This window comes from Cygnus olor, chromosome 15 (assembly GCF_009769625.2).
Source record: "Cygnus olor isolate bCygOlo1 chromosome 15, bCygOlo1.pri.v2, whole genome shotgun sequence".
Classification (NCBI taxonomy): Eukaryota; Metazoa; Chordata; class Aves; order Anseriformes; family Anatidae; genus Cygnus; species Cygnus olor.
Window position 1 is genome coordinate 17,620,228 of NC_049183.1, and position 230,857 is coordinate 17,851,084.

General features: G+C 45.0%; 5 protein-coding genes and 5 long non-coding RNA genes across 26 annotated transcripts; 5 read left to right on the forward strand and 5 right to left on the reverse strand.

Annotated features, from left to right (window-relative positions):
* Positions 1 to 1,710: 1,710 nt before the first annotated feature.
* Positions 1,711 to 16,419, reverse strand: LOC121078732. The gene is made up of 3 exons (XR_005824711.1): positions 16,178 to 16,419; positions 8,639 to 9,272; positions 1,711 to 4,713 (listed from the first exon to the last, which is right to left on the reverse strand). It is a non-coding gene; the product is annotated as an uncharacterized LOC121078732 (long non-coding RNA).
* A 533-nt stretch (positions 16,420 to 16,952) lies between these two features.
* On the reverse strand, positions 16,953 to 50,741 carry LOC121078730. Its single transcript, XR_005824709.1, has 3 exons — positions 50,678 to 50,741; positions 17,907 to 18,104; positions 16,953 to 17,743 (listed from the first exon to the last, which is right to left on the reverse strand). It is a non-coding gene; the product is annotated as an uncharacterized LOC121078730 (long non-coding RNA).
* A 251-nt stretch (positions 50,742 to 50,992) lies between these two features.
* Positions 50,993 to 52,334, forward strand: LOC121078734. The gene is made up of 3 exons (XR_005824713.1): positions 50,993 to 51,146; positions 51,299 to 51,526; positions 51,620 to 52,334. It is a non-coding gene; the product is annotated as an uncharacterized LOC121078734 (long non-coding RNA).
* Positions 52,335 to 58,930: 6,596 nt separating this feature from the next.
* LOC121078729 lies at positions 58,931 to 150,967 on the reverse strand. Of its 2 annotated transcripts, XR_005824708.1 has the most exons (7): positions 150,817 to 150,967; positions 130,603 to 130,808; positions 129,683 to 129,783; positions 110,908 to 111,016; positions 108,934 to 109,051; positions 73,281 to 73,453; positions 59,421 to 60,253 (listed from the first exon to the last, which is right to left on the reverse strand). It is a non-coding gene; the product is annotated as an uncharacterized LOC121078729 (long non-coding RNA). The 2 variants fall into 2 exon arrangements; XR_005824707.1 differs by lacking the exon at positions 73,281 to 73,453 and having other exon boundaries at positions 58,931 to 60,253.
* LOC121078731 lies at positions 77,256 to 102,609 on the reverse strand. Its single transcript, XR_005824710.1, has 3 exons — positions 102,487 to 102,609; positions 80,669 to 81,260; positions 77,256 to 80,387 (listed from the first exon to the last, which is right to left on the reverse strand). It is a non-coding gene; the product is annotated as an uncharacterized LOC121078731 (long non-coding RNA).
* Positions 150,968 to 151,002: 35 nt separating the features above from the next.
* KDM8 (lysine demethylase 8) lies at positions 151,003 to 157,239 on the forward strand. 2 transcript variants are annotated; one of them, XM_040575204.1, is made up of 7 exons: positions 151,004 to 151,504; positions 151,653 to 151,819; positions 153,287 to 153,419; positions 153,851 to 153,892; positions 154,691 to 154,840; positions 156,449 to 156,541; positions 156,633 to 157,239. In XM_040575204.1, the coding sequence occupies exons 1-7, from the start codon at positions 151,040 to 151,042 to the stop codon at positions 156,795 to 156,797; spliced, it is 1,215 nt and encodes a 404-aa protein (XP_040431138.1). In that variant the 5' UTR covers positions 151,004 to 151,039; the 3' UTR covers positions 156,798 to 157,239. The 2 variants fall into 2 exon arrangements, with proteins under 2 accessions (XP_040431140.1, XP_040431138.1); XM_040575206.1 differs by lacking the exon at positions 153,851 to 153,892 and having other exon boundaries at positions 151,003 to 151,504.
* A 730-nt stretch (positions 157,240 to 157,969) lies between these two features.
* On the reverse strand, positions 157,970 to 167,540 carry NSMCE1 (NSE1 homolog, SMC5-SMC6 complex component). Of its 4 annotated transcripts, none has more exons than XM_040575207.1 (8): positions 167,322 to 167,536; positions 166,699 to 166,842; positions 163,743 to 163,864; positions 162,372 to 162,449; positions 160,864 to 161,010; positions 159,794 to 159,910; positions 158,844 to 158,964; positions 157,970 to 158,381 (listed from the first exon to the last, which is right to left on the reverse strand). In XM_040575207.1, the coding sequence occupies exons 2-8, from the start codon at positions 166,814 to 166,816 to the stop codon at positions 158,317 to 158,319; spliced, it is 768 nt and encodes a 255-aa protein (XP_040431141.1). In that variant the 5' UTR covers positions 166,817 to 166,842; positions 167,322 to 167,536; the 3' UTR covers positions 157,970 to 158,316. The 4 variants fall into 4 exon arrangements, with proteins under 4 accessions (XP_040431141.1, XP_040431142.1, XP_040431143.1 ...); XM_040575208.1 differs by lacking the exon at positions 167,322 to 167,536 and adding an exon at positions 167,191 to 167,214; XM_040575209.1 differs by lacking the exon at positions 167,322 to 167,536 and adding an exon at positions 165,536 to 165,612 and having other exon boundaries at positions 166,699 to 166,837.
* Positions 167,541 to 167,753: 213 nt separating this feature from the next.
* On the forward strand, positions 167,754 to 182,544 carry IL4R (interleukin 4 receptor). Of its 4 annotated transcripts, none has more exons than XM_040575191.1 (10): positions 167,754 to 168,016; positions 171,690 to 171,803; positions 174,933 to 175,074; positions 175,982 to 176,133; positions 177,153 to 177,307; positions 177,703 to 177,859; positions 178,651 to 178,750; positions 179,353 to 179,422; positions 179,560 to 179,636; positions 179,747 to 182,544. In XM_040575191.1, the coding sequence occupies exons 2-10, from the start codon at positions 171,731 to 171,733 to the stop codon at positions 181,965 to 181,967; spliced, it is 3,147 nt and encodes a 1,048-aa protein (XP_040431125.1). In that variant the 5' UTR covers positions 167,754 to 168,016; positions 171,690 to 171,730; the 3' UTR covers positions 181,968 to 182,544. The 4 variants fall into 4 exon arrangements, with proteins under 4 accessions (XP_040431125.1, XP_040431124.1, XP_040431126.1 ...); XM_040575190.1 differs by lacking the exon at positions 167,754 to 168,016 and adding an exon at positions 168,192 to 168,555; XM_040575192.1 differs by lacking the exon at positions 167,754 to 168,016 and adding an exon at positions 168,266 to 168,381.
* A 6,853-nt stretch (positions 182,545 to 189,397) lies between these two features.
* Positions 189,398 to 210,614, forward strand: IL21R (interleukin 21 receptor). Of its 7 annotated transcripts, XM_040575196.1 has the most exons (11): positions 189,398 to 189,562; positions 190,021 to 190,111; positions 191,215 to 191,346; positions 196,722 to 196,796; positions 199,922 to 200,027; positions 200,680 to 200,876; positions 201,434 to 201,582; positions 202,003 to 202,180; positions 203,780 to 203,876; positions 204,696 to 204,777; positions 207,752 to 209,774. In XM_040575196.1, exons 4-11 carry the CDS (start codon positions 196,742 to 196,744, stop codon positions 208,658 to 208,660), a joined length of 1,773 nt encoding a protein of 590 aa, XP_040431130.1. In that variant the 5' UTR covers positions 189,398 to 189,562; positions 190,021 to 190,111; positions 191,215 to 191,346; positions 196,722 to 196,741; the 3' UTR covers positions 208,661 to 209,774. The 7 variants fall into 7 exon arrangements, with proteins under 7 accessions (XP_040431130.1, XP_040431131.1, XP_040431133.1 ...); XM_040575197.1 differs by lacking the exon at positions 191,215 to 191,346; XM_040575194.1 differs by lacking the exon at positions 189,398 to 189,562 and having other exon boundaries at positions 189,681 to 190,111; positions 191,274 to 191,346.
* Positions 210,615 to 211,251: 637 nt separating this feature from the next.
* LOC121078726 (interleukin-9 receptor-like) lies at positions 211,252 to 229,579 on the forward strand. Of its 3 annotated transcripts, none has more exons than XM_040575202.1 (9): positions 211,252 to 211,361; positions 222,063 to 222,153; positions 222,525 to 222,633; positions 223,820 to 224,013; positions 224,711 to 224,847; positions 225,186 to 225,360; positions 225,645 to 225,759; positions 227,432 to 227,516; positions 228,478 to 229,565. In XM_040575202.1, the coding sequence occupies exons 2-9, from the start codon at positions 222,075 to 222,077 to the stop codon at positions 229,021 to 229,023; spliced, it is 1,440 nt and encodes a 479-aa protein (XP_040431136.1). In that variant the 5' UTR covers positions 211,252 to 211,361; positions 222,063 to 222,074; the 3' UTR covers positions 229,024 to 229,565. The 3 variants fall into 3 exon arrangements, with proteins under 3 accessions (XP_040431136.1, XP_040431135.1, XP_040431137.1); XM_040575201.1 differs by lacking the exon at positions 211,252 to 211,361 and adding an exon at positions 213,569 to 214,174 and having other exon boundaries at positions 228,478 to 229,579; XM_040575203.1 differs by lacking the exons at positions 211,252 to 211,361; positions 222,525 to 222,633; positions 223,820 to 224,013 and adding an exon at positions 213,569 to 214,174.
* Positions 229,580 to 230,857: the final 1,278 nt, after the last annotated feature.

Here is a 230,857-nt window from a genome sequence, read left to right on the forward strand (position 1 = left end):
CTTCTGCCCATGGGAGCTGTTTGCGTGGAAGTGAATGTGCTCTTCTGGGGGCAAGGAGGTTTCTCGCACCCCGCCCAGGTGAGCGCACACCTCTGCCTCAGCCACCCCTTCGTGCCATGGCACGCCTGCCTAACACAAGAACTGCTCTCTTGGCACGGGCTGGTCTGGGACAGGCACCACTGAAACACTGCCCATCGCATCCAGGAGCACCCAAGCATCTCACCTGCCACTCTGCTCTGTGCAGTGCCTCTGGTTTTGCTTAAGAGACTCATTGCCACAAAGGTACCCAGAGACAATGAGGACTGCTCCATCCTTCCCATGTAGTGTTGCACACCTCTTACAAACTGGAAACAGCCACGTGTTGCACCTCATATTTTATTTACCCATCACTCTACTTCTCCTTTCTTCCCCTTACTTACACTTACCCATCCTCACCGCCCAGCAGCAGTGGGGTGTTTCAGCAATAGGCACCAATGCCCGGGCAGAGCACACCCCACATGCAGCCTGCTCGGCCGCTGCTCTCCCACCCTTTGGAGCACCTGCCTGCTGCACTGTTGAGATTACAGACTAAATATCAGAGAAAAGAATTGTATTTACACCAACTGTGATAATTATTGCAACAATAGCAATAAAAATACATTTCCAGAGTGCCACGAGCTGCGTGTTCACACTCATTTGGGATGGGACTAACCGCTGTTGGTGGCCTCCGCAAAGGGACTGCTGTGATTCAGGCTGCAAACTTAGGGAGGGGAAGACCAGGGGTGGAGAGGAGAGGAGAGCATCAGGGAAGAGAAGGGGTGAGAGGCTTATTCCAGCCCTGTCCAAGAAAATCAGGGCCCATTCCCTGACCAGTGCAGATACTCAAGCAGCTATGGGTGACTCTTGCCATCAAGCAGGAGCTAGAGTGGTGTTTTTCTCATAGTGCTCTGTGCTGTGTTCCTGTTTTCCAAGAGCCTCACTCTACTCTGCCCTTGTTTTCACTGGTGCTCTCGCAGGGCTGCAGCCACCCCAGCACCCCAACCAGGCTGGGGGCTCCCAGCTCTGCTCTGGGCTGCCAGGCTGGGGTGTGCAGTCCCCCAGGATCCAGCCCCCCGCTCCCGGGACAGCCCAACCATCCAGCCCATCAAGCCCCTGGAGAGCGCATCCTCCCCAGGAAAACAGCCTCCTGTTTCCAGGGGCCTCGGCGTGGGGGCACTTCTGGAATGAGCTGCTCCAGAGCTGCAAGGCGCTGTAAACAGCCAAGAGCCCGAGCCAGAGCCTGCCCGCCTGCCGCCGCCCCCGGCAGTGTTTACGGTGGCACATATGTTGTGCAGTGGGTTTGTAGTGCCTGCGGCGTGTCTCACTGTTGTCAGGCTCAATGCCCGTTCTTGGTGCCAAAGTCTGGCACAATTCCTTGCAAGTGGGCACAAATTCATCCTAAAACACAAACAAAGGAGGAGGTAGCGCAGTCATCGCTTGTGTGGGCACCGAGAGATTCCTGCATAGGGAGGGACTTCACCAGGGCCAGGAAAATTTCTGTTTAAAATTAAAATGGTCTTTTTAAAGCAGATTAAAACTCATTATGAAAGCAACCATGAACAGCTGTGATCTCACAGCAAAGACTTTCCTGGCTCTTATAGAAATTGCCCTGTTCCTTTTATAATACCAGAATAATTCTACCTCTTTATTTCAAGCTTGCAAGATATTTATATTTTATATAATTTTGACAGATCTCAACTGCGAATTGCAAGTTGTTTTTTTTTTTTCTGCATATGTATTAATTGTGTGTGTCCAGTGCTAACCCTTATTGCCATGTAATTTGTACAACGTAATTAACCATATACAAACCATAATACGTTGCATTTGGAAGAGTTACATCTAGTTAATTTAATTGACTAATAACATGTTTTCATTTAGCAGCACGTACTGTATTTCCAGTGATTGAATTAATGTCATGTTAACGGCTGCCTTTTGCAACAACATTTGGCATAAATTGCATTAAAAATTGATGTTCGTACAAATGTATTTTGAATACAGCTCAGCATGTGGTCTGGGAAAACACTCCTGTTGTTTATTAAATCAGCTCAGTTCACAAGTGTACTCAGAGGAGCATCACTGCTGCCCTGCACCCTTTGCTGGCAGGTCTGGAGGAGCCACAGCTGTGTTTCTCCTGCCCCAGCCCCAGCCAGCCTCGTGATGCCTCCCCCAGCTGCAGGACCAGAGATTTTTCACGCTTGCTGGCTTGCACTGCCTGAGGTTACAGCTTCCCTGCATGGGCTCCTGAAACAGGTTTTAAAAGGATTTTGTGTTGAGAGGGAGTGCAGTAGGAAAGCTCCAGGCGCCCACTGGGAAAGAGGCAGACCTGGAGACACAATTAGCTGTGTCCCTCCGTAAACCCCACACCACTGTGACTGTCTAGCCTGCCCGCCTTCCTCCCTCAGCATCCACGAGAGCAGAATGAAAACATGCTCTGCAGCTGCCTCCTTCCCCTCTGTCTTTATTTGCACGTGGTCCCAAGGGCGGCGATCGATGCTGTCACTGCAGCGAGGAGCCTGGCACTCACTCTCGCCTAATGCTGGAAACAAATCGGGCTGCACAGAACGGGCCTCCTGCTGCCCAGCCTGTGATTTTGAGAGGCAAGAGGAAACCAAGCATCTGCAAGCCTCAGCCTGCAGCCACAGCCATGGACCAGCTGCATTTGAGTCTCCTGTCACCAGCAAGATGAAAGAGCCCAAAGCTTTCTCTTATGCTGAGGGTGGCTTCAGAAGTTGTTCCACCATGGACAGCAGGTGGAGAGCGCAATTAGAGGAAAGGCTTGGAAGATCAGATCTGTTGCACTGAAGTTAAACCTCCAGCAGGGGCTGCAGTGTCTTTGCAGGCTGGCTTGCTTAGTTTTCACATCTGTCATCAGTTCCTAGCTTCAATTTAAGCCAAAAGCAAAAATATGGAAATACAAGGACAGAGGAGGTGTTTGTGGCATCACAGAGCAGCCCAGACCACAGCTTTCTGGAGCCCGCTGGGAGGGAGCCCTGCCCAGCAGGGAGCCCACCACATCGCCCAGGCACCGAGCAGGAGCAGGGCAGGGCAGTGCCCTGCTGGGGGGGCACAGCCACCCCCAACACCCTCATGTGTCCTGTCCTGGACGAGCAGCCCTAGAGCCTCAGCCCCAGCACGTCATGGAGGGGCAGAGCCTGCACCGTGCTCGGCTGTCCCCTAACAGGCACCGCCTGGCAGGGTGCCTGGGCTCTGAGCAGACAACTTCTGTGCACATTTCAAATGAACTTAAATTAATAACCAGCTCCTCGGGCTGGAGCCGGGGCTGCACAGAGGAGAGTAAGCCACAGCTCCCGGAGCTGCCTGGGCTCCCCGTCAGTGCTGGGGGCTCCACACGTTTGGAGGTGTACACGAGGGCTCTGCTGGGCAGCACAGGGACTACGGCTGCAGGTGGCTCCCAGCTCTTGTGCACGCACAGTTGGTTGCATGCAGTCATGCACGTACAGGCACGAACACGCAGGCACGCACATGCTTTTTTCCTCACAGTGGTTCAGAAGTCTTTTTTCTTTGTGGTGAATAAATAACAAGAGCTGGGTTTTGATTATGCATGGCAAAGATGCTGCTTTGAGAGCTGTCTGTGATCCCAAGGAGCCTGCTCATTCTGCCTCTGTTGTACATCAGTACTAGTGAGGAAAAAAATGGCCTATGAAATTCAAGGTGCAGAACAGAGACTGTCAAGGCAAGTGGTGAGCCCACACTGACTTTTTCCATTTTGTGCTTAAATCCATGCAGGACACCCTGGGCTTTGTTATTTATGGGCTGTGTCTTCCATAATTCCTTTGCACAGGTCCTTTCTCAGAGAACATGCCAGACTGGGAGTGGCAGGAGAGGGGGCACGAATACAAAGCCAGGGACCATTTCAGATACACCATCGCTGGGCACCTCTCTGTCCTTCCCTCTCCCCTCTGTACTGAATCATTCGCAATGCACAAATCTGAAATGTAAGAGCAGAAGTACCCTGCTGGTGCAACCTTCTCCTTAGGTCGTTACCTGTTACTTATTACTCCTGCCTTGTGTGGGCAGAGCCTGTTTGCAAGTGGCAGCATTAGTGCTGGAGCACACGTGCCACTGTGACATATGGACAAGGGGAGCCCTTCCTCTTCTTTCCCAGGAGCAGCAGCCTCCTTCTCCTTCTGCCTGATCCTGCCCCCCCGTGCTGGGTGATAATGGGTGTTCATGCATCTCAGCATGTTCTTTCTTCACTGATCATCACTGTGCGTTCATCAACAGATGTGGGCATAATTACATCAACCCAGCAAAGAGGATAATGTCAACAGCTGGGAGGCTGGCCGAGGGAAAGGGCTGCCCCGAGCATCCTAAGAGTCACAGAGGGGACCCTGAATCAGAGCTGATAAGTTTCTTGCCTCTACTGTGCTGCCAAAGGACAAGAAACAAGCCCTTGGGATGATGATCAGGAGATTCCAGAGGTACCCAGCAAGCTCATGGGGTGAGCATCCTGGAGCAGGATTCTGAAGTGCCCTGGCCTTGAGGTCTGCAACTGTCTCGAGCTGGAGCCTCTCCACCTTCTGCTTAGACAAATCCCATGTTTCTGATTTGATTTCAGCTGTGGCAGGTTCCTCTCCCGAGTACCTTTCCAAGTTCAGTCCTTTTGACCAAGTCTTTTGAAAGCACTGGCTCTACATATGTCATGTTTGTCTCTTCAGCAATATACAACTCCATCTTTAAGAAACAATATAGAAGAAACAATTAAGAAACAGTTCTTGCAAAGCCTTGATGTTTCTGGATTCAGTAGCAAAAGCACTACCTGCTTGCCTAGATCATGTTTATAAGGACCACAGCTCCACTATCGATTATGATTTTTTAACAATTTGAAATCAATTAAAGTGATTAAAGTGAAATCAATTAAAGCTCTGTGGGAAGATCTGTATGTAGTTAGGAGATAATGCAAAACGCTTCTCACATGGCCAAAGCAAATCACCTTCCCATGGAAGATGGATCTGAGTTTGAATAACAAAGCAAACACACCAGGATGTCAGGGTTCATCTCACAGCTCAGCTCAGAGCTGGTGGCTGAAATTCACAGATCAGCACATCACACTTCCACTGAACAACTCAGGAATCTCTGCAAGATGTGGCCACTGGTTTGCAGCCCTGAAGGTGTAAAATTTTCTTAATTTAAAGCAACAGCTAAAATGAGATTTATTTGAGAGAACTTTATCTAACTTCAGAGTGAGTGAACTAAATGCTTAAAGGCCACTTTTTAAAATGAGTTCAAATAGAGTAAGTAGTGTAGAACCTGTGAATGGCATTTTTATTTTAAAGGAGCACCTATTGTTTCCTTTCAGATCTGTGAACAAATGTAGTGCTCCTAAACAGAGCCTAAAAGCACGAGATATAAGCACACCAGGCAACATGCAAGATTCCCAGCAGCTCTGCTGATGCACCTGCGTCCCAGGGGGCAGCTGCATCAGCCTGGTCACCTGTATGCTCTCCTGCTGCCTCCTACCTCTGCCTGCCCCGATGCAGAAAAAATGAATTTCTCTTCTCTCTCTAAAATGGGTGTTTTACTCTAGTGAATAAAACAATTCTATAGAAAATTATATAACTTTCCTACAGGGAAAACCTGCAATGGCATGTTCTTAGCCCCCTTTGGAACAGAGCAGACCCCAGCATACAGCAGGGCAAGGCAAGCTGCTGCCTCCTGTGCCGCCTGAGCCGGCCGGTGGGAGTACCTGCAAGAGCACTACTCTGCCCAGGGAGCCGGGAGGATTTTGATCAGGCACATGGCTCGGTGATGTGCAGGAGCTTCCCCGCGCTCTCTGGCGTGCTGGGGACCCCAACTCTGGCACTGGCTACGCAGGGCAGGCAGGTGCAAGGACACAGGTGATCCCTCACGGCTGGGACAGTGAGGGGAGGCTGCTGCTGGCACGGGCCTGGCCCAGCTCTGCTCCCTGCTCCCAGGGTTCAAGCAGCCCATACACTGACCAGCTAGGTTTCCTGTCCTGGATTTTGTCTTTGTTTCCTGAGCTTCTTTGTCCCATCAACCTGCAGGCAGTGCTGGTTTCCCATTCCAAGAGAGAAATTGTCTCCAACAGGAATTTGAGCTGTTTTGCCTTCTCTGGAGACACCCTGCAGAGCCAGTGGGATGATGACAGCTGCATCTCGCAGGGCAGCACTGCAGGACCTGCTCTGCAGAAAGGAAAAGGCGCCTCTGTGGGAACATCCTGCAAACCTGGGGAGGCACCAGAGAGGTTGACCTGGAGCAGAAATGCTGAGAAATACCCCTGGTGCTGCCCAGCCAAGGCACCCAGCTGCTCCGCAGGCAGGCAGGCACAAGGCCCCTGCACCCTCCCCAGCACCCACCTTCCCAGCACACGTTCCCCACCCATTGCTCTCCAAACCCTGGGAACTATCTACTTCTACCCCATCAGCTTTCCCATTCCTTCAGTCTGCTCGCTGCCTCTGCTTTACAGCAGCCTGGGATGCCCGCTTGTGCCTCCTCACCGCTTGCTCTGCCTCCCTGTCCCAAACTTCCCTGTCCCCTGTGTCGAACACTAACCATGTTTTATAGACACACCTCTCATACTCATTTACTGTCTGGGGCTTTCCGTTTCACAGTCTACCTCCTTGGTCTACATTTCTACATTGCTTCGGATAAATATCTGGCCCATACAAAAATTTCCTCGAGTTCTTTGTTCAGGGATATTTGCTTATCACAGCACTGCTGACACAGAGACATTTCTGAATATGTTTTGTTCCAAATAAATGGGCCAGCCAGACAACCAGGTAAAGCCTATCACACTGCTATCATTGCTAGACAAACCCACCCCGCACACTCAGCCCCAGAGACAGGCGGTCCAGTCTCACTTCTATGGCTCCAGCAAATACATTTACCTCTTCTTTGCTCCACGTGGGAGGACAAAATGGAAAGACAAAGCCATTGGACAGCGGTTCCCCGTACTGGCTGCCTGCTCCTACTATGACCCAGGCTCAGCCTGCAGCAGTTGGTGCTAGTTTTAATCCCTGTATGGGACTCCATCCCAGGCAGCAGAGAAAGGAAAGTGAGGGCTGTCCCACACACGCATTGCTTTCCCCACCTTTGCCCAGGACTTGACGCAGTGGAGCTGGGGAGCAGGTGGCTGTGCAGGGCGCACAGCGCCTTAACTCCTCGTGCTGCTGAGCTCCTCCCCAGCCCCTGGGCACAGGGAAGGGGGAATGCAGAGAGCTCAGTGGGCATTCGCTAAATCCAACATAAAATATTCCCCTGACTCTCCTCAATAAATCCAAAATCACAATTTTATTAGTTCTATACCCAGTGGTGCATTCTGTTCCTGCTGGAAAAGAGGGGCAAGGAAAAAAAGACAGGAAAATTGTTGGTTGTAGTGGCATTTGTCTGGGTGCCTGGAAAAACAGGAAGACAATGCACAGTACGTTTGTGCTGATGACAGCCTGATATCTTGTCTACACATAGACATTTTCTATGCCTTCACAAAAACATATCGTCACCATCTGTGTAAGCACCATTCATGTGCTGCAGCAAAATCTGAGGGGCTGTAAAAGACACCACAAGGGACTTGTGAACTGGGAGCATTTCACAGTTTGTGGGGAAGAAAGTTCCTCTTCTTTGGCTTGGTATGTTCTTTGCAGGTTAGACAGGCTTGATTTTCCACCTCTCATCCAGTTGTTGCTTACTAGCTCCATGGGTGAACATTCCTGCACACAATTTGTACTATGGTAAGGGGATGTACAGGAGTTTGGCTATTACTACCAATGTCATCAGCTTTAATCTCATGGCAACCACAACCTATGGGAGAGTAACAGACAACTGCCTCTAGTGCATGTTCAACTCAGCACAGCCTAACTGCTTGTGTTGCTATAACACAGTTTGCACACAGTGAGGGAAGGAGCACTGTCCTACAGATTACGTTTGAATCATCAGAGACGTGGTGTGAAAGGCAATGCCAACCTGCAAGGCAAACAGCACAGCAGAGAACAGCTTTTGCCCCAGTGGGCATAACTGCTGGAAAGCACACCTCAGTCAAAGGGGGAATCAGGGAATCAGCAGTCAGCAAGGAGGCAGGGTGTGGGCTCATGCCACCAGCCAAGAACGCTGCTTCTGAGGAGTTCTTGGCACAGTGCAGAGCCAACCTCTGCAGATTTCAAAGGCAAATCAGCAATTCTAGTTCCATCCGAGAATCAGCACAAACAGGATTGACAGCCCCAACTCGCTGGAATGTGCCTTGCTCGTCCCCAGCGTCATTGCAATCAGCATCCCAACAGAAATCTCTGGGAAACAAAAGCGCATCCAGAGAAAGACTTAAATCACAGAACCATACAGCAATTAAAAGTCGTGTTCATAACAGAGTCATTTGTGCTGGTTCTCATATTCTTTACATTGGAGCAGCACGTAATAACCATTTCAATTAAATTACGCTTCTCCAAGGTGCATTAACCACTTTTATCCATCCGATTAATTGGACCCATCTCTACTGCATTGAGCAGAATTACATCACTCCAGAGGGAAAGCAGACAGTTAATAAAAAGTGTTGTTGTGGTACTAATGCAGGAACGCTTTGCTATCAAGCACATACGCTCACACACGTTTATTACAAATTGTCTACTCAAGCACAGATGCATGGTTTTACCTGCACGCATGTAGTTAAGCACACCTAGCAGGCAAACACACATCTGCTCTTGGAAAGGATGAATTGCTGTAGGCTTGCATGTTTTGCAGCATCAACATCTCCAGAAGATGTCCTTCGAGTCCAGTGTTATCATCCAATTTTCTTTGCTTCCTGGGACTTCAGTACCTTGCCCCGTAACTCCCAGGCAGCTCTGCACGGGGTAACAAAGCCCTTGCGCCGCCTGGAGCCAACAAACGGGCATCCCATCACACACTCCAAGCACTGCTGCCTTTGTGTGGCTGGATGTGCTTGGTCCTGTGCTCCGCTAATTACCACTGTGTGACAGGGCAACTTGCCGGTTGCCTGGACGTCACACCAGTGGGCTCTGATCCTGCTGCTTCCCTTCCTCCTAGGGTACAGAGCATGGCAGTTCTGCTGAAGGCAAAGGCTTCGGTGAAGGAAATTGCACAGGGCCCAATTTGTGCAGAAAGAGCTGACCTGCTGCCATGACCTTGGGGTGAGATTTTATTTACTTGAGAGGGATGAATGTTTCCATGCAAATTCTTCAGGCACTCAGTTCTTCAGATTCTTCTGGACAAGAAATGAAGAGTGATGCTTCCTATGCAGCAAAGGAAACATTGGTGATGAGCAGCAGCTGTAGAAGGGCAGTGTATACGTAAAATATGGTGAATGGGACATCTTGATGTGTGCATGGTGGTCACAGTGCATTTGCAGTCAGCGCACAGACACCACGGCAGCTGTGCATGGGCTGGAGCCCCAAGGTGTGTTCCCAACAACAGCTAAGAAAAGATCTTAAAAAAATTTGCTTGCTGGCTCTGGGGCTTTGAGAATATGGTCTTTATGGTTCAATGAGCCCTGCCGCTTTGTCTGGATTCCAGTTTCTCTATGGGAGCAGCTACCTTGACACCTCTTGGGAATTAAATTATCTTTTGATGTGAGACAGTGCATCCAGGAGAGCTGCCAAATGCACCTAGATGAGTATAGCCCACATGAACTCTGGGGAGTTGCGCTAGAATATGGTAAGACTAGGTAGGCACTGGAACCTTACCCTTTTCCCCAAACCAGACATATACTGAAAGGAGCAGGAATGGAAGAGAGACAGCTCTGCCAAAGAGGGAAAGGTCTTTTGCAGGATCCTGCCTGATCAACCTCTGATCTGTGCTGGAGGGAAGGTGCTGGGATGGCAGAGAGGCACGCACGTTTGTATTTCTACGTGCAAGCATCCATGTTGTAGGAAGGGCAGCTATCTCATTCATTCTCTCCACAGGCACAGATAATATAGCCTCAGGAGCATGCAGTTATCAAAATGTTATAAATTGTTACCTTTTAAATAGTGTGGTAATTTGCTAGTCCATTACAGGAGGAGTTCTAGGATACAAGGAGCACGCTATGAAAAATTATGCCTTCTGAGTCACTGCTGACCTCTGCAGCTGAGGTGCTCTCGGAACTGCTCCATTATGTCAGACTACCCTGAGCAATTAGCCATCCGTCAGAGCTCATCAATGTGTCATGGTGCTACAGAAGACACCACACATTCCTGACAGTTCCCTTACTGGAAACGTTTGCTGCATAGGTGCCATTCGCAATCATGCTGGTGTAACCTGCTGCCACCAGCAGAATGCTCCCAGCAGGGAAAACCTCAGTTGCTCTCTGTAGCCACCTCTCCTTCTGTAATTAAGGTATTTTCATAGACCTCACAAGTGAAATAAGCCAGTTAATTTTAGTCCAGTGGTTCCAACTTAAGAATTCTGCAAAACTGGAAATAAATAAAATCCTTTTTTACAATCACTGCCTTTTTTTTTTTTTTTTTTTTCTGACAGTGCTGCTGCTGAGCACTGTCCGTGCATAAGCCAGCAGAAGAGCTGCTTGCTCTGGCATGGCAGCACTGATGCTTCCCAATAGGACCCGCTCCATTGTGGACACAGTGGAGAGAGCCATGCTGCCTGTCTGGCACCTTCCTGACAGATGTTCAGGTCTCTTCTTTTCATGGCAGTCCTCCAGCTCTATTACAAAGAGTCTCATTATTTCTGAGATTCCCAAATCCTACTTTCTCTGTGTCAAGTCTTTCTGTATGGCCTGAACGGTCATAAAAAGCCTCCACACGTTTCACAGACCACCCTGTTTTGTGCCACCAAAGGCTGTTTCTTGCAACTAAGCCTCCAGGCAAGATCCTCGTAACAGTGAGATATGGCCAGCAAGGCTGCTTATCAGCCCACTGTTTTCTTGCAGTTTGGGGAAGGAGGTAGCTCCAGGTCTATTCAGCTCACAACAGGAGAATTACATCTGTTACATTGTTTTTGTGCAAAGCAAAGGGATATTTCTCCTAACCTATGTTTTAATTTCTGCACATAAATCCCTCCAAACTTAAACCTCCCATTTATTTTACGTGCTTAGATATTTCCTCGTGAGTTGCAGGTGAAATCCATGTCCTGGCATCCACATAAAAGCAAATGCAGAAGGAATGTGTCCCGGCTATAAAAGGTATCATCCCTGGAGACAAATCTTTCCTTTCTGGGGAGGAAATCCTCAAGGCTCATGAATTTCCCTATGAATTTCTCTCAAAATACATACGTTTCAGGACACGAATAAACATGTAAATACATGACGTGCTATTCCTAGGCTTTCTGGTCAGGAAGCAACAGGCAAATTGCAGTTCCTAAAAAACTTGCACCCAGCTTCCTTACAAGCCACTTACTAAATACACATAAAACATCCAGCACCTGGGGAAGAGTTACCACCCTAGAAACATGCACAGTGCACTATGATAACATCACACACAAAACACACGTGCTGGTACCACTCTGATCTAGCAAACCACTGCAGAATGACAACACTTGGGAAGCTGCCACTGTAATTCAGGAGCTGCTGGGCCAGGAAGGTGAACAGAGGAGCGCTGGCGTGGCTGGCAGAGCTTCGCCACAGGGCCCACGACTACTCCCTGTCCTCTGGGAGTACCCAGAGCTGCCTGCTGTCCGTCCAGGAAAAGTATCCAAAGGTTTCAGCCACAGGGTGGCTGGTGCAGTGCTTGTTGGCATAGGACAGCGTGAAGCAGAGGGCAGGTCTTCCCTAGTTTGTTTCCTCCGCATACATATTTCTCAGAGGAAACACTATCAGAGAGCTCTGTGGAATCGTGAATACGAATTGCTTTGACCTCACTTAGTCTGATATGGTGGAGTATTAAATCTCTATTTTTCAAGCATTAAGCCTGTGTAATAGAAGGATGCTGCGAGCAATTTGCAATAAGATGAAGGGATATTACTGTCCTGGGAGACAGACAATCCAACCACATCCACAAATTGATAACAGAGATAGTGGCTTAGGTTCATCCTAGCTATTAATTAAGGGCATGTTTTATGTGGAGGACAACACCAGTTTACACAGGCAGGTACTACTGGTCTTCCCTTCCCTGTTGTGAGCAGCATTCCTGGACCTGGACCGCAGCCAGGTGGGTCAGCTTACCTTGCTGAACCTCAGTTCACGCACTTACACCTGAATCTCTGACAGGCAAAATTAATTTCTCAAGCCTTTAGCACAGCAGCATCAGAGCTGCTGTTCTGCCTGCTCGTGAGCAGCCGGCGCTGCTGGAAGCAGCTGCAGCAGGGCACAGTGTGCAAGCCCTCCTTCCAGGGACATTCAAACACTTGGCCAGACCAAAGAGTTACCAACTGTGTTGAGAGCTAACATGTCTCTAGCTGCTAATGAGCGGCTAACCATGTCCTGAGCTCTTCCTTTGCCCTCAGAACTTGCTGCCTCATTATCTGGCTGATCCCCATCTCTCAGGAAAGAAACCCAAAACCAGATTTCATTCTTTTTTACCTCTGTATTTCTCATCTTTGCTGCTCACATCATCCTGCTCAGTCGAGACAGGATCCGTCTCCCACCCAATGCCCTCAGCAGGCTTTCACTTTCCTTCCCCCGCACTGAGTGCAGTGGGACTCTCACATCCATTACTCGGGCTGATTACAGGGCCACTAACTTGTGTCTTAATTACCAGCAGGATATTATCCTCTTATAGCCTTTTGCTCTTCTCCCTAGAATTTATCAGCAAGCCCGCAACAAGCCCTGAAAGCTGATCCCCGCACTGGCTTGCAAGACCCACTGCTGCTCCTGCCTGACTTGAGAGAATGCCCCACAGGTTGCACTCTGGTCCTCTGGGCAAAGCCAGGCCAGCGTAAAGGGGCACCCGCGGCCACTGGCAGCATGCTGCAAGGTGAAGCACAGCAGAGGGCAAGAACCGAGTCAGGTGTGAGGCAGCTCCCCGGAGTAAGGACAGCGACCCACACCCTCTGGAGTCAGCCAGATGGATGGAGCTGTAGCACGCTAAAAACCCCACCGAGCTCCAGCAGTAACATCGTGTCGGACTGCTCTGCTGGAGAGTGCCTGCCATGCTGGTGGCTGCCCAAGATGTTGTATAGAGCTAAATAATGCAGGTCAGCAGTGGAAGTACGTATATAATACTGGAGGAAATAGTGCAAAAGTCCTGTGTAATGAATCAGTTAAAGCATCTCTTCTCACAGGCAGACACCCCTTGGGAAGAACTGAGTCAGAGATACAGCGGTGGGATAGGTCAGGAAGGCAGAAGAGCTATATGGAGAAGATGCAATTAAAAAATGGAGAATTGATGTGGTAGCGAGGACAGGAAGACTGCTCCAAACCACAGACTACTGCTGACTGCTGCCCATCCCTAATGCTCTGTGTTAGGGCCCACATGAAGGTCATGCACACGCATTTCTGGAAAATCACATTCAAAGACATGCTGAGCTTCCAGATGGAAAGTGTGAGCCCTTACAAACATAAAGCAAAAAATTTACAAAACAAAGGGAGGGAAACAAAAAGTTGGAAGTCAGGCCGTCAAGAGTGAAAGGAGCATCCTTTGGTGTCAGTGAGCATGTGTCCACAGCCTGCAGACCACGTCTGGCTGCAGCCTCACCCTCCATCTGCCCGCCTATGAAGCCAAAACTCATCCTGGGATGGCAGCGGTCATCAGCCCAGCAAGCAGGGAAACCTCTGTGCTTTTGCATGCCGTTCAATTGTGCCACATCCTAGCCTGCTCTTTGAAGTCAAGATCTCTACTGTATCCTGGCATATTGTGGATTACAAGATTTCAGTCTGCCTGCTGCAGCTCAGCTGTATGTCTGATCTTGGGTGAGGAATTTCTCTTTATACCAAACTGTCTATTCAAGTCATAAAAATAGGCTTTTTTTCCTTCTGTAAGTGCAACACTTTTCATATTTTTACTTCCAGCTGCCTAGATAGTATTTCACTTTTTTCATTTCTAGTGCTCGCTCTCAGTTATTTAATGTGAATTTCTAGGGCATGGTGCCCTTAGCAGACATCAGAGCAATATAACACAAGAAATCAGATATATGCTGTTCCAGGAGAAAGCAGGAACAAAAAGACAAACTAGGCTCTTAATACATATGGTGCTTTTGATTCATGGAATATAGAAAATTGTATTTGATTATATCTGTAATGGATCCTCGTAACTTTAGATTAGGGTTATGCTGATGGCCCAACTAATGGACAGTTTATTGCAGGAATAGATTTCATCCCATCATATTTTTTTCCTGATATCAATTACTTTGAATGTTTAAATGTCTCATTTCTCTGGATGTTTATTGCTCAATTTTCTTTTCTAAAAAAAAAACCCTACACACACAATGCCCCTGGTGTTCCTCTGCTAAGTTGCAAGGAACTGGTTTGCCTGCTCCTGGAATCCAGAAGCATACTGTCACCTACCAGGTGCATAGGTTGGAATAAGATCCATATTTGTGGCTTACAGCTATTGAAGTCATCCCAGCGTGATGCCATGAGGTAATAGAGTCAAAGTTCTCTTAGCAGACAAGTGGATGCTATTGAAAAAGAAAAAAGAAAAAAGGAAAAAAAAAAAAACAATAATAAAAAGCTCATTAAATTAATCTGTCTAAGAAGGAAAAAGAACTTGCAGGATTGCTGCCTGTGAGATTAACAGCAAATCTGATGATAAAAAAGGTTGGAAGCAAAGATGGTTTGGTGGAAAGCATTTCGTTTTCAGTCAACTTATATTAGTAAAGCCCTGAAGAATAGAATCATTAAATTATTACTCTCTGAAGTAGTGCAGAAGGGCCTTGAAGGAAATGCTGTCATGTCAGTAAAGAGTTTAGACGTCTGTGGAGGTACCAGAGATGTTCCTTATTGATTTGAGGGCTAGGGGCAGAGGGCAGCAAGGTTGGTGGATTTTTCACTTTGACTGGCTCTAACCATGTCTGAAACTATCTAGGAAAAAAAAAAAAAAACTTGCAGAGAAAAATGCCACCTTTGTCCTACTTTAAATACCAGCCAAACTGCTTGACACCAGTGATTTGAGAATGATCTCTGCTATGTACTTTGCAGAAGTATGTTCTGCCTCACTCCAGAACTGATCACCGTCAGTCAAAGGGTGGCATGATGTCGATTTCCCTGAGGAGCAATGGTCCCAAATCAAGAAAAGACACAGAGCTGTTTGAGGGCATTCGTCAGGGCCATGGGCTGATACATGTCAGTGAGGAACAGTGGGTGCACATTTCAAGGAGAATCTTTTTTTTTTTTTTTTTTAACCTTCAGCTAAATTCTTCAATTTGGCCAATGTGCCCAGAGGAGAAAACCCAGGGGCTCCTCAGCCCGGAGGCATTTTACTGTCACAGCCCTGATTTCTTGGAGAAGAGAAAAACCTGATGACAGAGTTGTATGAGAGCTCTATCAAAGAGGGCAAGGCTGCTGTGCCCAGAGGAACAGATTTTCCCGAGCAGCCCAAATCCCCAGGTGCCTGGTGCTTTGCAGGCACATCCCTGGCCATTTCATCCCATCTCCATTAGCTGCAGAGCCCAGTGCCAGATGCTCAAGGCCACTGTGGTGCCCGGCTCCCTGCTCGCACGGCCCACCACCAGGAAGGCAGGCTGTGGCTCCTCAGAGAAGCCCAGGAGTCTCCCATGGTCTGAGATCATTGCTGCAAGCCTGGGGTCCATGCCAAGCACCCCTCTCCTGAAGACCTCTGACTGCCTGTGGATGAGACTAAAAGACTCTACCAAGGATTGGGGATGCCCTTGGGTCAGCGTGAGCATCAAGATAAAGCCCACATGCCCATAAGGCTGCCAGGCTGGTAGAAGATCAGGAGTCAGTGCTGTGCAGAGACGAAAGGGCATGCAAGGTCCCCTCGTGATGAAGGTGACACACCGAAGCAAGACACACTTCTGCATTACAGTCCCTGAATGGGGCCCCACACCAACCGCAGAGGCTTCAGCAAGGGCAGAGGAGAGGGGACGTGCCTGGGGCAGTGCCTCGCACTGCCAGGAAGAGCAGCAGGCCCCTTGCACGGGCAGAAATTCCTGCACCCTGGAATGCAGAGCTGCCTCACCCTCTGCAAAAGCACACTCATTCACATACAGGCCACATGTTATTGCTGCTCCAAGAAGAGAGATCCACTTATTTTTTTCATTAAAATGCAAATTAATTTAATAAAAAGTAGAATTGTAAATTAATGAAGCACTTAAAAATTCTACATAATACAAGGCTAATACTTACTCTGTAGAATTTCCTCCAGTTAATATCACCACTAACTCTCCCGAGTGGGACCAGCCTGGCAGCTCCACCGATCTAAATCAGTCTCTTTGATTGGTGATGGGATCAGAGCTCGCCGAATGGGCACGTTGCCTTTTTACTGCTTTCCAATTACTGGGGGCAGTTGAGAAGTCTGCCTCCTCTGCAGGAAGCTCATCCTGCAAGGATGTGCCTGCCCCCTCACGGCCGACGCGCTCTGGAGCAGGGACATTTTCTCTCCTCTTAAAAGAGGAATGATGGATCCCTGGAGGTGGCTGCAACCCCAGCTCGCCCGGGAGCACGGGGGCTGCTGCCCTGCACCGAGCTCCGGGGGAGGGCTGCCCTCCCACGACCTCAGGCTGTAACAACTTTTTTTTTTTTTCTTTCCCCTAATACAAAGCGCTGGATTCAGGCATTGGCTCCCACGACAGAATGTGCAGCATGCGAGCTGCGGGGCTGTCTCTAATGAAGGGCTGATGGCCAGTCCCATCTCACTGCTGTGAGGCTCACAGACACACCAGCTACCATAGATCTTACCCAGGGAGCGACTGGATTCATGGCAGCCCCTCAGCATCACTGTCCCTTTTCTGCAGGGTGGGAGCAGGGTGACAGGAGAAAGTGCCTTGGTAAGGTCTGATATTGTCCCAGGCTGCCTTCGAGACAAATCTGACTCAAGGAAACAAACCATTCCCCTGAAGGGACAGGTGCAAGGCTTGTTTTCTGCACTTTCCCTTTTTAATACTTCTACGGAAACGCCAGGTAAACCACGCCACAAAATCACCCTTCCCTCTCTGCTAGCTATAAAGAGAGCCCAGGCAGACAGCTTCATGGGGACGTTGCACTGGTATGTGCCCAGAGTTAGAGGACACGAATCGTGCCCCTGACCTGTCTGGATGGGACCCCGTGCACCCCATGTGCACCCACCACAACTCACTCAGCACAGAGCCCCAGGTGGCATGTGCCACACTGCAGGCTGTCACAGGCCAGCCCTGGTGGCCCCAACAGGACCTCCCTGCCATGCCAGGACCTGCCAGGCTCCTCTGCTTCTGGCCAGCCAGCAGGGACCGCGAAGGCTTCGCGATGGTGTTAATCACCCGCCACACTCATTTACTGCCATGTGTACACCACTGCCAGGAATGTTATCCCTTAAATAAAACTCACCCACCCTATTATTGTAATGTCAACTCTGAACCTCTCAGATAAGCCCTGCAGACAATTTATAATTACACAGAAGTAGCTCTTGTACATTGCACCAAGGGGCCATCAGGAGAGGATTTAGGTCTTTCACAGAGCCAGCGTTTGACAGGTCTTTTTGCTGTTATTTCATCTTGACAGCTCCTTGCCACCCAGCTCCTCCTGTGGCTCCACACTCATGCTTTGTTGTGTGATCTCAGGTGAAAAGAGCACGTAATGGGCAATAATTGTGGGTGATTACTGTTTACTTGTTAACTTTGCTTGGCAGAGCAGCTGTGATGGATGCAGGGACTAGAATATTCTCTTTATCCCCCGTAGCACTTAGAGTGAACTGGTGCTTAATTCAAAGGCTGAAATCTATAAAAAAGAAGACGAAACCCATCATTAAATTTCTCTTAGTGGCTATGTGCATAATTCATCCAAACACCATCAAATATAAATGGCCTTGTGTCAGGATGAGCAGTACAGGCACAGCAAATCCAACCTGCTCTAGGAGACAAACTGTGAAGATGCCTCTTACCACATTAATGAGATCAGGCACCAAAGCACGTCCAAGGAGCATCCTAAGCAGGACATGACGATTGGACTGAGCCACCTGTGAGCAGCCCCTGCTCCCCAGGCATACCTGGCCCTGTCCTTGCCGATCAGCCCCCAGGCCCCTCGCTACTGCTGGGCATAACTGTCTGGGGAAGTCTGGAGATTTATTGGTCCGGGTCTTCTGTCCAAAAAAAAAAAAAAACACACATTACTTTTAAAGCCTGATCAATATTTACAAACAGCAGGCAAAATGAGTCATACAGATTGCATGTTAGCAGTCATGGTGCTAATGGGAAGCTGGGCAATGCCTTCCCCACGCCACAGCAGGGACCAGAGCAGTGGTCACCCCCCACAGCCAGCTGCCCTGCCGGTACGCCAGGCTGGGCCACAGTCTCCCTGCCAGTGGCCAGCACAGAGCTCGGGCAGTGCAGAGCTGCCTCCAGCACTGTGAGGGACACAAGCAGCCCGAGTGAGCTCTGCAGTCCCTCATTCTCTTATGGCCTCGACTTGTTCGGCAAAGCTGTTTGCTTGCAGTGGTACACCACTTTATTTTTTTTCCCACAATTTAAAAACATTTGTATAGATTATGATATCTAAATTGTTTATTGTTCCATGCTAGTGTCTGAACTTTGACTGGGAGCTGAATGACCCCAATTTCACAAGCAGCAGTCATATACTGGTAAACAATCCTTGTTTCACACAAGCAGATGTTAATCTACAGTGGTTTAGCAAAGGTTTGTAACAAGTTTTCTAGAAAGTTGAGGTTTTTTTCAATTATTTGAAAAACACCAAGTTATTTAATAAATCACAGCAAGTTGTTTTGCGAAAGTATCCTTTGAACCATTAGATATTATTGTGAATGCCAATTTTTCTTCCCACCTTATGGCAGGATAAAGATACCCCACTCAATTTTCATCAAAAGCACATGAAAGCAATCAAAGCTCCTGTAGTTTCTATGGAAATAAGGGATGCAAATTGGGATTGCGTGGTGCCTTTTTTCTTGAATTTATCCATAAAAATGCAAATACTGTTCAACAGATACTGAAATATTTGCCTTGTTCTAAGGGAAGCAAAATATACAGATGAGACTTTTGTCCACTGGCTCTCCTGGCAAAGAGATTTGACAGCTCTTGGAGCATGAGCTGAACAAGCCCTGTCAGAGCATGAAAACAGTGGCAGAACTGGCTCTGCCATGTGTGTACCTGGCCCCAAAGGGCTGCAGCTTGCTCCTCACAGGTCCCTCAGCCACCAGTATTAGCAAACAGGTTCTCCCGCCCTTTCCCACAATGCAGACTCCTCCATCCACAGGTATCTTGAGGCTCCCTGCCCAAAATACAAGGTCATCCCAGCCCCTCTGCTGCTGAGCTAGAAGAGCAACATTATCTCTTTGGTGTGGAAAACAGACAAGCCAGAGGAACAGCACAAACAAATCACATTTGTGATGCATCTGCTTTACTTTCTTGCCAGACATTTCAGAGAAGAGAACACAATGGAGGATATCCTGCTCCTGTGCACAGCCACATCCTATCCAGCAGCAGGGACTGATCAAGACTGTACAATGGGGGGGGTTGATTAATTCCCTTCTAAACTGAAGGATACAGAATAGTTAATGCTAGCAAAGGCCTTTGGGTTATTCCCCTAAGTGCTCTCCTGCTCTCTTCTCTTATTCTGTAAGCTGTATTGTGTGCTTCGTACAGCACTTACTGATAAATAATCAAACAGTTCTGGGAAATGCTGATCCATAGTTGGGTCTCTTGCTCTGCAGTGAGGTCCAGGTGCCCAAGAGCAGCAGTACCACTGCCACGTGGAGACCTCACAGAAAGATGGGGCTTGTCCCTGGTGCATACCCTCTGCTTGAGGGCTTAGGGAAATTTAAAAGGTCTAGGAATGGTATTTTGTATCACTGTCACTGTGCCAAAATTAATGACAAACCCTGGAACTTCAACTACTAAAACTGCAAGAGTGAACTAGAGAATGCTTCATCTTCATGATTGTAAACTTGCAATTAATTAATTGTGCTGCCACTATATGCACAATAGCTAGATCAAAGAACTGAACAGAGATCAAAACAATTAGTAGATCACTTTACTTACAGTTGAAAGAACCAATTAGATATAGCAAAGACATAGCCTGGCTTAGCTGCTTCTCTTAACACCTCTGGAAGAGAAAAGCCATTCAATAAACTGTGGAAAAAATAAAGATTGTTTACAGTACAGACAGAAGTCATGATGGTCTGTCTGCTGACTTTTCCTTTCCGAGGGTGCAAAACATCTAAATGAGATTGCCTGTGTAGTTCTGCAGACCTAACAGCCTCCTAAAACAGGTCCCGAGAGCTACCTGGTCTGGCATTTCCTAAGGTAGGAGATAGTTCTGGGTTTTTTTGAAACATAATAGCTTTCACACCTGCTAGTACATTACTAAGCACCTGTACCAGCTGCTCAGTTCAGATTTAGCCACTCCCCACAATTTTTCCTAAAATTCTTGTGAAGATACATTCCAGCTACACCTAACATTGATTCCCAAATATCTCCAGCAGGACCGTGTCGTGCTGTCTGGGGACACTCTCCCTTCCCTGAGCAGGTGGAAGAGATCAGTAAGGGACACTGTGGATTTTTATTTTTAAGTTTTTAGCCTTGGAGTGCTATCTTTGAGAAAGATGCTGTAGTGTAACCAGACATACAAGCTCACAAGAAGAATTGCTAAGTGATTCTTGACATACATTAAGCTGGATGCCACATTCATGACCACAAACAGTCGCTCTGGACTGCAGTGCCGGTCTGTATCATCGCAGGGTTACAGATGTGGGCTCCAAGCTGGGACTGCTCACTACCACAAGCCTGGAGGGTGCCCACCTTGCCAAAGTCTTCTCCAGGAGCCCCTTACAAGCCCCACACACAGATCAAGCACAGAAGACAGCTGTTGACATGCATTAGAAAGAAGGGGCTTTGCTGGACTTCACTGCCAGCAGGAGAGAAGGGACCAGGAACAGAGAGGCAAGACCTAGGAGGCAATGCCTCCTGAACAGTGAGCATGGAGCAGTTACTGCTGTCAGCCCACCACCAGGTGATTCCCACTGTCGTGTGAGACAATTAGTAAAGATCTGCACTAGGCACAGCAGTGCTGTGGCTAGGCACTGACTGCTGTACGCATACTTGGTGTCCTTGCTGAAGATACACTTCAGCACTGAGCTTTGTCTCCATTGTCGTGTTTGTCACATTGTTTATTTTCTCTTTTTAATTGACTCAGACATTGTTTAATTTCTCTGATTAATTGGCTCAGACAGAGAGGCTGTAGGCAATGTCATTCTCAAATCATCTCTGAGAACCATCGCAGGCATGAGGGTGACATTACTGGTCATAGACAGCAAAGTGCTACACAGCACCCCTAAAGGTCCACCCCCAGCTGGTAACAAGGAGGCAGTAACAGAGAGCAGGTATAAGTCATAGATGTTTGCAGGACAAAGGCTATTAGCAAGGTGCCATCCTAGCTTGTATAGGAGTTGCTTTCATTTAACATACATGCCAACAAGTGAGACAGCAGGTAGGATGAAAATTCAGCAAAACACAGCTGACAACAGTATTTGCATCATTCAAATGAGATGTGCCTGAAGGGAGCTTCCAAGGCATCTCACCACATGAGCTGGAGGCAGGTAAAGATGGTGAGAAACAAAATCATGCCACATACATGCAGTCTTAAGAGTAGTCAATGCAGGGTATATTAAGGCACAATTTTAACAATTTATTGAGACAGATTCAATACATACCTGAAAAAAATATTCAACAAATGTTCTTTTGCATTTTCAAACGTCTTGCATCTGGCATGACCCATACTTTCCCAGTCACATGTATTACACAAACAGATGTTTATCTCTCTAGGTTCAACAGGTACAGTACAATGGCTATTTCAATGGATCAGTTTTGACAGACTGAGGTGCTTCAGAAAGTTATTTTCCACGCTCATTTCTTTTGGTGGGTGCCAGTCTGGACTGGAACAAATAGAGGTGAAAAATTGTAAGCTTAAACTTTCCCTGGAGAGCTACAAGTGTTTGGAGATCTGCAGCACTGCTCATTGAAAAGATTTTTAATAGCTTTGACCTTTGTGTGTTCTGTACAGTCTCCTTTTGTCAAAAAGCATACATGGAAGAATCCTGGAAAAGAGCTCAAGATAATACCAATGTTCTGCAGATTTTGTAGAGAATAACAGAATGTTTCTTCATGTTTCTGCGATATTGTTCCAAAATTTAGACTACCAGCATCAGCTACCACAAGCATATAGCAGTTTATAGACAGGAAGGGCAAGTAATTGCTGGTCAGGAGGCAATATAAATATTTGTTATTGCAGATGAGTTATAAATAAGTTATTTGAAATGATGAAATAAATCAGACAATTCATTTGACAAATAAGTATTTGATCAGCTCTGTCTGAATCACTGTGGCCAGTCAGGCACCCTGTAAAGAGAGTTCCTTGAATACATGGAATTTATGGGAAGAAATATCACTTCACCTCAGGACACGGAAGCAGATAGCGAAGTCAGATAGCGAAGTGGCCAGATCATCAATTAGCAGGCTTCTGAACTCTAGAAGAAGGCTCCTAGTGCAAAGGCAGCCCCAGCCCGGGACGCAGGAGGACGAGCAGAAGCAGCCCTGCACAAGCAGAGGTCTCCTGCCTGCAGGGGACGCATGAGGCCGGGGGACACAGCCGCCTGCTGCAGCACCCGTAGATCTGGCAGAGATGCTGCACCCCCTGCACTGGTATTTCCGTGGAAGGGGCACCCATGAGCAGACCAGCGATTTCAGCAAGTTCAGGGACTATTGCTACTCAGGTGTTCAGGTGTCATGGTTTTCAAAGTATGCCAGGCAAACCTGATCCGTTTTTTCCCCCCACATAGATACACAAAAATGAGTGTGTCAGTCTAATAGCTCTGTGTACATTGTGTCTCATCTGCATTCAGCACATCACTAAAACATGAAGAAAATAGCCCCTGAAAAATAAAAGTATGAGAGAGAGGAAACGAGAACTGTGAAAAAAGCAAACAGCTCCCTGCCCGTATTTGACTTCCCAGTCTCTGTCACTCCCACACCCTCTGAGCTGCTGTGTACAGCTCTTAGCTGTTTTGGACTCATGAATGTTCAGAAACATTAGTGTAATCTGCTCTGAGATGTGCACATATTATCCATACTGAAATGTAAAATAGGCAAGAAACAGCATATTTTTGGTGATTTTTTTCCTTTGTGCATTTTAGCTCAGAACAATCTAATATCTATCTATATAGTGCTTGCCTCCAATAGCTTAAATGCCAGTTTTCTACTGTTTTTACAATCTGGTCTCAAGGGATATAAAGGGCACAATACCCCCTTAACAAGGAAGAATCACAGAGCTTTGGCTTTATGTGATGAAGGAATGAGAAACATCATCCAAGACAGCTGGAAGTAAAGCCATACCTACTCTTCCCCCACAACAGCAGGTTAGAGCAAGAACATGACAGTAAGGATGGGATGCTACCAAGCAACTCATGAAGTTTTGATCTGCCAGCGCACAAGCTGGAAGTTTCTCCATCAAAAAGCCCGTCTGCTTAACCAGAGTGGCTGGAAAATTTGCAAGTGTCCAGGAGAAAGAAAATTTTAGTCACAGCAAAAGAGGGGCAACCTGTTGTCAGAGTATTAGATCTTGGCAGCAAGATGGATAGATAGATAGTTGGATGGCAAGACCCTACACGTGACAGTAGTGGGTAGGTTAGGCACCACCACTGTAAAACTGCAGTGCTGTTAGCTTCTGGGATTATTAGAACAAAATAAGCGTTCTCCACAGGCTCCTGCACTGGGGTGAAGCGCAGCCCCACAGGGCCACGGCCCCCTGGCACTGGGCTCTCTGCACAGGCAGGGACCAGCCCACAGCAGCCACACCAAAGCAGCAGGAACATGTGCAGGCAGGGTGCTGGGAACAGGGCCACAGCGTCTCCACCAGCACTGGGCCCTGCTTGTTAATGCTTCACATCTCTGGCATCATCATCAGAAACATTAGCTCCATGAGCATTTCTTGGGGAGGGAGGCTTGTGAGGAAGTGAGGATCCCTTGATAAGAAAAGATGTTAGCGCCTCAAGTGTAAGTTTTAGGAAGAAGCTCCCACAGAAATCTCATAAATGTGATTTTCCTACAGTCTCTAAATCCCCAGCCTCTTCCAGCTGGGGCCAATAAAACCTGGGTATTCAGTTTGCACCAGGAGGCTCTGGCACCTGCCCCCAGGACAGGAGGATCACCCAAAGCCAGGAGGAGGAATTGGCAGGTTAAACTTCTCATAGCCAACAATTTCATGGTCTGATTTTTAATCAAGGAGTTTTAATGTCACAAAGCAGCAACAGTCCTGCCAGTAGGAGTGATGCTGTGGTCCCCCCGTGGTTCATTTGACAGGGATGTGGGGGGTGGGTGTGCTGACAAGTGACAGGTAATCCTTGTGCTGGTGAGGAGCAGCAATGGACCTGTCCATCAGAGGGACCCTCCAAGGCCAGTGCCACCCTCGCTACAGGGGGTGCACCAGCAAAGGCCATGCTTAGCACTGCTGTGAGGACGCAGGCTGTGCTCCTCTCTCTGGCTGCAGGAACATCGGGCACCCTGCAGGACAGGTCCAGGCTGGTGCGTAGCAGAATTTTTCGCTCTGTTGTGAATGTTTTCTACTCTGTCAACCCTGTATTTAAATGACATTTGGCTGCAGTGCTAAAAGTACAGTATTGAAAATCAATATGTGGAAAGTGTTTGAAAGCCAATCTAAATCAAATATTACAATATGGTGAAGTTAATCATCTGAAATTAACCTTATAACTGCTCGAATCACTCTAATCTATAAAGAAAATCAATATATGCATATCAAATCCTACTCCAAACTGATGTCTGTTCCAGCTGACCATGCAAATGGAAAATAATAGCCAGCAGATGCTTATTGTTCCTTATCATACGTTAACATTCAGCATGGGGCTGAGATACTCTGACAAGGATTCCCCAGGGAGATTTTACCATGAGATGCAGGCAAGGGATCCCACTCCGCAAAATCCAGAGCAGCACTGCAGCAACAAACCCCCTCCAAGTCACTCTCACAGCAGTTAATTTCATAGAGCCAGACAGAGCTGTGAGTGACTAACAGGCTGTTTCATGAGGAGAATTGATTGTCTCAGGATGAAAAACAGCTGCTGAAGCACCAGCACCCTCCCAGGACCCAGCTCAGCCCCCAGGCTGCACCCTGGGCTCCACAGCCCAGCAGTGAACAGAGCCAGCTCTGGGCACCAAGCATGGACACAGGCACATAGGTCCCCCCGAGTACTTCCAGCACGGCATGTGCAGTGCCCGTGACCGCCCACCCAGCAGCACCCAGGGGAGCCATCACAGCCACCTGCACCAGACCAGTGTCCTGGGCCAAGTCACAACACCAGTCCCAAATGTCACCACAGCTGATGCAGCAATCACTGCCTTGTGAGGAATTCACCCAAGGCTGACCAAACCACCCGCCGGCTGTATTCTGTTCTCACAGAAAGCCACTCTAAAATCAAAGTGCGCTGATGACGCACCCTCACAGTGGCAGCCGCCTGGCAGCGAGAGGCGCAGAGCGATTACCCTCCCTGTCTAGCCATATTTCCAAAGTGGCCATCAACACAGCATTTGCTAGGAGGCTCCGCGATATGACAGTGATAAGTGCTTTGATAGCAGATAGAAATCTATAAATAACAACAGCTTCTCTTAAAAATCTGATTTTAAAATAATGAAGACATTTCTTAAAGTGACACATCTCAACTGTTGATAGTAAAAGCTGGGGGAGGGTCTTTTTGACATCTCAGGAACAGACACAAGGAGTGAGATCTCAGCAGCAACCTGCACAGCCTCAGGAAGGAGCCTGGCATTAGTCAGAGCAAAGCAGAGCAACCATAGGTTTTCCAGATGCTCCTTATTGGCTCCAGAGACAAAGATGAATGAAGGTTCATGAACAGATGCTGTCATCCAGGGAGCATGGCCACTGCAAAGGGGGCCTGCCTGTATCCAGAATGACAAGAAGCACTTGCCTCCACATTCCCCTCGTTGGCGGACCTCCCAGTGTGTGCCAGATACCAAGGTCAAAATATTTTCTGTATTAAACCAAATGAAGAAAACAGTAGCAGTTTTCTATCCACCAACCTAACACATATCAGCTCCCTGTCTCTTATCCCAATTCTTCTCCTGCGACAGTCTGTGAGGGTACAACACCCCCAACAATCCCAGCAAGACCAGAAGAATTCCAGCGACAACCTGCAAGCCCAGAGTTTCTCTTCATGGGGTGCCTGGCAAGACAACCACAAGGCAGTGGATAATACAGGGTGAAGGGAAACCACCAGTAGCTGCTGCTGACTGAACCAAACACTTCTGGATCATTTCCTTTCATCTGAGATAGGATGAAATTGAATTAAAAAATCCTGTTTCCTTCTATCATCTGAGTGAAGGACTTAAGTCTGGGCTCCAGGTACCTAAGCCCCAAACATTCATTTCAATCTTCTAAAGCTCATGAGAGCACTGCCATAAACTTGTCTCTACTGGATGGGAGGGATCCTGCACGCCACCTGATGCCATTGTTCCCTCCGGGCAAGGAGCCACACACAGTGTAGCCACACAGCTTGGCCAGAACACAATTATCCCCAAGCCTGAGGCATTGGCTGGTGCTGACAGAGTCCAGATCTGCCTGCAGAGAGGGGAGGGCAGTCCTGCACCTGTGGTCCAAGCACACTCCAGAGATTCCTTTGGCCAATGGAGGTGTCCTTGTCCCCAGACCACTGGCAGCACAGCAGCAGCACAGCCACACCTGCTGCAGGATCCATCTCAGGACAGCACAGGACCAACAGCTTTTCGTGCCAGGTCACCCAGAGGCACAGGTGAGAGCCCACAGCACACGTGCACCACACTGCAGCAGCTGCTTGCAATTAGCCTTTGACTCAGCATCACCTTCTGAAGTTCTGCATGGGTTTGAAATCCAGATGCAAACAATATATTGCCCCCAGAAGGAAGGGGAACAAGCACTGAACTGCACAGACAGTGCCTCAGAATTGAGGCATGCCTACTGGAAATGCTTCCTGAAGCAGCAGGTTGTTATAGAGTGATTAAGAATGGCCCTTTGATAACAGAAATGGGTTTTAATGAATTTCCTGTAATACAAATCCTTTGGGTTCCTCTGGAAAGGCTTTGCACAATCCTCCCTTGCCCTCACTGAAAGGGATACCAAAATATGCAAAAATGCCCCTTTTTAAATACTTTCAGCTGAATTTTAAGTAACTGGCAGCTTTCTCAGTGCTTAAGAATCTCTTAATTTCTTTAAATTACTAGGAGGAGCTGCATCTTCAGAATCAATACTCAGAATTTACAAACAACTCTTCAGGTAAAGAGATTCAATAGCAGAGCTTAGTTCTCACAAAAAGAGCTGGGAGCAGATGCCTTACATCCAAGCTGTGGCAGGGGGCAAGTTTCAGCTGTGGCTCTGGCAGAACCATGCTCTCCACCCTCACCAGAGGGTGTTATTTTACATTACAAGTTATTTTACACCTAGAGGTTTCTGAGGAAGAAATTGTATTTAACTTAATGGGGGTAGAGTATACAGTGACCAGGATAGAAAAATCTGTGTCTGCTGGAGCCATGAGCTTCTGCCACAGCATGAGAAGTGATTATTAGAGTAATGACAAATATTAATATCCCAGGCTGTCAGTGAGAGCTCTGGTGAGGGTGGCATTGCACTGGAAATAAGGGGTGTCACAGCAGGGAGCTGGGGTTTGCTGTCCCCACCCTGACTTAGCCTTTACATCTCCTTCACAGACCCTCAGATAGGAGCAAGAAGTGGTAAAAGCCCCCCAGTGCTGGCACTGCTGTGAGCTCCTCCTCATCACCCATGACAGCCCTGGTATCTCCCAGCAACTGACAGAACAGCTTTGGCAGCCTTCCCTCCGGATCCCACCCAGCTGCTCCCAGGAAGAAGCTGTCACTTCCCCCACTACACACACCTGGTGTATTAAGAGGAATTGAGCATACCAGTAATCACACAACTGTAAAACAGAGGGCAGGATTTTGCCCAATGTCACTAAAACCATTTATAGTCTATTGGAGGGGACAGTTGTCCCATTAAGAAACCAAAAAGACATTCTGGCTTTCTTCAGCCTCAAGGCTTGGAAGAAAGAAGCATTTACTGCCTAATTAAATTTTAATATACTGGCAGAGTCAAGCTCTTCTTAGGGATCTGCATTGCCAGACTGTGCAGAAAAAGAGCAGGCCAGAGCTGCCTGCAGCCACCAGTGCCTGCTCCCAGCTAGCACGGCATCATCCTGCAGCGCAGGGAGCACAGCACATCACAGCACGCCAGTGTGCTGCTTGCTTCTGAGCATGGATGCACCACCCGGGGAGTCCGAGCCTCTACACAGAGAAAAAGAAATCAGGAAACAAGACACATGCACTCCGATGCAGGAGCAGAATGTGACTCTGGTGCCAGAGGTACAACGCTTTCCTGAGATCTGAAGGACAGCAAAGACAGAGCCAGGGACTTAGCTGACCTTTAACAGGACACTAGTCTGCCACGTGGACAGTTGCAGTAGTTTCACATCTCAGTTTGTTATTTATTCTCCACTGCTTGCCAATACACTACATCTGAAGCCAATTAGCTTTCCCTTCCTCATAGCACTGCCCTTTTTTGTTTGCTGAATGAGAACCCCTCTGCAGGCACGTCTGCTCGTTTTTAATGGACAGAGCGCTGTCACAAGGGCTGATGCCACTCCAGGGGGACATTACTACTTTGCACCAGTTTGAAGTGTCCTGGGCATGTGGTAGGAAGCTGCTCTTCTCATGCTCCATTTTTTGGCGCCAGCAGCATCTGCTGTGAAGCATATGGCTCCCTCCATCCACAACCCAGAGAGTGGTGGTGGTCCCTCACCTGTCCCTGCTTTGCCAGGACAGAGCTCAGCATAGGCCTGAGCCTACCAAAAAAATGCTCCCACCACTTGCTCTGCGGCTTCCTGCACCAGGGCACAAGCAAGGAGCCAGGCAGACAAGCTCGCTGCTTCTGGGTGCCCCTTGCTCCTCCTGCCATGACACCAGCCCTCACCTGAATGCAGCCTGGCCACCGCTCACTGCGGACATAGCGAGCAAGCTACTGGGATCTCCAGCATGGTGCTGAGGGGACACTGGTCTCCAGCCAGTATTGCCTTGGTAGACAAATGCCTGAAAAGCACCCTGGTGAGATTAGGCTGCGACAGATGGCCAAGAGCAGAGACAGGTCCTGGTGCTAAAAACACTATGATTTTTAAATGGGTGACTCATGTGTTTTCATTGTGCCACAGCTCTCCCACCATGAAGTTGCCTGCAAGAAATGTTCACACAAGCCTTCCAGAGCACTGTGCAGAAATAAGGTGCTGTCAAAACAGCATATATTTGTGCAGCTGCCACAAAGAGTTGTTATTATTGTATTTTTCTTTAATAGAGAGACAAGTGTGCTCCGGTGCACAGACTGGTAGCAATCATCTGTGCCTGTGCTAGGAAACAAGAGGGAACTCAGAGTGATGGCCCAGGGCTGCAACAAGCACAGGCAGAAACAAAGGATTGAGTTTCAAGTCTAAGGCAGAGTAAGCCAAAGCACTCTTGCTGGCCAAAACACAGATCCAAATGCCCTTGGAAATACACAGCTCTGAATGTGGCAGTTTACTACTGAGTTAGAAACACTCCAAACCCTCTCCTCCCAAACACCAGAAACCTTTTCCTCTAAACACACATGCCACCTTCCCTCTTTGTTGCCACACTCCAGGACTCTGCAGGCGCACACAGCCAGTGCAAGACGAGGAGATTGGGCAAGAGGAAAGCCACCCTGCAGTAGGGGATCAGCCATACCCCAACTCCAGAAGAACCACTGCCGGGAGCACTGGAGGGTGAAAAACCCCAGCAGCCACTACCTGCTCCTGCCACCCCCCCACACACACACTCATGCACACACACTCTTCCATAGCTGTCTGCACACAAAGCAAGATGTTAAGTGATTGAGTAACTGTAACACTGTTTCAGTCCAGCCAGGGAACAGACGGTGTTTGATCAATATTTTCCACAACAGCCACTTCCATGTGATAAATGCACTTAGGGGGAAGAGGAACAAATTAACCTTCTGGTGCAGATGGCAGCTACTGCCTGGGAAAAAAAGATGGCTCAATTCAGCAGGGTAGCAAGAGAAGGGACACAGCCAGAATTCCTTTAAAACTGACCATACAAAGCAGCATCTGGGAAGCATTAATGAAAAATCAGCCCCAGCAGTGCACACCCACCCATGCACAGGGAAGCTGAAACAGTCTGTCATGACAAGTGTCATCTGCACATCTAGGAAAGCAGCAGGGAGAGACTCATGCAGGAAGCAGGAGCAGCTGAACCAGTAGATAATATATATACTTGGGGCTGCTGATAGACGAAGACAGAGCAATTGTGTTGCAGCACTATGCATGTGGGAAGATAAAAGGCACCTCAAAATTTGCTTTCCAACATCAATCCTTCCACTCGTGACAAATTGTTTGGAGTCAGAGTAAATCAGCAGCTAGCTAGATCAGAGATTACATCAGAGATTTCTCACCCACAAGTTAATTGGATGCAAATGGCAGTGAGCAGCAATGTGCTGAAGGGTCCAAGTGTGAAAGGAACTATGCACAGGAGAGCCACAACTGAGGACCCTGAAGACTGGGAAGACAGAGAGGTAACTGCCTTTGCAAAGAAAGGAATAGTAGACAGACCCAGCATATTATGAGTGATGTCTTTGAGCTGCCTGTCCATAACCTGTACCAAAGGACAGGAGAAGGCACAAAAGGCTTCTCAAGCAGGAAAAAAAAGTGTAGAAAAAGATGAAAAACACACCAGGAGTCCACATCTGCTTCTTCCTGGGTATGCTTCTCTGACCACTCAGTCTATTTTTGCTCTTCTCCCAGATGCAAACACAGGGTGAAAAGAAGCTCTTACTTCACTGCTCTGTAATCCATCATGAGCTTAAGTACGTCTATTTGAATGCAACCATGTACTGTATCAGCATCAGCATCAAGAACAGAGCAAATAAGATTTGGTGTCAGACCCTGGTCTTATGTTGTCCAAGAGCTCAGATTCCCTTCTGAACCATGTCCCACTTCTCTGTCACTGCCAGTTTGCATGGCTTTGTGTCCCTGCCACCCTTGTACTGCAGGCAACAGTATGGGCTGCTCATAGGCCAGTCCCTGCGCAACACTATGTTGCACAACTGTATGGAACCAGGAGTTGGACTCAATCCTTGTGGATCCCTTCCAACTTGGGATATCCTATACTTCCCTAGGTTGCTTGTTTTTTTCTCTGTAAGATCTAAGCAGACCTTACCTGCTGGAGTAAGAAACAAATGTAGTTTTATGCCTGCATTTTATAAATACCTCTTTGCTACTAGCCACATGCGATCCGAGGTGGCCTGTAAGAAAATATCCAGACCTGTGTTTATTGTAAAGTACAGCAGGGAGAAGACCACACAGCTCAAGAGGACTTCCCACCTGTCAGAACAGTGCCTTCCATTACACAACCAGAGGATAAACCACGCTCTGCAAGTAGCCCTACTGATGAAATAGATCAATAGATCAATAGAAAATGAGCCCTAATTTGACCCCACGTAGGTGCTCCTGACCTGGAAGGTCTAAAAGCCTGTTCTGACAATATAATAAAGGAAAAATAGAGCACACGTGACCTAGTAACAGTGAACTACAAGGAAAAGGGGGAGGGGGAGTTGTCAGAAAAACCTGTCCAAAGATGAAAACCTGTTCTTATTCTGATTTTGCACTGAAACAAATACACAGGGTGTGATTTTGCTGGAAATCCATTAATTTTCCACATATTCCCAGTAAGTTAATTTATCAACTAGCAACTGCATAAATAGAACAGGCAAAAATGCTGAAAGTAGATTAAACATTGATGTAAGTATATATTGATTTGAACATTCCTGCGCATTTGCTTGTGACACATCAATAAAATTAAATAATATCTTAATAAAACGTCTTGGTAATTATGTCTTTTCCCTTGGGTAAGTGTGCCCTCCAGCAATGTAATTAAAACCAAAATTACATTAACCCTCCAGTGACTGTTTGACATAAAATTAAGAGCCTAGAGAGTTCTCTGAACTCTTATGCCCAGCTGGATTACTCTGTGCTCAGTCTAGCTTTCATGAACCCCTGCACATCCCACTTCCATTTGGGCTTTGGCTTGAAGAAAGATTGTCCTCACTTACAACATGCACATACCAAGAAAGCCAGGTCCCTGCCCTGTCCAGGAAAACAGGAGCACTGCAAAGATTCTCCCTCCTGGTGCAGGGAGGACCTGGCTCCCCTGTCCCAGGAAAAAATGCCCCCGTGAAAACTCAGCTGAGCAGCAACAAGCCGAAGTTGGGCCAAGTGTACTTTGCTGGCACTCAGAGCACAGATGAGGCCAGTACTGCCATTGCCACAGCACTCCAGATGAACCCCTGATGTGAGGCCACCACCTGGACTTCACCCACCCCAAGCCACAGGAACTGGACCAGGCCAGCAATTCTCAAAGACTCCAAGGCAAACAACACTGATAGGAGTCATGTGGTGATCACGATGTGCTAACATGACAGATTTCCCCCTAGAGAAAGTCAGTTTGCCAGTGAGACAAACAGACCCATAAGATGGAAGTGAGCATTTATCAAGAGATATCATACAATTGTATTAAAATTTTGGTGACTCAAAGTGAACAGCCCGGTTACAGGTCATGCTAGCTGTGCAGAAAAGAGAAGAGATGTGGAGCCAGGCTCCCCCCAGATGCAGGATATCCCATGTTGTGCCAAGCAAAGTCCATAGGTGCTAGGAGGGTGCCAAAGCAGCACTGGGGCCAGTGGTCCTGCAACTACTTCTTGCCTACAGGAAGCTATTTCCTCCCCTAGTTGTGCTGTTTCTGAAGGGTGGCTCAACTGCTGCTGTACTCAGTTACAATTCCCAGTCAAAAACAGCCAAGAAGCACCAAATAATCAACACGCTGCATCTGTTTTTCTACTGAATCAAGACCACAATCCAAATCCCAGCCTGCAGCACCTCATCCTTCACACACCATTCTTCTTTCCAACCAACCAGCCTCCTCTGCTTCTCTATGCTCTGCCAACACCAGCACAAAACCCTCTTTGCCTCCTGCTCCTGTGCTCATCATCTGCCCTCTGCAACAAACGGCAACAGCCAAAAAACAACCAACTTTGCCCAGACACGGTGAGTGATACAGATGCGGGGCAAATGGTGGACATGAGCTCTTTGGGGCAGAAGCAGGATCCTGTATGTTCCGCTCAGTCCCTCCTGCAGTGGAGCTTCTGGCAGAAATGAGCTGGTGCATAGCATGAACCTGCAGCCTCCCTGCAGCACTCAGGGTCCTGCCTCAAGTATGGTATGGATGATGAACAGCAGCTTGCTGACACATTGAGCAGAAAACAGCAGCTGAAGACCAGGTGGAAGGACTCAGCACTTGCCATCGCTTGTCAAAACCCCAGAAATCTGGCTCAGTTGGCCAGTCTAGTGCAGGTGCTGGGAGGCGAGCAGGGCAGAGGCCCCCTCACCATGGGATGCCAGCACAGTGGCACCAGCAGTAGTTCTGACTGAGGAGCAGCTATTTGGAAATGTCACCAAGAATCTTTGTTACTCACAAATGTTCAGAACACATAAGAGAGCCCATCATTAACATCCCAGACACCGAAGCTCCTTGTCACTTCCCATTTGGCAGCAATGAACAGCAGCTCTCCCCAGTGATGGAGACACTGATATGACCTTTCAGGAACCACCAAGTCATCTGTTTGCTCCAACTCTGCTGTGCCACACTGTCAGCCTGTCACCAAAACTTGCCACTCACATAACCTATTAGTTGTCCAAATTGTCTTTCTGTCATGGACTTTGATACTCAGCCCAGTGACTGTGCATTTCTAATACACTTTTTAGTTAACAAAACAACACTTCATAGTTTGAGGGGTGGAAAAGCCATCTCCTTTACAGCACGTTTGCCCTCATGGGCACCCAGCACGTCCTGCTGCACCTCACCAGATCTGCCATGCAGGACTTGGAAGTAGTGGCCACAGCCTTGCCTTGCCTGGGCCCTCCCTGCAGAAGTGATCCTCCAGGCTGCCAGAGAGACCTGCTGAGGCCTGCTGCAAAGGCACCTCCCCTGCCCAGGGCCGCAGCCTCTACCACCTCCGGCAGGAGCTGGACTCCAGCTGTCCTGCCCCCCCGCTTCCCTCCCCATCCCTCCTCTCAGCCCTCTGCCAGGACCAGAGCCAAGCTCTGGGGTCTTGCAGCAAGCTCCTGGGGAAGATGTGGATCCTCCTCAAGAGGCTTGCATGACCCTGTGCTTGGCTTTAATACTTCTGCTTCACTTCTAACTTTCAAAGGTGGGTTTGCAGGTTAGTACTGTCTGAGGGGCCCAAGCAGGACAAAGGACCAGCAGCTGCAAGGAAGGTGGGAAATATTTTCCTGCCACCTGTGAGAAACAGAGACAGACCAGGGAAAAAGGAGTACAGGAAATGGGGACTTGGGTGTTAGGTCTGATCAGAGGCTTCTCCTCCTGTCCCAGCACCACGACTGAGAGTCAAGCCTTTGTCACAGACACCTGTGTCCCAGACACCACATCCAAGGCCTTTGTGCCACTTTGTTATGTACTCAACCCGTTACATTCAGGACTGTCAGGCAGGATCTTTCCCCCACCCTCAGAAGATGATCACAGCTCCGTATCTGAACTGAATCCAGCAGAACAAAGCCTTTATGTCTTGACTTGCATCACAGTTTGTTTTGAGAGGTGACTATGCCCTGCGCTGGGCTTCTATAGATGTTTTCACCTGAAGACCTCACAGAACTTTGCAGCCATTCATTAGCAAAGAACATCATGGCACTATCAGCTAATGAGAGAAGGGAGACAAAAAAAAAAAGCCATTCCTGAAAACCTGGATCGATCCTGAATTAACAGCAAAGTTTGTTTTAATTCCAAACCTAATAAGCAAAAAAAAAACCCCAATCTAGCAAACTATTGTGCTGCTTTGCATAGCTAGCAAGCAGGTATTTGTCTGTTTGGATAAAATTACAAAGTGAATCTTTAGCTGTGCAGGAAAGAGTATGGAGTTTCTGCTTACTTAACTTTCCATTGAAATCCTAATAATAGTGTGTGCTATACTTTATCATGCATTTAAACACCATAGTTAAAACTCCAGTATGACATTTTACACCTGACTTAACCAGCACTAGATTATCCACTGTTAGGCTGAGAGTGCATTTTTTTACAACTTGCTTTTCTCTGAACTTGCATTAAAGGGCCATGGAAACCAACTGGAACTGAGAAGGCTGAAGACAGTCACATTGTAACCTTACAACTCTTGACATGCTAGTACAGACCATTAGCTGCAGATGTCCTTCTGAAGATCAAGAGCACTTCAAAGCCTCCTAATTCCTTCCAAAACTCCAGAGGCTTGGAACATTTGCACAGCTTACACGAGCTGACCTTGATTCATAAAGCAGCACTCAGATTCAGAGTAAGACTTTTCCCGAAAGTAGTTTAAATATTTCCCATCCTCTGCCATGAGATAAGACTGCTGTCCCAGTTTTGGCTGGATAGTTTTCTTCCTAGTAGCTGATATGGTGCCATGTTTTGGATTTAGGATGAGAATAATGCTGATAACACACCAATGTTTTAGTTGTTGCAGAACAGTACTTACATGGAGCCAAGGACTATTCAGCTTCTCATGATGCCCTGCCAGTGAGCAGGCTGAGGGTGCACAAGAAGCTGGGAGGGGACATAGTCAGGACAGTGACTGACACTGGCCAAAGGGGTATCCCATACCATGGGGCATCAGGCTCAGCAATAAAACTGGCAGGGTTGGCCTGCTGAGCAGCTGCTGCTCAGGGGCTGGGTGGGCATCAGTCAGCTGGGGGTGAGCAACTGCACTGTGCATCACCTGCAGTATGTGTTTTTACATTTTGGCTTCCTACCCCCACCTCCCCTCCCTTCTTTCCTATTATTCTTCATCTCAACACAGGAGTTTTACACCACACCAGTTCTCTCCCCCATCCCACTGGGTGATGAGTGAACAAACAGTTGTGTGGTGCAGAGCTGCCTCCCAGATTAAACTACAACCACTAACACTAATCCACAAAGAGATTGTATTATATGCAGTAGGAGTGAAGAATTATAAAGATCTACACAAGTTTCTGTTGCTCACAGGTTCCCTGTCCTAACCATGGAGATCACACCAGTTATCCAACACCTGGATGTCACAGGGTGGGCCTTGAGACTGGCAGGGAAAAGGGGCTGCCCTGCAAATCTCCAGGATGAGGCACAGGTTAAGAATCAAGATACCAGATCCAGAAATTTGAGGGCAGTAACAATAGTGTAAAAAAAAAGGCAACAGCCCAGCTGCTCTACTGATTTATCTTCCAACAGAGAAATGACATTTCATTCCTGTACTGAAACACTTTTCCAGACAAAACAGATTCATCCAACTCTCAAACTATAGAATGGCAAGGCTTTTCTAAAAGAAAAGCAACAAGGTTGCAAATCCAAATTTGCTGTTTGTTCTGTCATGAAAGTTTGAAAATTAATTTATCTGGCAACACCTCTCTATATTCTGAAGGACCTGATTTTTAACCTCTCATAGCCTAAAAATATCATGAGTGCTTCCTTTTGTGAAAAGACTATGATCACCTGCAAAGACAGAAGCTCAAACATGTTTCATGTGCCAAAACACTGCTCTGTAACAAAGGGATTCTTCCCCTCTACAATTGGTGCATTAATGCAAATAATTCAGAAGACAGTATGATGGGTGAAAAACGTGTTGTCTCATATAATACCTCAAGTATATTCTTGTAGATAGCTGTCTACAATAAATTTGAGGGAAACTCCCCATTCACTTTAAGTACAGTGAAGATGCAGGTCGTTTCCTGGTACCAATAGTGTCAGGAAGAACAGACATTAGTACTTGCATGTTCAAAAGAAACACTGAAAATAATTACTGATCTGAGAACAATCATTAAATAATTTGAAAATATTCCAGAGGTATGTGCTTTGGAATTTGAGATCACTGAATGTTTCTTTTAGTAGCACTTACTGCCATAATATTAGTAGAAAAATTAATTCAAGTTATGGATAACAAATGCTTCATAAAAAAACAATCCCATTGCATCTGTGTTTTCAAAGGTCCAGGGGCACTGACATTCCCAAGGAAGCTAATCATTTAATCTGCATTTGTATATTTGGAAGGACAGGACTTGCTGGTACACCAACCTCACACTACTTCTCTCCACCGCGGATCTCCTGACTTACCAGAGTGACAAGGATAATTCATTCCATTGTTTTTAATCAAGTGAACCAGACGTTGCATAAATAGCACAGTCCAAAATCAGAGAAGCAAACACCAGAACGAAGACCAGACAGCTTGAGCAGTCTAAGTGCCATGACAGCATTCTGTTCCAAAGATGGAAAAATAGCACAAATGGCAATGAGTCTGTGCCCTGGCAGCTCCTGCCAGTTACAAGTTCATAGAAGGACATCGATCTAACATGAGTTTGTTTAGTGTCAGCTGTGATGGCGCTATATGGGAAATTGATTTCTTCTTTAGTACATTCTCCTCCAATGGACGCTGACTCTCTCCATGGTGATGGGATGTGTTGATCAGTTTAACAAACTGCCAATGGGATTATGCACAATCACTTCAATTGGTTTTCAGTAGCTGTGTGAAATGTCATTTGCCAGAAACACAAGTCTGTGGACCTAACTGAAAAGGCAATGAGATCTGAGCCTCAAAGCCTTATGCTAAAGAGCAAAAGACACAGAGCCTGAACATCTTCAATATTTGTGTGAAAAAGTACAGCTTCCACAAACAGCTGACATTCCTGGAGTAGCTAGGCTTCCTACGATAGGGAGGAATTTTCAGCACCGTGCATAAAGAAACTAATAGCAACACAACGACATGCAACTATTGCAGCAGCAGCTCACAGAAGGCTGGTCAGCCCACTTGTATGGAAGCGCTGAGCTCCATCCCACAAAGACATCTCCACACTGCACCTCTTGCCAAGGAAAAGCAAAGGAAGATTGCTTCTTGACCTTCATTACTGTCAGGACCCTAAAAATAAAGAGCTCAGGTCCTCCTAGTGAAAGGTGAACAGCTCACCTAACTTCATTAAAAAATAGCAACATTAGTTATATCAGCCTTCCAGGGCAGGCAAAGATAGATGAAAGGAATAAGGCAAGCTGGGAACATCAATAAATTACTGCAGCCTCTTATTGGCTGCAGTATTCAATAGCTTAAAATGTTTTCTGGTGCCTTAGGCAAGCAGAAGATTTGCAGAAATGCTGAGCCTGTCGCCTGTGATGTATCATTGTCACTCATCAGCTGCTAAGTTGCATTTCATCTTCCTTTCCATGCAGCATGTGTAACTGAATGGCCCCAGCAGTGAATTAGAGAGATATCTCCAGGCTAGCATGAGCTGCCTGGTGACTAAACGTTAGGAGGACAGTCTAATTTCTGCTATTCAGAGAGATGTATGAAACCAACATATATCTAGGTGCAAAGAAAAGGAAATACTTTAGTGCATCGCTGGTTACCCTAAAAGAATCAGACATCTGCACAGATGAGGCAAACTGCCTGCCCACATGCAGACCTCCCTGACCTGCTGGCAGATGAAAGGGTCCTCAGGTAGTGACATGCCCTGCAGCCGTGCCCTGCCCAGAGCCCCTTTACCCTGTGGCTGCATGGGAAAGCAGAGGTGAAGGCTCAGCTTGGACTTGCCCAAGCTCAGCAGCGATGCACCAAGCAAGACCTCACTGCAACCAGAGCCAGCAGCAGCTTTCAGGTGTTTTGGGGCCCCAGACAGGGAAGCACATTCTTCAGCACAGCAGCACCCAGTGGTGAAGGGCCAAGGTGTTGTGAGTAGGAGGATGTAGGAAGACGTTGGCCTGTCCCCAGGTCCTCCCTCCAAAGGGGGACATGTAGCAGAGCAGGAACAGGCAGGGATGATCTCAGAGGAGGATTTGCCATCTCGTGTAATACAAAACAGGGTTTCCACTGATGGCAGGACAGGCTGAGCTTTTGCAGTGGGGCCAAGTAGGAACTGAGCTCATGCTACCCTGCAACATCATGAGCAGGCTCTTCTGTTCTGGGGAAAAAACTTGGTTTCAATTTATATGTAAAGAGCCCATGGAAATCCCATTAATGGAAAGGGCTGTTTATAAAAAATTTGGCTCCAGTACATATATGGGATGAGACAGGCCCGTCAACCCACTAATACAGAAAGCACTCAAAAGTGTCCTTGCAGTATCCCAGGGAAAACCTGATCCAATTAAAAATGATTTTGGCTGGCCCACTCCTGGTAAGTGCCATATATCCACAAAGATATTCACAAGCATAGTGGACCGCTCCATGTGGCTTTGACTACTGTTGGAAATATTTAATAAACTCTGAAATATGAATCACTATCAAGGACCCTGAACATTAATTTTAGACACAGTTGGCCACACTGTATCACCCTATAAACACCTCTCTAGTTTCAATTAACATTTCTCTATCTCCTGTCTCACTGAATATTATATTTAACTAATTTAAGAGGATTGGTAAAGATAGTTTTCACACTTCACAGGAAAGCATAATGAAATAATTATACCTGTACCTACAAAAAGCATGAGGATATTGCATAAAAAGCTTTAAAGTCATCTGAAGCAAAAACTTCTCCAGGAGACCTTCATTCGAGCTTTGACTGCTGAGCCTACTGCGCAGGTGTCTGCCACCACCTCCTTCCTCAGTGTCTGTTTCTGGGCTTCTTCACTGCAGCAGCCACTGCTGGCTCAGCCGGGAGCTCTCCCAGCAGAGCAGGCATCTCCTGCAGATGGGGAGGACACTGCACATAGCAAAGAACTACTCCCAGATGAATCAGGGCCAAAGCTGCTATACCTTCAGATGCCTGTTTCCAAACTATAGGCTTGCTGGTATACACAGCTGTTCTCACATGACTTGCTTGAACAGACCTGTAGCCCCAAAGTTTAACACTCTACTCATGTATCACAGCTGAATCACTGATCTCAGGCATCTGTGATCCCAGGACATATTATGCACAAGGACCAGGACACAAGAAGTTACCTCTTCAGTGCAGAGGCCTGTCTGTAGATCTGTTTATACCACTTCAGAGCACAGCAGCCACAAAAACATGCACAAAGGCACAGAAAGTCCCATATGCCATGTCTGTGTGCCCCAGGCACCCACGGATGAGCAGCCCAAGGGCACCCCACCTCTTCCACCCCAGTACTCTGCTCCAGGGAAAACAGCTCCATGCAGCAGTGGCTGGAGGCCAGCTTTGTCAGTGCCTCAGGCAGCCCTCCACCTGCACTGCTGCTCTGTGTGCCATCTGGAAGTGAGTTGCAGGTTTGAGCTGCCAACACACACTGGTCTGCAAAGGAGTGAGAAAGGCCTGGCAGCACAGGCAGCAAGGGCAGCTCCAGCACCACAAGGGAACAGGCACCTGGGAGCACTTCTTGCCTCACCCCTCCTGTACCACGAGGGCAGAACACAGGGCAGAGGGGGCCAACAGGTCCTCGAGCCCCCACAACAGAACGTGGCAGCAAGAGGCTTGCATAACATTGCCATCCCCAAACCTCTGGAGATTGCAGGACAGAAGGGTGTCTGCCTTGTGGTAGCTTTGATGTTTCAGTATGCCCTTGCACAGGCAGCAGCGAGATCAATGCATTGAAACAAGCAGATCTGAGAGCATGTACATGCAGAATCACATGGAGAGGAAAGGCTCTTCTTTCATAGCATTTCAAAGTTGCTGCAGCTCCTGCAGGGCTCCAGAGGTAGCTGCAGAATTGAACAGCTCAGGGACCCTCACAGGAGCCACTGTTTCAGCCTGATCTTAGTCTAGGTCAAGGCTATAGCCCTGCAGTCTACGGAAGTTTCCTTAATTCAGACACTACCAAAATAATTGCACTCCAGTACTTTGCAGCAGCTCACTAGTGTTAACTATTTGAACCTGAGGCACTGTCAGCACAAAGTCATAAGGAGTCGCCACACGCTGGACCCCATTGACTGCTGAACTCACATTGGGCTCACCACACTTCTCCCCCACACTCAGAAAACTCCAAAAGTCCTTGTCCTGGTGTTTGCATTTCCTCATTCAGCATCACTGACTTTCTAAAGAATATAAACATTGCATCCTTCCTTGGAGGAGGGTCACTGGACTTCCACTCTCCTCTACTTGACAGACATTACTGTTGTCCTTAAAAACAGCTTCAGAGTACCAGATGAGGACTACTAACATGTGGTTAGCTAGGAGACAAGGGGGATTCCCAAAATTAATTCAGAAAACGGGGTAATCCACAATTAATCACAAAAAAATAATTAAACAAGCCCTGTGTGTTTGCAACTGCACTATTCACAGTGCAGTTGTCCGTCCCTGGACTTTCATATGGGCTAAATGCACAGGATAGTGCCTTGGGATTCCCATAGAACATACAGACTATCCTGCCCTCACCTGAGGTCCATCATAGCAAAAAAAAAGTCTACCTGACCACAGCCAAGCTTTATCTCTAGATCCTAATATACATTAGACTATTCTTGCTTATGAATTGAAATTAATTCAGTTACAGGGAGCTACAGTACTTGTTTCTGTGCACTATACAAAACATTGTCTGTGGAGAAGATGCTGGAATTGACAGATCATTAAAGGATAAGATTTCATCTTTCATCTCATCACCAATAAAGCCATCCTACCAGGGATGCTTCCATGCTCACACATTTCTGATGATTAGAAACACAAGGTTCAGAGGTAGACAGCCACAGATACAAGCCAGCCCACATGTCCAGCACCCAGTGCCTATGGCATCATTACCCCCACACTGCTCTGATCATAGATGTCAGCACAGTCCCTTCTACAAGGCGTAATGCCAAATTCCTGCAAGTCTTGGGGAAGATGTATCTGAGTCCCTGAACAGTTCAGAGCATCCATGTTGGAGATATTTTCCTGGTTAGCTTCAACACTTTACTCAAAGTTTAAAATCTTCACCCTGACTCAATCCATCTGTGCAGGTTTCATAGTACTTGCTCATTTTCAGTTTGGAGAGGAAAAATGCGGGGCAAGCAGATAAAGCAGTTGCCTGATTTGAATTTCACTTCTATCCTATAACTCTGCAGAGGTCAAGAAGAAAATGACATGTGAAAAATGCATCTTGGAATCAGCAACTAGAGTTTTATGGTGTTTCCACAGCATTACTGCACACAGCAAGAAGTAAACAGGACCTACCAACTGAATCAATAGCGCAGGATGAGAAGGGCATGTACAGCCTGCCAGGACAGGATCAGATAGTACAGCACTCCTTCTGCCTTTCTGAAAGTGCTCTGATTTAAACCTGCCTTTGAACATTAGCGAATGTTCAATTTCACTGTCCTAGGCAAAACCCAGTCCCGTAACCAACACACACTCTGCACACACCATGCCAAAACTGTGCTCTGCTGCACAGGTGCCTCCAGGTTGCCAGGGGTCTCCCTCTGCTGCCTGCACCTGGCTGCCAGCTGGTTTCTGTGCCAGAACATCACACTGCACTTTGAGTTTGGGAGCTGCAAGTAAACTTGAACTCATTTAATGTCTCTCAGACCTACCAAGTTCAAGTTTTAATTTCACTAATTAGATAAAACTTTCTGCCTGCACAGGACAGTGGCTTGTGTATATAACTTCCTCAAAGCTTGTGAGAAGTCACTGAAAGCATCACAAAAGGAGGACAATATACACTCTTTCCCCTACAAAACTACCACATCAGCAAGATTTAAGATTTAACTACGTACATATTTTGTTGCTGCTCTGTAACCAAATCTCTAAATCAGTATTTGTAGGGAGACAAAGCACAGGGATCCATCTCATGTCACCACCCTGGGACACTTTCAGCCCTCTGGTAATTTCAAGGAGAATAGCGTGCTGACCTCTCAGGCAAAGCTGTGAGGGGAACCCCCATGGACTGCACTTCACAAATACTGTGCAGCAAGCAGCATCCGCAAGCATGCAATAAACTTCTCTGGCATAGTACAGACACATGAAAGGACCTGATGTGCCAGGCCTCCAGACCACCCAGTCTCCAGGTCTGCTGCAAGCCGATACACAGCTTCCATCTAGATCTGCCCCAGGCAGCCTCCCTCTACAGCAGCAGGAGGCTCAAGCCATTATGTCACACACCTGAACAGGGAGATGTGCCCACCCATAGGGTGTGGGGAGACAGAGCCAAGGGGGTAGGTCACTGAGGCCACGGGGCTGGCATGTCCTGGAACAAGCAGAGGCACCTGACCCTGCAAAGAGTGGTGCCACACCATGGGGGTTGCCCAGGGGAGAACAATTTTTAAATGGTTCTTGCTTACATCAGATGCTGCATCTCCATGGAGGTCCAGGGCTCCTTGCAGCCACAGGTCCCAGCTGGCCCTGTCTTCTCCCACATGGGCACAGCTCAGGGCTATGCATAGCCAGCACTGTGCCCCCAGGGACATGCCCACTCTTGGAAAGTATTTCTAGGCTTAGTTTCCTGCTGGAAGCTGTTAACAGCAGCAGATCCCTCCTGCTTTCTGGAGACAGCCAATTTCCTCATTGGCAGTGACAGGTTCAGAACTGCAGCTCAGCACAGACATCTTGTATTCAGCACAAGGACAGAATTCCTTTCACACATTTCAACTCTACCAACCTGCTTATGCAGCCCTGTCACCAGAAAGTCCAGAAGCCTCCCTAGGATTTAAAAATAGCAAATCACTATGCCTTGTACTTTTTCCTTTCTCATGTACAGGCACTTCCTGAGACTGCATGTATCTTGCCAGTGGGAAATTGTGCTAAGGATGTTTTATATCTACTCCTCAACACAGACCTGACTCCAGCCCAATGAGAGCTACAGCACTACATGCAGGAGGGTCCTGCAGCGTGACTGCTCCTGGGGAAGACCTAGCAGATGAACCATCAGCAAGCCTGGTCCACCAGCACTGCCACCTGGGAGCATCAGCAGGGAGCCCCAGGAGCTGTGCCAAACAAGCAGCTCTGCCAGATGACCAGCTCAGCCAAAGGGGACCAGCACTTCACCCCAGCTGCCTGCTGTCCCCAACACCATCACACTCATTGGGGTTTTCAGTCTCTATCTTTCCAGCAGCTACACCACTCACCATCACATATCTTAGTCAAAAGCAGCAACTCCAATTGCACATTTTTCTGCGGAGACAGGTCAGGTCTCCCTCCAGCTTTTGCAGAGCTGTAACAGCACAAACTCATAGGCATATGCACCTAGCATTGCTCCATCAGCAGCCATTAACTTCTCCAGTAAAGCCTAGCAATGCCTCCTAGAACCCTGCCCTGAGGCTTTTTCTCATATCACTGGTATCCCCATCACACACATCTTGATGCCCAAATGCTACCCAGCTGTGCCACCCAGGCATTTGTGGTCTTGATCACCTTTTGGGTGCCACCAGCTCCTTGCTCATTTCCAGAGAAAGCTTTTGTTTGGGAACAGCTATGCCTGGGAAGCATTTGTCTTTGCTTTATTTGTGGTCATGGAGCCCTTACTGGAGGGTAAGTTACTACATTGTCCCTGTTTACAAATCCTAAGTGCTCCATTTCCAAGACACACAGTAATTACACAGGTTTTGGTTTCTGCAAACAAAAAAAACTCACACCAGCATAGCTCAAACTTGTGAGCATCTGCCCTGTCCTTCCTTGAGCACACGACTGTAGAGACTGATGGTTTAATAGTCATTTCTTTTAGATTGTAATGCTCTCACTTTAGCACAGCAACTCATTTTTAATAGAGTTTGGAAAGATTTTTTTTTGTATGTCTCCCCTTCTATGCCAGGGATGTTTGCTCTCAATTTATTTCTGCTCTTCTTATCTTCTCAAGAACTGCATCTCTTGTTCCAAGTCCTGCTCATTTTCTGCTCCTTATTGCAATTTTTCTTTAATTTCATCTTGTTCCCACACTTCCCAATCACACATTTCATCACTTCTACTTCCCTATTTCCAACAATATGTGATTTCTTTATCTTAATTGTATCACCCAGTCATCTGGTTCCAGGATGGCATCTCTTTACCTCACAGTGCAGTCCCTTTAATCATTACTGCTTCTGGCATGTATAATAATAGCTGAGACAAGCTGTTAGATTTCACCTCCCAGTTACAGTCACACATTTTCCCCCCATGTAAGTCCTAATGACAACACAACTGCAAAATCCTCCAGACATCACTCTTTACAGCTCACAGAAGGAACCCACCACTTCATAAGCTCCTCTGCTCAGGTGAGCAGCAGGGTGACATACAAAACCAGCCCCACAGGGAAGAGAAGCCTTTCTGAAGGATCATCCCCAGCCTCTCAGAAGCGCCTATGAGCAGACAGCCCTGTGCACCATCTGCCCAGCAATGCAGCCCAGTTTCTGCTCCCCATCCGCTCCCAGCAGGATGCTCCTGCCCACAGAACCTGTGCTCTGCTGAGTCCCCAGCCATAGCCCAGCAAAGGGCAGAACTCTGTGGGTGGGATGAATGCAACCTTCCCTACAGCACCAGACACCCTTCTTCCTCCAATCCACCAGGCTGGGACTCTCCAAGGGCCACCTACTTGCAAAGAAAGAGCTCTGCGTGCTTCATAGCTAGCCAAGGAAGTGAAGCAGAAGCTTCAGGCTGCTGCTGGCTCAACCATCCCCTCCACACTGCACAGCAGAGGGGGCCCCTCACCACCACTTCCCCCCCAGGCTAAGGTACTTGCTGAGCATCCTGGCACAGAAGGCAGCACTGACTAGCTGTGCCACCTGACTCTGAACATACAAGGGCCCTGGCACTGCCAGGCAGTCTGCACAGCTGGATTGCAGGCACCTTCACACACTTCGCTGCCACTTATGGCTCCACTCCTCAGTTCACAGCACCCACAGACCCCCTTGCCAAGTTTTCAGGCGGCTTGTTCATGTTTTGGAGCATTTCCAGTGCTTGGGGAGGTGCCGCTCAGCATGGGACATAATAGCTCCTTTCCAGGGAGAGGGGAGAGGACTGGCCTCAAAGCAGACTTGAAGGAAAGCCCTCTGCAGGGCACCCCAACAGCCACAGAGCAAGCACTGTCATGGACAGCCCTGCACCTGTGTGCCTCCTCCATACTTGTGGGCTTTCTGGATGGAGTCAAAGCTCTCCAAATCTGATCTCCAGCCTTAGCTCCAGGAAAAGGCAGAGAGCTGCGAACACGTTGCAATTTGTCAGCTCTAAGAAGTTGCCCATGTGGGTAGGAATAATATTGATACTAAGAACACTTTAAATGCCACCACAGGAGCTATCATGGTGTTGAAGGAATAGGTGCAAGTGTCACTCAGTGCCTCTGTTCATATTCTGATCTGCAGGCATTGCATGGGAGGTTAGCAAGATCTTGGCTCACACAGAGGAGCATTTTACATGTCAGAGGGCATTGTGGTACCAGCCATGAATCAGTGGACAAGAATATCCAGCCACCTGATTTGCACAATAGTAGAATTGAATCAGAGCTTGAACAATACAAGTCAAAAACAGAACGGAATGCAGGGAATTGTAAAGCAGGAGAATCTGAAAGTTATTTAGTTTGGAGAAAAGCCCTTTACACAAGGCACCATATTGAGTATTTGTCAATGTAAAGTGATCCTTGCTGATCTATCAAAGGTCTCTAGACAGACCCATGCTAAAGGTCAGCAGCTCAAGTGGAGGAATAATGTTCTCCTGTCAGTTTTCTGGGGTGCAGGCTGTGCTCATGCTCCATGTCTCAGTCATACACTATGCACAAGACCATGGCCACAACATCTGGGCTTGATGGTACTGCAGGTCAGCAAATTAACTGATATGTTACAGAGAGAAGCAGTCAGAAAGGACCAACCACTCTGTCCCCTAGCACTTAGAAGATAAATCAACCCTTTAAAAAGTGGCTGCACTTGTAGGGTTCAAAAGTTTAACATATCATAGGTGTAACCACTTAGAAACCTGGGCAGAGAGAGTGAGGAGCAGCCAGGAAGCGTCTAGGAGCGGAGAAGATTCCAAATATTTCCAGAACTGACAAGCCCATAAACTGCTGCAGGATGAAGAGCTGCATATGAGAGACAAAAGGAGAGGAAGTTTCTGTTAAGTAGTAATAAAGCAAGCTGTGCAGCAGCTGGAACAGTACAGCACTGATTGACTCAGATGCCTGTGCATTTATGTACAGAGGAAGAAAAGCATACAAAAAACTATGCAAGGTTCTAACTAGTAGCAAATCTGTTTAACTGCCCTGTTAAGCCTCACACCTGCCAAAGCAGAAGCATATAGAGAAAGAACAGATTCAGAGAACAATGCCACAGTCTCATACCATGCCTCCATCTCAAAGGTTTCTACCAACCAAGGTAAGTGTGGACAAACACTAGTAAGAGGCAGAATATGCAAATATTGGCAAAGATGTGTAAGACGACCATCAAAAGAGTATCAGCAACTGCTGCTGGTAGAAACAAGGGGAAGGTGCTGGACTGGCCCCTGGGAAGCAGCAGCTCTGCAGACACCCTCTGAGCACCAAACCCAGCTCTCCACAGGTTGCTTTAGAGAACTTGCTTCATAGTACTGAGACAGGACAGTCCTGGATTAAGACATGTTCTAACCCAGAAGACAAGGCCAGGGGTGCAATTTATTTAGCGCATGTGATCACAGTGAGTCACAAGAGCAGGAAAGTGCTGCCTTCCAGAGAGTAAGATCAATGCTTAAACAGTTGTTGCCCTTCTTGGTCTTACTGATGCATTAAGACACTGTCAGAACAGAGTAAAAGCCTGCAGGGCTTTTGAGAAGCCAGGCACAACACAGGATAGTGAAAAACCACTGACGAAGCACAGCTGTTGGCAAGAGCCCCTGCTCCAGACAGCCTCACATTGTGAACCTGGGGGTCTGCTTCCTTCTATGTTAGAGGAAGCCACTGCATTTTCCATCTGCTTGGAAGCTGCCAAAGCAGCCAAGAGGAGCTTGGAGCTGCAACAGTCCTGGGGAAGGGGAGATGCAGCAGGCAGCACGAGCACATGCTGGAACCTCAAGTTCAGAAGTCCCTGAGGCTCAACTCTGCTGAAAGTTACTCAAAGAGCAGTATGGCAATAACGCTGTTTTCATTCCTCCTTATTCCCATACATTAAATGGGCATACTCATGTGGTTTAAATCTTATGCATTCAAGACATGTTGATGTACTCAAGTATTTCTTCCATGCAAATAAGACTATATAATCCATTCTAGGCAGCCATAACTTAAAATGACAGCTACTAAAAACTGGGGGAGACTATCACAGACATGACAAATACAGATAAGAATACTTAAATACAAAGTGAAATGCACCAGTAGTCAACCATGGAAACAGATGGGGAAATTCCTGATGGGCATTCAAAGGTAAATGAAACCTTGATTCACCTGCACAGGTCTGGGGCTCAGTGAATATCTCAGTGTCAGCATTTCTAATGCTCCTCACTCCCCACCCCACCCTCCCCGAAGAGTTGCCAGAGGAAAAATAACATCAACAAGGGATGCTGTCTGAAGCAAAGTTAGAGACTTCTCAGAGAGGAGCTCTCCAAGGCACGCATTTTTGCTGCGGCAGAGCAGCCTTGCCAGCAAGCAGCCAGGAGAGGTGGCCCCCACACACAGCATCAGTCACAGAAGCAGCACTGCACCACCCCAGGGAGGATCCACAGGCACAGCCCCTCACTCCCCCCCTGCACTGCTTAAAGACCCTCATACCTGGCATTGTTTTGCTGCTCCTGCCTCTCCCCAGGACACCCTCGCCCCTCTAAGAACACCACCAGGACCAGAGCTGCTCTCTGCTGCAGTCCCCCAGCCATCTCATTCTGAAACAGAATCCAGCTGTTTATCTGGAGCATCCCCTGTGCTCTGGCCTTGCCAGTCTGATTTTTGATGACCATTTTTAACCTATTATATGCAAATGTATATGCAGATAAGGCAAGGAAGGACCTGATGATCACCCAGGCTGACCTCATGCCAAGCACAGGCCATCAGACTGCCTGAGATTAAAACCAGTTTGAACAACCACAAATCTTTTTAGAAAGAAGACATTTGATCTTCTCTACAGCATTTCTAATGAAGAAATCCTAGGTGCATTACTTCAGTGCTTAATTACACTCAGTTTCCACTGTGTAGTTTATTTCTAATATGTACTTGTCTGTCTTCAGCTGCATGTAGTTAGACTTTTGTCTGCCAGGCAACAAAGCAGTCTGCTATCAGGGTTTGATTCCCTACATAAGTACTTCTAGGAGTAGTAAGTTGCTTTCTCAGCCCTACTTTGATAGGAAAAAAAATCTCCCTCCTTCAGGCTCTCACCTTATGGCAAAATTTCATTCCTGTAATCATCTTGCAGTTCTTCCTATTTTTTCCTCTTACATTCCAGCTTCCACCTTCACATGGACAGCAGAACTGGACACATTGCTCCAGCCACACTGATATGAGAACCTGACATCTGCCTGTTTATAATACTGTATCCATGAAAGGACTTGGCCCTTCCAGCCTGGCTGAGAGCACACCTTTCTCCTTTGGAGCATCACCACTTCCCAGTGAGGTTTTCTCTGCCCTTTATCAACATCCCATAAGACATTGCTTCTCATTTACATTCATTATTCTCAGCTGTTTTCTTTCACTCATTTATATCTTCCTCCTGAAATCCTTGTTCCCAAATTGTACACCTGAATTATTTTCAACACTGTGAAGCTAGCCATTTTAAAACACCAAGTGTATGGCCATATTACTGAATGGGATTTTATTACGGTCACACATAACAGACATAGCTAAGTCACAATCCCTTGCATGTAAGCTACCACAAAGGTTTAGTTCTGCAACCAGTCCCCCTTTGTCAAAATGAGGGCTAACGCAGTATTCCTGTGCTGGTCACAACTCCCGAGTCAGGAAATCATCCTCCATGGTTTTTGGAAATTAAAAGGCCATTTTAATTATGGCAGTATAGGACATCCATCAAATGCAAACCTGATCTTTCCTTCCTCATTCTGTAGATCTGCACAGAGGTGATCCTCCTATCGCACAATCTGTTTTTCACAGCAAACACCCACTACCACCCCACATCCTGCTTTGCATACCAGGACATCCATATCTACGTACCTGAGATCGCTTTCTTCTGAGTTACCAGCAGCAGAAACGCCACTTTAATGTAGACCAACTCTCCGCCACATTTGCCTCTCTAGTCTTTCACAGAGACATATAACCTGTCACTTTTCTGTTTATAGTTTTTCCAGTGTTAACTTTCCAATTGTTTAACCTTCCCAGCAAGCCTCAGCAATAAAAAATAGTTCAAATTGGCTCTCAGAAATGAGCAGTTCTGAATCTTCTTGTTTATCACCCACGCTCTTGGCACAAGTGCATAGAAATTAAATAACTTTGTTAATGTACCTTTCCTAATTCCTCGCTGCACAGACACAAATGCCTCAAGATCTTATCAACCCCACTCACAGTCAGGGACTTGTAAGCACAGGCAGCGACTCAGATAAAGATACTCCAACTGGTGCATGAAATCATACCAAAGCTCTCCCCAGTCCTCCCTCCATAGACTGCTGCAGCCCTGCTGCTTCAGAGAGACATTGCCCCCAGCTAGATCTCCGAGAATTGAAGTTCCCTTCTAATCAAATTATCATGCCAATGACTGTCTTTGCCATCATCATAATTAACCTCCTCACACATGAAATGCAAATGATCAAAATGTTTCTCTTCTCCAGGGCTCTGTGCAACTCACTGTCTGACATAAGCAGTGGCTGGTCCGTCACCATACTGGGCTCAGGCTCTGCACCCTCCACATGCACCTGCAGACCAACAGTACTACTGAAGCTCCCCTGCCCTCCCTTTTATCTCTTCTCTTCCTCAGGAGAGAGAGAGGGTGGGGAGGGAGCACAAATCTAAAGGCAATGGGCAGTTGATTACCCTGATGAGGAGGGATGGGGGAGTGGGAGCAATAGCAATGAGGTTGGTAATTAGGAAACCACCACCACCACCTCCCCCATATGAAGCTTGCAGGACAGGCACGAGGCAGGTGAAGCCTGAGACCTGCTCTGAGGCTGACCCAAGCTCAGGAGAGGTGCTTGCTCCATGCGGACGTGTACTGCCCATGCTTCAGCGCTAGCAGGGTTTGCCAGGGAGCAAAGGACACCTCCACTTTCACCCCTGCACTTCTGACAAAGCTTGTCTGTGGCACGTTACCTCCTGAGGTTACTCAGAGCTCTCTTCATCCTGATGTCCCCTTTTTTTTCTGGCTGATGCTGCTTTGCTTTCACTTGGGAACAATGCCCTCTGTATAGGATGGGTGGACAGCCACAGAGAGAAAGTGAAGCTGAAAAAAATATTTCTTTTTTCATTCCAGGCCCGAAGCTCTGCAACTGCCCAGTGAAAACTGTTTGTTTCCAGGTGGAATCTACACAGAATGCAGCCTATGTGGCCAACTTTCTGTTTTGGTGTCTGGAAAAGGAAAACCACAAATATCCATGCTTTTCTTTGACTCCTAGCAACAGTGCTCAGTGTTGTGAATAAAACCACCCTGAAGCTCTGCAGGAAGTACAGGAGGAAGACAAGCCGTTGGGCTAATTTACAAGTCATGAAAACACTTTTTACACAATGTCCTGACACTGTAGCAGCCATTTTCTCTACACAAAACAAATCCAGTATTTGTTGTTCTTTCGGCCAGGCTTTTCCTGCTCTAGAAACAGTTCTGAAGTGCTCCTCAGCATCCCCTGTGCTGCTAAATTACTTGCGGCTGCTGCAGCAACAGGAGCGTTCTGGTGGAAGTCTCTGCCAGCCAGGCGGCGCACACAGCACCGCAGCCCAGCTCCCCGCTCGCCATGGGCACCGAGCTGTGCTCCTTTGCCTCCCGGCCAGGATCAGCCGCTCCTTACAGCTGTAGGCCGGCTCCCGTGAGACACCGCTCCGGCATCCCCAGGCAGGCAGCATGGCGGGCAGGACGGGCCCTGTGGCTTGTAAAAGCTTTGAGGCGCCTGCCTTGCAAAGCCATGGGAGCCCGCAGAGCACCCTTGCAGACTCAATACTGGTGACCCATTAATAGCCAGATCAAAAAAAAAGCCTTTTCCTCATGCACCAGCCAGCAACAGCAACTGTGTCTGCACCATCCTCAGAGCTGCAGCACACACAGCAAAGCACACCCACCAGCCCAGCCTTAAGAGCACTCTCCAGTATCCCCTCCACATAGCGCAGCTCACAGCTCTTGCACACATCTGTAAGGAGCTACGCTCTTCCTGTACACCAGACACTTCTTGGACGAGGGATTTTCAGAGGCCCCAGCTCAGCAAGCTGACATCATGTGCCTGATGTTGCCAAACAAGGAAGAGCTGTTGCTAGAACAATCAATTTTTAAAAATCTCTGACTGTTACCCTTAGTCCTGCAGTAACTATAGTAACAGTGCTCAGGGCTTCCCCCTCTCCAAAAGGCTCTGCAGCTGCACAGCTCCGCAGCACACAAGGCTGCATGTGGTGGCAGGCAGGGTGCTGGCTCCCAGTACCACCCTCCGGGCCAAGCTGCAGGTGCTGGTGCCCCATGGGCTCTGGCCCTGGTCACCTCAGGGCTGCCCACCTTCCCCTGCCCTGGTGGCACTGTCCTGGGCTGCAGCAGCCACCTCTGGCCCCCTGCAAAGGGGCTGTGTGGGCACAGGCAGCCCTTGCCCTCTGACCCACCCATCCTGTGCAGTGCCACCTCCAACACCTGCACTCACAGAGGGACCATGCATGCCACAAGGCAAGAGTGAAGAGCAAATCACACTTGACTTGTTTGTTGAGCTGAGTTAATAGATCAAGCAATTGATACTGGAATCAGAAGCACACAAAGAAGGAACGGCCAAGTGCATTGTCAGTATGGGACACTTTGGTTGCTGCCAGCTGATCTCTGGGCTCCCTCCAGCATGCACAGTGCCGCCGAGGCTGGTGCCAGTGCCAGCAGAAGCAGACCTCTCTCTTTGAAGTGGGGTCAGAAACGCTGCCATAGGGGTACACCCTGGTTCAGCTGGTGATCCCATCGTCAAGGCACTGGCTGCACACAGCCTGGTCCAGGGCATAGCGAATCACACAGCCCTGGCAATGTGTAAGGGGACCCCTCCCCAGGCAACCCCCTCCCCAGGCAACCCCCTCCCCAGGCACAGGAAAACAGGTTGCCCTATAGCTTAGGTTTCCTGGAAGACACATGAAAGTAAAGATGTCCTTAGGCTTTGGAGGGGACATTTACCTCATTTCTCTCTACTTCCATTCTGCTCAGTAAAAATGCAAATGAGGTGTTGTCATTAAGTTCACTCTTTCTTGCAATGCAAATGATGTGTATGTTCCCTCTGTACCTGCCCACCTCCCAGATTCAGGAGGTGGAGAAGCAAGGAGGGAGGTGGGCTGGCTGAATTGCAATCTTAATTGGACTCCTCCCCAGAAAACATACACTGTGAATTTTTCAAAATCATATAAAACACGTACTATCAATTATTCAATCATTCTGCTAATCTCAAGGCTTCCAAGAAGACCTTTAGCTTTGTACAAAAGCTATACATGAAGTATCAATTATTGACAGCCTTCTCATCAGAGGATTAACACCCAAGCACATATCCCTTCTGAAATGCAAGTGGAGCATGTCATGCTCCCCTGGGAGGTATTACCTCTACTGCTCAAAGTGCTCTTGGAGAGGCTTCATCACACCAGATTCCATCACTGCATTTTATAAATCCTGCATGATTTGACACTTTTATCCTGCAAACAACTTTACTGTATAATTCGTAGTTCTTTCCTGACATTACCGAGGTATGTGTATCAAGGTACATAAACTTAAGAGATTAATACAGAGGGCACATTTGACAATTATGTATACAGGCAATGTCCAGAGTGTCCCATGGAATTGCTCAGAAGGACCTCACTGCATGCACACACCATATCAAGAAAGGTCAGACCTTTTGCACACAGTGAAGAGAGCAGACCATAACTCACATCAGGGTAACCTTGAATTCGGCTAGCCTTGTTTCCCTTTCCCAGCCCCAATACAGACATCTGCATCCTTCATTTGAGCAGAAGGGGGTCTAGGTGTTCTCTGTTGCTCATGCTCAGCTGTACAAGCAGGCAGAGCATGCACACCAAACGCCATGCCCTGCAGAGCACAGGAACCTGCTTTGTGTGCTTGGAGTCACCCAGTGACCATCTCCCAATCAGCGTTCATCAGGGAAGGGTTCAGCTCCAGCCCAAACTCTCCTGTCCCACAGCAGCACACTGCAGTGCATCACAGGCTGTGCATTTGCAGAAGCTGTCCCCCAGGCCAGTTGGTGACTCGCCTCGTGCCAGAGCCATGCTGGGGATCCGCACGTGGCTCTGATGCACATGGGGCAGCCTGAGTCGGCATCTGGCTGTTTCAGCCAGGGACAGCATGTTCTGTGGGTGTAACTGAGCACGTGCAGAACCTGTTTCTTTTGCACCGTGTTAGTTTTCTGCCACTCCATCAAGGCTAGAGATCATAGACACCCTCAAAATCCCTCACCAGGGAAGAGGCATGGTAAGATGATGTCCCTCAGAACAGAGGTTTCATGGCCGATACCCCACAGCCTCCATGGACTGCTGCCCCCACAGGGCCTTTCATTAGCTAGCAGCTCCAACTGCCTAATGAGATGGGGCTTCTGTCACCTGCATTTAGAATTTCCTTCTCTCTGTGGGCTATGAACAATGACCCAATGACTTTTCACCAAGTGGACAGCTCTGCACACCCTAGTCATACATTCTCAGGTGCACAATACAGGGGAAGCATGTGCAGCCTTGGAGTTACAGCTTTTACACTCAGGAAAGCAGAAGATGGAATGAAAGATGGTTGTATTTGGAGAAAGGTTCTCCGTGACACACAGACCCAGGATGAATTCATCCCTGGAACTGAAGGAGGGGTCTGGGCCACTCACTGTTGCTGCAACAGAAATCATTGGCAAAATGCATATCCTAGGTTTACAATTTTAGCCCAACAGCTTGGGTTGGAAGGAGGACATGGGCATGACCTAGTGCTGCTATTACAAGGCTTATGTGTATCTAGCAGAGCGCTGGTCCTGGAGTTTTCCTCCTGCTCATATTGGAGAGTTTCAGAATTGTTCTTCAGATGCAATGAAACAGTACCTCTGCCACTGGCACGTATTCCTCTAGAGAGCTACCATGTCTCCTCTCAACCTTTGTTTCAGGAGACCATTTAAGCTGAGCTTCTCTGACAAACTGGGTTTTCCCTGCATAACCTTTCTCACACAGTGCTGGGCATCATGTTCACAAAGGGCAGCTCCCACATCCTGTTCCCCAGATGGGGATGCTCTCTTCATACCCTGCTGCTGTCAGGACCACTTGCTGTGGAGGCAGCCCAGTAGCTGTCCAGGCATCATCCTAGGCACAGGGTGAATGGCAGAGACTGGCCAAGGAAGATGTTTTTCACTCAGTTCTGAAAGCAGTTGATGCAGCTGCTGCAGGCTGCAAAAAGCCAGGAGCCTGCCAGCACCATGCAGAGGGATTGGATGCCTCCCACAGGCAGGAGGGGCAGGGAGAGTTAATTAAAACACACTGAGCAAGTGTAAAGTTTTATTACAGAACACAAAGGTAGGCTGGTTTCTCCAACACACATCTGCATAATCCAGCCTGGGCTCCTGCAGCTGCACTGCGCTGTGCACGCTGCTGACACCGATATTGTTTTCATCTATTTTATTGAGAAAACAGTATCCAAGGTTTAAGCTGCATAACAAGCCCTGATGTGCAGTAATGCCTTGCTTTCTTTCTGCTGACAAATCTAACTGGAAACTCCCAGGTAGTAAGTGACCATCCTGCAGACAGGCATGCCCATCTTCCTGCCACCTCCTTTTCAGCAAAAATGTGAAATCTCAGGAACAGGCAACATGACAGCAGGAGGGGAATTCCAGATCCACGGCAGGTTGCAGTTATACCCCATGCTCCCAAGCCATGCCAGAACTGTCTCTGCTGGGCATAGGAGAGTCACCAGGAGATGTGAGGTGGGTACATTTCTCCTGCACAGGTGACTGTGTACATATGCCCTGGTAGCAAGTACCAATTCCCGTGGGTAAATGGGCTACACATGAGTTATACATGAGGCAGAGCCACGGAAATGGGTCAGCACTAGCAGGCTGAGACCTGCTCCAGCCCAGCCAAGCACAGGAGCCAGAGTGCATCTGAGCTCTGTCTGGAAGCTCCACCAACACTGCAGGGCTGTTAGTGCCCAGATCTCTGCCTGTCCCTCTGCCCAGGCAGACTGCAGGAAGCAAATGCCTTTCAGAAAATGTATTGGCAGAAGCAACGAGCACCTCGAACTCTGGAAGTGTGAGAAGCACGGGGTTTGGGGCAATACTCAGCCCTGAACCTCTGTTCATGCCTTTACTGCCAAGCAGGGAGGAGAGGGCATGGGGGAGGCAGGACTGTGGATTCCACTTTGGCAGGACAGATTACATAAAGGGGGAACGAGATTGTGCTGCCTCATTAATCATGATAAAGAACATGCTCAAAGAGAGCCTGGCTTTCAGCATAGTAATTAATGAGCTCTTTAATTTTAGGCTGTAACATCCAAACTACCCCATTAGTCAGCAGAGCAGCTCCAAGTGTCCTTCCCATGTGATGTCAGGGAGATGCACAGGGAGCTCTGGAGTACAAAGCACAATGGGCTTTTCCCACAGTGTCAGAGGTTCATGGGCCATGGTTTCAGCACATTGGAGGTTTAAAGCCCTCCTGACCAGGTCAGCCATCCTGTTGGCCTGGAAGAAGCCAGGGATCTGCCATGCCTTCCTGTCCTGTTTCTGCAGGGGCTCTGGGATTCCATGTTTCTGGGGATCAAAACGAAGGGCTGGAGAAAGCAGGCAACTGCCTCCACTCTCAAATAGATCTTGTTGGTGTCTGCATCACTGTGAGGGGATGATCCTAGCCCTACGTCTGAGAGCAGCCCAGAAGGCATACAGCACTGGGGACTGGGTATTTCCACATCCCACCTGCATGTAGACCGGCGGCACAGCTGAGCCCAGGAAACCTCCTACAGGGAGCAGGCAGGTTGTCTTAGAGCAGCAGGCCATGGCTCCTGCAAGCTCTGTCTGGCCTCTTGATGGTGGAGAAAGGAGCATATGTTGAGAAGAGAAGGTAGGGTTTGGTCCTTCCATGCAATCTTCCCGGGATTTCCTAGTGCGCTGATGTTCTGTGGCATCCTGGATGCCGTGCAGGAGCTGTGGGGGTTTCAGCTAAAAGGTAGTCATCCTTGCCTCTCCCTCCCCATCTCCTGCCACCTTTCCCAAAGCGCACTGCTCTGCCATGCCAGAATTTCCACTGCGAGCTCCTTGGGGCTACCTCTGCTGCTGGCTGCACGGCCTGGCAGGTGAGCAGAGTGCTCAGCAGTGAGCAGCTGCACTGAGAAGCACCAGCTCCACAGCTTGGGAGGGTCCAGCACCATCAGGAGGGCTCCCATGGCCACCCCTGGCAGGGCCACCATGCCAGGACTGGGCTGTGCCCCCCATGCCACCTTGGGCCAGGGGCAGTGCCTCCAGCAGAACTGGAGGGTGCCCAGGATGGGCGCTCCCACTGCGGTTCATTTTTCTAGAATAGCATTAGCAAAAATATTCCTGGCTCCCTGGTTAAAACCCAGCCCAGCCCCTGCTGTTCAAGGGAGTGAATATACCATATATACAAACTGGAGATTTGCCCCACATATTTTTCTCAAAGATTGTATGTCTTTTCTTTTTTTTTTTTTTTTTTCATAATTCTAGTCATAAATGTCACATGTTAGAACCCAGATCTCATTATTGTGAGCAGGGAAATGTATGCCATGTAATAAATTCTTTTGTGGGAAATAACCCTGGTGACTAGTGGAATGTATGAATTTATTACTCTTTGTAGGAGCCTTTCCTCCTATGACTTAAGGAGAGATCTATCATCCTACAGGAGACCTTGCTGGTTCTCTGTTTGGAAACCTTTATAAAGCTTTATGTCACATTTCCTGCCTTCATGTCCTAGGGATTCATTCAGCATGAATCACATTAAAAACAAGGTGTTTTGAAAACAGGCATCAGTGCATCAGAACTGCAAGGGCAAGGTGTGCTGACACCGTTCCCACACCAACCACCCTGCATGAGTGGCCAGCTTTAGTGTCCACCAGGGCTTTTCTCCCAGTGCCCACACCTGCTGCAATTTTAATAGCTGAAAGGTGCTGAGACCACTCAGCCAGAGGCAGCAATCTAGGCAACACCGAATACCACAAAAGAAAATATTTCACTTCTTGTTGTAAGGAATCTTTGGTGGTGGCTATGGTCATAGGAAAGGGCCACAATGCCCCTGTCTTATTGCATTGTGAGTTGAGGACAGGTAGATCTGCCATACTTCAGGAGAGGTGCTCAGCTGCAGCTGCAGCAGGTGCTCAGGGCCTCTTTGTCTCCTAGATGAGGAAGCCCCTGGAGTAAAGAAAACAGCATAATCTGAAACATCCTGACCTGAGCCCTGTCTCCCCTGTGCCCGCCTCCCAGTGCACATCACCTCTCCACCCTGCTCCCCGAGCACAGCCACAGCAGGCATTGGGTGGCCACGGCATGGTGTCCAGCAACAGCCCTCAGCAGCACTGCAGCCTCCTCTCCTTCCTGAGGCCAGCAGCTGCAGCACCGCAGGGCCTGCCAGCAATAACTTCCCCTTTGGGGTGCAAGGGAGTGGGTGGAAACACCCCGCCCTGAGCGTTTTGAGCACATGGGCTCCATTTGGGAAGCTGCCCCACAGGGAGGCTGCGGGTACCCTGTGTCTCTAGTAGGAGCATTAGGTATTCTGCTGGCTCCATTGAGAATGGGTGAGCATGCTGCAGTGGTGGTGAGATGGGGCTGACAAATGTGGAATATCACAGGAGTAAATTGCATCAGTTCAGCTCCAGACATTGCATTAGAGAGAAATGACACTCCCAGCAGGACACTACCCCACTGCACAGGTATGGGTGTGTGAGCACTTAATGACAAAGCTGCTGCAAAATTATGCCTTGGTATCCCATTGTCAAGTTTATTTTAATATACATTCAAAACACTCAGAATACAAACCTTTTCTGTAAGATTACAAAATGCTCAAGCACTTCTGCAATTTGGATGGCAGGGGATCAATTATTTGGGCATGGTTTTGCATATAATGGCCTGCAACAGATTGTAAAGTTTCTCAGTTAGTGAAGCAATTATGAATACTGAATACAAACTAATGGCTAGAGAGTGGTGGAACTGGGCCATCTGGACTCAGACACATGCTTCTGGCTAAGAGGGGAAGGACTGTGGGGAGGAGACTAAGCAACATGCTATAAGTACTTTGTTAAGTGTGATCTTTACGGAGCCTGCTGTAACAGAAAAGATGTGGTGTAAGAAACAGACTCCAGGAACAAAAATAAAAATAAAAGTAAGCATAAACAAATGCAAAAATAAAAATAAGAGAGAGAGAAGTGCTGAAAATTGTATTGCCAAGAAAGAAGTTCAGAATTCACTTCCGTGTGATTACTGTTTATTCCAGAAGACCAGATCACTTTGTTTGTTTAATGATTCAAAGCAGAATATTTTCAAAAATCCTTGAAAGCATTCACAAACAGTCTCCCACCCAGCCAAAACCCAGCTGGCAAAATTCCTGGGTGTGAGGAAAGATTTATTTATCACTTCTCAGTAATGAATATTTGGTTTTATTTTGTTGAAAAGGGAAATCAGTCAGAGCTTTGACCATGCACAGTTACAATTACTGCTTTCCCTAAAACAACAGAACTGAGAAGAATGGCTCCAGAAACCACCTCCTTACAGCACATTCCCAGCACAGGGCTCAGGCACACACAGTCCCAGGCTGTGTCCTGCTGCTCCAGGTTTGAGTGGGCTGACCCCAGGCTCCCCAGTGTATGTCCAGGCTCCCATCCTGCTTCCCACCATCATGCCCAGGGCATCGGGCCCCGCACATCCCTCTGGTGGCATGCAGACCTGCTGTTCTTGTGCTTCTGGAAGCATTTTATCGCCAGCACACCGGTACTCGTCATCATGAGAAGTATCACTGCACGAGTGCCCCTGGAAACCGAGGCATCGTGCACCCTGGAACTGCCCTGCTCCGTACTGGCTGAGCAGCCCTGGTCCACATGCAGCGACAATTGGAGCTACGTGTTTTATTTCTTGTGTTTTTCAGTCCATTCATAAAAAATGCATGTAGGATGAAAGGTTTTACACAGCAAACAGAACTGAGATTTAGGGCTACAAATGTCAGATTTCACAACGCTCCCTCCATACAACTTCTCAGAGGAAAATCACATCACAGGTATCATGAGCTGGGGGATGGGGCCACAGATTTCCTAAAAGTAAATGAAAATGACATCAGGATTCATTTTTCTCCTACTTTTAAAAATCAGCCTAGCAGGAACATCAAAGTAATACATGAGTCTGGTCATTCCCATAATGTATTATTATAAATCAAAAACAAAACCGTGGTCAAGTCAGGTAGAAAATCATCTTCCAGAGAGATCTGACTGAGCTCAGCAAAGGAGAAAAGGCTGACACAACATCTTTAAACATTTTTAATTACCCTGTCAAACTGACAATTATAGAGCTAATTATTAGGAAGACAGTACCAGATATACCAAATAGCACATTACCAGTATTTTTATGTAATTATGTAATTTAATGAATTGAAGGCTACAGTAATGGACTATATCTGGTTAATTAGGGACTCCCTTTCTGCTAATAATGCCATTTATGTTCAGTTCACTATGTTTGTTTTTCTTCTGTAAAACCGGGCATATTTTCTCAGACGATGAAGGATTCTTCACAGCAGCTCATATGCCCCTTCTGTTATTGATGGTACGCAGGTTTTTTTTTGTTTTGTTTTTTTGTTTTTTTTTTTTGTGGTGTGGACAATGTGCTCCACTGACTCCTTTTCATTTCCAGCTTTGCCCTATTCACTAGGGGTTAATATGGCCCAGGGCTGGGCTCCTGCAGCTCTGTTGGCACTGGCATCCCAAAGCCATGCAGCACCCTGGAAGAAGCACCCTCCTGCCCCAGCAGCCCCAGACAGGGCAAGGTGAGGGTGGGGAGTGCAGCAGCTCGCAAGGACCCTGCCCAGCAGCATGCTCCTTGCCCTGCACCCACAGCAGCAGCAGCACCCATGCCTCTGCCAGCCCCCGTCCCTGCACCCCATGGTCAGGGCATGGGGAGCTGCTGCAGAAACGTGCCCAAGCACAATGGGCTGGCCAGTGAGGGTGCGCCCCATGGCATGAGCCACATGAAAGAAAATAAATAATTTAAACATTTTCCCTTGCAGATAAAACATTGGGAAGGTTTGGAGCCTCCTATTTCCTCGTTGTTGAATGAAAATTGTCTCATAAATTATTGATTGTATTTTAAATGTACCCACAGAAGCCATTTTAATTCTTCTTTTCTCTTTTTGGCAATAATTAACCTATTTACATTTTTTAATCACTTGAAGATATTTCCTGCTGATTGTTAGCTGGATGGGAGGGGTTGCCTGCTACACAAGCCCACCAGTTTTGGGAGATTCCAAAGGGAAGAACTGGCCGTGGGAAACCTCACAGCCATGCTCCACTGCCAGGCCAGAGCCTCACATCCCAGTAAGGTAAACCTTTCCCTAATCAGAACAGCAACATTAACAGAAGTACCAAATCCCTCCTGAGTCCTAGCCCAGCCCCAATCAAAGACTGCCACCTGGCTGCCCTGTGGGAAGGGGCTTCTGTGAGGAGAGATGCCCCCGGGCTGGATGGGGCTGGGCAGCAGCAGGTCCCATCAGCTGCTCCTTGCTGCCCGGTCACTGCTGCTCAGATGCTTGGCACCAAGTGCCAGTCCCAGCCAGTTCACCTGCACATCCCAGCATCAGCCACTAGCAGAAAACAATGCTTAGGACTAACAAGCAGTTCCACAGAGATCCACCTCAGGGGGTGGGACATGTACTCTTGAGCACTCTTGAGCACACATCATGGCAGGATTGTCCGCTGCCCTTGGCTGCAGCATGGAGAGGGCACTGCAAGCAGAGTGAGGCATTCTGTGAAGGCACTAACATAGTAGGCTCATTGCAGAACATGAGATCTAACAGAGAGGATTTGTCTAGGACATGAACTGCTGACAGATAGAAAGCCTAAAATTTGCATCTGCCCCATCACTTCTGCAGAAAAAGTTGCTGAGCTACCTCTACTGTCCCTTGATCTCCTGCAGATGCACAGCAGAAGAAGCTGCAGCTGAGATGGTATATGCGTCTGAGGAGCAGCTTGACTAAGTGGGCAATAGAAAGGAAATCTGTTAAAGCCTATGGGTACAGGCACTTGAATCATAGGAGCAAAACTGCAGTGCTGCTCACTGTGAGTGAGTCAACAACACATCAAAGATGAGTTTGGGAACATGAGCTATGAAGTTTCTGCTGTCTCTCTGAATTAGACTGAGACACTGTCATCACAGGTTATGGTAAGCATTGCTTTATGTGCTGCCCACCTCCAAGAGGAATGCTCATCTTCTGGCTTTTCACCCTTCCTTCAGGCAGAGGTGCACATGCAAGGGTAGGGGGGCTCTAATCCTGACAGTCAGCCCACATACACCATCTGCCACACTGCTCTTTTGCATTGGTCTCAGTAGCTTATTTAGTTCTTGTTACAGAATAGGTTAACAGATCCCAAAACATGGTTAAAAATAGTAGCGTTTCACCCCAGAAATCATGGGAAATGTTGTAGTACTGTATCAGTTTGCTCAGTTTCTGGGCACAATGGGTTCCCTTCAATGGAATTGGCAGCATGTATTTAAAGCAAGTGATACTATTGAAGTGGAAAAAGCAAAGATGCCAAATTAACTTCTCTGGTAGCCAAAAACACCAAGAACTAAAAGAGAATGGGATTAAGGAACATCTCTGTGTGCTAAGTGTTGGTGTAACTCACAGACTGTCCAAGACAGTCTTACAGAAAGTGAGCTGGGTGCCCATGAGCCAGCTCCCTATTCCAGGGCTGACTTCACACTGCCTGCACAGAGAGGCAGTCAGTCCCCTTTTGCAACGTGCTCCAAGACCTGGCAAACAAAAGCACCAAACCATTCTCATCATGTTTACAGTTTCAATAAACTGTAAATATTAATGCATTAATGGCACAAATTTTGGGCCCCTCACTACAAGAAAGACATCAAGGCCCTGGAGCATGTCCAGAGAAGGGCTATGAAGCTGGTGAAGGGCCTGGGACACAAGTCCTGTGAGGAGCGGCTGAGGGAGCTGGGGGTGTTCAGTCTGGAGAAGAGGATGCTCAGGGGAGACCTCATGGCTCTCTGCAACTACCTGAAAGGAAGTTGTGGGGAGCTGGGGGTCAGCCTCTTCTTGGAAATGAGGAGACATTTCTTCTCAGAAAGAGCGGTCAGGCATTGGAACAGGTTGCCCAGGGAGGTGGTGGAGTCACCGTCCCTGGTGGTGTTTATGGAAAGATTGGACGTGGTGCTTAGGGACATGGTTTAGTGGGTGATATTGGTGGCAGGGAGACAGTCGGACCAGATGATCTTCGAGGTCTTTTCCAACCTTAATGATTCTATGAAATATTTTGCAGGTGACTTCCCCGCAGAGTTCTACTAGCTTTGCCTACCATGCACAACCAAACATATTCAAGCAGTTCTCGTCTAAGTGAAAGCTGTTGTTAAGAAGGAAGAAATTCAATAATGTACTTGTAAATTAATAAAATCCTGGCAATTGTGAAAACATTCTGGGCTTTTGTTGGCCTGAAGATTTATTCAGTGTTGCTGGCTTCCCAGCTGAGGCAGAAAATATCATAAACCTGCCAAGAGAAATGCCTCTGCAAAATGTTCCAGGCTCAGCTATAACATTCTTCTACCTGCTGGCACAGCAGCCATGGTGCCCCAAAAAGGCCAAGAGCTGAACCTGCACACTCTGTCCCCTTTGTCCCTGCCACGGACCAGTGAGTAGCATTAAAGCTGACAAGAGTTGATTGTTCTGCAGTTTGGATTCAGTTCGGGGGGATCTTTCAAAGCGTCATTCTTTCTAGGAATATAATAAACCTGAAACTGTGTTATACGCCTATCAAAATCAGCACTGTCCATGAGGGAGTGCTGGGAAAGCTGTTACAGGGATCTGGTCTGTGTACTAGCTCCTGTTTGCAGCCAGCCCAGGTTCCTGGCTGTGCTAGTGTTCACTGCTCACTCAGGCAGCGGCAGCTTTTGTCAAAGCACTCCCATGATGCAACCACCTCTCCCCCAAGCTCCCATTTGGTTCCTGGTTTCCCTTTGGGTTGCACCTTCAGACAGCTAGACATCCATGCAAGCTGGGTCTGCAACCTTCTTGCTGGCAGGGCCCCAGTTCACCATGCTCTTTGTGAGAGCAGCGTCATGCACAGAGCTGTCAGGACACCACCATACTGCACATGGGGTGCTGCCAGGGTGAGGAGTGTGCAGGGAGCAACATGTCAGTCACTGCCATGCCTCCTAGGACAAGAGCAGGACATGCCGTACGGGTTCAGGCAAAGCCAGGCTGGGTCCCCTGCAGCCCAAGGCCAGCAGACATCCCAGGACACAGCAGACCTGACTGCTGCAGCAAGCCCCAAAGGAGGAGCGTTACTACCTCTAGGACAAGGGCTGAAGGCCATAGTGACCTTCAAAGCCCAACAACCTCCACAGAATGTGAATCAGAGGAACAAGAGTAGACACTTGCATGTTCCCCAATAAGCTATGAGCCCGGCAGCTGGTGCTCCAGGGTCCTGCCAGCCTCCAGCTGTCATTGCACATATCCCATGGGAACCAAAGCAAACATCAAGGTTTACATTTGCTTTCTTGAATACAGAATAATGAAGGAGCAGTGTGAGTATGGGGAAGGCTGTTGGCATTGTGCCATGCCAAAGAAACGATACTGTTTAATGAAGGTCAGAAGAAGAATGTTTTCCCATTTAACAGACAGAGCTCTGTGCTGAGGATCATCAGAACAGCCTGCAGCTGGCCACACCAAAGGGCAGATGCATTTGCTGCAATTGTTTATTGTTACCTACACCTCAGGGCTTATAGACAGGAGTGCATACCCTGGGCTCTTGGTACTGCCCACGGCCTGTGCTGGCAGTATCCCACTTCCCAGCCCTGCATCAGAAATGAGGGTGCTACAGAAACTTGGCCAAACAAAATTTCTTCTCTGAGTGATCCCATCCCAGCTGTGTATGAAAACTCATTATAAGTTTAGGCAGAAATCAAAGCACTTTATCTCTGAAGACATATCAGCATGAAGGAGGGGAATAGTACAGGGCACCATTGCCTCCACAGCAGTAGGGTCCAGGAGAAAAAGCTGCACACAGACATCTCTTAGAGGACTTGGCAACAACCACAGCTTCGAGCTTCCCCAAGGACAGGCTCTGCTCACTCACAATGGAAAAAGCACAGGGATAATGAGCAAAGCCACGTGCCCTGTTAGAGTAGGGGTACACAGGGTAGGGAGACCAAACTTACCCCACAGAGCCAGGAGCTTACAGTGAGGGAAGGCAAGGAAGGAACATCCACATCCTGTGAGAGCACAGCAGCAACAGCAGCAGCCCATCTGAAGTGACACCCGTGTTCCTGTACCTGCCTTTTAAAGAGGCCAGACACAGCTCTCTTGCCCTCAGTCCCTGCTTTGAGACAGAACATTTTGCTTCTGCGATCTGAGTCAACAGCATTAACTTCAGCCCTCCAGAGAGTCTCTGAGCACTGTACCTCTCTCTGCCACTTCCCTGGGGGTCAGCAGCTGATCCAACATCTTGCTGGTTATCTGTCAAGACAGCAGAATTCACAGCAATTTTTCTAGGGTTTATAAATGCTCTGGAGCCGCCAAGTTCAGGCACAGGAGATCCAGGCTCTCTATGAGTAGCATCATTACAAGATGAACCACAGCTGAGATGACAGGGTTGCTGATGGGACCCCTGCCTTGCAAACTCGTAGTCCATATCCAAATGGACAACAAGAACCCTGCTGCTCTGCCCCACATCAGGCCAGCTCTGCAGACTCCCACTTGATGAAATGACATATCACTCTGCCCCTGTGAAGCCAGACACATCCACCAGCACAAATTCAAACTGCCCAGCAAAGACCAATCAATAACTGGTGGTGCAGACACCTGAGTACAGGATGCTTTGTCTTCATAGGTGCAGGAAGGAGGCTGCATCCAGGGACTGGAAAGGGCTGAGCACTGAGGATGATGCTACAGCTGCAGACTTCACCAAATATTTAATAGACAAATGATCCTGAACAAACACTTCTGAGGAGCAGCAGCATTTCATTTTCATTGGGGAATGCTTAGCTAGCTGATTTTATGACAATATGTATTTTATATATATATAACATTTGTGAGTGAATTTAGTGCTTGTGAATGCAAAGGAGTAATAGTGCTGGCAAGAATCAAGCATTAGGTGGAAAGATGTGCCAGCCACCTCATGTGGTCATGATGCAGCACAATACTCATGAAAGAAGTTGCTTGTGCCGGTCCTCGTGTGCTGCAAACGATAACAATGAAACTTAATGCGGCTCTATCTGTCAGAGATTCATACTGCTAGTCTCCAGCACGGTTAGCTGAAATCTCCAAAGAGGTACCAGAAGAGAGAGGAACAACTCATTTATTTTCCTTCTGAGCTAAGCATAAATACCAAGCACCTTTCCTGCTGCACTCTCTGGGAAGCATCTCAGGTACACCAGCCCTTCCCACAGCACCACTCCCTGCTTCCAGACTCCAGCTGCTCTCGTATACATTAATGCCAAATTGTCTGAAAACTACCCAGGCCTTTTGTAATGTCTAGCCATCTGCACAAGCAGTAATGGTCGTGTTGATGCAACATGTATTTCCTCTACAGAATACAAACACACTGCCTCGGCCCTGAGCCTCCGTATCTCGTTTTACTCAGCTTCTCTCCTGTATTCTTCTGCTGCCTTATCAGCCGTGCTGAAGCTCAGTGTCCATCTTTCTTCATCACCATTTCATGCAATGATACAGACTTTTTTTCCTCCAGTCATTTACACATTTTTGCTACTTAAAGTCTAAGATTTTCTGGCTGACAAATCATCAGGAGGGACATCCCCATCACTCTGCTCAGTTGACTGCCTCTTACAACTGCTGGGCTTTTGAATATCTAGGCTGAACTTGAAGAGCCAGCTGAACTTTTCCTTCTAGCTCATTCTCATGCAGACCTTCCTGGACAGCTGTTTCCTATTCCCCCTCCTATTGTGGCAGGTCTTTGGCAGGAGGTCAGCTTGGAGAAGCAAAGCAGTCCCCTCTGGTCTGGAACCAGAAATGCCAGATTCTGCTCTGGAGCTCGGTTTCCATCTATTTAGTGATCAGCAATCCATTAGCTGGCAGTACAGGATAAGTGGGACTGTGCAGAATCCACAGGGGAAGACAAGGGGCTAGCAGAGCTGTGAGGGCAGGAGAGATGCTCATGGCACAAAGGCAGCACTAGACAACAACAAATACCATTTTTTCTCCTGATGCCATCAGCCCATTAGCGCAATCCTTCATGCCAGGAAGAGACTGGTGTGCTGGAGGACACACAGAGAGGACAAGGGGGATGCCAGTATCGAGGACCTGACCCTGAACAAAACAAAACTGATCCATCCACCTGCTCTTCCTGCAAGCCCGGGGTACAGAGCAGGGATGAGAGAAGGTAAGGCAGCACCCGGGCTCCAGGGAGGCAGCCCAGGTGCTGAGCAGCTGCAGGGTCCCCACGGCAGCCGCTCCTGCTCCTGCCCGCCCCCCCGGGGCAGCGCAGCGCAGACCCGAGGCTTTTGGGATGGCCGGAACGGGTGGGTGCGGGGCAACACGAGGCTGCTGCCTGCTTGCTTCCAAATGTTTTTGTAGAGCTCCATCTAGGGGGGATGCTGCTGGACAAGGCTGCAGAGCAAGGCAAGTACCAGTAAACAAGTAAATGGCTCCTTCCCCTGGCCTGAGGCCTCTTGTTACATACACACTTACGGTGCTAATTAAAAAAGGGAGGGAGCAGCCCATAAATTTTACAGTTTACTCTAACTTCAGTTCCAGCTGGTTTTAAAAGAGCTAATGAAGGTAAGTGCATCTGTGCAGATCACTGGTGCATCACAGACAGCAAGCCAGCATGCTTAATTAAATGTTATTCTAGGAATAAAATTTAGCCCTCAACTGACAAGACTGAATATTAAAGCATCAGTTTCCTGAAGACCAGCTGTAACCAGAGTATCCTACTATGGGAAAGCAAAAGTAATCCCTGCTACTGACACAAACATCCCTCAGACAATGGTTAAAAAAATACCACAGCCACAGAAATGCACACTGCTGCCAAAGGCCAGCGCTGCCTCTGTGGGGCAACCAGCCACCTTACGAGATTCCCCAGGCATCCTTTGCTCTTGGACTGAAGACAGTAGCAGGGAACCAAAGTCCTGCATAGAACAATGACTCCAAATAGTACCTCTTCCGAGACAGCATGGAGCAATCCTCTAGTACAGAGGACTGCCTTTAAGGCATTAATAGCAAGCTGCTGCTCATAGTTTCTCCCGGCACCCGAGGCATTCTTCCCTACTGCTCTCACCCCTTTCCTGGCTACCAGGAGAGCCCTGAGAGCTAACAAGGGAGAGCAGCACAGCTGCTAAAAAGAAACCAGGAAATGCCCCCAGCCCTGCTGCACCCCAAGCTAACAGACATGCAGGGGAAAGGGTCAAGTCTCAGCAGTGCAGCAACAGGCTAGAAATCAGGTAGCTGAAGACCCCTCTGGGGATGGGATACAAGAGATCTACTCACATCCTCCATGTAATTTTGTTTCCAAGTGAATTGTGGTGTCTCATTTTACAGCATCAGCCCCAGGAAGAAAGACTAGTGCTAAACTACACAAATCCTCTTATATTGCTGTGCCTACAGTTGGAGGCCTTTACATATGCAGATATTGCTTCTCCTTTGCTCAGAGGTCTCTTTCTAATATAATACTTCCCCAATATTGCAGAAGTCATAACAGGGGCTTCTCCAGGGGAACACAGCTTACCTTCCAGGAAAGAGCAGTCTGTCACTGCAGCCTGATTCTCAGCACTTCTGCCACATTCCCACATCAGGACAGCAGGGTGGTGACTGGGAGGCCAGCATGCACATCTCTGCACCCAGGCCAGGCAGTCAGTGCCCAATCCAGCCTGAAAACAAGCAGCAATGACCTGCAGGGTTCCTTCCCTCCTCTGATGGTTCCCACTAGCACCCTGTGTGGAGTCTTGACAAATCTCTAATCCTCATGATATTAGCCAAGGGGGCTGGCAGCTTGATCTGCCCTTTACTGGTACTGTCAGATCAAATAGCTGCTAATTGACCAATGTGTCTCCTTTTGCTGAGCTATTAGCAACGGCACCACGGCGGCTTTCTGACATTAATTATCTGTGAGTTAGCAGTATTTGAAAACATAAATAATAGTTTGCAGGGTGAGCTCGCTGCTCCAGACATACGAGGGCAGGCTGACATGGCCACCGCAGCGTGGTGCAGCCTTGCTCCTGAGCCCTCGCTGGGCCCCGTAACCAGGGAGGGCTCGGGCCACACTCAGGAACAGCTGGCCTGGCTGCAAGTTTAGTCGGGCTGTCAGGGCCCAGGGCCGCCCAGCCTCTCAGGCCACCTTCACCTCCCATCACAAACCCATCCTTCGTGTGATCAGCTTCCTGAAGAAGCAATCCCAATGCCAGCCCCAAAACCTGATGAATGACTAGGCAACAGCACCCCAGCTTGAGGCAGACAGGCTGGGCTTAGCCCTGTTTTTGCTATATTATCTTACAGCCAAAGCCAAGCACAAAGTGCAAGAGAACATCCCATACAAAGGCCACAAGGCATATTCCTCCAGCAGACCATCACCAAAGAAAGAAAAGGATCAAAAATAGCAAACCTCAGTACACATTTCCTTTCCTGGCAGCTCTAAGAGGTTCCCATTAACCCCAACACCCTTTGTTAGAGGGGCAAACTGTCTCCACAGCAGCTACCCCTGGGATTAGCAGAGCTGAACAGTTAGCAAGTAAAACAGCCACAGCAAAACAAACATGCTCCAGGCACTCGCTGCTGAGAGGGCTGGAACAGGTTTAATACTCACTTCTCTGCATTTCACACATGCATTCGCATTTAGCAAACACTCATCTGAAAAACCCTGACCCCTCCTTTCCTCACAGTAGCACTGCTGTGAGACACCCCCTGCACAGTCCTCCAGCCTGGCCCTTCTGGCTCCTCTCAAGGGCCCAGACAGGCACACTGCTGCCTGCCACGGAGCTCAGACACCCGTGGAAGAGGCTTCCTCGTGCCTGGTCGTTGGGGAATTGACGTGGCATCCAAGGATTGCTTCCCAAAGCAGAATCTTGTTGTCTGATGAGAGGCAGACCAAACCCCATCATCTGGAGCAATGCTGCCGGCCACCACATCTGAGAGGGAAGCAGCTTGAGAAAGGAACCTGGGCTTGTGGCAGTGAAGGGCAGGACATCCCTCTGAGGTGGCTCCTGTCAGCTGGGAAGAGCCAGTTTACCTCTCATTCTAGAGGTGACCCACTGAAGGTTATGCTGTCATCCCCTTTTTGAATAATGTAGCTGACACATGATACAAAAACTGAGATTAAGCAAGGAATAATAAATTGATTTTCACAGGTTAATCCAAAGGCTGGACCCTAAATTGTCTGTCTGCAATTATCACTGTGGCTATTGCACAAGAGCAGCTAGAGGACTCAAGAAATATACTTAATGAAGATTCTGTCACTCAGAAGCTTTGCGTAACACCAGCTAAGAATTAACTAACATTTATACCAGTGATTTTTGATGTAATAGAGTAGCACACAACACACTCTTCTAAGTGAGAAGTGCACTGCCTGCCCTGGCACTAGCATTCCCCCCATTGACCCCAGTGTCCCACTGCCTTTGTGTTTTGATCCCAGATGTTTTTTTTCTAACAAAGCCTCTCAGCTTGGGCTATCAGCCCTGTTTTGCCGTGCCTTCCTTTCCTCCCACGTTGAACAGACACAGGAGTTCAGTGTCTAGCAGCCCAGCCTGCGCCCCTTCCACACCCCAGCCCAGGGCCCCTCCAGTCTGTGGCCTACCAACACTGTAGGACTTTCACAAAGTCACATCCAGGAGGAAATGGGAGTAGTCTCAAACCAATGCTTCACTCCACCAGTGTCAAGCTCAGAAATAGAAAGGATCTAACTGTCATCCAGCTCAATGCTCTTTGCCTGCATCTGGTCTATCCCAGGAAGCTTGCGTCTCAGACTGATGAAGACAGACAGGGCTGCCAGCAGCAGCCATAACTCTTCTCCTGCCTTTCTCTAGGTGCTTGCACCCTTGGTGTCCCTGAGCTCTGCTATGGTAGCTGTCCCAGGCAGCTTTTCCTCTAGCAGGTGTGGCTGCTCACTGCAGTGGTGAGCCAGGGTGTCACAGCCCGTGGGGTCGGCACTGGATGTGGGTGACGCACACTAAAGAAGGAACATCCCCTCACCCACGTCCCTCCGTCACCCTGCCCAGGCTCCACTTCCAGCCCGGTGCACTTCTCTCATCCTGGCATTTCTGGCAGAAAAGAGCATCCTGAGTCCATGCTGGGAGACAGCAAGCTGTGCCATCAGCCCTTCTGCCCACTGAGCTCCCCAGGCAATCATTTCAGGCCTGTAGGGAGCCCATTCTGCCAATGGCCCCCCCACCTGCTCAGCCCTGCGTTACTGAGGGAAGGTGTGAGCAGCAGGAGTCAGCCCCTCGCACTGCCATGCCCTCCAGTGTTCCTGCAGCAAGTGTGCCAGGACATGAACTGCTGGACCCAGGGGTACTTTCCTTCAGACCCTCCATCTCCACGACATCTGTCAGCTCCTCTCCTCGCGTTCAGGACATGCTGCTGCGCCCAGCGAGTGCTGCGGCTCTGGGAAGGGTGGGAGGATTGTGAGGCCCACTGCCAGTACTGCAGTGGCCCAAGCATTTTTTTTTTTTTATTTAACAAGTATATTGATAAGGAAGAAGGAAAGATGGAGAAAAATCTCCTTCCACCTCCAAGAGACCCCGTCTGGGCTGTGAAGTCAGCTGCAGTGGGGCTGGGCTCTCTGACCCACTGGGAGCTGCAGAGAGCAGGCAGCAGCACAGCTAGCAGGAGACTGAAAAGCATTCCATAATGCGAAGTGAATCGCTTCTAGCTACGGAACTATGTGAGCCTTCCCTGTCCGTATTCTCCCTGTGTTTGCAATCCTATCCTTGGAACCCATTATATTCTTGCTCTGTTGAAATAGCTTGTGGCTTCAAACTTGAGGAAATGGAGTATGATTGGTTTCCATCTCCTCAGGGCAAGCTCATACCCCAAGAGCCAACTGGCCAGTACTGTGAAACATAATATCCTCCATGATATTTCACCAATTATCCTTCTGGATGAAGCGTGTAGCAAGTCAAACAAGCTGGAATCATCTTCCACTGGATGGTGGTAGCTTTAAGGAAATTCAGACCTTTAGCCGGAGGTAGATGGATATGACCTTCCGTAGTGTAATTGTAACAATTTTACCATTTTTATTCCCTAGTAGTTGAAATATTTCAAAAACTAAATGACCGAAGGTCATTAAACTTTGTAAAGAGATTGCTGCAGGTATTTCCAGACATCTATCAAAAACTAAGTCACCATGACTGCCTATGACTAGAGGAGAGCACAGACTGGTAAATTGTCTTGTTTTATATCCCTCCAGCATTTTTGCTGAGGTTTCCTAATTTTTCATAGCCAATTTGTTGGCAATGCTAATTAAAATTAGAGTTGAGTAAGAGGTATCTTTATCTGCTTATCACCTTATCTGATATGAAAAATGAGTCTGTCTTGAGAAATAGCATGAAGACAGATACCTACATAACACAGGACTTTTTAACCAGTTTCTGATTTGAGCCAGGTTACTTTGAGTGACTGCTTCTGCTTGTCTGTGATATTTAAGAGAGACATGCAAAAAATTTCCACACTTCTGCTTTCTCTGCTCATAACTGCACAATTTGTATAAATATGAGAAGATGCAGGTCTGGGATATATTCATCTCATTTCTGATATTCTCAGTGTCTATCACAGTGTTTATCGCAAGAATAAAAGCAATGAAAACAACAAGACGTTTTTAAGTAAAGTGCCCAAGCAAACTCCCCAGAGCTCAGAGAGTCACTTGCCCTGGTCAGGGCCACCAGCCAGTGAGAAGTGCAGCGCCCACCAAGGCTTGGCCTGGCTTCTGCCGCAGTGACAGCCTGCCCCACAGAGATGGGCTCTTTCATGCCAGGTCCTGGGCCACGGTCCCCACCTCACCACAGGAACCACTTGGTGGTGAAAAAAAGTCAGAACAGTTTTCAAGAAATTGTACGTTACACCTGCATAGCTTCTGACATTACTTCATGCAAGGCTCACTATAGAAGATCCATACTAACCCCTCTGGACAGCAGTAACATCACTGATGTTCCCTGAGCAATGGATGCAGGAAATAAGATCTTCATGGGCCCCTGTCCCCATATGGGTCTCCCAGGCCAGCAGCTCATGCAGTGTGCAGGATGAGGCCAGCATACTCAGTGCAGGAGTAGACCTGGTCCCAGGAAGACTCTCTCTGCAAATGGCATATAGCGGCATCAGCTACCGTGCATCTCATTTTAAAAGCATGACACAACTTATATCACAAGATTAGATTGTTTTTTTCTTGCCATTCTTCTTGCTTTGTTTCAGTGGGGGAGAGGAAAAAAAAAAATCAAGCCACAGATAACTCGATCAGGGTGTGCATGGTGAGTAGCCCAGAATGCTGTGAAATCACATAAAAGATTTGATCAGAGTCAATATCGGCTGCTGAGCTATAATAGCTTTTGTGATTCTCCTAACAGGATTTTAATTTTATGTTTATTATTTGGGGACTAGCAAAGCACATGAAATGCCTGTGTGGTGGTGTGGGCTCCCTTTTCCTCTGTTCTCTGAAAGGCTGGGAAAACTCAAGTGCAAAGCAAGCTGACTTTCAGTATTTTTAATTTTTGCTTGTGTTCCCCAGGCTTGGCAGGAGAGAGTGAACTTAATTAAAATCAATGGAGAAAAAGAATGGGATAAATCACAATATGAATATTCTCAGTGTCTGTATGCAAGCATAGCATATGCAGGCTCCTGCCTGCATTCAAAACAGCAACTCCTTCAAAGCACAGCGGAGCCTCCTTGCTTTCCATTGTCTCCAAGAAACAACAGCTTTTCAAAGCGTTGCAGCTCCAATTTGGAGGCTGCTCCCTCCTTCCGTAACTTGCTCTGCTTGGATGGGTGATGGTCAGAAGCAGTCGAGAAGGTGCTTTTGCAGAGTCTTCCAGTGTGTGCTATCCTGAGCAAACAGCTGCTCTCCCTGGGCAGCCCCTAATGCAGGCACTGCCACAGCCTGGGCTTACAGGGCCAGTCCAGCCTCTGCCCAGCACTGACCGCATGCAACAGCGGTACCACCACCTGCCCACAGGCCCCAGCACAGCCAGGGAGACTGTTTCACAAGCCATTTTCTTTTTCTTCTGTTTTTGGCATTTTGCTAGTGGTAAAGGGAAGCCATCCGATTCTTTTCTTCAATTGGGAAATGCGCTTTCAAAGCGTGTACTTTCCACAACATGCAGAATTGTCCTTTACTCATTTTTATTTGTGCATCTGCAACGAATGCATCTGTCCTAGTGCCTGGGACCTTCCTGCTGCAGAGCAAGAGCTGGGAGGGCTGGGGACAGTAATGGCAGGGCAGTAAAATGGGTTCAGCTCTCCTAAGGACCATCACTGACCCTGAACCATCATGGGTCAGAAAACGTGAGCAAAAGAATGGGAGAGAGGAGTAGAGGAACACTGGGAAGGAAACCATCTCTCTGAGCATGATTCAGCCCCAGCACAGCGAGCACCAGCACTGCCCACCCTGCTCATTCCCAAACAGGCTGTTTAGGGGAAATCTCGGACTGTTTTTCAGGGCAAATAACAGCTCTTTAGAGTCACCTGTCAGCATAAGTTGATGGATGTCAAAGCCTTCACCACATCGGTCAGACTTTAATTGCAATGTGTGGTGTGCTGAGCTGTTTAGTGGGTTAAAGCAGCAACAGGTGCACCTCGCTCCAGGGCCAGGGAGGCATCTGGCTGTGCTGGCTCAGTGGCTGCAGCTGCTCCAGCGTGCAGCGGGGACAGCCCGGGCTGCCCTGATCCTGTGCCGTGCGGGCAGTGCTGCACAGATGACTGGAGGGCGCTCCCAGGTGTTCCTCTCCTGCCAAAAGCAGACACTGCTGCCCAGCAGCCTCCTGCATTACCAGTTTTCTCAAAGCCCTTGGGACTCACAAGCATTAAGCAGGCCCCATTGTTGACCTGAGCCTTGCCAGGCCGACGCATCTCAGCAGGTCCGTTTGGATCTCCGCTACCCAGACCTGCCTCCTCTCCACACTCTGAGCTCGTGGTTGGCACCGTGCCTGGGCCTGTTCCTCCCCCCCGGTTTAGCTAAAGCCAGGAACGCACCACTCTAGCCATAAAGCAAGAGCTACAGGGCTTCCTCTCATCATGCAGCCAGGGCTTTAGTTTTAATAAAATAAAATAAAAAATCATTATTCCATTGTTTAGCACTGCACGCCAGTCCCTTCCAGATGAATTAATTTCTTAATCACACTTTTAATAGGGGAGACTGTTAGAGCCCATGCGGGAATGGTTAATATTAGTAGTATTTAACTATCAAAAGCTTTTCATATCGTAAACCAGTCTCACGGTCAAACAATAAAATTCACAGTCTAATTGGTGGGTAACAGGCCTCCAGGCACTCATCACTTATGACAGCCAACAGCAGCAATGCCGCGTGCCGGACCACGACAGCCAGCTGCTCTGGGCAGCCCACAAGCAGCTCTGTTCATTCCCAGCCCCAGCGGCGCCCCGGCCCCCTCTCACCAGCAGGGAGACCCTCAGAATGACAGCGGGGGCCATTCATCATTGCCCATTCGGATGTCTGCCCATAGCAGGTACATGCGAGTGGGTGTACAGCACAAGCGAGCACTCAGCATCTATGTGGGTTGCTCAAGACAGCGTTTTTCTTCCAGTCAATCTTTCACAGATTTATGCTGGAGAAATGGGAGCATTAAATATCCCCTTGCTGTAATTCAGCATGCAGCAAGAGATACAGATTTAAATATTTAGTAGCACATAACTGGCTAAAAGCCTCAGCAACATTTTTAAAAATCACTTCTTAATAAAACTGGACTGAAATATTCCCCGCAGTTAGAATTTATGGTTGGTAATTGGTGTTCTTGTGATAAATAGGAGTGAATATATATTTATGAACAACAAATATTAATGAAGAAATAATACAGGAGCCCAACTTCAGGCTGTGCAGCTCGCTATTACTCTACAGTATTCCCCAAGGAACACTGACATTAAGCAAACACAAAGGCATAATCTTGTTTGACTGAAAAAATCCAGGAGAAAGGAAGTGTGGTCCTAGGGCACAGAGGCTTCCTCCAGAGGCTGCAAGATTCAACAAAAGAATCCATGCAGTCCATACAGGGACGCTTGCATCCGATGCGAACTGTACTCCCTAGGCTATGTATCAGATACATCTCGTATCTGAGTTGCAGTTTGCAAACACTCCAGCACTATTGATTCTTATCATGGGTGAGCCATTAATTTGCATGTGTTCCACTATGATTAAAAACTTGGAGGCAGAGCCTACAGTAACTGCTCCTTTTCTGTATGATGGCAGGATGAGATTTATCTATAGGTGATGATCTTGATTACTGCTTAGGCACAGCTTATGCAGGAGAAGCATGTTGATTAATCTTCATTTTTCACCCATCAGGAGCAGTTTTTAATGCCTGTTGCCTTCTGCACCAGAATCTCAAATTAACGCATAAGCCAGATAGAGAAATCCCACAGAGCCCCGTCCACCAGCACACAGGTCCTCTCCTGAACACAATACTGCTCTGAGGCTGTGCCTGGGCCCAAGCTGGGGGCACGGAGGCAGAGGCAAGCCTGGCTGGTGTCTGCAGCATGCCAGGCACCTCTGACAGGCTCACTGGAGCCTACTGGAGTAAGCCATCACATTTCCCAAGGTCCATGGAAGGTACCAAAGCCCCCAGGCAGGCAGAAACAAGGTACTGACACGACCACAAGAGACTGGCTTCAGGGAGTGAGTCCTGCTGCATGAGCAGTTGGACCAGTTGTGATGCCCCAAGCCTGGCTCTTCTCCCTGCTGATGTAACTGCCCTCCCACAGAGGCTGGCACTCTCCACCATGCTCTGACAGCGTGGAAGAGCAACATTGTCTGTGAAAACCGCAGCAGCCACAGGAAACATTTCTAGCATTAAATAAAATAAAAGAGACTTTTTTCCTGCAATAGAAACTCTGTGATCTTGCAACACAATTTGCATAAACAGACAATTTGGCTATAAACACTTTCAATGTTAACTCGTATTTACATATAGAACAACTCACTCAAAATACAATTAAAGACCTTGATGAATTGGAAAATGTCAAAACATTTAAAAGGCTTCAACATACATTTGATTTACATCTCCTTGGTCAGACATTAAACTGGAGATTGTTTACATTTTCTCTTCCAGAGCCCAGAGCACATGGAGATTCTGTCTCCCTGCATCAACAACCCAGACCACCAGCACATGCAGGGATCATTAGCGGTTATTCTTCCACACAGAGAATCATCTGTGTTTTCTCTAAGAACAAATTTAAAATGAGAAGTTTACAGCTCAGATTCCTAGACTCACTTTACAGCTGTCTCCACTCATTCATTACCCTTAAAGGAATCAGTAGGCCCAATATTTTTCACATTGTCCAGAAAATACAGGCTGGGAGGATGCTACTCATCCTTCAGAAATACAGAGCTACTTCAGCAGAAGGCAACAAAGCAAAGAAAAGCCCATCTCACTCCAAGCAGGCTGCTACCACAGTTAGGGCGCCTGACACATATATGTTCAAATGCCCTTGGAGGGAAGGTAAGACACAGCCCGGGCCCCCCTTGTCCTAGAAGACCCTCTGCCAAAATGATTGGTGAAGGAAGGAGCCTTGCTTGCACTGCACACACCTGCACAGCAGCATTTGCCAGTGGGGACCAGAGAGGGCCCAAACAGGCAAGATGAGACAGCAGAGCTTTACAGAACACAAGTGCCAAGTTACATATTCGGAACCAGGCCTCGTGCCTCTGTTTCTCTCATTTTCTTACCACCAGAGCATATCTGCCTGGGACCAGAACACAAAGCAACCTAGCGGAGACTGTCCTGATCTCCAGGAGCTAAGGACCCCTGGAAATCTCACCAAAAACTTGGTATTTTTTCTGCCAAGTTCTCTGCCTCCGATTGCACACTGAGGTTATCTGATAGCTAGTAGAGTCCTGGAGAGTGAGTTGCTTCCCAAACCACACCAACCGAACAAGGCTCACCTACTGCTGAAATAATAAGCAAGAATGCTTGTCCTTTCTGTTTCCAGAACATTTTGAAGGCTGGTCACAGCTGTATTTCTTCTCTTCAAGGTCAGATTCCTTAAGGGTTACAGGCTGAACAATTCCACATATATCCTAAAAATACACAGCTTTATTTGTAAATCACCTAATACATTTTAAAGGGCAGGCCCTCCATGTTTTACTTTTTATTGCCACTTATCTTCCATCTCTGCCACAGTGTTTATCCTCTGCTATGCAAAGGCACATATCCACAGCCCTCTGTTTCTGGAAGGCTGACACGGCAGAACACCAGGAGCTCAATCAAGTGTGGCCCTTGTAATCTGTTAGAGAGCTCATGGAGGAGATCAGCGCGCTTTCTGAAATACCACTGAGCATATAAAGCAAAGCAAAAACCTATAAACAACCATTGACCATGGAGCTCAAAGGAGATAAAGTCTGAGAGTCGCACTCATGAAGCCCACAAAATTAGCCTGGGAACGTGGTGCACATGCAGCTCCGGAAGGGAACATGCTTTGCTGCTGGTAGAGCAATGTCCCGGGTACTGGGAGTTCGTCCACCTTACAAGGAGTCATTTGCTTCGTACTGCTCTTCTATACTTCCCTCCAGGCTACGGTCACCACCAAACCTCTGTGCCTGCATGCTAGGATGAATGCTGCTTCTGCCTGGATGAAGCTACTGAAAACATGTCCCAGCCCCCGGCCAGCCCCCAGATGCACCAGCCCACCTTGGGCTATGCTTGTCCCACAGCACTAGCACTCAGCCCCACAGCCAGTGTTGGGCAAGCAGCAGGATGAAGCACACATTCACGCCACCTAGGTCACCAGTGCAGTACTAATTCAGCTCACAGAGGGTTCTCATCCCTCATTAGTCTGTCACCCAACATCCATTAGCTCCTAGCAGGGTGCTCCCATAGCAAATCCTCAGCCTGAGCCCTCCTTCCCAGGCCATAGTTAGAGCCCTTTTTTAGAGCTGCTGCTGCTACTGCCCAACAAGTTGCAAGCTGTAGGTTATTACAACACACCATACAGATGCTCTCTTTTTCCATTTGTCTGCATTAAATAATTATTTAAGCTATATTAGGTATTTATCAAGTAAACTGTCAGCATCTGAAGTTTCCTTATTGTAGCTGAAGATTGAGAGCAGCAATTTGTATGCATCCTGGCCCTTGTATGGTGTCTCTGCACACTGAAATTATGATATGAACATGATGTTTTATGAGATACTAGAACTTAATTTCAAAATTTTGGGAGGAGGGAGAAGGAAGTGAGGGGAAGCTGGTTCGCCAGGTTCTCCAGTGTAGCGAGGGGCTCTCAATTGTGTTTTTCCTGGAAACTCCGGGGCAGCAGCTGATGTTCAGGACAGTGAGAGACTAGCCAGTGGCACTGCCAACCCTGGGTTAAGGGTGCTGAATGTGACACTGCAGAGCACTTCTGCATCCCCAGAGGGACTCTTGTGTGAGAAAGCAGTCCCTGGCTGCTGTCATCTCCACTCCCACCCCAGCCTTTCCATTTCCCACCTCTTCTGGGATCTCACAGGCTTCCATGAGGGTGCTGCACTAGTGAACTGGAAGCCAAATTCAAGCCAAGCACTTCCTCCAAGGATCCTGCCCACAAACACCCCATCTGCAGGGCAGGAGGATGGGTCCTTGGTTAAAAAAACACAACTCCATGTGGAGGGCTGCCTCCACCCCATGCACACATACTGCATGCCTACCCTGGAGGATCTCAGCACAGCTGGGGTTCACTGCACCATTTATTACCACAAGTTTCCTGCATGTTGTTCTTACACTCCTGACTCAGAAGCCAAAATGGTGAGGGAGGCTGTGTGCAGAGTGGCAGCAGTTCCTATCTTTCTGAGCATGTTCCCTGAAACCCCAGGAAGCCTGGTGAAGAGGCCTGGGCTGGGAGGACTGATACAATAGTTCTTTGTCCTTACTTCCAGCTTTGGAATTTGTCTCTTCCACTCTGGTTCTGACAATTTTCACAGCAGGAACCCCTCCATGCTGGAAACTGCTTCCTTGAATTTCACAGATATCTCATGCTACTCCTTTCCTTTCCCTCTCTCCTCTCTGCTTTCCTCCATGTCTTGTCCAAGCTGGACATCCCTGGGGGGAAAATGAGAGATGCTGTTTACAAAAGATGTCAGCTCTTGGCAACCTGCATGTCTGAGGGATTTATCTGTTCTCTGAATGAGCAGCAACTGCCGCAACCCCAGCCACTCTCCAGCCATCACCATAACTACCGTCTATGTCAGCCTCCCACAGCAGGTCTTTCAAAAGATTAATTTAAAAGGTTTCAGTTTGGCTGATTGCATCTAATTTGCCTTGAACCACTGTCGTGATGTGGTGGCAGAGTTGTAGCTCTTGTTCTGGCAGCCTCCTCTCACCTCACCAGATGGCTGCCTTGGCAATTGCACTTCAACTGAAGAGGATCAACACGTACAGTGCACCCTAGGTGAGCCCCAGGAGATGGCACAGTGCTCCTTCCCATGCTCAGCTGAAGTTTTGCTCCATACCAAAGAAGTCAGAGAGCTCTGGGAAGTGCTTCAGCCCCCTAAGGAGACCTGGCAGGGCTGGCTACGAATTCAGCTCTTCTAGAGAATTTAGCAGCAGGGGTTATTACGGGAACAGGAGAGTTAGGAGAGCCCAGAGAAGGGGGCCTGTGTGGGCAATGATCCCAGGTCCCCAGTAGTGCCACAGTTCCCTAGTGGGAAGAGAAGGCTGGAGGGGTGTGTGCAGCAGAGCCCAGCCAGCAGAAGTCTTGGTGATTTGCACGACCCCAGGCCAAGGATCAGCTAGCTCTGGGAGAGGCTCCATCTCTGCGCCTCTTGGAACTGCCAATTGTCACCTTTGCCATAGGAGAAGCTGCACAGACAAGGGCACTTGGTCTGCATTTTGCTAACTGTGTTTCATCTGGTTGGTGTGTGTAAGCGTATAGTGTACACAAGCGTCTTGTATCATTCCAACAACAGCTTCAACCTATGAGAAAACAGAAACAACTACAAAGACCGAGGGAAAAGTTGCTTCTGAAACACAGCAGCAGAGAAAAAGCAGAGACACCAGCACTCGGTAAGTTCAGACCAGGGCTGAATTCTGAGATGATAAGGACAGAGGTAGAAACCCATCCCATTTTCAATTCCTATAAGAATGAGCACAAGCCATTTTTTCCTTTATATATTCTTGACACTTAACCTACTCAATGCTCTTTATTTGCATTGACCACATTTTATAGTATGATTAAATTTGTATGGAAGAGAACCAATTAGTTTTGTTTTACACTTATTGAATGCACTTTATGGTCAGATGAATTAACTCTCAGCAGTTAGTTTGATTTATCCAGCAGCATAAAGTTTGACAATCTGTACTCTCAGATAACCCATTTTAAAAGAACTATCTTTATTGTTATTTTTCTTGTTTGGGAGAAACCATTAAACCTGGAGGCAGGTATGAAGAGGAAGCAAACACTGTCAGGAGACTGGCCCTGTCCAGAGAATTCAAAAGCAAACATGCCTGTTTGCCTCTTGACAAAGCCTCTGCTGAGAGGCACCAGTATGTTCTGGAACAGTGACTGTCTTTGCAGACAAAGTGGAGCTCCAAAGAGGAGCAAGTGCCAGTCTGTTTTAGAAATGATGCTTTATCCTGTCAGAGAATTTTAGGTAGGCACAGGACATAACAGAGGAGCAGGTGCCCAAGCAGCTGCCCTGGGGAGCAGGTGGCAGTGCTGAGCGAAGAGGACACTAACCAGGGAAAATTACCACCAGGAAAGCTAGCGGGAGAGCTTTGGGAAAGAGAGCAGTCTGGGCATTCTGTCTAGACCTGCCAAACATGGAGGACATGCTGATAGAAAGCCCTTCCCTCAGCCCCACCTGAGATCTGCCTGTCCTGGCCAGTGTGTGGCCTGCCCTGAGGATGAGCTCCATCCACGCTGCTGCAGTGGGCACTGGGCTACCAGCACGATGCCCAAGGCATCCACCGAGCATCTCTGGCAGGGCTCACCACTCTGCTTCATGTGGGCAGCCAGAATCAGAGGGGACACTGGCAGCTCCTTTTCAGCCCATATTTATGACGTGCTGCGCTTAACAGGCTACACTGTCCAGGAGAAGCAAGCCTCAGCTGTGAATGACCTGAGCAGCCTGCCTCTGGCTGCATGGGCAGTTGGCTCCACAGGCCTGGACACTGAGAGACCAGGATGCCCAGGATGAATGCCTAGCACAAGCCCATTGCCACAGCAAGAGTGCATCCTGCCTCTGCTCCCAGGCCTCACAGTAACCCTGATTCCTCCTGATACCCCCGTGCCAGGAGGGGCTTCCACCATGTCTAGGGGGAAGGCAGGGAAAGACATGGCTGGGAATGCTGCAGGAGAAGGAATAAGCAAGTGGTCACAGACTGTGAAAACCTCTCCTGAGAAAGGCGTGGCAGAGCTGATGCTTGAATCAGGAATGATAGATTGGAAAGCCCTCATGAGAAGTGTGTGCAATTGGAACAATCCTTGCTGGGCCCAGCACACAGCCCAAAGAGCATCACTCTTTACCATTGCTTTTTCATTACAGATATGTCTGTTGGCATTGGGCACAAGGCATGGCTGATGGCTGTGCTAAAGAAGTTGCCTGCTCTAAGGCTGTTCCCTCTCTCTCTGTTGCTTGGGCAGTTTGGAATAAATGATTGCCAGTGCTGGTAATGCATCCCTCCAAGCTGGAGCAGACTGCTCCCAACACAGTGCGCAGAGGTGGGTCTCCCAGTGAGTCTGGTCTTCCTCTTGTGTAAGCATTGATTAGCTTGGGCTCAGCAGCCCACTCCCATCTAGCAGGAACAATCCTGCTAGAGGTTTATTACTAGCAGAGTGACACTGCCATTGACACAAGGACAAATGGGCTAAGGAAGCTGTGTGGTGCCTGGGGAGCTCTGAAGCCCAGTCTCATTTGTATTTGGCAACTATATGTGAAAAGAATTTGGTCCCAGTTAGTAAATGAAATTTAGATAATAAATTGACTCATGAGCATGCTGCCAGTTCTCATGCAATGGAAGAAACAAGGAGATGAGGGTTTATTATTTCATAAGAATGAGCTGTTTTTGTACAGGACAAGATACTGGAGAGGCACTGCTATTTTTTGGCAGACAGTGGCCACATTTGATGATCATTCATTATAAGGATCTAAGCTTAGCAGACAGGATGTTTCCCAAGCCAACTAAGCAATCAAGAAGAGCCCCCTCCTGACAGTTCCATCACCCACCATGTCCTCCCCACTTCCTCAGCATCCTCAGCCAGGCAGGTATGGTTGAGGATGATGCAAGTCCCATATACAGCAGTGACAGAAGGTGCCCAGTCACATTACTTCGTACAATAGATAGAGATCCACTCAGTGCTGCAGGTCAAACACAGATTGATGTGAAAACCAGATATGGTAGAACTGAAAAACATCCCAACAAGAAGACCTCGGAATCCCTCCAGATTTCCCATTCCTTTGCCCTTTTGTTCACAACCAACTTTCATCCCTTGCTAATTCCACACAGACAGGCACCATAATCTAGCATTTGTTAGCAAACATAAAATGATTCTTCTCTTCATGATAGATGAAGACGTCCTTGTCTGGTTCTTACAAAGGTCTTGTGGTCATCTGTCCTGCAAACATCTAGTGTATGTGTTTAGATCCTATAGTGTAAAATGCAAAAGTAGCATTTCTTATCAGATATAACACTACTTGTCCTCTAACATACAGAGCCTAAACATGATACTGAAAGCATATCAGGAACAGACTTACAAGCTGGGGGACAGAACTGCAATTTGGAGGACAGCACCCAATAAACAAGACAATCTTAGCACTCCTCTGAAGCGGACACTAACTTTGGAGGGTCCTCAAAGGACACAGTTGCTCCTCTTCCTGTGCAAGAATCCCCTTGAGAAGCTTCACATGTGTAGACTATGCAACTGCCATTTGGCCAAGCCACAAAGTATTATGAAAGTCAAAGCTTGCACTGGGAGTAGCATGCCATCTGTTCAGGCTTGAAAGACAGGAAATAACTATCAAAACTACAGTCTAATCACAATCAGCTGGCTGGCAGCTAACAAGTACACACATTGTCTGGCAAAGAACTAAGATGCTTATCAGCTGAGCATCTTGCAAGAGAGAAATGAAGTATCTGACGGGCTGAGGGAGAAATACAACAAGAGCAGGCAGCCAAAACAAGGCTAATTAATGGGGAGTCACATGGTCCACTGAAAACCAGGAAGCATCTACACAAGGATCCTCTCATTGCTCCTGTACACCTCTGTTTAAATTCATATCCACTATTAAAGGATACAGAAAATGCATAGGCCGGGAAGCAGCCAACTATGTCTACACGTAGCAAACTAAAGACAACAACAGAGATGGGAACTGAACCACAAAGCACAGCAACTAAAATATACAGTGGATAGAAGAGCTTAATCTACAGGGAAGTATGTAAGATGATCTGTGAATAGGGATACTGACAGCTCATGGTCAGTAAAGGTCAGTTAGGTTGCTGGTCTGCTTGACTCCAAGAAGGATGTCACCATAATTAGTAGTAGTGCTTTGGTTCTTGCTATTTGCTATTTAGCTCAATAAAGAAGTGACAAATTCATCACAGAGTTACATCTCTGCTCAAAGAGAACTGATCTCAGATCAATTCCTCAGTATGCCTGAAGAATTTACATTGCTAATGGATGTTGGGTGAACAGATGTTCCTGGGGTAACAAGGCTCTGGAAGGAGATAAACACAGAAGATACATTTGAACCCAAGGAGATGCTACTTTTTAAATCAGTCAGCAATGAGAGACAGTCTCATCCTCACCAACCTGTCTGAATTTTCAGCCAATTGACAGTCACAAGGGAGCACACATCCACTTATGCTCTATGCACCCAAACCAGTAGTCCCTAACTGTCTGCATGAAGAAACATCAAAAGATTTTGCATGGACAAACTACTCAGCAGCCTAAAAAAATGAAAGTCAAGAACACCAGACTCATCTTTGGGCTACGCATGTCCAGAGGCAGATGGTAAATCTTCAGAAACAGTAACAAGCCATCTGCATTCCCTGTGTGCTGCAGCAAGCCATCACTGTCAGCCTCAAGAGGAGGGACCAGGCGAGTCTTTTGGAACATGACCAGCTGACTGACATGGATGAAGAAAGAAGATGAGGAAATATGTGACTGTTAAAAAAAACATGGGGCCTTGGGACTATGATACCCATGGATGAGGATGTTGTAGAAAGCAGAAAGACGAATTGTTCTGCTGCATAGCTGTCCTCTCTCAATACTTTGTTGAAAGCCCCACCTCAATAGCATCAACATTCAATTTTCGACAAATTGGAAGATAAGGTGAAAAACTTAACAGAGACATATTCACTGTAACAGCGGTGACAGATATTCCTCAAGCACCACAAAGCACAGCTCTACTTGTGCTCAGTTCTGCACAGTAAACGGTAATTAGACTTTGCCAATCAATGTTGTTTCCTTATTGATGATGATGGGGAGATGAAGGATCTGTGATAAACAGATTCTCCTGAAGCTTTTCCCTCCTATTTGTTATTTCAAGCTTGCAATAAGAACAACGGGATTTGCCCAAAATGTGTTTCAAGGGTTTTTTTCTACATTCCTGTTCTATATGTAAAAAACTTCAATTGTTTCTGAAAAGGCTTTGTTTCAGTCATCTTTAGCACACAGAAAAGTGCAGCAACACAGACACACCATAAAATAATCGGTGCCAGATCACACCTACAGTATCCTATCAGCAAAATTACAAATCGGATCCTGCATTGGTCTTGACTTTTTAAGATAATTGTGAAGGCACTAACACAGAAATCAAGACCTACTTTTAGGCATAACACAACACAGCTTGTCCTTATCAAAAGATAAAGCATGCTGCATTTGATTAACATGATGGGTTAACTCCGGGGTCACAGAACATCCCACAAGAACCCACGGCAAATGGTAAAGAGTACCAGGGAGGACAGGTAGGATAAAACCCTCTTCACCTGGCCCAGACCCAGGGACTGTTAAAGCTTCTACTCTTGAAGACTGCATTTGTGCTTAGGGTATGAAATGCAAGACTTGATATTGACCACACTGTCACTTGTTTCTTAATCAAAACAACTCTGTAAGCCAAAAGCAGCTGAGTGCAGTTGAGGCTGGGTACATGAAGGAGGATGCGCAGCATCTGCACAGCACAGGGTGCGGAGCCGGGCTCCAGGCTGGAGCCAGAGGCAGGGCTGGTCCCTGCTCCCCATCTCCTGCATGCAGAAGGAGGGAAGCAGAGCCCAGGCCAGGAGGCAGCTCAGGGGAGATGGCGGTGATGAGGTGACAGCTCTGCTTTCATGTTTGGGTAGAACAGGCTGCCCCTCCTTGAAAACTGAGAAACTTGCTTCAAGATCTGTAGCTCCACGAACACTTTTCTGCTGTTGAAATCCAGGCCATGCATCTCTGTACCTATGAGTAACCGCAAACAGAGCACCCCTCAAGGCCCTGACCCTGGACAAGTGCTTGCACAGTCACAGTGCTCACAGAGGAGCACACATGCTGTCTGCTGGACAGCACAGTCTGCAGCCCCACCACCTCAGGGAGGACTTTCTTCCAGTGCAGGGAGCCAATTTCAGAGAAGGAACTAAACTCGGGAAGTTTTCAGGCTGGTGTGATACATTCAGTTTTGCTTTTTAATGTTTGCTTTTCTTTTTCTCATGTCCTTGGTCTTTGCATTTCTTTCTAGAAAGACAACAGGAGCAGAAAAGCTTAATCTGCTCCTGGTGAAAAGGTGTAATTCTGATTGCTTGCTTTGCCTCTTTTGGGCAAGCATTTTTATCCTGCATTACTGTGGGGAAAGGTCTTGGCTCTTCAGGCTCCAGCTTTTGTCTTTTTGTGAGCTGAAGGGTTTTTCCCAAAGTGAGTATTGAAATGCTTCAATGATCTTAAAAAAAAAAAAAAAAAAAAAAAAGTGCAGATTTTGTGAGACTTTGGTCTGCAGTAAAAGAAAAATCTAACAAGCTGAATGTCTTTTTTTTTTTAAGGAGATAAGAAAAAGGCTACTGGAGCTGTCAGAGCTTAAGCTTCAACCTTTATGTTTACAAAGCAAAAAGGCCAATTAAATGTGGAAAAATAAATCTTTCCAGGACTCTGCCAGTGGTTCTTCTGGCTTGTACTCAGACTGCTGAATGACAGGCTAGTTTAGTGCCTTAGGCAGGGACTCAGAATAGAGCAGCCCTGACATTTCTTTGATGCTAAGTAGTGTACCCTAATAAAGATGTTCCTTAAAGACATTCCCTCTTGCCTGGCAACCAGATGCTACAGAACATCCTCACTGCAACCGGATTGCCTGTCTGCTCTGTGCCTCGCCGTGCCTGGCACTCTTCTTCCCTTCCTACCAAAGTGCAGCTGCTTCGGACCTCTTGTACATCTTTGTCATTGAATTTGAGGAAGAAATTGTTGGAATAAATCAAAGATATGGTAAATTGGCAAATTCTGTGCTTTCACCTCCTGGCTATTTCACAAAGCCCAATTTCCACAGAGGTGTTGACGGATTGCAAACATCATGGTTCTGCAAGCACAGCGTCAATATGCAAGCACAGGCCATTATATGGCGAGGATGTCTGCCTGCACCTGCCACAAGCCGCAGCCCTCCTCGCATCTAAAAGAGCAGCTGAAGAAAGCCCTATTTTCTCAGTACATGGAGTAAGCTCCTTTCGGATGCTTGCCCTTAGCCCCTGGGCACACACCCACACAACTCCCAGGTGCAAGGCAGGGGATGGGCTGCAGAGAGGAATACACCAATGCCAGCTGTGAGGTGCTGGATGCCAGTCAGGGAAGGACCGCATTCCCTTCCAGTTTCCTTCCCATAAGCCTCCAGTTCTTCACACATTTCTATTCTCTGCAAAGACTGAAGTGCAAAAAGAAAGATGAACAGAAGTAGCGGAAAGGACTGGGAAGCTCATCTCCAAGTGCTAAGTGACAGCAGATGGTCGAGGCACTGCTCTATGACAGATGAAGAAATCAGTAATGTATTTGTCAAAGGCAATGTCATTTCAGCAGCCTGCCTGGCTGCCTTAGCTCCCAGAGCTGCCAGCACCCATTGGACATGGATCTCCCAGGGATGCAGCATGTCCTTGTGCCTTCTCCCACAAGGCTGCATGCATTGGCATTGGCACAGCCCGCAAGGGAAGGACATACCGGTGTGGGATCAGACGATGTCCCTGCAGCACAAGATTTACTTAGTGTTGCCTGCATGTGAAATGTTCTTCACATGTTCAGCAAAGTAACGTTGTTCCCTCTACCATTCATCACGCAGAACATCACCAACTGAAAGCCAGGAATGGCTTTTGGCATGCCACTGCATACACAGCGATGTCTGGGAATGCAGTGCTGGGAGGGAGCAAGCTGGAACAATGGCAGCACAGCTTCCAGAGGAACAGAAAACCAAGGTTCCATCTGCTGACCTGCAGCACCCCAGGGTCTCTCTATGCCTTGCTCTGCAGAGAACTGTAGTCTTACACATGAGAACTAGCACAGCACATGGCAAGGGAGATGATCAGAGTGTACTGGGAATGGAGCAGGATGGGTGGTAAGCCTTGGGAGGCTCTAAATTTCCTGTTCATTTAAGGCCAGTTTCTACTTCCTTGGTTTTGTGCTCCTGCACTCACATGGCAGTTGGCTGATATAACACAGCCCTGGGCCTTCTCCTCTAGAGTGTTTCCATTACCTGGCTGCTGGCTCCACGCTCCAAGCTCCACTTTCACCATGTCTCCTGGCCTGCACACCACTCCACCCCATTAAAAATTGCATGCAATTAACAAACACTCTCCCAGGTGCTTCTGCAGAAAAGCATCAGGTTTGCAGTGTCTGTGAGAAGGTATCCAGCAGACAGTGACAAGTGACTTGTCCCCCCTCCCAGTTCATTAGCCTGGGAAGATGAGTGCCTCCTGCTTACTGACCCAGAGCATTACAAACAGTGCAGGAGCATATGTCTGGGAGAGAGAATTCAAACTGAATTAACTTGTTGAACAAGCATAGAAAATCTCGTTCTCATTATTTACACAAATAAATATACACACTAGAGAAGATTCTACCTGCTAGTAAATAGAGTTAGTTACGTATCTCCCTGCTCTTTTGTAGAGTAGGAGAACACTGAGGTTGCCACATTCTTGCTGGAAGTGGTTTTGTGGCAAGCTCACAAGCCTGTCAGGCTTTAAAAAAATCCTTCGATATTGCAGTAAATAGCAGGCATTTGTAGAGGACAGGTGAATAGGGAAAAAAAAAGGAAATAAAGAAGAAAAAAACACTTTTAAATGATGTAATGGCTAGTGAATTGCTTCCTCTGCTGTTTAAAAAAAATAAGAATTTCTGCAGCAGTTGTTCAATGCACAATACAGGAACTTCAGAATTGGGTTTGAACACCACGGACAAAACAGTAAAGAACTGGAATGATGAAAGGCAGCTTTTAATTCTTTGCAGTATTTATCAGTCACAGGGGGTGGTATGGATTTCCTATTGCAGTAAACTGTACATAAATAAAGAGGTTATCAGAGTTTCTAGGGTATCTTTCATCCTTCTTCAAACTATTCACATTGGTCCACAGGAAATATATGTATTAAAGGTTTTCACATACTGCAAATTCACACAGGAAATACCACATCTAAGTGATACCCAAGGCAGAATCTACGTGTGCCCTTCTTAACAGTTGCCACAGATATCTAAAAAAGACAAACAAGTCATCAATTGCTGGTTTCATGTTGGACCCGCTGACAGAGCAACATGAGTTTAATATGCCTGACTGCTTCAGGTAATAAGTCTTCCATGCCCAAATAGCCAAAATGCATACACAAACCTCCCTAGAATACCAGACAAAAGCAGGGTTTTCTGGAGTCCCAGAGAAGGTGCTCACGTGGTTTTCCAGGTAACAAGCATGAGAGCTGCAATGGGACTACTTTGCAGTCAGTGGAGTCTGCTGCAAGTCTGGCGCCACTATGCCCCCACCCTCCTGCTCCCCACTGCCCCAACAACATGCCCTCTCTGAGTGTCCAAACCAGGATGCTGATGAACCCAGTGCATCACTGTGCTAACCAGCCTTAACAACATCCAGATGACTTTTTGGAGGAGGCAAAGAATGAGTAATAGACTCTGACATGATGCAAAGCATTCTGTTCCCCTAGAACTGCCAGCTAAGATTGTTCAGGGATCTTCTGTTCAGGTCATCAGTTCACTGTGATTTGCTCCATGCTCTAAGTAAGCTGTTCACACTGAATGACACGATAAATGCCTCTATATCACATAGCACTGCCATTGTGCTTGTTACTTCTGGTTTGTGACCTGGAAAGTCATAGAAGAGCATGTGCAATAGGAGGTCAGTTCTCCTCACCCTTGCTACCATGGCATCTAAAACTGACTGGTGGATAACAACCCTTCTCAGTGCCTCACTTACATTTTCTTTAAGGGGCTGGCACAGGAACAACTTCACACCAGCCCTCCTGTTCAGATCACAGTACCTGATGGCGTGTCCGTGCCTGAACTGTCCTTTTCAGGGAGCAAAGAGAATCCAACGCCTTGAAGAAGTCAGTTCTTATGGATGTGCTTTTTCATTTCTGTTTGAAAGACCCTTAAACCCTGGTGTGGATGAGAGAGAGGAACTGGAATAAGCAGTCCGGTGAGGAGAAAAGACTCAACAGGGTGACAACAGTAGTTGTGCTCTGCTCTGGGGCTGAAAAGGAGAGGAAGGTGCCTACCCTTGTGCAGTTCAGTGCCAGTGCCCTAGGACCAAGAGAGCAGCAATAGATGAGGGCTCCTTCCCACATCACATGCTGCAGGTGCAGGAGATGGGCTTCAGAGAGACCAGCTCCCAACAACGTACCCACAGCGATGCAAGGTGAGGCCCAGCAATGGGCAATTTCAAACCTCAGCTCCACAGTCAGCCCTGCCTGTGTTTCCTTTCACAGTCATGACCATGTCACTCTCTCTCTCTGCAGCCCCATCCTCTTCCAGCAGCAGTCAGGAGGTAGCAGCCTCCAAAGACAGGCGCAGCCAGCTCACACCCTGCTGCTGTCCCCCAGAACCATGGTGAGATCAGTGCATCATTACCCCAGGGAGCTTGTGAAGCAGGGTGCAGTCAGCAAAACTGGAGACTAAGCGCTTGACATTGCTGTTGCTTGTAATGAATCTCACAAATAGTGAAAACTTAATTAATAATAACACTTGGCACTGCTATGCTGCTTTTACATTTACAAAGCACTGTGTAAACATTAACTAATTAATCTGCTGTACTTAGCAATTATATAGTGCTTTATATTTTCCAGCTCCTGTGCAAACATTAGCTAATTAATCTACTTAATTATTTCCATGTTTTACACTCTGGAGCACTGCATACCAGCAGCACAAGGAAGAGGTCTTAGCAGGGATACTTTTGAGTGGCTCTTCAGCATTTACAGTGCCTGCCACGTTTTGGGGCGACACCTCCAGCAGGCATAAATACTGCCAGCAGGGCCGAGGATACAGCAAGTCTCCAGGGAGCAGAGGCAGAGCCTTCTACAAGTTATTTAAAAACCAAAAGGGGTTCAGAGCACAGCTGTAAGTATTATTTCACCTCTACAAGACCTGCTGTGCAGTGAAAGACTAAAGTTACTCAGTAGATAGTGCATATCAAAGGGAAATATAAAAGGCTACTTGATCACAGCCCATAAGCCCTGATACAAGGCTAACACTTGAGATATTTAAATAACATCTAATTAGATTTAGCACCTGAAAGAGACAAGTAGGAAAACTGGAATTGAAATTCATTTTTCTACAAGTGAATGTGAGCAATGCCTAGCCAGGAAAGATCATATCGAGGGGCAGCTGAAATGGAATTTGGGAACTGTGATTCTGTGTACTGCTCTAATTGCTTTGGGCTTTACTGTTGCCTCAGATTTGACCACTTACAGAATGCACATTGATTTAGTTAAAGCATCTAGGCTTAAAAAAAAAGATATGCACAGGTATGAAGCATTAATTCCTGGGAAGTGAGGGCAGACTCCAGACGCACAGCGTGTGTGGCAACAGTACACTGCCTCTCCCGCTACACGGACCTAGGAGATGAACTGTGCTGGTACAGGACACAGGGTGACCAGGAAATTAGATGATCCACCCTAATTACCAAAGCTACAGAAATATGAAGCATTTTCCATCAGAAAAGTCCTGAAAGAACTAGGTTTGCCAATCAGACACTCTCTAACCAAGTATTAATGTACGCTCACTCATGCAGAGCTGTATCTCTCTGCTGCTTATTGCATTTTAACATTGTCAACAGAGCTTGCTGAAGCACTCACAGTGCTCTGCTGACCTCTATTATTTATGATAGCATGTGAAATTGATTGTGGTTGAAAGATCCTTACTGGAATAAAATGAGCTTCTCTATTATTGCCACACACACACAAATCTCTGTTTTCCAGTGATCCCCCATAGGGAGCACTTGCCTAACCTTGAGTTCATGACTACAGATATCTCCATCTGGCAAAATACAGGTGACTGCATTGTAATGATTGTCAAGTTACAGGACAGCAGAGGTCAAGTGATCCTCTCTCTGTATGACCACATGGAAGGTAAACTGTGGGGACAATGTAAGGTTTTCTGGTGTTTCTAGATGGATAAATGATAAAGTCTCCAGAAAAGCAAGTTGACATCATTTTTGATACTCTATCAAACACAGAGCAGAAAACATGCTCTAAGTATTAATGGGATTATGAAAAGATGAACAAGACAAATGAGTCTTTCAGAAACTCTACCTCCTATTTGTCTTTCCTTTCTCAGAAAATCCTCAGCTACATATAATTTAATGAAAGAACTTAACCCACTGCAACAATCCTGGAAGAAGTCTTACTGTTGGTTTGATGGTTTTATCTCTCTCTTTCCCAAGAAATGCAGAGCTCTGCCCATCCAATAGCCAATAGATTGAATGAAGCATCCCAGCATCCCCACAAGCCCATTTGCCTCGGTCTCCTGGAGGGCAGACCCTCACCTCTACCTGCACCAGCTCCTAGCACACGCTGTCCTGCCCTGAAGCACCAGCCTCTCGGAATAGCTGAGTCCTGGTGGTGCTGACTTCAAGCTACAGGACTTCCCTCCCCGGCCGTGCATGTCAATGCATATCCAAAAGGGAAAGAGGCAGGCTTGGAAGAAAAGGAGTCATGGAGGGTCCTGCCCACACTATCCTGCAACAGGACTGTAACAGAGTGAGGAGAGAGGAAAGCCCACCCTGGGACACCCCATACTGCCAAGCCTCATGCTCCTGCCCCTGAGGCCAGTGTCTCACGGCCAGTTTCAGGTGACCTTGTGTGCTCTGTCCCAGCAGTCTCGGGCAGCCACATGCTGCGGATCCCTAGGAATAGCCTGACTGCTCACTTCCTGGAGCAAACAAGTCCTCCAGCATCCATTTCAGGTGATTTTCCAGTAGTCTGGACCATATGACAGAGCATGCAGAAACCTGAACTGCTCTGCTCATCCTGCCTGCTGGGCAATCCCTTTGCATGCTCTCAGGAGGGCTGCTGAGTGTGCAGTGTCTGATCAGGTCCTCAGAGGGCATGCAGATAGAAGGGAAGTTGGCTGTGACTCAAGTCAGTCCACCTGAAGGGACAACTGCAGTGTGCAAGAAATACAAGAGTGAACACCCACGCTGCCCCAGAGCCTTACAGGTGCTGTGGTGGGCAGAGGTGAGGACACGAGATGGAGAAGGGCACAGAAAGGACTATTGCCAAGCTGCTGGTGGCAGACAGATGCTATCAGGCAGCATCATTATGGAGGAACCTTGGGAAGCCTTGGCTCACAGCTCACCTCTTGCTGGAGAACCTGCTCCAGCCTTGATTTCAGTCACACTCCCCAGCCCTCCTGATAGGACACTAACCACCAGGCATGATGATCACCTGGCTCCTTTACTGCACAGCATGCCCCTCAGAGCCCAGGAGGATGTGTCCTGGTGGCATGGTCTCCTGCCAGGTGCAAAGATGTCCCTCCAAACACAGCTGGAGCACTTGGTCTTGGGGAGAAGTAGTCTCTGCCACTCAGGAGAATTTCACAGGAACAGAGATCCACTGGTGATGGAGCTTGGGCCCCCATTTTCACACTTCTATCAATGCCACAGTGAACTGAGGATTTCTCTTGCGCTGGTTAACACCATTTTTCTGTTCTTTTAGTTCTTTTAAAATCCCTTGTTGCTAATCTTCCAGGTGGATTCCCATTCAGTTGTATTTTTGTGGTGACCTTTAATATTAAGGAACATTATTAATTCTTGATTTATTTAAAGCAGTCTATTTTGACAAGATTGCAGGAGAAGACACCTCTCTGCTGAAGGGTTACAGACAATCTATTAATTAAATGCCAACAACAGAGCACTGAAAGCTTTCCAAATGTCCGCTGAGGAGTCTCTCTCCCTGCTCCTTTCTCCCCCTTCCTGTTACAGAGACCTTTATGTGAGGTATGGAAACCTGACACACTCAAAGGAGACAGGAGCTCTCTCCTAACATGGTCTCCCTGAGCTTTTAGTCTCTGAGTAACCTGGACATTGAGCATCCTCTCATTACATGCCCATTTAACCTCCATTTGTAAACAGACAAGGCCTGCTTTCAGTCTCAAAACTGCCTTCCAAGGATCAGCAGACCAGATTAGCCCAAGTCATGTCTCTGGTCATCAGTTTGGACACCACAGCAGCTGTTCGAGCAGCAGCTGTAACATGCCACAGAAGGAAAGTACTATGTGGGTCCAGGGGCAAAGGTAGGACAGCTGGGCTGCAACATCTGCTACAGCAGCCTCTTTTCAGCATCACTCTGCAGCGCAGTCTGCTGCATGATCTCCAGTCTGCCTGCCTGGACCAGTACTCTACAAACTTGTGCAGTCCTGCAGTCCCACTGCTTACTCACGCAGCAAACCTAGGGTTTAAACCATGCCCAGCAGCTGCTCTCTGCCCTCTGTTCTTGGGACATCCCATCTGCCCATGCCAGGTGTACAGGAAAACCAGTGAGCACAGCTGGATGAGAGAGAAGCAACCCATGGTGCTGTGACTGCTGCTTTTGAGGGAGTCAAGGGTGAAACATAACTCCATCAGCCTACAAGGAAAAGAACCAATTATCTGGCAATTGTGTGCAGCCTGTTTCAGTGGGAGGCTCATAACCTAACCAGTCCTTGTAGTCAAGGGGAATAAAATATATGCTGATATCAGTACACAGAGGTTCCCACTGGAAGCCACTTTCACTGCAGTGCCGTGAATCTTTTCAGAAACAGCTAGAGAAGATTCATTCTGTGTATCAATCTTCCTGGGGAACAGAGCTGACAGTGGTCATACATAATAATGCTTAAGTCAATTCACATGCACAGCCAGTGTCTGTCTACAAGTCTTGGCCCTAATCAGTACATTAAATAGAAACTTATGACTAATAACTCTGAAAGGGCCTCTCCAGGGGCAAAGAAATGCTCCTCTTTGGCCACTGTCAGCTCCTCAGGCATGTGCTGTAACAGCACGCTTTCCCCTTGGGTCCAGAAAGGGAGAATGGAAAGTTATAACTCTTCTGTTTGTTTGGCTGACACATTTTTTATGAGATGAATTCTTTACTTTAGGTTTTGACAGTGATTCTGTGACTTTATGTCTGTCCTGTAATCACAGTGTCTCTCTGGAACAGGAACAAAGAACATAAAAGCTGCCAGTTTAGCCAGATCCAGGTTGGAGGTGAAGCAGGCATCCTGCCGTAGCCCTTCTAAAACTGCTCTGGCTGCCCTCTGCTCAGGCACCATGTGTGCAAGGGCGAGCTGGCTCTTGAGCACAGACTTCTCCCCTACAGCCACAGGCCAGCATGGACAAGTGGACCCTGCACTGTGCTGCTTGCTCCTCATGCCATGAGAACCCTGGAAACTGCATGCTGAGCAGCAGTGCAGGCTGGGAAAGGACCGGGCTATCAGAAAGTGAGACATTCATTTTTTCAGCTTTGGGTATTCTTGCTTCTGACTCAGCTGTGCTCACAAGAGATGCACCTACCAGCAGCCTCTACATCCACAGCTTTGCCAAGAAAACAACACACAGCTGCTCTGCTTCAATAAAGTCTGCTGGATGAGCTCAGCCTTCCTCAGCAGGCAAAGGTAACCTCACTGCTCTTCCAGAAGCACGCATGCAGAGTGTTCATCCAGCCCCTCACTAGTCCGGAAGGCTCCGACCAGCCCAGCTCTCTGCACAGCTGATTTCCATGCATGCCCTGTGGAGATGCAGCTGAGCTGACCTTGGTCAGGGCAGAGCGGGTCCCAGGATCCAAACAGCCTGGGCAAACCCTGGGGGTGCAGGAGGAAAGGGCGAAACAGAAGACCATACCACAAGCAGCTAAGAGGAGCCCATGGCTTCCACTTGTGTCCAGGACTCCTGCAGATCCAGTGCAGGCAGCACTTGGAGGTTTTCTCCCTAACCAGAAACCTCCAAGAACAGAATTAAAGAAATATGTGTTCTACACTTCCACATGCAAATACCCAGAGCAGACCTGTCTTTGCTGTTCAGATGCATAGTTTTTATTGCTTGAAAAATTGGGATATGGAAAACTATTTTTTTCTTGAACAAAAAAACATTGGAGTTCACTTCCTCACATTTTTTCTTTTACCTCCAGCTCCCTTCCTTCATAAGCCAGCTGACTTGAGGGATCTCCCTTTTATTCCTCAAAGGGAGAGCGGAAAGGCAGGCGCTGATCTCTCCTCTCTGGTGACCAGCAATAGGACCCAAGGGAATGGCTTGAAGTTGTGACGGGGGCAGTTCAGGCTGGGTATCAAGAAAAAGTTCTTCACCAAGAAGGTGGTCGGGCCCTGGAACAGGCTCCCCAGGGAAGTAGTCATAGCACCAAGCATGCCAGAGTTCAAGAAGCATTTGGATAACACTGTCTGACATATGGTCTGATTTTCTGGGTGTTGGACCCAGGAGTTGGACTCAATGATCTTTGTGGGTCCCTTCCAACTCGGGATATTCTATGATTCTGTGATCAGTACCTTTATTAGGGCTAACAGAAGAGTCCACCTCTCTTTTAAGCATTTAAAAATGACCACGTATACCAGTGCTTTCCAGATGCTGCTGAGCTGCTGGGAGCTGAAATGGGCACAATAGTATGGAGCTGAATGCACAAACGCAGATGAATAAAGTCCCCCATCTTGTGCAGATATCATCTGCACCAGACAGCCAAGTAGGCATCATATGCTCCAGTACTGTTGGGACTGTTCACTACATGTGCAGGAAAATTCCTCTAGGAGAAACATACTGCAGTGGGTAGATTTTACCGGGTAAACAGTTCTCCTGAGACACTGTTTCTCTCTGAGGTTCTTGGTATTTTTGTTCGTGGTGGTGTTGGTGGTTTTTTTGTTGTTGTTTTTTATTTGTTTGTTTGTTTGTTTTAACAAGTAGCAAACCACCTCAAAACTCACCCTTTCATCAACATATAGAGAAAATCTGGCTATCAACCTCCTGTTCACCCCCTGTGCACAGACACCACTCATTATAGTGTCTGTGGGAGTCACTCATTTAAATAACGAAACACTTATTTGAAACTTGTTTGAACTTCAGTGAAGCTGCCAGAGGAATTTGAGAGAGAATCTAGTATTCACCCTTATTTACCTTGACATGCACTATACTGAGTGATTCACACGTGGGCAGTGCATGGCGGGGCTGGCGGTAAGGTTATGCAGGATGCTGTAGAGGTAGACAGCAATGCAGCAAACCAAGAACTTGACTCAGAGCGACACTGCCATGACTTTTTGGCAGATTTATAGGAGTGAACTGTCCTCCTAGATCAAATTCTTCTGAATGATTCCCCATAAAGAAGGGAGATAGAAAGGAAAACATTTTAGAAAGCAAATCCTGGTTGCCTCCACCATCCCCACCTCTATGTGGCTGTGATGCTTCTCTCACTAGGAGCACATGGGAGATTGCTGGCTATGTCCAGATCATGCAGACAGCAGCTCTGAGCTAGGACTCTCTGTGGCATTCCCCATAACACCACACTGAGGACAGGAGAGCCTAGAAGGGGAGTCCAGGCTGTCCAAAGCCAGTGCAGAGAGCTTTCTATACATTTTCTACAACAGCTGAATCACAGATGGTGCTTTGTTAAGTTTGAGATTCATCAGCCATTGTTAGTGTTGTGCTCTGTAATAAAATAATCATTTAAAGACAACACCTATCAGAACTAAGCAAGCTCACCGGCTGCTGGGTTGGACTTCCCCACAAGTCCTGGCAGACAGCCTGCTGCCTTCCGGTTCTGACAGGCAGGGCAGTGATGGGAAAACCCCGGAAGGCTCTTTTTGTTGTGAAAGCACTATATGAAGCTGCAAACCTATCTGTCACCTTCCAGTACATTGTTTACCAGCTCTCCTCAACATTCCCCAAACAATATTTTCTAGAGACTGTAATTCAATACCTCACACCCCTGAGCTGTAGCATCAGCCCAGAGAGCGACATGATGAATGTATCACATCCCTCTGGGGCTTGGGCTGGGGAACTGGTTTGTAGTGTTCCAGCTGTTAATTATCCCTCATCTTTTTGTTATTCTCATCCCAGCTGTGCCTCAGTATTTATCATATGGGGCTACATGCACTAAAAACATTCTAATTGCTTTAAAGTATAAGGAACAATTTACCCCTTTTTTGCAACACTAGACAGCTCAAGAGATCAAATGGCAAGATTTGATCAATAAGGTGCTCACTAGATTAGAGGCACCAGGGCTCAGACCTCAAAGCGCATATCTGTGAGAAGTGCAAGCGAAGGAATGCACCGAGAATGTTAAGCACAGACACACACGTGACTTCCATCATTCTCCTTTCCACATCCCTTCCCCAGCCACCACCAGAGTCCCAGAGATATCCTCAGATTAATCCCTGCACTGAGACGAGTGCTGAACAGAGCATCTGAAGCCCGTGCAGCCCAGGCCCAGCTGTGTGCTGGGCAGAGCTGCTCCTGCTGCTCCCAGCCACAACTGCCTCGGCTTTGCTGGGAGCTGGCACTCAGGGAGCAGCGCCCAGACAGCACCACCACTTTCTTGCCGGGGAGCACCATGCCAGTCCCGATCTGATCTAGCTCCCCAGCACCTGCACGACACGGGACAGTGGCCAGGGAACCTCCTGGCCCAGCAACAAACCATCCCCAAGCCACCCAGGCTCTTCCCCAGGAGAAGTGGGAAGGTAGCCTCCTACTTCTGCTTCTCCTTCGGCTGTTACCCTGCTTTTCCAACTCTCATGGTCTCACACAGGGAGTCTCAGATTCTGCCGCTCCTCAGGATACTTCTTTTTTTCTATATATTTCTACAGCTCTCAATCCCAAACCTTTTGTAAATGTGGAGTATAAATGCTAAGGGCAGCACATGTGCCTTTTCACAATGTGCACCCCAAATGACTAGCCAGTGATACTGCCATGGAACTTAACAATGTATTTCTATAGAGTGCGTATTATGCCTACATATATGCTACAATGCACCCTCCCCTTTGTCACAACTTCATTACTGCTGCAGAGCTTTTTCATACCTGCAATGAAGACTTTTGTTTGTTTATGATGACCACTTGGGTTCCTTGTGAAACATGCATCCTGACAAAACAGCCGTGATGTGATGTACCCAGTTCAGGATCCTCGCAGACTCTCCATCCCACTCTCCTCCTGCACAGGCACTGCTCAACACCCTGCTCCTTCCAGAAGTGAGGAACAGTGGCTGCCTGCAGGCACAGTCTGCATGGGGCCCTGGCACTCTCAGCACTGCAGAAACATTACTCATGGCAGTCCCCAGGAAACAGGGAAGCAAATGATATTATGCCCACTTTGTTTCCAGGGACCGTATGCAGGTAATTAAGACCCATGCTGCCACTTCTTGAACTGTGAATTGCTGATATTTAATGACATTTCCCAAATATTTTAAACAGAAATTTCAGGTCTTGTTCCTAATCTGACATTTATCTTCTATTAGCATGAAAACAAATAGAAGGGCCTAAGAATCATTGCTTATATTATAAATGACTTTACTGTTGGTTTTATTACCTTCCCCATTAAGCTGTCACAATCTGTGCCTCTTCCCATTTCTGTGATGACCAGCCAGTGAAATCTGTCATCTTTTCCTTGTGATTTATACAGGACCCTAGTGATAACTTTATTCTTGTGGAGGATAATTATCAGCTATATTATTAAGGTTGCTCAGTTGCCCTAGGGGATAATGTGTCAGAAAGGTTAAAATATTGACAAGCAATAAAGCATGTATTATAATTATACAAGTGCCAGGATAGATAACTGGCTGTGAGCAAGGAGCTGAGCTACAGTTTTGCATTCACTCAGCAAAGACAGTAATAGTATGGTCACATCTTACACCTTCCACTGGGACTGCAGAAGTCTAGGTCAGTTACTTGGAGGGCAACAAAGAATATGTCTTATCCCATTAATATATATTGATCACTTAAACCTAGATGACCATGACCTACAGCTGATTTACCATTCATAATTGAACAGGGTGTGGCAGTTGAAGTGGACAAGGTTTTTCCATAATCCTTCGACATTTCTTCCCACACACCCCAAAGAGTTTGTCTTCACAAGAATGGCAAAAGGAGGAAGAGCAACGAATTGTCATCTCTGAAATGAAACACGGATTTCTTCTGGGATTGGAGCAGCAGGTGTATGCCTTATTGGGCAAATGGTATATAGGTATAATCTTAAGGACATCACTGAGATGGATTGTCCTTTGGCTCAGGCACTAACAAAACGAATCACTGAATAACTTGGCAGTACATCTGAATTGAGACTATAAACCTAACCTTGGTCATTCCTCCAGATCTACTATTGTTACATCACGAAGAGTAGACGAGTGACTCAGGAGCTCATAAACAGTTTCTCATGGAAAGCATGTATGCTAGCCAGATGAAATCTCTCTCTGAAAAAATGTGGAAAAGTAGTAGATTTACCCTACTTCAAAATGTCATTTTTTGAAGGAAAAAAAAAAAAAAAGTCAACACCACAATACACATTTCTTTCTCGAGGCTTAAAGGATGTGTCTGTACTGTAGAAGCATTTTAAACACCAAACTCTGGACTGGGCTTTGGGCAGCTGAAGGAACTTGCTGCAGCAAACCCTACCAGTTCCCCCCTAGTATAATCATAGTGAAAGTATATTACGAACTATAGATAATCATGACCAGAGAAGAGCTGTAAGATATTTAATAAACTACATTGGTTAACTTCACTATGCAAAGAAGTGCCAAAGACTATAGAAATATTGTTTATCTCAGCTTCATCTATGTCTTTCTGGATATGTCCAGGGAAACATAATTCTTGTAAAGGATGGAGGTCCAGAAGACAGGGGTCAGAGTTCTAGCCCAGTGAGCAAGAGCCATCTTGCAGTGTTTCCATGAAATATGGGCTTGTACCACTCTTTCACTGACCCTTTGGACAAACCATGGACACTGGAGACAGCATCTAAATGCTATTAGAGCATATCCTTTCTCTGCTTGCTCTAAGAATAAACGTGAGAGCACACAGCTTTCTCCTTCTACCAAAACTAAGAAGCCTGATGCTGTAGATGAAACCCTATGCTCATGAGTAACACAGTCTGTTCCATGCTGTACAAGGATGAGCTGAAGATGAGCAGTGAGAGCTGCAAACAGGAACTCATTTGGTCCATGGGAGCTGAGTGCATTTTAGTGCCACACCAGCAAACGGGGAACAGATTACATAAATGAAAGTGAATTAAAACCCATGATCTCAGGAGGGCAACAGCTGTTGCATGCAGCACCTGCTCAGCCTTCACCTTCAGATCAGCAGGAATTTTAAGTGTTACTATTTACAAAGGGTCACGTCCACCTTTTGTTTGACTGTAAATCTCTCAGACTTGCTTTGTAAAACAGGAGTGTGAGAAGTCAGGAGTGACAGAGGCACTCTCTCCCTCTCTCTCTCTCCAAATATGTTCCTTTCTGATGCATTATAGATCACCTCCACAAAGAGAATACATCCGTGTTATGGAACATGAATACACCTTGCAAATAAGTAACTAAGACGCATGTCCACTACATGTGTTTGAGAGCAGGAAATTTGCATGTATCTGCTCCAACCACTAGCTGGGCCTGCTAAATTGCCCCTACAGTCCCCATTAATGGTCCTGCAATGCCCAGGAAGAATGGCCTGTGCTGAACAGCCAGGGGAGTCTGGAAGTGCTCATTCTGCACTGTGGATGAATTTGTGCTGTAGCAAGGAAAGGGATATTACCTGCCACAGTGCCCTCCCTGCCCTCCGTCAGGTGGTTATCTTCTTTCCGTCTTCCCCTCCGGCACTAACACTGTTTGACCAAGTGTCAGCAGCAGAGCATTTGTTCTCCTGTCTGTATGTGGTGGATATCTCCTGAATTTCTGTCCCAGATTTGCTTCAGTGGGCTGTCCTAGCTCCCTCAGGAATTTGCTTTATCAACCCAGACAGTTCGGAGCATCCTGTGCCTTTCAGGACAGCTCTCTCTATGTACAAACTTGACGATCGGTGTAGTCAAAGACAAGTCTTGCCTGAGTCTGAGTATGCATTACTCTGAAACAACAGCCTAACTTACAAAAGCTATCTGAAGTGACAGTTCTGAAGAAGGGTTACAGACAGACACTAAATATGGAGTGCAGGCAAAACAGGCAACTGTTTCCCATAGCCCAGATGGACAGGTGCTGTGTTTGGGTACCTGTCTCCCCATGTCCCCTTCTCCCCATGTCTTGCGCAGCTTCAAGCAGAGCCTCAGGCAGGGACTGCTGCTGCTGGGCTGCAGGACAGGAGGTGCAGAGACCTCACTCCGCCCCCAAGGCACCCAAGCATCCGGCAGTTTCATGGACTTGGGGTAGTGTGTTGGGTAGGGCATGGCACAGGGACTGAATGTGCAATAGTTAACTTTAACACAGCAGGAAAAGATGCCTCTTTAAGACATGCAAGGGAAATCATAAACATCAAGTCAAAATAAGTGGCTATTCTCCCAAGCAACTGTATATGCTCTTTCCACTTTCTTTCATGTAATTTGTCCAATGGCATGCACACACATCACACATAACATAGAAACTCCTTCCCTCCCTTGGTGGTCTAATGGAGCTAACCACAGCCATAACACAAGGGAAATGCACCTTCCAAGGTGCAGATTGCCTGTGTGAGGCTGTGGCAGCTGCAAGCTCCTAAACTGTTGGCACTGCTGAGCTGGAGACAGGTTTCAGCATGACCCATGAGAGACACAGTGGCTGCTCAGGAACGTGAGAACTTAACACGGTGTTTTTACTACAGGAAGCAAATACACAGATCGCACTACCTGGTAGAAGCTTTCCTGTGCTTGTCTTCTTCCCATTATTAAAATGTCCAGACAAAAACAAGGAGTGAGAGGGACTGGTGTCAGCATGGAGAAAGCACAGAGAGAAGCTCTATATATTCTGTCTCCTATCAGAAGCACAGGAAGATGTATTCTCTCCCATACTTTGGAAGAAACCCTCCTAAGAGGTGTTTACTGACAGAGAATTAGGGAATACAGACTCTTAGAGGCAAGCATGTTTAAATAGCACCATTCCTAGCACAATGCATACAAATGCCTACTTAGGCTCTCTGAACACCAACATGTAGAATCACAATACTTTGCAGAACACCAGGAGACTATCTCTACAGGACTATTACCTCTGACTCTTGATAAAACATCCCCTGCTGTATTTTCTCCATGTTGTGCTTTGCAGATGCTTCCTCTTTTAATTTGTCAGAGACAAGCAGCTGTAATTCTGAAAATAACACCCTTCGATAACACTCTGTTTACTGCCAGATCTCCTTTCTCAGCTATAGTTATGTTTATACTTGTTTATCAGAAGGGCAAACTGCAGCCCAGGCTCATGGTTTAGGTTAACCTCACAGGTATGCGCAAAATAAAAATCGACTTTGCACTATTGAAAGCTCTGTAGCTACAGAAAGATGGGAAACACAAAGTCTTATTTTAGCTACGTGTCATAGCTTTCCAGGTGTGATAACTTTGCTGAGGACAAAGGAGTTTTCTACTCCTTACGAATAAAAAACAGATGGCACAAATTTTGATAGTCACTTTCACAGAACTGAGAATGCTTTTGCAGTGCTGGATCTGTTGTAAGCTAGTTAGCTTCAAAGGTAATCAGATATTTAATGTATCAGTAATTCAATGTGAAGAGCCTGGGATGAATGAAGTAACAAGCTTGTTAATTGTCAGCTATTTAGTCAGAAAACAATGTGGGGAGCTATTTAAAGGAAGTTATGAACACAGTATTTGCTATTTGGGGCAGAATGTCACTGGCACGCCCAATCTTAGTTTGCTCTCTCTCCTGGGCGAGAGACACCCAGCCCCTCCAGACAGCCTTTTACTGATGGGGAAAGTCATTCCATCATTTTTCATTCCAGGCCACTGAGCCAGGCACAGTTCACCACGAACAGGCACTTCAGCGAGCCAAGCCCATCCTCACCAGCACACCTGGGGCTCTTAGTTCCTTGTCTTCCCCATAGCATAAAAAATCCCCTGCTGCAGTGCTCCAGAGGGTTACAAGAAGGCCTTCAGCAGACCTCTTCCACCTGCTGTTCTGGTTCCCAGGCTAGATTCACCTATCATCCTTTCTCAATCTCGTACCAGTATCTGCAGATACATATTCCTATACCTCTCCTTAGCCAGTCCTGCTCCTGCTTTCTCTGCCCATGCAGGACAGTGTTCAGGAAAAATTGCTCCACCCTTCCTGTTTCACATCTGCACTACTGTTGCAAACCATCCTGCTTACATTGCATCAGCCTCCCTTTATAATTCTCTCAGACCCAGCTCTTGTTCACCTACCGGCTCCTATCGCATGCTCTCGTGTTCCACAACAGGAGTATATTATGAGAAAAAAGGTCCCTGATCTGTGTTTTCCTGTTTGGGTAGGACTGTGGTGCTATTATCAAAATAAGCTGTTTCCTTTAGACCACTTTCCCCTCTTAGAGGCAATGCTCTGTGGCCCAGGAGATGCCAATGGTTCCCTTCCATTTCTCTTAGCCAGTGAACCAAAATGAAATAGTGGATCTGATCCTGTATAATGAATGAACTGGACCTGGAAGCCTAAACCTTTCCTATTATTGCCGTTTCCAGCCAAGTCCTTCTGACAATCAAACACCAGAGCCTCAAATTTCTTCAAAGAAAGATGCACAGCTGTGCAAGCCAGGCAGTACTCCTCTGCTCCCATGCTCTTTGTAGCAACCACTGTTCCCTCGTTTAACCTGGGTATCACCCTAGACCTCTTCCTTGTATCTGTGATTTTGTGCATTAACTTTTTGCCTTCATAATGCAAAAATTGCTGGTGTTTGATGACTCAGAATAGGATGAGGAGATAAGCAGGTACCAGTCAGAGAGCTAATAAATTCCACACACGATGTGACTCGTTATTTACTTTGGGAACATGAATTTCAGGAAAGAGTATCTTGTGCCTTCTCCTAATAGCAACTTTAAAAATCCACCAGGGATCAGTTTAATGCTTTGGAAAAGGTTAATGTTGTTAGGGATTTACAGCTATATTTGAAATAGTTTAAACTATTATTTTTATTTCCTTGAGTAAAATGGAATTTCAGTGAATTGTGCAAAGTTAGATGGTCAGTTTGTATATGAAAGAGGTCATTAAAAGCTTGAATAGTTTTAAAGAGAGTCTAATTCTGTCTGTTTGGCAGGGAGTGAGAAACTGCTATCACCTCTGGGTTAGCTTCTCCAAATAGATCCTGAAAGTGCCTTCCTGTACTCTCAGAACAATGAGAACAAGCATAGCTAGCATGCCATGGTAGTGCAAAACTATTCCTGTCCTCCCTACCCCTATGCCACTCTCACAGGCCGACTGGCCTCTCTCACACACAGCAGGAAACTGCCAGGAAAGCAGGAGCTGCCTCATGCATCCTAGCAGCACCCACAGTGCACAGAAGGCAGCGCAGAGAGCTCCAAGCACGGCGCCCCATCCTGGCAGCTGCAGAGCTCTTGTGCCCCACTGAGCCTTCACATGAACTCCTGCCAGCTTCTCAGCACCAGAGTGGGCACTCATCATCCCATGGACGTCTCAGGTCTCCTTACGCTTACCGACACCAGGCAGCTGTGCCCTCTTGAGGATGAGGATTTTGTATCTCAGTTTTAAGTTTTTGGGTCTGGTGAACGTCCCATGTACCTGCACTGCAAGTGAGCACCAGCATTCCTAACAACTCTTCTGGTTTTCCCACTGTTGAACACAAATCCAAGGTGTTTTCTCTCCATGCACAGCATACCACCTTAGGTGCTGACATCCTTCTTCAGAGAAGCATTTCCAAGCTCCCTGACAACATGTCACTAACCCCCCCCATCCATGGCAGGCGGTGTCTTGTGGAGAAAAATGCTGACAAGGTAAGTCTATGTGTAGGTTGTGCAAGAATTGAGTAATAACACTGCTTCTTGCACACAACAGCAGAGAAGTCTCTGCTTGAGATATTTGCCATTGGCCACACATTACTCTGAGAGCCAGCAACTCTTTCCTGTGGTAGAAGTTCAGGGCATTGATGACTCTTGATGCTCATCTCAGGGGTCATCTGCTAGTCTACAATTGAAGTCATTTGTGCAAAATACTGTGACAATGTCAGCTGTAATTGCATCAGTCATGCCACACAACAAGACAAATGTGACTGGAGATGGCGTGTCAACATCAGAAATTGCTTAAGACTGAAAAGCAAGTGGAGGAAACAGCAAGCATTCAGAAACAATTATTTTACTGTGGTAGGAATAACAACAGCTCTCATTTCCTACACACAGTTCTCCTGGGAAATGATATAGAAAGCTGCCAAAGTCTCCTCCCTTTCCCATGGGATACTATCAGACTGAAAAATAAATAAATAAAATAAAACTCAGAAAATGTGTCCCATTTTCTTTAGAGGTTCTGAAGATATAAGTTGCACTTGCCCTGGACACAGGAGTATCCTTTCTGAAGTCTCCACTCTTCATAGCACACAATAGCACACAGATATCTGCCTCTACAGAAAGTCCAGTTCTGCTTTATAGCGAGTAATTCTGCCCTGCCAGATTCTTGTGTAAGAGAGAATGCAATGACTTGTACCTGTTTCCTTCAGTGAGCTGTGAACAGACGTCTGATACAGCCCTGTGAAAACGTCGCCTTGACCACACATGAGATTGGCAAGCCTGTGCTGAAATGACTTCACGTTATACCCACGGGAAAGGACAGGGCAGGTTTCCACCTCAGCAGACTCTTAACCTTGTACCAGAGCTGCCTAGACCTAGTAGAGGGTGTGGGAGGGATTCTTCTTACTAAAATTAAATAAATCTTATGTGAAAAATGCCATTTTCAATGTCTTGAGCTGTCAATTGCAAGAGAAGGAGATATTGATTTCTACAGAAACTTTATTTAAGTGAGTGACCTATTAAATGAAACTTATTTGACACCAGATGGCTCTTGCAATTTAATTTCTGAATGAAGCGATGTCTCCAAGGCTTTATGATGTTCTTTATCTTGAATGATGAAAGGCATTTTCCTTACAGCCATTTGCACCTCTATCCCAGGACATTTGCAAACAAAGTCCTCCAAAGAATCCAGAATGCTTATACCTCCCACTAGCGAACTCCAGCCAATAAACAGGTAGTCCAGCACATACCAATCCTTAGGAGCAAAGCTAAAAGGTGCAAAGAGACAGAGAACTGCCAGGCTCCAGCCTCCCAGACTAATGAAGGCGCTAAGGAAAGCAGGAGGAATGCCAGGACATCAGCTGCCACAGGCTCATCAGCCCTGGCCCTAGCAAATGCTTGTGGTCAGAGAAGTGCAGCTCCCAGAACTGAACAATCAGGGTGACCTTTCAGTCCTCATCACAGAACTCTTCTTCTCAAAAGCATGCCTGAGGGTATGGAGCCTGCATACCACAACACAAGCATTCCCAAGAGTTGCCTGCAGAAGCCCTGGGGCTGCCTGGCCTCACCAAGCTCTCTCCTCCCACCCTGGGGCCATGGCAAGGCATTCACCCAGGTGAACCCTCCTTTAACATCAAGGCAGTTACACTCATGGCTTTTCTGTCTGCACCAAGGTTAATTCCCTAGGAATGGTCTGCCAGTAAGAGGCTCCTGGGAACATACACCCAAACCCTTCCCTCACAGGCAAACTTGCCCTGGGGCCTGACCGTCACCCTGTCCTTCCCCAGCACCCACTGCCAGCCACAGCTTGGGCACAGCATCTGCCACCAACAACCAGCCTTGGCAATCTGCACGAGCCACCAGTCCTACAGAGCAGACATCAGCAGGATGCTGCCTGAAGAGGAACAGGCCTGTGATTTACAAAAGCTGCAGATAAACCTCCTAAGCCAGCAATTCCTTCTACATGCAAACTGAACTCATCGTGGTGGCTTTAGATTTGCTGCTTCCCAGATGCCTTGCAGCCTCTGTGGAAGGTGGTCTCACAAAGGTGACATGGGTCCAGGAAGCATCAAAACAGACACTCTGCCACCAACATCTGCACCCTAGAAAAAGTAAATCTGTCACTGGCAGTCCCCAGGAATGTCAGCCACTCCCAGGCAGCCCCTACAGATAAAATCTGCCACTGTGTGGTCCATGCCCCATCTCAGAAGGTGGCAGCAGCTCCTGGAACAGGCCACCACAGGAACAAAGAAACAGCCTCGGAAGGGTGAAGGAATTGATCACTATCAAACAGGTGATGCTACTACCTCCTTGACTGTTCCTTGCAGTATCCCCCGAGACCATCAGTTCTCCAGGGCAGGAACCATGTCTCCCAGAATGCTTGGGCAGCATCTGCACTTGATCTCACTCATCCCCTTGCATGCACTGCAACAGAAACAGCAAGCAGAGAATGCACCAGTGTCACATTGACAGGTTTTCATAAGCAGTGAAAGTGAGAAGCACCCTGCCACTGAGGCAGGGAAGCACTGGCAAGAGCTCATCAGTGCCAGCAGCGTGCTCTCTGCAATGCTTTTGTGATGGTGTTGATGCTGTGCCAGCCTTCTGGAGGGATGCTCAGACTCTAAAACCTCCTGCCTTTCCCCCTGTGCATTTCTTTGCACGAGTCTCTCAAGGCAAAGCTAAAGGTGGGAAGAGGCATTTGCTTTTCAATCCAGCCCACTCTGCACTGGCCATTGAAGTCCTTGTTATCTGGCTGTGTATATAGAACTATCTGCCATGCTTCAGAGACCACTCACTTCTGTTTACAAAAGCTTTTCTGCAGTTTGTTCTTTTAAGAGAAGCCAATTTATTTTTATTCAAAATCTATAAGAAACAATTGAATAGTAAAACTGTCAGATTCTGTGTGTTCTATCAAAATGGCTTAGTCGTGTCTGAAATGCCAGCACCAAATAACAACCCAGCTCCTTTGCATGCCCATACTCCCAAACGCTTCTGCTGCTGCTGGGCATCATGCAAGCTTAGCAAGCACTAAGCTCTGCAGCACAGCCGTAAGCTCTGCAGCACACCCCAGGATGCACCACTTTTACAGAGAGCTGAATCCTAATGGTCCTTCTCACTCAGAAGCCCTTCCCAAAGACCCTTCATGGGCACAGACCCACAGTTATTTTGTGGTTTTAATCTCTCTCTTCCCCAAGACCAGGAGCTAAGTCTGTCCCAGTTTCAGGAAGCCTTCTTGCAGCTGCATGCCATGCAGCACTCACAGGAGGACAAGGCAAAGCACCTTGTCTGTGTACAGGATCCTACTATGATGCTCTGAACCACGCGTGGGATGGGCAAAGCCACACCTTGTTTGTGCATGTGTCCATGGGACTGCTCCAGGAAGTTATGGGGCTTAGCAAACACCTCAAGGCTAATGATGGAGACAGAAGCAATGGCCATAAGTCTGGGGAAGATGCCAAGCCAATGGTACTCCTTCCTTCTGGGAGACCTCAGCCCATGGCACTGGATGCTGAGCAGCCCTAGGGAAGTAAAGTTGCCATCAACAAGCCAACAACACACTTACAACTTCTTGATCTGAGCAAGAAGCTATCTGATCAGCTGCTCTTCCCAGTAGCTGTCAGCAAACATCCCATCCCAGGGGCAGGTACAGCAAGCAGAGGCTTCTGTGTAGTACGTCCCCCTTACAACATCAGTGCAGCGTTATGACTTTAAGAGCACGCAGCTGTTTCCTCATTTCTTATCACAAGCCTACTGTTGTCCCACCTGCGTCCTATAAAGAGGCAGTACAGCCCAGGCACCAAGTGCTTCCCCCTAGCAGGCAGACATCCAGACTGTTTCTATAAAACCACTTCTTATATTGCCCCTAATTCCAGTTCAGTCATGGCAGAGCAGCCCAAGGGATGTGAAGGCAATTTTCTCATTGAGTTACACTAAATCCTTTGGGGAAGGAGCCAGAATTATGTAGAACCCATAAAAACAAAAGCAACATTACTATTCTGCATTTGAACTTTGTTATTATTTAGAGTTAACCTTTTCTACTTCTAAATCATAAACTCATTTTACATTCCACCATCAGATATGGGCCATAAGCTGCAGGAAACATGAGATGACTGTTTCATACTCTCATGAGTTAAAAGATAACGGGGCACCCAGTGGTAATTGCTCCTCAAAACCAGACCTAGAGCAATAAATTCACTGAAGCACACTAAACTATAGTCCTTTTGTTAAAAAAGGACAAAACGATGCCGATGAAAAGAAACATGGATTATACCACAACTCACCCAGCTTGGCACAGAGTGCTTCATTGGCAGTGGACATAAAAAGCACTCTCATTGCAGCAGAGATCCTCCCACTGTCATCTCCATCAGATTTAAATGCATCGGTTGGAATCTAGAACAAAAGTACTTGTACAGTAAATACTACAAAAATTGGAAGGCCACATTTAAAAAGATCTACTCTCTGCTAAGCTGTGAGAGGCAATACAGCCTGTAAGCAGCACTGGAAGCTGGAAGGACTCTTCTAAAGCAATGTGTATTAGTTTTTATTCCAGGAATGGAAAATGGACTTGATGGACAGAGAGTTATACTAACTATGACCCCTTCCATGTTCACTCCCTGCAGGACCAAGTTACTGAGGGCTGGAAGCAGCTGCCACAGCCACAGCTCTCATGTCCAATCTCTCTGCTGAACAGCAGTGTGGCATTTCCTCCACTCTGAACAGCCAGACTGCTGCACCTATCCAGCCCCAGAGTTGTACTCCTGTGGCTTCTTGTACCACAAGAGTTAAGGTAAGATCATTTCAACCTTACCTTGGAGGGAGGAACAGAAGTGCCACGTATAGCCTCAAACGGAACAACAAATTGGACTGGTTTGTCAATGTATGTTGATGGTAGTTTGATTTTCCCAGGAACCACAGCCTCACCTGTTCTGCTGGCAGTGCACCTGCACAGACTGCATGGACATGGCTGTGCAGGATCCTTTTCAGCTAAGCTTTGATGGTATCAGTATCTAAACTGCTTTGAAGCATAACAAGGCTTTCTGGCTAGTGCACTGGGCATGTGCTCTCTCACAGAAAGCAGCAACAAGTTTAATCATCCCGTCAGTTCAAAGCAGCAGCTCATGCCACAAACCAGCAATTTGCTACTAAAACCAATTCCTGCCAAAGGTATTGGTACACTGCTGGAGCCTCCCTGCATACAGCTGATGGACTGCCACACTGATCTCTCACAGCTCTCTACAGATAACTGAAAGAATACATCCTTAAAAAGAAGTTTCATCTAATGTTTGTTTTCTGTCCCTGCTGCCTTTTCAAATGCCAAACTCTCTTTAAAAAGAAAGCACACAAGGCAGAGTTTAATTTATAAAACACTAATTTCCATCTGAAATTTCAGCAAAGCTGAAGCTTGACTTGAAAATTAAAACAAGCTGCATTTACTCTGTATGCGATTAATTCCCTTCATGCCAAGTGTTACTTTGGGAAAGAGAAGCAGTCATAAACATATTCACCTGTCAAAAAAAAAAAAAAAAGCAGATAAAGTAAATAATTCAAGAGATTTAAAAATAAATTCACACTTTCACAGAAACAGACTTCCAAGCTTCTTTTCATCTCTTCTCAGCAGCACCTTGCTGTAATAGAACAGTGATACAAATATAACGGGAGAGAGAACACAGAGCAGGTTCTGGGCCCGTCTAGCTTCAAAACCAAAGGAGTCTGTTTGCAGGGACAGAGTCCTATGAAATTCATACAGAGGCATCCTGGATTTGCAGGTACATCTAAAGAAATTAAACCCTTGATATTCTGGGAAAATACAGGCTTTCAAAGCATACAGGACTGTGTTCTGTTGGATTCCTGATCCAGGAAGGGGGACTCTACTGTTGGCACACCCTCTTGGAGAACCAAGCATTTGCACTGGTGAAGGTACATTTTGCTTCTTGCTTCCAGGATCATATTCATACACAGCATTTGTCATATGTTAGGAATCTTCTTTGGGTGGAAATTTACTTCTTATAACCTTCATAGAAAAACTGCATTTCTCTTTGGTTAGAAAATGGCATTTACCTAGTCCCAGTAGCTAGGGAGAGCATGGCAGCAAGGTGACATCAATCGCCTTGCCAGGTTTTCCCTAGTTTTGGCAAAAGTCATACTTTCCACTCTCAAGCAGCATCTTGGTTAAATACACCTACCTCATGTAACATGAAGAGTGAAACTACCTTCCAGCCAAGAACAAGAAGCAGTAATTCCTGGCAACTCCATCTAAAGCAATGCTATTATAATGTTCTTTAGGGCAGTGTCTGTGCCCAAAAGAGCATCCCAGTCTCATTGACTGAGACAGTTAGATACTTCCATGCCACAAATTGTCCTTATGGAAGTACTAAACGCTGCCCAATGACTTTGTGCTGAGTCCCCTACCTTGGCAGATCTCTGGCAAGATGACTTCAAGTGCTCATCCAGCAAAGCAGAACGTGGTTTCCAGAAAAAGGCTGCATTTCATTCCTGACAACACGAAGAGTTCCTGATATCTCTTAGTTCAGCACAGGGTACACATATTCATGTTGAAAAGCACTTTGCTTAAATGTTACATCAGCCAAATCTCTCCAAAGCGTACCTGCCAAAGTACCCACAGTCTTTCAGAAAATGTTTCCAGCATGTGCTGGCAACAGTAGGCTTGCAGGGCCCAGTACTCATTCTTCATGATGTGGACCTGGTCGAGCAGACAGACTGCCAGGCAGGTCCATGAAGGGATCTTGCCAGCATCTCTTGCTGAGACTGTGTGGGATATCAGCATTCTTTGGGCCGACGCAAACCAGCTCAGTGGTGGCTGTGACAGGGAGGATAAAACTGTCTCATGAGCCTTGTTCCCTGAAAGCATTTCTCTTTGCAGTGGTTCTTGGGAGAAGAAGCCAGAAGACCAGGCAACAGAGCATGCGACCTATTGCTACACCTCCTGGGGTGTGTTGCAGGAGAAAGCGAGTCCAGACCATAGGTGTGCTGAATTCTGGAGATCACCCAGGAGCTGAGTGAGCAGAGACTGAAGAGGGATTGGGAAAGATATGCTTTGGACCTAGCCCAGAGGCAGGGTGGATGTGGAGCCTGACACAGAGCACTTTGTTCATCTGCTGAGAGTGAGGAACAACAGCCCCATCTCAGCACAGCATGTCAGGACCGCCCCCTGTCTGCTTCAGCAGCTTCCCCTCCTCTGCTTGGGAGTAGGGAGAAGAGCTTGTCTTTCAGAGAATTTCATTTCTTGTCTTTTGCAATCTCAACAGCAGAATGGAAGCAGATAATGTACAATTTGTTTTAATTCATCTTTATCTTATCAGTCTTGGCTATAATATTGTAGTAAGCATCATTCTGAAGAATATAATTGCAATGGTGCAGGATGAGACTCTGCAAACCCTATTGATTACATCACAAGTCATCACTATAAATACTTGAAAGAGAGAAAAACCCTTGTTCTATCTGAATATGTTCATCTAACAAGGTGTGCAAATGAGAGTGAGAGAGCTCTAACAGGACACAGATGCTAGAAAGCAAAGCATTTAAGCTGTTTAACTTTGAGCTTAACATCCATTAAATGGAGGACTCAGACTATTAAGAGTGAAATACAAAGGATTCTGTGTGCAGGAGCCTCAGAGTTATAGTTGGTATGTCATGGAGAAAGCACTGTGTTCCTAATCACTGCAGAGAAAATAGGGTACTTTCTACAGCTCCTTTTAGGGCCAAGAACTGAAGCAAATGTAGAACAATGAAGTCTAGAATTTATGGATGTATGTGTATGTATGGGCCATTGAGCAGTATACTGCAAGGAGTTAGGTGATCGGCCAAGGACTGTTCTTGCTTAGTGCTATCTCCTGCATATTTCATATAGCCAGCCATATCTTGCTTGACCAAGGGTCAAGCTCACACAATGCTCTTGACTTTTCATATGAGCTCATTCCTATGTATCTATATTAACTTTACCAGACACAAAACCTGATCACACAGGGTGGTTGCTGAAAAAGTGACCCCACTGGGCTGCCGGCCACAACCATGAGCCCAAGACATTAATATGCACAAACTGTTACTAGAAAAGTGCTGCTTCTGTAAGTAGGAACAAGCCTCAACCACAGACCAATGCTCCATGGTGCCTGGTGGTTCCCCTCATCCTGGCTGGGCTCTGGGACTTTCCCTGCAGTTTTCAGGCCTTTCCACATCTGGAGTGGTAAAAAACTGCATTGTATCTATTGGATACAGCGTGGATTCTTGCCAGCCATGAACCCCAGACCTTGTGCCCCATGCACCGTGCTGAGTGGAGGAGAGCTCTGACAGCATTTACAGACACGAGAGCACCACTGCAGCAGAGCAGCTCGTTTACACCCTGCTCAGTATTCCAAGTTTGTCATTATGTCAAAACTATGTTCTCACTGTGGAGGCAGCAGAGAGAACAGGGCTGTCTGGTGGTCCCTGGCCTGTCAGCTCTTGGAAAGGAACCTGGGCTCCTGCTTTTCTCCTGAATAAAATTCAAATCCTGGGAGAAGATGATGCATGCAGTCAACACTGCCACTAGCAGCTGAGGGCTCTTGCCAAGTCTGTCAGGGTGATTTGCACAGCCAGTATGCTGATCTCCCAAAAACAGGGCCTGTGGTCACAAACCCTGTTTCTTTCCTTGCCTATAGGAAGCAACCTTGATTCATTCATTCAGCTTGTATTGATCCTCTTTTCTTTATTTTTATGAGAAATGAATGGTGAGGAGCTTTTTCTCCGTTTAAACTTGAGGGGATATTGTTCAAGGACTTGCTGTGATGTTTCTCTGTCTGACAGCTTTATTGGGTAATAGCCACTGATGGTATATGCGTGCACAGACAGTCAGACCTTTTATACTATGTGTGTTCCCATAAAAATGATTGGTTTTAAGGTGTTATTCTAGCATTGTTGTGATTGTACCATGAGACCAAACAGCCAAAAAGGCAGATGTGAACTGAAGGCTGATTAGTAGATGTGCATTGATTCTCCCTCTTCTCCATACCCCAGCAGGGAGAAGCCAGGTCACTATCTGCCTGCTAAAGACAGACAGCAGGGAAGGCAAAAGCATGGCTTGTTGGAATTCAGTTAGTAAATAATAATCAGACATCCCAACTCCCAGGGAATGGCTGCACCCTGTATTTCCCTGCCCTCCTGAACCAAGCTGCAGAAATTTGTTTGGGCCTAAACAGCCAAATGCATCTCTGTCACCCTAGGCACGGTCTGCCTGTGACAGTGTCCCTGGCACCCAGCGCCCAGGCAGACAGCACTGGACTTTCAGAGAAGCAGTGTTCTTTAGTAGGGAGACAACCAGAGCTCACTGCCCTCCAAAGCCTCTGGAAGCCCACTCTTCTAACACTGGAAATGTTGTTAGAGTAGCCTCTGCACTGCTGCAATAACAGCAGCTATTTATGTAGACAGCTAGTTCTGCCCCCTTAAAAGCTATACTGAAGACATAATTGATGCCACTAGCATCCTTGTTACTTTATTTCCAAAAGAGAATGTGTGCTTTGTTAATTTCTTAGCCAGTGCCATTACCTACCAATAGTTAATTATCACACATTAATTGTAACTGAGATTTCAGATGATTTATAGTTTTGATTGCTTATTTTTTCATCAGTGGTTTCAAAACCCCATCCAGCCAGAACTGAAAAAGTTTAAATGTTATCCCAGGGATGGCTGGCTCACTTTGACACTGGTAAGCGAAGGTAATAAGGAAGAGTCATTGATTATTTCAAAAGAGAAAAACAGATGTTCCACATATTAAGGAGCTACTACACTAAGTGTCATTCCAGTGACTTGCGGGAGTGGCACACTCATTTGTTTAAGATTAGCTGTTACAACAAGGTCATTTATGCTTTAATGTAATTAGTCATGCCAGTATTGATAAAGAAAGAAAAAATAGAACCCTGGAAATGAAGCATCAGTATCTCATCACAAGACTATCTCCTTGAGTTCAAGCTTCCTCAAAAATCCCAATAGAGTCCAGTTCATGCATGACACAAGGTTTTGCTCCTTCCTTTCCAGTGCTGCAGAGGAAAAAAGAGTATGTCTGTTGAACCCAATACCCCAATAAGAAATCAGAAAAAAATTTAGAATGCCACTCTCCTGGGAAGCAGCAGAACAGCTAGAGAGCCCAAGAGATCCTTGTCCAAAACAATATCCAAGAGAAACAGCCCCATGCACTTAGTGACCAAAAATATATTGACTCCAGTTACTCCTACTGCAACTTGGTAACTTCTCTTTGGGCTGCACCAGGCAGGACTTTGGTCCAATGACCAAAACTTAAAACCTCCTCAGACCCAGCACTGGTTTTCTGGGCTTGACTTGATGTAGCTGTCATGATAAAGGGCATTGTGTTCCTGGGAGTTACTGAAAGAACACAGCTTTTTTTCTATGTACATATTATTAAGATTGAACCAGAAGCCTGGTGGTGATACCAGCATTTGTAAGCATTTCTATTTGCCTACATTCCAGAGGCATGTTTTTTGTGGATGTCAACTGGTCATCATACGAAATACTGATGCACAGTCTTGACATCTACAAACTGTGAAACAAAGCAACTTCAGAGCACTTCCTCCACTGCAGCATGCTGTTGAAACCTCACTAGCTGTTTCTGCAGCTTTTCAGCCTCTCCTTTCAGCAGCATCTTGAACAGCAGAGAGCAAGGAGGCCTCCATGTATCCTGCCCTGATGTGCAAGGAGACAGTGGCCTCTGGTTTGTCATCCTGGCAAAGGTTTCTGTCCTACAAACAAGCGAGATGAAACCCCAGGACCTTCTGGCAACAATGGGAAGAGTCCACCTTGTAATCTGGCATGGCAAGGGACAGGCAGGTATCTCACCTGGTGTGAAACAATGCCAGTATCACAGACAGTAACCATGTGAACCAGCTGCTAGAGCCAAGCACATGAAAGGGATGCAGGAGCAAACATGCCCACAGTCTCCAAGCCCTCCTGCCACCAGAGCATGCTGCTCTTAGCTGCTGCGCCCAGGCCTGCCAGCTGCCTCAGCCCACCCAACTCCACTCAGTAGCCAGGTGAGCCAGCCAGCCACGGCCCTCACCTGTCCTGAGTGAGGCAGCCACGAGAGGCACCTGCAGCAGGTCCAGCCCCCACATCTCCTCTGAGCCCTGACCTCAGCACACTCCACCACAGGTCACCCCCAGCCCACACCTCGTGTCGGTGGGCAGAAAACACATTGAGCGTGCATCCACACCTTCTCAAATGGTGCAAAGTGAAAGAAGAAATGAGACTTTTAAGAATATTAAAATGGCTTGTGAAATTTGCAGGAAAGACATTTTAGAAGCTTGCATCATATTCAAATAGTCTAACAATAAGTTTTTCAACAGCTGTTTCAAGAAACCCAGCTCTGAATCCACCCTCTCTTCTCTACAATGCATGTCAAATCTGCATCAAACCGCTTGCCACCTGTTTCCACTTTGCAGGCAACCAATCATTGTTTATCAAAGTAACAAAGCTGCTTTCAGTTTGAAAGCAACAAATCAAAGTTTAATTATTTTGTCCTTCAGAGCTTCATGCTATCTTTTACGAAGGCTTTTTCAGATATGAAGAACTATCATTGGCTGCCTTAAAATAGGGAATAATTGACTGACAGCTGAAAAAACACTTCTAAGGACAATAGTATTTGTCAGTCTGGTATTTTTCACTCTGAAGACAAAACACATTTTATCAACACCCTGAAATTATTTTGTCAACAAAATTCACTTTGTTGCATTACCTTCATCTGTCAAACTGACAGGACATTCTCCAGAGCATTTAAAAAAAAAAACATTTTGCTAACACAATTAATTTCTGCAAAATTAAATTTTGCCTTTTAATCATATGTATGGAAAGATGTTGCAATACATGCACAGGAAGGTGTGAACAGCAATGCCATTAGCTCGCTCACAACTAGAAAGAGGTCAGGCATGCAAAATCCATGCCAGCAGAACACTACATCAGCCTGATAAAAGTTGAAGAGATGCAACAGCTGATCATTTAAATGTAGACAAGATCCCCACTTAAGTATATCATGTTTCTACAAATTATTTGATCATACTGAAAACATTTCAAATAACTTTATATAGCATTTTCCACAGCAATTAGAGAAAAGTGTGTGTGAATACACAAAACAAAGCATTATCTCCCTAACCCGAGTAGGATATATTATATATTCACTGGGTGGTTCTATCACCTAATGGCATGGATGAAGTAGAAAGATGTACAAGTACCCCACACAACAACAACACATTGTACTACTGGAGAATGATTTTTTAAACACTCAGTACATTAATACAAGTAGGAAACAAGTGCTCTGGTTTTATGCCATATGTGGGATTTTTAAAAGGACTTTTCTGAACAGACTTTCATCAAATGCATACTTGTGATTTGGACACCAAACTCTCAATTACTTTGTACATTTCCTCTCAGACTCTTCTGACCGTGCTTCTACCTGAATTTAGATCTGCAGCAGATACACAAATAGACAATTTTCACAGAATCTTCGAATCATTCGGGTTGGATATGTAAATAGACAATTTTCCTTATGCACACTTTGTTTTTTGGTAAAATAATCCACAGAGAGATCAAGTAACTTTCTTAATGTCATGCATTTAACCAACACCAGTAAAGGAGCAAAACCTAAGCTTTCTGCCTCCAGTTCTCTCCCCCTACACAATAATACCAATGAATGTTACTCATGCATTGCCAGAATTACACATGAGTGTGCCTAGATGAATAATGGATAAATTGAGATGTTCTCAGACAGGATTATATGTGCACTTGTAGGGACAGAAAGTATCACACACACACACACACACACACACACCCTTCATGAATCACACAAGTTGCATTTTGAAACACAGAAGGTTAAAGGAAAAGGCATTGCTGAAACTTTAGAAATGAATTTACAGGCAACCGAAATACATTTCCCAAGAGCTGTATGACTGGGACACTTTGTGAAATCAGTAGATAACTAGAGAAAATGTTCAAACTAAAGTGTGGATCTTCCCAGACTTCTGGTCTTCTGTTCAGAAGCACAAACACACAGATGCTCACAAATACTCAATACGAGAGTTGACCAACACAGTCAGACATGCAAATTTATACTGTATGCTGAGAAATGCTGATAATTGTTATTCTAGGAAACAAAACATTCCATCAAAGTGTCTCCTTAAGCTTGTTTCTACATCTTTTACCAGTTCCTATCATAAACCTCAAACTCAAAAGTCAAACTTGGAGAACAAGTTCTGCCTCACAGCTTGGTTTCTTTTCTCTAGTATTCTGCAATGCACTTTCTGATTTCCTGGGAGCTGATTCAGGCTGAAGCAAGGAAAAGCTACTCAGTAAAGAAAAGCCAGAACACCTACGCAGGTTTCATCGTGAACACAAATTCCTTCCAGATATAGCAGTGTCTGTGCAGTGTCTTCTTTATGACTTGTCTTCATGGTTAATGGCTGAGCTGCAGAACTTGAATTTTGACCTAGCAGGTGATGCAGCTGGTTATCTCTTACTTTGGCACTGCCTTCTGAATGCCCTGAGAGCCCACATCTTCAATAGCCATTCACTGTCATGGAGTTAAAATCTGGTACACCCCCTTCCCTGTCTTGTCTTTTCTGGGGCTTTGTAACAGCCACTCAGCCCCTCTCCCAATGCTCAGTCTTCCCAGCTCCAGAAAGTGCTGAGGTTTTCATAGTCACAGCCACATGACTTAAGTACACTTACTCTCTCTGAACCCCTTTTTGACACTGAATCATTTATTCATTAATCTGTTTTTCATATTTCTAAATAGAAACACAGTACTGGTGTGAATGATCAGTCGCGCTTTCTCTCATTCCTCTCAGTTTCCATCATTTTAGAATCTACCCTGCTTTTAATCTTGGGTCTTTTTATTAGAATTTGGTTTTGTGAAGAATTTGACACTTCATTATGGCAGTCCTATCCTAACAGAGTTATTAATTCCTATCTGCATTAGTCACTTATAGCTGACATTGTACATCCAAGTCACTCTTGCATCTACCTAAAATACACCCCAAGAGCAAAAAGACTGGCCTTTGGGATCTGTGCCCCACTTTACTGCCAGTAAAGATACTTCCAGGGTGCATCAGGGCTAAGTCCATGTGCCTTGCCTTCTGCTGCTAGGAGCATTCTGCTAGCGTTTTCCTCTCTCCTTTACAATAGCCTTGTGCATTTGATGCTAGCTGCAGCCAGCACAGCAGCCCAGCTCAGAAAGCACAGTCCAAAGCAGCAGGGGTGGTATAGCCTACAGCAGCACCGTAGCCTATATCTCCACAAAGGGCTCCTTGTAGAGCTATCAAGACAAAGACACATTTGGCCAGACCCAGCCCAGACCCCTTCCAGCTCTGCACTCACATACCTGCCGGTTAACCTTCAGGAACCCATGTGCTAAATGCAGTGAGAGAGAGCCCCATTTCCTGCAGTACCAACCAGGTGACTCTGGCACATGGATTCCTGAAGCAAGAGACATTGCAGAGCCAAGCTAAAACACACCATCTGGTGGAGTCCCATCTCTGCAAGTCACCTTGTTAGATGACATCTTCCCTAACAGGCAGCCCAGTATTGTCATCTCTGCACCTGTCCTGTTTTCTGTCCACCACAATCCCTCTGCTGTGATCCAACATGCTAGGCACATTCTCCTAGGCACTGACTCTTCTCAGGCTGTGGTCCAATGTGCCAGCTGCACCCATCACTGGACTCACACAATCTCACATATGAGTGATCTAGTGAGCTGACAGGTGTGCAACACTGCAAGGCTTCATACAGAAGGCAGCTAACTGAAGAACCCTGTGACCAGAGCTGCCATCTGGCTATAATGTTCCAGAAAGAAAAGGACAAATTAAAGACAATCAGGTTCATAAAATGATTTGGGGCCCAAAGCTGAACACAGTACTCGAGGCGTGGCCTCACCAGAGCAGAGTACAGAGGGACGATCACCTCCCTGGTCGTGCTGGCTGCACTATTCCTGATACAAGCCAGGATGCCGTTGGCCTTTTTGGCCACCTGGGCACACTGCCGGCTCATGCTCTGGCAAGCATCAACCAACACCCCCAGTTCCTTTTCCTCTGCACAGCTTTCTAGCTATTCTTCCCCGAGCCTGTAGCATTGCATGGGGTTGTTGTGACCAAAGTGCAGGACCCGGCACTGAGCCATGCTGAACCTCACCACATTGGCCTCTGCCCATCGATCTGTCCTGTCCAGGTCCCTGTGCAGGGCCTCCCTACCCTCCAGCAGATCAACACTTCTCCCCAGCTTGGTGTCATCTGCAAACTTACTGAGGGTGCACTCAATTCCCTCATCCAAATCAGTAAAGATATTAAAGAGGAAGGACCCCAACACCGACCCCTGAGGAACACCACTGGTGACTGGTCACCAGCTGGATTTAACTCCATTCACCACCACTCTCTTGGACTGGCCGTCCAGCCAGTTTTTAACCCAGCAAACTGTGCAAGCCATGGGCTGACAGCTTCTCATGGAGGATACTGTGGGAAACCGTGTCAAAGGCTTTGCTGAAGTCTAGGTAGACTACGTCAACAGCCTTTTACACCAGGCAGGTCACCTGGTCATAGAAGGAGATGAGGTTGGCCAGGCAGGACTTGCCTTTCATGAACCAATGTTGTCTGGGACTGATCCAGGTTGTCCCACATGTACTGTGATAAAGGCATATCCCAGGATGTAGAGAGTACAAGAGAAAGTTGTAGTTGTCCTGCAAGAAGCAGTGCCAGAAAGAGGTCCTACAGTACCTGGCAGAGCTCAGGATGTTGCTGTCTGCTACCAGCAATGGATACAGGAGAGAGACAGCTACTTGAAGTAGCCTTTATAGGAGAGGCATCTTTTCCTGCCAGGCAGCCCAACTCTTGCACAGATCCTTAGCACAATAAATCCCAGTATTACCTCTTGCAATTGTAGATAGCTCAGTTTTGCCCCTGAACTCTGTGATCTCTCTTGAAACCAGCTGTTCTAGAATCATGTGCCTCGGGGCAGGTCTTCTACTAGAAAATAGTTTATGAATGCAAAAAGTTCACAAAATTTAATTCAAACAGCCCAGCCAAAAAAAAAAAAAAAAAAAGGCAGACAACATATTTGCTGCAAATTTCAGAGAGAAAACCATGTCTCCTGCTTTTATGGTAACAGGAAAATCTGAAAAAGGCATTAACAGCTCCTTTAATTATTATTACAGAAGATGTCATTCTCTCTTCCTGAAATGAATGAACACATTGGTAGTTGGCCTCCAAACCCTCCCTAGCTGAACTACGATTGCTCTGTACTAGATTTCAAACCAGGCTGAACGAAGGCTGCATTTCCTTTCACTGTTGCTATAGTAAAAGCCTAATGGTCAAGGCTGCTCTCTTGAAACAGGACTTTGCTCTGTATAAAAGATTGTAAACCAGCCCAGGTTCAGCCCAACCAAAGAGGAAGCAACAAAACATGAGACAGACAGCTCTGCCCCACACTCAGCTCTGTACCCCACACTCCGTCCTGAGGGGAACACAAGGTAACCCAAGAGGTCTTTCAGGTCTTTCCCACCTTTTACTCTGGTGGCTTTGGAAAGGGAAGGTTTTACCCTGGAGTTGCAAAGACAATGACAGAACATTAGAACTTTTGTTTACCCAGTTCCTGCTTGTGTTTTCAGGAGGTACAAGAGACCACAGACTGCACCATTGCCTATGCAGTATAGTGAGCTCTCTACTGAACCATGCAAAGATGAAAGCAGTGAACCAGGGACGGCACACAGAGCTGCTGCACCCCGTGGTGACTTGTGTGTGTGAGGCAGAGAGAGAGAAGGCAGCAGTGCCCACCTCCCTGTCAGAGAAGGGCCTACACCTTCCTGCAGCATGACACCAACAGAGCAACATACCCCAAGCCGCCCATTCCTTCTCTCCTCCTGGCCCCTCCATGGTCCACCATGGAGGAGAACCTCTCACCCACATGGCAAGCAAAGGGGCAGAGAGGTGGATCACACAGGATTAGTGCCTTAAGCTGTTACACACACCTCTGGCACCAGCTCCCTTGTCAACCAACCCCAGCAAGAATTTATTAATGAAACTTGCCTGATTGTTGATTCATTTGATTGTTAAAGCTTGTGGAACTCATACTGTTATTATTCATTGTTATTAATGTTCACAACCCAGGTTCTCTCTTTCCAATATGCTCCACAGAGGAAATCGAAGGCTGAAGCCAATCGTTAGAGTAAATGAATGATGAAGCAGCTCAAGGATAGGAGTACTCCTGCTGATCTGGGACTGTTGCATGTTCCTGGGAGTCGGTTAATCTTCAGACACAAGGACTGCAAACTGAGAGGCTGTTTCAGGTCCGTTCTCTGCTCTGTGCACAGCTTCTTCAGTCAACTGGTCAGTGAGAGTCACCCTGACAAAGCTGTCTCTGCACAGGACCAGTTACCCAGGACAGGCTTTGATTTATGTGTAGAAACAGGCCTGAGTTCAGCAGGAGCACGGCCCCTGCTAGGTGTGTTAGACACAAACGCTGAGACAGACACTACAGGAAATTTGTCACAACCTTGCAGAAAGCATACCTCCATATGACTGCACATACTGGAAAAAGCAGAGCTGGCTGTCCTCAGAAAGTTTCTCCTTTGCACTCCTCTGCAAGTGCATAGGACAACACCAGAACAGTGCAGTAGGTGGTAGACAGAAGCTCAGGAGTGCAATACCTGTGTATACCGTGTAGAAGAGGAATAGCACACTGCTTGTTTCAGTATTTTCCCTCTCTTCCACTTCTGCAAGCTTTCTCCACCTTTCCACAGCCTCTTTGCTACATGATGATTTCCAGTTCTTGCACCACTTATAAATTCCCCAGGCCAGAATGGTAGAGGCCCCACCTGTCTGGTAGTCAGAATGCCTCCAAATCCTCAACAGAGTTCTTATGCCAGCTTTCCAGAACAATGTATTGGTTCATGTTATACCTTTGGTGTCTACAGAACTGTCACATACCATATTCAGCCTATTATTCATCTCAAATAGAGAATTCTGCAAAGCAAGAGGAAATAAAAGAGAGCTTAATACAGCTTTACTAAAATGGAATTTGCCAAAGACTCTTAGAAAAATGGATTTAATTAGGGCTGCTAATGGGGAACAGTTTGTTCCTGTGATTTAAGGCAGAAGTTAGATAGTGTCTATAATTTCAACATTTTAAATTATATATGGCAAGTTATTTCTCATTTCTACCTTAATTACAAAAATTCATCTTTATGAATCACAATTTTGAGGCAAATAAAGCAAAGGCAGAAAAAATGATATTTTACTTAATAAAACTTGTAAGAACTCGCAAAAGAAGCAAAAGACAGTGTGGATGAAACAAACTTAGCAAAAAATTGTTGCTGGACAGACCTCTGTACAGTACTTATGGACAGCACAAAAAGGCTAATTTTTTATTTGGGAACAGATGTGTAAAGGAAGAAGGTGTGTTCTGTTATAAAAAAATGAAACTCTGTATGTTTTTTATGCAATAACGTGAATGTCCTTCATTTTATTTTGCAGTTAAGCAGAATACTACAGTTGCAGGCACTAATTGCACTAATTGGCCTAATGTGTTCCCTCTAGAAATCCCATATTCTAGAATTCTCTGCTACCCCTTCTTAATTGATTACTGTCAAAATCTCTGAATTGCCTGAAAATTGTTTCTCTAGATAAAAGGGCCAAAAGATCTTGTTAGAACCACTCCTCCCATGCCCCTGCTGTAGCCTTGGTTTTATTTAAAAGTAATGAATGTCGCTTTTGTGAAATTCCTCCTGTTAGTTGGCTATGACCGGATGACCTAAGTAAATGAGTCCCAGAATTGTAAAGCACTGATTAATTTAATAACAAATATCACAGACAACTGACTAGCAAGCTAGACCTAGCTTCTGTCACTGCTGCAGCTTCTGTACCCACTGCAATGTATTTTAATGCTGCATCTCAGATCAGAACAGAATCAATGAGTGAAGTTCAAATGTGGCACATTTCCTATTTCCCTGACAGCTTATTTCATGGATCACAGGGACCAAAGTACAGCTGCTTACTCAACAGAGGAAAGAATGAATCAATTTTCATTCTTTAATACACTATGTGACCTATTCTCTAATGCTCTATCCTTTACAATGGCTCTAGTCTCTTCAAGGCCTTCAATTTTGTCAGATAGAGAAAATTTAAAATAATGACAAAATGCCCTGCCCTAGGTCTGCTTCCAACTAACTGCTCTGCTTGTAATAAGTCCAAATGAAAGATACTGTGTCACTCAGGTTGAATTAAACATATGAACCATAATCCTATATCATTAAGAACAACCTATCTCCTGGAAGATTTCTATGCTTTTGCTCCAAGTTACCCATGAAAGGTGCCAGACTCCATGAAGATTTTGATCCTCATCTGCTCCAGTAATTTCCCCTACTTCTAAACATGAAGGAACAACATGACAAAATGGCAGCCACCGCAGCAGCATCTGGCTGGAAGAGCAGGCACTTTGCTGGGGAAATCCTGCGCCCGCCTGCTCCCTTCTTACTTGCAGAGAGAGCTCTGGCCTTATGATGTCTCCCAGGAGGGCAGCGAACTGCAGACTAGCAGGAAGGCGAGACACAGAAAGGCAGAGAGTTCTCCCCCAGCCCCAGTGCCTGCACTGAACTAGGAGATGAAGTTCTGTTGCTGTGCTCACCTCCATCAGACTTTCTCAAGATGGCAGATAAGGTCGACATTTCTATTTAGGCAGTGCTAATTTGGGCAGAATTAATATACTGAGAAGCATCATTTTGCAATTTCAGTGTAAAGATTATTTTTTTTCATTTAGAAATATCCCTTGGTATTGTGGCTTTAATTACCCTCTGTGTGCCATGTGTTTGTCTTGCCTTATTATTTATTCCGAGTTCACAGGTGATATTCACACTGTTCTTGTCATTGATAACTTTGTTTCAGCCTGAGCATTCCCAGGATTGTAATCTTTTGCAGAGGGAAGGTCAGGTTCTGCAAAGGAGAAGGAAGCACAGCAGTGAGCGTGACAGGCAGCCACCCTGGGCACCACGGCCAGTAGGTGCTGGCTCCCCTGAGCCTGGGCAGGGGGCTTCCTGCACCCCTGCTGAGGGCAGCATGCATGCACCTGGCACCAAGACACACAGGCAGACTACTGCACTGTGTGAACTGGAGAAACTGCCAGGGAAGCACTCAGAGACCTCCACTGGCAATCAGGATTTCTGACTTTCTTTCTCAAGCTCTCCAGCAGGCCCTCCTTCTGCCTCCTTGTATTTTATGGTTGGGACAAAGGTGAGATCCCATAAGGCTTACCTGGGCTTAACCCATGATGGTAATAAATCAGGTTTTATCAGAATATTATGTAGATGAAACTGACATCTCATGGCTGCCTTTCTTTGCTTTTTTTTTTTTTCTATTTATCAGGTAGTTCAATTTTAGGGCTTTCAAAGCATATGGATTTAACAAATATCAGTACTTTAGGGCACATGGGCAGACAAATTACTTTTTCCAGTTCAGAAGATGAATCTGAAGAGGCTGGGTCACTAAACTGTTGCAACAAATGTTCCAGTCCAGACCTGTGTTTAAACAGGCTGGCAGCTGTTGTGGAGGTTGCTGGTTCGATTTGTTTGCTGCTGAGAGATTCGTATTCCTTTTTTATTTTTCTGCCTTTCACGAAGGAAGTCCAGAGACACATCACAGCTTAGAACACCCCATTAGCAACAGCTGTTCCACTTGCTGCTTTGGTCTAAAAGCAAACAGGACACTCAGTCTGTGGGAGCAGGTGGCTGAGCTGTGAGCACTACAGTATTTGCCATCCCTCCTCCTGAGGCAGCGTTTTAGATGACAAAAAGCAACTTGGAAGAGCTGAGAATAGCAAGTGCTCTGATTTTGACATGCAACCCTTCTCCTTCCCCTCTCCCCAGGTTATCCATCTCTAATACAAAGATCTGTTCTTGTTGTTTGATAATGGAGCGGTTCTGAATGTTAATCAATTCTCCTTTCAACCATTAAGCTGCCCTTGAACCCAGAAGTCCTCTAGAATGAGAACAGACCTGAGGGTGCTGTCCAGCTTGCATTCCCTGAGCCCCCCCTGGAAGACAATTCTGCAGCAGCACTGGGTGCATCCCAGTTTGCCGTTTGTACACGTGGAATTGAAGTGAAGTGCATCTACATGAGAATATTACTGCTGAAGCACTCCTCAGTTGTGGGGACGCAACAGAGACTCATAGCTGGCATTGAATGGTTTAGACCCTTCTCACCACAGACATCTTCCCTTCACCCCTGCCTGTAGACTTGAGGCTATCTTCACATCTTACATAAAAGATTGACTTTTCCTTCACAGCTTTACCATGCCTATCCTTCTTCTCTCCTGTCCCTTTCCTGAGCAGATGAGCTGCCCATGGACTGGCTACTAGCAGTGCTCAGTTCACTGTGACAGTAACCTGGAGCTTTGCTCACCCGGCCAGGATTGTACTGCAGCTGAACTTCACATATATCAAGTTGGACTAGGTGATCTTGGAGGTCTCTTCCAAGCTAAATGATTCTGTGATTCTGTGAAGTTTTGGCAGCCAGTTCTAGAGGACAGTGTTGAGAGACAGAAACTGAGTAGCCAGCAGCTGTTGTACTGTCAGCTGCTGAGTAAGTGGATTTTGATGAGGTTCACCTGATTAGCTTTGTGTGCACAAAACAGGAACTGTGTATGCAGCACTGAGCACATACAGCCATACGGGTTAGCAGTTCATATCCCTGTCACCAGCACCCATTTGTCCTCCAGCTAGCAGAGGACATGAAAACTGCCCACCATGCTCTGTCAAAGTAATGTTTAAAATGGAATTCTAACAAAACCTTTTCCCTTCAAACAAGCTACAAATTAACAGTCAGCAGCATTTGAAAAATGGCCCTAAGCCCTGTCTGCATTGGGAGTTTGTTCCCAGTGCAATGTGGCATATTATGACAACAATATATTCTTCAAGTGAATGAAAACTAATGAATAACTAACCTCCTGACAGTCTTGCTATTACTGAGTGCTTAGGAGTTGGGTAAAACTGACAGAGCAAGATGAATATGGCACTAAGATGAGATGTTACTTTGCATGACTGGTCAGGGGAATCCAGATTTAACGGACATTACAGATGGGTTAATTCTAAAGGCTGAATTTGATTCCAAGCTGTAGCTGCTCTTTGAGCAAGAGCTCATCTTGCAAATAGGAAGGCTTAATTACTTGGACGACTGAGTCACAGATTGTAGCACCATTTGTGAAGGAAGCAGTGGGGGCATGGTCCTGGGAAGAAAGAACGTGACCTGTTGTCTCCATCTCCTGGGAAGCATGCAGAGCCCTTCACCCTCCTTGTCAGAGTCCAACAAAACTTAGGCAGATGCCTCATCTATAAATGCAGCCAGGAAGGTTGGACTGTCCCTAGGAGGGATCACCAGAGCACAATGAACGTGCACTAGCCTGTGTTCACAACACAGGAATCACAAGGCAATTGTCAGGTATCAGGCTGAAAGAGGAAGGGCAGTATGACCCCAGAACCAAATGTAGCACTTTGCCCAGAATGCTGTGGAGCCCAGATGTCTTCATGGGTTTTAAGAGGCTTCAGGGACGCTCCTGGAGCATAGGCATAGTGTGATGGTAGGACACAACCACTACTCCAGAAGAACTGTGAGAAGAATCTCTGAGGACCACATGCAAATAATCATGTAATCCATGCCCTGTCTGTTATATGCTTTTCATAAGCATCTGCCAATGGTTATGGCCAAGGAGAGGCCCTGAGCTGGCTGACCACCACACTGAGTTTTCTCTCAGATTGCCTCCATAGTGGTGCTGAAGACCTTTCAGCAAAGGATCACCTCTCCTGATCCTCAGCAGAGAACCACTGCCTTCTGTGTCTCAGTGAGCGCTTGTCCCTCCCCAGGCTAAGACAAACAAGTGCAAGGCTTGCAGCAGCAACCAAATAACACACATTCCTGGAGTCATGACATGGCTGCACCTTGTTTCCACCCTCTTTCCCCACAGTTTAAATGCAACCAAAGTCAGATCTCCTCTCTCCTCTGGAGATGTGGAGCAGGCCCCAGTCTGTACCTCTTTTTTCAGGTGATGATAACCTCACACTGCATCAGCCCAGTAAAACTGTGATCACAGTCATGTTGGGACATCAGGCACAAACCAGGAGGAGCCAGTTCCTGTAATTACAAAGTTGAACCATATCAGAGGAAAACTAATCAGCTTGCTGGATGCCAGCAAATTAAATATTAATCTAACTATTGTGAACACAAAAATGTTAAACTTCAGATATTTTCTGGCACAAGTGTCAAAATCAGAGCAGAACTAAGGCTTTGTTCATTTTTCATTATCGGTTTAAATAAAAACACTCAGAAAAAATGGGCAATGATGTACAGAAGCCACTCAGCACAGATAATTAGAATGTAAGTTTAGGCAGCTAATCACTCCTAGAATATGCTTCTGATCGAGATAACTCAGACTGGCTTGTTTCCCTACTTTGTTAAATCAGCTCAGACAGTCTCTCAGCTTTGCCTGATGGGGATGAAGCTCCCAGAGGCAGCATCTTTAAATAACAAGACGGTTGTCTGGGAGGCTTGAAGGTTCACCCCACCAGCCTCTAGAACAGGAAAGCAAAGCAGGAATAGGGAGGGACACAGCAGCCACCATGCTGGGAGGTGGGGCAGGGAGAGCCAACAGGAGCTCTCTTGATGGTGCCCAGACAGGACAAGCTCCACAGGTTGCCCATGTAGCAGCCAGCTGCACAGTCCTCGTGCCTTGTCATGACCACACAGTGGTTGCACAGGGCTCTCACCTGCTGCTGTGCTCCAACCATTGCAGCGACCATTTTCCCCACTGAGCCCTAACAGGCTGGAGCAGCAACACTGAGAGAGAGGTCAGGCAATGCAGCCAAGAGGAAATACTGGCACTAAAACCAAAGGATTCTTCTCCAAGGAAATTCATTTATTTGGACTGTGGGCAAGAGGTAATTTTTTACAAACCTTTCATTGGCTTGTCCCAGTCCCAGCTTCCCAGCAGGTGCCAGTCCACCTGCTCTACGTCCCACTTTCAGCAAGGGCCTGACTGCTGCCCGCAGTCACAGCAAGCACACACGTCACAGTGGCAAGCAGGAATGGTGAACTCCCGCTCAGCATGGGGCAGATGCCATGAATGTGGTCTGTGTACTGGGAGATGGTGAAAGGAGCACCTGCATGAGACACACAGTACACTCAGCTGCAATATGAATAATTTTGCATTCACCGGTATGTTGAAGCAATGTCTGCCCATTGTATTTACTTTATCCAGAATGGAAAAAAATGAACTCCTCTTTATAGTTCCAGTTTCAGTTTTTATGTTCTCAGTCACTAATTTACATTGGCTTTTTGCTTGGAACTAGGGCAAGAAATATTTTATAACAGCAATCATGGATATTCTCTCTTCTGTTTAATTATTAATTTTGTTGTAGTAAATAAAGGGCGTTTATGAATTCCATCAATCTCAACAAACCTTTTGCATGTAAGGCACTCCAAGACATTTGTAATGAAGAAACAGCTTTCACTTTTCCTTTATTTAAAGGAATGAAGTGATAAATATAGTTCTGTGGATGCTCTTGTGCAGTTCCTTAAATTAGAATGCCTGCCAGCAATTATGCCTGACTTACTAGCTGCATGATTATAACAACCTAAAAGATAGGAGTGGACTGGAATAAATTGGGACTTTAAGAGCTTATATGCCCTTCAGCAACACAGGTTTTCAGAGGCAGCAGAAGCAGTGTTAGTTACCACAGTGCTCAGTATTCTGTTTTGAAACTACGGTATCTCTCCATGTCAGGAAATGTGCATCAGTTGAACTCTTCAGACGTGTCTCTGAACTCTGCTGCTCACAGACTCTGATCACTGTGGTGGTAGAGAGCTGCTTTGGAGGGAAGTGCAGAAATTCCATATTTGTTTCCTTTAGCACATTTTATATCCAGCCTTTCTTTAGTCATTCTGATGGGCTTGTATTTTGAGGAGTGCTGCATTGCTCTATTTATTGTCCTCAAGATCCCCATCAGACAGAATGCACAAGGGAAGTGCCAGACCCTGAATTATTCAGGGTAGCCCCCACAACTGGCCTCACCATTGCAAATGCATCTCTCTAGAGACAAAAACTAAAGCAGACACTGTTCCTGGCTGTTACACATCCCAAGACAGTTCTTTCGTCTACTTATACCCCATATTGCTAAACAGGCATTGACAGGGTTTCTTCTTCTAATCGAGTCTGACCTGGACAAACAGATGTTTCCCCGAAACAGACACTGGAGAATGTTCACTTCTGTCTTCTAAATAACTATTCATCTTTTCCCCCCCTCTTGATTTCAAAAAACCATAATCTTTGGGTGCTTAGTTGTGCTACTTAGGATGCTAAGGGCTCAATGCAAGCAACTGATACAGAAACCAGCAAATGATTTCAGCTGAGCAACATAAACAACTAGAGCTTTTGTCAATATAAAATGAAAATGACCGTGGTCTCATTTGGGAAGAAACTGTGGTATTAGAAAGCACAGGTTTGACAAGAAAAACTAAAATCTACACTCTTCAGATTCCAATAGGCCTACACCATATTAATTATTTATCAAGATGTTTTCTTAAAGTAGTGTCTTTGTGCCTTTAATTTTCAATTCCCTTAATGCTATGAGGATCTCTGCTGGCAACTCATCAATTATTAACAGAGTTAAAACAATATTTGTTTTCCCCTTAATATTTTTGAGCATTTTTGAATGCTGTCCTCATACCAGTTAGGTTTTTCTGAAACTTTAATGAGGGTCTCTGATTTTCTCCAGACTCAGCTGAGGCACAGACTTGGCTGGGTCTTTGATTTGGCTGTCGGAGCATGCATAGCACTGCATCCTTCATACTGTCTCACTGGGGTTGGGGGAGTGATCAAGCTAAACAGCTGTGATGAGGGAGGAGATGCAGCAGCATGTCTGTAATTGGGAATTCCACTTGCTGAGTTCAGAGGTTCTATTTTTCTGGGGACTGTTTTGCATTTTCTTATTCTAGCAGGTATCCCCAGGCTCAGTAAAGAAAGTCTGTGCTTTTCCCACTTTGGAATACTTTTCTCTTAACAAAGAAAACAATGGCACGGTTCCTTTAATCTACAAGAAAGCCATTTCAATTCAGCAAAAGGACATTGAAACATCACAGTTTTAAGAATTTTATGCTATCTCAGCCACTTTTCTCACTGCCAGGGCAGATATAAAAAATTAAAACCCCAAATACTGCTTCGTGCTTTTTTATGTCCTAATTATAAATACATTTTCACAAGGAGGAGTCAACTTAAGCCTAATATTGTGTGAAATCTTATAATTTCAATAGTCTTCACTTGATGTGGCTTGGTAATTGGAGCTGTGGAATCAATTTTTCCCCTACTTGAAACACCCAAATGAGTATAAAATGTGTTGCATTTGTTCCATGCACGTCTACAGTTCTGCACTTTTCTTGGAGTGGGATGATCATTCTGATGTATTTTTTATAACAGAGCAATGTTTCCTCAGACTTTGATGTTACACGTATGGAGCTATTATAACCATTTGCTATTTAGATGCATGATCTGTGGCTAATCTCGAAAGCTTTGATGCATGCAGTAATTATTACTATTGATGTCATTCGACCATATTTAAAATATGAACATGTTTTTGTAAGTCCTCCACTAATAAAAAAGGGGGGCAACTTGTTCACCCCAAGGCTGGAGATTTCCTGTTGGTAAAGAGAAAACCTCTGAAACAGTGTAAGATGACATCCTATAACCTTCAGCGAGGCAATGGTGATGATGAATGCAAGGGCTCAGAGGGAGGGAAGGTGATGTAATGTCTGCTTTGGTCTCTGAACACAGAGAACCGCTCCAGGAAATTAAGCCCTGGGGTCTCCAGATGCTGCATTCTGACAATCTACTCTTGACGCTTGACCTCAACTCTGCCTTGAGGCATGTTTCAGCTAACTCCCGAATCTAGGACTCTGAGTAGTTTTATCTGTGCAGTGTGTCACTGGTATTCCGGAGCCTGGTGTTCACTCAAACCTTGGTGTTCAGATCTGGCTAAGCAAAACACCTGGAAGTTCCCTGAAACTCTCCACTGCCTTATCATGAAAGCTGGGGCTGGACAGGTTGTTACTTGGGTAGTTGTCATGATGTTTTTTTTATGAGGGCTGCAAAACACTGTGATTCAAACATCCCTCTTGGACTAGCTAAGACAATGTCTTTCAGATATTGACATTTAATCAGAACTGCTTGTCCTGTACACACGCACAGGAACATGAGCATGGGGAGAAAGTGAAAGTCCCCAGAGAAGTTGCTACTTGGGCATAAATTTTGGGGGTGGGTTTAGAACTGGAGGAACAAATGTGTTTGTAAAATTGAAGATGCTGTGACGTGGCTTTGTTATGCTGCAGTGAAGTCAAGGTTTCTCATGAACTTCATCAAAAAGTTAACTTCTATTTTCCTGCAAAGTGTCCTTACTCAATGACTGCTTCTTCAGCTTTTCGGGGAACATCTGTGAAACAACAAAAGCCCAAATGTTCAATAGCAGCACCTTGTGATGAACTGGGGACCAGTGAGGAGGAAGAAGCTGCCATTTTTTTATGTCAAAGTAAACAGACTCTGGAGAGTCTTTCTGGTGTTGGAGGCAGAGGGAGAAAGCTGGGGTTCCTCTAAAAAATGTCCCTCTAATCAAAGTTTAAAGAATAGATGAATTCAAGAATCAAACAGAGTAAGTTCAGAACACAGGCAATTGTTCATCAAGTCTGGCCTGCATTCTGGACCTGGCCAAGAAACTCTCAGAGATGCACATGAAGATGACACAATCACCTCAACAAAGCTGCACAAGAACCTCTGGGGTATTTAACCATTCAACGGGCAATGTAGCACACTAGAGGGTTGCTTTAATGTAGATTACCAGCTGCCCTTCATGATTTGAGTTATTTAAAATAAAATAGAAGTACTGATGGGGGGCATTTCTCATAAAAATATGTTTGTGTATCTAGATGGTATGTAAGAAAGCTCTCTGGTATAAAACTGATAACACATTAACCCTAGGTGTATGTAGGTGTATTTCCAAACTAATATTTCCAAACCAACACTTCATCTAGATTGCTCTGAATTCACAGAAATAAGAAGCTCAGCCAGCACAAGGGCACTTCTGTCCCATCCCCTTGTGCTCAGTTCTTCTGCATCTGTCATCAGTTCCTGGATGGAGATGTGGCTGAGCAAGCAGCATTGGCTCTAGCACACCTGCATTGTCACCCAAGGACTCAGGATTATGGTGACAGGAAAAGAATGATGATATTTCCACAGGGAAAAAAAGAAAAAAAGAAAAAGAGCCCGTTAACCTGCTGCAGAGCACAGTGCTCTTTCCCATGGCACAGGAATTTTTTGGGTTGTGTTTTATCTGGTAACTTGTTCCAAACTCATTTCTCAATGTGAAAACAGAAAGACACACAGGACTTTATCACCAGAAAGACGTCGCCTTGGATTTTATTGTACCCCCAAACAAGTACAGTTGAAATACATGGCACTTCATTTTTAGGCAGTAATGTCAGCCTTGGCTTTTTAACTCACTATTCAACCTTAACCTGCCACAGGAATCAGAACGAACAAGGCTTGCTCAGCTTCTGTAGCATTCTCTCATTTATTAGCTGCCCAGGTCTTAGCATGCAAAGCACATAGCAGTTGGAACAAATGAACAGTCCTGTCTGAGAGAGAAGCAGCTGAAATATCCATAATGAAATGTTCTGAACTTATTTTCATTTTTTCTGTCTCATACTGAAAATCATTATTATTATTACCAAACACTTGATTTCATTTTTAAAAGTGGTTATAGAACTGAGAATAACAGTAATACTGAGTTAGCCTTCTCAAGGTAGGCATCAAAGGTAAAAACTTGTTTAGTTAACTACCGAGCCTGTAGATGGAATGCAGGCACCACATAGCTTCTAAGATACATAATGGGAGTCTGGAAAGGATCCAGATATGACTCAACTGGAGAGCAGAAAGGAGAAAAAAGGAATTTCAGCAGTTGCTGGTCTGGTCACTCTGTCAACAAACCGATAAAAGAGCCTCAATATTTACCACAAGAACTTCAAATGCTGCATCATTTTTGCATCCTCAACAAGCTACTGAGTAGTTTCCCTGTTCTCTGATGTCAGTTCCAAAGAAGAAGAAATTTTTTATGAACAATTTGATGACACATTGGCTGAATAGGCTTTGCATAAGAACACCAGAACTCCTTATCTCTTGTCAGCCTACATAGACGGTGGAAAACCTATGGGGAAGTGACCAGGCATCATACGCAGCAACAGTTACACTCAGTGCTTAGCAAAGACAAAAAAAATAGCAAAGGACGAAATGCCACGCACAGAGAATTTCAACTATTTTTTCTTACTAAGTTCCTTATTTTTTCTGTACAATCTCTATCACACACGACAGTGACTCCTAGCACAGTCAGATGATGGCCTTCTGTGGCCAAATTCTGTACACATATACCATGTGGGAAACTGTTTTTACCACTGGAAGTTTTTCTTCTGAATCCCAGAACAGAAAACAGCTGTGGATGCCTTTATAGCAGAGAGATAGGGCTTGGCAACAAAACAACAGTCACTTCAGTACCTGACTGCCTGTGAGAACTTTGGTTCTTGTCTCCCCACATCACATCTCCAGAGAGAGTTCTCCTCATTTTTCCCAGTGAGGCTGGAAAACTTCTCAGGGCTAGGTTCACTACAGCTCTCTCCAAGCAGTTAAGGAATGAAAAAACAGCATAATTTTTCTTTACTCAGCTGTCTCTCTCTTCCTGTCCCATATCTTTTTGGATAGCCCACTAGTCAAAGAGTCACGTTCTGGGCAACTTCAAGAATATCAAAAAGTCCCCAATTCTTTCAGCAAAGGGCCAGAGCTGCTTATCATCTGGATACACTGAAGAAATACGTGTATAGTATATAAATCAGCTGTCATCACCCTCCCCAGAAAACTCATTATAATAATAGCCTAATCATTGTGATATCCACTGGTATTACTCCCACTAACATTAATCCTGATTAGTTCATCTGGTATTAATGTGGATGTCACAAATACTTCCACTGGATTTTCCAGACTTCCATCCTGGCTTCTGCTTTGGGGAAAGAAAAAAAAAAAAAAAAAAGGAAAAAAAGGAAAAAAAAGAAAAAAAAAAAGCTGTTCATTCATCACTTGTAGACAGTCAGGCACCAAAGTCCCAGGATTTGTTAACTATAAGCTGATCCTTTCCCTTGCATCTCAAAATGTCTTCCTTTTAGTGAAAAGCACTTCATATGCTGTCATTGTACAAGCTTCTTGGTTTAGGGGCTTTGTGTTTTCATTTTGTTATTTTGTGTACGTTCCACAGAATGGAGTACAACATCAGTGCTCAATAATTAATTCTAGAATCATCAAATCCATCTGATATGTGGGGTCAGTCTTTTAAACTGGGGGGAATATTTGGGGTTTCCTAAATGTTCTCCTCTGTGTGTGTGCATTCCACTGGACAACAGAGAAAGACCAGTCTGTAGACAGGTCACACAGGCACCACTTATTTTCATGTCAGACAGCCTGTGGCAAGGTAGCACAACTGCTGGTGAGACACATATTCTCCCACAGTAACAGGAAGGGGGATAACTCCGTCTGCTCAGTCCAGGCATCTTATCACAGAACCAAGAGTTTTACTACCAATTCCTTCAATGCTCTTCTAGATTTTACTAGCCCTGCCTTAGACATGGCTGGAATATAAATCCATGGGAAGGAGCATGAGCTAACCCATGCTGCCCTCTTCAGGAGCTGCTATTAATTCATTTCAGGGTGCAGCACCAGCCTGCTAGGTAGAGAATAATTTGGGCTTGGTTTTCATAAACAGGCACATCAAGAACTTCACTTTAGCAAAGAAGAAAAATGTTATCTCTATGTGAAGAGAAACAAAACAGAGGATTAAGAGCATCTACCCTTAGCAACAAGCTCCTGAAATCACTTCCCCAATGTCACTCCAGTGTGCAAAGTGCAGCAGGGGGGTCCCAGAGGCACACTTGGCAGAGGCAGAGCACCCGTTCTCTGGAAGCCGTGTGGTGAGCAGAGCAAAACCACTCGTGTTGCAGAGCCCTGCAGAGGTTTTTAGGTCACTGGGCTAAGTGGCACAAGGTAAAGACAGTGCCCCTCAAAAGGAAGAGCTTTTTCTAAGGTACCAAATACTCTCATATTTGGCCCAGGCGCATAGAAGCAAGAATCAGCTTTTCTTCAGGAAGAACATGTACCCAGGAGATGCAAAGGAAGATGAAGGGCAACCGTGGAAGTAGCTATAGCCTTTGTGTGTAACTGGGGTGGTGTATAATGGATGGAAGGAGAACAGCAAAAGCAATACTCCCTGTTTCATCTCTGACAAGGGGTCTTATAAAAAGAATGGAGAAGGACTCTTTACTCGGGTAGATAATGACAGGACAAGGGGGAGTAGTCTTAAACTAAAGGAGGATAAATGTAGATTAGACATTAGGAGGAAATTCTTCACTGTAAGGGTAGTAAGGCACTGGAACAGGTTTTGAAGAGAAGTTGTGGATGCCCCATCCCTGGAGGTGTTCAAGGCCAGGCTGGATGGGGCCTTGGCCAACCTGCTGTAGTGGGTGGCATCCCTGTCTACGGCACAGGGGTTGGACTTAGACGACCTTTAAGGTCCCTTCTAACCCAAGCCATTCTATGATTCTGTGATGCAGAGTATATCATTGAATCATTCTGGTTGGAAAAAACCTCTAAGATCATCTAGTCCAACCCTTAACTTTTAATATGGCACATACTGGCATTCCCTGATGGCATACACCATCACACTTAGATCATAGTGAGCTCAATGGTTTGATCACAGTCACAGACTTGAAACACTGGAAGGTTCTACTTTGACAGAGGACTTCATTCCTTAGGAAGCACCAAAGCAAGCTAGTTGGTGCACCCAGTGATAGGAATAAGTTTTCTCAGAACTGGAAAGACGGACATCTCATGCAGAGGAGAGGAAGAAACACCAGGAGCAGATGAACATGCTTGTCTGGGGCTTGTCCTGTCATAAACACCTGAAGTAGGTGTGGAGAAGGGATGAGTATCAAACAACACACAACAGAGACATAACAATCAAAATGCAAACATGAATGGATCACATGAAGTGGAAACAAGGGAATATTTTAGCATTACATCAGTATGAGTGAAGACCTGAAAGAAATTCAGAGAATTTCAACTAATTATGTTTCATTAAAGAGCTAAGAACTCAGCACAAGTCTGTGTTTGAAAGGTGCAACTCTGTCTGAGAAGATCATAGTCTAGCATGTGCTGCAAAGGACTGCCAATAATGCTGTCTCAGTGAAGGGCTTTAAGCTTCTTCCCATTACACAAGAGAAAAAGCTAGACCCATCATATCCAAAGCAGATATCTGGAGGCAAGCTAAGGCACATTTCAGAGATAGTGTGCTTATAGTCCAATGATATTTAAATCTTTTGCTTCCATCTGCCACCCAGGGACATCTTTGCATTTTGCTTTTATTTATCACCAAAGTCTATTCTCATTCCAGCCCACAGAGACTGGTGAACAACATTTCTTTATTTTTCATTCCAGGGGAGTATTACTTATGTTGAACCCATTTGTCCCTAACAGAGATGTAAGATGTAGCTCCCTAGGAATTCAGATGTTATTTAAAGTTCTTTTACAATATCTAATTTGCCTTTTATTTATATAGGGAGTTATTTCAGCAGGAACCTTGCTGTTGAGAGACACCATGACTTGTTTACAGTGCTGGTCCTGAAGGCAGCCAGGAGCTGCGGGAGTCAGGCAGGCAGCAACATTACAGATTAAAGAAGTAATTACAAGATAGAATACAACACTATTAAAAAAAAAAAAAAAAAAAAAGACAAGGGAGGAAAAGGAAACATAAACTGGGAAGAATACACTAGTGCTTCAAATAATCACAGTGAGGGGACTGGACTGTGCTCTTGTGCAAGCACTTCTCAGCCAGACATTACCTCTTTTTGGAGCAGTTCTCCATACACGTCGTGATGCAGTATGTGACTGCTAAATGGGCTAGCATGTCACCTTTCCAAAAGCCGTAGGCCAGGACTAGTTGGTTGCCGGGCTTTACTTCAGTAAAAAGACTTGTCTTGCTTCAGCGTGAGCAAAGGGCTGATAACTCCCAGCAACAGATACAAGAATCCCTGTGCACGCCCAGCCCTGCCATGTTGCAGAAATACTGTGCAGCCCTGAGCAAGTCTTTTCACTTTCTCTTCTGTCAGAGGCACTAGGTGATAATGGCACTCCTTGCTCTCTCACAAGCAAGTGATATACTTGTGACTGTTCACAGCTGCTCTGAGCTTGCCTGGTAGGAGAGGAGGGGCTGAAGAAAATCTTGCAGCCAGGCATTCCCAGGCCCCCTCATGGCACAGCTTACAGCCAGACACAGCAAGGAAGGGGGCCTGACTCGGTCAGGGACCAGAGGCTGAGAAGCCTCATCCATGTGGAACCTCCCTGGGAGTAAGCCTCCTAGTACCGAGAGTGAGCTCAGGTCCCCGTACACGGCTCCACACTGCCAGACAGACACTCCCTCTGCAGCAGCAAAATAACGCACTCTAACTGCTCAGACTTCTGAACAAAAATTAAGAAGACATGTCCATGCCTCAGATACAAAGTAGCTGCTAATTATTCCCCCTGCTTTTGGTTTCATTTGGTCTCACTCTGTGATCATTTATGGGAAGTAGATTATGCAATAATTGAATGTTGGAACCAGCAGATCCCTCCACAGCAGGGGATATCTGTTATTTGCCCGTAAAAAGTATTCCAAAGGTTATTGCTATGTAAACTGTGATTAATTAAATTCACAGGATTTATTTCTGAGGCATGTAAGTGGGAAGATTCCTGCTAAGGAAAAGCTGGGAAGCTGGCTCCACCCTGGCAGGAACACAGCCATGGAGTGAGAGGAAGCCCTGAACTTACCCCCATGATTCTTGTACTTCAGAGACCAAAGCGTGCAAAGGTATGGGAGTGGTGGAGACTGGATTCCGTGTCCCATTAACTCATTGAAAATTTCCATCTAGAAAGGACACAGCCTGCTGAACATCTGGTTTCCTCAGTGCTAGCAGGGTATTATCCCCTTGCACAAGCATTAGGAATACTCAACAAAAAGCACATAGGCTTAGAACAGCATCCACTGCACAGAAGTTTCCATAAACACTCCCAGTGCCCCAGTGACTTTCTCACAGAGAATTCAGAACGGATCCCAAATGCTGACTGAGCCTCTCCTTCCTCTTTCTTCCTCCACCTCAGTCAGCAAAACATCACCAGATCAGGGGCTTGCTTACTGATCTCCAGTGGAATCTGAAAACTACGCAGCAAAGCACTTGTCTCCTGTCTTTAGATCTGGCTTTCAGGACTGGCAACACAACCTTCACTGCAAGCACAAAACACAACACAGCCTGAGGCTGCAGTAATCTCTGAAGATTCAGAGGTAAATTTTAGAGATAAAGCAACAGTAAAAAATATTGGACCTAAACATCCAACTCTATCATATGCAATTTCTTACCTAAAATGTGTCAAATTTAGAATAATATGGACATATAAGAGTGGCCACATGAGTTCAAACCTAAAGTCTATCAGCCCAATATCCTGGTTTTGGTAACAGACAAGAGAAGAAGAACATTTAGAGAAGAATGTAAGAATTAGAAAAGACCACAGCAATATAACCCCAGCCTCCAGCAATGTGCATGCAGCTCCCAATCTTCCTGAGACAGAGAGGGGTGGGTCTTTGGTATTTAACGTTCACAAATGGCTTTTTCTTCCACAATTGTATGCTGTCACTTTTTGAACTCCTGTAAATTTTTAGCACCTACAACATCCTCGTGCAAGGAGTTCCACAGCTCCACTATGCACAATGTGGATAAGTAGCCCCTTTTATTTTTGCTTTGAATTTGATATGTGTTATCATGTCTTTCCCCCCATCCCCAGCTCCTTCATAAACAAAGGCAGTGAACAATCATTCCTTCCTCCTTCTTCCTATTCCACATGATTTTATAGACACATATTTCATTTAACTGTCTTTTTTTCCAAGCCAAAGCTTCCCCCAAACAAAAAAAACAAAACAAACAAAAAAAAAGATACAGACCTTTGATCATCTTTGTGACTCTTGTCTAACATTTTCTAGTTCTGTTTTCTGCTTTCTGAAAAGGGGGAACAGCACTTCATGGAGTGTTCAAGGTGTGCAGCACCAGGAATTTATGCAAGGACATAATCATGTTACCTGTTTTGCTCCTTCTCTAAGACCACCTGACATGTTATTTACTATTTGATTTATATATTGTTATTTACTATTGGATTACTGCTGAGTACTAGGCCATCACTGCCATATAAGTATTCATTACAATCCTAAGTCTTATCCATTACTTAACAATCACTGCTGTACTCATTACTGTACATGTAATGTACAGTTTTTTAGGGTTGTTTCTCCTTCTGTTCATCACTTTATATTTATCTACACTGAATTATATCAGATCAGTCACTCACTATACAGATGGGTTTCCACAGATCTCTGCATTCAGCTCATATTTTTACTGTCTTCAATAGCCGAGTATTGTCAGCAAACATGCAGTCATTGCTCCCCCTTTTCTCCAGAGCGTGTATAAGTATGTCAAACAGCTGACGCACAGATCCCCAGAGGATCCCACTGGTGACCTCCCTTCACCATGAAAACTGACCATTTACTCCTACGCTTTTTGAGTTCCTTGTCCATCTGGAGACATGTTCTGTTATCCCATAGCTGCTTGCTGTATTTAGAAGACTTTGACTAGGAACTTTCTTGAATTCTTTGGGGAAATCCAAGCAGAATATAAAAATCCATTTTTTTTCTGTCCTGCATTTGCTGTCTCCTTCAGAGAACTCCAAGGGATTTATGAGACATACCTTTTTCCACAGAAGTCTTAAGTCTTCAGTGCATCACATTTACTCGCATGCTACTGACTACATTCTTTCCTAAAAGAACAAGACACTGGATTCTTTCCCCTCTCACACCCTCTGCCCATGCTGTCTCCAGGTTTTCCCTAATTAGGTTGCAATGACTAATATACATGGAGCCTTCCCATATGCCAGCATTGGCCTATCCAGGGAATATTCAGCCAGTTGTTCCCATGAAATCCTGCCTGAAGCCACACTGAGCAGCACAGGCCAGCTGGGAGAGGTGCCTCCATTCCTCTCAGCTCAGGTGCATACCAGAAAGGTCATAAGTGGTGCAATGAGGAGCTCTGTCATATATTCATGATAATGGCCCTTTCTCTAAGGGCACAGGAAAGCTTCCTGGCTCTAGCATGCCAATCTGCAGTTCTGCCACTGGCAATGAGCTGTTGATCTCTGCCCACTCATGCAGCTCCTAACATCCCCCACCACAGGGATTCCTAAAAACAGCTTTAAAGCAAGGTTTCAGTTCCACTCTCAGAATAGCTGAACAGGTACAGACTGAAATAGCATGTGTAACTTGGGAGCCATTTGTCACAGACTTTGTTTAACTTCTTAGAGTGAAGAAGACAGAAGAATATATTCATCACTTTAAATTCTATATAATGACAATCCAGCAAGAGCATTTAAGAACTGAAATATACTTTATAGACAGTAATGGCCACTGTTAAAGTGTAACCTCGCATTTGGATTATCAAAGACAGAGGCTATCAGTTTTCGCTTTTGTATTAAAGTTGTTTGTTTTTTTTTTGTTTTGTTTTGTTTTTTTTTCCATCTGTTGAAAGTGGATCTTTGTGATTTCACAGGGCATTACCCTTTATGTGTCTCATTTGCTGCACCCAAAGGATTTCATTCTGCTACATTAAATAATACCTTGGAATGCTGATTGAGCTTTTAACTTTCCAGAACATGCTGTTGCATGTCTATCTCCATCCCAGCAGTTAGCTTCTTTGAATGTCTCATTTATGCATACATACATATATGTATATGATGTAATTCACAAGTCATACTGGCCTTGTCACATCAGGATTCTGTCTCCATCCCTCTGTGCCAAATGCACAGTCATCAGCTCAGCTTCTACTACATTTGGTGGGAAGTGGTATACTTGACCTCTGAAGAATACTTAGGTTCTGTATCAGTGCACTACACACAGAGGGAGGAACAGGAAACTTCTTCAGAGTTCATTTTGCCACAGACATCATGCAGATGCATACTGCACTCACATGAAGGTACATGTGGGCATTCTTTCACTCTCATGTTATCCTTGATTTTTATTTTTATTTTAGGGTAAAGTACAGGTCATTCTAGCTGTGTGTTACCAATACCAAAGTAGGACTAGCTCCTGAAGAATCATCCCAATCATAACACCATGACTACCATTCATTACAAGTGCCATCACAAAACCCACTACCAAATGCATCATCTATACTTCCTCAGCAACCAAACATTACTATCACCAGTAATCTTGCCTCAGGAGTAAGCCTGGTCTCCCATCTTGTCCCAGGCTCCCAATGCCTGCAGCTCCCTGCATGTTTGCCTTCCTGTTATTGTCCCTATTACTGCATTGGCTCAGATCTTGCTGTCATAAGATTCTTCTTCCAAAGGATCTTGCTACAAAGTAAATTTGGCAAGGTTTAGTACATTGCTCAACCAAGGCTTTCCACTGGGTCTTTCCCAGCTGTACTATTACTTCACAAAGCTGTTAACTGGAAGTGATGGTATAGCGTGGTAGGTGGCTTGAACCCGCCGTGCAACATACACTGCCAAAAGCAAAGAAAGGGCTAGGTACTGCACAATTGTGCAACCTGGCAGACCACCTTTTTTAAGCACCACTCTAATCTGCGGTTTTCAAACACAAGCTGTGTGTACAACAAAGCTAGGTCACTCACTGAGAAATGCAGCCCACTTCAAGGATGATGCATATTACATTTCTTTTTAACTCACTGTGGAGAGAATTTCCAGGACAGGGGAATCTGCACAGCACTTTCATGGCTTTTTACAACACAAAGGGATACCGAGTGCATGCTGCTTCTCTCATCTTCACCGCAGTGACCCAGAAGGTTCTCTTCCCCAGTGGTTCCAGCCTGCTTGAACAAGGGAGTTGCTCACAAATGGAGGACGCCTTCCCAGAGCATGTATGAAAACACACCCTTAACTTTCTACTAATTCTCCTCACCATGACAAGTAGCTGCTAATCTTCTGAGCACAATGGCAGTGTGAGCTGACTTTGCAGCATGTCAAGCACTCCAGCTCTGGCCAGACGCTGCGTAATCTGTGAGGAGCTTTGCTACCACCCGCACCATACACAGTTGCTCAAGAAAAGTCAAAAACAAAATTCCAGTTTGTGTAAAGCACATCTTGGAACTAGTCAGGAAGAGGCAGCAGAGCAACAAGCATTTCTGTCACTGCAGCAAGCATCCATCTACAATCTGCCAGCATGGAGAAAGAAAGAAGTATGCCCAGCTTGAGAAAAATGATAGAGAGCAATGCTAAGAAAAAACCTCCTGTTTCTTGCTGAGCACATGCAGCATCGCAACAGAGTGGAGTTTCATTTTTTCTGCTACGATTCACACCAAATAACACCAACCTATATATAGGTGCTGGGCATCACAGGCAAAACAGAAAAGTCTGAGCTTGATGTGTTTCTCTCCAGCATTTTCTCACAACCTCCAATATTACTGACGCACAACACCAGAGAATATAATTGCTGTAGTGATTACTTACAGCCATTACATTAAGCTTTAAAATGCTCCTTTCAAATTGAACAATGTTTTTTCAAAGTCAACAGCTGGCTCACAGCTTGAAAGCAACAGTTAAGATAAATTAAATAAAAAGGGTAATAAAATCACAGACTAAATTTAATTTCTGAAGCACATGCAAACTCCAGCAAAGGCTTTAAAATATCTTTTAAAAATATTCAGAGAAACAAAAGTCAATACAACCAATAATTATAGAGTGCTCATTAATAAGAATGTGATGTATGAACACATATTACTGTGTACACTTCTAAATATACTTAAAACAGAGTACAAAAACAAATTCATGCAGCATTTATAGCCCCAGTCTAGGTGATAAATCAAACAGAAGTTTCAAATGACTTTAGTAAATCTTGGGGGGAAGAAAAAAAGTGTTTATGTATATATTCCTCTCATGGTATGTATGCATATATAATGTGTGGTTTATAAAAATGATTTTCCCACCCTTAGGATAAAAAGGTGATCTGGTATATACTCAAGATCAGTACAATGACAGGAGCCTTTATCAGCTCTTGAAATGAACTACTGGAATGATATGCAAGATTTGAATTTATAGAGAGCACAACTACACTTAAATGTCAAGAGACTTTTCTCTGGCCTGGTTTTCTGTTTGCCATTGCAATTCATAATTCAAATGGCCTCTGCTCTGCTGGCTGACAAAGAAGTGACAAAACGAAACATCCATTTGGATGAGGCAGAGAAACTTAAAGGAGTCATGCGCTGAGCTTCTTTCACACGTCTGTCAAAAAAGCTTTCCGCCTACCACACCTTTCCAAACAGGCTGACTAGCAAGCTCTCTTTGCTTCCATCCGTCATACTGTTGATCAGCTGTTCAGTACTTTACATCCTATCACACTTCAAAAAGAAAATGACACAAGAATCAAGAATAAATATTCCACTTTCTTTATCACAACTTTTTTTTTTTCCTTATCAGAAAGGGTGTTTTTTCCCCAGTGCTCAAAAGACAGAAGAAATATCGTAAATCAGTTTTCCTTGGACCTCTTCCAGTGAACAGACAGATTTGGTGTCACAGTTTTACACCACACCTATAAGAGACCTGCCTGAAACAAGCAGGTATGTTCTCTGAGCTATACACCATGTTCCTTCCTTCCTTGTGGTTCATTCCTTGCAAGGAACTAAGGAACAACTAAGGAACTAAGGAACAACAGGATCTAAGACAGAAAGAAGAGATTGCTCAACTACTTTCCACAACAGGTGATGGCATTGGTGGACAAAGGAAGAGCAACAAATGTCACCTGCCTTGATTTGTGTAAAGCTTTTGATATGGTCTCACACAACCTTCTTGTCTCTACAGGTGATTCTCCCCCTCTACTCTGCTCTCATGAGACCCTACCTGGAGCACTGCATTCAGCTCTCGGGGGCCCCAGCATAAGAAAGACATGGACCTGTTGGAGCAGGTCCACAAGAGGCCACAAGGGATGATCAAAGGGCTGGAGTACCACTCCTATGAAGAAAGACTGAGAAAGATGAGGATGTTCCGCCTGAAGAAGAGAAGGATCCAGGGAGACCTCATTGCAGCCTTTCAGTACTTAAAGGGGCTTATAGAAAAGACGGAGGACAACTTTTTACGTGGGTAGATAGTGACAGGACAAGGGGGGAACAGCTTTAAACTAAAAGAGGAGAGATTTAGATTAGACATTAAGAAGAAATTCTTTACTCAGAGGGTGGTAAGGCACTGGAAGAGGCTGCCCAGAGAAGCTGTGGATGCCCCATCCCTGGCAGTGCCCAAGTCCAGGCTGGATGGGGCTTTGGGTGACCTGGTCTAGTGGGAGGTATCCCTGCCCATGGCATGGGGGTGGAAACAGATGGTCTGTAAGGTCCTTTCCAACCCAAGTCATTCTGTGGTTCTACTTACTCTGGAAATCATTGGTACTACCTGTGTAGTAAAAACCACACTAAGCACACATCCAAAAGAATGAGTTGAATATATAAAAGAGGATGTATCCCATTAATCTTAAGTAGACATCTCTGTGAAGGTAGATTACACCAAATATTTTGCTACACTTCACGCACAAGCAAGCAAGCACTCAGAACAAGAGGATGTGTTGGTTTATATTCAGTATGTCATTCACCTCACCTACACCTTGCCATATGAGGAAGAACTTTATGGTTCAGGTAACAGAGCACTGGAACAGGCTGCCCAGAGAGGTTGTGGTGTCTCCTTCTTTGGAGATATTCAAAACCCACCTGGATGCAATCCTGTGTAACATGCTCTAGGTGACCCTGCTTGAGCAAGGGGGTTGGACTAGATCATCTCTGGAGGTCCCTTCCAACCTCAACCATTCTGTGATTGTGATACATCTGTCTGCCTAAAAGGCAAGAAGGTCATCTAAGGTAGTCTTTTAGCTTCCTTCTATAGCCTGAGGAGAGAAACAGACACCCACATAGAGCAATTTACTCAGCTTTCTTGTCCACCCTAACTACCCCATCTCAGGTTGGGAAGAATCCCTCTCTAAAGACATCTCTCTCTCCCATTACTCAAGAGAGCCTAGAAGAACAGCTTAGACTGGACACTTCATGGAATAAAATTATCCCCCCCCAACACACACACGCACCTAAGGTCCCCTAGGGTCCAGCTGAGACAACAGGAGGAGTACCTACTGCCATAAAGAATTTTGTAAAGATTTCTTGTGAAGATTTTTTGTTTCATTTAACGTTGAAGAAGCTGTCAGAACATGTTTGCAAATATGAAGGAGATTCAAACTGATATAAGCAAAAACAGAAATAATTGAATTTTAAAAATAGTCTAACTTACGCAATTTCCATTCAGCAAAGGTAATTAAGGCTACATATGTAAGCAATACTAATAGTGACTATGTCTCATTTGCTTCTTAGCTCTGCCACGTATGTTCCAGATGGATGTTACATAAGATTTTTGGAAAAAGAAGCATTTTCCAATGATTTCTGAAAGTAGAACTTGGTGTGCTTTTATAGCCTGCTCCAGAAAGAACATTGTGTGTCCTACACATACTGCAATGAAATGCACTCCGAAGTGCCAAGCAAAATGCCACCTTATCTCACTTAAAGCTATTGCATCTAGTAATATCAGAGAAATTATGACAATATGTTGTTCTACATGAAAGTACATGACAGCGCTATTTGTGAGACCTGGCAGCTGCCACTCTGAGCAGAGCAGATGGCAGTGATAAAAACACAATGCAGGGAACAGGTTGATAAAGACATATCCATCATTACACTTTTGCTTTACAGTTATGCTTGACTCCAAGATACAATCAAAATGCGTGGCTCTGTCACTCTTGAGCAGGAAGTATTTGCTTATCTGTGGAAAATAATTCTTGTGCAATAATTAATTATCTATGTATTATTAATCAATATTATTCATCTCCTGTCCAAAGGAGCAGGTAGAGGCAGCCAGGAAGACATCCAAAATCTGTAAGTCTTATGAGTTTATTCTTTTGTTCTTCCAGAGGAAGACACAACCATTCATCCTCTGTAATGGAAAATCAGAGTCAGTCATGATAACAAACACTGCCATGGCAATCATCAATTTACACTCTCACCAGAGGACCACAGGGCACATTGCACTTTTTTTTTTTTTTTTTGGGGGGGGGGTGGGTGGCTGGGAAGAGGCTAGGAAGAGCATTAAACGAATGTAGTTCTCATGGAAGGTACCAGCCAACAGTCCCACTTACAATCTATTTACCCTAAAACACACATGGCAGGGCGGCAGCAGCACCAGCCTTTCCTCCAGTTCATCCCTGAGCCCACTGCTTACACTGACAGGCACCCTCTGCTGGGATGAGCAATGAATGCTTACACCACCCAGGCCATTCATGAGTGCATCTTCCCCGTTTAGACTCTTGCAGGGGATTAGATACCCACCACCTCACACAAGCATCAAAATCACAGATATCAGTCACCATGGGCACAGCGCTAGTAACCCTGACATGGCAGGTTGTGGTGCTTGCAGCAGCCCAGCAGCTTGTATGCTTGTGCCTGCCACAGGACACAAACCCACCTGAACACCCTTCTCTCATGCTGCAGAACGAACGAGCTACAGGTGCCAGCTCTGCCTAGATCAACTGCTGGAAATAGTGATTCAGAGAAAAATGGCTCTAAGCGATGTTCACTAATGTTAATGAATACTAACAATATTGTTAGCTCCTGTTAACTCCATTAAAACATTTGCATATATAAGGATTTCTTTTTAAATGCGCAAACTAATAAAATCAACTGGCATTTTAAGTTCTAACTGAAAATGTACTAGTTTTAGTAACAGAGAATCTAGGCCTGAGGCATGAACATGAAATGCATATGTACTGTATGCTTTAATATATGAACCCCAACCATACTTTTTAAGGTTAATTTCATTGCTAGAATTTGGGGATCTGAATTCCCAAGTTCCAATTGCTGCAGGAGGAGTGAATGTTGTAAAAGTGAATATTACTACAAATAATTAAATTCTGAACTGGCCAAACACTTGATTTTTCCAGTGGAGACAAAGGCAAGACAAGATATGGAACATTTTTTTGATGTCTGGTGCAGATATTACTTCTCCAGCAGTGACGGTCAAGGTAATATCATTAACTGTGGGCCCCAGAATCAGGTTTAGAAGTAACACCAATAAAAGGACTCAGATCCACTAATTCTTTTATGAAAGCACTCACAACTGAGCTTAGAAGAAAGAATGAGTGATCTCAGTACAAAAAATGATGATTTTACCTTTTTCTGTAAACTTAGGATTTTGCATCAAGTCTGACAAATCAAACACCTCACAAGCAATACCTCTAAGATTTTTCACAAGTTACAAACTCCTCATTTGTTATTATTTTGCTTCAGATTTTGGGTTATGATACTAAAACATTCTCCAGGGATGATGAGTTTCAACTTAAGTAATATTTTCTTTGCAGTTAATCATTAAGTACTGATAACACATTCAGGGCACGTTACAAAATCAAGCTGGGGCTTGAAAGATGCCGTGTGATATCTGTTAGGAGAATAAGGTGCATATTCCACACAGGAAGTATATTTTCTTAAGCAAGGATTAAAGCATGCAACATAAACCACCAAAAAGATGTTGCCTCACAGTAGTGCACTTCCCTAAAGCTTCTAGCCTCCTCCCACATCACTGAAATCAGAAGGCAAAGCCCCAGGTGGGCTTTCTTTCTTATACTTTCTTTCTTTCTTATACTTAGGACCAACATTGGCTAGAAGAACCCCCAAGTCTTCCAGGAGTCATCTGCTCACTAACAGCAGTCCCACTTTGGAAAAAAGAGATTGCAGACTGGAAAGAGCTATCTTCCTCGCACCATCAATGCGTGGTTAACATGTAAGACACCCCACAAAGAAAACTGGACTGGATGTGTATACTCCCCCTTAATACAAATAGCTGCACCAATCAATCACACGATTACTAAATTCCAACAGGTTTGCAGGTGAAGGGCCCAAGTGACAACTAAATTGAGTGTTGGCGATTATTACATCGTTCACAGAGACCTGGGCTATAGGGGGACCTGGGCTATAAGGAGACCCGGACAGCCGGCCCTTCCCCTGCGGGCCCTGCGAGACGCGCCCTCTCGCGGCCCCTGGGGCCGGGCCCAGCGGGCGCCGCCCGCCCCGCGCCCCGCCTGCGGACGCCGGGCTGCGGCTGCGCCCGCTCGGCAGCGCCGGGGCGTGCCCGCGCACACCCGGCGGCGGCGCGGCCATGGCGGCAGCGGGCGCGCTGTGGGCGGAGGCGCGGGCGCTGCTGCCCGGTGCCGAGGAAGAGCTGTCCCTGGCGCTGAGCGGCGAGGTGGACGACTGCGTCCCGCCCCTGCTGCGGCGGGCCCGCGGGCTGCTCTACGGGGCGCCGGGCCGGCCGTGCGGGGCGGCGGCGGAGCTGCGGCGCCTGGGCGACGTCCTGCGCGACTACGCCTGGGAGAAGCTGAACTCGGGGCCGTGGCGGGAGGTCGGCAAGGCCTGGCGGCAGGTCTACGCCTACGGCTGCCTCTTCGGCGCGCTGGCCGAGGTCGCCGCCTGCCGCCCGCTGGCGCCCGCCGTTCGCCTCTGCGACATGGGGCTGCTGATGGGCGCCTCCGTGCTGGACAACGTCCTCGCCCGCCTCGTCCGCCTCCTGCAGGCGCGGCTGCCCCGCGGGAAGCGGCGCGCCGCAGCCGGGGGCAGCGCCAAGGTACGGCGGCCCAGGGCTCCCCCGCCGCCGCCGGGGACCGCCGGGCCCCGCCGTCCCGCCCTTCCCCTCCCGGCCCCGCTCCGGGCGCGGTGGGGCGGCGGCGGGGAGCCGCGGTGGCAGCCGCCTGATGAGGGCGTTTCTGTTGCAGAGGGTCCGGGTTGACCCCCCTCCGGCGCCCGTGGTGCAGCCAGAAGAAGCGCTTCCACACGTTCGCTGCCCTTCGCTAGAGCACTTCAGAGACAACTATCTAATTCCACAAAAGCCTGTTGTCTTAGAGGGAATTATTGACCACTGGCCGTGTATGAAGAAGTGGAGGTGAGAAATTAGTGGTTCTTCCCCGTGCTTATAAGACGAGGATCATTTTGCGCATCAGATATCTTGACGTGCCTTTTAGTGGTAGACACCTCTACAGAAGGCAAGCACCGAGAGGGCTGGTTTTGGTTGGGCGTATCTTCCTGCTGCAGTACTGTCTTTGCTCAGTAAATGTTTTTCCATAGATGCTAGAAGTGAATCAAATCAGTTTAGAACATCATGTTGTAAGTGCTCCCGTGTGCCAGGGAAATCAGGTGCTGGCAGAGACTGCACTGGAATCCAGCTCTTCCTTTCAGGGTCTGGTGCAGGAGAGAACCGTGGCAAATTCCCTGCACGTTGTTGTACGTAACTGGAAACTAGAGGTGAGTATGAACCATTAACTATATCGGTGAATTTACTCTCATTTTAAGATCAGATGCTGGTGATACTTACGTCCCAGAATTTGCTGATAAATAGTGCAACGGGAATTTAATTTCAGAGAGGCATGAATAAAGCATAACTGTCTCTTTCATTCACAAGTACAAGTAGTGATGTTTGCTCAGTAGCACTTTTGAGTGTTCAGTTTCAGACACCTGAATTCAGGAGTGAGTAATAACATTGTGCCATTAGTTTAATGTAGGCAGCGGTGCCAACATTTCCAGTCATGAGAATCAAATATTTGTGAGCTAAAGCTCATGATTCCTCTTAAAGGAAGAAAATACTCAGGCTTAGTTTGAGGCTTATATCCTTCCATTCCACAGCCAAGGGTAAAATCTACATTAATTTAATGTAGATTGTTGTTATATATTTTATATATAACGTGTATATATATATCTAAAATACAATTGGTTATCTACTTTTTATATGTGTACATATTATATATGTAACATTGTTATTTCTTAGGGATTTTTGTTGGTTGTTTTTTTTTTTTTTTTGCAGCCAAGGTACTCCTCTGCCTGTCTTCAGATACTTAAAACGATGAACTTCTTAATATAATTAATATCATGGTCAATGAAGAGATGTGTATCACCCTTCAAAGGAATTTCCCTGACTTTAGCCAGGGTGGATATTACTGGCACCTGTATACAGAATCTGGCACTGGTAGACAGTTGATCTAGCATTAACAGTAACAAGAAAAAGTATTTTATTTAACAAACTTGGTTGCAGGCAGCAAAAAGATTAGCCATCAGTAGTCAAGAGACTAACTGCTTAAATCTCTGTAGCTGTTAAGGAAACAATAATTAACTGAGGTAAACAAGGTTTTAAAACAAAACAGGCAGCATAATACACAGATGACATTAACCACTTGTTTTCTTGCTGCTTGGGTTGTTTACTGCTAACCTTTGTCTCTGATTTGTTGGTTTAAGAGGGGGAAAAACTCATGGTAGTGGTTTTATTACCCTGAAAGATTTATTTTGATTGATTGTCCTCACATTCAAAAATGGTAACAAGAGAAATATAAAAGTGTGATGGAACTTTTTTTCATTTCAGCGTGGACTATTTTTGTCAAGTTGCTGGGTGCCGCACAGTCCCTGTAGAATTGGGTTCCCGATATACAGATGAGGAATGGTCTCAGAAGCTCATGACTGTCAATGACTTCATCAACCAGTATATTGTGAATGAGGTCTGTTACTCTAATTTTCTTTCTTTTGCAAAAGCAGCAGTGTGTACTGGTATAGAATATTTGCCTAGTTGGAGCTTATTAGAATAAACACGCTTGGAGGTAGCCCTGAAGGTGGGGTTAGGCAATAAGCATAGCACGGAATTAAAAGGTTTGGCATTTGCAAGATCTGAAGCTATAAATAGTTACTGCAACAACCATGGTTGTGGGGATGCATCTACACTCTTATAATTTCAGTATAGATGTAAGTTCTTATTTCAGAAGACCCCTTATACTAGTGAGCTGTTGAAGCAATTCTAGTACTCTGAAATAGTACATTGTAAATAGATGTTCTTACTTACAAGTAAATTCTTCTTACCTATAAGTACATTAATGACCAAGAAGTCTTACCCTGTATGTCACTATGCATTTTTCTTTCTCTGCTGTAATTTCAGAACAGTGTAGGATACCTTGCTCAGCACCAGCTTTTTGATCAGGTAAAACTGCGTGAATGTTTTTCCTCTCTGCAGTCAAGTGTTCCCTTCGTGTGTCAAATCATCCCTGAGAATGTCATTTCTTCTAGATGGAAGGGCTTATGAGGAATTGACAATAAGTCTGAAGCTTTTATTCCAGCTGTTTTGAAGGAAGGATTTTGTTCCACGGGGAGGATTTTGTTCCACCTGGCTGAAAGGAGTGGAAACAAAAGCCTTTCAGAGGTGAAGGTGTTTGATTTTAGGGCTGTTTCAGTACAATGTAGCATTTACTTACAGGAATATCACCTGGAAAGCAGCATTTTCCCAAACAATAGGCAAGTTAGGGAGGAGGTTTGGACAGGAAACAGACTTCAGTGGTGATACGTTCACCAAATCTGCAATGTCATTTCAGTTAAACAGAGGAGATTAGGTTGGTGGGAGGTAGGAAAAGGAATCATACGGAGAAGCAAGCTTAGTGTATAAAAGATAAGCTGCTCTTTTTCCTTGAACAGCAAACCTGCTTATTCTTGTAGTTCTGTCGTTCCCTGCGTTTCTCTGGTTTCTGCTGAAGCAAATGGGGTCTCTGAAGTATAAGAAACCCCTTTCCTTTTTAATTCCACCTCCTTCCAACAGAATCTGCTAGGACAGAAAGCGTGAGGACATGTCCTGCAGATTCCCAGCAGCCCAGCTATTTCTCTGCCACCATTGCAGAACAAGCAGGTCATTTGTTTTCTTTGTGTTAAGCCCTGTTACTCTATGAATTGTACACCTTTCGCAAGTTAGTACATACCCTTTTTAATGTTCATTTCTTTATGGGAGTAGATCCCAGAACTGAAAGAGGATATCAGTATCCCTGACTACTGTTGCCTGGGGGAAGGAGAAGAAGATGACATCACCATTAATGCTTGGTTTGGCCCAGAAGGAACTATCTCGCCTCTTCATCAGGATCCCCAGCAAAATTTTTTAGCCCAGGTCTGTACTCTGCTTACTCTATGCAAGCCATTAATGCTATAGTTAGAAAAAATGCTTATGGTGTGTAAGTATTAGAGACAAGGACAGCAGACAAGTTGACAGATAACTGAAAGATAGTGAATAGGCAGATATTATTTCACTATTCTCTTGCATTGGTCACTGATGCAACTTAATGTCATCATTAACTACAACCAGTCATTGAGATTAACCATCACTTACCCTCATTCTACAAGTGAATGAAAATGACAATGCACAAATACACCTTGAATATTGTGTTCAGTTTTGGGCCCCTCACTACAAGAAGGAAATGGCCTCAAGTTGCACCAGGGGAGATTTAGGTTAGATACCAGGAAGAATTTCTTCACAGAAAGGGTGGTTAAGCATTGGAGCAGGCTGCCCAGGGAAGCAGTGGAGTCCCCATCCCTGGGGGTATTTAAGAGACATGTGGACATGGCACTAAGGGACAGGGTTTAGTGGTAGACATGATAGTGTTAGGTTGATGGCTGGACTTGTTGATCTTACGGGTCTTTTCCAGCCTAAATGATTGTATGATTCAATGACAAGTGGCTTTTCCAAGGCCACACAAGGAATTTGGAACCAAATTGGGAAGAACCTTGATCCTATTACAGTGTCCGAAGGACTTTGGTTTTCCTGAACAGCAAGATGTTGGGTAGACTTAAGTGCATCCACTTCATGTTACCCCATAAGATTATCTATTTGTGCATGCATTGAGAGTTAGGTGAAGTAGTATTTGCAGTAACTAACATTTTACATAGTTCCATACATTAGTAAAAATACCACCTAATGCTTGGTTCTTTAGAGAGCTAACTAATACCCATATTAATGTATAAAAATACCTGAAGGAAGGGTGCAAAGAAGCTGGAGTTAGGCTCATTTCAGTGGTGCCCAGTGATGGGATGAAAAACCAATGGGCACACACTGAAATGCAGGAGGTTCTATCAGAACATCAGGAAACACTTCTTTACTGTGTGGGTAACTGAGCACTGTCAGAGGTTGCCAGAGAGGTGTGGAGTCTCTGTCCTTTGAGATATTCAGCTGTCTGGTCATGCCCCTGAGCAAGCTGCTCTAGTTGGCCTGCTTGAGCAGTGGGGTTAGACCAGATGACCTCCAGAGGTCCCTTCCCACCTCATCCAGCCTGTGAGTCTGTGAACTAATTTAATCATGATACGTAAATAACAGCTAAAGGAGGACATGGAAGCTTAACATTCACTGCCAGCCTGTATCTCTGCCTGCTGATGTATTCTCAGTTCTTCTGACAATTGCTTTCTGGCTGTAGAGCTCAAATAACATTGCACAAATTGGGTGCCTTGACCACTGAACTTGGTCAATTTGGTTAGAGGCATTTGCGGGTATTTTGAATTTTATCTGCTCCAATGGAGGAGGTACTTGGATTCCCATAATCCAATGTAACTTTTTATTATAACAGCATCTTTACTAATAACAAAAAACATATTTTATTTAGTGTTAAATGCCAGCTGTAGCCAACAGTATGGTATGTTAGACTGTTTGCTAGTTAATTGAACTTGTCACTTTCCAATAATATATAGGTTCATGGCAGATGGAAAACATTTATTTTAATATATACAGGTATTTGGAAGAAAGTATGTCTGTCTTTATTCACCACAAGATTCAGAAAACCTTTACCCACATGAAGGACAAATTCTTCACAATACTAGCCAGGTAAATAGTTGCCTGAATTTTTAGTGTCAGTAATGTTACTTTATCAAATCATATTTAACACATTCTACTGTTGTTTGTTTGTTTTTACTAGGTTGATGTAGAAGATCCTGACTTAAATAAGTTTCCCAATTTTAGAAAGGCTGCACGTCAGTCCTGTATTCTGATGCCTGGACAGGTTCTGTTCATTCCGGTTAAATACTGGCACTACATACGATCTCTTGATATTAGCTTCTCTGTCAGTTTCTGGTGGTCATAACTTTGAAGCATGCATGAAGTTTGTTAGTATTGTAATAGCAATTAAAAGTCAGGAAAAGTAGCATCTAGTATGCTTCCCAAGTGAATTCTATTTAAACATGAGAATGTTTTTCACTATCCCAGAGACCAGAGCTGGATTTAAAAAATAAATAAAAATCCTTCTTTCAGTGTGGTGGAAGAACCTGGATGCGTAAATGTGGGTAAACAGAAGTTGCATCAACCACTTTATTTTTGTTGATGTTTTCAATATCACCTCCTTGTAAAGAGTAACTGTTGGCTCATTATTGTGTATGTGTGTGTATATCTGAAACAGCTCTATATATCAACAGTGCCATGACTGCTCTTCAAACTATGTTTGGAACATCAGGTTAGCGTTATCTTCTACTTGGATTTAATAATAGTAAAAACTGGAGTAAAAGTGACAACCCAAAAGTTCAATACATCTAAAAAAAAAAAGTAACATGAAGCGAGATACCAGTCTCCTAAGTGGAAGAAGTTAAGTGTTAGGGACTAGGAAAGTAACTAAGTGTAGTTAATCCTTAGTTTAATAGCAATTAAATAAACTGAAGCTTAATCATACTTTGATAGTCAGCTGAACTGCAGACATTCTGCCATGGAAGTCTTGAGTCCCTTTCATTTCTACCCAAGGTAAGAAGTACTAACACTCCGCTCTGGCACCTGGCAGTAACATTGTCTTTTTTTCAAGTCACTTTTTAAAGGAAAATGCATCTTTACAGAAAACTGGAGAGTGTGAAGTCCTAGTTCTTAAATAAATAAATATTCAAGATTCTTCTAATACTTTACAGATGAAAGCTGAAATTGCCCCAACTGTCTTGTACTACTCCTTCCCACTAGTTTTGACTGTGGGAATATTCCATCTCTTCTTGACCATAGCAGCCTGTGACCTGGTTCTGTGACATGAACTCTCTTCTGTCAAAAGAAAGGACAAAAACCAAGCAACAGTGCCAGCTGAGAGTTCAGACTCTAGCCCTAGATCAGATACTCAGCTGACCTTTTTAGCAAAAAGACCTGAAGTGCTACACTGATTTCTCAGCTACTTGAAAACCATGTGAAATTTACATACCTAAACTGATAGCTTGTGGGATGGAGACAAGCCCTGTGGTGCCGGTAACAGGTTTCATTCTAAGTTGTACAACTGAAACCACACAAATATGGAACACAGTAGCTGACACAGGCTTTAATAGTTCACAGGCATAGCTCAGCTTTCAAGACTGAGCAAAAGCATTTACATTTTTTGTTCCCAAACATGCACTGAGAGTCCCAACCCAAGAACATGGAGAAGAGTGTACACACAACCACCCCCAAGAAAGTTGTCTGGGCATAACTGTGTAGGAGAAGAGGTCAGTGATTGTTTTATTGTAAGCCTCTTAAAGCTTCAGGAAAAAAAAAAGTACACTTAAGTGTACTGTTACTAATGAATACAATATAGTCTGGCTATTCTGCCAGAGAATGGGGAAAAAAACTTAATTGAAAGTAATTTTTACTAACATCATCTAGTGCTAAGAATGAAGCTCTCTTCTGCTGTCTCTTTTTGATGATGACTGGGACTCTATCCGACTCATATCTATAAAGAAAGAAAAAAAGCAAAGTTAATGACAGAAAAAAAACGTGATGATACTGTATGACTTGCAGATTTTTAAAATGCTTTACATATTCCTGTGCTCCTGTTCAGAATGTCCAATTTCCCTGGTTAAATGGAGAAATTCTTAAAGAGTTTCCTATCTTCTTAGAAACTCAGTATTTCCAAATGTTTGTGTGTTGTTCCTATTCATCCCCCCAAACTTTAATGTTATGATAAATGTATTCACTGGATCTGCTAGTGACCATAAGATAGAATTTTTGCAGTTTCAGGGTTCAGTGTTGCCCAAGGATGGTTAATCCTCAAATATATAACTGAAGCCAGAAACAACTGATATTCAACTACAATTGTAAATAACACTGGCAGTGCCATTGACTATCACGATTCATTCTTAAGTATTTTTTTTAAATATGTTGCTTTATTTTTTTAAAATATATTGCTTGGTACCTGGAATCTCGTGAGGCCAGAAATAATTACAATAAGGACATCGTGGTTCAGTTTGAGCTTTGAAGTACTTTCCAACACAAGGTAAATGCATTGCAATTCCACAGCTTTCACATACTTGGCTCTGAAATCAGAAGTGTTACTAGAAAACCTTCCTAATCTGTCCTTCAGTTCAACATAAAGTTGTCACAATACAGATAGGCAATGCTTTATTCCTGAGAATGGTTCACATATTACAGTTAGAAGACACTTGGAAATCAAGGCTGGTAAAGGATAAGAGTTTTTCTCCTGGTAACTAAGAAATGCTATTTTCCTGTATGGATATAACTTAGCTTGAAAGCCCAACAACAAGCTGCAATAAAGGAGAGCAATTAGGATGGAAAAAGTAATATTATAGAAGCACGTTAGCTGGAAGATGAGAAGATTCAGTGGCAAGGAGCAAGAGAATTTGGTAGTTTTGGAATAGGACTTCATGCTGTAACTTCTCATGCAAGACTAAACTGGAAACTTGCCATGTATCAACACGTAGTCCTTTAGTAGTGCTATATATAAATACATATTCACTCTGAGCCAAAATCCCCAAACCAAAGATGAATGGTTGTCATACGGAAGATTACCATTTGTAAGGTCCAAAGATGAGACAGCTAGCACTTATCTGTTATGCCTGTTTAAGGATAAGGGTTCATCTCTAGCCTGCTGGCTTTGGAAAGTAAGACAGCACGATAATGTTCTTGTTTGGGTGAGTTCCCATCCTCCAAGTTTATACTGTATTTTTTTCCAAAGACAGAAGATAAAAATATCTACATTGAAACAAATATTATATACATGGGCAACGTTACCAGATTACAACACCAGAATTTTCAGTGTCTGCCTAATACTTGAGAAGGTATCACAAACTTTTGCTATGAGACAAGCCCATCGAGAGAGGCCTGCTGCAGTAATCAAACTGTTACCTGGATGGCAAGGCTATGACAGATGTTACACTTTCTTGCTGTATCTTGGTAGGTGCTGAGAATGTACTGTTCCATCTCCATTATGCAGCGAGTATGCAGAGTATATTCCCCATTTCTCTAAGGAAACAAATGATGAGATTAGCACTATCTTTTAGTTCCTTTTTCCTTTTGGGATCTTCCTCACCACCTGTTAGCAAGCATTTGATATCCAAGTTTTTTCTGCCATCATGAAACAAACATTCTGACATTGATAAAATGCAAAGCTGAAACACTTTTGATGAGGCAGAATTAATTTGTTAAGAGAATTGTAAGAAAAAAATCTCACACCTTTAACAAATATAGTCCCCAAAAGGTACAGAGGAGCATACATGCTCTCCTTAAAGGCATATGGTTTGGGAACCCTTCATTTGAACATTAGCAGAACTTCTACTGGTTTTCTAGACATCTAAGATTTACTACTTGAGGTGTCTTTGAAAATCTCTCTAACGTAAGAAAACATGTGGCAGCAGTTTGGAGATCTATGATGTGATAAATCCAGGAGAAAAGGGATTGAGGTCTCACTTTTCATGGCAAGTAATTGTCATGTCCACATGGTAAAACTAATCTCCATTTCTCCAATTTTTCCAAAACTCTGCATTTCCGATACAGGAGTTTTCAATGTGCTTGGCCTCACTGCTTTTCAAGGAATTCTAAATGTAACTGACAGTACTGGTCAACCTAAAGAGCTTTTCCCCAGCTTCTGTTCCAAGTTTTAAGTATATCATGCTCATGTGTACAAAGGATGCCATTTATGTTCTAATGCAGGGCTGAGCACAGATACCCACACTAACTCAGGTACAGGAAACTGAAACCTCGTTGTCCTGTGTAGACCTACCTGAGGACTTTTTGCTTGTAAACGTACAAGCTTTTCTGCAAAAATCATTGACTGGAGTACCAATAAGCATAGGCCTAACAAAACCTTTTTTGCTACCATTCATTAACAAACAGCTACAGTTTCAGCCATCACATCCATGAGAAAATAACAACTGGACCTATTAAAATACAAACGCTTTAAAAGAGAAAGCAGTTACCTCAGAGAGCCAATTATCCTCCACAAAAATTTTCAGCACTTGTTCTGCTTCCTTCTTCTTCATTTTCTTTGTCTTAAGTTGGTCAGCTAAGTTTAAAATATCTGTAGAACAGGCAAAGCCATTTTCTGATAAAATGATTAGGTCCATCTGTAGAAAGAAACATTTTCAATCGCTAAAAAAAATGTAGATAGACATACCTTATAGTAATGTGCAGCTTTTTCAGCATCCATACAAACCACCCATATGTATGGATGCTGATAAATACTGCAGTATATGGCTGGAACGAGAACTGCAGAACGGAGGCCAAAAGCTAAAGCCATCATTGTTACCTTGACAATTTTAATCTTTGCCAAGAAAGCATTTTCCCAGTACAACTGTTCAGTGCTGCCTAAATGAAGCTGCAACCCTTTAGCATTCTCAGAAGTGACAGATCTGTTTCTTGTTATCTGACCTCTGCCAATGTTCTTTTAAGGAAAAGTCTTTCACTACTAAACTAAGATAGTGCACTCTGGATTCATTAACGCTGCTGAACCTATCTGGCACACAGAGGTTATAGCAGTATTATCAATTTTTAGAGATTCTCTCATTGGGAATATTCCTGCTACACGTTATCACAGAGCAGAATGCAGAGATTATATGCTAGTAATAATATGCACGATGACAATACCATTTCTGCAGTGCTGACATGGCTGTATAGGTTCTACCCCAATAAAGAGGGTGGGAAGACTCTGCATACTACCAGTTCAGCAGCTGTCACAGAACAATCAATACACCGCTTTCTAGTTTATACAAAACAGTTTTATTTAGAGTGCAAAATCAAGGAAAGTCTAATGGCTGAAGAAATTATGTCTTCCAAGTTCTAGAAAATTCACTAAAACATGCAAGATACAAAGCTATGATCACAACTCATTAATGTCTGTTGATATGAAACTAGACATTGCATGTCCTGGCATCTCAGCCCAGTAGATCTATTTGGAACTTTAGAAATTTCTCAAGTGTATGTTTTCTTATTTGATGATCAGTATTCTGAGTATTTTATTAATCAGAATAAATTGGCAACAGCAGTAACAACACACAAACATTTCCATTCAAATCAACAAAGTAATAACTTTTTTGTAATAACATTAAAATGTACAGTGTATTATTACTAGACTACTGAAGACAGTGAAAAATTCAGCAATCACAACTGAAACATCTAGGAGAAAGTTGCTGAGGAAGGATGTTTGTCTAACTAAAAGAAGATATACCAAGTCATTAACTCCAAGGAGCACTCCCCCATTCACAACTACATTTTATCAATAAGTGATTTTCATTCAACAGGCAATCATTACTTGTATATATTCCCATCTCTCACACCACATGCCCTATTTGATTTGAGATAAAATTAATTATTATTAAAGTTATGCAAGATGGAAACTAATTCTTGAAACACATCTCAAATTTCCATTCATTTAACAGAGTACCTTCTCAAATAATGTGATTTACTAACGACTAACTGACATACTTACAGTTTTTCTAAACAATTCTAATTCATTTTCTGCATAGTCAGATGCCATTTTAGTAATTTCAGTTTCTGCCAGATTCACCTACAAAAAAAAAATACACAATTCAAGGTGCCCGTGTGTTCCCACACCATAAATTGTAAAAGATCCCCCTGGGTAAAGAATACATCATCTTAAAATTAAACGAATGTCATTTCTTAAGTGAAATAAATGTCACTTCTTTAAGTGGCACGAAGGAGGGTACCCGACTCCTTTCTTTAAAACCCCTGACCTTTCCAACCACATGTTCTCCACAGCTGCCTCTGCCTAGTCCAAATTCTTAAACAATCCTACTTCCCACCCTCCATAGCCTGGAACAAAGGGAGGTAGACAAGTGCAAAGAATTTAAGGCCCAAATCTTAAACTTATATTAAGCTAATAGAAAAAAATGCCAAATTCTGACACATGATGCAAAGTAATACAGTAGAACTATATTCCACCAGGATAACTGTGCTGCTGGACAGTAGCAATAACTATTTTGTGATACACATTTGTTTCATTATGAAAAACAATTAATGATACTTCATATTCCTATTGTACACACTACTGCTATTTATTACTAGCTCAACTTAATTGGCAAAATGACACACGAAGGTTAAAAGCAGAATCTAGTATTAGAAGACCTCCTCTATGGTCTTTTGAAATCACTATATAACCTTCCTTCTTTGGCATTTGCATTACGGAGCATCTAGTGAAATTTTTTAGCCTATTCTTTAGCATCCCTTTATACTAAGTTATTTTTTTTTTTATTTTGAGAAAAAGAAAACTCATGTTGGAAAGCTCCCTGTGTTTTTTAGTTTAAAAATTCCTCTCAGGAAAAAGAGTCTCCTGTGAAAAAGAAATCTTACTTCAGCACTTAAGTAATGTTTACGCTAAATAAATCAGACACTGCTGTGGTCCTTGCTGCCATGTTCTGTTCCCACACACCTACGCTCTTGGCAGTTTATCTTCACACTTCTCCGTTCTACAAGTAGCTTCTACAGCAGCTGTCAGCATAACAGTGGAATAGCCGCACAAAAACAAAACAAGACACTGCTAAGAGTAAGTCTCATCATGATGGCAGATGCAGCCTTCAGTTCTGATTTTTCTAAATAGCACTTGTATTATACTGTAAGGATCCCTAAGTAATTCAGTCTTCTTAACATCCAAAGATGGCACTTAGATTCAGTTAGTTTTTTTGCCCAGTTTACAATCAGAAGGCATGCATACCTTTTATTGGCACGTTATTCAAAAGTTAATTTTATAGCAGACACAGGAAACTACTGTTCCATGGGGTTCCGTGTATGCACTCGTTATCAGAAGCCAGAACCACAAGATGGCAGCACGTCACATACTTACTAAGGCATAATGGGCTCTCCCATCACCTTCAGACATTCCTTTCCGGATCTGCATAAACAAAGGCTGTAGCTGGATATTAATAGTAGTGATGAAATCATCCAGTTTATCATGTGCATAGTAGACTGAAAATAAGTAAGAAAAAAACACAGAGGAAAAAAAAAACAAACACATCAGGCAAACCTTTTTATATGTTACCTGCTGAAACATTTTTCCTAGGTGTAATTAATTGCTAAGTTATTGAGGCAGAATTCAAACAGGTCCACTAGATGCAGAGGACAATTTTCCTGTGCTGCTGACTACTAACCTTCAGAGAAGTTCAGCTCCTTGAAAATCAGACTTTACAGAAAGAGAGACCAAACATTTAGCTTCACTGTATGGAACTTATCACACTAATTCATTAATTACAGTGACTTGAGCTAAGTTGAATTGAAAATAAAACATAACCAGGAAAAATTCTCATACCCAATACAAAAATATACTTGATTTCTTTCATTTATACAGAAGGGATTCTTTTTTTGTTGTTGTTTGCTTTTTGTTTTGTTTTCTATTTCATAAATTAGTAGCACGTAACAATCAAGTTACATGTCAGCAAACTTAAAATTATAGCTCTCTAGATACACTGTTAATATCTTGTGTCATGCTCTATAAGCAAATGAAATAGTAGCAGAAATTTTATCACAGACATAATTAAGGTGAACTTTAGCGTAACTCTGGAGTACATTCTGTGGCTTATGCTTGCACAGCAACAGCACATACTCTCAAGAGTTTCCATCCAAAAGAAAATGATGTCAGTGGCAAACTCCTGGTGACTTCAGCAGTCTAGGGCTCAAAGTTATCATTAAACAGTAAATAACAACTGATTGAATTAGAAACCATTTATTCAAATATATTACTAGTTGAAATCAGCTACTTAATAGATTTGCTGAGAAACCACACAGACTAATGTGATCTTCCTTCACTAAGTGTGCACAATCTTCATATTCTGTGTGTATACAGGAATCTTTTTGTCCTTTTTTCTTGTGGAAAAATATCTATGACATGTCAATAGTACTTCAAAATAACATATTTAAGAAGACCTTGTTGTACCATGAGTACAGCAGATGCATAATAGAGCCAGGACTACTCTTAATTTCGAAACACTGGATTAAACTGTTTGAAAGGTCTTAATTTCCAAAGTTTTCCCATAAAATATAGTACCTTAAAAAATCCTATGATTTAGTAACTGTTACTGTACATGGTTTTTTTTGTTTGTTTTGTAACAGAAGTAATTTCCTTGTCTAGGGCATAAAATGTCTGAGTACTGTATCTCAGTAATTTCACAAACTTTTCCATTGCACACTGACACAAAATATGAAGTACTTGCTACACAGCAGTTGCAACGGAGTCATTTTTTCTAAATCCCTCTAATAAATAATCCTTTCTAATGAATGGTAACTCTTATCAACTCTTACTGCAGTACTCTCTGATCCTGCACACTGAAAACAGGATCTAGATGTCAAGTTTTTTTCTCTACAGATTCTTTTTTCTTAACACACAACAAGCTGGTTATGTCTACCTTACCGGTTTAGGCCATCTCTAGCATTTATGATAAATTCTTTTACAAAAGTACGGTGGCTTGGTTCTCACAAATACAGGAGTATACCTTCAAAGGCCAACCATGTTTTCCTACTGTTCCATTTTTTCAGTCAAAAATTTGAGGAAGTGCTGAAATAAGCTCTTTTGGTTTCAGAGTTTGAATACCTATGGAGCCTGACTCATTTTAACTAAGGAAAATACATAAATAGTGCCATCACCCAGAAAGGACTCCACTTCTGGCAACAAAGCAAGATGGAGTTCACAACAGGTTGTGCACATCAGTCCCTACAGCCTCCTAACAGAGAAAAAGAATCGTTAGCACTTGTGCTGCTAAAGTTACCATCGCTTAGACATCCTGAAATGACCGAAAGCCCCAAGTAACGTTTCAGAAGACTTTTAAAATAAAAGTCTTAAATACTAGAGAGCTAGCAAATAACTTCAGTGCATATCAGATCTTAAAATGTGTAATGGAAACTACATTTGCTGGAGTTTTCTGTCTTTCAATAGCAATTGGTCAAAATCACTACTTTGAACTGCATTTTGATCCTTCCTTTTAAATGACTCTTTTTGTTCTTACATTCTTTGTCCTTTTCAATTTTATTCATAAACAATGATGAAAATACAGGAATTTTATTATTTTAATTATTTTCTGGGAAAATGTGATTGAGATACCTAAAACCAACTAATTAATTAGTGCTAAACACATCACTCATTTCAGCTTTATTTCAGTTTGTGCCCACCACATTTTCAAAATTAGAGAAGATGAAACACAGATCTCTGATCTGTGAGCAGATCTCTGAAAAAAATCATGAGCTGATTACACATTTCTGTACCATTGAAGTCTCAACGTGAACTCCAAACAAATTAGACAGTACACAACAAAACTTTTGTTCCACATGCCATAAAATTGAGTTTGTTATTGCATGTATTAGAATTAACCAGCTTACAAAATAATTAGTCGTGTGACAGATTTACTTGACATGGATTAACAGCATACACTTCATATTATATTCCAAAGCAAATCTTTCCAAACAAGTATGAAGGAAAACGTTCTGGAAACTTCACAGCTACCAATGTCAAAATATATTTAAAAATATATATTTACACAGTCTAAAAAAAAATCTTTGCTAAAATAAAAAATGTTTTGAGTAAGTCTGACTGGATTAAAACTTAGTTTGCATAGTGCTGTGTTGTTGGGTTTTGTTCTGTTCTTTTAACTTCAGGAAAGAAAGAGAACACGTTGTTGAAGTTTTTGTTGGTTTTGTTTTGTTTTCTAACTTTTTTAGGTGGTGTATGGTATTCAGAAATCTAATTATTTGTAAATCACAAATGAAGAAAAAAAAATCTCCATCTCTCCACTTTTTCTCCAAAAGAGACACACCTTTATGGATTTCACAGCAGCGCCTGTGTAACTTCCTAGCCTCTGATCCTTCCATTATCCCGTGTGACATCAGGACCTGCAAGAACCGTCGATGAGCATCAGACATCTGAGCTGCCATAGCAGCTTTCCACCAGACTTCGTATGCTGCAAGACACAGACACTGAAATTAATGCATATATTTACGCAAATTACAAATAATACACCCCAAGCATAAGTAAGATTTCAGTTCGACTCTCTACCATTGTATCAGGGCAAAAAAGCTGATGGCTCAGCTTGTTCTTCAAACAGACAGTGCCTAACTCCAACAGCCTAAGAGAAAGATGCAAAAGAAGTCCAATGAATTTTGCCTAACACTTTGAGCCACCAAATAAAATGATGCGGGCATTGCGCTGTCATGCCCCAGGCCAAATCAGCAGCATTACGCACTACAGTCCGCAGGACGTCTCGCATAGTTTTGTATCGGATGCGTTTGTTTGCTACTCATCCAAGCACCTTGTCTAGTTAGAGTGCAACCTGCTTAGGACAGAAAACCCTCCTCTGCGTGTGCCGAGAAACGCCAGAAGTAAAATCAGCTCGGGAAATTCCTCGACCACGCAGCCAAAGAAAGACAAGGTTCCAGAAACCTCCAATCCCGAAGAGCAAATAACCGGCCAGCCCGCGGCACGCTGCTCCGCGCCGGGACTCGGGTCCCCCGCGTCACCCCCGGGGGCGGCTCTGGGCTCCCCAACGGCCGCCCGACGGCTCCGCAACCGCCGCCGCCGCCTGCCACCGACCCGCTCGGCGGCGGCGGCGGCTGCCCCGGGCCGTGCGCGGGCGGGCGGAGGCGCGCGGCGACGTGCGGTGACGTGCGGCGACGTGCGGCGACGTGCGGTGACGTGCGGCGACGTGCGGTGACGTGCGGCGGGGACGCGCTTCCCGCGGCTCCGGCGGAGGAGGGGCCAGGCAGCAGGGGGAGGGCGGGGCGGGGCTTCGCCGCCCGGCGCTGTGGGGCGCGGACGCGCCCCCGCCCTCCCGAAGTCCCCGGCCGCGCCGCCCGCTGTGGCGTCTCGGTTCCGCGGCCGCCTGGAGGCCGGCCCGGCCCGGCTGGGCTCTGCCTGCCCGCGGGGCTGCCGCGCGTGCTCGCCGCCCGCGCAGGCGGGGGCAGCGGGAGGCTGCGGAGGCGAGCGCAGCCGGCGGGACGCGGCGGGACGCGGCCGGCAGCCGTCGCCGCGGGGCGGCCGCAGGGGAGGGCTCCGCGGGCGGGAGGAGGGCGCCGGGCCGGCGGAGTGACAGCCGGGCGCGGGGAGCGCCGCGCCGCCGCGGCCTTGCGCCGGACCAGGCAAGTACAGCGGCGGGCCCGGCCGCGGCGGGAGCTGGCCTCGTGCGGTTCGCCTCGAGCGGCGGCTCGGTCCGCGCCGCCGTGCCGGCCGGTGCCGAGCGGCCGCTGAGCTGCGGGGGGCGCGGCGGGAAGCAGCGGGCGTGCCGCCGCCGGACGAGCCCTGGTCCCGCGGGCCTCGCGGGAGCCGGTCGGGCCCGCGGGGTGCGGCCCGGGGCGGGGGAGGGCATCGGCCGCTTCCTCCGCGGGCCCGGCCGGAAAGCCGCTACGGTTCGCGTGTCGTTAAAACCGGCAATGGCAGGAATACTTCTTACTGAGACCGCTTAATTCAAACGCTTTTGAAGCGACTGATCTTCAGGGGAAAACCGGTAAAACTCCTAGAAGACTCCTTTCTGCTGGAAGTCCTGCTCGATGGCTACAGTAGGCACAAGGGCTCTTACTGTAGCAGAAACCACGCTAGCCGGGACACGTATCCTACGATCTGAGAATCTGTCCCAATAAGCTTGCTCTGAGCCGATGGATGCGCTGCTCCTGAATCTCAGGTTTCATTCTTTCAAATCTTTTCCCAACGTATACAGGTTCAGAGAGAGCTTAATACCGATTCATGATGAAGTCTTGGAACCAGAGTTTCAGAAATGTAGGACTGGGAGTGAGCTATTCTCGTTAGGCGCTTTTGTCTCTTTGGCGTTTTTGTCAAGGCGTCCAGTCTCGGTGGTCCTTGTAGATTCTGTCTGTTATAAACGGGAAAATATCTGAAGTTGCTTGCAAACTATGATTTGTAGTTCATCAAGTCATGAGAAAGTACTGCATTCATTACAGGCTCAAATGACATGTTGTTGTGCCCTTTGCTGTCTTCTGTCATCCCAAGCTTTCTAAAGAGAGCCTAGTCTAACTGTTCATCTAAACCTCCTCCTTAATGTAGTATACTGGACTCCAACTTCCAAGTTCTTTTGAAAATCCACTTTGAGGCACCTGCTCTTTTTCGATACGCATGTTCATTGTGCGGTTGCCTCTAACAGTCATATTGAGTGTCAAAGAGTAGGTATTGTGAGTTATGTTCCTGCAGGTCTGCCATTTTGTATTGTCACTTGGAGAAAGAAATAATTAAAAGCAGCAATAATGAGAAATGATTCCCCAACTTCTTTTCAAATTTTGATGCGAAATCAGTTGATGAACTTCTGCTTTGCTTTTGCTTTGTTTTTTAATGCTTATCTCATTTTAGTCTACAGTTATAGCCAATGTTTTAAATCAGAAAGAACAAGTCGAGCTGTACTTCAATTTAACTTTTAAAAAGTCCGGTTTTAAAACAGGGAGTTGTCCTTTACCTCTACAATAGCAGTAAAGGTGAATTAAGCAGTCTTAGGTAGAAATGACTCTCATCTGTGTTCTGTGCCTGAATTACCCTCTGAACATAACTGTTTTGCAAATTATGCCTGTAGATGAAATAAGACCCTAATTAATTTAGAAGTCCATTACAGAAGCTACTGTTTTTCTTGATACTAAATGGAATCTTTTCAATCACATTATTTCTTCCCAAAAGACAGGCATGAGTAACTGATCTGAGCCTGTAACTTGGGCCAATAAACAGGGCTGCTTCCAGCCCTGATAAAGATTTCTTTCATAGTTTTTAGGAAAGTCACTTCTGTCTTTTACACTTTATTTCCTCGTACATATTGAGATTACTAGGTTTGCTGTGAACTTAGTATTGTGTGTGTGTTGTATACCTCATTAAGGTTTATCATCAGATACAAAGAAAAACTTAAGAGCCAGGAGACATGCAAGCTATTGTCATTTTTTTCATTTTCTCTTGTGTTTAGATTATAGTCCACAACTCTTGTCTTTTTAAAACAAACAAAAAGTTTGTTGTTTTATTAGAACTATGGATTAACTCTTTTTTTTTTTTTTTATCAACACGTGCAGAACATTTTTCCTATGAGGGAGATATTTTTTTCTCTGCCATCTGCTGATTCATATGTGCTTATGCGATACAGGATTCTTTGCCAAAGTTTTATGAGTTTCTTGGAACTCCAGTCATGGGACACTATTACTTAACAATGGACCAAAAAACAAACACTTCCTCTCTTGTGAACACCAGGAAGAAAAAGGGAAAGAGTGTTGTATGCTGGAGCGGTTTGCCCTTTTTTTCTGAGCAGCAGAGAAAGCATTTGTGTTCTACTGTGCTCAGTCATGTTTTGTCTATTTCCAAATGTGTACAGCTTAGCTCTTGAGTGTTCGTGAGAAATTCATTTTTAAAGTATGTCTTGTATTTCTGGATAAGCAGTAACTGCCGCAGATAAGATCACAAAGAAGTTTCCATTCTGGTCTTTGATTTTCAGTCAGTGTTCGCATCCCTTTACCTCTGAGATTGACATCTTCTGTGTTTAATCTTTGGAAGCTTATTTTAAAGTATGGCTAATCATGCATGTGAGAATGGAAGAAATAGTATCAGGGGACATGCCTTTTTCTGATGAGCACTGCAAGTTGGGATATGAGTTAATTGCGTTGGAGCTGAATCTGACATGCTGAAGTCACGGTTTACTGTACAAGAAGTAGTAGTATTGTTAAATATGTTGAAGAAATTGATTCTTTTGCTACACTTCACATCAGTTTTATTGATAAATATATCTATATAAATCAAAGCTGTGTTGTTCTTTCTGTGAAAAGAAGTGATATTTCTGTCCCTTACTCAGCTGGGAAGGTCGGGCTGTTGCCTATCTTGCGTTCATTCTAATTGGCACCAAATATGCAGTAGCTGTGCTTGAGAATCTTGCTAGCTGCAAGAATCTTGCTTCTTGCTTTGAGACGAGTTGTTTGAGGGAATATGGCTTTGGTAGCATGCCTTTGAGGCTGCACATTCTTATGTGTATACAGTGCTCATACGCATACTTCCAAAAGGTCATTAAACTTTTCCAAAGCTAATTACTTAACAAGGTTATACCACAGCAGAGTTTCTGATCTGTTGCCAATTCCTTGTGTCTTGTGTGCTGGTGAAACTCAAATCTGTTATAAGTGTCAAGGGTTGTCCTACTACTGTAGCTGGATTAAAGCTCAACTTCACTATGCTTAAAGAATTCTAATATATAAAAGCTGCATAACTTTCCTTCTCTGGAGTTGTGCTCCTTGTCTTATATGATGATATATGTTTTACAGCTTCTAATTATTCACCGTTTTAACGAATCTGCATTCTGTTGAAGCAAAACTTAGAGGTCTTTGCTCAGAACTTTTTCAAGGGGATGATGCTCTAACTAACTGTGGTACTGGTGATAGGACTTGAGGAAATCGTATTACAATCAATAGATCAGACACACATTGCTCTTAAATTCTTCCAGTTATCTGAGAGGAATCACAGAGCTCCAGAGGCATGTTGATATTTTGGTCTAGGGTTTACTCTTTAAATATGTCGCATACTAGAAACGTTCCTTTTCTAGTAGCTGAAATAAGTAGGCCCGCTGCTGGTGTCAATCTAGTATCCTCTGTAATTTAAATTTTACAAGTAAGTCATCTAGCTCATTTGTGTTATTCTTACTCTCCTATGCATCTTGTTGAGCAACCTTTAAAGGGATCGGGCACTCCAGGAGGTCTGAATCCTAACATCTAGCAAAGTGACAGGACAAACTGCACCCTTACACTACTTGAGACACTGATGTGAGCTTTTAATAATGTCTTTTGTTGGCAGAATTTCAGCACAGCTTGCCCTTCTGAGCCTGGCCAGCATCAATGATGGCAAGATTCCTAAGCGCTGTACTGCATACCCTGTGGATCCTTTTCTTTTCATATGCAACAAGCGAAGGTACATTTATTAATGTTTTAAGTTACTTTATTGAAGTTTTTTCCAACATCTTTTTTCTCATGACTAGGAATAACTAGCAGGCAACACTATTACGATTAATTAACTAATACAAAATTTGCCTTAGATCTCTTCATTTTATTGGCCTTTTCCATACAGGCAAGAAAAAAAAAGGAATTTGCAAGAAGGAGAAACTGAGGTTTGAAAAGACACCTCTTTACTTACCCATTGTCTAATCTATACTGGGCACCATGCTGCAAATAGGATGCTCGACAATAACCCAGTAACACCTCTGTAGAAATCTCGTAAGAGTAGAAAATATTAGTCTCAGATTTGTTCATTTTTATAGCTGCCACTGTTTGCCATGTGGGCTAACCAGTAATAGAGCTGCAGGAAGCTATGCTCATGAAAAAGAACAGGAGCCTATAGGTCTGCTGTCAAAAGGCATCTACCAGTATGTGTTCTCCAAAGTGTGCAAAAATGCTGAATCGGGAAACTTAGTTGGATGGATTTGAATGGATTTGGAACGTATTTGCTTTCAGACAGTATGTATTCTGATTTGTGCCGGTACGGGGCCAGATGACTTGTGTGTGATGTTCTGTCACTACGCCTTTCATTTGGTCTGGCAAGATGTTTAGCTGCATTATGTTTTAGTGTTGCTTCTTAGATGATGGTTATATGATACAGTTCAACTGGAAGAAGCTGAACGTGTATTTTGCTGGTATCTTTTAAAGATATTTCATTATAAAAAGAAGTTAGAAATATAAAATCATGTTTTCTGACAATGTACTTTCATTCTCTGAAAAATGAATCTTACATCTAGCTTTTAAGTTATTCCACAGTAGTCTATGGGGGGTTTTACAGTTTGGTTGTTCTTGGTTTTGTTTGTTTTTTTTTTTTTTTGGACAGGCTGTTTTTAAAAACAAAAGTTTCTTAGCCATATGCCCCTAGCATACTGCAGGGAATTTCGTAATTTCGGTTAATAAGAAGGGTAAAGGTTTGCAGGAGCATAATTTCTATGTCATCTGATGTAGATAATCCCAGTTTTTCTGTAAATTATCAAAGTTTAATTTTACATATTTTTTTCCACTAGGTAACTACATGTTTCAAGTTTCTTTATTATGTTACTCTAGTTGAGAATTAAAAAAGAAATCCAGCATTTCAGTTCCCTTTTCTAACTACATGAACTGAAAACAAACTCTTTACTGTATGGGGTTTCAAAAGAAAATTCTCAAATGTATGAGGTTTTAAAAAAAAACCATATTGTATCAGGGTTGAAAAAAGGGAAAAGGTCACAGGAAAAGAATACAGAAAATAGTTCAGAGTCCTAGAAAGACATGAGGATGCTGAAAGGCAAGATAAATCTGCTAGCTTAACACAGCAAGAACAGCTCCATTTAATTCCAGTATTCTTGAAAGTGTAAGATCATTAACACATTGGAAAATAATGAAATTCATCTTTAATGGGAATAAAATGGTAGTATATCTTTTAAAAGTCCATCATGAAGTGAACAATAAAAATATAAAGGACAACAAAATATAAACAACAGTAACAAGGTAAACAGGTAATGGCTCTATTAAATTAAATGAGCAGTGTGTCTCTTATGGTATTATAGAAGCTTAATCTTTAACTTGTTGATGTTCTGATGATTTTGGGTTGTTTGGTTTTTGTTTCGTTTTTGAAGAACCATGGACCATTCAGAACAAAAGGGAACTAAACGTGGTGCTGCCACCCAGAAAGGATATGAGTGATAATTCTTATCTACAAGATAATTATCTAGCCTTAGCAACTAAAGCAAAACATTTTCTAAATATTTGAATAATAATGAAACCATGAGCTGCAGTCAGTTCTAGGTTTGTAACCAGTCAGTATACTAGGCAATTTAGGTTATGATTTTCACCAAACTTTAGAGTGGTTCCTTGACGTTGCCATACATCCTCATTTTCATGAGTGAGCCTCACTAAGATTACTGAGCTTACTCCAGTGATCCAGGACTGCTTGTTAATGACGTTTTACGGGAGGCCTTCTAGGAAGGCAAATGAAAGTGATACATGGGTTTAAATGAGGATAAAAAGCCACCCATTAGCAGTACTAAACAATTAAGTGTTTGAGTCAGGTTTTTACTGAAGTACCACATGGTCTGGTGGTAGATACAGTGGTATGTAATGTATCGCTATACCCACTAATAGAGAGGTGGCCATCATGTATGTTGCATTTGCAGATACTGTACTATATCAGTGTGTGCAGAATTTGCATGAGAAAATTCAGGACAATGGAAAATTAGAAGTGTAGGAAGAATAAGAATTAAATTAGGTATTTATGAAAACAAAAACTTTTGGAGGAATAATCTGAAACGGACACCCACTGGGAAAAAGTCGTCTTTGAAGCTGCAGTGGCTGAAGAACATTACAGCATGTGAATTGTTGGCAACTAATCTTGAATTTGCAATGTAAATGATAAGAATAGAGAGTTAGTAATGTGCTAGGCTATGTAAGCAAAATTATTTACATACCATAGAGAAATGAAATCATGTCTCTATGTGTCCTTTGTATAACTGCCACAAGAAAACTTCTAGCAGCATCCCTAAAGGAACTATCAGAAAAATAACAGTTGATAGGATTATAAAAATCAACCAAAGCTATTCTAAATTTTTATGGGGAATTGTGATGTAGAGCAGGAAAGAAGGAATTAGATCTGCAATGGGGAACTGTTCCAGGGAGGCCGAGGGTATGCACTTGGGAAGCTTAAAACAGTTGTGGATAAAGCATAAATTCAGGTATGTAGGCAGTGATTTTGGTCGAAATCTGTTAATTATCTGCATTTTTGGCTTTTGAACCTTTTGTGTATAAAAGATAAGATGATGCTCTTTTATGATAAAAAATTTGGTCATTTAGAGTTTGCATAATTAAAACTTGGTGTTCATCAGAACCTCCCTCTCAAAGATGACGTCTCCAGAAAGGTGGAGATACTTGGTAACGTGCATCTTTTTCCATTTACACAGAACATGAAAAAAGTGCTTACTTCCTTTATAGGGGCTTTATGCTTCTGTTTAGAGGGAGAACTAATGTTTATGCCTAGTTCCATTTATTCCTTTGATTTTCTTGCTTCTTATTGTGTGCTACTTCTCCCTAGTTACAGCTACAGGACACATACAAGAATTTGGATGCTTTAGTGACTTTGCAAAAGAGCTCGTTTGTGACTGGAAGGTGCCTGCACAGACAAACTGCTCCAAAGAATTCCTGCTCTACTACAGGGAGGAAATTTTCTCTCCCCAGTGAGTATTTAATTTAATAGGGTTTACCTTCTTTACCGTTGGAACTTTAAATATCCTACAGCCATTATCAGCTTTGATTTCTCCCCTCTGCTATGAGTGCCTGCAACTAAATATAGTCAGGGTTATCCTCCTTGCAAGGAGGAAAATGTTTTGTTGCAATTAACAGTATGCTCTGTTCAGTGAGCTAGTCTTTGACAGACCTAGTACAGCTAGACAGCTAGTTCTTGGTACAGAGTGTTGGTCAAGTACTGCTTGTAGGAGTGGTAGGGCTCTCATAAGTTTACCAAACCTTCACTTCATGAGAAACTTTACATGATTTACCAGGCTGTAGCCTGTGTAAAATGAAGTCTCACTTGGAGCATCAGTGAATATTTCTGTATACAGTGTAACTTGGTATTCATGGACAGACTGTTTGCACTGCTCTACAGCGGAGGCAGTATTCTTGTCATCTTCTACAGAGGAACATATATCAGGGCTTTCCTATTCCCCTCCATAGAGGGGAACAGTATGATTTCTCCATTGAGACTTCCAAATACGTTGATTTGCACTGCAATAAAACTGTTCCCGTGCTAGCGGAGCATCAGTCCAATCCTTTGGAGGTTAAAGTGTAGTGAAGGTTGCTTTTAGTGCTAATTTTTCTGCTCGGGATCAATCGTTAGTTTTTCATTAGTGCAATACCAATAGGTAGCCAAGGGGTATTTGGGAAGGATGGGTCATCTGGAAGCTGGGGGGAGGGGTAAGTTTTTGTTCTGGATTTGTTTGGACAAAGTGCTTCTGGGAACTGAATTTGAGCTTGCTTGTTTCAGATTTGATTGGCTCTACACATCGATAAGCTTGATTCCACATTTTGAAGAAATACTGTGCTACACTGTGTAAACAATCATATCATTTTCTGCCTGTTTTTCAGAAACGTGTGTGTCCCTGAGAATGGAAAAGAGAGTTTCACATGCACTTGTACAATATATCCCGATTATTTTGTATCGGGCCTCACCTATGTTCTAGCTTTACAGTTCAATGGGACTGATATGTGGAATTACAGTGTTACACCAGCCCTGGTTGGTAAGACATTGTTTAATTTGTCACCAGGACATCTGGTTTCAGGCTTTGCAATCCTAGCTAACTCCTCGTTAATGACACCAGAATGGTTTTTCCTTATTACATGTTAAGTGTCATGCTGGCTTGAATGAAAAGTCCATTTGGTGTAGAAACCTGATCCTGGAGTAGATTCTAAAGGAAACAGTATAAGTAATGGGGCAAGCAGAATGATTATTCCTCTCAGCTGCCAGCCATCCACAGTTTGTGGACTTAACGGTGTATTTAGTGCGTTTCACTCATGGCTGTAGAATTCAGGGATGAAGAAGACACTAGACTATCCCAACTCAAATTCTTCCATTCTCTGTCATCCTCTAATTTTTCATGCTAGTTGAATCATGCCCATGAACAGAGCTTTTTCCAGTAATTGTTGGATTATAACGAACCATGGTGAAAGGTTAATGACTGCTCTTTCACATGACAGAGCATAAATACAGTTTATCTCTGTCAGCACCTAGTTTGTTTAAACCAGTGTGTGTTCATAACGCTGTCATCTCAAACACTCAGAAATCTTCCACATCAGAAATCTTGATCTACAGCAGTGAGCTGGTTCCTTTCCTACTCAATGTCACTGCTGCTCCTCAGCAGAATAAGCAGCCTGCATCTAAGACTCAGGTAGCCAGGACGGTCTGGCTGCAAAGTGGTCCTAAGCTCTCTGCCTACCCTACAGCACAGCGTGTTGTTTTGAGGGTACAAGTTGTTATCATTTCTGCAGGTTGAAAGCTGCATCCAGTGCACCAAAAATAGAACTTGAAGTTTGTTCAGCCAGCTTGAATATTCAGTGCCTGTTAATGAAGACCTTGCAGTTGCTCTGTCTTGGCCTCTATATCCTTGCACTATAGCGTAGTGAAAAGGTCTAAAATGGATTGACTCTGAGATTCTGGTCTCTGGTGAATATCTTTATCTCTGCTTCTTTCTGTCAGTGCTTTCTCATTGCCTTGTTCTCCTTGTGTTTTTTTTTTGTTTTGTTTTGTTTTAATATACAGTTAAGCCAAGGGCCCCCAGAAATCTTGCCATTGAGAAAGCTGAAAATGGTAATTTCAATCTGAGCTGGGAGGAGAGCTACACCCCTCCATCCATGCTCTCTGGACAGCCAGTCATCTTTGAAATAAAATATTGGAGCAAGCAGCGCCCAGGAGAGGTAAGAGACAGCCAGTCTCTTCATTTTCTATTTCTGGAGCTTCAAGGGTTAAAAAGTCCTTTTAAAAGAAGTCTTGAAGGACTTTGAAACCATGTCATGACTAATGGTGTAAGGGCCAGCAAAGGCATGCTCCTGAGCACACTTGCTACTGATCACATTCCCCAAAGGTGGTTCAAACTGAGCTTTAAAGGACTGAAACTCTTCTGACTGCTACCCCAAAGTGGTCTGCTGTTTACATTAGAAAGGGAAGGGATTTAAAATACAGTACTTCTGTTACCCAAACTTAATTTTCTTTTTAGACATCAGGAAAACTTATGATGCAATTGGTATCTAACTATTTCCACTAACCCTTCTTCCCATAAAGAAGTCAGTGAACTTCCTTACTTTCTTTTCAGGTTTCTATAAAATCAATTAACTACCAGGCAAAAAGCTTTGAAATTACTGCAAGCTCCTTGCAGAGAGGCTATGATTACGTTGCAAGTGTACGGTGCCAGTATACAGACTACCCAGCCTACTGGAGTGACTGGAGTGACAGAGTTGAATTTCACTGTGGTAGGTATTATAGCAAATAGCAGCTTGATAAAAGGATGGTACAGTTTTATAAACACTTTTGTATATACCCCACTGCCTTTTAGTTACCAGAGGAGAGTTACGGAATCGTTATCTTCATCCATTTGAATATATTGTGGATCAATCTGTAAAGGCTTCCAAGGAGACTCAATGCAAAAAAGCAGCTCTTGGGGAAACTGAGGAAGAGAAGACCAAGGGAAGTTGGATCCTTCAGTCTTGTGGAGAAGAAGGCTGAAAGGGAATGTATTTGTTCTCTATGCATATTTCATGAAGTAGGCAGCAGGAAAGGAGAAGACATGATTAAACTAAAAAGCAATGTTTACGCAAGTGGGTATAAATGAACAAGAGATACTTAGGAAATTAAGCAATACTTTAACCATTAGAGGGCTGACTTCTTAAAAGAAAAAAAACCTGAAGAACAACAGTGAGGGTAAGAAGCATAGCTGCACTACAGCAGAGATGATAATGCCATTCCAGAAACTATGTGGCAGGTTTGTCTCAGAGAGCTGACAAATGGTTTCACAATTCATGTGGTCTCCCAGTTCCTTAATCACCAACAGTAACGGACTGAAGTACCTGCACTGACCTTTCAGACATGACACGTACTATTGCCACTGGTAGCTGCATATGTTCTGTTTATCTGCTATGGCTTTATTTTACATCCTCTAAAGTAGCATTACTTTAATATGCAAAAGAAGAACACCAGACTTGGTGTTGTCAGTACTTGTGTTTATATGCACATACACACGTAAATATATGTTTTTATTTAACAGATTATCAAGTAACATCTGAAGACATTCTGCAGATGGCTGTTCCTATATCTTGCATCCTGATCATGGCAGTAGCTGTAACTTGTTATTTCTGTTTTACCAAGTATGTATCAATGTTCACAGGTTATATAGACTAGCAGTTTGCACAGATATCAGTATTGCCATTGCTTAGTTGAATGTCTAGTAGTACAGGAATCTAATGACTTTTCCTCGGCACGCTTATCTCAGACTCTAAGAGCAAACATAAATCAGTTGTACTGTCATTTTGTGAAAAGAAAATTGAATATTTTCTACTAGTCTTACTGGAATGGGCTTGTTAGAGTATCCAAAACAGGCTGCATTTATAGGTCTGTCAGTTTTGCACTCAGTCTTTGCCGCAGTTCCAGTAATGATGGTTAAATACCACTGGAAAAAAAATGAAAAGAAATACTGATAATGTGAAAGTCGGATCCTATCTGTCTCACACAGCATTTTAAACGTAATTAGAAAAACATGTGACTGTGGTTGTGCAGAGCAGTCACGCACAGAGCATAAACATCTTTGCACTAGGTTAATGAAAAAGCAGCATTTGGAGATATACGGAACAAGTACTTCCTGTTTCTGCAGTGCAGATGGCTAAGAGGGAGAGAAGAACAGAAGAGGGAAGTGTATACTGATCAAGCCAAGATTCAGTTAAAGCAAACAATTTTCATTCTTGCCTTGCAGAGTGAAGAAAGAATGGTGGGATCAAATCCCAAATCCAGCAAAGAGCCATTTGGTTGTAAAAAATGTCAAGGTAATTTAAGGGCTTTGCAAAAAATACCTTTTCCTGATCACCAGAAATAGAATATGTAATAAATGCTCTTGGCTGGCTTGTACATGAAATACTAAATACAGTTCATGTGTTCTAAAACTCATTTCTGTTTTTATTAGCTTTCAGTCTTGTGCTACATCGATGAAATTAAGTTCCCTTTCCATGACATAAAGCAGAGTCATATGGAAAAACAAATGTAAGTAACATTAACCGGGAGGGGGAGGGACACACCTCCACTTTACGGCATAAAATATTTTCCTGTTACATAAACATTAACTGTCCTTTCCTTTTGATTTCCAAAAATAGAATTTGCAAAAGCTGTCTGTCTCAAAGTTTGTCAAGCCAAAATTTCAAGGGAAAAGATAACATCAGAAACGCTGAGAAATCTTGCAGTTGCCATAGCAAGACTGGAGAGTGGTTTCCAAAAGGCAGTAATGCAGTTTTAACCCCTGAGACAATTCTCATTGAAGAGTCTATAGAAATCTGTGAATGTTTAACAGACATTGAGGCTGAGAGCCAGGAAGAAACTCATGACCAGATCACCATGTTTGAGTCTTGTGACACCAGTGTCAGTGCTTTCAGGGAGCACACCGAACACAATGATGCACTAGCTAACATGTTCATTGAGCTCTTGGAAGATGAAAACAACATGAAAGATGATAAAGACCCAGATGTCATCACAAGTGAAAATAAAACCTTTGAGAAACTTGAGTCAGAAAATGAGTCTCAACGAAGTCCTACAGAAAGCACAGCCCAGAGTCAGCAGACATATGGTATTTCTCATAGAGTTTCCCCTTTCACCAGAGCCTCTCAAGATGAGTACAATTGCAGTACAACCAGCAAGAAGTCAGTACAATCAGAAGAATCCTTTGAATCTGGCTATCAGAGCTCCAGCACAAATTCTGCTTCTCTGGATGCAAGAGATGCTCCCCATATGCTTCATCAAAGCCTTTTTCCATGCAGTTCTGAAAGTCAGCGTAACTCATCTGTCCTGATTGAGGAATCTCCAAATAAACTAGCCTTTGTGATCAACAAAGACAGAATAAGCAACCCTGCATACAAGAGCTTTGGCACCCTTGTGTCTCTACCTGGGGAGCCAAGTAGTTCTGCATACAAGAGCTTTGACACCCTTGTGTCTCCACCTGGGGAGCCATGTAGTTCTGCATACAAGAGCTTTGACACCCTTGTCTCTCCACCTGGGGAGCTATGTAGTTCTGCATACAAGAGCTTTGACACCCTTGTCTCTCCACCTGGGGAGCTATGTAGTTCTGCATACAAGAGCTTTGATATTCTTGTGCCCACATTCAGGGAGCCAAGTAGCTCTGCATATAAGAGCTTTGATACCCTAATGTCTCAGTCTATGGCAAACAGTAGCTTGACTATGCATTTTGAAAATGTGTGTTCCTCGCTGCCTTTGACCCAGCTTTCAGAGACACCAGAACTTTGCTGCAGAGGTCAAGTTTATCGACCCCCTAGCAGTCAGACATGTTATACCAACTGCAGATCTCCCTGCAATGAGCTTGATTTTCAAAACACCTGTTCAGAACATACTGATTTTCCATCTTTCTCCACACGTGCAAATGATGGAGTTTCAGCTTTCCTACCAGAGGAGGAAATACATAAGCAAGTAGCGTATCAAAATGTTCAAAAGACAGCCGACATGCTTTCTTGCCCTGTTGGACCTCAACCGTCTGGTTATCAACCTTTTGATACTGCAGTTAGATGTAATGGTACATACTTTGACAATGACAGTGAAGTTATCTCTAAGTCATTGTATGAGCCCTTCATTCATGTGTTGTACAACAACCTGAGAGAAACACCGCCAGATACCATCATCCATGAATCTGACCAGAAGATAGATGACCATGTATGTTTGATTGTACAGGGCTTTGATTGTGGCATAGTCCCAGGTGTAACCTCTAGTGAGAATGTCGCACACAGTAGTAGTGATGGCAGCCTTTGGATCATCAACTCTAACAAGCTGCCAAATGATAGCAAAGATGAAAATGCCAGCAGAGGCAAACAGCCGTTGCATTTGTTAGAGCTGAACTGTCAAGATTTTAACAACAGAGAAAGAACTCTAAAGGGAACAAACCCTAATGGCTATAACTGTAATGGTAAAGGAATGCAAGAGGACAGCAGTAACAAGCTAAATACTGTCCTGTGCCCTACACGTAATCATTTGAGGAAGTTTGGAAATGAAGGGGAAAATAAACAGGTAGGAAGCGGAAGGTGTGGCTCGACAGCTAACTTGTCAGAAGAATCACTAGGCAGCATTGAGCTGAACTTAAAATCTGCAGAGCCACCGGAGCTCTTGGTCTCAGACAAGCTGTCAGCTCCTCTTTGTATGGATGACCACTGTCCTTCTGATTGTCTCACTGTTCACACTGAGGATTCTAGACTGGTACCTGCAGTTAAAAAAAGACCAGCAGAACTATTCAGGGAAAACAACAGGAGGAATGAGAAAAGAATTAAACTTTTACATGCTCTTGCCCAGGAGGACAACTGTTACATGAAGGTAGCCTAGTCATGTTTGCCAAGAGAACCACACCAGCCTTTGGAAATAAACCGTGTGGCAAATTGAAATGGTGCTTATTCTTCCAATTTTGCCTAAAGTGAGGGCTACTACAGTACAAACGTGGATTCACTGTGTTGTAGCACATGCTTGCTGCAAAGGTGGCAGCTGGTATGTGAGGCAGACTGTTGGGGGACAGCAGGGGCTAGCACCTAATGTAGCTACAGCTCTGTCAGGAAGGCACAGAGCTGAAGTTTCTCTGGCTATGATCATTCCTTGAAAGTGAGCAGGAGCTGCATAAACTAGGAGTTCTTATTTGGCACAGCTCCTGTGGCTGGTTATTGCTCTGGGTCTGTATGTTGCTTGGGAAGCACAAAAGATGATATGGAAGTTGCTGACCTGGAAGTGGGAAGTACGTGCAAGTCAAAGGGGAAGTGACTGCCTTGCGCTGATGGAATTGCATACCTTCTGTTATTTGTTTGTTGGAGGGGGTGCAGGGGGTGTTTCTGTGTGCCTGGCACCGGCATGTGGTATATGTTTTTATACTTCTTTAATCAAGATCTGAAATAAAGATTACTGTCATTTGGGCTTAAGAAATTGTTATTGATGATCAGCCTCTTACTTTAGAAGTAAGCAGTTGTTTCATACTTATACAGCTGTAAATGGAATGAGGCATCTCTAACCTGTTTTCCCAGAAAGTTTATCCAGTTTACGATCAGACTCCCTAAGTTCATGGAGTGTTTTTTCAGCTTCTTGGTTTTGTCCAGTCAGAATGGAAATTATGCTTGCAGCTATAAAATAGCATATATTTCTTCTTAGATAATAGTTCCAGAAGTTTTGCTCATGACTGAACTTTTCTAGGGCATTGTCATGTAGTTTGGTATTGTAAATTCTACCCCAGTATGTTGGCAGTGGCACAAAACAGTTAAGTAATTTTATGTGTATAAACATACATACCTATGTTCTCATTATTTAGAAACCCCTATTAGTATTAACATTCATGAACAAGGTGGAAAGAGTAGTGCTAAGAGCGGATCTGTGGGTACTGCACAGATACTCATTTGACATGTTTTGTAAAACTTTCGTCCTGCAACTCTTCTCAAATTTCAGGTTGGCCCAGCAGTAGAGGTATTCATGCATCAATTTTGCAGCAGTAAAAAATGGTATGTAAGCCCTGGAAGGAGAGTTGCAGTGAAGTGCCTGTATTCAGATGCAATATTCTAGACATCAGGAAGAGGTTCTTCACCAAGAGGGTGGTTGCACACTGGAACAGGCTCCCCAGTGAAATAGTCACTGCACCAAGCCTGTCTGAATTTAAGAAGAGATTGGACTGTGCACTTAGTCACATGGTCTAAACTTTTGGGCAGACCTGTGCGGTGCCAGGAGTTGGACTTGATGATCCTTATGGGTCCCTTCCAACTTGGGATATTCTGTGATTCTATGAATATTAACTTTTGTGTAGGCACTGATTTATAGTCCACTATGGTGCCGATGAACATGTTAATATTGTTTTTAATTGAAAATACAAGGTTGATTTTTATTTCCACTTGGATGAGATTTAATCCTCAGAAATACTCTTAGAATCATAGAATCATTGAATCATTTAGGTTGGAAAAGACCTCTAAGTTCAACCATTAACCTAGCACCTAACCTAAACTCTTCCTGGAGGCAGGCAGTGCTGAAGTGGAACAGCTGTGGGGCAGAAAGATGAAGAGGCATGCCAGGACCCTTCAAACAAACCCTTGCTGAAATGGTGGAACAGGAACATGCACAGAGGTCATGAGCTGTCTCATGAGTGTGCTGACTCACTTTCCTATGTCCTAATGAAGTCAAGTTTAAGCAAAAATCCACAGCTACTTATTGTGGCTACTCAGCATGGGTTACTCACTGTTTGTGGCAGTAGCACAGGGCTGTTAGGGGAGGCACAGGGGCACAAGTGGTATTTTCTTCCCTTTCTGCCCCTGCACTCTCCCCTGTGCTCTGGAGGGAATTGTCCTGGAAGGCCTGCACTTGGTTGTAGCAGCCAGAAGAGCTCTGCTCGGGCAAGGATTGGAAAGCTGTTTGCTGTAGTAGTTCATCTGCGGAGCCCCAGCTTCACTCTGCTTTTCCCTGGCCTTTTTTTTTTTTTCTTTTTTTCCTACATAGCTACACCCCCCCCCCCATCTGCTTGTTTCCGTTGGATGACTTTCTGTGCTAGGGTGTTATACCTCTTCTTTTCCCTTCAGTATTTCTCTGGTGAAATCAAACAGCTCTTCAAGAAGAGGGAGCCCTACTCCTGTGCCTTTGCAGAACCCAGAACTTGTGTTAAACATCAGGACTGTCTGGGCAGCTGGCCTGCTAATCCCCCTATCCTATGTCAGGCACAGTGCATGCATGACTGAAGTGTGATCTAAGTTAGTGTTACATCTCCCACTTCCTCCGCTTTTGCAATCTAGAGCAATTGCTAGGCTATGTAACACAGGTACGTTTCAAATGACAAGTTGCTGACTTAACTGGGAGTGTGCAAGAGTTCTGACTTTCGGCAGGCTTCCAGGACTGCCAGTGTGATGTATTGGCCTGAGTCACACCTCTGAAGGACTAGTCTGTGTTTGCAAAAGCAGCTTATCCTCCCAGGAGAGGAGCTTCAAATCTAAAAGTTGAGACCCTCCAGTCATGGCCTTTTTAGCTAGTAGGGGGTCCCTACCAGGTCAGAGAATTACCTATTGCAGTAAGTGTATTTTTTTCTTCAGTTTGTTTTGTAAGACTGTAATGCAAATGGAGGCTTGTGCTGAGTTTTAGGCTAATTATAAGGCCATTTATTACTCACTCACAGTCATTCCCCCTCCATATATATCATCCTTACCTGGCTGCCTACCAAGTATTAGTAACCTGACTCATTGTTGTCATGAATGAGTGAAACAGGTTCCTGAGAAAAGCAGGTGTATTCCCAGTTCAGGAGAAACTAGTTCTGATTAACTGTTTTACTTTTGCAGAGAATGTCACAGGCTTACTTTTTTTGTTTTTGTTTGTTTATTTTGTTTTCTAAATATGAAGTTTAACAAGAGCAAGTGCTGGATTCTGCACCTGCGAAGGGGCAACCCTAGCTGTATGTACGGACTGGGGGACGAGATGCTGGAGATCACCCCGCAGAAAGGGATCTGGGGGTTTTGGTCGACAGAAAGCTGAACGTGAGCCAGCAGTGTGCCCTGGCAGCCATGAGGGCCAACCGCATCCTGGGGTGCATTAAGCACGGCGTTGCCAGTTGGTCGAGGGAAGGGATTGTCCCGCTCTGCTCCGCGCTGGTGCAGCTTCAACTTGAGTACTGTGTGCAGTTTTGAAGATATATGAATATATGAATATATATGAATATATGAAAGATTAAAAAAAATTAAAAATTAAACTGTCAGAGAGCCTCCAAAGGAGGGCTGTGAAAATGGTAAAGGGTGTGGAGGGCAAGACCTATGAGGAGCAGCTGAAGTCACTTGGATTGTTCAGCCTGGAGAAGAGAATACTGAGGGGAGACCACATAACAGTCTACAGCTTCCTCACAAGGGGAGTGGAGGGGCAGGTACTGATCACTTCTCTCTGGTGACCAGTGATAGGACTCGAGAGAAGGGCTAGAAGCTGCGACAGGGTGGTTCAGGCTGGATATCAGGAAAAGGTTCTTCACTGAGAGGGTGGCCAGGCACCAGAACAGGCTCCCCAGGGAAGTGGTCATGGCACCGAGCCTGCCAGAGTTCAAAAAGCATTTGGATGACTCTCTGACACAGTCTGATTTTTTGGGTGGTCCTTTGGGGACGCAGGAGTTGGACTTGGTTCTTGTGGTTCCCTTCCAACTCGAGATATTCTATGATTCTTATCAATGCTCTTTAGAAATATGCACCTATATTGAACGGGTGTTGACAAATTCCTATCAATCACAAATTTTGTCATTGCCCTTGGAAAACTAACGATAACCCCAAGAGAAGGGTGAGAGAAGCATGAAGGTGGGGGGTTAAGCAGACCTGTGAAACAAGTTCTTGGGGGCAGAGGTAAGTTAACCAGGGGTGGGGGGGTGTCATCAGCTTTTTTTAATAACTTGTGTTTGCATCTTGTTATGGAATGTATGTTGTTCAAACAGGTTGCAAGGATGTCCAAGTGCTTATCCATCATAAGCTACAAACATTATCTAAGAAAACAAGTTCTGATAGGTGTCACTTTCCAGCAGCATGGCCAAAAACCAAAGGACTAGAGAACCAAATGGCAGATACGTGACTTCCCCTACCCTGCTCTGTAATGTTTATCTCTGGCTGTGAAATTATGTGAGAAAGCTCTTTAGTGAATGGAGACTGAGAAGACAGTTTCCTTTCTCCTAGCCATGTCTTTTTTGTGGGAAACTCCTTAGCATGATTTTTGCAGTTTGTACGTCCAATGCGTGTAAATTTGCATTCAGATGCCTTCACATAGAGTAGTTGTTTTTCTCAGAGGAACTGTGCCTGTGCAGTGCACATGCATGTGTACACATGCACACACAAATATTTCCCACCCTCTACAGAGTGCTAAGAACAAATTCTGCCCTGGGCTCCCACATGGTGATGTATCATGATCACGTTAACCACAATTTTAATTTTTTTCCACCACACTACTATTCCTGAGGCAGCCATGCTATGCTGTCAGATTTTCATCAGATCTTGTAGCCACTGCACAGAGCCTTCAAGGCCCCCCTGCCTAAACTGCGGTGATGGGGTTGGAAGTGAAGCAATAGCTCAGCAGGAACTTGCTGACAACCTGAGGAATGAGACAAATGCACTGGTCTGGTTTTCAGCTGCAGCACTATAATCCTTACTTGGCTCTCAAAGAAGATTGCTCCAAACAAAAGAAAAGAAAACAGCCTAGCAAAGAAGAGGGCACCTCTAAGGTACCTCACTAGCATACTAATAAAAATTATAGTTTACCAAATTGCTGTACCTCAGTGTGTTTTAACAGAACTGCTAATAAGAGCTAGCATCAGCACCACTAATTTGCTGAGTCCTGACTACTCTCTGTCCTTTGACAAGCTGAGGAAGCAGTGTTGAGAGGAACTTCACATCTCTGTGCTGTACTCTCGCCACAGGTGCTTTGCTCTCTTTGTCTCTTGTGCTGTCCCATTTACATCCTGTCCCTTTTCAGGCTTTCTGCAGCATGGAATTTCCACACACCCTTATTTCCACCCTTCCAGAAACATTGCAAGATGAAAGAAAAGGAAAACTGACTACAGTCCTGGAATGAACAGAGCAGGAGAACTGACTGCTGTGGCACTTGTAGCTGCATAGTGAGGAGGAGCAGATGGTTTTTGGTTTGTTTTGCTCTTAGCCAGAACACTTTCTGTATAACTGAACACTTACACATTTTGTGTTCTGAGAGCAGAGGGGCAATTGTAACAGCAAGAGTTGGTATAGTACCAATACAACCTGTGGCATGTCTTTGGTAGGGGGGTGGCTGTGTTAGACCTCTCCTAGTCCATGGATTGTGGTAGGTGCCCTAAGGAGCTCCTACCTCGGTTGCTGGTTCTGTGATGGATCAGCCTCTCCCATGGTCCTGTATGTGCTTGTACTGCACTGTATTAAGAGCAGGGCACTCAAAGCAGTGTGGTGTTTGTCCTCTGCTTGAAGGTGACTTAGTCAGTGACTAACATATCACTGGGACTTTCCTACTTGCTGCTGTTTCCCCAGCTCTTAGACATGGGGGAATTTGCCATAAGCTGAAGAGTTTGAGGTTGGCTGCTTCTCTCCAGCTCAGCCACTGCTGGTTTCACTTGCAGTAAACCACCCACACAGCAACAAAAATTATAACAGAGTGCGGAAGTACTGGACTGCCTTTTGGGGGAAGAATTTCCACACCTGGCTCAGGGTTTTAATCAGCCCCATTTTTTGTCCTAGTGCTGTACATGATTGCTGTGAAAACCAGCTCTGCACTGGCTGTGGTTTGCCCTGAAGATAGTGTTCTTGGTCCATAGTGAGCAGCCAGCAGAGGTCTCAGGGAGATGGCTCTAGCAGGCTTATGTTGTGTTGCATTCACTAACCAATACATGCAACTGACAGGCTCTGGGCTTGAAAGTTATAAAGGGCAGTTCATTTCTGGGGATTCTGCTCTCCCACTGCTTAGCAGAGGTGCTCCAAGAATACGTAGACTTCCCTAATGCTCCTATACCACGGCCTCATTCTGAGCTGTGGTGGGTCTTTACAACAGACCTTGCTGTCCTGAAGCAGCAGGAAGCTTCCCACTTCTGGTCAGATGACCTCTGCTGTTATTTGTCTCAAAAAACCTCCATCTGCGTTCTCCAGTGTGAAGGGCCAACACATTCACCTGCTGTCCATGTTGTCTCTATTTTGCATGCTGTCTGCCATTGCTTCAACTTCTTGCCACTCCTAGCACATCACTTTCCAGCTTCTGCACATGCACAGTGACTGGGTAAGCAATGTGGAAACTGGGCTGTGCAGGGTTACTCTTCGCTGATCACAGAATAGCAACCAGGGGATCCAAGCAGCTTCCTTATTCAAGCAAGAGCTTCACACCACAGCCAAAGCCGCAGTAGAGCATGGAATCCCCCAGTCCCTACATTTTGTAGGAACAGCCTTCAGATTCCTCTTCTTGCTGAGCATTGTAAAAGTTTACCAGTGCTGATTTGGATGCAGATGTACTGATGTGACATGATTTCATTGCATTAGTCCCTGTACTCTAGTGGAGCCAATAACCCCGTGTTTTGGCCTTTTTAGCCTCAAATAAAATAGCTGCTACCTTCTGCCACCTTGCAATGAACTCTTACCAGCTTCAGAGCAAAACCACAGCTTCCAGCAATAGGGACAGTCCCAGGATGGTTTCAGTAAGTATTTTAGCTTCCCTGTGCAGAAATGTATTTTGAATTTTTGGAAACATTGGTTACTTTGGAACAGTCTGTTTCCATGAAAACCTTGCTTATCTCCAGTGTTGTTAATTTGCTTCAATGTATTGCAAGGTGCTTCTCATAAACTCTGCTTGTTTGTCCATCCCGCATACCTATCCCACTTTTTCTCCTAAGGAGATAGTATGTCCCTGCCAGTGATGTGAGGAGCTGCCAGTTGTGGTAGGACTGCATGGTCCGTGGGTTTGGGAGAGAGCCAGCAACGTTATTGGAGTCTGTGCACTGCCATGCAATCATCTGTAGCTTGTTGCTTGCCACATGGAGGCAGCATGCAGCACGAGCCATTAGCTTTTGCTTTGAAAGTGCTTCCACACTCACAAGTTGAAAGTAGCTGGTGTGTTTATCACCCTATTAGAGATACCAAAAGCTGTGCAAGGTACACGGGATTGCTGTACCCAGCCCAGGGCGTGGAAGGCCTGCTGCAAAAACTTGTGGCCAGGCAGCGTGGGTGAGGCACCCTGATTTTTGACAGCTGTGGTAAAACAAAGATTCAAGAGGCTCAGGTGGGGCTCTTGCCATAAAAAGCCATATGCCAGCAGCAAGCTGTGATGTTGGTGCATCACAGGAAGCAAACAGCATATGCTGATGGATGTTGTCCCTAAATGGGTCAGTTTCTGCTAACCTGTATGAAAGGAGCAGGGAGCTCTGCCAGCACTGTTGACTCAGGGGAACACTGTGAGAGGATGTGGACTTGCTGACCTCACACAGGGTCAGTGTCATTTCTAAGCACAAACACAGGGTATGGCCTGAAGTGACTCAGGACCAGCCTGAGACTGGCTGTGATAGGAGACGGTGGAGAGGCTGGGATACATCAGCTGAACATACATGAGAAGGCTGATGCTCAGTTTGTGAAGCTGCAGGAGCCCAGCTTTGGGATGTACCTCTGATAAACATTTTTGGGGAGGATCTGTCTTGTGGGGTATCCAGAGGGATCCATGATCTCTGAGGACGGTGGTGTGGAAGATATCTCAGAGGGAACATACTTTCCTGTAGGCTGAATGTACACCAGCCAGGATCCAGTGTAGTAAAGCAAGAAGAGGGTTCTGGGCACGTTCTTCATGGTGCAGACGAGGGTGATGGGTCTGAGGCTGAGCAGAGCTGTAGGTTTCTGTTCCAGATGGTCCGAGTGAGTTCACAGGCGCAGTCATTCCTGTTTCTGCTTACCAGCATATATCTGGTGATTTCCTAAGAGAAGATACAAGCCTCTGTGTGCTCTCCTCCGTGTGAGCAAGATGTACATAGTCACAGCTCTGTGAAGGTAAGCCCTTTTCCTCTGGCAGGAGCCAAAGCAATGTCCTCCTACTACAGCCTTCATGGAGAAGGTGTTCAGGCTTAATGCACGTTGGGGGAAAATAAGAGGCTGAGCCCAATGTTGGTGGCTGTAAAGAAACAATCAGCAAAGGCAAAAGGGAGCCAGGAGGGCAGGGTGCTGGGGTCTGTGTGGGTGGCGCTCAGCGTTCCCCAGACTAAAGGCAATGTACTCCTCCTCTGTGCAGCATCCTGTGTGAGCTCACAGGCCACCAGCTGGGGCTTTGTTGTTTTTAAACCTGCTGCTTTGCTGACTAACACCTCCGCATTCTGCCTGGCTCATTCATATTTTACCCCATTTCCTGAGCTTTGAGGTGGTTTCTTCTATTGCTTTCCCTTCCAGTAGAACACTGTTACTCAGGCTTCAGCTGTTCTCCTGTCATTTTTGACTCATTGCTTATGGTAATTCATGATTATCTCCCTCCTAAATGTCACCAGCCAGTAAAGGTGTCTTTGCCTCTAGAATTATAATACCTGGTCTTTACCTTTGAGGATACTTTGGATATTGTTTTAATTCCACTGTGACAAGAATAAAATACAAAGGTAGTACTGATTGTGCAGATATTTTCCCCACGTCATGAACTTGATAACTGGAAGTGTCACTAACTCTCTCTCCTAGAGAAAGGAATTGTTAGCTCTAATTGTTATTTCCTTTGTATTTTTTCTTTCTGATAAATACATATAGATGTTGTCCTTCTTCCCGTCATGGTAAAATGATTCTGTCTCATCAATAACTCTACCATAATCTAGCAAAGCCTTCCATGGTATGCCCTTTATACTTGCTGCTTGTTGGATATAGCTACTGCAGGCTGTGCTGAGGTTACAGCTGAGTGCAAGTAGTTGCCTTGTATCTTGAATCAACATAAATCCATGGCAACTGACAATCTTCAGGTCTAAGTGCTTTACTTGGGGAGCTGGATTCAGCTGCTCTGAAGTACCATGGAACCTCAGGCATCTCCTGAGGTGCAGGGCAGACAGTGCAGAGTGCCTCTAGAGCAGTATGTTCTTGGAGATAATCACTGCACAGTGAGACCACTGACTTGCTTCATTCAGGTGATAACAGGTTATCAGGACTTCTGGAGATGCTGCATTTATATCCTACATCATTCCAGGTTGGATAGAGCAGATACAGCCACTGAGAGACCTGGTGGTTCACACTGTGCTGGGCTTCCCAGGACTGAAGAGGTAAGCATCTCACAAGGATCACAGAAGGGAAACTGTACAGATCTGAATTTTGGCAGTCACTGAGGGATAAACTTCCTTAAATTAAAATGAACTGTCTTAAACAATTTCCAGCTGCCACTGCTTCCCTCTCTCAGGTCTAACAACTTACCTTCAAACATGCCTCTGCTTCTGTGCCCCTAGACACTAAACACCTCAATGCCCCTGGCTCGCCCCTGGTTTTGAGAGGGGGAACAGATGTCTTGGACCATTCAGGCCAGGGATGGTGTCTCTTGACTATGCTTGCAAGGTAGCTGCTGTTAACTGGGCTGGTCAATGTGCCAGTTGTATATTGATACAATATGCATGCAGAGGATCCTGTTTATGCATCACCTACAAGCATGGCACCAGGCCTGGGCTTCTAGAAAAGGTTTGTCCCAGCAGATGCTGCCTATGGGTTGTAGATGTTGTTACTGCTGGGAACAGTGTGGCATAGTACAGGGCCAAGCAGGCTGTGCAACTAAGTTAAATACTTTGCAGACAGTCAGTAATACCTTTCTGTTATGAGGTGAGCAGGCCAGACAGTGGTAAAGCTTTTGCTCCATGGTTACACAGGACTCTCCAAGTTATGCTAGCACTGTAATTTGTGCAGCAGAAGGAGGAAGGGACAGCATTATGTGATAGAGATTGTCCTGCAGGCCCAAACCATGCTACTTCTGAAACACGCAATAATAAGCATTTGATATTACAGAGCTAATTTTCAGAACAATAATACTGGTGGTACTCTTACGACCACACCTGCCTTATAAATTCATTTTTGCATCTAAACACTTGTATTTTTCCTCAAACTTAACTCATTAAAATGAAAAAATCATGCATTGCTTTAATATTTTCTTTATAACTGATTAGGCTGCAATTATTCTGTATTATTCTTCTCCTGGGAATATCCCCTGATATAAAGACGTCTCTCCTTGTTCCTCCCTGTGTATCAACATAGAAATCCAAGAGCTGCTCACTTGTACTGTTATTAACAGTTTCCTCATGGCTGTATATTCATTGCTCTAGACTGGGATTGGCAGCCATTTGAGGATGGGGTTCTCCTTTTCAAGAAGATGTCATATATGGTGGTAGCAGTAAACTCCTGATTATTTTTTTCAAATACCTTATCAGTACATAAGAGACAGCTGCTACTACTGAATGTGGACCTGGGACCTTCTGTCATTAGCATCTGACAATCTCATACTCTCTATGGTTTGTGATTGCTGCCTCCTGGTCTACATGAGGGATGGGGTTTATTTTGTTTCTAACCTACCATAAGATTGTTTTGTACCTAGACCAACCAGCCATGACTCTTCTGTATCTTCAGTTTCCCGTTATAGTTAGCTGAGCCTTGGGTTCTGGGTGTGAGCTGGCCCCTGCTGGCAGAGCATCTGCTGCTGTGCTATACCAAGTCTTTGCATCTCCTGCTGCTGCATGGTGGGTACATGTTTTTTAGCTCAGCAGGTCTTGGAGGCCAAACACACAGCACAGGCACCCTGCACCCAGCTACTTTGTGCCCACTTCACTGCTGCTGTCTCCCTGGATTGTTCCAGCTACTTGATCCTTACCCTCCTGCCACCTGACTATGCTGTATGTGCCAAGTCCTGTTCATAGTGCTGCTCCAATTCCTTTCCCCCTTGCTCAGGGGCACAAGCAGTATGCATTGTCTCCTTTAGCCCCGCTTGATGTGCTGAGAAGAATAGACCATCTTCCCTCAGTGGTAGCCTTGCAATCTGCAGACCTCCAGCCCAGCTACGAGCTGCAGGCATGGAGTTAGGGCGGAGGGAGAACCCACCACCTGTGCAGGAGCCAGACCACCTCCCTGCCTGTGGTGTGAGGGTTGGTGCTGTCACCCTGGTCCCAGGGGCCATTTTAGAGACAGGTGGTAGCAGACCAAAGTGGTACTTGGGTGCCTCAGATGTGGTACATACTGTACTATTTAGTCAGGTTTAACCATTTAATGCCTCAACACTGATACCTCACCACTGCAAGCCACTAATTCTATCAGCCCCACTAGTGACCTTTGAGATCTAAGGCTTGTGAGTTTGTTTTATCTACTCTCCCACCTTTTTCTCACATAAGAGTAAGAGAGCAGAGCAATACAGTCATAAATGGTGTGTGGGTGTTTGGACCTGAATTCATTGCCTCCTCTGTGCTCACCACATCCTTCTATCGGCACAGTAATACTGATACAGTGCTGACGTCAACTGCCATCTATCACTGTATATTCCAATACACTACAGCTCCCGGCTGCACACAAGTAGGCTTTACTCTGACTCAGTGCTGATGAAAGACACCTGCTTTCCAGCTCCCGCGCATGCAGTGTCTGCATTCACAGTAGTGATTTAGCCAGGCCTGCCGTGAAGATGTTGAAGGGCTGAAATGGACAGCTGAAAGGACGGGGCAAGGTAATGTCCATGTTCCCACCAAGTTTCCCTGCTGCCAGTTTGTTACTGCTTGATATCTGTGACTTCATTGTAAATCTTTTCTATTGCTGACGTGGCCCTGTGTCCCTGTTGCTTTAGCTTTGTGATTAGGTGGCAGTGTACATTGATAATGAAGTTTTCAAGAAGAAAGCTCGCTTTTGTGTGTAGCTGGTGGACTGAGAGACTTCCCCAGGCCTTCCACTCCTTTTACTTGGTTGTAACTGTGACATTTATTTTCTCGTGCTTGGAAATATCAAAATTATTATTTTTTTTTTTACTTCACATAAACTGGACTCTTAGGCTCTTTATCCTGTGGAAATTGGACAAGTGCATATAGTTCCTGGACACATTTCAAATTGTGAGCTTAGACTGTATCCATGTTTGGCAGCTTGTAGTACCCTACTTCCAGATACTTAGCAAAATAATCTTAAATGAAAAAAGGAATCCAATCCTTCCTCTGCTGAAGAAGAGACAGCAAACTGTCTGTCTTGGCTTACAGGGAGGCCAAGTCTGTGGTGCATGGCAGTCTCAAACCAGCAACATTGAGATTGGGCTTCTGCAGCTGGTCACAGCACTAAGGGGACACTATTTCACTCTGCGGTCCCAGAGCTGATGCTGGGTTACAGTCTGTGAAAGGGCATGAAGGCCTGAGGAGGAACAGCAGTAGCTCTGGGGACTCTGCATTCTCTTGGCCCATCTGAGCAGGGTGCTGGCTTCCTAGGCAGTGGGATCCCTGAATATTCTCAGTACAACAATGAATTTCTTGGCATTCTGCTGGTAGAAAGATGATTTTAAAAGGTGGTTGACGATTGCATAGTCCTGACTCTAGGACTGGTGACTTCTAGGCCTGTTCTAGACTCAGTGACCTGTTCATTTGGCACAGGTCTTCTATGAACGTGCTGCAAGAAACAGAGCTCTTGATGCTAAGAGGACATGAGCAGATGCTGCATCAGCTGAGGAGGAGGCTGCCCATCTCCAAGGTGGTTGCTTTCATGATGCAGCCAGTCTTAGCATGGAGTTGGGTGAGCATGTTTCAGGTGGCATGATAACAGGGTGCCTTTTTCAAGGGAATGAGCCAAAGGAACTTAGAGAAGAGTTGTGGATAGATGCATGGGAGCATGGGTGTGGTTCAGCAGTGGGCTGTGCCTTAGTAATCAGGGACTGCATCACTAGAAGTAGTGGTAACAACCATAATTACTGTACAGAGAATTGGGACTAGAGGGGTCAGGAAAAGATGTTTTCTCAAGGAAATGTACAGTGCAGAAAAGGGCTGGAGTGTGGGGAAAGAGCTTCTGTCCTACTGCTTGCAGCAGGAAAGAGAGACTAGCAGGGTGCACGGGGCTCCGTGCTGAACCAGAGCAACCGTTTCATTTGGCAAAGGTGTTGGAAGGGAAGAAGTGGCAGCAGCAGCAGGACTGAGGTGCTGTCACCATGGCATGTTTGTGGAGCCTCCTGAGTGAGCCCTGCTGATCTCATCTGTATGCTGTGGTGCCTTGAGAACAAGTCTCAGTGCTCACATGGGTCTAAAGGGGCTTTTTGGTAGCTGCTAAATTTATTTTGCTTTCATTATTTGAGTAAATCTGGAAAATTTTTTAACACCACAAATATTCCCCAAGTAGGAGAGGCCTCACTGGCATTCTCTCTGCTGAGTGACTGGGTGTTTGCTGCTAGTAGTAGGGGAGGTGCAGGCACCCCAGGACCTGCACCAGGCCCTGACAGGAGCCCTGTGTATCGCTCTGGTAACTGCAGCTTGCTGCCCATTCTTCACCCCTTACCTTTTTCACAGTTGCTTCTCTGCAACCCAGTGGGTTTTGCAGGGCTCTAGGACTTGTTGCTTGCAAGCATAGGTTGCAGCCAGCAGAGGGGCTCCTGTGGGTTCAGTCACTGACTCTTGCTGCTCTGTGGCAGGGCACGTGGACCCTCCCTTCTGTCTGTGCATCCTTGCAACTTGCTCCAATAGAATTATGTCCCAAAGCAGATTGCTTCTCCAAAGCCTTGTCCCTGTGTAGCCTAGCCCGTTTCAGAACACTGTGCTGAAACCTGTAGTGGGTACCAACAGACAATACTCTGTTACTCTGTAGAGAGTTCATTTTAACTCGTTCTATGCATATCTATGTATTTCTATAAAAGTTAAATACTGTGAAAACAGCCTTAATACTATGTGGCTTGAGGGCCTGGTCTGGGAGCAGGGGCTGTGGGCTGAGCAGTCATTTGTATGTGGTGCTGTTTCCTCATGCTGTTATAAACATCTGGCTGTCCCCTTCTCTGAAGACTTTCCTATAGGTTCTTTTCACCAAAATGTATCAAGGCAGTCTTCCCCTGAAAAGAATGCTGTACTTCATTCTCTTCTGTTTCACGTGGGAGACTGTTATTTTTGTTTTATTTAGTCTGCCTTCATGGAGTCCCTTAACTAGATAGTCCATGCTTATTTAACCACGGGGGAGACAAATCAGTGAGTTCTCACAAACATTGCTCAGACCCACAATAACATTCAGACTCTTATTGGACTAGTTCACTGTAAAGATGTTTAAGCCACTGCAATGTCACTTCTAGTTGCAAGCCATTTCTAGTTGCAGGAAGCTGATGAAGAAAAAATGGGTTAGCACTTAACCCAAGTGTCTTCCTGTTGCATGGATAGACTGAAGCTGCAGTCACTTTGCAGCTTTCTTTGAGCACATGGTGCTGGCAAGGAGCAGAGACTTCACTGATCTGTTTTATGGCCAGTTGGCAGGACCCCACCCCCTAACTCTTAGTCCATGGGAGAAATGCATATAGGAAAGCTGAGATGCCGTGCCTAAATTAGGCACTTCACTTTTAGACATGTAAATGAAGGCTAGATTAATTCCACCTCAACCTCCAACACACATGAGCAGATGGCTGAGCTGAACTCTTCTTTTTTTGTGTGTGTGGCTTTTTTTTTTTGCTCTTTTCCAGGACATCCAGTCAGAACCAACATGAGGAACAAACTATGGCTCAAGAGTATTTCCTTCTTCCTTTTATTCCAGTACAGTAAGTTCCCAGATGTATTTTCCTAGCTGTACACCCACAAGCCTTACCTTTTTGGCTGTTAATGTAGGCTCTGCAGAGACACACAGGACATGATGGTGCCATGGTACAACAAGCACAAGACAGAGTACTAGCGGAGAGGGTTCTGTGGGACAAGGAATTATGGGAAAGTCTTCATGGGGGCAGTGGAGGATGGATGGTAGAGGTTGCACAGCTGGGCAGAGCTCAGCCAAACTGCATCCCACTCCAGGAAGCAGCATCAATGAGGAAAACTGCGGAGGTAGTGCCTGCCTTGCACTGAAATGTCTTCTGGTGAGATGGGCTTTGGGTCCCTCCCTAGAACATTTGCCACAGGGAAGGTTCTGGTGGCTGAGAGCTGGGTGTCCGTGGGACACATGCCCACTGTTGGCAGGCCAGCCAGAACAGTGGAGTGAACATCTCCTGCTCTGAACTCCTTTGCTCAGGACTGTGCTGTACAGATGGCCACTGCCTCTTTCTTGATGATTTTTACCCACCATCCAAGCTTCAGCTTGACTCAGAGCTGACTTTCTGAACATGTCAGCTGGACAGAAAAAGGCAGTGACAAGAGTGCCTGCAGGGAACAGGTGCAAGTTTAACATTTCACATGCTGCTTCTAGACAGAGCCTTGGACCTGCTCCAAACTTGAATTAGCAGAAAAGATGAATTCAGATGTATCTTTTGCCGTACAGGGCCACTGTGATGTCTAGTCTGTATTTTGTGTAATACAAGCCAGGGAATTATCCTGTATAATCTCATTTTGGACCAGACTAGATCTTACTGTTAAAAGTAAAATCCTTTGTTCTTTGTTTCTGAAGCTGCCAAGAATGGAATTCATCCTAGATTTGACTGGGTTATTCTAACATGTAATTATTCCCTTACCAGTAAAAAGTTCACCTCTTCTAAATTTTGTTAGCAAATTCTTGCATAAAGAGATATGTTTGCAGCTTCCAGCTGCCTAGGAATAGTAGACCCTTAATTAATATCATAATAGCATAGAAGAAGGCTAATTAGCGATACTTATTAGCTTATTAATACTTGCTGCCCTCTCTGAAGGAAAGCAGAGGTATTAGCCCCCTTTTTTATAGAAGAGTAAAGTTAGGCTAAGGAAGAAAAAGTGTCTTGTTCTCGACTGGAATAAGAAGTGTCTGTACCAGGGGCCTCAGGAAGCCTGTTGAGGGCTCGAAATGAAACAAAATGAAGTTAATGAAAATTTCAGGACAAAATTCTGAAGTCAGAGTGAAATGAAAAAGTCAAAATGAAACAAAATAACAACCACATAATTTGAATCACATACAGTTTAATAAAACACGTGTACACACTTGGAGCCAGAGTCTGCTGCAAACATCCCCAAACTTCTGTCACCATCCTACCTCTTCAGGGATCTCGTACACAAAATTTGAGTGCTGCTCAGAACTCACTTAGGGAAAGCACTGTGCGCCCTGGTGCCATATGACTTGCAAGAAATTTTATGGTGAGCAAAGTCGGGGGAAAAGTTGGGCTTTGTTTTCCTTTTAATTTACCCTGTCCTGGAATTAGGCTGCACCCTATACTGGGCATACCTGCTGTGCATTGTTACCGTAAATGCAAAGACAACTTGTTTATGAGGATTGTTATTTGATCTGGGGGGGTGGAGCAGATGTTTCTGGTCCACAGAACACTGCCACATATTTTCTCTTTTAATTTAAAACTACTATCCCTACGCTCCCTGTTAGAGAGTCCCTCCCCATCTTTCTTATAAGCTCCCTTTTGTAAGGCTGCAGCAAGGTCTCCCCAGAGTGCAGCTTCTCTAACTAAGCAAGCAGCAGAATGGCAAAGAGAGGAAAACTAACAAAAATATTGGCATCAGAGGATTTGGGTGTCTGATGGCTGTGAACTAGCGTATTCCCATCAGGCCAGGGACAGCCTTGAGAATAAGCAAGGACACATGCATGATTTGATGTAACTACCTTGATACCTTCCCCTAGACAATGACAATTTTACTCCCATCAAAAAGGGGTGATATTGTACATGCAAGAGATCAGTTGTAGTAGACATGGTTTGCACTACCATGATATACTACATCTCCTACAGGTCTCTCCTCATAGTTATTCCTAGGGTAACAGGAGAGGCTTTTGTCAGCCCATGATGCTGTCAAGAAAGGACTCACCAATGCAGACGTTTCTCACTGTACTGTGGTCTTCCCTGCCTTGAAATTCAGGGAGATAGACTATGTCATGCATAGAAGAATAGTTTTTTTGTACAGCACATCTCAGATGCTGATATGTGAGAAGAGCTTCTGCAGAATAATTAAAAGCGTAAATGCTATTTTGTGACCACTTACAAACAAGCTAATTTTCTTAATGACCATAGTGTTACTTCTACAATTGCCCCTCACATTCTCTTTAGCAGTCTGTTTCAGTTTAAGTGATTGATAAATTGTGCCGATGTAGTATCAGAATGATTTATAGAAATTATAATAACTAGAAAGCTGCAATATCTTTTTGCCAAAATTCCATGAAAAGCTTATTCCAAGTTTATGGAGCTGGACATGAAAAGCATTGATGCTGCAGATATCAAGCTGTAGAAAACTGTAAACAGAGAGAATGGTAATGAAAGAATTACTAAAATAGCACTTTTAAAATGTGCAAAGTACAATGAATGCTAGATTAGCAAAGGGCAATTCTAAAAATTTAGGAAGTTATGTCATTAAAATGCTTGAATATGCTATTATTTCTGGTTGGGACACCTTGTCTTTTTTATGTGCTACATAAGCTAGGCCTCTTGCAGAAATAATATGCAACTCTGGTGCAGTGACTGTGTAAGAGGAGACAGAGATACGTTTGAAAATTCAGCCACCGTTTGGGCATTTTCTGGCATTTCTGCATGTAATTTGCTGCAACAGCATTTAAAAAGATTTTTCTTTAACAATTACCTGGCTGTCAATGACTCACCTTCCTGCAGAGATGGAACACATCTGTACGCCACGACTGGAGATTTTCTGGGGGTTTGGTGCAGAGTGGTCTGTTCTCTTCTGATGCAGTAGGAGCCCTACGGGCTGTGTATGTTGATAAAAATTCTGCTTGTTTCAGCATGGAAGCTGATATTGTTTTTTCTTTTCAAACCTACAGCTATGTGTGGTGAAAACCTCACTTGTTTTGTGGACTATGTACAGACCCTGTCCTGTATCCTGAGAAATGACCTGAGTGCCAATTCATATAACCTTACTGCAACATGGTATGTCTTAGTAGGATGAGGCAGCAGGAACTTCTAACACCGCTATAGTGCAGTGATGTCCTTCTGCTGTCTTCCTTAGGTAGAGTTCTCCTTCCTCCTGCCATGCTGATGTTCAATTTGTACTTCATACTCCAGTTGTCATCTGGCTTCTCCACTAGCAAAGAATTCCTGGTTCCTGCAGCCACTGACTGCACTGCTTGTTACTGATTGCTGCACTGACTCTGGCTTCCTTGGCGTTGTTTCCTCTCCTGTGCTGGGAATACCCTGCCCATTACTGCTTACAATGGGCTTCCACTTTTATGTGCTGACAAGGGATCATGCAACTTGTCCAAGCTTTGTATAGCTGCTGTTCTGCCCCAGCCAGGAAGTGGGTGCAGTCCTGGGCTGTGCAGTCCTAATGGTCAGCTTTTCTTTAAAGCTTTTCTTTCCACAAACACTTCAACGTAATTTTTCTGTTTCTCTCAGAAAGCTGCTGAGCTGAGCAAATAGAAAGGGAAAAAAAAAAAGTCAATGTTCAAAGACCAAATTTTATTTGAACATGTTGCCTTTTTTTTTTCCTTATGAATTTCTCATTTTTTCCAGCAACAGATTAGTCCAACTACATCATGTAATAGATGTGGACTACTTCCTTTGTTTTGTTTTGCTGTTTCAGGGTTCCTGAGGACAATCCAGAAAACACTGTGGCTGCCTGCAATCTCCTGCAATTGTCCAGGAACACCAGCCACACACAGTATATGTGCACTGTGGACATGACTGAACTCCTGGCAGATGTCAAAGTCCAGGTGGATGTTACAGAGATAGCTGATAGGCGAAATGTGATTTCCAAAGGCTTTTATATGGTACAGAACAGTAAGTACAAAAATGGTGGCCTTGATATATATTTCCTGAGTCTATGTCCATCTGCCAGGACAGTCTGGGCACAGAGTGAGCATGTCTGCCAAGGGTGGTGAACTGTGTTCAGTGTGCACTCCTATACACAGGACTCTGTGATTTTACTGCTGTCATTGTAAACTAAAGAACATTTTATGTTGGAGGCTAACCTTAGAGCTGGCCTAACTGTGCAAGTGACCGTGACTACATGGAGACCTCCTCTGTGATGAGTAGAACAAGGTGCTCTACTTCCCTCATCTCCCAGGGGTTATCAGCCCTTGTGATATTTCCTCCTGCTCCTTAGCTGATGAGGAAGTTCAGAAACAAGCAGCAGAGTCAGGAACAAGGAATGTTCAGAGCTGCTGAAGTGTGAGGCTCTGTGCACTGCTCAGGACTGCTCACTCTGAGAGGATGGCCCACCACCACTGGGGCAGTTATGGTCCCTGCTCGCTCTGCCTTTCTGATACCATGCTGGGCCATTTTTTGTGTCTTCAGTAATGTAGCGAAGATTAACACCATCCTGTCTTCACCCACAGTCAAACCACAGCCTCCTTTCAATCTGACTGCTGTGTTCGCAGAGGGTTATAATATTTCTTGGGAAACCATCTACCAGAACTCTTTCTACTTTTTGAATGAAGAGCTGGAATATCAGCTGCGTTATAAGAGAAGAACTGACACCTGGGAGGTAAGTGAAATGTCAGTTTACCATCAAGTAAGATGTGCCAGCAAAGAGGAGGCCAGCAGAAGCAGGACAGGAGCACTAGTGTGGAAGAAGGGTTCTAAGGGTTTTGAAAAGTTTCTCTTTGCTTGCCTGGACCAAAAACATACAAAACTTAAAATAAAATAAAAAAATATTTGAGAAGCAGAAGCTGTTTGAAAGGTACGAGATCCTGTGGGAAAGACTAGTAGGTCATTTGCTTCTTATTCTGTCCTTCATGGAAGGATCCCCCAAGGCCACATGCTACTGACCAGCCAGAACACGGTGCCACAGAAATGATATGAAAGCAGAGGGGACTCCTTTGCAGGGCCCCACACTGTGCAGCAGTGAGAGTAGTATGGGAGTAGTCTCTCTAGCCTCAACTATTTGGTGTTTAATTGTTCACAGAGTCAGAAGACTAAATCTGTTCATGAAGATAAACGGACACTGGTGATCCTGCCACAGGAACTTCAGGGGAACACTGAGTATGAGTTCCAAGTGAGAGCCAGACCCCGAGAAGATACTGGCTACAGTGGATTTTGGAGTGAATGGAGTTCTCCGCTGACACTGAAAACCAACCCTACTGGTAGATACTAGCTTTCCCTGCCCTTCCACTTGGTCCAACGTCAGAGAATGCTTCTAGAAATCAAATCTAATTAATTAGAGCAAAAGCTAAATAGTCTAGTAAAGGCAGGCATGTTTGGCTTGATTTACGGGTACATGAACCGTAAGTTTGGGCAGGTATGTGCTGTCTGTATTGATCTTACTGGGCTGCAAAGCCCACTTTACAGCTGTTGTGGTTTAATCCAGCAGGTAGTTAGCTAAGCACCACCCAGCCATTCACTCATCCCTCACCCACCCCACCCTCAGTGGGATGGGGGAGAGAATCGAGGGGGTAAAAGCTTGTGGGTTGAGATAAAGACAGTTTATTAGAACAGAAAAGAAAGAGAAATAATAAAGATAACAGTAATAATATGCACAAAGTAAGTGATGCACATTGCAATTGCTCACCACCCGCTGACTGATGTCCAGGCTGTCCCTGAGCAGCAGTCCCTCTCCCCACACTGCAAACAGCCATCCCATATAAATGTTCAGCATGACGCCACATGGTATGGAATATCCCTTTGGTCAGTTTGGGTCAGCTGTCCTGGGTCTGTCCTCTCCCAGCTCCTGCTGCACACCCAGCCTGCCCGCTGGCAGGACAGTGTGAGAAGCTGAAAAGTTCTTGGTTTAGTGTAAGCACTGTTCTGCAACAATTAAAACATCAGCGTGTTATCAACATTATTCTCATTCTAAATCCAAAACACAGTACCACACCAGCTACTAGAAGGAAAATTATACTCGCTGAAACCAGGACAACAGTATGGGAGGAGGGTTTGGCACAGCTGGCTGTAGGTTTGTTGCCAATGCAGGAGTGCAGCTTCTACATTCCTTCACAGTGTCAGACTTCCAGGGTCCTGCTTGCAGCTTTCAGAAATAGGAAAGATCTAGTGGAGGTACCTGCACTACTGGAGTTTCGTGTTGCCTTCAGCTGAGGGGAAAAAGAAGCCTGTTCTCAGGGCTAAGTTCCATATCTGGACTCCTACATTTGATGGTCATGCTAGGCATGGGTGTTTCATTCAGTAGCCATTACTCCCACTCCGCAGGGATCTGCCTTATGCACAGAGGTACACTGGTGTTTGCCATGGTGGAACAAGCTCTGAAACCAAAGACTTCGTTCAAACAGAGGGGAGGGCAGGATGACTGTGGTCAATGTCAGCAGTGTATGCTGTGCTTCCCCACTCAAGCTGATCCGCAGCTCTAACAGAAATACTAAATGGTGCTGTGGCAGCAGGGTGATCACTTCATGGATTACCTGTGGAGGTGTCCCTAAATCAAGAGAAGTCAGAAACACCAGGAGTCTTAGGAACAGTGAGCTGTTCTGCCCCAATCATGTTCATTGTCAGCTGCCCTCTGGCCTGGCTACACCAGACTGATGGACAGCTCCTTTTGTTGGTGCAGTCTTCTCTGAGCACCTTCGTTCATACCTGACTGCATGTACAGAGGGCTGGGCCACAGGCCTCAGCATCCCTAAGAGAAAATCTGGGGTAGAAATTCAGGGTCTTCTCTCACCATCTGCTCCTTTATTGACCAGGGTCTATTTAAATGCAAGGTGAGTCTGAATGAACCCTGTCTCTTTCTCCAGCAGTGACACAGACAGCAGGCATGGGATGGATGCTGTTGTTTGTTGTTGTCCTGGTGATCACTGCCTCAATCACAGCCTTTCTGGCCAAACATCAGAGGTAAGAGCCCTTAGGGAAGCTGGAGTAAATTTCCCTATTCTATTCTGCCAAAGATGGGGCATTCACATGCAGCCTTTTTTGCACCTTGTACAGTCATGCACAGACACAGCTGCGGGCCTGTGAGGGTCAGCAAAGTAAGGTCTCCATCTGGTGTACTGCTAAGAGTGCCTTGCTTTCCTCTGGGGGCCTTGCTGCCATTCAGCAGGCTGGGTGGAACAGGACACTGGTGCATGGGGATTAAGTAGAGGCCACCCATCCATCCTGGGCTGTTTTCCTGGTCCTGCCCATGCTCTGAAAATGCCCAGACAGGAGCAGCAGCCTGCCCTATTCCAAAGCTAATGCAGTTCCCTCAGCGCAGGCACGGGGTCTCTCCCCTTTTTGGATGGCCATGTGCCCTTGCAGAGGGACAGTGTGCACCCTGCCACAGAGATGGTGCTGTGCTGGTGCAGCACCAGGGCTGGCACAGCCCATGGCTGCAGAACAAGCACATAAAGCAGAGTTCTGCCCTGTGGGTGCAGACTACTAGCCAACCCAGCCTGAGGAAAATGGCACCTTGAGCACTTGGTACTTTTCCAGAGAGGGGAAAAAATGGAGTGTGAGTATTTTTGTGCACAGGTCGTGGGGGCTGAGGCATCAGAGGCCTTGCTCACAAGAAAGGCCATTAGATGGCTCCAACAGCACAAGACATCCTTGTGCTGCACAAGACATCCCTATCCACTGATTTTAGTGATTTCAGCTGCTTGAATTGGCTCTGGAGATGCCTTGTTTTGGATCTGTAATGTGTGCTTAACCCCAAAGCCTTTCTCTTTTCTTTTCCAGCTTGTGGAAGAAGATGGCTTGCATCCCAGACCCAGCTCCTTTTTTCAAACCACTTTACCTGGTGCATAATGGAGATTTCAAGGTATAAATGGGCCGCGTAAGTGAGTGGAGCACATGACAAAGATAAACTAAAAGACCCAGTACTCTTTCCTGGGCAAGAGATTCTCGTTAGGGCAGTAAGAGGAGAAAGCTGTCTCAAGGGAATGCCACATGGGTGCAGATGAGGACCAGATTCCAACAGTGTAGGTTCTGTGCTGGGAAGACCTTTATGCCAGGCCTGTGCCACTCATCCCCTGTAGGTACAGTCTTAGCAGGTGAGCTGAGCTCATATTTGAACTGTGAAGTCTGAGGTTGTGAAGGGAATGAAGAAAGGGACACCAGGACAGTAACTGGGATTCTTCCAATACTCCAATCCCATGCTGCCATGAAGGGCATGGAGTAGACTTCACTGTGGAGCCAGATCTCCCAGTCCAGTCTCTGCAGTAACACAGGCTCAACATTAAGCTTTGTAGCTCTCTCTGGAGAGTCACTTATGCAGACAACAGATATGTATATCATCCTGGAAAGGTGAGTAGAGCTCTGGGAGGCAAATAACTCTTGTGTGACAATAGTTTATGTCCAGCTGCCTCCCTATTAAGGAATAATCTTTGTGAAGTGAGCAACTTTACCTAGCCCTCACAAATTCTCTTCTCATTTAATACCAGCCAAACTTGCTCATCTGACAAAGTGGCATGCAAAGACCGCAGGGTTTGCTGGAGTTTTTGAGACACAAAAGTAAAAACATCGAGTATACATAGACGTTGTTTGTATTAAACTGAAGAGCAACCCACAATGCCATTATCAAACAGTAAAGATGCTGGCACGTAAGTGCAGACATCAGTGCCTCTTTCTGAGCAAGTTCCTGTTGTTCCTGCTGATCAGCAGCACTGATAAGAGACACTTCAGTGTCTGCTTTTTGTTTCTGCTTTTTCTTGGACACTGAGAGAGAGACACCAGCTGGGCCCTAATGATCTTCATGTACTTTCCCACTGTTGAATGGCTGATGTTTGCAGTTGGGTTAAATGGCAAGTTTTGCATGGGCACCATTCAAGCTGAAGCCTGCAGTGATTGTGTTTCTTTTTCATGCCTTCCTTTTTCAGCCCAGCTTTTCATATCTGTTTCCAAAGGGTACTTGCATCTACCTCTGAGGCCGCTGGCACTGGTTGTTACCAGAGAAAGGAGCAAGTACCAGGTGGACCCAGTGTAGGAATTCCTAATAGCCAAGGGATAGTGCTCATAGTGGAATTGAGGCCACCCTTTGACACCAATAGCCGTGCTCCTGTCAGAGAATCCTGTTGCTTCACCATGCTCAGCAGGAATGACGCTACTGCTACTTTCTAATTAGGTCATTCAGTGCTGCTAGGAGGGAATGAACATCAGTTACAATATTGCTAAAGCTAAGTTGTTTCTGAGAAATTTAATAAATTTGCAGAATAAAGCAGCAGTCGCCCACACAGCCACAGCACAAGATGCAGAGGGTGTCAAGAGGATGTGGCAACCTCAATAATATGTGAACAGTCATCATTATCAGCTGGCAAAAAAACAACAACAATTGATCTAAGGCTTATTCAATTGCATCCTGCCTGCATTAAAGCAAGTGTTTAGGAAACTTCTGTGAATAATAATCAGCAAATGACAATAGGAAAGCTTTGCACAGAAGAGTCCTGGATTGCACAGGTAACAGTGAAAATGTTAGAGAAAAGTTAAGACAGAAAAAGAGAAGGGAAAGCAGATGAACACTGTTCACTCTTGTGTGTACATGAGTTCTTGCATTCACGTTGGGTGGGAATGTGCAAAGAATTGTCAAGAGAGCATAGTAAATATTCTGCTTGCTCAGTTCCGAGAGGGTGGGTTTCCTGCTGTTTCTTTAAATAGCCATTTGCACGTACAGCTTTAATAAGAAGCTCTTTGCAGTTTATGTTAAAAATAAATTAAAATAGATTTGGTGCTTCCTGCACATTGATTACTGTGGCAAAATCTATCTCTCATGCAGCACCACGTCAGAAGCCCTCACAACATTTGTGAAGCTCAGTGTTGTTACCTGTTTTATACACAGCAGAAAGTGGCACTTAGAAGAGCCGTCACTCAGATCAGCCATCAGAAAAGCATCAGATAGGTCTTGACTTTCAGTGCTGTGCCCAGCCTCTGAACTACACAGCCTTGCTAATAGGACTTACTAGCATTCACTAGTGGCACACACCACAAGTTTATGGTGGTCTGAATGATTCAGTGATTTCTTTGAAAAGAACAGAATCATACTCTGTTCTTAGCTCAAAGAAACCTAGAGGTGCCTTTACTCTCAGATGAAACTGAATGCAAGAGGCTCATGATCTAAATATAACACATGGAACAAAGCAGAATGTAATGCTAATGGTGATACAGAAGGGCAAGATTCAATGTGTGACATTCCCCTGTCATTCAAATAAGTGTTATCTGCACCAGGCAGTGGCTACAGCTCTTTGAGGTCCACAGCCCCTGCCTACCCCTGCTTTCTTCGTGTCACTGTGAGAGAAAAGACTAGCCTGGGGCATGGTCACACAAAAAAGATCTGGTGAAGCTTTGCCCTGACCCTCTTCCCAGGGTACTGCAAAGTGACAGAGCAGGGCTATGTGTGTTGACTGCAGATACAGCATGTAGAGGAAGAAACTAACTTTGCTTTCAGAGAGAGGCAGTTTCCTTGAGAAGAGATCCAGGGAGAACTGGTCGCTTGGGAGGGGTACATCTGGCTGATGAGCCAGGAATGCTGCTATAGGCAGTGGCATTCTTTGCAACATGGAGAAAACTGCAAAGCCATGCCAATTTCTCAGAGCTAATTATTTTCAATTATTTGAGCCAGTTCTCCTGCAGCTGCCTTTGCCTGGTAATAACAGCATCTCACGCCCCGCCATTTTGGAGGAGTCAGTGATTTTAGAGCTTGACTTTGCCTCTAAAAGCACAAGGTCTTTGGTAATTTCTGTGAAAACTCACAGCTGATGCTACTAACCTCTCTCCCTCTCTCTGTATATGTTTTTATGCAGAAGTGGGTTGGTACATCCCATACGAAAATGACCCTTGATTTCTTTGAATGGGGAATAGTCCTTCCGGAAGTCCTAGAAGTTTACAGCATGTGTCCTTCCAACAGTACTTCACAAGAGGAGATGAGTGAGCTAAAAAGAGATCTGCCTTCTAAGCCTTATGTGTCCTGCCTGACTACCCCAGGTCAGGATAGCCAGTCCCTGCTGTCTAGTGTGAACAGTAGCAGTGGGACTCAGGACCGGTCATATGGACATTTGTCTATTGACACTGTGACTGTAGCTGACGAATTTACACCTTGTAACTGCCAATGCAACTGTAACCGTATGTACAGGGGACATGAGCGTACCAGTGATGAAGACAGTGCTGGAGAAAATGGTTACCCCAAGGTTAACATTGATGACGAAGACACAAAACTATCCAGTGACTTCCATCTGTCTGACTTGAGCACACAGGACAAAATACTTGCCTCAGGCTCTGTGTCCACAGACCACCTGAGGACAAGTGCCCCAGCCCACCAGAAAGTTGAAAGGGCTTTGGAAACAGGGATGGGAAGCATCCTAGAAGCCCTTTGCTTGCATCCTAATCAGTGGGATTTGGAAAATCCAGCTTCTCTACCTTCTCCTGATGGTGAAAGTGTTTCCTACAGTGAAGGCTCCTATGACTTTTTACCTCACAGTGCAAGGCCTGGTGACAGTTATCCTATGATCTGCCTAGATTTGGACACTATTGACAGTGGCTTTGCAGACTCGGACTGTGGGAGTCCAGTTGACTGTGAATTTGAGCAAAACAGTCAGACCAACAGTGGGTCCATTCCTCTTGAGCAGGAGGGAGAGGACTTTCCACGGAGCTATGTCAAGCAATGGGTCTCTCATCGCTCTGACAGCCCTGTCAATGGGACACAGACTAACTAAGGACTTGATGTTCCTTTGCAGATTGTAGGGCCTTTTCTATACAGTGCCAGAAGCAAAATGTCAGCAAAATTCAGAAGAAAAAAACAAAGTTTACTTGGTGTAAGCTCTACTGCATACAAATGAAAACTATTAGGCCCATAGAAATGTAATGCCTATTTCTGTTGCCACTTATCTTGTTAATGCTGCATCAAAAGTAACATAATTAATTTCTTATAAGCTTATAAATAGTACAAAACTTTAAAGTAATTTTCCCTGGCACGACTTGAGTTTAGATGTACGTGAATCTTAGAAGCATAACCTATGGCAAGCATGTTTGTTATATTGACACTTCTTTACCCTTTCTTAACAACACAGGTGTTGTTACTTTTCCTAACACAATCCCCTTTAAACTCAGCTGTAATAGTTCATATTAATTATGAATTATACCCATCCCTGTTCATGAGGTATAATCAAAACCAATTCTCATCATCAGAGAATGACGTGTCCAAGAGACCAATCATAACTCTGGTTTTAGAGGGACTTTGGCTTTGCAGGTAGAATCTATAAATGAAGAGTCTTCAAAACATAATTCCAGATAAATTCTTTCTACAAAGGCTTCCTACTGAATCAGCATCTCTCCCAGCATTTTCCAAGCACACTAACTATAACACTGAACTATTAACTGTAATTAACTATAACAGCTGTTAGAGCTATGCAATAATTTCAGGAATGTTGTCCCACCTGGATATGCCTGCAACTCCATCTTCTGCCTTGGACCTGGTCTGCTGCAGTTAACAGGTCAGTAGCACAAAGCTTAATCAATTTCTGCTGGATCATAAAGCCAACCATGAAACTGCTAGTTGCACTGCAACTGGTTATTTCCCTCTTATGTCTCTGTATGTCTGTTTAGGATAACTGTCTTAAAAAGTTAATTCAATACTGATATTGAATGTGAACACATACATCTTATGCAGGTATAGTGCTACTAACCCAAGTACTGCTCGGCTGCAGAAGATCTTACACTGAGAGAGCCTGTGTGATTAACAATGTATGTTTCCAGTGCAGTAATAATCTGTTCTTGTTGTGATACCAATAAATTCTATTCTCTCTCCCCAAGCTTTTACTGAAGACTTTTGGCAACCCCACAGCTCCCTGTGGTGGTTTCTTGTGGTGGGCAGCTGAACTCTCACACAGCACTCTCTTGCTCCCCCTCCTCAAAGGAGGAGGGAAAGAAAATACTATGAAAAATGGCTCAAGGGTTGAGATAAGGAAAGGGAGACTGCACACCAACTACCATCACAGGCAAAACAGACTCAGCGTAGGAAGATTTAATATAATTTGGGGATTGGACTAGATGATCTTTCAAGGTCCCTTCCAATCCCTAACATTCTGTGTGATACTGTGTAATTTATTTCCTATTACTAACAGACTAGAGTGGTGAAAAACTAAAAGCAAACAAAAACTACCCCTACCACCGCCCCCAGTCCATCCTCTTTTGCCTCCTCCCCCTGAGTGGCACAGGAGAACGGGGGTCGCAATCAGTCTGTAACACTGTGTCATCCGCCACTCCTTCATGGTCACACTCTTCCCGTGCTCCAACATGGGTTCCCTCCCACGGGATGCTGTCTTTCCTGAACTGATTCTATGTGAGCTTCCCACAGGCAGCAGCTCTTCAAGAACTGCTCCAGTATGGGTCCATACCATGGGGTCCATCTGTCGGGGCAAACTGCTCCAACATGGGTCCTCCACAGGTGTCAGCTCCTGCCAGACCTCCTGATCCTGCATGGGCTTCTCTCCATGGGCTGCAGTGTGGAAATCTGCAGGGGGACAGCCTGCTCCAACATGGGCCTTGACACAGGGAAACTTACGCTCTGGAACCTGAAGCACCTCCTCCCCTCCTTCTTCGCTGTTGTCGGTGTCTGTGGGATTGTTTCTCGCTGCTCTCTCCCAGCTGCTGTGGCACAGCCATGCCACTGTGTTTTTTTTTTCTTTTTTTCTTTTTTCTTTTTCTTTTTTTTCCTTTCCTTTCTTAACTACACTCTCCTAGAGGTGCAACCACCATTGGTCATTGGCTTACCTTAATCCAGCAGTGGGTCCCTTTTGGAGCCAGCTGGAACTGCTTCTTCTCTAACTTGGGGCAGCTTTTGGACTCCTCACAGAAGCCACCCTTACTGGCCTCCTGCGATCAAAACCTTGCCACATAAGCCCAACACACTGTCTTAACAAGAGGGAGCACTGTAATGAAAGGAAGCTGTTTCTTTCACAATTGAGTGATAAGAGAGTTTTTCTATGCATCCTCCATTTGATTGTTTATGACAGCCATTGTGCCACCCATGCTGCCTTTTGAACCTACAGGGATTAGCTTTGCCCATGTTGTTTTTACTTCCTCAATGTACCTTTTAGCTCTGGGCTTCCTGGGCACAGACCCAAGATATCAGTGGGTTTGGTTTCTTCCCTCCTTTTTTTCAGTTTTTTTATTTTTGCTGTCTTCTGCCACAGGAGGCATTATCTTTGCACGCTTATGCATTCTCGCTGCTGTGCTGCAAGTACCCTGCATGCCCTCCCCGAGGCAGCAGAGGAGCGAGTGAACTCCACTTCCTTGTTGAGCTGTCTGCCCGGCAGTGTCCTGTAAAGTCTGCATGCATCGTCTATGCAAAGACATACTGAGTAGAAGCATCGCTACTGGTCTGTAACAAGTATTTTGCAGCTGCATCAACAACAGGTAGTTGCACTTCAGAAACAACGTGGTGGTAACTGGCCCAGGATGTTTAGTGGAGGGGAAACTTGCCTAACTTTCTGGGCCCTTTTACACCTCAGTTCTGCACACCCCATGCCTTTGATAGAATCATTGGCCCCAGAATTGCCAAAGTATCTGTTTCTGTCATTGCTACATAGTCCATAGCTGCACATCTGGTAGAAGTCACTGTTTTGCAGCTATGTTAGACTGGAAGTTGCCTCTGGTCGTCCTAGGAGGCAGACTTCATAGGCAGAGAGGAACTTCCATGATATGTGGCACAAGGATGTGAAAATAAGGGAGACAGTTCCCTTGGAGGCAGGATGTAACAGTTAAGCTTTTGGCCAAAGATTTGTTGACACTGTGGATGTAGACATTTTTGAAGTGGTGGTGGTGTGTTTTCTTTTTTTTTTTCTTTTGTTTCTTTTTGTGTTTTTGTTTGTTTTCTTTTTGCCGTGGCTCCTAGCAGCAAACTTTGCAAATGTCCTGACCTAACAAATGTCCCTGACCTAACAATATCTAATTTGGAAAAAACATGTTCCCTGTGGAATTCTAGGGCCATTGGTCACATTGCAAAGCCCATGTCTTGTTGTTTTTTGGGAGGCTTCCCCTGCTCTCGAACAAGCTGTCTGTAAAATGTTTCACTCCACCCTTCCGTGACCTCAGTAACCCGCAGTGGCAGATTCCTGAACAGCAGTGTAAAGCACAGGAAAGAGTTATGATAATAGTGTGGTAAAGGCATTTGATGTTTCAATGTTTAGCCAAGCAGGCCTCCCTAAAAGAACAGAGATTACAATAGGCTGCATAAGCTTTCCATTCCAGGGGAATCTGCTTAGCGACTACTGCCATGCTCAGGTAATCAAGTAATCTAAGTTTAGCATACCTTGCAGAGGCGAGTGCAACCATGCACTAAGCAGTGTGATGAGATTGTAAAAGGTGACAGCAGCATCACCCATGTAGACAAAGTATTTATATTACTCTGGTCTGCTGTGCTCTGCATGGTATTCACAATGGTCAGGGACATGAAAGTGTCCATGTTTATATGAGTCTAACTAAGACTATCTCAGGCTCAAAAATGTGCATTGTTGTATAGGCCAAGAAATGCAGCACAGACATACCAACTACTGCATGTCCCATTAGCTTCCACTGGAATATGATGCTTGTCCTGTTTACTACTTCTGCCTCTATGGTGATCCAGGATCAGAGGAGATAGCAAAATATGCATGCATTTGACACTGGGCCAGCAGCAGACAAACAGTGGCAATCCTATCCAAATGGAGCACTTGGGGTGGGAGGGAAAAACTGCAGGTTAAATACAATGTAAAACAGATTAACTGGGGAGAAACAATGCTCACTGGTGAGAAACACTGAAGTTAGTCATGGGAGAGCCAGTAAATGAGTGCTTGAAAACATGAAAGAAGGGTCTGAGTGGCCTTTAGAGAACAGGAATTCAGTTAATGGTCTTTGGGCTGAGTATCACTTGAGGTAGGAGTAAAAAGCAACCTACAAGTAGCTGTGGTATTGTCGGAAATACTACTGTCTTTCGGAACAGTGATGTGAAAGGAAACTAGGAAGATAAGTTTATGCCTTGCTGTTTGAACCAAACTTCTGCTGAATGTTTGTACTGATTTTTCTGTCTGCTGTGGAGGCAACGGGTCAAAGCTGTGGGTATCAGATGGCTGTAGCATCCTTCTGGTGATATACAGCAGCAGGCAGGGAAGATGCAAGGATACAATTTGTCTCTAAGCGATTACATGTTTTCTGTTGTAGCAGGCGATCTACAGGTGTCTGGACAGTTCTGGTGCAGCAGGTGTTACTTGCTCTGAAGACTGCTTGCATTTTAAGGCTTTTCTGTTTCTGCTCCCATTTGTGATTGATGTAACAATAAAAAATCTAAAATATGTTCATATGGGTACTCTTCAGGCTTCGTGTGAGTTGGCAGGAGTCTTACTATGTGAAGAAGGCCTGAAAGCAGGTACTTGGAGAACCAACATTGCTCTACCTGCAGTAGAAACATCTATCTCTGGTTCTACATTGCCCCTGTCCCTCTCTCTCAGCCCATAAAGCTAATGCTGAGAGACTGTTATTCAGTCAGTCCTTTGCTTGCATCTCTCTTTCCCTTCCCTGGAACCAGACCCACTTACGTGACTGACTTGGTGGATCCTAGCTCTAACACTACCACTGCAGCATTTCACCTGAATATGGAAAGATCTGTTCCCTATGCACCGTAGGATATGGACAGGGAAGTACTGCAGTGCTTGTTTGCCTCTGATGTTTCCCAAGTTGCCCCTTTAAGAACATTGCAGGAAAAGGCTGTGGAGGAAGAAGAAGGTAGTTCAGGGATGCCTCAGGTGTTTGACTGTTTGCAAAGTTGGGCATCACTATTTGCACAGTTGGGCAGAGGCCTTGGATGGAAGCAGTCTCACTTCACATTCAGACAGGACTAGCAAATGGCTTTAGGTCACTTACACACAGCTCTTTTGATGACTTTTTTTTTTTTTAATTAAGTGTTCCAAGAAGGTACTTTCATATTCAGCAAATTATTCGGCCTTCTAAATGTTAACCCCTTAACAGAAATTCCTCAGTTTCTGCATCACTAATGAGTAATTGCAGATGCAGCTACTTTAACTCAATCTGATAATCTGAGCAGTTTTTCATTGGTTCTTGAGATTATCTTTAAAATCGGGCACAGTAAGCTCTGCTTTATTATGCCACTGCTGCTACTGCCTGATCATCAAACCACACAGCCTAAACTATCAAGGGACAGAAACAGTGTGAAAAGTGAAGTTTCCTTTGAGCTGGTAAGATGGTTTAACATATTTCTGTGCTATGCATGCCAATAAATAATGATAGGGTACGTCTACTAAGCTAAAAATAAGATATGAAAAATAATTTGTTAGCCTAAATGAGGAACTGTATATTATTTCTGCTACTAGGATCCTAGAACAATCAAACCACCAGAAGGGTCTTTGCACTTTTGTTCTGCTAGATTGCTGAGCACAATACCACACCCTATCACATTGATTCTGGTTTGGAATGTGTGAGAAAGAGGCAATTTGAGCAAATTATCTTTCACACTCTTCTCTGTGTGAAAAAGATGAACGTAAACAAATCCAGACAAAATATCCCTCAGTGTTTGGGACTATGTATGAACTATGGATGGGGAAATCCTATTACTTCCTTATTCCCTAGCAGTTCACATGTTTACAGGCTGATCATGTGAGTGCACAATGTGCACTTGACATGTTTCTGTCAGATGTGCTCAGAGACCTAGGTATTTAGCAGGTAGATAATGTAGCATTATTTTTTCTTAAAGAAAATGTAAAAAAAAAAAAAAGAGAGAGAGAAAAGAAAAGAAAAGTACTTGTATCTCAAAGTATTTGCTTGTAGGAAAGGGTGACCAAAGGAGTGCTAAAGATGATCAGTTATATTTCTTAATAGTAGAATGGATTGCTCTGGAGAATGTGCACTTGGGACTAGCCTTCATGAGTGGAGAAATGTGCATGTTGGTACAGGCACACTATTGCCTGTCAGTGTTTAGCTTCCTAGGTATAATTTAGTGTCCTACCTTTCTTTAGTGCCTGTTGCTGCTGCCTCTCAAAAAGACTGAAGCAAAGGAAGGGGTTCTGGCCAAGGGAGAGTAGGTCATTTGTGGTTAGTTGCTAACATGTAAGGAACGGAAGTAGAGTATTAAATGGGCCAGGTCTGCTGTGCCTGCTCCCACTGCATGCCACTCGTATCTTAGTGTGAGAGGGAGAGCAGAGCACATTTCTGGAATAGCACAGAGCAGCTGCAAAATCAGAGCCTCAAGCCTCTAACTTCCTCTAAGCTTTAGGTGAGCACAGCAGACCATACGAGTTGCAACAGAAAAAAATGCGCTGACAAAACAGTATACTCCATATAATGACAGCAGAGGTGGGCAAGGACCTTGGAGTCCTGCATGTCTGTTGTGCCTCTTTCAACTAGAGAAGCATGATTCTTTTGTTTGCAGAGCTAGCATATGATATCACTACATGTATCAAATGAAATTCAAACATGTTTAAGATTCTTATGCACACAGTTCCACATGAAACCCTTGCTTATGTTCTTGTATGACACTTCAGTTTCATATTTTATTTGGCCTTCGTAGAACTGATCTTGTCTTACCTGTATCCATCCAAAAGTAAGTGACGCAAGGATCCTTTTTTGTACCTCTCCCTTTGACCCTATTACATTTCTCTACACAATTCTTCTGTCTTCCTTTTTCTGTCATGCCAAATACAAGCTTCTTGTCCCCACCTTCAAGTCACTGACCACCTCCCCTTTTGCTTGTCATCTGTCACTTCCATACCAAGAAGTCAACTCTATGATACTAGCTTCCAGCTCCAACTAGATCATCAAACAAATCCCACATTAATTTCTACCATGCTATCGCTTACACTCTGAAGGTGCTGCTTACAGCTCTCTCTTGAGCTACCTCAGCCTCATTTTTCAAGTCTCTCCTTAAAGCTCTGCTTTGCTGAGTTCCTATAAACCAGATAATGTCTAGGCTGACCATACGCTGAGACTGTAGGGACCACCATCTTGTATTACTTCCCCTCTCTATAGTATCTATCAATTCATTTATTTTATCCTATACATTCCTAAAAGCAAAGGCCATCTTTTTATTTTGTGTTGTACTGGACCTCAGATGTGAGGGGTGAGACAAAACCTTCAATACGGATTTCTGGTAATACAGCAGAAGAACATAGCAATAACAGTCGACCATCTGTTCATCTGTTGATTTGGGAAATCTATGTTCATTGTAAAAATTCTGGTTGAAATGACTTTTGGGAAATGGAAGAAGCTGATAGAACTACAGGAAGGGGTGAAAAAGGCGTGGCTACAAAGTCTCATTTTCTTGACCAGATAATAGGCAGAACTCTGTCCTGGAAGCATATGGAGAGGATGGAAATACTGTTGAAACCAGCTGAGACCATCTAGGAACTTGAGGTTACCAGTCATCTGCTGGTGCTGAACCAACACCTGGAATTGTGGCAGCACACCTGGTGTGTCCTTTCAGGACTTTCCCTCGGACATTTATTTGGTCTTTTTCTTCTATGCAGATTGAAGGTGGTTCTTCTGCTTTCCTCTGGCACCCCCACACCTCCACCACCCCAAGTTTTCACTGGGCTTTTCTGCCTTCACCCACAACTTGGGCTGTGTTGCAGGAACTGGGAGTTGGAACAAAAAAAAAGCATCAAGCAACCTGCCTGGGAAATTGATGTGCATTCCAGTCCCCCAGCTGCTGTAATGCTGGCCTTGGTACTAGGATATGGGGCAGACAGCCCATGCCAACAAGATGTTGCCTAGCAATCTGATATCTTTCTATGATGAGATGACTAGCTGGGTAGATGAGGGGAGAGTGGTGGATGTGGTCTACCTTGACTTCAGCAAGGCTTTTGACACTGTCTCCCATAACATCCTCATAGACAAGCTCTGGAAGTGCGGCCTAGATGGGTGAACAGTGAGGTGGATTGATCACTGGCTGGATGTCAGAGCTCAGAGGGTCGTGCTCAGTGGTGCAGTCTAGGTGGAGGCGCGCAGCTAGCGGTGTCCCTCAGGAGTCAGTACTGGGTCCAGTGTTCAACTTATTTATCAGTGTCCTGGACAATGGAATGGAGTGCACCCTCAGCAAGTTTGCTGATGACACAAAGCTGGGAGGAGTGGCTGATACCCCAGAGAGCTGTGCTGCCATTCAGAGTGACCTCGACAGGCTGGAGGGTTGGGCCAAGAGGAACCTCATGAAATTCAACAAGGGCAAGCAAAGGGTCCTGCACCTAGGGAGGAATAACCCCAAGCACCAGTACAGGCTGGGGGCTGACCTGCTGGAGCACAGCTCTGCAGAGAGGGACCTGGGAGTCCTGGTGGACAGTAGGCTGACCATGAGTCAGCAATGTGCCCTTGTGGCCAAGAACGCCAATGGTATCCTGGGGTGCATTCGGAAGAGTGTTGCCAGGAGGTCAAGGGAGGTGATCCTCCCCCTCTGCTCAGCCCTGGTGAGGCCACACCTGGAGTATTGTGTCCAGCTGTGGGCTCCCCAGTACAAGAGGGACATAGAACTACTGGAACAAGTTCAGAGGAGGGCTATGAAAATAATTAGAGGACTGGAGCACCTGTCATATGAGGACAGGCTGAGAGAACTGGGCCTGTTTAGCCTGGAAAAGAGAAGACTGAGGGGAGGCCTCATCAATGTGTATAAACATCTGAGGGAGGGTGTCAAGAAGATGGAGCCAGCCTTTTCAGTTGTGCCCAGTGACAGGATGAGAGGCAGTGGGCACAAACTAAAGCACAGGAGGTTGCGGATGAATATGAGAGGGCATTTTTTTACTGTGAGGGTGACAGAGAACTGGAACAGGTTGCCCAGAGAGGTTTCGGAGTCTCCTTCTCTGGAGATATTCAAAATCTGCCTGGATGTCATCCTGTGCAATGTGCTCTAGGTGATCCTGCTCAGCAGGGGGGTTGGACTAGATGATCTTCAGAGGTCCCTTCCAACCTTGGCCATTCTGTGATTCTGTAATGGTGGTGGCATGTCATCTGTTTCTGCTTGGTTCCTGGCTTGATTATCAGCTTCTTGCTCCCCTGCTGCTGAGAAAAGAACGGGCAGTGTTCAGAGATGATGGCCACTGGGAGGAATGATGAATGACTGCTAGGCCACTGAGAATCCCTTCCCTCCATTCTCACCAAAACTGAAAAGTGCTTTTGCACTTGTCTCGTTTTTGCCCCATTCTATGGCTGTCTGCTGTCCAGTACCAAGAGACGCTAAGGATTGAATTGTTTCTGTTCACCTTGCCACATGGCCTATCAAAACTTTCATATTGACCTACAGAAGAGGAAGAGAATGTCACTGAAGCAGTCATTTTCTTCTGGGACTTGCCAAGACAATTTATCTGTGATCAGTCTGGGCTATCGTTAGCTCAACCTGCCTTAGGGTAATGTGGCAATTCCTTTTCCGCAGCTGAGCAATTTGAAATGTGGGAAGCACAGTGAGTACAAAAGATGAGAAAAGGCACCTAAGTATCTGTAGGATTCTATTAAAACTTGCAGCAATTTTCTTGCAAGACCAAGCTCATTGCAAGTATGAGCAGACACAACACAGATAGCTTCACTAATGTCTCTGTGCTTGAAACCAGCAGTTCCCCTGAGCACTACAAATGTACAGGTATTTCCTTTCTTCATAAGTGGGAAGTGTCTGGCTGTTACTGAGAAGTAATTCTGCCTGTTTGTGAACACGTTTTTTAGGACGTACGCTAGGTTTTCCCTTGCAAGGTTGAAGATTGCAGATGTTAAGAGAATGTTATCATGATCACTTTAGCACAGAAAATTGTAACTAACAAGTCCTGCATCAATCTCAGGGCTTCCATCTGAACAAAGGATTTTTATTTTTTTTTTTAGATACCTAACCGAGATTTACAGACTACAAGCGTTGGATCTTATGTTTAGGCAAGAGGTTTCAGCAATAAATGAAGTGTCCCTTTGCACAAATTCTACTGTCTGTCTTCATTTCTGTTTGACTATCCATCTTCAGTGTCCAACTACTGGATTCTTTCATCTTTCTCTAGTAGATTTTAAAATGATACTTTTCTCCTACCTGAAATACTCTTTCATCCTACCTGAAATACTCTGCTACTTCTGGATGGTATAAAATTGCTTCTTAACTTTTCCTTTGGGTAAGAGATTTAGTTAATATTTAGTTGTTCATTCTCAGGAAAGTTATTAAATCATGCTCATAAGCCTTTTCAGAATTAGTTTTTAATCTTTTTTCAGCAATATTTTGTTCAAACTGTGGAGCCCAATAGAAGAACTAATAATGGCATTATGAATGCTACAGCTACAGTAGCTGCAGTAACATTTCTTTTAATTGATAAGCATCCATGGTCTGCGTGATAGCTCTTGTAATTGCATTAATGTACTGCAGGCTCTTGTTCACTGGTTATCTGCTACTTCCCCAAAATCATTTTCTGACAAACTTTTCAGAATTCAGTTTTCCATTACCCAGTTATAACAAATATTCATGACTTCTAACATACAAATTGTTTTGGTTTTTTTTTTTGTTTGTTTGTTTTGTTTTGTTCCAGGTGAGATAGACAGCCAGTAAATGTCTGGCACATTTCATATATTGCAGAACTGAATAAAGAGTTGGTGTTTGGTTGGTTGGTTGGTTGGGGGGGGTGGGGAGGGGTGGAAGGGGAGTGGAAGGAGTGTTAACAAATTAGTTATGTTTACCTGGAAATAGGTAATTACCTGTTTTAGTTATCTTGACATATGCTTGTTCGTTTGTGTGCTTGGGCAAGTTCTTGTAAGCATATGTATAATTCTACTTGTGCATGTACTTATGCAGCTCTCTCTATTTCATATTTAGTCAGTCTTACTGTACTTATCACAGGGATCGTATGCAACCCTGATTAGAATGATAAACAGGAGAGACTTCATGCCTCCCAGCCTCCCCCAGCTAAACTCAGCTAACGGTGACACTTCCTCTGTACAACCCCCACTCTGAAGAAGGTCTGCAGCAAAACAGGATATTTACCAAAAAAAACATAAATGAGGAGGTGGTGAAATGGAAGCCAGAAAGATTCCTTTTCTTTTGATCAGTTTCTGATATGTTGTAGTTATTTTACTATTTAATCCAGAATAGCAACACTGTAAGGAAGCATAATTATAGGAAAGAGGTTGATACAGGGATGCTGCTGTTTAGTTGTCTGAAATGCGGGACTGGAAGGATACTTCTGGTCATGGAGTCCAGCTCCTGCTGCTGTAGACATCATATCATTTAATAACTTCAATAAAACAATACCGCTAATTGAAATATCACACTGCTTGCTAAGCATAGGCTCTTAGTCATTCACTCCCATTTAAGTCTACTTCAGGCCTCTTGCTGGTTAGAAACCACATTCATTCGGTAGCCTGGCTGTACCCATTTGGCTTTGTGCAAATGTTGTTCTTAGTGTTTTTCCCATCCTGATGTTTATCTTTCTCTTTTCCCCAACTGTTTCTGAAAGAGAGAACATAGGCCCTGGCATTGCCCAAAGCAAGCCAAGCTCTTTCAAGTCAGAACATTTTCACAGCCTTCTGTTACCCCAAACCAAGAGCTCAGTTCAGTATCCTTGCTGGGCAAGCTGTGCAAACAACATTCCTCCAATATTTTTGAAATTTTCAAATAACTCTTTTTGTCTAAATTCAAAAGCGGACTCTTTACACACTCACTCCACATTTTCTGGGCTCCAGGCTGAGTCATGGGCTTCCTAGAGCAACACACTACCTGCAGAGGTGCTGGGCTTTTTTGGAGCGTTAAGGAAACAGCAAATATTGCAAGCTGGAACCATCTTATAAAACACCATGTATTACTGAGTAGACTAGGTCAGGTTTCTTCATATTAAACTTATGTTTGCTGATTTATCATGAAATCAGAAACTTTATATGGAATTTCTGTTTAAGAAGAAAAGGAATCCCACGTTATGGGAGAGAGCATTCAATATTGCACACTGCAATATTTCAAATATCTATACAGTCTCCTTCAGTAAACTGGGGCAATGACTAGGTCCTAAGTATTCCACATCCCAGATGAGTGCTTTGACCAGGAATATATCAGTTGTTCCCTCTATTTCTGCCTTCTGAAATTTTCTTTGGCAGCAAGGAAATACTTACGGGAAGAAAATACAATCCCAAGATTCTCATGCTGTAGGTGAGCAACTTGGTTATCTGCCTGGAATTGTGGCTTCTTGTGTGTGTGTGTGTAAGAGAGAGAGAGAGATTTATGGTAGGTCTTGGTTTTATTCAGCTATGAAATGGGAAAAAGTCTGAAACAAAAAGTCTTTAGGATAGAACACCCTTTTCTATCCCAGCTTTTGTACCTGACCTCAAACCCTTTCACAGTAGCTCAGGGCAACTCCAAGTGGCTTAAAGAAAGGGTCCCTCAAAAGTTTCATGACATAAGCAGCTCAAGCAAATATTCCTCTAGTAAAGAGAAAACAGAGATTTCTGCCAGGAAACTGCCAGAAAAACAGTTACTTGACTCCATCAAGTTTAGAAAAAAAAATAAAAATCCATCATTAAATGTAGAGAACAGTGTTTATTGTGTAGATGGCTTTCAGAAGGTAACTACTGCTGATGGATGAGCTCATCAGAGGAAAAACCCACTAAAGACTTGAAGATGCAGAAATTATGCCTGCTCCAGGAGTCCTGAGCTGCAAATGTCTGGAGGCTGAGAAGGTTCTCAGAGAAGAATATCTATGCTTTCTCTATCATTACATTCTTCTTTAAGCATCGGTTTTCAGTTACTATCAGAAACAGGACACATGAGCCTTCGTTCCGATCCACTGTGGCTCTGTGCTGCTCTTAAATTCTCATGTGCCAGGTGCATGCAAACAAACAAACAAGCAAACAAACAAACAACAAAACCCAATAATAACAACAAACAACAGAAGAGGAAAGTGGAGAAAAAGACTAAAAAAGATGAAGTGGAAGGAATTAAAGATCTGCTTTCAGGTGGCTGGTGCTTTATATTCCTATGCAAAGTAATATTTGCTGCTGCGAGAAGAACAGTCCCTATAGATGACATGGCATACCTGAGTTGGTGCCATGTCTGACAGACAAGGCCAGCTTGTGACAGGCTTCAGCCTGCTGGTACAACTACTGACAAAACTGCTTCTAACGATTGGTCTGTTTTAGATACTGTCTGGAATGGGACAAGATGTGCAGCAGCTGGGCCTTCACCTGTGCATTACTGCTGTGCTACTCCTTGGTGGAGGACAAGGCAGAGGTAAGGGGAAATCTGGAATAGGTCCACGGTGGGAGGGGTGTATACATGTTCTTGTTTTCATACACAGACACTAAAGAATAGAATACAAGATCTTGTGATTGCACTTTCTGGGGTCCCAGGAACTAGTACATCCAGCTGGCAATGCCATACCTAAGCAACTGAAAACATAGTGGACAAGCTGAGCAGCAGAAAAAACAGCCACTGCTCAAGGTCCCTGCCCTAAATTCTTACACTCATCTCATGCAGAGAAGTGCGGTACAGAGGAAGAATATCATGAGGAAGGCATCAGTAAAGGAAGCGCTAGCAAGTAACATGTTTTAGGCCTCATCAGGTGGCAACATAAATGCAGCTCTGGTCTCCTTCTTCTGCAGAGTTCCCTGGCAGTCTGAGCTGCCTGAATAACTATGTGACTACTGTGAACTGCGTGTGGGCAATGGAGGAGCCTGTGGGCGATGGACCTTTCTACCTGCACTTCACAAAGTAAGAGCTGCAAGCCAAGAGCTGTCTGTGGTAGTAGTCCTGGCACTGGTGTGGGAAGGACAGCATGGAGGAGCCAAGATGGGGCCTGGCTGGGGGCTGTGCTTGCTTTGGGCACAGCCATCTCAGCCATCTCACTGCTACAATCCTGGGCTGCCTTGGCAGCTGCTCCCTTCGCAGCAGTCTTTCATGGGCTCACAGTCACCAGGGTTACAGCAGAGGTCTCGCACATGCAGCTGCATGGTCTCCTGCAGGCTCAGGGTGGTCCATCAGTCCAGTGTCGTCTGCTTGCAAGGGCCTCTCAGTGCAGAGAGCCCTCCCTTTGCAGCCTTGGTTCTCAGCCATTTGAGGACTTCCAGGCTGATCTTACATGAAGCTGCCTCATCAGTTTCTAATCACCTTGCTGCCTATAAATTAAACTCCTACTGGTTTAATATAGTTTATATATATACTTAAAGGATTTTGAAAGTCTAGTGAATTATAAGTTTTAGTAACGGGTTTATTATGTGAATAATTTTATCTCTAACAAAAGAAAACCAATGAACAGTTTGCTAGGTGACAGGATAATAAGCATTGTGATATGCTAATTCCAGAATAATGTGTTTAGGTGATGTAATAAAGTTGTCTTGATTACTAATAACTAGTAAACTGTTACACAAGGGTAAGCCACTCCAGCATTAGATGCCTTATTGTATTCTGATATAGTTTAGTAAAAAATAGCGTAACTCTTAATGATACAGGATTTTAAATCTATGGAAAAAATGCCAACTTGATAAACTTTGGTACCCAGTTTATTGTGGGGCCACAAGCAACACAAAAAATTTACTACTAAATGGCTACATTAGGTGGTTTAACCCCCCCCCCTCCCCCCCGCCCCGCCACTTTCCTGGCAGCAATACATAGCAGCCCTCTCACTTTCAGAGGGAGCAGGGGGCAGGTACAGGGTACTACATGCAGCTGCTGGGAGGCTTAGTGCTCTCAGCAGTGAGGTTAGGAGGCCGTTTCCTTCCTCCTCCTTCAACCCTGCTGTCCAGCCAGTTTTAGCATTGCTTTCTCTGCTGTCTGCACTAAGGAGGGACATACTCTTCCTGAATGTGTTGCTGTGCAAAGCTGCCACACGTCTTTCATAAACCATAAAGCAGTTAATCATATGACTTAAAAGAAACTTTCAGCCTTTTCATTTTTTTAGCCTCTGGTCAAAGGGTCAAAACGCCAGCTGCCAACTGACTGCCAGAGACAGCATGCAGAATCAGTATCGTTGCACAATCCACTTAGCCAGCCAGATCTTGGAAACAGATGGTTATAGAGTCTCTCTCCAAGGCAACTTCTTTGGGAGTAATCATACATACATTACCTTTCCAGAATACAATCCCAGCAAGCACAGTAAGTATGAACCAGAGCAGCAGTGGAATGAGGCTCTGCCTAGCATCTTTGGGATGGATCTAACATACTTTCTGAAAAAGAGTGTCTCAAAGACAGCAAGTGAAAATAATGGAAGCAAGCCAAATTGTCCATTCCTGCAGAGTACACTACATGGTCTTTATCATTAAGGATGCAGTTCCAGTGTCTCTCTATTTTGACTTTTTCTGGACTTCAGAGACGGATGGTTCTGGAGCACATTTTGGTTATACTTCTGGTCTTCATCCTGTTTTCTTGTACAATTTTATTGCTTCTATGTTTTTGTTTTGTTTTGTTTTCAAAAGAAATGAAGTCATGAGGAATCTAAGTTGTAGATAAAATCCTAGGTCCCATGGCCTGGTACTTTAGACAAATGCCCTAGTATTTGAAATCTCAGAGCCTGTCTGTACTAGTGTTACATTGGAAGAGCAGAATGAGATATCTGGAGTGGTTCTTTGATTGCAGGACTATCCCCAGGGGCTATTTGAGTTATCATTAATTTATGTCAGTTCTGTAGCTGTTTTGACCTATCCTGTAAGCTAATGCAGACTACTGCTGGTCTTAGTATCACTCTTTAGAACCAGCTTTATCTTCCAAGACTTTAATCAGTCTAGAAACATGCATCTTCTTCTGTGGTATTCCAGTCCCAAATATTGTGGAAAACCTACCTCTCTGTTTGCAGTAAAGCTTGATCCACCTTTGAACATCCAGAGCAACATTACTGCAAGCAAGTGTCAGATATGGTGGAGTGTGCCTTGGTACCTCGTTGAAATTCTTCAATACGAGTTGCAGTACAAGGAGTACGGCGTGTCATGGGAGGTAACTGGATGAGCCACACACTCATGCTGCCTTGCTCTTGGTGCAATGAATGGCCTTGCCACTCAGCTCAGGGTCTTCTGGAAGCTGACTGTTTTAAGCTAACCTTTCTGTCTTTCCATATCAAGACAGAAAGGTTTTATGTAAAACATCAATAGTGAAGAACAATGCATCATCATCTCCTGAATCCTGCATTCAGAAGTCATTCATCATCATGTAGGCCCTGTTCTTGCATCCAAGAACAGAGGGTTTGGAGAAGGGAAAAAAAAAAAAAAAAGTTATTAAAAGACCATCCTTTTGCCCAGCCTTTTTAATAGATTTTTTTTTGTAATGATTTGCAGTTTGCATTGAACAAGACACCACCCAGTTCACTACCACAAATAGAAATTGAAGGCACAGAGTTTCACAGTGGTATCTCTTACATTGCACGAGTTCGCTGCAAAGTTTCTGAAAATGAGGATTCATACCATAGTCAGTGGAGCGAGTGGAGCCAGACAACAGTGTTTCAAAGAGCAGGTACAAAGAATATTGTTTTGATCTTAATTCATGTCTTTTCATGTCCATACTAATTTTTAAAAATGAAAGGAGGAAAAAAAAAAAGAAAGATGCTTGGTAAAATGAAGCTTTTTAAAATCAGAATCAGTTTCCTTCAAGTTTTCATAACAAAATTACTTTCCTTGAGGTCTTTAACTGCTTATTTCATTTGTATTGCTTAGTTATTTGGGGATCTATCTTAACTTTCAGGCTTTTTATCTTTTTTTTTTTTTTTTTTTTTGGGGGGGGGATGATTCTTTTCCTAGGTGTACCAGAAGTGTCTGAAAAGCTGTTTAATTCCAGAACTTTGCAGTTCTTGTTCATTCCTCTGAGTTTTGGCACCCTACTCTATTTATTTTGGAACCGCAAGCTTTCTTCAAGGTATGTTATACTTCCTCTTTAAGTTTCTCTTGATCTTTATAACCTAAAGAGAGTAAACGAAGTGTCCTTATATCCATTTTGCTTCTTGTTTCTGCTGCGCAATCAAATTCTAACATACTCAAAAGCTCTTTTGATGTTCTCAGGATATGACGTGATTCTTGGCTAATGATAACTAATGACCCACTATTCAGTCATTAAGGAGACCAAAGTGCCTTCTTGGCACCCAAGCTCAGCTAAAGGTCAAGGCTGAGGGTCTGTTGGAGTTAAAGAAATTTAAACCTGTTGTGGTTTAACCCGGCCAGCAGCCAAGCACCACACAGCCATTTGCTCACCCTGCCCACCCCCTCCAGGGGGATGGAGGAGAGAATCAGAAAAAAAGTGAAAGCTTGTGTGTTGAGATAAAGACAGTTTATTAGGACAGAAAATAAATGAAAATAATAATAATGATAATAGTGCTATTAATGATAATGCGTATAAAACAAGTGATGCACAATGCAATTGCTCACCACCCGCTGACTGATGATGCCCAGGCTGTCCCTGAGCAGCAGTCCCTCTCCCCACACCGCAGACAGCCATCCCATATAAATGTTCAGCATGATGCCATATAGTATGGAATATCCCTTTGGTCAGTTTGGGTCAGCTGTCCTGGGTCTGTCCCCTCCCAGCTCCTGCTGCACACCCAGCCTGCCCGCTGGAAGGACAGTGTGAGAGGCTGAAAAGTTCTTGGCTTAGTGTAAGCACTGTTCTGCAACAATTAAAACATCAGCGTGTTATCAACATTATTCTCATTCTAAATCCAAAACACAGTACCACACCAGCTACTAGAAGGAAAATTAACTCTATCGTAGCCAAAACCAGGACAAAAAAACATGGAAATTTTGAGTTGTCTCATGTAGGTAACCTAAAAGTGGAAGCGCACAGCAATGCATAAAGATGGTTAAACTGATATCAATGTTAAGCTATTTGTGACATTCCTGCCAGTAGTCAGTATGTGAAATACCAATATAGGCAAACTACACCAACTCAGATTCTGTGTTTCTTAGGTTCTGAGACCAAGTCATACAGGAGAAAAAAAAAAAAAAGTGTCTCTAAAACCTTGGTTCAACCATCCTCTATATTCTTTTATGCTGGTAGCACAAAAGCCAGTCTCCTACCTCTTCCCTTTCTGCCTTGACATACATTATTATGCTCCATATACATGTTGCTCTGAGGGAGACAGAATATATGATATTCATATGGTAAAATGTTTGTACAGGATAAACTCTAATGAACGGACTATGATATATGGCAGAATTTCTCTGTCTAAATTTAATGAAACGTGCATGCTCTAAAATACCGCTAGAAAAGGTGGTTTAGATCAAACAAGATGCTAAACAAATGCATAAATAGCTCAGTACATATAATGAGTAATAGACTATTAATGAGTTGAATGCATATAGCATTCCTCAGAAAACTTCGAGAAGGCTGCACTTTGGGTTAGGAACATTGAAAGCATGTCTGAGAAGCAGATAATTGCATACCCACAAGATGTCAGGAACCACATGAAATGAGATTCTACTGCAATCTTTCTATCAGAAGAGTTGGGCTTTCATTTAACCAGTGTGCTATATCATTGAGACAGAATACAGAACAATTGTCTGGTTTTTGATTTTAAAGTGTTTTCTCACTTCAGGGCAAAAAGCCTCTCCTGCTTTAACATTCCCACACCAGCTGCTTTCTTTCAGCCACTCTATAATTTGCATAATGGGAATTTTAAGGTAAGAAATGTTTAATTTCTTTTTTATGATCCTCAGCTTATGAGGGGAGGATTTTTTTCCTAGCGTTGATCATTCTAGGTCCTGAGCATTGTTACCAACATGTAGCTCTGGTCTTCCTGGGACTTCATGGTTTCTCACTTAATTTCCTGCCTCCACATACTAACTACACCACCAGAGCCACTGTCCATCTTCTCTCTCCTTAAAAATAAAGCCCCTCCAGTAGCTTGCTCCTTGTCCATCCATCACCTGCACTTTTTTCTACATCTAGAGGATTTTTCCACATATAACCAATAAGTGATGCTTTCGATATCCCCCTTTTTTCAGATGGATAACACTGGTAACCAAGCACAGTATTCAGAGGTTACTTTGGTTTAACAAATCAGGGTTTTCTTTCACAGAGAAATGAGTATTTTGTCTGTTAGGTAGAAAAAGCAGGACCAAGGAATCACCACTCTTTTTCTCAAGTGGCAGCTTCTCCTTAGTAGTTAATCAACATTGCTGCCGTCCTCTAGCATGTTCTTCTAGCATTCCCAATATCTTAAGTATGTTCAAATAGCGTAACTGGAGAAAAAAAAATATAGAAAAGAAAAAAGGTGAAAACAGAACAGATCCCTTTCATGGAAGAAGCAAAAACCAAGAAACATCATTAGTGCACTTGCATTCTCTTGTCTTCCATCTTCTTGTACACTTACTGAACATGAAAGGTGCATGCTGCCTTCACAAAACCAAAGCAATACAAGCAGCGTCCAGTATATTCTGGAGGTGAAATCTTGAAAATTTCATGTGAAATCTTTCTTCAGGGCAGTTAAATGCTATATTCTCTACCCTATTACTGAAATTTTGCCCATTAGATTTGCACTAAACCTCTGGATTGCTGTGCCAAAGCCATACAAAAAGAACTGTTATTCTGAAAATTCTACCTCTGAGCAAAATGTCCTGAACTTACTGATCCTTTCACTAGGACTGGGTTGGACCTAATGAAGCTTGGAATCAACTCAGAAGAGAAGAGGCAAGCAACTCAAACAAAGTGACTACAGATGGAGTTTCTGAGCTAAACACCCAGGAACTGATTTCCCAGATTTCCTTGAAACCTGTGGAAAGCACAAATCTTGTTGCTGCAGAAGAAATGTTTGCCTCTGGTCCAAGCCAGCAGTATGTCCCCAGCAGGTATGTGAGAGCAGAAGAGATGGAAGTGAAGCTGGCACTATTCTTAGCACAAAACCATGCTGATGATACAGTTGGCCTGAAAATTTCTGAAATAATTAAAGCCAACCTTGACAGATCTGGCATGGGAAGGAGTTATCCTTCTCACTTACAGCATGGAAAGGGTAACTTCCTTATGCTTCAGGAATCTTTGGAGATGGCAAATGTGTCCTTCAGCAATAGTGACTATTGCACCTTGTGTGACAATGATACCACAGGAGGTTTGATTGCTGCTGAACTACTGAAGCTCTCTGATGGCAATGGTCTGGTCAAACATCAGAATGATCAGAATGGCCTTCCTTGAGGAATGCTGCCCACAAAGATCTTTTGCTGCCCTCTCATCTCACAACACTGTCTTCCCAAATGGCTTAAATGGTGACTGTGCAGACAATTACAATCTTTAATTTTTCTACTTCAAGAAAAGATTGTGACCCACTCCTCTGGCTAGCAAATACTATCCCTGGCATGGCCAGGACTGACCACAGCAAAATCTGCCGTCTCAGGAGACACATGACCATGCCTTTCCCCAGATTAACCTCCTGGCAGCCACAGAAGTCCAGCAATCCTCTAGTCTGATGCAGCAGCAGACCTGCTATTTTTCCCCAGAAAGAGCCATTGTAATTGCATGCAAGATGACGATTTCCAAACTTCATTGTGAGACAACTGCTCTGCTCTCAGCACATAGTTCTTTCCTCACTGTAATTCAGATTAACTCAACATTTACTGTAGCCTGAAAACTAATGCCTGCTGGACTGAGAAGCAGCAATATTTGCAATGTACTGAATCATGATTTAAACCCATTTGTTATTTGAGAACTATGTATGACTCTTCATAAAACCATGATAAATGTTTTTTTTGCTAAAGATGCTATTTTTGCTTCTTAATGTGGATTCTAAATGGATTCAAATGGTTCATGATTTCATCAGAATTTAGAATTGCACTATTTAAAAATAATTGGGCAGTGGGCCTTGATCTTCATTATCCTGAATAGCTGTAAATTTTTATTTTGCAGAAACTAAGCCCCATGTACTGCTTTGATTTTAATGTAAGTGTATTCCAAGGTTAATTGGCTGGGATGATCTAAGCGAAAAAGGTGAAAAGCAAGAATAATACAACCAAGGTTTCATCACAAAACAGGCCAGGCCCACTGCCTCTCCAGGGATTTTATTTGTTCTCCAGAATTGACTAGACTTTTGCCTGTCTGCTTAGCAGGTACAGCCTTTCTGAGCTCAGTTTCTGGAGTTTTACTTTCTGCCATAGAGACAGGAAACCTTATATATGGTTGATTACCCACCAAGCAGATTCCTGGAGTCTTAGTTGCATCTCCTAGGTTTAAAGGGCTCAGCAGTTGTAGCAAGCATATGGAGAAGTGTACATGTACATCTACGCTAACTGGCACATGCATACCTATGGTTGCTCACGTTCGTTCCCTCCTTCTCTTTGGGAATGAGTCATGTGTTTCTGTTGACTATTAGCGGTGACTAGTTTTATCAGTGCAAAGTAAGATTTCATTTATAAGTAAAAAAGTAGACTGACTAACTCTTCCCCCCAAAAAACGTGCTAAGCCAGAGAACTATTGTGGGAAGTCTTCATCTGTGAGAAAAGCAGCAAAAGAATGAAGTGTCCACAGTCAGCTTGGGAGACAGCCACAGAAGGTGCCAGCAGTGGTTTGTTTTCAGTGTGGTAAGCACAGGGCTTTTCCAATATCTGAAAAAAATGTCCCTTTTCTGGTCCTTTGTGCTTTTTATCTTGTAAAAACAATATTCAAGGGTGCTTTTTATAATACACCACAATCTAATGGCAAGAAAAGAATCTGATGCTACGATCAGTTGCTATAACCACCTATGCAGAAGAAAATATGTGAAACAAGACCACATGCCTGCAGGATTTTGGTGATTCCCAAGCTTTTAGACCCCTTTTTAGACCAAGCTTTTAGTCTGGCTTGATGCAGCATTCCCAAGTTTCAAATCTTCAGAATCAGAGTGATGCTTCCTAAAATTGTCAAATCAATTGTATCTTAAATCTCTCATATCTAGACAGCCCTTGCATACGAACATGTCTGCACAGAAAATGAACCAGTTTCATGAAGACTTGTTTACTTAAAAAGGTATTCTAAACTAGTAATACATGCAAAAGGA

Coding starts and splice junctions, on each gene's coding strand:
- KDM8 (XM_040575204.1), top strand. CDS start 151,040: ATGGCGGCAGCGGGCGCGCTGTGGGCGGAGGCGCGGGCGCTGCTGCCC. Junction 151,820..153,286: donor CCGTGTATGAAGAAGTGGAG/GTGAGAAATTAG, acceptor TTTTCATTTCAG/CGTGGACTATTTTTGTCAAG. Junction 156,542..156,632: donor TTCTTCACAATACTAGCCAG/GTAAATAGTTGC, acceptor TGTTTTTACTAG/GTTGATGTAGAAGATCCTGA.
- LOC121078726 (XM_040575201.1), top strand. CDS start 214,082: ATGCCACTGCTGCTACTGCCTGATCATCAAACCACACAGCCTAAACTA. Junction 214,175..222,062: donor GTGAAGTTTCCTTTGAGCTG/GTAAGATGGTTT, acceptor GGTCTGTTTTAG/ATACTGTCTGGAATGGGACA. Junction 224,014..224,710: donor ATACAATCCCAGCAAGCACA/GTAAGTATGAAC, acceptor CTCTGTTTGCAG/TAAAGCTTGATCCACCTTTG.
- IL4R (XM_040575191.1), top strand. CDS start 171,731: ATGATGGCAAGATTCCTAAGCGCTGTACTGCATACCCTGTGGATCCTT. Junction 171,804..174,932: donor TTCATATGCAACAAGCGAAG/GTACATTTATTA, acceptor ACTTCTCCCTAG/TTACAGCTACAGGACACATA. Junction 179,637..179,746: donor AGTCATATGGAAAAACAAAT/GTAAGTAACATT, acceptor TTCCAAAAATAG/AATTTGCAAAAGCTGTCTGT.
- NSMCE1 (XM_040575207.1), bottom strand. CDS start 166,816: ATGGCAGCTCAGATGTCTGATGCTCATCGACGGTTCTTGCAGGTCCTG. Junction 161,011..162,371: donor TAGAATTGTTTAGAAAAACT/GTAAGTATGTCA, acceptor TTCTTTCTACAG/ATGGACCTAATCATTTTATC. Junction 158,382..158,843: donor CTGGCCTCACGAGATTCCAG/GTACCAAGCAAT, acceptor CTTTCTTTATAG/ATATGAGTCGGATAGAGTCC.
- IL21R (XM_040575196.1), top strand. CDS start 196,742: ATGAGGAACAAACTATGGCTCAAGAGTATTTCCTTCTTCCTTTTATTC. Junction 200,877..201,433: donor CTTTTATATGGTACAGAACA/GTAAGTACAAAA, acceptor CTTCACCCACAG/TCAAACCACAGCCTCCTTTC. Junction 204,778..207,751: donor TGCATAATGGAGATTTCAAG/GTATAAATGGGC, acceptor GTTTTTATGCAG/AAGTGGGTTGGTACATCCCA.